We start from the raw sequence: 203,248 nt of genomic DNA on the forward strand, positions 1-203,248 counted from the left end.
TGGAGGTATAGAAAGATGATAAGGGGTCTAGAGCATCTCTTTTATGAGGAAATGTTGAGAGATCTGGGCCTGTTTAGCCTGGAGAAGACATGACTGAGAGGGGATCTTATCAATGCATAAAAATATCTCAAGGGTGGGTGTCAAGAGGATGGGGCCAGACTCTTCTCGGTGGTGCTCAGTGACAGGAGAGGGGGCAACAGGCACAAACAAAAACACTGGAAGTTATGAGGAAATATGAGGAAGAGCTTCTTTTCTTTAAGGTGGCAGAGCACTGGAACAGGCTGCCGAGAGACGTTGTGGAGTCTCCTTCTCTGGAGATACTTAAAACCTGTGTGGACATGATCCTCTGCAACCTGCTCTAGATGAACCTGCTTTAACAGGGGGGTTGGAGTAGATGATCTCCAAAGGCCTCTCCCAACCCCATTCTGTGATTCTGTGATATTGATTCCTTTCCCAACTGGAAAACTTAACATCTGTAAACTGTTTCTATTCAAAACAGGTTGGATTTCATCATCAGCATGGATTAGAGCTGTGTCTAAACAAGTCCTGCCTGTGAGCTCAAGCTGCACTATTTCTCACACACACACACGTCCACATACAAAAGTCTCTTCAGAAAAGGCCATGAAAAGAGTAAAGCCCGAGTGACAGCATCCACCTGGAGCCTCCCGATTAACCCTGACAAAGACGGACTTCTCACAGCCTACTTCAAAATCACTAAACTGCCAGTGATTAAACTCGTACCCCTGCACAGACATTCAGACGTGAAATCAGGATGGCACTTACATGCCTACCTTTTGCATGCTTGAGTTCATCCTAGTGCTGACTTCTGAGCAAAAAGTGAAAATATATCCATATATATGCCTTAATTATTTTAGAGAGGGAGAAAATGGCACAAGACTGAGCCAAAGAATGGATGCTAATCTGATATGGGAAGAAAAGAAAGAAAAAAAGGCAAAAATACAAACAAGCAAAGAGAAGTTTCACCAAAAAATTTCATCATTGCAAGCAGCAGAAGCAGAGGCTGCTGTCTTCAGGATCCATAGACATGGTTGGCCTTGACTTAACACTGAAAGCAGAGCACCAGCTGCAAAACCGAGCCCCAGAGCTAGGGTTGCAATAGGAGTTTGTGGAGGCACAGCAGCTGAACCCAGCCCAGTATCTCTGTCATCCCTTGGGACATCTGCTTGTGGGAGACCACTTATAACCTGCCCTATCCCAACTGTCAGTCTGTCTTTCCCCTCTCTTTAACTCCCTGTGAAAGTTAGAGCCTTTCCTGGTTCTTTTTCAATAATGCAAAAAATGACTCCTTCAAAAGCACTTAATGAAATGTTTTTAATGACTCAGAGGCTGCAGGATTTTCTGGCCTGCAAAAATATGAAAAAGGGGACAAGAAGCATGAGACTGTCTTTTGCCTAATGTAAGGAGTAGTCTGGGAGATGTCTCAACCAAAAGGTCAGCCAGCGATATTCCTTGCGCTTTGCTAAAAGGCATTTTGCTAACCATGGCACCCACCACTGCAAAGCATCAACAGCCATGCGGCTCAGGTTTGTGATGCTTGGCAGGTCATGATCTGTAATAATTAGCAGAAAATAACCTGCCCAGGGAAAAAAAGCCCTGTACTTTTATTCTCTGGAGGCTCTGCAAAGCCCATGATTCCAGCCAGAAGCTGTTTGCCATAGGAGCAGCATCTGGCAGCTCTTACTTCATGGTCCTGCCTCCACAGATGGTTTGCTGCACAGACCTCCACGAGCTGCTCCAGCCTTTCTGCACCTGCCTTCATCTCTTACATTTTAATTTCATTTCTGTGCTCGTGCTTACCTCTGTAAAAGCACTGCTCTCCCTTGCTCATCCTCATCAGCATCGTTCTACGGCAGATGAATATCAGTGCTCCTATTTCAATAAGATGGAGAAATCGAAGCATGGAAATTCAATTACTAGTCCAGAGTCTCAGACCTCTCTGAATCAAAGCAATATCTTTTTTGTTTGTAGAGGTGTCCTGTCACTACAGAATCATTTCTTTCAATACCTAGTTCATAGATAATAATAATCTCTGTAACTAATCCCCCGGTTGTTGTGAGAATCCACCATTCATTGTGTTGGAAATCTAAGGCAGTGTAAAATATATTACTGATGAAAGATGATGACAAAGTCACAGTGAAGGTGGAAAATGACAATTATTCCTCTTAATTTCAGGTTTTCATCTACGGCAACATGACATGCCTCCTGGAGCTTTACTCCCCATTCTGTTATTCCTATGGCCCTTTTAAAGAGGAGCTATGCAAGTGGCCACTGCTAAAGGAGGGATTAAAAGACAAGGTGTTATTCTGAGCAAGGTACAGACCATCAAAATTAGCACAGTTTTCAAGAGACAAATGTTTATGACCAAGTGGAAGGGATGGTTGGAGGATTTCTATTGATTTGACACAATGCAAGAGCAGTGTTTCCATAGTTAATAAAATCCTTTCTAAACTTTCCTGCCCTTCCCTGCTGTGTCCCTCAAGGGTTAAACCACCAGCCATTGGTCCTGGGATGGGACTGAATTCTAGGGAGCTTGTGTAAGCCCTTGGGGACCCAAGAAATTAGAGGCAATGGTTTCAAAATCGAGGGCTGGGCTGCATCAAAACCAAGGCATGAGGTAAGAAGCTGGAGCTGTGCTTGGTGAATTTTAGATCCCGAACTAGAAATGACCTAGACTTTCTCCAGATGTCAGTCAGCACTTGGGCCTACTTACAGCAGCCTGCTGTCCCTGTGGCCAGGGAGGGGGGCAGTTTTAGCACAACACATTGGGAACATCAGGCAGCTTTGTGTACAGACAGCTAGCAAGCAAACATGCAGGATCCACAGCATTAGTGTAGATTTGCTTTTGTAGCCAAATGGTGTAAAAAATGGCCGTCAAGCCGGACAGATGGCGTTAAACTTGGCTCAGAGTCCAGAATAGAGGATTGCCTTCTCTACAGTTCAAGTCTTTGCTGGCAGAGTTATGTTGTTTGAGAGTATAAAGAATTCATACACCTAAACAGCACATCTGTGTATAGAAACTCCATTAATAACAGAAGTAATAAGTTATTTTACTGGAAATTGAATTTCTGGGATTTTTTAGCTTTTTCTCCCCTCCAACCCCTTCATTCCCAAGTATTTTATCATACCTAACTGCTTTCTTGGAATAAGAAAGTGTGCAGGGACTTTGCATGCACCAGCATAAGTTTGCCAGTTGAGGCAAACCAAGCAGACACGCAAATACTCTTAGTGGAGACACAGTTTAGAGAGGTGAAGGAGACATATATCTAAATGGCTGCTCAGAACAGCAAACTCCTTTTAATGTAGACAAAACTACTATTTATTTTGTAATTCTAATATGCACTAGCCTGTGATAAAATACTAAAGTATCAGACTTGAAGTTGTTAAGGTTTGTGCTCTAGCTGCTCTGCCACTTGAGAGAATGAATCTTCCCTGAGATCCATATTAGGAATAAAAAAAAAGGTGTGTGTGGGGAAACGAGGCACCAAAACGAGCTAGGTTCTAAACAGTTTCAGCACGGATGAGATAAAGCCTTTCATCTCTTTTGGAAACTTCCTTTTCCCAATTAGAGAATACAGCTGCTCGAATGGTGTCATGTCTGTTCAGCAAGTAGCAGGCACAATGTGCAAGCACTTGTAGCATCAATAGGGACCATTGTTCAGAAAATATTGCCATTGAAATATTGTAAATGCGAACAGAATTAACTTCCCATTCATCTTTCGCTGTTACACTCTGTTTATTTTACTGCACTGTCTGAATGGAAGAGCAGTCTCTCATATGCTCGTATGTCCCACATTACCCAACAAATGTCTGATTGTTTGTATTTGCTACTTTTCCCTTCCTCCCAACTGAGCTTCTAGCAGGGATTTGGACATTAACAAAGCCCCTCCTCAAATTGTCCTTTTCCTGCCAAAAAATGTTATATAAGGCCTATTTCTTCTTTACGTTATTCTGCGCAAAACCCTTTATGTTGCTCTTCTACTCAAGGAACAAAAGACACTTGTTCAGCAGAAGAAGAGAATCAAAAGAACATATTTTTTTCAGGTAATGGCATGATTCCATTGATCCTTTTTTTTTCATGTGAGCACTGCACACTCTGGTTCTTGCTGCAAAACAGAGTAGTAAGATGTCAGATCCCAGAAGAAGTTAATCACACTTGACTAGTGACACTCTGTCCTGAATTACGAGTATTATGAAACAACACAGGTTGTTGAACCCAGTATTCTTTGATCATTTATTTTATAGCCTCAACCTTTCTGCTTTCCAATAGCATTCTTGCAGATTTAAACCAGTTTTATCTGTAATGAACAGAGCATCATTCTCTTATTGACAGTAAACATGCATCTCCATTTTAACTAATTTTAGCCCTGTAGGATTTACAGTACAGAACTGCAGATACCATAAAAGAGGCTGCATATGTGTGTGGATGAGTGTGGGTGGATGTGATGGAAAGCTGGGAGAAATTCCGTACTGAGCTACAATGACTCTTGTCTCTAATGCTGCAGCTTTTTTAATCCTCCTGTTTTCATGGGACCCACATCAAATCCCATTACATGGATGAGAATCTTACAATGGGCTTCAGTGGGAGGCAGATTAGATCCAGGTCACTAAACGGTGTTAATGGACAGTCAACATAGAATCACAGAATCAACTAGGTTGGAGAAGACCTTTAAGATCATTGAGTCCAACCATTACCCCAGGACTGCTAAGACCACCACTAAACCATGTCACTGCGGGGCTCTTCTACATGGTTTTTGAACAATTCCAGGGATGGTGATTCCAGCACTGCCCTGGGCAGCCTGTTCCAATGCCTGAGCAGCCCCTCTGGGAAGAAATTTTTTCTAATATACAATGCAAACTTCCCCTGGTGTGACTTGAGGCTATTTCCTCTTGTCCTATCACTTATTACTTGGGAGAAGAGACAGATCCCACCTTGCTGCAACCTCCTTTCAGGTAGTTATAGGGAGTGATAAGGTACCCCCTGAGCCTTCTCTTCTCCAGACTAACCCCCCCCAGGTCTTTCCTCATCACACTTGCTCCAGACCCTTCACCAGCTCCATTGCCTTTCTCTGGCCCTGCTCCAGCACCTCAATGTCTCTCTTGTAGTGAGGGGCCCAGAACTGAACACAGGACTCGAGGTGCAGTCTCACCAGTGCCAGGGGGATGATCACTGCCCTGGCCCTGCTGCCACACTGGTGTTGATACAAGCCAGGATGCTGTTGGCCATCTCAGCTGCCTGGCCACAAGCTGCTCATGTTCAGCTCTGTCATCCAGCACCCCCAGGTCCTTTTCCACTGAGCAGCTTTCCAGACATTCTGCCCCAAGCCTGTAGCAATGTGTGGGGCTGTTGTAGCCAGTGCAGGACCCATCATTTTGCCTTGCTGAACCCATAGAACTGGCCTCAGCCCATCTATCCAGCCTGACTTGATTCCTCTGCAGAGCCTTTCTATCCTTCAGCAAATCAACATTCCCACCCAAGTTGGTGTCATCCACAAATTTACTGACAGTCCATTCAATCCCCTCATCCAGATCAATGAAGATGTTAAACAACACTGGCCCTAACACCTGAGGGACACCACTAGTGACCAGTCACCCATATATCAATGTGATACCATTTACCACCACTCTTTGGGATCAGCCATCCAGCCAGTTTCCAACACAGCAAAGAATCCACCTATCCAAGCTGTGAGCAGCCAATTTCTCCAGAAGAATGCTATGGGACGCAGTGTCAGATGCTTTCCAAGTAGACAATGTCCACAGCCTTTCCCTCATCAGCCAGGTGAGTCACCTTATTGTAGAAGATCGGGTTGGTCAAGCAGGACCTTCATGCTGACTGGGCCTGATCCCTCCATTTTTCCAGCACATGCATGTGCTTTATGATCTCACTTAGGATCATTTGATCCATGATCTTTCCCCAGCACTGAGGTCAGAGCGACCTCATACATATGATGTCTTACAACATGGTTGTATCTATCACTCAGTCATTTTCCAGTATTTGCTAAAAATTAGGAAGGCACAACTGATACGTGCAATGGAGTGTGCCCTGCTGATCTGCTGTCTCCGAAGAACAAGCTGACTGATGCAGATCATTTCTGAACCCATCTTCCCTTCAGCTAACTCAGAGTCACAAAATCACAGACCCTGTGGAGGTCTCTAGTCCAGTCTTCTGCTCAGAGCAGGGTTAGGTTTGCACAGGTTGCTCAGGACTGCATCCAGTTGATATTGCAGTGTCTATAAGGATGAAGATCTCTCTGGGTGGCTGCTTTAATGTTTGGCCACTCTTGTAGGATCTTTCCTCTCCTTAGGAATCCTTATAACCTTGTATCAATTTCCCTTATTTTGAAATTGAGTCTGTTGCTTCCCTGAGAACCCTGAGAAGAGCCTGGCTGTGTCTTGTCTAAACCCACCTATTAAGTAACTAAACCTCATTAAGAACACCCTCAGCCTCCTCCAGTTTGAGCAAGCCCAACTCTCTTACAACATGTGTTTCAGTCCCTGACCATCTCAGTGGCCATCCATGGCATGTGCTCTGGTTTGTTAATGTCTTTCTTGCACTATGGAGTCCAAAACTGGTCACACTGCTCCAGATGCAGCCTTAAAGGTACTAAATAAAGGAGAAAGAATCACCTCCCTCCTGCTAGCTACATTTTTGGTAATACAGCCTAGTACATCATCACTGTAAAGACACAATGTCAAGCAAATACCCAGGGTTTTTTTTTGGCAAAGCTGGTTCCTATTCAGTCAGCCCCCAGCCTGTATTGGTGCAGTCGGCTATTCTAGTCCAGTTGCAGGAATCCGCATTGACATTTGCTGAACTTCACGGGTAGCTGTCAGCTTATCTCTCCAGCCAGCCCAGGTCCATCTGTTCAGCAGCCCTGTGCTCCAGGGTATCGACTGCCTAGCCACAAACTCACTGAGAGTGCACTTTATCCCATCCTCCCATAAATGAAGACATTAAGCAGAACTGGCCCCTCTATCAATCCCTGAGATAAACCACTAGTAACTGGCTGCCAGTTACTCCAGGCCAGGATCACTGACACTTTAATTTCTCCCTCTCCTTGTTATCCATTCATCTAGTCCGTATCTCACCACATGGGTGACTTGTGAGATAAGGTGATCATGGGCAACACAGGGGAAACCTGCTGTCTGCAAAATGTGCGGGAGAAAATGATGTGTTATGGGCTAGGAAAGAAGAAAAGGGAATTTGCTTTATTTATGCTCTTACATTCCCTTCTGCTACACTCATCTGTTGGACAATGGTGTTCCCTTCAAAGCTTCCTAGGAAGCCAGAGTAGTATTTCAAGAAAATGAATATGAACCTTGAATTTAATTATTCCACTGGGGAAAACCTTCTGAAGATAATTCAAGGATGAGAAGAGAAGCATGAATTCTCTGTGTTTCCCCATCAGTGACTCTCAAGAAAAGCTGACACATTTTACCCAAACATGTCAAGGCACTGAGCACAAACACAATGGCAGTTCACTGCATCCAAAGCTGGGTTTCAAACTGAATCCAAAAGTGGCACAGTGACCAGGGCACAGATTAAATTCACAGCTTGAGACTAGCTTGAAACCTGAACTAGAACCAGCTACAAGTGTTCCCTGGAGGTCCCAGAGCTCCCAGCCAGTCTCTGTGGTGGTGACACAAGGGGCTGATCTGAAACAGTGATTGCCTGAGCTCCTCAACACCCTCACAGCAAAGCCTTTGACTAATTCATGCAGAAGGAATTAGGTGGCAGTACATGCAAGAATTCTGGACAGTCCCAGAGGTTCTCCCTGGCAGATCCTGCTGTGCTTGGATCACTTTATAGACACTGTTTGGTGTGTGGATGTGTTAGCATTGAGAATCTGGCCATGCTGGGGGCTCCCCCAGGCACTACCTACTGCAGAACTCATAAACTTACACATTGATAAGTTGCTTCTAATTACTCAGTAGAAATTGTTCCTGCAGATGCAGATATGGTCATGTAGAACAGGCTTCTGCACATAGTAAAGATAAGTAGGGGTTGTATTTCTTGTAGTTTAAAATAATCTATAGCATGTAGTCATATAGGACTCAACCCAGCTGGATTACAGGAACTGAGCAGGATGGTGGCTCAGGGACTCCCACCCCATCCAGCAGAAGACACTGTTGCAGAGACCCTCAGAACAGCAACTCCATTTCCCATGCAGATATTGAGCCAAACATCCCATCCAAGATACCTGATTTCCCATGTGAGCATTAGCCTGTGCTTAAATGCCAATAAACTAGGGATTATCTTTAAGGAACAAATACTCTCCATGAAACAACAGATGTTGCACATTTGTTGTGCAGATGTTAAAGACTTGAAGCCTTATAGCTCTACAGTTGTCTCCATCTAGACCTTGTCCATCATCACACAAAGGGATCATGGGAGCCCTGCAAATGTCAGTGAGGCATGAACCCTCAGAGCTGCTAGACCATCTGCAGAAGGGCATATGGAAGTCTGTAAGTCTTGGGTCTTTTGGGGCTGGGGCTGTCTGGTTGTTACAAACATTGGTGAACTTTTACAGATGTTCAGATCTATAAATGTTCACACTGATTTTAGTACCGCTGCCAGCAGTGGGCCCAGACAGCTTCCTGGCAATGAAAGGAATTTGAATACAGTATTGTATGAACAAAATGATAAAGAAAAAAGATCCTGCCACCAAATAATGTTGGTTTTCAGTAAGCTGTAGCTGCTACGCTCAAGAGGAGTCAGACTTTAGACTGTTGTGTGACAAGTGGATCTTCAGTTGTGTGTGGTCCATGTCCCCCTGCAAGACCTCCTTCAGGTCTTTACACAGTGCTCCAGGACTCACTCTTCACTGCCCTGGATCAGTGGTACTGATTACCATGTGGGCCCTCCCGTGGGGCTGTAGTTGTTTTGCCAGATTGCTCCCAGCTCTGCTGGTCACACTTCCCTACTTTTATTCTATCCCAGCCTTAAAAAAACTTTAAGGAGTCTGGATTAAAAAAAAAATAATCATTCCCATAGGCTCAAAACACCACTGTCTGTAGGAATTTCATATTGTCTGGCCAAGCATGCTGTCTGATTACACAAACTTATCACTGCTATCATGAATACGTTTTTACTTTTATAGTAAATGCACAGCAATCATGCTTATATTTTTATGTTTTAATAATGGATTGCCACCCAGAAAAAAAATGAGAAACGCTGCTGTAGGCAACTGGGAAGCAGTCCAGAGCTACCCTCCTGTGTGTTCTTGGTGCTGGATTTCAGAGGCTCATGCTTATTTGTCTCAGTTCAAATCTAGTAAGAAAGTTATTCTGTATTTGCATTAGCATGAAAGAGAATATTCTGCTAAAATCACTCCCTTCTCTCCCATGTGTTTTGTCTCATCACAAGTGGTTGAACTAGATTCCCAGAGGAAGTGTACTTGGCTAAATAACTGCGGTGACTATCCCACCAGTTGTTAAACACATTGTGCAGTTTCTAATACTACTCTCATTTTAACAACCTGATTTTGATTTATACTGTATAAATTCTAAATAAAACCCCAATAGTTCAGAAACCACCTAAGCTTTGAAACAAAATTTTCCAACAGTGTGTTTCAGCACAGACTAACTGATAAAACTTACCGAAAGACCAAACTTCTTACACAAAGAAGCAAAAAATTCACCTTCACCATGACCCTAATTTTAAAAAGGATTCAGCCTGTTCCACCAGAAAATTATTCAGTATGTGCCAAGCTCAATGGGAGTTTTAATTCTGGAAGGGGGTGGTATTAAACATATTAAAATACATCTGGTTAGTACATTATATGTATTAGTCATGTACCATGAAGCTCTACTACCAAGATCCTACTCCAAATCTAGGTAGGTTCTTTGGACAGAAGCAGTAACAACAGCATCAGTGAGGGATAGGATAGGGTAGGATAGGATAGGATGGGATGGGATAGGATGGGATAGGCTAGGCTAGGCTAGGCTAGGATGGGATAAGATAGGATAGGATAGGATAGGATAGGAAGGGGTAAGTTCGGATAGGATAGGATAGGATAGGATAGGATAGGATAGGATAGGATGGGATGGGATGGGATGGGATGGGATGGGATGGGATGGGATGGGATGGATAGGATGGGATGGGATGGGATGGGATAGGATGGGATGGGATGGGATGGGATGGGATGGAGAGGAGAGGAGAGGAGAGGAGAGGAGAGGAGAGGAGAGGAGAGGAGAGGAGAGGAGAGGAGAGGAGAGGAGAGGAGAGGAGAGGAGAGGAGAGGAGAGGAGAGGAGAGGAGAGGAGAGGAGAGGATAGGATGGAGTAGGGTCGGATAGGATAAAATAGGATGGGATGGAATAGGGTAGGATAGGATGGGATAAGATAGGATAGGAAAGGATAGAATAGGATAGGATGGGATAAGAGGAAAGGAAAGGAAAGGAAAGGTAAGGAAAGGAAAGGAAAGGAAAGGAAAGGAAAGGAAAGGAAAGGAAAGGAAAGGAAAGGAAAGGAAAGGAAAGGAAAGGAAAGGAAAGGAAAGGAAAGGAAAGAATAAGGTGAGATAAGGTAGAGTAAGGTAGGGTAGGGTAGGGTAGGGTAGGATAGGATAGGATAGGATAGGATAGGATAGGATAGGATAGGATAGGATAGGATAGGATAGGATAGAATAGGATAGGTTAAGTTAGGATAGGATAGGATAGGACAGAATAGGATGGGTTAGGATAGGATAGGATAGGATAGGATAGGATAGGATAGGATAGGATAGGATAGGATAGGATAGGATGGGATAGGGTAGGGTAGGATAGGGTAGGGTAGGATAGGATAGGATAGGGTAGGACAGGATAGGGTAGGGTAGGATGGGATGAGATGGGGATGAGATGGGATGGGATGGGGTAAGATAGGATAGGATAGGGTAGGATAGGTGGGATAGGGTAGGATAGGATAGGTTAGGATGGGATAGATTAGGATAGGATAGGATGTGATGGGATATGATAGGATGGGATAGGATAGCATAGGGTGGTATAGGATAGGATGGGATGGGATGGGATAGGATAGGATAGGATAGGATAGGATAGGATAGGATAGGATAGGATAGGATGGAGTAGGGTAGGATAGGATAAAATAGGATGGGATGGAATAGGGTAGGATAGGATGGGATAAGATAGGATAGGAAAGGATAGAATAGGATAGGATGGGATAAGAGGAAAGGAAAGGAAAGGAAAGGAAAGGAAAGGAAAGGAAAGGAAAGGAAAGGAAAGGAAAGGAAAGGAAAGGAAAGGAAAGGAAAGGAAAGGAAAGGAAAGGAAAGGAAAGGAAAGGAAAGGAAAGGAAAGGAAAGGAAAGGAAAGGAAAGGAAAGGAAAGGAAAGGAAAGGAAAGGAAAGGAAAGGAAAGGAAAGGAAAGGAAAGGAAAGGAAAGGAAAGGAAAGGAAAGGAAAGAATGGGGTGAGATAAGGTAGAGTAAGGTAGGGTAGGGTAGGGTAGGGTAGGGTAGGGTAGGATAGGATAGGATAGGATAGGATAGGATAGGATAGGATAGGATAGGATAGGATAGGTTAAGTTAGGATAGGATAGGATAGGACAGAATAGGATGGGTTAGGATAGGATAGGATAGGATAGGATAGGATAGGATAGGATAGGATAGGATAGGATAGGATAGGATAGGATGGGATAGGGTAGGGTAGGATAGGTAGGGTAGGATAGGATAGGATAGGGTAGGACAGGATAGGGTAGGGTAGGATGGGATGAGATGGGGATGAGATGGGATGGGATGGGGTAAGATAGGATAGGATAGGGTAGGATAGGTGGGATAGGGTAGGATAGGATAGGTTAGGATGGGATAGATTAGGATAGGATAGGATGTGATGGGATATGATAGGATGGGATAGGATAGCATAGGGTGGTATAGGATAGGATGGGATGGGATGGGATGGGATGGGATGGGATAGGATAGGATAGGATAGGATAGGATAGGATAGGATAGGATAGGATAGGATAGGATAGGATAGGATAGGATAGGATAGGACAGCGTGTTCCCTTATCACATAACCAGAGGCAAGTGCTGAAAATCTGATGGGGTTGTGGCTTGGCAGTAGTGGGTGGTGAAGAAGAGATAACATCTAGAGGTTCCTGTATCCTCTGCAATTTTCTCACCTTTTAATTCTACACCAACTATTAAGAAATGTCATCGTCTAGTTCAAATGATAGTTTCCATTAAAGAAAGCCAAAGCGCTTTGTAAAGGCAGCATTATTTCCCCCATTATTGGATAGGGAACTAGGACACAAAACAAGGATTTGTTCATGGCCATGCAATTGGACATAAAATAAAAAAATAAGAAAAAAAAACCAAAAAAAGCAACAAAACCCCAAACCCAACCTCAACAACAACAACAAAAACCACAACCCCCCTGTCAACAGCTATTCCACTGAGCAAATTTGCTTGAGGAATCTTCCAGCCAGATAGGAAAAGTGCTCAAACATCTCTCCTAGGATCTAGTGTGCAACATGTGGGATTAACAAAAGATTCTTTAATGTTACATAAGTTATGTCACTTAGATCTCAGTGTCAAAAACCTTCACACATTTTCAAAATGGCTTTTAAAGCAACTTTGTGATTTGTAAATATTGTGGGTTCACTTCCACTGAAATCTCTGATTCAACAGAGAACTGTGGATCCATTTTACACACTTAGCAGTGAAAGGATCTGTTGTGTGTAAAGGATCTGCTCCTACCTGGTGTCACAAATCTACCTTGCTTGTGTTTGACCCTACTTTTCTTTCAGGTGATTCCTGCCCACGGAAAGCTCACTCAGACTGATTGCACTAAAATTAGAACATACTTGCAAAGTTTACTTCCTAGAGCTGCCTTATAATTTGATCTGGGCAAACAAACACATTGCCATAATTCACCTGAATGTGATGGTTCCCTTCTTAATTATCTGTAGGTACTTTGTGCCTTACTTCTAGAGCACAAGACAAACATCCAAGGACCAAAAATACACCAAAGCTGATTCTCTTTTCCTTGAGATCAGTCTTCCATTTTCCTCCCTGGACTTACACCTGATTTACAGTGCTGTGAGAAGAGAACTAGTATAGATATCATCTGAAGGAAGAGGAGGAACTAAGCCTTTGCACAGCTCAAAAGTGAAACAGAAAGGATACTGCAGTGTCACAAACATATGCAAAAAAAAAAAAACAAAACACAAAATTATAGAGGACCTGAAGGTGAGCACTTTTATTCCCAGTGTTCCCATGGTAGCTTTGGACTCTCCCATTCCTCGGTGGAGCAGGCTTTGTGATTGTTCATGCATCGCCAATGCAGCACAAGGCGCTTCTTGGGAAATCCACTACTTTCTCTCCAATGCAGTTCTGCTGTGCAATGGGTGGGAGCAAGATCCCAATTGCCGGTTTAAAGCTTATATTCATTGCTACAGTGCAGAGCTCAGAGGAGCTGCCTGGCCTTTTTGCCCTCTCTTGCAATAGCAATGAGGGAGTAAGGTGCTCCTACATGGAGTACCAAGTTGCTGCTCTCATGAGATCGGGCACATAGGTGAGCCTTGCTGAAGTCCTGGAGCCCTTCTCCTCCAGTAACCAGCAGGACCATGCTATTTCCTTCTCTTGGGCTGGGGACTGCTCCTGGGAGACAAACTTGTTCTGAAGTCATAATGTGATCTCAGCATTATTTTTGCTGGATGTGGAGGATTGCCTGTTTCCAAATGACAAAGAGCTCTCTTCATTTCCCTTCTGTATTAGCAGACCATCTCTGTTTCCCACCACTCTAACAGGTTGATTTATGGTCCGGGGAGTGAATGGAAAGGGGAAAGATGACCTTAGTTCATCTTTTCATGCCAGGGTACAGATGGAGCTCAAGGCTACAGAAGGAGCAAACTAGCTTTTCTAGCCAAACTGCTTTGCACAAAGGAAGCAAACGCTTCTGGCACCTGCACTTCAGCACAGCCTCTCCTGCTGTGGGGAAGCAGGCTGCAAGCACACACATCTGGGGTTAGATGAGCAGCAAATACCACAGGAGATCCCAGGGCAGGAAAAGCACAAAGACCTCACAGACAGCATGCTTTTCCAGGCGCCATTGCATGAGTGGGGTGGGAGGCAGGGCACCTCAGAGTGGGTCTTGCAGCAAGGCACAGGGTTTGAAAGGTCAAGGACATGGGCATGAAGTATTTGAGTTGTGGGGTCAGAACCAAATGTTTGTAACAGACAACATATTGCACCTCTGCAGCATTAAAAAAATAGGGTAAGACCAGGAAAGAGCTCGATGGTAAAAAATGCTTTGGTTGCTTTGACACCCAACCAGATTAATTGGTTTCTGATGAAAAGAAAAACCAAGGCTGAAACATGTTGGATGAAATCTGGAATTCCAACACCTTTTTTCCTCATTATTTATTATATGTTCAAGAACTAACTGCAATGCAGATCTCTGATCTTGGCATTTCAAACATGTTGGACTTAGCTTAGGGAGTGGGGGGAGATTGGTATGCAAGAGATAAAAAACTAATTCAAGAAACTGCAAAGTGATGGGATCAAAGTAACTTGGAATGCAAAAGTTAAGAAGCTAATGTACTGAAAGAGCGCTGCAGAGCAAGTGCAGGACACCATGACAGGAAAACACTACTCTGCTACAGTGTCAACAGTGTAGTCATGAGCTTTTATTTTCAGGGTTTGTTGGTTTCAGTTTCATAGAATTGCTTGAAACGAAGGCAAAGGTTTCTGGAGTTTTGCGCTTGATCCTGTCTGTTTTAAAGTCATTTTAACAGTAGCAGGAACTAGCCCCGGGTCTGTGAGCACAAGTAACCTGAATGCTTCCTGGCACCCACTTCTGCATTCACTTGCGCCAAAGTTGTATTTGCGGAAGGGAAACGTGTTCATTTGCAGCCTGGCCCACAACTCCCCGGTGGTGGGAACACTTTCTCAGTTTGCCTAGCTAACATGTGACCCGGGTAGGTGCACATAGGGATTTCACACACATACTTCTTTCATGTACACACAAGTAGGTTCCTGCTTTGAAAAATTGAATGCATAAAGCGTTTGCTGGGAAACAGCTATGCATTAATTTCACTTTTAGATGCCGTGATGTGCATAAAAACCTGGGTAGCTTCAAGCTAGGAAAAGAGAAACAGTGCTTTCATAGTTTTAAAAGTAAGCCATAATGCCACCTCCAGATTGTGAAGATCTTCAGGCATTCTTGACACCTTCATAACCAGCACCAATGAGTAATGATTGGTGAATGATGACCTTAAAGCCAACAGGCCCCCTCAACACTAAGGAAGGGGTGAACTGCAGGGTTGCCAGCCCCCCATGAGTAGTGCCTTTTGCAAGGCATGACAGCAGTCAAGTGAGAGGTCCCACCACCATGCAAGAGGGACATGTGCATCAGGACTGGAGCCTGACTCACTGCATCCCAGCACAAATACACATAGGAGGGGCTCCCACGGGGGAACAAGCAGGGTTAGTTCAGGCACGTTCCTCAGGAAGACTTGCTTAAACTTGGCTGCTGCAGTGTTTGGGATCGCTGGAGGAACTGGACTCCCTTCCAGCTCTTTCATTACTTGTCGGGTTTCCAGCACTGGACTTCCTTCCTGTCTAGATCCATCTGCTGAGCTGGTCGGTGTCAGGGTAACAAGATGGGAACGTCATTATCCAGACTTGATTTTGCCTAACTTCTGTCATCTGAGGCATGTTCAAAGATCACAACCCTGCTTCCAATTTAAAGGAATTTTGGATGAGCTGGCTTTGAGCTATTGCTGCCATACTGATAATGCGAAAAGGAAATAAAAAGCAGCACTAGAAGCGTTTAAGCATCTCCCAAAGGTCCTTCAAAAATTTCATTTCTGCTATAGAATAGCACAGTCAATTGTAAAGGAGCCATAGCTATAAAAGGGCTGTCTTGTGTCCTTACCTTCTCTGCCTGAAGTGGGGTAGGAGCTGTGTTGTTTGCACTGCTGTCTGAATGGGAAGCTTGCATATGTAGCCTTGCAATGGTTTTGCTGTCAGGAGGCCAGTTTATTTGCATAAGACGTGAATGCTGACCTCTTTGCCTGAAAAGACGGGGAAAAAAACCTAAAAACAGGCAGTGTCCAGACTCTGTCTCCAGTAGTCCCTCTAGTGAGGCTGAGCCTGAAGAACCTCCTCAGTGTCACCCTCCCAACCCTTTCTGTGATGCTTTTCCTGTGTGCATGCACAAACAAGCCCTTTTCCCTTGCTTGGGCACCCAGACATCTCTTTAGACATCACTGCTGCACTTCTGACCTGGTTGTGCTCCTTGTCCTGGGAGGCAGTTGCTGTGCTTTCCACCCCCTCACTTCTTCCACTTCAATGAATTGCTTCTTCCATTTAGCCTCTTGTCTGTAGCTGAGACCACAGTCCCTGGCAGATCAAATACCTATTCAAGAGCAGCTACTGGCATTATCTTGCCTAAGAGCTTGTTTATACAGCACCAGTGAAAGGGGCCCTCATCTAGTTCGGGTTTTTACATGCTGCTAAAATACAAATGGTAAAAAGTGATTATTTGGCTTGTTTGAAAAGGTACTCTTTTCACTGCTGTCCCTTTCAAAAGGGCAAGTGATGGAGACATTTTTGCTAGCTTTGTCTACACTGGAAGCCTTTCCAGTGACTAGAGACAGGAGCTTGGAAGTGCCACGTGTTCTGCACATCCCACCGCACATCCTGGCTTCCTCCCAGATAGTCACATCAAACACTGCAATTGCAGTGTGTGCATTTACCAGCTATGTCAGAAACATCACTGTGAGGAGAAGCTTGTAGCTGAAATTAAGAGTTTGCACTCTGCCATACACTGGAAACCACTAGGGACCAGCAGCTGACTTTGGAGTAACAGTATTTTCTGTTGCAACCTCAGTGTTCAATAGCTGGTTTTATCTTCTGTTCCCATCCTGCTGCATGAATCTGTGTTTCAGAAGCTGCCCCTGCAGGTGTGATTAGTAGACCTGAGGCAGAGCTGAGGGTGGTAAAGTTGGCAGGGCTACCAGCAGAGAAGTCTCAAGGCATCATTTGTTTTTCACCTTCGTAGTTGCTTGCCAGTAGTTGCTCCTGGGGTACCCAAAGACTCTGGGTACACAAACAAAACTGCCTAGGAGCCTGGACTCCTAGGACAGGGAAGAACAGACATCAGGTATCACACTGTTTCCAGGCAGGGAGATGATCTGGGAGACCGTTTGCCCTGGGTCTGTGCCTTAGCATCCTTCAGACTACCTTCTTTTTACTTCTATTTTCAAGATTAAAACATCACCTCTGTTTTCCTATAGCTCCAAGGTGGGCAGGAGGAGGGAATGAAGACAGCTATAAAGACTTTTTTATACCAGGGACCAATCTGTCAGATGCTGACCCTGGGAAACTTTATTATTTACCACTGCTGGAATGGGAAAGGAAAATAGCTGAAACACGCACAGCTCTCGGATACATGCGGCGCAATTGTCTACAAAAGGCAGCTCCATGGGAACTCCACCGGAGAACCAGACACACTCAGCAAACACAGCCGAGCTGACAGAGTGCTCAAGGAGAAGTGTGAGGCGTTAAACATTTCCTTTCCTTTCTCTATTAGCTTTTCACAACAGGACAGAAACTATCTGAATACTTTTTACTTGTAAATTCTCTGAAATGAGTTTTTCAAAGTACTTAGAGATACATTTCCATCAGCAGCAGCAGCACTGATCCTTTACTAATTCATGAAGAAAAAAAAATAATGAAATAATTGGTAAGAGCTGATCCCTCAGGAAAGAAAGATGCTTGATTTTATGACTCAGCCTGGTCACTTGGGCTGGGAGATACACAGGAATGTGAGTGCTCCAACAGCCGGCATTTTGCATGCCTGCTCTTTCCTCCCCATCCTGCTCTCACTACCTGAAGCTGCTGCAACCAAACACTCATTCACTATGCCTGTCACCTGGGATTGGGTTTTAATAAAAACACCAATCCAAACACCCAGGGTGTTGTATATGAGCTACCAAAATTAGCTAGTGAGAAATGTTGGAGAAAAGGGTGTGTTACAGCCTCCTCCTGTCTAGGGTTTAGGTGCCTTGTTCAGGTTTAGCGGGACATGCTTCTTTTCACTCCAGATTCGCAGTCCTGAAAACTTAATTACAGCTTTTCACCTCGCATTAATAAACACCCAACCCACCCCTTATCCTTGAATAACCCATCTCCTGGGGGTTCCCGCTCTCCCTAGATGCAGGGAGTGCATTCCTACTGGGGAGGAGCCTGGGTGAGGCTGCAGACAAGGGAGGGTTGAGGCATCTGACTGCTGTCTTCCAGAGGGAAGGGCGTGTGTTCTGTGTAGCCCAGGAAAGGCCATGGTCTCAGAGACCCCACTAAACCAAGGCAAGTTTGTCCAGTGACAATGCCGCTATATGTAGGTCCCATCAACACTGAGGAGGTGAGTCCCAAATTGCCCAGCCCATGTTAACCTGGGGCACTTGTGTGTACCTGGGAGCAAAACCTGGTGTCAGAAACGAATGGCATCGCTTCAGGTGGGACCTGCATGACTCAAGTGGCCAACACGAATGGGTCTATAACTTCAGTGGCCACCCCATCCTCCCCAAGCTGTTACTCCATACCGAATGGTCCAGAAACACTGGAGTTTTCAGCCTGGCTTGGGAAAGAGCCAGGGCTGCTCTTTAAAGAGAAGAACAAAGGCATGCGAGGAGGTGCTTGGTGTCCATAGTGCCACATTGCTGTCAAAACCAACAGTGTGAGCCTTTTGCCTTCTCTGGTGCCTGAGTTGGAGCCTTGAGCCCCTCATCAGGCACTAAATTTCTTCCTAAAAGAAAGTGAGCATGGAAAAAGCTGAAAAACGGGCAATGGACTGAAAAATTTGCAATGAAAGGGCAAAGAAACCAGTTTCAAAACGCGCAGAACTCTCCCTGGCACTCACTCACCACCTCCACCCTCCAAAGCTGTGAAACAACTTGGAATCGACTTCCACTCAGAAGAAATCTAGCGACCTTTGTGCCAACTATTAGTTTGAATCCACTTTATAAGAAACTAAAGGGAAAAGCGAAGTTTGAGCTTTCGTTTACTCTGCCGCCCGTCTCCTTCACCTCCCCGATGAAGCGGGAAATGCCATCACAGCCCCGGCTCGGAGGGAGCTGCGGCTCCGCCAGAACGTGTCCCCAAGAGGTGTCCGTGGGAGAGGGGACACCCGCGGACGCGCACAGACACGGGCACACTCACGCACCGCACACACACCCGCACCAGGCGCGGCACTAGCGGGCGGTGCCTCCAGGTACGCCCGCCCCGGCGCGGCCCCGGAGGGGCGGCCGCGGCTCCTCGCCCCACCCCGCCGCGCCGGGAGCTCGCCGCCCCCCGGCTGAAGTCCGGTGCCGCCGTGCCGTGTCGGGGGTGCCGTCACTCGGCGCTTCAAGCATGCTCCTAAGATGGCGGTAGCGGCGGCGGGCGGCGGCCGGGCGCAGCGCAGCGGCTGGCTGGAAGTTTTGGTGCGGGACCGTTGGCACAAAGTGCTGGCCAACTTGTGCGGAGAGGCGCTGGTGCTGAGCGGCGAGGAGCGCCCCGACGGCGCGGCACACAACGGCCTGGGAGGCGATGGGGCGGCGTGCCGCGGGGCCGAGGGCGGTGGCGGGGCGGCGGCGGTGCGCACCGCCTTCACCGACCCCCCCGAGCAGGTGCCCGAGGCCGTCTCCAACAAGAAGCGGTGCGTGAAGGTGCTAAAGCAGGAGCTGGGCGGGCTGGGCATCAGCATCAAGGGGGGCAAGGAGAATAAGATGCCCATCCTCATCAGCAAGATCTTCAAGGGGCTGGCGGCCGACCAGACCCAGGCGCTCTATGTGGGTGATGCCATCCTGGCCGTCAACGGCACCGACCTGCGGGACGCCACCCACGACGAGGCGGTGCAGGCTCTCAAGCGGGCCGGCAAGGAGGTGCTACTGGAAGGTAGGGAACGGGGAACAGGGGCAGCCCGGGATGGGAAGCTATGGGGCATGTCAGCTCGGCTGCCCGAGGGGCGGTGGAGCCGAGCGGCGGGGTGAAGCGGTGTCTCCGCTCCTCTTGTACCGCTCCCCTCGTACCGCTCCCCGGGCGCCTTTCCAGCGGGGAGAGTTCATATCCCGCTGCTCCGAGCCGCGCTGGGAGCCCCGACGTGCGCGGAGGCTGTGGCCCCTCGGGAAGTGCCGGTCGGGCTGCCGGGAAGCTGGGTGTTAAGTTTCTGTCCTCACATCAGCCGCGGAGACCCGCAGCCCCCGGGTCGGCTCCCGCGTTGAGGGTTCCCGCAGGAGCCTCGCAGACCCCTTCTGGGCTGAAGGGTCCTCAGGAGCTGCCGTCTGTGTGTTTTCGCAGCTCTTCAGCCCAAGAAAGGCGGGGGGAGCTGGGTACCGGCAGAGGAAGGGTTAAAGGAGTAATGGAACCCCCTCCGGGCTGAAAGGGAGAGGCTTGGGGACTTTTCCCTGGGCATCTGGAAACGCGCGACACTGCCTTCCCTCCCTCCAATTCCTTCTTCCCCTTTCCACAATCCCACCCCCGATAGGGATGATGGGGGCAAAGAGCTCTGGTTGAAGCTGGCAGCACCTCACTGATACATTAACCATCCCTGCAAAGCAGTGGCTTTCACTTCCTTTCTCAACGGTAACTGAAACACTTTTGTAAGAAGTAGCCTTAGAAACTGAGCCTGGAGTAGAGAGCAAACGTTGGTGTGGAGGGAGGAGGGTGTCCCTCCAGGACGGGACGGATGTTGAAGAGGGAGCCAGTAGAAGCAGAGCTGGGTTCTGCAGCACAGCAAGAGGCATTCGCAGGTGTTTAATTCTTGTCTCCTCAGAAGCACTAATTTACGTGCTCCACCTGAGAGAATGAGCAGCTTCAGCAACGCCCTTGGCGCGTGTTCGATAAAGTGATTACATATTTGCCCACTAGTTCGTTTAACCGGAGGTCAGTGGCATTTGAGGCATGCTGCTGCACCGCTTCCCCAGGGCCATCGCCTTCCTCCCACCTCGCTGTGCCTGTGGCCTCTTTGGTACTGAACATGTTTTCACGTGTGTCTTTTTGGTGCTTATTCCAAAGAGCAGAGGAGGTGCTGCTGCTGCTGCTTAGGAGATGCCGCTGAGGATCAGCCCTAAGCAGCCAATTAGGGCATAAAGTTATGGGAAAAGTTTGAAGAGGTGGGAAGGTGGGAAAATGTCAGCTGCAGCAGTGTGTGCTGAGGAGCTGTTTGGTGGTGTCCATGTGGTAGTGAAAACTCTGAAAGAGTGCTGTCCTGTGAGGATTTTGGAAGCCACGGGCAATTACATCTCTCCTCTGGGAGCAACGTGTGTCTCATCCTCCCTCACTGCAGCTGAATTGCTTATAGAGATACCTGTGAAGTCTTAATGTGAACTTCTCTTTGAGGTCTGAACTGCAGCTGTTGATCTGAATACTGTCACTGGCTTGTTTGCACAGCTTTAGTGCTCCCTGGGGTGCAGGCCAAGCAATATCTGACCTTTGGTGTGATCTCATGAGTAATGTATATAGTGCTTGCAACAGTCTCCCTCCCTCTGTGGTGCCTGCAGTAGCAGCACCTGAACGCTCTGCTGCTTGTACGAGTCTGAAAAAGCCTTCAGTTTTCTTCCTGGTAGGAGTGAAGATGAAGCTGTTTCAGTGTGGATTCTTGGCACCCTCCTTCTCTTCACTCCGCTCATTGTCACAGCTATTTTCTTGCATTTCTTTGCTCCGTGAAGGCTGATGTGCCTCAGCGGTTGTTTCTGTGATTGAATTTGTAATCTGTAAATGGAGAGCATGTTTCACTGGTCATCCCTGTGTAGAGTTAAAATACTCTGACGCTGAATTCAGTGTTTTGTCCTGCCTTTCTCTTGCTATTTCAGCAGAGTAACCAAGACTAGAGCCGACTGCAGCGCTCCCCAGGAGGCTTTACTCCCTTCAGAGGGAACCTCTCCCTGGGAATGGCCTGTGTAAACAGGCAGTTTAAAACGGTTCTCTGCAATTCAGTCTCCCACTTTGAAGCTCTTTCTTCAGTAGCACAGTCTAAAGTGGACAATTTATTACTAAAGGAAGGAAAATCCAATAGTTTTTTTTTTTTTCCCTTTAATGCATAGGAGGGAGAGCCTTGATTTTCCTTTCCTTCCAGACAATAGGAATTTGCTGTTTCCTGACTTCTTAGAGAGTTAGTTACTGCACAAAGCAGTCCATGATGGGGCAGGGCAAGACCCCTGCACAGATACTCTCTAATATCTTTCTCCAATTAACAGAGCAATGCCAGCGTGTGTTTCCAGGGTCAGAAAGTACCATTTATAGTTTCAGGGAGACTCTGAGACTTGCTGGTGACTTCCAGACCAGGAAAGCTGAATTTGCGGAAGTATGGCAAGGTGAGAAGCATGAGGGTCACACTTCACAATGCAGCAGGGCTCTGGGTATTGCGCAGTGCATTGTGCATTCCTGGAAAGGGTTTTATGGTTGAGTATTTCCTAGAGGTTATCGGCAGTGAAGATGTGATCAGTATGGTTCAATACACCCTCCAGAGTGCTAGAGCCTGTCTGGTATATAGTGTCCTTCCTAAAATTGCTTGCTCAGTGAAATGAGCCATTTACCAGCTCAGCACTACACTGTAGTCTCTCCTGCATTCCTGTGCAAGGAGGAAGGGAACAGAAAATCCCTCCCCATCCCTCTGCACTGTGTGTGGGTTGCAGGGCTGGCACTGGGGCTGGTGATGGGGCGAGGAAGGTCTGCAAAGAGGGGAAGGGATGGGGCAATGTTTTATTTTGGCACTTGCCATTTTTGCTGCATTAGTTGCTATCTCTGAGCTGGTCCAAGTAGGGATTACTTACTGAAGGGTCAGGGGTGGCATAGCTGCAGTTGCTGTGCTGGTGTGGGGGGCCACAGCTGTAAGACACATGAGAGAGGTCCTCCTCTAATGAATTTAATATCTGTGCTGGCTTGTTCTGTCCTCTCATTTTCATAAAGGGTATCAGTCTGTTGCAGACCTCACTTCTGTAGGACTTTGTAGTTCTGCTACTAAGCTAAAGTAGAAATCAGTTCCTTCTTACAAGTCTGATCTGTGGGGTTGGCCAGGGTGCCTTGAAATCAGGTAGGATTTGATAAATGGAACGGATATAAGGCAACAGGCGACACTGTCACAGGAAGAGCTGCAAAGCAGAAGGTTCAAGAGGAGGGGATGGTGATGGTGAGGAAGGACTTGAGCTCTAGAAAATCCTTCTTTGTCCTCATCGGCAGGATGGACCTCTTCTGCCTGCATGGTTTAATTTCCTGTGGGCTTTCTGTCACGGCTTGGGTATGGGTGCAGGGGAGCAAAGCTGCCAGTGAGCAGGGGCAGAGGAAGTCTTGCTGTTGGGTTTGTCAGCTTGGGATGACTCCTCAGGTGTTCAGTATGTCAGGATGGAGCTTCTCACCAGTGTTCAGAAGTGCAAAGGATTTCCTTACACGAGAGATGGGACAGCCTCCTTGTACAGTGCATATTTGCAGGCATGGAAGGCAGCTAAAATTATCATGACAGCTATTGTTTGTACATATCATTTCCCTGAGGTTCTGTCAAATTGGGTCTTGTTAAATAAGCACTTTGGAAAATCAAGCAGCCCCTTTGTGCTGTGTGAAGCACATTACATTCAAGTGCCTCTCAAGACACAAAAGGTGTTTGTTTTTATCAAAGCATACTAGATGAAAGTAGCCCCTTGGCATGCTCTGTAACTGAGCTGGTTGTGCAATCTCTATGTTTTCAGTGAAAAAATGAAAAATTGAAGTAGCCTGTGCTAATGTCAGGCAGGACCTCTCTGCATGATGCTGCATTTGGATGTGTAGAAACAAACCCACATCAGTGTGTTTTTGCTGCCCGGCTGCAGGATGTATTTTTTCAGTCGCATCAGTTCCTAACTTGTTCGATGTGTGTGAACAAGCTTCTTCTGATGATGGTGATGGAAGGTCTGTATAGGGAAAAGGAGCATCTTAGTATTGATAGAGTTTTTCATTGATTTTGGGTGATTCCCTGGTAAGCTAACGCAATTGCAAGGTAGGGGTCACAGCTCCTTTGAGAATTGGCTCTTGCAGCCTCTCTGGGATTGCAGACATCTCCCACAGAGAGGCAGCCCCCAACACAGTGAACTTTAGCATATAGACAGTAGACATAGTCATCTTCTGTAGCCTTCTTGAGAGTAATCCACAGCTTTAAAGCAATGTAAGAATAAGCATGGTGCAGTCTGTACCATAGTAACGTGTATTATTTTCCAAACAATACTTCTGTAAGAATTGTAAGGATTCTCTCCCTTCCTCCCCTTTTTATATTTTCTTTAAGTGAAGCAAAGCAGTTCTGCCTGTGTGAATTACATGTTGAAGTAGTGTAAAATAGGCTACTCGTTGGCTGTATTTTCCTATCTTATCTATGTTTTCATGTTTCTTTCAGTAAAGCAGAGACAATGGGAGATTTGTGGGGGTTAACAAAATATAATATTTATCCAAGGAAGCGTGTCCCTTGCAAGTATAGGGGAAAAATGAGGCACAGAGCACTTAATAAGTGCCTGTGTGGCATAACTACTTACTACATTCAGGGCTGTAAATCTCAGTGATTGCAAATTGTATGCAGTTATTCTTTACACTCACAGTAAGTATACGGAGAAAACAGTTTGCCTTTTCTTCAGTGCCAGCAAATATGCAGTTAGGAAAATGCTTTGTACTTAAAGGTTATACCACATTTCATAGCCTGTGTAGCTGCCCTTGGCACACATCAGCTTGAAATTGAAAGGGAAAGGAGCAGGTAATCTTATCCTCAAGAATACCAGGTCTAAGCAGTCCCTCAGAATCTCAGTTTTGATTGTTTCAGCTGCCTGTGGCTGATGGGGAAGCTTGAGTGGGAGCACTTGATGTGTCCTTCATTGATTAGATTAGATTACAGGCTAATTTAGCAGTCCAGACAGCCTGTATCACCTTTCACAGATAAGAATCAGTACATCTTCTTTGCAGTAAATCTTGTACAAGTCCTCTTTCTCAGTTACTGTAAAGAAAATAAAGCCGTTGTGGCCAACAAATTCCTAGATTTATCTAGACCAAGTGCAGCATGCCCCCTCAACCCACCTACCTTGGAAGTCCTATACTAAGCCGTATAGAAGGGACTTAGTACCAGCTCCTTGAGAGTGCTTAGAAGATTAAATATGTCTAGGCATCTGGGATTCAATTGCACGTACGGAGTTGACATGTTTAGTATCATTAGGGGGGAAAAAAAGCATGGTTTTAAAAACCCAGCAGTAATTCCTGTGTGGAAAATTAAATTGAAAACTTGGTGTAACTCTTTGAAGACTCTTTAAACAATTAGAGTAAAATTGGAAGCTGAAGGCTTTTGCCATAGTTAATGAAACAGTGTTTGTATATTGTGTTACTGTGGTAGGTGCCTTTTCACTGAAGGCTGGTCCCACCATCCAGTAAAGGCATTTTCCCACATTTGATTGCCAGTGGCACTGGCCTTTCCCCATCCCTGTCACATGCTGGGTTTGTGTTTTGCCTGCTTCAAGGGAGCTGATGCAGAGTCTCTGTGATTGAAACTGGCATTTATATTTGGGACAGCCCAATACAGGTGCTGATCCCAGTAGTTGATCGTTTCAAGTATAGGTTGAGAACAATTTTTACTTTTTTCACTTTCGTAATATGTTTGCATACCACATAGTGTGGAGCTTCTCCTAGTAGTAATTTGTCTGTAAATTTGACTTAGAAGTATAGCATCTGTTTGTGTGCATTCAGAGTTCATAAGTTTTGGAGTGTGTATCTATTTGTAATCTGCTCTGCTGGTCACTCTGCTTCCAGGCTTTAAGAACACATAATTTCCATTCCATTTTTCTAATTCAGATTTCTGATCATAGGATTATTTTGTACTTTATTCTGCACGATTATGTTGCCATGGCTACTTGTTAGAATTTGTACTGCTACTTCACTAGAAGGGAAATTGGAGGAAACAGTAGTTCAAGAGAGCAATAGCATGTGTAAATGAGCAAAATATGATGGGAACAAACCTGTCCCAGTGCTGCACGGGAGACTGGCTTTCCATCCGAAAAAAATTCTTCAAGCATCCCAGTAAAGTGATTGGTGAAGAGGAGATGGTACTGGTGTTTCTAGAACATGCAAAAAGTCTTTTAACCCTATCTCTTATAGGGTTTGTGACTAGCCTGTATAACACAGTTTTGCTTGACAAGGTAGGTGTAGGTAAATGCTTCTGAGCTTCCTACAGAAGCTGTAGCTGGTGGGAAGGGAGCTTCACTGTGCCCAGCTGAGTCACCTCTCCAAACCTTAAACTATGTTGACCAGAGAAAAATACTGCTCTTGGTATAAGCTGTGTCTATGCTAATGGTCTTTGCCAAGACATCTGTACTTAGAGCAATCATGGAGAGAATGGTACAGTTGTTAGCAGGCTGGGAAAGGCCTGGGACTCTGGTGGGAATAAACAGTCTGTTTTGGCAGGGGCACACAGCTCATTGTAGAGATGGGAAGGAACATCAGGGTAGCAGCATTTGGTACATGCCTTGAGGAGGGAGTTTGAAGATGTTTGAGGTGAGGCATGGCTGATTTGGAATAGAGGTTTTGTGAGAAACTACAAGGTATGTAGGAAGTGTGGAGTGCTACTTGTCACTCATGCTACACATTGGAAGGTGAGCCTCTTTTATGCTCTTAAATGAACATCTGTCAGCTGCTATGTTGCAGGACCAAGAAAGCAGCTCTGTGAGGCTTGGTCCTCATGCTTTAGAAAATGGCTAATGGCCTTCCCTTCTGGGTCTTGCACTTCTGTAAGAGAGAGGGTTCATTAAAACTATGGTATCCAGCAACACTGAGTAATGAACTCAGACACAAAATTCATTGACCGAGCTCTGCTTGCAGGAGCAGTTGGAAAAAGACAAAATTGGTTTGTCCATCGTCCACTTAGCTATCAAAACATACTTTTCTCCACAACATAAGTTAACAACCTTGCTTACCAAAGGTTTAATCAACTGTGACTAGTCCTTCAGATTGCTTTACCACGAGATACAGCCTTGCTGTTGGGTTCAGTTTGTTCCTTCATGTAAATTAAATTATGGGACTTAATTTCTGCATAACTCTTTGGCAGACTTGAATTTCTTCCTGCTGCTACTGTACACTTCTGTTACAGTCTGGCTTTAATTTTGTCTGCCTAGAACTTGAACTACTGAACTGGTTACAACTTTTGCTGTGCATATACTAAGGGCACAACAGAGTAGGTCACTGCCAAAGCAGTGCATCTGAATTGTAGCTATTGGGTAAAATGGAATTCTTAATAGTAAGGGAATGAGCCAGAACTGTAGATGGTGGAGAAACTGTCTCTGATTAGAAATGATTAACATAAAGCACACTCCTCCTGAAACTGTTGTGCAGCTTTTTGCTGAACTGTTGGAAGTCATGCTTGTTGGCACAGCTCTAAGTCATCAAAGCTAAGGCTGTGGCTGTTTATTCCTCACTGCTCTGGGATCTCTCCATCTAAAGATGATGTGTATTTGAGCAACGAGTTTGCTTCAGAACATAGGTCAGTAACTTGTGAGTGTGCATCTGTGTGAATAGCTTCTGTTCACTTTAATGGCATGCTAAAAAATGGTAAATCTTGATATGGTGTAAGTATTTGAGAAACAGGATCCTTTTCCCAAGTATTTGAAAGTCACAGGCATATTGTAACATAAAAATAAAATTTAAAAACTTTTTTACTTTAGAAAAGCACAGCATCAGAATATAAATCCTCTTCTGGCAAAGGAGGCACGACTTAACTGATTTGCTTTAACAGATACCATGACCTAATGGGACTATTTATCAGCCTCATGTGCCCTTTCAGGGAAATAGGGCCATTAGTTAAGCTTTATGTTTCATTTGCCGTAGACATATTTTGCTGGTGCAATATCTATTTTGGCTTTTAACATAATCAAGTAGTTATGAGAGAGTATTGAAAGCTATACCATGGAAATAATGTGTCCCCACTCTTGTCTGAGTTATTTCGATATAGATGTTTCCAGGATGATTACTGTGCTGGCATGTGTGTTTTAACTGCCATTGGCTCTGATTCTGTAAGGGGAGAAAGAGGCAGCCGTGTGAAGGTGAAGATGCTGGAGAGGTTTAATGTTATCCAGCATGTAGCTTATTGAGGCTGCTTTAAGCTAATAGCTTTAACTCAGAGAGTGAGAGTTTATCTGTTTATCTCAGAGTTTGGGCTTTAGTCACTATGAAACAGCCTTGAAGGACAGTCAGTAGTGGGACTGGCAGGACAGCAGTGCCAGACGTGATTTCCCTCATAGCAGGCAGATTCACTCTTGCCGGGCAGGAGCCAGCGGGATCCTTCTCTTACTGATGTGAAGCCAAAGAAGGGATTTAATTACTGGATATTCAAGAGTATTTTGCAGGAATGAAGCAAGCAGGATTTGCATTCAGTACTCACTGCTTAAGTTTTGTTTTTTTATTTGTTTTTTTTTGATTCATTTTGTTGAGGGCTTTTTTGTTTCATGGGATTCTTTGTGGTGTTTTTTGTTGGGGATACTGGGAACAGAAAAAAACGCTTCCAAATTACTATTGTTTCCCAAAGGACATATTACCCTTGGTAACTGTCTGCCCCTTTTGACTTTTTTGTCCTGTCTAATGCAGTGGCAGACTCTTCTCTTAGCCAGCCTCCTCCACCAGTGATGTGTGGCTGGGATGGAGGGGTGTCTCCAGAGAACCAGAAGGATTCCTGTAGGATTACCTACCATATAAATACATACCTAGGCACCAAGACACACACCATAAGATATATTTATACGCATACTTCTGTAATGAACAGCCCCATCAACAGCTGTCCCTTGTTTGGGGCTTGACCTTCAAATGTTCTTGAGGCCAGTGTGGTTGTACTAACTTTAGGTTGCTAGGTCTTTGCCGTGTATGGAGAGGCTGAGTTGATGCCTTTGTTACCCATCGGGTCTCTCTGCTTTGAAGGTAGCACAGTGGGCTGGGCTCAACACTGCATGGAGAGGCTTTACGTATTGCACCCGTTGGAAGCCTGTTCCAGGGCAGGGGATGTGGTTGTGAGCCCTCACAAAGTCAGGAAGATGTGCTTACTGCAAGAGAAGGGGAGGAAGCTTCAAGCTGGAGTGACTTGGATGACGGCAGGCTCCTTGGGAAGAGCTCCGGGTGTTATTACTGTGCTTTGCCTACATTAAACTCATCTAAATCTTAGAAGCTCAGGTAAATGACTGCTCAGAGGGTTAACATAGCTCAAATTCTTTCAAACTGAGGAAATCCTGAGCACGCTGTTGGGGAAAGACAAAAGCAACACTTAAAAACCTGTGGACAAACCCCAGGGTGCTACAGATGCCACAGCTAATCTACCTGAAGCCATTGTTGCTGTCTTGGCTTTTGCTGCCCTCTTCTTGCAGAGGTAGTTGGGTTGCAGGCTGATGCTGGGATGACTGTAGGCATGAGTCTCTTCTAGTCCTGGGGAGGAAATCTGTATTCCTGCCTGTCCTGGGTTCAGCAGTAGCAGTCATTTTTCTCCTTCTTGGTAGCTGGTGCAGTGCAGTGTTTTGACTTTCAGCTCGGGACCAGAGCTGATAACAGTGATGTTTTGGTTTGGCCAAGAACTTTGTGAGCCTCATGCTCTGCCAGGGAGGAGGGGAAGGCGGGAGGAAGCAGAGACAGGACACCTGACCCAAGCTAGCCAAAGAGGTATTCCATACCACAGCACGTCGTGGCCAGTACATAAACTGAGGGCAGTTACCCGGAAAGGCTGGGTAGACTGCGGGGTTGGAGGAGGTATCGGTCAGAGCTTGATCGGGCTGGGGGGGCGAGTTATCGGTCGGCTGGTGGCGAGATGTCGTATTCTCTTCCCTTGTTATTTCCTTTATCATTGTTATTACTGGTGGTAGCAGTAGCGATTTTTGTTATACCTTAGTTACTAAACTCTTCTTATCTCAACCCGTGGGAGTTGCATTCTTTTCGATTCTCCTCCCCATCCCTCCAGGAGTAGGGGGAGGGCAAGAAGGGGGGGAGTGAGGAGTGAACGAGTTACCTGACTGGGTTTAAACCACGACACTGCCTTAAAAGAAAAGATGAAAAAACTTTGTAGTAACTCCAGCCTTCTTCATGTTTGTGGAATGCTGGAGAAGTGTCCAGCCAAAAAGGTGATAAAAGAAACCAGTGTTTAAATTCAGGAAGGATGTAAGTGAAATGAACTAATTTTAAGAGGTTCCCAGTGCATTCAGTGAACGGCTGTCTGTATAAATAAGCCAGACCCAAGTGATGTATGAGAGCAGATCATAAAGAAAACATTGCAGTAACAAACTAGTGGAATTTCCACTTAACACATTAAAATCAACCCTGAAAGGTTCCATTAAGGAACTCATAAATTGAAGTTCTAAGAGGCGGCGGATAAAATACCCCTGAAACTAAAAATGATCCTCTGTCAGTTTTATGTTTTCCTTTCACTGTGTTATATCTATTTTAATAAACATGTGGGACAGACTATCAAAAGAGCAGCTCTTTGTCTGTGAAGCCTTGAGGAAATAAACAGTCAGTCTGGGCTTATTATAAATTTCATTCAATAAAAATAAACTGAAATTGATTCTGGGCTTTGCCGGTGCTATGCTAGGGCCATTCAGTGTTGATCTTGCTTTATATATATATTGAACTTTTCTGCTAGGCATACCTTGAAATGTTAGTATTTAATGCTTGAGTTTTCATTCAAGTACTGCCAGAGCTTTCTGTCTATGTGCATAAATAGTATTTAGACCTTAGAAAGGTTTCAAGGTTTACTCTCTTAACAAACTATCGAGAAACAAACACCTTTTGCTTTCTGAGGAAGGAAAAGAAGGGTTGACTTGAAAATGCAAGTTTCTGTGGGAATCTTTATGATGTTTTAATTTGAAGTGGCATTTTATGTTTAAAAACAAAGCAGTTTGCTTTCTAAAGGCTGATTTGAACTTGCATTCAGAAACTTTTCTAAGTAGAATTTTCTATGTGGAGTAGCGGGGAATTACCCAAAGTACCTTCTCCTTGTGGAAAATCTTTGCAATCATGTCACATTTATCAACCGGAAATTTTCATGGCCAGAAAACTCAATGCAGTAGTTTTTTCCCATTTTGTTAAAATATGTAGTTCATTTCTTTAAGTGCAGGTGTTCATTCTGTTCTCTGGAAACTTTAGACGTGCTGTTCTCTTTAATCACTTTGTTCTGTTACTTTTCTATCAATACACACATTGTATGATGTGGATAAGGATGTATATTTGGTATGAGCCAAGACAGGTACGCTTCCAGTGGAGAAGTCACAAGTGATATATTGCATGAATTCCTGTAAGACATTTACATTTGATCTTTTCAGTTAGTCACAGTTCTGGGGTATGCTTCCTTGTTCGTATGAAAGTCAGAGTAGAAGCCTTGAATACAGATGGAAACGAGGAAGAAACTTCTCAAGTCTCTAAAACTGGCCTGAAATAGCTCTTCTAGGTGTGATTTTACTATCTCCTCAACGCAGCTGTAAATTAAATTGGCCCACTACCTTTTTAGCTTTTGCCTTATTAAAGACTTTGTGTACCACTGTATGTATACGAAAGAATCAAGAAGTGCTCATAGGATCGTAGGATGGTTTGGGTTGGAAAGGACTTAAAGATCATCTAGTTCCAACCCCTCTGCCATGGGCAGGGATGCCTCACACTAAACCATGTCACCCAAGGCTCTGTCCAACCTGGCCCTGAACACTGCCAGGGATGGAGCATTTACCACTTATTTGGCCAGCCTATTCCAGTGCCTTACCACCCTCACAGTAAAGAACTTCTTCCTTATATCTAATCTAAATTTCCCATCTCATGAAACCATAAAGAGTGGGAAATTATTTCTGTGGGGGAATATACGATGCATTCTTTTGTTTCTTTGTTTGTTTGCTTGCATTTTGTTTACTATTATGTTGGCTGATGTTGGTTTAAGAATGCTTTTTAATGTAGCTGTTTAATTCTAACCTAGCCCTGGTGTGGGTACCACTATAAATGTCTATCAGCAGTATTACATGGGCACAAGGTACAAGTGGGTACACACATATAGTGTAAGCGTAGAACTTGTGTGTGTGTTGTACCTGTATTTGCTCTTATCCAAGACAGAATTTGTTTGTTGTCAGTGCTATGTAGATTAAGTTAATTGTTCTGTGAAAATGGAAATAAATAAAGTCTTGATTATATCTGCATGGAAGGAGTCTCTGTGCTGATTTGTTTGCTGGAGTGCTTCACGGGAGGCTGCACCTGCAGATTTGGTTTTTCTCGGGGTCTGTGTTCTCTATACACTGTCTGTGTCCGGCTGACCCTCCGGTGGTGACCAGATGATGCCTGGGCTGGTGGGGACAGCCTCCTGTCTGATAGAGTGCCAGAAAAGGGGAGTGAATGCAGACCAGAATTCGGGAGAGCGAAAGCCACCTCCTCTTCAGGTTGGCATGAATTTTCCCATTGACTTCAGTGGGATTAGGATGTTTTTTAGCAAGCTATAATGACATAAATCACTGATGGGGAAACAATGATGCTTATGCAGCTTTATCCTGTCCCTGATATGGGCATTTATTCTCCTTTAAAATAATATGGACAAATCTTTAGTCCTTACTGGGTGACTCACTTTGCTGGCTTCCTGCATGCCTGAAAAGACCTGCTTGCAAGCTTTTCAGTTGATGCTCTATGTTAAGAAGCTGCTTTACTGTGCTTAGCAAACCTGACTCCATACTGCCCCTCTGCAACCCTTTTGGCTTTTCCTTCCTCCCTTCTTGCTCCTGTGAAGAATAATGAGCAATAGCATTGTAAAATAGATGTGGCAGCAGTTCAGTCTCTGATTTCAGTCATTTTGCACAGTAATAATTGATTAAACAGTTGTTATTTCTTAATCTACTGTTCAGGGCTAATCATAAAGGTTGAGTAATTCAGTGCAGTCAGATCTGTGCCTAAGCTGTGGGGTCCTTGTCTCAAATTAGAAAAGCATCAAAATGTTGCTTCTGCAAACCTCCACATTTCTCTTAAATTCCAGGCTGACAGATGCTGTATCAACAGCTTTCCAAAGGGCGTTTCAGATTTTTCTTTCTTGTTCAGAGAAAAGCTCTGATCTGCAACAGCAGAGACGCACTAAAAATAATGTTAACCGGAGCAGAAGCAGTCATTGTCTTTGGAGACAACAAAAGTGAAATTTCAGGTGAAGACTGGTCTGTAGTTTCCTCTAACAAGCTGCACCCAGCAGAAATGTGACCTCCTTCCCGTCTGAACAGGAGGTTTGTAGGTGCCCTCCTACGCTCTCTGTTGTACTGTCAATGCATAGATGGTTCTGCAGGAGAAATATGAGTTCGCTACTTCCTTGGTGCCATTGCTGTGTATAATGCCAGACTGTGACAGTCATCGGACATATTCTGGGTTTGAAGAGTCCTTCGAGCCTGACCTGACAATGCAACACTCTTCTCCCTCTCTCCCAACCTTGTTTTTCCGGGTATCGGTTGCCTCTTTTCTGGCTTCTGACTGCATCATTTAGGATGTGGGGCAGCATTAGAAGAAGTTTGATGTTTATCATCCTGATTATGCAGGAAAACCTGCAGTTGTAGCTGAACAAGTAATTGCATAATCAAAACGTTAGCTTGCTGACTTTATCCTGGCTGGGTGCTTTGTGTATGTGAATGCTAGCAGATCCCTGTTGGGGATGAGTGCTGTGTCTGGGTAGGCTTTATCACCTGGCTAACAGCCAACCCTAATGGTTTTCTTTATCTCTAAAGCAGTGCAAATTTGCAACTGCAGTTTAAGAATGATTGAAGAGTGACAGAATTGGTATCATCACAAGACAGTGCATAAACTGTAAGTCTGCTGTATTTGGTGTCTGAGGTCTTGGGAGAAGCTGGGTTAGCTCATGAGCCCTGAGGCCTTCAGGCCTGGAATGCAACCCAATTACCTTGTTGGTTTGTTTGTTTTTTTTTCCTTTTAAATATAGGCATCATTAGGACATATAGTGAGTTAAAACTAACCCCTAATTTTAAACCCGTAATCATAGCTTTGGGAGAGTGTTGCAAAGAAAGCACTTACAGTATTACGTGAAGAGTACCCAGTATAATAACTGATTGAGAAAACTCAAGTGAGACACAGCTCTGCAATAACTCCATGTTTTCTGAACATTATTTCCTTGATAAATGCTGGGAATAAAAATGATGTGAGTCTGATTCAACAGATATTTCAGCTGTGGTGCCCCTGTCATCAGCTCCTCTGGGGCTCAGTTCTGGCTGATGGACCCTGTAGTGCATCCTGAGTCCTTCAAATAGTCCTTCTGAAGGGTGCTGTGTATGAGCCACAGTAACCAAGAAGGCTGGAGAACCACCTCCTGCCATGTTCCTGCTTAGCGTGGGAGGTGATGGAGGGCAATGGGAGGCCTGCTCAGACCAGCCTTCCTCACGGCTACTTTGCGCTGGGAGGATCCATGTGGCTGGATCCACGGCTCCTGTGCACAGGTACTCCCTGGAAGTGCTTTCAAAACAGAAGTAGATCACACTGTGTCTTCAGCCTTTAAACAAATATTGTAGAATAACAATATATGAAAATACAAACATATGAAAACAGATCTTCCGCTTTGCAGGCTGAAGTGGGGTGGGCAGCCAGCAAGGTCGGGCAGAATGCCCTTATCCAGTCCTCTGCCTTGCGTGTACAGGCTGGAGGTTTGCGTATTGCCTGTGCTCTGATCCTGTAACTGCATAGATGAGGATAGCTTTGCATGAGTAACATGTCTTAATTGATTTCATTGAAGCTAAGTTTGAGTAAAGCTTTGCAAGACAAAGACCCATGATGTTGTTTTTCCTCTCTTGTGGGTGCTGACTGCACTATATAAAGCTGCTTGCTGTTGAGCCTGTCACCATTCAAGGTGAGGAGAAAAAAGCGCTCATGTTTTTATTATCATTCCTCCTTCCCGACCTACGCTGCACCAAAACAAGCAAGTGGTAGTGACTGCCAAAGAGAGAACTGCTTTGTAGATCACAGCTTTTCTGCTGGAAAAAAACTTCTTTTTAAAGAGCACAGCGTTGAATGTACAAATTAAACTGTAATTTACACAGCTGAGATTTTCATGAGTGCTTCCTATGAGTATTCTCAAGGTGTAACATTTTGAAATAACGACATTTGCTAGGAACAGGCTTTGGGGAAATGGGACTTGCTTTTCTACCCTTCCCCCTTTGACGCCAGCCTGTGTCAGGCCAGCAATGGGAACCCGTCAGGAGGACTGTGGCCAGTTTGGAACAGATCAGCCTTTGTGTCCCCAGCACAAACATCCCTCTTCTTTCTGAGGGAATGGGGAAAATGGGTTCTGACCCAGCATGACTGGCTGTTTGTGGCTTGTCTGTCAGGAAGAGGGAGACAAGTGCCTCCTCTGTTCAAATGCTGCTGCAGAGCTAACTATTAAGCAGGCAGTTAAACAGTTTGAATCTGTCTGAACCAAAGCTTAACATCAGCAATAAGGTATTTCAGCTGAGTCACAACACTGCCCAGGTTGCTCTGCAGAGGTTTTCTTCTCTGGTTAGAGGCTCACAGCTGCTGCACTGCCCTGGAGCACTGGGTGGTGCAGAGACACAAGTGGTGCCCAGCTAAGACCCTGATGGTCGTTTCTTCTGGCAGCTTAAGTCTTCAAGCGTTCAGTGGGAATATGTTTTGTGGGAACAAGGTAGAAATGACAAAAGCCAATAATAACATCTGCCATTGTTTGTTACTTTGGAAGGTGTGCCCTCATGAACTTAGGAAGAGAGCTGAAGTTGACATCTTTACATGTTTTCATTTGTATGATGCCTTACACGGATACTATTCAAGTGCTCGGTATTTTTACGCGTCCTGAGTGTACAACTGTGTACAACTGAAGTTACTTCACAGGGCCCAAGAGCTATTCACAGTTTTCCCTGAGCCTGGTGTAGCTTGCAGCACCTCTTTTTTTGGAGCACCTATTTTATGAAGACAGGCTGAGAGAGTTGGACTATCTCATCCTGGAGAAGTCTCCAGGAGACCTTAGAAAAGCTTCCAGTACCTAAAGGAGGGCTACAAGAAATCTGCAGAGGGACTTTTTACAAGGGCATGTAAGTGACAGGACAAGCGGCAGTGGTTCTACACTGACAGAGGGTAGATTTAGATTAGGCACTAGGAAGAAATTCTTTACTGTGAGAATGGTGAGACACTGTAACAGGTTGCCTAAAGAAATGATAAATGCTCCATCCCTGGTAGTGTTCAAGGCCGGGTTGGACAGAGCTTTTGGCAACATGGTCTAGGGTGAGGTGTCTGCCCATGGCAGGGGGGTTGGAACTAGATGATCTTAAGGTCCTTTCCAACCCAAACCATTCTATGATTCTGTCTGTAGCAAAATCTGGAGTGTTTCCATCACCAGGACCAATGCTTTTGACACCCTAACTGCCATATAGGAAGCATGGTCTCAGTTCTGTGTTTGCTAGTTGTGCAGATCCTTCTACCTCAGTTAATGATACGGAGCTGGGCTTGGGACATGGGCGGCTGATAAGCTGTAGCCTACAGGAGATGCATACATCACCTCCGAATGTTCTGTCTTTTTATTTGCAGCAGTGGTGATGGACTGTGAGAGGTGGGCCCAGCAGCTGACTGCCAGGCTAGGCAGTATTATTAAGGTCTAGTAACACTGATTAGAAATCAAGTGCTGAAGAAGCTTTGTGCTTAAGCCAAAGTCCATTCTTTGTTCCTCTAGCTCACCTGTTAGAGACTCTGTGGTTGCGGGGTGGGCTTTAGCAAATAAAACCAAGCAAAACATGTTTTTTTCAGGCCTGGTTAGCTGGCATGTTCACTTTTGGGTCATGGTTTTGGATGTTCATGGTGTAGAGGTAACAACAGAGTGGAGAAATGCAATCACGACACCTTGGTGTGTTGGGATCCTGTGTAGTCTTCTCTCTGGGGTGAAGGAGCACTGAGCCAACATGCTGTGAGACTGGATTGTGTCTGGGACTCTATCACCACCCAACAGTGTTCATCATATCCCATGGGGCAGGAGGGAAAATGCCTTGCTGATACCATCCCTGAACCACAAGTGCCAGAGAAATCGGTTTCCTCAGCAGTTTCAGACCTTTGCTGGGCTCCACAGCAGCATCTGGGAGCCAAACTTCTAGGTAGGCTTTAATTTGCTGTCAAGAACTACCATAGTAATGGCTTAGTTTTTTTCTTTTCAGAGGGGCTATGAAGGGGATGTAATTGTTTTAGCACTCAGAGAATGTGGAAAAGAACCCTTTACCTCCTAAATTTTTGACGTTCTTGTGTAATTGTGTGATATGCTAACAGAATGTGTTGTAACAAGGATGCAAAGCTAGAGGTCATGGGAAGTGAAATTTTACTCTAGGATCCCAACAAGCTGTAAAAACGCATTTGACTTTGTTTTCACGGTCCTCTTAGGTGATTAAAATTATGTTAGGTCTCTCCCTTACAACATTTTTCCAGCTTTCTCTTTGCAAGTAGAGGACAATTCTTCATTGCTCTATTCTCACTCAGTTACTTGATCCTCCAGAACTGGAGTTTTGAGGGAAAAGGAATTTGTTCAGAGCAGAAGAACAGAAAGTTGTATGTATCGTTGTTGCAGGTAATATAAAAAAACTCCTTACATAGTGTTTGAGAATATTAGCATGTAATTGTGTTGTATGTTGGACTTGGCAAGAAACTTGCACGAGAAAAGCTCATCGCTGTGCTGCAGTGCACCTCTTTCTGGTTGCACTGATTTAAGTGTGTGCAGTGCTGTGCTAGAAGCAGATTTTTTTCTTTAAATTACATGGGGTAAAGGTACGCTCCAGAAAGGATGGCATCTCTAATGCTGGTGTTTGCAGTGATGGAGTTTACAGAGCAGATTCAAAAGCGGTTTTGCCAGCAGAAGGAGCCATGGACTCCAGCATGGGGCAGAAGGCTGAGGTTGTAGGAGGGACCCAGCAAGGTGGTTTTGTCGCTGAAGCCAACATGTTGTGAAACTGCAGCGTGAGCTGAACGGGACTTTCCTGCCCTCATCCTGGCCTCGGCAGCTCATTCCTGCTTCTCCGCCTGAGCTCTGGCAAATGTTGCCCTGTGGCCATGCTGCACATTGGGGTGCTCCATGTCCCCCAAGTAGACTGCCTGGGTGGCAGCAAGGTCAGGGGAAGCTTGAGTCGTTAGAGGTCCCTTCTGGGGGCAGCTCCTGTTTGTGGTCTTTTTAAAGCTGTTGAATCTGCACCCATCGTGCTGAGCCTTGTCTTGTTATTGTCAACATACAGTTAATGAAATCTTGCCTGATGAAACCGACTTCAAACACTCAGTGATGGAGCAGGGCCAGGATCTCCCTTAGTGTTGCAAATTGTGCCAGAGTTCAGAAAAAGCCCCCCACACTTTTTCATTTTATTTGGAAAGTGCTAGACTTGTGTGTGCCAGTCTTGAGTTTTCAGTGTTAACTGTGTCACCTGCAAGTTAAAGTATGCTTCTTACCTGCTTTGTATTCTGCATATCCTAGCTTTTATATAACTTTGTGTTGCTGCATAAAGGATTGATATAAATCTTTCATACAGGCTGTCTCCTGGATGGTGTGTGGGAGTGGGAAATTCTACAGAAGTTAAAAGTACCTTTCCTGAATAAAGGCTGGGTTGATTTGATAGCAAAAGCAATGATTTTACAATTGAAGTGAGGAGTGAGAGACAGAGAATTAGACACCCCCACTACCTCTGGTGGGTGAAAAGAGGGACAGCCAAGTCTTGTGGTGCCCAGGAGCAAAGCACAGACTCAACTGAGGCTCAGGAGTTGTGCATATTTAAATGTTGATTTGGATTAACACAGAAGGGAGGACTGAGGTGCAGCAGTGTGTTGGACTGGGTAAGTTAATGCATGTTGGAGAGCTTCTGGTGAGGCCTGAACCATCCCTTACATGAATACTGGTGTTTCTGCAGTCAGGCAGGGAATTAGTTCACCCAGCTGAACGTGAAGAGTGTGTTTTCAATGTTGTTTCATCAATAAGGTGAAAATGTTTCCCTACCCGAGCATCTCTTATCGATTCCTTTACTGGCTCCAGTCCCGCTTGCTCTCTGGTCAGATTTGCTGAATGGTGCATGACTGTGTCCCTTAGACTTGGGCCAGTTTTTATGATCCCTTTTATAGTTTCTTCCCCCAGTATAGGATGCTCAGCACAGTAGAGGGGATGGCAAACAGTGATTCATGGATAGGACCGAAAGTTGGCCTGGCACTTCTTAAATCTACTAGAGAAATCACAATTACGTACTAAGTAGTTCCATCCTGCAGCTGGAAAGCGTGTGTTGTGAGCAGCCTCTGAACCCGTTGGTTTCAATTGCAGCAGCCTTCTTCATGTAGTAATACCTTGCTCTAGTTTGGTGTTGTTTTTTTTCCCCCTAACTGATACATTTTAGCGCAGTATCAGTTTATCTGAAACTTTCCATTCTGGGAAAGTACAAGAAATAAGAACCTTTGTGTCTGAAACAGTGACTAACTCCTTTTTGGGGGGCTTATTTGAATTAATAATAGTCATGACTAAAAAGCAATAGAATGGGGAGGCCATGGAAACCTCTTGCTCCCAATAGCCCAGATGGCATTTCTCCAAACTCACAGTGTGGGCAGATAGACTGCGACACCTCATGTGTCCCCTTCCATGCTATTTTGTCATGTTCTTTGAGAAATATGCACTAAAACTTCCCCTTTGGGAGAGGATTGAACTGTGTCAGCCCTTTTCAGGGACTGCCCAAATGAGAAACTGGACTTTTAATGAGGTTTTCGTTGAAGACACAGCCGACAGTGAAGGCAGCAAGCCTGGAGATGAACAGAGCTACGTGAGCTCCTGGACTTCAGGTTACCTTTTAAATATCCCTAAACAGTGTTAGACTGAGTGCCCATGAGAAAGTACACAGTGGAGGCAGCCTGAAAACCTTCAGGGAGCTTTGGGTGTACAGCAGCTGAGTGGTGGTACTCTGTCAGTTTATCTTAACAGTTGATACAGTAAAATCACCTTGCTTTCCCCTCCTCTCCTTGCCTACTGTGCCTCTCCCTGGTGCCCAGTGGCTGCTGTGAGCTGCCCCTGTCCCTTTTGTTCAGAGATGCTGCGGGGTGGTGCCATTTACACCAGGATGGGCACAGAGCAAAGGCAGAGGATCAGACTGTATGGTTGTGTTTATGTACCTGTAAGGATGTTTTTGATTTTTTCACTTTCCTTTTCTTTCTTTTGTATTTGAGCATTAAATCTTTTCGTGCTGCATCTCTATATGTATTCCTGTAGTTGTTCTTGCTCTTCCAAGCTCTTTTACCTGACTGTACAGGCTATTTTCTCTAGACCTCACAAGTATTTTTCTGCCATCCCTCTTTCCTTAAACTTCGCTTTTTTCTTTCTCTTTTCCCCTTAAAGCTACTACCGAGACCAAGTGCCTAAGCAGCGATTTTTCAACCCAAGTCATTGTTTCTTTGCTTTCGTGAAATTGTACCTTCCCTGCAAAATGACTTGGGCTGACTGCAGCCTTTGCCCTTTCCTGGAGCAGGAATGGCTCTTTGGCAAAGCCTTTCTTGGCTTGTGAACTTTGTACGTTGGTTACAGAAACTCCTCGCCCCCTTCTAGTAATGGGGCAAACCCAGGTCTCAGCTATACCTTTCTCAGCTCCTCAGAGAGAACAAAGCTTTTGAAAGTTCAACACCTCAGCTTTGCACAGGACAGAGGAGGTGGGAGGATTTGGCATCTTTCTTGCAGCAACAAAGGCAGCAGGAGGTGCAAAACATGAGTTTCAGACTCAAAACATTTCTTTTTTTTTTTTATCTTAAAATTGGGCAAGATGAATCTGGAAAGGAATTACAGCATTGATATGCCTTAATTTATTTTGTCAAAAGTGTAAGCCCTCTTTAAAACAGCAGTGTTCCTGGAGGAGCAGCATGGGCCTCAGAAAGTGCGGTTTTGTGTGGCATAGCAATTTGCATCTTTCAGTGCTGGGGTGAGCAAGCTTAGCAGAGACACTAGTAAATGTGTCCAGTTTTGAAATCTTTGTAAATATTAATGTTTATTAAATCTAGAAATCTCCTCCTTAAGTGAAGGTGCATGTGGAGAGCTGGTAGATCTGCTCTTTATACAGAGAAGTGTCCCTGAGAAAGTAGAAAATGCACCTCCAAAACCAATAGAAATGAAGAGATGAGGAGTCATCTGCCATCGAATCCCAGGGACCTGCCAGAGCACAGTGGTGAAGCGAGCAGCCCTCACTTCAGTTCTGGATTTCTGATGATTTGTGCTTGAAAATACCATTCTTAATTTCCGTGACAGAATACAGACTTTTGCAAATGCTTCCAATTCACACAGAAAATAGATAAATGGATTTCTTTACCATCTCCTAAAGCTTCAAAGGAAGTAGTTATGTTTAGTTAATTAGTTTTGCTGTTTAAATGTCTATAATCCATCCTTCCCTGGTTTATAGATTTAGTAAAGAATCCATTACAGAAACAGATAGCCTGGGGGGGAGCATATCTGCCCCGTAAACCCTTTTAGCTGATTGGCATAACGAATGCATGTGAAATGTTGGCTTTGTTCAAATGCAGGAATTAAGAATGCTTTTCTAATGTGCATTCTCTTAATCTGGTGCTTGATCAAAGGTTTTGGCTTCATAAACCAAAGCAGTAAAGAGGGTGAACAGGAAACAGTGTAGAAAACAAAAAGGAGCCAAAGCATGTTCTCTGCAAAATATATGTGGCTGATACCCAGAGAGCTTGGTGGTAAGAGTGTGCTAGTGCACTGTCCTCTTCATTTGGTCTGTCTGCATCTGTGAAATTCTCTGAAGCGAGCCTTCATCCATGTGAAAGAGGAGCCCAATGATTCTCTGTTTACTTTTTCTCTCTGCTTTCATGTCTTCCGGGTCACCATTGTTCATACTATTTTCCCTGGTTCCCTCTCCTACATATCACCTGGTGCAGCATCCTCACTGCAGCAAGCCTTCATCACTGCTCCGACACTCAGACATGATTAAACAGCCTCTGGAGCTTGGGCAAGTTGCTTTCGCAAAAGCATTGGATCTGTTGGTTTATTTTTTTTTAACTCGGATGTTGAATTGGTTAACAGGTGTATTGTTTTGGCCCTACACTTGATGTTACGATTTTGTTTGCTAATTTTGGTCTATATTGTACTAAATACACGCTAAATATGTAGTCATCCCTGCCTTTCCCAAACCTACAGCACGTGTAATTTAAGGACACAATACATGTTTTGAGGGTTGGTTCTAGTACAAGCGGGCTAAGAAATGTATCCTCATACTCACAGCAATGGTATTTGCTACTCTTTCCCCCCACCTACTGTCTCAGTTGCCCCCAAAAATATGGGGGAATGTCTCCATCAAAGCAGCACATAACAAAGGCGGTATTAATTGAAGGCTGAAGTTCTGCATACAGGTACTTGTGCATTTCTGTGCACAGTTTAACATCTTTGAAGATGAGCAACAGCAATTTGCCCCCTTTTAAAATCAGCAGCGACTTTCAAAGATGTAGATGTTAATGGCAGTAAAGCACATTGGGGTTCCCTGGTGGAAAATGGAAGCAAAAAATAAAGTCTACAGAAACTGTAATGGCAAAGCCTTGTGGCCACTGAGTTTTTGATAATGAAATGATTCTCTCTTAAATTGCCAGGGAACAAATACGGTTCGGTGTTAATGCACTTCATTTCCTGTAAGAATGATTTTTTGTTTGCATCTTTAGCAGATCAGTTAGATTCCTTTGAATGCACCAAGACTGTAGGAGATTAAAAATAAAAGAAAGTGTATGTGCTTTCTTGAGTCTCAATCAGGTTATTGGAAGCTAATCCAAAGCTGCCTTGATTTGATAAGTAGAAAGGAGTCTTTTCATTGAGTTTGGGTTTCTTTGTATGAGTCAGAAGAAAAAATCATTTGGACAATTTTGCTCTTGTTACAAGCATACAGACATAAGTAATGTGCAGGTTTATGCCTATACATGTTTAAACATTTTGGTTTTCCTTTGGATTGTTAGGAGACAAGTAAGTAAGATTTTAATTGTGTGAAAACGTGCACTCTTCAGGTACCTTTACTGGTTAAGAGCATTCAGTGCTTTTTTTTCTTGTGGCCTCCTAATGGACTGTCAGGAACATGACAACCCAATTCTTTGGCAGGCTTAGTGCTCTGAACTTCTAATCAAAACCCTCATGAGACTCTTCCTTATTTGTGCAGCTCGTAAATTGAACCAAGTTTTGAGCAGTTGGGCTTTTACAAACTTCCTCTATTTGCTCAAGAAAAGCATTTTTTGGGGAAGTAGCCTGTCTTTATGTGGGACTATGAAGGGTGTTGATATTTCAATCATCTTTACGGTGGTTAGGAGAATACTAATTTCAGGACAGGTTGGATTGATTTTTGTGAGTACTTTTTCATTACTTGAAATAACAAAAGCTTACTTAGGGCTGTAGTAAGACTGAGAGAAAAATGTCCTGCCTTACAATCATTTTCAATGCTGCTGGGAGATTCAAAAGTGTTGTGTTGTCCCAGCCCAGCAGACAGACCAGAGATGTATTTTGTCTTGATCTCGTTATTGTGAAGGTATGAGATTACCTCTGAGAGGAGGAGAGCTAGAGAGAAAATTAGTCTTGGGGCTTACTCAGGCAGTCTATCTCCAGCTGAGTCATTTATATTTGTCAGTACGGTGTTGCCTTGGGTATTTTTTTGCACTTGTTAAAAATAAAGAGAAACCTCAGGGGGGTGGGGAGTCTGGACAGCATTGCATTGGGGTGTGGGAACAGCGTGGGCATTTGGCCTCCTTGCGACATCCTGTTTCCCCAAGTTATCACAGCAAGTCTGTGCTCTTTTTCCAGCCCAGTTTCCCGAGTCCCTCCTCTCAGCCTGCCTTCCTGCCTTTAACTCTTTTTCTTCCTACCTTAGCTAGGAAGGAGAACGACTTGACTGATGAGGGCAAGGCTGCTGTTCAATGTGGAGCTGGAGGATGGAGGTTGAGGACGTTGCATGTTGTGAGTCCAGAAGATAGTGGCTGTGTCAGGCCACTACCAAAGCGCTGGTCCCTGGGGGAAGGGAGACCTCATGCTGTTCTACTGACTGTTGGCATCACGTATTCCTGGGGGGACAGCACCTGGAGAGCATCTGTGGAGAACATCAGTGAGTGAAGGCTTCATCCCTGGTCTGGGGTGATGAGCACACCCCCAGCTGCTGGATGCTCTCTGAAGGACTGGTATTGGTAACGAGTAGGAAGTGTACAGCGCTGCTGCTGCTGAGCTGTCCAAAGCTATGGTGAAGGTGTCCTCATCCTGCAGCTCCCCCTTGGCTGGGCTCACCCTTAGATAAACCATGTTAAATGCTTGTTCCCGTGTGTGGACATAAGCATTGGTACAGATATGGCTGGATGTCTGCCACTCTGGGATCCTCTCTCTTACACTGGCCAGTAAGCTGATATTTAAGGGGAAAAGAATAAAAACTGCCTGAGGGCGAGGTGCTCCTTCCCTTTGTATCCCCTTCTGCCCCTGGGCCGTTGGCCGTTCGGGACTTCTGGAGCCAGGCATTGTACCCCAGCCACTGCATGTCACCGCCACTACTAACCTAACCCACAGGGATTTGTTTAAAGTCTTTTATGTAAGCCTTGTAATATTCCAAGCTGTGCCTACAATATCTTGCAGCAAATTAATGTATTACATGGAAAAAAAACCCACTTCTTTTTTAGACTGTCTATCTTATAATTTCCCTGCATGCTCATTAGTTCTCTGTTAGGAAAAAATGATGAGCAGTCATTGTTTTCTCTGTCATTTCTATCATCAAACACATTTTTTTCATCATGTCCTGGTATATTTAGTCTTCTGATATGCCTGGAAGCTGGCACACACTTCCAGGCATCCTTTTTATCCTCAATGCCTTTTCTTGTTTTTCCAAATCCTTCTTGAGATGGGTGACCAAGAGTGAATGCAGTGTTGGAGATGTGAGCGTACTATCAATGTATTTCTCTTGCAGTCCCTGGGTCTGATATTCTTTGAGCCTTTTCCACTATCACATTTAGATTTCTTCACTGAGTTAATAGCTAATGTTAATCTCATCAGTAATCCCTTACAGGACTATCTTGATGACTGTCCATATTGGTTTAAAATAACCTTGAAAGACTTTTTGTCCAGCATAGAACTGGGAGCCAGATAGCATCTCCATGAAGAACTGAAACACCAGAGGCTCCAGCAGAGGGAAAGCAGAAGGGATTAAGAGTTTACGAGTGAATTTGACTGTCCTGTGTAAACTGCTGTCAGCTCTGTTTGATAGACGTGCTAGAAATCAGACATATTTTCACTTCAACCCTGGAATAACTTCAGTGGCCATGGTGTATGTCACATGGGGAGGTTTTAGCAGTTCTCTGTGGCTCCCTGATTTATTTCTACCAGCGATTCTCCAAGCGCAGCCCTTCTGTCTCTGACCAGATCCTTAAACCCTGACACAGACGCATTCCTTGGTGATGTGGCAGAGCATGTGTCCTTCAGCTGTATTTGAGCATCTAAATTATACCGAGAAGAAACTGCTTTTGAATTCATTGAGTTGCATGGCACAATTTCACCCTCTGTGTCTGAATTTCACGAGGGGACAAAGATGCAGTTAGAGAGATCTGAGAGGAGATGAAGTCCTTCAGCAGAAAAATGGAAACCCTCTGAGCTGGGGGCGAGGTCATGAGGGCTGCAGTCTGCTTTAACCTTCCAGCTGATTTTCAAGTACAACTTCAAGTTCAGTGACTCCAAGGGTGTTTACTTCAAGCCTCCTATAACTTGCTTTTTTTTAATTACTCTCTTAATCTAACTGGAGGGAGCAGGAGGAGGTACAAGGCCAGGAGTTGAAGGAGGGAGTAGGACGGCCTCGGTGGAGGTGTATTTATGTGTGAACTTGTTTTTTTAAATGGAACAGGATTTGTTTTTTTTTTAAATTATTATTTGAATTGAACTTCTTTTGAAAATGCAAAATTAAACCGGGACTCCCCAGAATTGTCAGTGTGTGCTTTCTGCAGGGCGTTTAAGGAAACGCAAACTGCTGCAGTGGTGGTGGTTACTCACTTAGAAACCATACATTAACTGGATGCTGAGGGTCATGTTTAGGGTGGCTGCACTATGTAAAGCTCTGCTTTTCTATTTGTTATTGGATCCTCATTGCCATCTAAGCAAAGAATGACACAGATAATGAATTTTACTAATTAGAATATTTATCCTAGATCTGTTTACCTTCTTACAAAATGTACCAAATGTAATGTCACACTATGTAGCTGCATGTCAATATAGTTTGATAATTCAGTGCTCGCTGTTAGATAACTTTCTTTAAGAAAGTAAGTTGTAACTTGAAAAAAAATAGGATAAAAATGTGACATTCATTTAAATCAAGGCTTCCCACTGCCTTCATTGCACCAGGCTGGTGTATGCCAACCTCTTTGCGGCTTCTCAGCCAATTGAATGTAATAATCTTTAAGCTTGTGAACAAACTGTACTACTTACTTATTTGCAAGCTCTCACTTGCTTGGACTAGTTTGTGTTTGTGGTTTAGTAACGTTGCTTAACAAGTAAGCCCTCTGGATAGACGCATTAGCTTATCTGCTGCCTAACTTCTGAACCTATTTGGCATCATGGCCTGTCCTGGTTTGGTTATGGCATGTGGCTAAAAAGAGTGATGAAGTTTGGCGTGTTGGCATCCAAATGTAGGGAGGAGGAGGAGTGTCCCTTCTGCAAAGCACCCATAGTCCAACTAAACAAGACCAGAGGGGGAGAGAGGGAAGGAGCGCAGTGTATACATGCTGCTTCACAGCATGTGCTAACGTTGTGTTAGCTCCGCAACTTTCATTTTATCCTTTTTTAATCCTCATCTGATGGCTTTGCCCTTGAAGTAACAGACAGCAGGAGCCCACGTAGCAGCCAGCTCTCCAGCTGCAGCTTTTATGGGAGCAGGGAAGGCCACAGGTGGTGCAGTGCCTGCAAACCAGGAGGCAGTCGCCCTTCTCCTTCTCTTCTAACTGACGCATGCAGCGCATCACTGCTTGCAGCACATGGGATTTTGCAGAACCAAATGCTTCCTTTTCTGAACTAGGTACATGGTGTCGTTACTGGGCAGACCAAATGCCAGTGGTGGAATTCTCTCTGGATTGGTTTTATCTTCCCTCTTTTCCCTTTTTAGTGTTAAAAAAATAATGGTTTCCTAAAAACAGCCCTTCTCCTTGTAAACTTGGAAGTAAGCACTCATACCCTGCTCCCAGGACTTTCTGCAGTTGCAGCAGGTAAATATAATCTTCACATGTACTCTTGGCCACTGAATGAGGTTAAACTCATAGCTCTATTTCACTTATATTTCTCTCTATATTAATCCATCCAGTCTTGCTTTTACTCACAACCAGCAATTAGTTTTTTCTTCACTGGAATTCTACTGTGCTGGTGACCATGGTGGTTTTGTGAGGGTCTGTCAGTTTGGGTGTTATAAAGGAAGGCACACTGTCCCACCCTCATACCCAGGCTTGTGAGGGTGAATGTAAGTCTGTTTGAGCAGAGGATTCAGACTAAAAGGTGATGGAGTGTTTGTGCTAATGCAAAGAGTGCTACTTTGACAGCCACCGAAGATGAAAACTTTTATCCCATGAAATGGCATGTTATAGCACAGTCTTTAGACACTCCCTTTAATGTACTGCAGACCTCATGTTCCCTAACCCAAAACGTATCCCCCCTCATGTTCCCTAACCCAAAACTTACCCCCTGCTCAGTTCTTGGCATGCCAGCAATCTTGAGAGCATTTGGTGGGTTGGTCACGAAATTAAGAATACAGAAATACACCCTTCCACTGGTCCTTGAAATTCAGTCCATGTCAGTAGCAACTGAACCCTGTTATCTGATGGTTGTTCAGTGACCTTCACAAATTAATAGCTTATTTGGTTTCCTTGTCCTTCTCAGTGGATAAATACCCGTGTTACTGCAGCTGCTCATTTATGACACTCTTCTGATTTGCCTAGGGGCCCTGGGGTGCATGTTTTAGTTTCCTTTCTCCTCCCTGAGGGATTTTACCTGCTTTGTACCTCTGAAGAGAAACAGCCACTGAATCCAGGTTTAGGAATGGCCTCTCTATATGCGCTGAGCCCTAGCAAGAGCTTGCTGAAGTGTTGGTTGTATTAGTAGGGAGGAGCAGGTGTTTATTAAAGATATGACAGCTAACACAAAAACGCCATTCTACTGAACACAGGAGGGGTGTGGGACAGTACCAAACCCCAGGTCTATGGACAGTTTAATTAAAGTTGGTCATATATGCTGTGCTGGTTTAGAGGCACCTCAGTGGGCTGTGTCAGACAGAGAGGACTTTTTTAGATTTCTGTTGTCTTTAACAGGACCAGACTGGGATTTGATTCTCATGCCCTTTCTCCTGCCAGATGCAGACGTGCTGCTTTTTTCCTGTCTTTCTGAGCTCAGGAGGTGGCCAGATGTGCAGTTCCCCTTCCAGTCCTGTTTGCAGCCTGCACCAGCTCCCTGCTCCTAGGCTGCTTGCTGGATTATTCAGAGCACAGAAAAGCCCTGCTGTTGAAGCAGAACAGGTTATGTAAGGGTTTTGAAAGTACACCCTCTAGCACTTAAAGTCTTTCAAGTGTTTAAAAAAAATATATAAAAATTACAGGCTTGCTGGGTTTTCCTGCCAGGGCCTTTTGTATATGAAAGGTAGGATCCTTGTTAATATTACATTCTGCCCTCCCGAAAGGTGAGCTGCCAAGGTCTTTCTGCTGCATTAATCAGTGGTTTCATATAAGGAAGCAGAGATCAGTCCTATTACAGGTGCTGGTTAACTTGGACAGGAGCTGCTTAGATCTGGAATGGGTTGACACATCATAGGCTTTTAGCATTTATTTTTTGAGACAGAACTGGAAATATGAAGGTGAATAAGAACTAAGTGTTCTTTGACGATAAAGTTTTGTAGGAAGTTTTTTTTTTTTACCTGGGTATGGAATTTAAATGTAGTTTAATTCAGCCTTGCGGCACGAGAACTGTGCATTGTGTTTCCAGCTGAGAGACACAAGTTTAGGAGCAGACAGACTAGTTCCACCTGCCAAATATAATAATAATAATAATAGTAAAAAAAAAAGAGCCCTTCAAAACTGCTTTAGTCATTTGATTACCTGCTGTGTATCTAATGTTTTATTCATTTGTTATGCACAGTCTTCCTTTCTCAGGTAGCAGGTGATTCTACGCATGCCTTTGCTGCAGATTAAACTGTGTCGATTTTTGGGGTCTTCTATCGCTATTTCATATACAGTCCTAAGTGTTTTCCCATGAACTGGTGATAGTAAGAGAGCATCAAGGTATCTGTTCAAATGGTCTGATTCCTGGAGACTGCATTACAAGCATTGTTTTGCAGTGGTACAAGACCAGATGGGCATGATGAACAGTAATCACAAAGTCAAAGTGTCTGTGGTGGCTGTAGATTTTCAAAATCACAGCTATGCCCTGCAAATTTGTAGGTCTTAGTGGATGACAAAATGCATTTGTTAATGTGATTGAGGGACGAAACAATTCAGGAGTCGTGTGTTGCATGGAGGTCGTGTTATGCCTGTGTTACTTGGGCATGCTTGTTTCTCTTTCCTGCTTTTCTGCTCATGCTAATGAGATGTAGGTTCAGAGAGAAAAACGTCATCTGAATAAATTTTGGCAATTTAATGCTGATAAAATTTAGTGCCTTTGTCATATTACCACCTAATGATTACTCTAGACCTACCATAAACTTTCTGTACCTTGGGTACCTCAGTAGTTTCATATCCTAAGGAGAATTTTTCACAAAAGTTAGAACAGCAAGTCCAGGTCCATGTTTCCTGTTCTATAACAGTCTTGTTTTGTGATCTCAGATTGCTCAGTTGGGTTCCTTATAATCCACTTTGTCCATCTGTCTTGAGGTGAATATGACTGTAATGAAGTTTGATGTCATGAAGAACAATCCAAGAAAACTCAAGAATTAAACTGCCAAAACCCAACATTTGATGTGTTTTTCATACTAAAGAATGTGTTTTGCTGTTTATATTTCCCATACATATAAAAAGTGAGAAGTTTTCTGGAAGACTTTCATGTCTTGGCTGCAAAAGTTTCAAGGAAGTTTTTCAGGAAGTCTGTTGACTCTGCACATCCTTCTGCAGTTCATCTTAAGGGTGAACTCATTGACTTGTCAGCATTTAAAATTACTTTTGTCTCCAGACACATCTTAATGAGAATAAGAAATCTAGACTTCGGCAGTGAGAACTTTGCAAGCCAAAGATGGCTTGGTGCTGTTGTGCTGGTATTGTCGGAGTTCCCTGATAAATCAAGACTTTGCACAAACCACTTTCCTGTGGAAGAGGAAACATCCCTATGCTGTTATGGAAAGGAGACTCTGGCCACCACTGAGCTGCCCAAATGAGCTGATCAGACTATATTGAGTAAGTACTGGATGGAAGGCTTTTGCTTCGTAGGTGAATGTAGTTGTCATTTTTGCTTTGGTAAACAAATAGTGTGACTGAATTGACTGATCTATTTAAAGTTTATTCTAACAATGACTGGTCTGACTGATATCTAACGGAGACAAATGAAAGAAAAAGATTCCTCTCACATACAACCTAAACGTATGATACAGGACTTGTACCAGCCCTTTCTGATGGAAATGAGGAAAGGAAAAAACTTTCTAGAGCTATTTATACGAGCTGGTATGTGCATCTGACTTTCTTCCTGCTTTGGGAAATAGCTTTTAATGTTGTCTTGCTTATTCCTGTCCTTATGGCAATGAAGAAAATCTTCTGTGTTTTTGTTTTGTTTTTTTTTTTTTTTAAGAAATAAAACTGTCAACTGACGTTGTCTTGAGATAAAAATATCCTGGCATATTTTACTTGAGTCACTATTATGTTAGACATTACCAGCAAGCTGTAGACCTGATACCTTCTGATAGCCAGCAAACACTTGGCTTGCAGCCTGCTTAATCCAACAGAACTTTCAAAGATTTTCAGACCAACTCAAACATTTCTCCATCTGTTGTGCTGTTGGTCAGAATTTATTTGCTTTCTTTTAAAACTTGGCTTTAAAAGAAACAAAATAGTTCTGCAGATGAAAATAGAAGCATCAGGGACAAATTTAATGGCTCAATCTGCCAGCAAAATTTCCTGAGCTGTTTCATTGCGTCTGGTAGTTCTTTGTATAATCTTCAGAAATCTTATCTAACCAATGGTATCCAGGAAACATATTTTGAGCTTTTAATCTGAAAAATCCACAGCGTGAGAAACTTAATAAATTTCTGAAAGTGTGGATTAATGGTAGAACTGCATACAAATGCAAACAAAGCAGATGCTCCTCATGGCACTGATCCAGGCTCCAGGTTGGAACCATGGTCAATAGTGTGGGGCTCCTCTACTTTAGTAGCTTGTGGATATACACTTCACCCAAGTCCTTTTTTCTCCCGAGTTCTACTTTCGGATCTTGGCACTGAGGAACTGGGATTTGCCAACACTTGCAGTTCTTCAGGCTTCAAATGGCCCATAGTTGATACTGTTTAATTTTGCAAGTTGAAACAAGGGGAATTCCAATTCAGTATAAGGCAGAATATTGTCAGAATGTGAGGTCAAACACTGAGACAAGTTGCCCTGAGAGTCTGTGTAACCATTGTCCCCAGAGGAATTCAGAGCTTGCCTGGGCAAAGCCCTGAGCAGCTGGATCTTGGCTTTTGAGGTTGGGCCCTACTCTGAGCAGGGGCTGGACCAGGCGACCTCCAGAGGTCCCTTCCAACCTGCAGCTTTGTAAGTTTTTGATCAGTGATTAATGAGTCTTCTGAAGGCCGTGAAGTAAGTCCAGGGTAAGGAAGGTAAATACAGGTTCTTTGGATTCTTTTCTCTTGTCTTTTATGAAAAACTGAGCACCTTACTACCAGTTAAAAAAGATATTTTCAGGGATGTATGTGTGGAACATGAAGGCAGAAATTTGTAGAAGGCAAAGTTTTACTTTTGGTAATTTGCTGCTAACCACAGAACATTAGTGCAACCAGTGCAAAGCCAGGGAAAAAGACTAATTATCTTCTCAGAGGAACTTGTATGTGCTGGTTTTATTCAGTCTTTTCTTGGGATTGGAAGTGTGTCTGTAATTAGATTCAGTATGTCCAGACCATTTTTTGTGTCTCTGATTTTGGTAAGCAAACCCATGCACGTCAGCAGCCTGCTCATTGTGTGCGCTAGCAAAGCCTGTAGCAAGAGGATATTCAAACTCTTTAATCTTGTAAAGAAGCAGCTTACAAATGCTTGCCCAAGAATTCCTTCATGAAACAGCAGCACTTCCCTGCAGGCTCGTTTGTAGCAGCTCAGCCGAGTTCTCCTTTGAGCTCTGACTGTGACAAGGTTCTTTGTATTAGAAGCATAAATGGCTGTTTTGTGACCTTCTCTGGGATTAGTGTATTTTTTATTCTGGGTAGCCAGTTTCATGTTATTGCCTTTGTATAGAGTCAGGGTGACCTTCTTAATGAGAAATGTTCAAGGAAGGAGTCAAAAGCAGAACATGTTGAAGTTACAGAGTTACCTGCACTGTTTAACAGTACCTTCTTTCTTCCACCTGGACAAGGTAATAAAGTCTTTCTTCCTTGTTAACTTGAGGCCTGAATTTCGCCTTCACTTCTAAATCCCTTAAACTGAGGAGTGGGCAAAATTCAGTCTTCTGCTGACTGATCAGTCATCAAATGACACAACCATAATTAATGACATCTAATTGGAAAGACATCAATTTGATGGATGGACCACTCGGTGGATAAAGAACTGGCTGGATGGCTGCACACAAAGAGCTGTGGTCAATGGCTTAATGTCCAGCTGGAGACCAGTAACGAGTGGTGTCCCTCAGGGATCGGTGTTGGGACCGGTTTTGTTCAACATCTTTGTCGCTGACATGGACAGTGGGATTGAGTGTGCCCTCAGCAAGTTTGCCGATGACACCAAGCTGTGTGGTTCGGTTGACACACTGGAGGGAAGGAATGCCATCCAGAGGGACCTCGGCACGCTTGTGAGGTGGGCTGATGCCAGCCTCATGGAGTTTAACCATGCCAAGTGCAAGGTCCTACACCTGGGTCAGAGCAATCCCAGGCACAGCTACAGGTTGGGCAGAGAAGAGATTCAGAGCAGCCCTGCGGAGAAGGACTTGGGGGTGTTGGTTGATGAGAAAATGAACATGAACTGGCTTCAGTGTGTGCTTGCAGCCCAGAAAGCCAACTGTATCCTGGGCTGCATCAAAAGGAGTGTGACCAGCAGGTCGAAGGAGGTGATCCTGCCCCTCTACTCTGCTCTCGTGAGACCTCACTTGGAGTGTTGTGTGCAGTTCTGGTGTCCTCAACATAAAAAGGACATGGAACTGTTGGAAGGTCCACGAGGATGATCAGGGGACTGGAGCACCTCCCGTATGAAGATAGGCTGAGAAAGTTGGGGCTGTTCAGCCTGGAGAAGAGAAGGCTGCATGGAGACCTCATAGCAGCCTTCCAGTAACTGAAGGGGGCTTATAGGGATGCTGAGGATGGACTGTTCATTAGGGACTGTAGTGATAGGACAAGGGGTAATGGGCTCAAACTTTAACAGGGGAAGTTTAGATTGGATATAAGGAAGAAATTCTTTCCTGTTAGGGTGGTGAGGCACTGGAATGGGTTGCCCAGCGAAGTTGTGAATGCTCCATCCCTGGTGGTGTTCAAGGCCATTTTAGAAGAAGCCTTGGGTGATATGGTTTAGTGTGAGGTGTCCCTGCCCATGGCGGGGGGGTTGGAACTAGATGATCTTAAGGTCCTTTCCAACCCTAGCTATTCTATGATTCTATGATTCTAATTAACTCTGTAAGTCCAGGCGGCTGTAGGCGTTGGAACAAGGTGGAGGAAAGCCAGGAGCAGACCACAGGCTGTCCATAACCAACTCCTAACAGCTGCAGGAATAAACCTACCCCTATAAAATGACACTGCATCCTTGAGAAAAAAGGCTAATGAAAACAGAGAGGAATGGATTCAGTTTGGTTCAACTTTAGCAGCCCTATTATGTCCTCATAACTAACGCTTGGTCAGCTCTGCTGCTGTCAGCAGGGCTTTCGGAGAGAGCACCAGGAAAGGGTATAGGTTTCGATTTAGCCAAGGCATGTAGCTCTCTGTTGGAGATTAACTGTGATCTTGTTTCTATTGTAACCAAGTGACTGTCTCGGTGGAGGGGCTGTCTGTGTGCAGAGCGGATTTGCTTCATTGTTAGAACAACTTTCAGCCCCTGAGTCTTCCCCCTGCAGCAATTAAATAAATTCCTTGAAGCTCTAAGTTTCTGACCATTATTTTAACCACCCATCTTTGACTTAGATTGTGGCAGAGAGGTCAATGCTTTTGTTTTAATTGCAGGAGATAAAAAAGGTTGTCTGTGCAAACTAAAATAGTTCCTTCATGCTCTGGTCAGCTTAGACTTCTACATTTTTTTTTTAGGTATAGAATTGGAAAATTTTTGATTTTATGTTGGTTTTATTTATGCCTTGCCTGCTTAAGGATTTTTTTCTGTTTATTTTTCCTATAACTTCAGATTTTTTATTTAAGAACCCATTAACTGTGTCACTTGAAAAGTCAAGTTCTGTGCTCTCCCCTTCTACATGCACTTCTTACCATTTGGAAATTATTCCCAAAATAACTGTTGGTTGACCGTCCATATAGATTTGTTTTGCTGCCAAAAACGAGTCCTCTAAGTCCTTAACACATAGCTTTAACTTTTAACTTCTGGCTTGAATATGTGCATATTGGACTGGAAAATACACAGCAGCAATGTGAGCCTGGGGAATTAATGTAATGAAGACCTTGGGCATAGGTGCCAGTTGTCTGATGTGGTTGTTTAGAACAAGATTTCCATGTGGACACTTGAGTTGTTCAGAGGGTAAGTGAATTGACTCTACTTTGAGGGTGAAAGTTGTTACACTTGAATACTTGAATTCAGATTAAATTCTGACATAACTGTGTTCCAGACTAGTGCTTGCAGTAGAGAAAGTTAATTTATAATAGTTGAAATACTTTTGAATAAGAAATAAAGTGATTCAGTGCCTCATGTCCAGTTAAGACTGATTATTGTCATTTTCGTATAAAAAAATGGAATGATGTGGTAGCTGATTCAGTGATGGAGGAGGTTTTGGAGTATAGTTCAGGTTTTAGTTGCATAAGTAAAATCTCTTCATTCTCTTAAACAGAAGAAAACATGTTGTCTGTGTTTTGTTTGAGGCTATCTAATTCCTGTAGACTCTTTTCTTTTTTGGTATTATTCGATTCTGAATTTAATTCTTTGCTGAAGAGAATCCTCCGTAGTCAGTGCAAATCCAGGAGTTCATCAGTTTCAACAGTGGAGCTTTTTGCAATTAATATTGGTGGCAGCGATTAGAGCAGTTAACTTAGTTAAATTTCAAGAACTGCGTTTGACTACACTCTGTTTTGACAGTGTGGCCTTTACTTTTAATTCTTGGTAACTTCATTGGGTAGTGTCACTGAGTGGATCAGTGGAATGAAGGCAGACAGAGGCTGAAAACCACCCATGAACTCGTTGCCTGTTCAGCTCTTGGGTTGTGAGGTGTAAATAGTACATTGCTGGTGTCTCACTTACAATCTTTGTTTATTGATCATTGTCATGATCTTCTCAATTTATGTTTCTATTCTGCATTGACTCACACAGATATTGACTTAAAAGTATTATTCAGATTCACACCTATTTTTTTTTTATTGTTTTCTTATTATCCATCCCTCATTGTGCAAGATGCCATGAGAATAAACCTGGCAGCTCTGAAAGCTGATTTCTTCCCCCTTTACAATAACTGCTGCATGAATTGCCCTCTTGAGAGATCTATTTATCTCCATGAACTATAAAGATTACCAGTTTCTAACATAGTAATTTAAACTCAGTGGATGCCTCCCTTTATTCCACATTGTTGGCTTTTCTCTTTATTTTAGATTTTAAGTTGTGTCAGGTCACATTAAAGCCCTCCTACCCCCCCCCAGACCTGTCATTTTTAGTCATTTGATACTGCCAACTTGATCACCAAGGGAATAGCAGCAGTGTGTGTCTACCAAAAGCTAACTGCCAAAGCAGCAGAGACTGTTAAATTGTCTCCTGAAGTCTTGGGAGCTCAGCCAGCTCCTGGTTTCTGCTCTACAAGAGAACTTCCTTGGTTTTTTTTGTCCTAAAAGACCAATGTCACCATGCTTGGTTAAGCATGGGGATTGGTGGTGTTGGTGACTCGAATCCAATAGCATGTTAGGGCCAGCTGCTGCACTGGATGCTTGTGATGCCCAGCTATTGCCGTGCCTCTGAACTGAAGGGGACTTCTAGACAGAAGAGGTTTTATAGCTCTTCAGGTCTCAGTTATCTACTCAGCTTCCATTAAGGGCTCCATCTGTCCCAGCCTGGAGCTTTGCTAAGTGGGGATGTTTATGGGTACTTCTGGCAAGGACTTGACACAAGCTGAAGGCAGCCACATGTCTTCTACTAGTCAGGCTCTTTCCATTGTGAGGGAACAGGTTCCTGCTCAAACTGTTATGTAGGTCTTGGGCTCTCTGTGTTAATTCTTCGAGGATTCCAATGTTCTGGGTTTTTTATTCTTGTAATTGCATTTCCTGGTTATTTGCAAAAGAAAGACAAAGTCTGACAGCCCCAGAGTTAATGGAGCCTGGTTTCCAGTGAATCCTGTTTTGTGGTTGATGGAGTTATTAATCTAATTATTCAGCTAGAAATACTATAAGACTCTGGAGGGAACTCACGCCTTGTAAGCATCAAAGTCCAGGGCAAGAGTGACATTTGTAATTTCCTAACACGGGAAATATTTTGCTGAGCTTCTGTGTCTCTTTACCAAAGTATCTGAAAAGGGGAGAAAATGTTTCGTACCATTCCCTTTCTGTAGATCTTCTGGCATCCAAGGAGGGTTTGCCTCTGGTTATTTCTTTTAGCAGGCTACTGATAAAGTCTCCCTACTTTGCTGTGTTTGAGAATGTATCTGCCAGCTTCTGTCATCTTCGATCAAAATTCATCAGTGACTGCTATTAGGAGGGGCTAATTCAGTGTGACTGCACAAATCCTCCTTCCATCTGATACCAGCTAAAATAAACACAAATTTCCTGCCTTAGACCTTTCTGGGCATGAAACAACAGCTTTTGCTTGCCATGGCGACTGTGGGCCTTGCCATCGTCAATGAGGAGCACCATAGGGTGCCCCACTGCTCCTCTCTGCCATGGGAGCAGACCTCCTGTTTGTGGACTGTGTAGCACTTGGGTTTAGGGGTTTTATTTAATCTTCCCAGTGGCAAGTGTTCTTCCAAGAAATTATGTCATAAGAAATACTACAGCTTCTCTCTGTCTTTCCTCAGGCTTGGAAGTTTCCACCAGCAGCACCTTGCATTTCTGTTGTTCTTTTTTAAGTCTGACTTTTACACTGATGGCAGTGTCTTTTTGCAGTAAGTCTCTGGGATTTGGGGTTGTACACCTAAGACTTTCCAGCATCCTCAGTACCCGAGACAGTACTTGATTTCAGAGACAATTTCAGAGCAAGGCATGAGTTGCCTCGGGTAATTCAGTGTTTCAGTAGCATCAGTGTTTGTAAGATATCTTTTACAAATATCTCTTCTGCTGTCACTGTCACAAATGACACATCAAACTCACACATCAAACAATCTTATTTTTAACTCTTAAAAATCAGATGGCAGATGATGAGCAGAAGCTGGTGTTCGTTTATGCGCGGTAAGCAGGTTTGTTCTTACTAGCTGTCTGAAGTGGACTGAATTTGTTTTCCACACCGTGATTCCCACCATCCCACAGGATTTCTGCTGATGTAATCAGTGAAGCAGGAGCTGTGTCTACAGGGGCAAGGGATAAACCGCATTGAAACTGATCTTAAAACAAGGCTTTACATGATGGTGTGCCTCAACTTTGCGCTGCATACCATGACTTCTCCTTTCCTGTGAATCATACTTTCAGTGACCATATAAATTTTTACATCTTTACTTTTAGCAGAAGCAAGTTACAAGACTGTTTTCTGATTTAAACTGGGGGTGGGAGGAGTTAATTTTTAAAGTTATTTTGATATATTTACAATATATTTCTTAAAATTACATATCAGTTTTGTTTCATTGAGTGCTTGCATGGAGAGTGCAAATGCCGTTTAGGAATGAATCTTGGACCGTTCCTAAATATCTGCACCTCTCTCTGCATTGTTAGATAAGACCCAATACTGTTTTCAGTATCAGACTAAGTTTCCTTGGCAAAATAGTTTCAATATTACAAATATATGCTTCTTTAAGCTCTGTGTAGTAACTTACTGCATGGAGAATGAGAAGAATTAAAATACTTTCCTTGGCACGGTGGCAGTTTTCTGCTTCCTTTGTGTAGGTAACAGATGTACCTGACTGGGGAGGGGGAGCAAACCGCATAGTGTGGGGAACTGGGTGGGAAGGGAAGGTCTCCAGGCATTTCCTAAACCTGGAGATCCCTAACTTTACACAGCACTAAAATGTTGCATGTATCCTTATTCCCTGTACAGAACATGCTTCATTTCTAACCTCATAAATGCACCCTAACTTTTTCAGATGGAGATAAAGGTTTTGCCTTTCAAGATAAGAATCGAGTCCTGTCTGCACCATCTCATGGTTCTGCAGCTTTCTTCATTTAATGTCTGCTCTGTGTGTTGGAGGACCACACTGCAGTGTAGAGGCTGCAATTCTGCACTTTCTCATCTTTAAGCAGACAATACAGTTTGGAATGGCTTATTCCTAAAATGGAGTGCAAGAATGTATTATTTTTGTATAGTCTTTCCAATTCTTTGATCTGGTTATTCTTAAGGTAAAGGCTGAAGAACATATTTTCTACGGCTAAGATTCCAGATTTAGAAACTATGTCTAAGGTATTTAAATATTAAATGTTATATTTTATATAATATTTAATATAAATATTAAAATTTATGTAGTTTCATCGTGAGTAGAAATACACATGTAGGAATATGCTGGCAGAATTTAGGAGTGTAATTTTTCTCTTAACACTGAGAAGAAGTGATCTAAACTTTTCCTACTACAGAATATTTGGAGTTTCAGTGTGTTTATTGGGCTTTTCTAAGAGAAACAGGTTTTATCATTAATATTGAGAAGAATTTGAATTCAGATGTTTGTTTTTATCTGACTGGGTCAAAACTGAGAACATAAAAAATTCCCATCGCTCACCTCCAGTGCTCCTTCCTCCCAATTCACTTTCATTAGATTTAGGCTGGATTTTAATCTGGTTTAGTGCGTTTCATTCACTGTGCTGGGAATTGGACCCCTTCACCAGGAGGAAGCTGGTATTTATCACGTTTAATAGTCTGGGTTTTTTTTGGTGGACCATGTGGCAGTTGACTGTGATGCAGAAATGGAAATTTAATGTAATGCTATTCAAAATTCTGCTTGTTCTCATGTATTTGTATTTGTATTTTACTCGGCTACCTGGGATACACATAGTATCACACGGAAATCCTCAAAGAGGAGCATGAAGGAAACTGGCTAGAAATAACAGTGCTGGTCTCTTAGAGATCACACCATATTGGCATTGCCTGGTGACGGACAGTTCTGCAGTTCCACCAGGTTTGAGGAGCATGTTTGGAGGCTCTGCTATGTTTGCTGTGCAGTGCACTGCAGTTAAATCAGGTCTTCTGATCACTGTTTCCAAGGAGGTGAATATGTTGTCTACAGCCTGAGGTGTGTTTTCCTTCCTCCTGCCTCTCCAGATTTCGATGGGATTGCTTGCACTGCTGTAGTGCCTGCAATCCAAGAGCAAGACAGATTATTTTTTATCCTCGCAAATATCAGGATCATCTCCTTGCAATACTGGGCAATGCAGAAGGAAGCCAGAGGGGACAATGCTTTGCTTGAAGAGATCAACATCTGAAGATGAGTGTGGCAAAGTGTGTGCAGCTCTTGATGGGAATAAAATAGGGATGAAAGGTGAGAATAATAGTGGAAGGTGATGAGCAAGCAATTAGACAGACTTAGTTTTATGGAATTGCTCAGCCCTGACTTACCTTGGTTGATCTTAGGACACAAATCATACAGTAAAATAGAACTAATCTCTGTTCTTAGTGGTTACCAGCTGGGAAAGCCCTGTAGGTTTTGTGGCAGAATCAGAGAACAAGCATAAAGGGGTGTCCTTAGAAAGGAATACAGTCAGGGCATTGTAAACAGAAGACAGTAAGGAAAAAATCATTTAAATCAAGTGCTTATTTGAGGCTGCTGAAGGACTGTAGAGTAGTAAACAGTGCATTGTGGAGGAAAGCAAGTAGGAAAAAAAATCTATGTTTGTGTCTCCTATTTCTGATCCAGCATTTCTGTATCTGATAGAGGACTGGAACGTGCAGCATTAATGACCGCTTTTGTGTGAGTAGATGGGCTTTTCTATGTCTGCCCTGGGTGGTGATCAGGAAGGCTGGAGCAAGCCAGGGAAGTGAGGTGTATGTGCAAACGCTGTTTCCTCCCACTTGAGAAGCAACTGTTGAGTTTAAAGAAAAACAATGGCTTCTAAACATGACAGCCTGTGCCAAAGGAGCCTGCTTCTCATCACAGTGTGGACCCAGACGCAGGGCTTCAGACAGCTGTAATCACAGCAGAGCTTTGCTCCCAGCACGGGGGTGAGGGGAGGCAGAGAGCAGAAAGGGGACACCCACCCGGTCCATGTGTGCTTTGCTTTCTTCACTATACCAATGGGGGAAGAAGAGGTCCTGGTGCTACAAGAACATTTTAGGAGACTTGGGAAATGGGTTTTAGTCAGAAGCGTGGGGGCAAGGCAGTAGTGTTGCCCATTTTCCCCTCAGCCATGGTGTTCAGGAGGATCTTGTCAATCATGAAAACCATAGTCACAGATTTTAAGGTAAACATAGCTGCTTGTTCTTGAGCTTCACGGGCACGTGTCAGCCACACATGCCCAAGTGTTTTAACATACTATTATTTGTGATCACAAGAAGGAAATAACAAGGTCATTAGGGGTTCTGTAGTGGGGATGTGGGGGGGGGGGGGGGGATACATGGCTGTGAGAGGAGCTGTTGGTGGCCTCTTGGGTTAGTCTTGCTGGAAGGTGAAACATGGCTTAATTAATTGCATGAAGTTTTCTTTGTTGGGTTTTTTCCTTCTCCTGAAGATACTCTCAAGCTTTTCATCTTCTGAGCACAGCAGGCATCTGTGCAATTACTGCGGCATGGTGCAAAGAGACGTGGGGAGAAAGCGTTGACTGGGCAATCCTGGCAAGCATTATTTAAACCATTGGAGAACTGCAGCAGATTGACTGCCTGACCGTCACTGCCGATAATGCTGCTTGTAGAGCTTGTCAGCATTCCAGCTTCACATTTTATAACCATTTAATTACTGCCTGTGTTGAATATAGCTGGAATTCACCATTGCAGCTAATGCTGTCAAAGCACACTGTAAACTATAAGAAAGTGAAGCATATCAAGGAGGCAGCTAGGCTGTAATGAGTTTGCTCATGCTGTTAGGTAGCATCTCTGTAACAGCCCCAATAACCATTCTGTTTGTTTTGTTTGATCATTTGGTAGGTTTTGTTTAGGCTTTTTAGCTTTTGTTTGTTTTAATTTTAAGATATGGTGTCCTTTATTGGATAGTTTTCTTTTCCATTAAATCCACAATCCCTTTCTCAAAATTTAATTTGACCATATATGATTAAATATATTTTGCCTTTAATTTTCTTCCAGCTCCCCGTGCATGATGGAGGGGTGGTGGTGGGCCATGCCATGGTCTGGCACAGGCACCTCACTGCTATTTTATCAGAGGCTTCCCTTCGTGTGGAGCAGCACAGACCTGCTTCTGCAACTTGACTGTGTTGGCTGCTGAGCTGCTGTGAAGTGATCTGAAAACACTGACATGTAGTGAATGTTCTGAGTGCTGTAAAGAGATTTTGTCAGGGAGGCAGTATTTCTATGTAACGCTAGATAGAACTTCTGGTATGAATGTGTTGGCGTCATTCACTGTGGTTCCACATGTCAGGGGATGCTTCTGCCCTTGCTGCTGTGCTTTCCCATGGGGACAGCTCTGCAAGCTGCAGAACAGAGGTCTCAAGCAGCATCTGCCCCAGCACAGGGTGCTGCTGGGGTGGAAGGCATGCTAGGGTCCAGTATCAGCTGCTGCCCCCTGTGTGCACGCTTGGGCACAGAGCAAAGTGGAAGTGGGTGAGGGCAGCTTGACGCAGCAGCGGTGGTTATCTCTCTTCCTCCTCTTTTCTGTCCTTCCCCGCCTTTGCAGCAGAGTTTAGAGGCTGCTGTTGTGGCAGGGAAAGGGTAGAAGGGAAGTGAGGTGTTTTGGGCAGGGAGGGGAGAAATTGGCATTTGTTGGGGTGGGTGAGAGAAGGATGTGCAAGATGGGCCTGTTGGACAGAGGCAGGCAAGGGTTTGAGGCAGATGCTGGCATGAAGAGAGGACCGCTGCTGATCAGTTCCTGTCAGAGGAACAAATCCAGGTTTGGTCTCAGGGGTTGACAGGGTGGGATCACTGTGATCAGGTAACAGCTTCTGGAGGGATGGGGAGCCAGGAACTTCTAGATGTATAACAGCATCCTAGGATATGCTGTGTGTTCAGAAGATGCATGTATATGTGTATACATTTGCAAAGGTCTATATATTACTGTATTGTCTTGCACATATGTAGCTGTTTTGTTGCTACTAAATTATCTTCTTAACATGTCCCTTGAAGAGGGCTTTCTGGTTATTGATCATGAATTGAGCACAAGCCACAGAGCGTGAGCCGGGTCTGGTGGTTGTAAACTAAACTGAGGTGAGGGAACTGTGCTCTCAATCTGGAAAAATCCCATGAGTTTTCCAGTCCTGCCTCTGAAGGAGATGATGACTTGGCCCTTTGGTGAGCTGAGACAAGGCAATGCAATATAAATGGTGTGAAAAGCAGTTTTGAGGGAGCTGAAGTAACCTAGAAGCACACTATTTACTGGCACATACTTCTGAACTGGTCCACCCTTTTTGCAGTAAATAGGCTTGTTACACTCTCTAATCTGTCATACATTTAATAAAGGAGTTATAGAATAACCCTCGGTTAAACAAGGAGTGTATACATCAGTCCAATATTCTCAGCTCCTAACTTCTGACCATAATTTATTTACCCAGAGAATAAGTTTCTGATACGGCACATGCTAAGGCACATGAAAATCAACAAGGTGCTTGGTGACAGCCAGCATGGCTTCACTAAAGGGAAATCCTGCCTGACCAATTTAGTGGCCTTCTATGATGGGGTTACAGAACCGATGGACAGGGGTAGAGCAGTTGATGTCATCTACCTGGACTTGTGCAAAGCGTTCGACATTGTCCCACACGACATCCTTGTCTCTAAATTGGAGCGACATCAATTTGATGGATGGAGCACTCGGTGGATAAAGAACTGGCTGGATGGCCGCACGCAAAGAGTTGTGGTCAATGGCTCAATGTCCGGCTGGAGACCAGTAACGAGTGGTGTCCCTCAGGGATCGGGGTTGGGACCGGTCTTGTTCAACATCTTTGTCACTGACATGAACAGTGGGATTGAGTACACCCTCAGCAAGTTTGCCGATGACACCAAGCTGTGTGGTTCGGTTGATACCCTGGAGGGAAGGAATGCCATCCAGAGGGACCTTGACACGCTTGTGAGGTGGGCTGATGCCAACCTCATGAAGTTTAACCATGCCAAGTGCACGGTCCTACCCCTGGGTCATAGCAATCCCAGGCACAGCTACAGGTTGGGCAGAGAAGAGATTCAGAGCAGCCCTGTGGAGAAGGACTTGGGGGTGTTGGTTGATGAGAAAATGAACATGAGCTGGCTTCAGTGTGCGCTTGCAGCCCAGAAAGCCAACTGTATCCTGGGCTGCATCAAAAGGAGCGTGACCAGCTGGTCGAAGGGGGTGATCCTGCCCCTCTACTTTTGTGAGACCTCACTTGGAGTATTGTGTGCAGTTCTGGTGTCCTCAACATAAAAAGGACATGGAACTGTTGGAACAAGTCCAGAGAAGGTCCACGAGGATGATCAGGGGACTGGAGCACCTCCTGTATGAAGATAGGCTGAGAAAGTTGGGGCTGTTCAGCCTGGAGAACAGAAGGCTGCGTGGAGACCTCATAGCAGCCTTCCAGTATCTGAAGGGGGCCTATAGGGATGCTGGGAATGGACTCTTCATTAGAGACTGTAGTGATAGGACAAGGGGTAACGGGTTAAAACTTAAACAGGGGAAGTTTAGATTGGATATGAGGAGGAAATTCTTTCCTGTTAGGGTGGTGAGGCACTGGAATGGGTTGCCCAGGGAGGTTGTGAATGCTCCATCCCTGTCAGTGTTCAAGACCAGGTTGGATGAGGCCTTGGGTGATATGGTTTAGTGTGAGGTGTCCCTGCCCATGGCAGGGGGGTTGGAACTGGATGATCTTAAGGTCCTTTGCAACCCTAACTATTCTATGATTCTATACTTCCTATGGAAGAAGAGGTGTAAAGTGAGCTTAAGACAGCTTAAAATCCTCTCCCAGCTCCCCATCTTATTTTCTTAAACGCAGTAACGAACCAGACAGATTGGTTTTAGTGTTACTCAGAAGTTTTGCTTTAGGCTTTCAATCTGCCGCCAAATTTGTTTGAGCCTCTTATAGCCTCTGCAAGGGAAGCTACTACAGAAGTTGTCTTTACAGGGCTGGAGAGTACGGTATGAATATTGTTTATAAGTTTCTGACGTTTGCTGAAATCTAGAGTTTAAAAGTTGCCCTTTGAAAACTGGAGCACAAACCTACTATGGCAAAAAGCCCAAAGGTCAGCTTACTTGTGTGAGTGATCTCTTCAGAGATACATAGACAATATTCTGATGGCCTTTGGTATGCAAGATGACAGGAGAGACCCCCTGACTGTGGGGACACAGGCAGGCTGCTGTTTGTGATCTGTGCCACGGCAGGGTCCTGTATGGCAAAGTCAAAACTCTTTTCCTGGGGTTCCATCTGGGGTATCTTCTGGTGAACTGGAGTTCTACTCATGCAGCTACCTGCCAGGGTTAGCTTTCCTCCCACTTCCTATTCTTTTCCTCTTTATAGACTATTCACATCTTCAGCTTCAGCTGGACCTGAGCTAATTCCCATTGAAGACGAACCCAGTGGCTTTAGCAGAAGTTGTAAGTGACCCTGAGATCAGAAGCCCTTTGAGGCAGAAATTGTTCTTGACTTTTTTCTCTCCCATTGTGCCCACCAGTGCCGCTGTTAAAAATAAAAAAGAAAAAAAAAAAAGAAAAAAAAAGAAAAAAAGAAAAAAAAAAAGAAAAAAAACCCAGCACTGATACAATCTGGTTGTGTTCTCTGCAAGTAGCAAGAGAGACCTGCCCTTGAACTAAATAAAGCAAACACAAGCCTCAAGCAGATAGTTATCCCTTGTTGTGTATCCCCAAGCCTCTGTAAAAGCATACATAATCTGGATGGGAAGGAAAGCTGTGCTTTCAGCTCCTCTTTTCAAAGGTACTCCCACACTGGAGCATAAAGAAAACCAGTTATGCTAATAGCAAGTATACACATACACCATGCTTGGCTTTCAGGCTCCCTCCACCTTGCAAATTTGGTTACTTTTGCAACAGAATTATTCTGACTTACAGGACAGGGAGAGATTTTTTTCCCTTATTTTAGGATTTGGCCTGAACATGTGAGGCCAAGGCAGAGAGTGTGAGGTTCAGCAGAGCTGCAGTTAATCTGCGTGTGTACCAGGGACTTTTCTTTGCATTACATGTGCCCAAAGTCCACGCCTCCTGTCATAGAGGCTCTGGTGGCCATCCTCATCTGGCTAGGTGCTCCCATTTGCTTGAGCTGCCCTTGCTCCTTTTATCTATATAATCTATATAATCTACATCATCTCTTACCTATCAGCAGAATTCAAGCAACCACTCCAAGGCAAAAACCTTTTATGCCTGAGGTAGTGCTGAATGCTCAAGTCCTAATGGAATCCCTGCATGGGAAGCTGCAGTGATAACAAAACAGGGAAAATTTTAGCCACTATTAATTGCAAATGCATCCTAGCAACTGTATCACTCATATTTCCTTTTCTTCATGTTGTTTTTCGAGTGTTTTTACAAGCAGCACCTGCCACTGCTGTCTCCATTACAGGGCAATACAATACAGCTGTAACAACACTGGGAGATACATGCATGATTTTTCCTGTAGGCTCTTCTGCCTGCTTATTTCCTTGTCACATCCTTATTGTCTCTTAACTTGTACTTGGTTTCTAAGCTCCTTGGGAGGGGACCAGCCTTTTGTTCTGTGTTTGCGCAGCATCTGAGGCTGTCATGCCCTGGTTCTTTGCTAATCCTGGTAAGTGCTCCGGTAGTACAAATGGCAAGTAAATTTGAGGTACAAACAAATTAGCATTCTTGTCACTGATGAAATAAAAGGTTTTCTCTGTGATGATTTGAGCTGGGGTTGCAGCCCTTGGAAGCTCAGCTGGGAATTGCCAGGTTTCTTTTCCAGCCTCTGTTATCAGCCTCCTGTGCTAGTTGACCAAAATGTACTTGGCAGGCAGATCGCGGGCTCTTGAAAAACAATAGGTTGTACTGTGTTAACCTGGCTTTGACCTAACGTGGAACAGTCAAAACTGGCATTTGGTGTAGTGAGCAAATGTGGTTTGATGTGCCAAGTCAGCTGCACTTGCTGCTGAGACCAACCTGGGTCTGTCTTGTCCTGAAGAGAAGTGGGGGGACCATGCTGGCCCCAACATTGGTGTTATACCAGGTGACTCTCAGTAATTCTCTGTAAAAAAGCTTGAATGAAGCAGGGAATTACTTTCCCCTTAAATTGAAGATTAATGCGATTTTTTCTGGGGCAGCAAACATTGCTTGTTTTCTGGATGGATAAAGTGTCCACTGAAACAGGATTATATTTACATTATTATTGCAGGGCGATCTGTGAAATAGGCTTTCTGTACTACAGTAAAGAGCCATGACCCCTTGCAGAGTTATCTTTTAAGCTGCATGCTAAACCCATGGGGGCTTATGGCTCAGAGCTAATGGGGATTTAACTTCTCACTGAAAGGAATTTGAGGCCTAACCCTATTTAGGTGCTCTTTGCTCTATTGATTAAATGCCCAGTCCACCTCAAAAAACCTAATAGAATCATAACTATATAAATTTTCCATCTGACAAAATGGGTGCTGGGGACACTTCATGCAATATTTATTAGAAAAGGAGTTTCATCTCAAAAAGACATTTTAAATCAAAATGTCAATTCAAAGTACTATTTATTTGTAGGGAAAGAAGTGAATTTGAATGAGAATGTATTTTTCAGAGCAAACCACAAAATCATTTAATGGGAAAAATAAAAATCAGTTTCTAAATTGAGGATTTTAATGAGGATTTTCACTGCTTCTCTTGTTCCCTTTGTTCACTAATTCATTTCTGAGATCCTGTTTGCAGAATAGTTTTAAATGATGCTATTTCAAAGTAAGAAACCTGCTCTACCCCCAACCCCAGTCTTTCTCTTCACCTCCAAATTGTATCATTCACTGGAGTTCTAGGAGGACTCTGTTCCATCAGGGAACATTGGCATTTTTTAAGATACAGTAAGGGGATGAGAATAGAAGATCTGGCATATTGGTAAGAGTCTTTGGGCTTCAAGAAGCAGCACATGATGCCGTCCGTAGTCCTGTGGCAGCACAGTTGGATTTCAGTTGGTCTCTTTGGGGGCCTGCAATTCTGAGAATTTCCTGTGCTTTCTGAATACCTTTCAGCCAGTGCTAATGACTACTGTGCTTATTCTTTAATTGGTGTAGTTTGTTAGGGGCTTGGTGGCTTATTCCTAGAGAAAACCATAATCCCTGGGAGAAAAAGACTCCATTCAAATGGAATCCCAGGCACCGAGGTACAAAGATGTGGCTTAATTGTCCTTCTGTCTTCATAGTCCTCGCTGAACACAGTCCTGCTTCCTCCACCACTTGAAATACAAGGGTTGGTGTCATGTGAGGTCTTGTGTTCTTTCCAATGCCTCAGTGAGCAGTCTGTCTGTTTCAGGTGGTTTTCTCCTAGCCTGTAGACCAGCAAGGAGATATGTTTAGAGCCAAACCTCAATCAGGTCAGCCACTCTTCTGCTGTGACAAATGTCTTGAGGTGGAGAAAGGGCAGAGCTGGTGTGCTTCTCCCGTTGAATTGTGGTGTTGCTGCAGCCTGGAGATGGTAGTTTTTGATGGAGCGAATTGATTTCTGTGGGCTAACAGTGTAAAACCGGTTGCATGCTTCTCCAGATTTACCAAACTGTGTTATGCCTAGTTGAAATGAGAAAAGGAAAAAGAGGCAGGCAGGCATACAGGCATTTACAGTCCAAGTCACTGAACTTCAATAGCATTCATATTTATCAATCTGTCTATCTAGTTGTATTTATATACCTGTACTGTTATAGATGTGAATGAAATTTACGATCACTGGTATTTGCGTGTTCTAGATATGGCTTTTGTTTTTTCCTGTTGGTAAGGTTGCAAACTAAAACATTCCCCAAAATAAGGGCTTATGTGTAGATATGATGCCTGTCAATGGATAGCCCAGCCACAGGTAACAAGTTCTTAGCTGAAGGAGTGCCCTGAGTTTGTTCATTTTCAAAGCTTTTGGTGTTGTCCAATGAAGAAAGGAAATGATGAGCTTTGAATTTTTCCAAGTGACTGCAGCCCTGCTCTTCAAAATAAATCATCTTGGAAGGACCTTGGAATGTCTTCGAGGTCTTCACTAGGGAGAAGATTGTAGGCATTGTGAATCTGGTTTTCACTGGCACTGAGATCCTTTTGGGTTGTTTGAAAATGAAAAGTCATAAAGGGGTAGAAATTTAAGTTTATTGCAGAGAACTCTGTCACTGACTTACTGCATGACTTTGAGGAAGGCATTTTAAACTTGTCTGCATCAGTTTAGCCATCTGTAAAACAGGTACAATCATACACAGCATAATTTCCCTCAGTGAGTGCCATTTTCAGTCTATCCTGTACTACTTAATGATTTGTGTGACTGCTGAAATAACACCAAGCTCTAAAACCGTAATGCCCTTATGTATTTTTTTACATAATCACTAGTGGTTGAATTATTTGTTCTGACACTTGAGATTACTCATGTAAATAGAAAAATTACAGCATGCTGGCGATGCCAGACACCTTGAATTCCATCTGAGTGTGTGGGTGATTGGAGAGGGATCTATAAATACTAACAGAGGGGGAAACAACAAGCATGAGCAGCACATGAGAAATTCTGAATCAATTTATTCCTCAGATTTAGAGAAAAGATTTGAAAATTGAGCAAACTGGTCTAGTGGAAGGTGTCCCTGCCCATGGCAGGGGATTTGGAACTGGACAATCTTTTAGGTCCCTTCCAACCCAAACCATTCTATGATTCTATGATATAAAATATCAAGATTGGTAGGAGACAGTCCTTAGGAATCTGAGTACTGCAGGTCCACTGAAGAAATGTATTTTGCTCCATTGCTATGCTTTGTGTGAAGCCATGTTTTTCTGATGTACTTTGAGTAGAGTTACAAGCAGTATGATGACTTAGTCCTACTATCATGGGACTAAAATCTACTTTTTATCATTTTCTAACTTATGAAGCATTCTGCCTTGGAGACAAGCAGCAGCTCTGGTTTGATTATCAGTGGGTGACTCACAGGTCCCACAATGCTTTTTCTCAAAATGTGACTGCTATTTTTCATGTTCAGCTCCCAAATTGCCTGTTACAGATGTTTTCCACTTCCATTATGAATGATTTGCATAGTTCCGATTGTGGAGTTCAGAATGTCACACAGTGATGTAGCGAGTGAGCTGTGCCACATTTTAAATAAAATCATAAGTTATAAAGCTACTGTAAGTTATATAGCTACTGCTTGCAGGTTTTGAGAGTAATCTTCTTTGATTTTTAGTTTATTAGATAAGGGACGTTTGTTCAATGCAGCTGCTCCCTGTTCTCCAGTGAGTAGTCTTTGAGTACATACTCTTCAAGATAGCATCAGTGTCTCCTTCTAGGTCAAGCTGTAAGCATTTCCTTTTTAACCAAACATTGTATTTCTGGAGTCTACAGAAGATTTACAAGGTAAAATCTGTCTGCATATATTTGGGGGGAGTATGTAGTTTTTGGAAGGCTGGTGAATAGCTTATGGGACCTTTCCACTAGAATTCACGCATTTATCGTTACCGACATATCACAAACCAGAACTGAATATATCTGATTTATTGAAACAGAAACTTCGAAATTTAAAATGAACTAAATCACTTGAAGGAAACTGTAACAAATTCTGTGTAGTAGATCTGAGTAATGGAAATTATAACAGAAAGTATTGAGCAGCGTCAACTGTAAAGTCTGCATTTAGTTTATTATTAATTTACTGGTTTGAAATTCTTCTCTACCAGATTACTGACAACCTGTGACTGCTTTTGATCACTCCATCAGCTCAAGTGCTAGAAAGTGTCACATATTTGGACCTTTGAAGCGTTAGGCTTCATTGTGATTCTGTGTCAAACAATTTTGTGTCTGCTTAGTTTCTGTTAATTTATTTCTAACAGAAACAAAAATCTCACCCTGACATTGAAATTAGTCCTGCTTCCTAGCCTCAAATATGGACTTCATTATTAGAACCCCGTGATGTAACTTACAAAGGAGCTTAAAAGGGGTAGGTGGCAGTGACGTGTTCTTGGTGACATCAGGGAAAAGCGGGTGGAAAATGTTGTCTGCAAGGGAAGCTTTCAGGCTAATATAGACCAGAGGAGTCTAAGTTGTGTGCTTTGCTCATCCTTGCTCTATATGGAGTAAAAAACCGTGGCTTTGTGGAGGAATAAACATGGATAAATACTTACTAGGTTTTGCAGTTGACAAATTTGATATGCTACATGACATTTTAAGCCTTCATACCCTAGAAACATTTGCAATGAAGAAACTCAGAAAGGGTCAAACAAATGTTTACTGAAGGGGAATATCAGTGGCTCAATCAGCCTGCATCATAGACTGACATAGACATAGGCCATCTCAGGAAAGGGAACAAGAAAAGTAACTCTCTGAAGAATTGTTGGTGTTATACGGAAGTATGAATGGCCCAGGAACGTAATATCCAGTGAAAATCAGAGTGGAAAAGGGGTGTCCCAGGGTGCAGACTGGAAGAAGGCAACCACAGGGGCTGCCCATGCCTCCTGCCAAGACACACCACTGAGTTTCCTCCTACAGTTTCTTAACTTCTGAGATGCCTTTGGTGGTGTTTACGTTTTTTGAGACCCGCTGTGGATAACACAGTGTGGCTGGTCCCTGTGCTGTATTTGGATTATCAAACTCATGAGGTTTCACAGACTGCATTCTTGCATGGCTTCCCAAGAGAACCCTGTTTTCTCCCATTTTCTTCTATTTGATGGAGGTCTGGATGTGCTGGTCCCTTGGTCTACTGTCTGGACCTCAAGTCTTCTTACATCATTGATGAAGAAATTCTCTTAACCATGCAGAATTGCTGATTGCAAGCTGCTATGAACAAGGACTGCCTTCACTTTTTCGGTGCAAGTGTGTGATGATGATACCCAACCTGTCTGTAGCCCACTGAAAGCTTGAACTTGAAGCCTGGCTGCTTACCGGCAGCCTTTTGGTACCAATTGCTAATGCCCTCCCTTTCAGTAATCTTCATCTTAAAGGTGTGTTTGTCTTCTGGATCTTTCTGAAGTTACTCTTTCAAAACATTCATTCATGTCTTCCATATGAAAAAATGTAATAAGTGAATTGAATACACTGAATGTATTTTAAAAAGGATTTTTAAAGCACGGCATTGCAATTTGAATCCGAGCCTGTCTCTCTAAGGGCTGAACAACATACACTGAATTCAGCTGAATTAACTTTAAATCAGCAGAAAATGGTAAATTCAGCTTAATCTCACTACATTATGAGAAATGGACAAAGCATAAAGAGGCTTGTATTCTCGCAAGGTGTGTATTTTGACTACATTTGTATCATCTCCCAGAGGTGGAAATCTGATTCTCTTGCCAGATCAAGAGGTTTACTATTTCAAATCCCTTTCAGCACAGCGGGAAAGCAGATGATGTTAATGGATGTTACCTGTCTAAGTGTAGTAACAGATGTTTCTGTAGGAAATGGAGTGGAAACACTCTCAAGCAGGATCGTTGACTGGTTTTTGCTTTATGCCCGTATTAAAGCCAATGAAAGAGGGTTATGCGACACATTTTCTTAGATGATCTGCTTAATAAACTCTTTTCTATAAGTATTTGGTCTTAGTTTTGATGATGGCACAAGCAGCTGGACAAATTCTCTTCTCATTTTTATAGATTTCTTCACTGTAGGTTTGCTCACATTTAATGGAAATTTGATCTCTTAACTTAAATCCTAGCAGGGAAATTCTGGTATCATGATACTGAATTAGTTTTAATACACTGGACCTTTCTCCAGCTCTGTTAATCTCCGTTCCATTGACAATAGTGTAAAATACTCTGCATTTATGTTGTCATTGCGTGGCCACAGTTTGTAAAACCTGTAGCGAGACTTCTCCTTTCGGTTACAAGTAGCTTTGATACCATGTGGGGGATTTTAATTTGTGCCTTACCGAAACTGCTAGACTGCAAATTCTGTAGACTGCAAATTCTGTGGTTTTAGTGTTTCATCAAGCAAAACACCACAGTCATGCTGAGTGATTGACTTGCTTGGCTGATTTTTCCCTTCTGAAGGCCATATACCCACAGTGATTACATCTAGGTTTTGCTATCATCCCCTTTTTTTATTCTTGGGACAGTATCACTTCAGCAGCTGTTACATGGCTCTGTGTTATTAACTTGGACTTGTAGTGGTGCTATCTACAACCTCAGAAGTGTTCGTCTTCACTGATTACCTCCTTTCCAGCTGGGAGCTGCATTCCTGCAGGTTGGACCTCCTCTAGTTCTGCATTGGCAGCTCTTTTCAAACTAACCAAGCATCATTTTTGTATGAAAAGTTTTGTATGCCATGCTGCCTGCAATACTCTTGCAGATGTTTTGGTGTGCTCACTTCAGCACAGAGGAGTCAAACAGCCCCTTCGTACTGAGTAAGCTGATAAGAGCAGTTGATCTCATTATGTTCAACTTGTGGGCTTGAGTGACTCCAGAGGTTGATTTCTACATGCAGTCTTAAAACATCTTAAATATGGTGGAGGGCTTGCCTAGCTTCTCATCTCTGGGCCATCTTTTACCCTGGAAGAAACTAGACCAGATGAAGGTGAATTTATGGGAACTTTAGAAAACTTAGCTTTAGGTAGCAGTAACATTATCATATTGCTTGAAAATAGCCTCAAGCGGTTTCTGGGTGATGTTTTCTGTTTATCTTTGGTAGTTGTCTTTGCGTACTTACTTAGGAGAGAACAAATGCATAAAGAGGAGACTCTGTTCTTTTCCCCTGCAAAGGGAAATTCCTTGATCGTCATTCTTCAAACAGCAGATTTGGGTATGTTGTTCCTTTTGCTTTCATATTGTAAACCTACATATCCTGTCCTCATTCCTGTAGTACGAAAGAGCTTTTCTCGGGAGTGCTGGCTTCTCTTCAGTGGTCTTTTGTCTTCCCTCCTAGGAAACAGTTTGAATGTGTCAGAAGAGTCCTAGTTCCTCAGCACTGAGTCTGGCCAAGAACCTAACCACATTGGTCTGTAGTATTTCTCTCATTAAAAGCCTGCTTCTTCCCCTCAGAAAAGTCAATTGTGAATGTAACAAAAGATTAATTGTGGATACTTGGGATTTGGCAGAAGTGCGAATAAATGAAGTGCTTTTTTGGAAGCTGTCTTGCAGATCAAAATATAAATGCAAAGGATTTCAATGTGTATCAGTGGATTATTTAATTTGATTGCCACTTCCCTTCCTCTTCATTTTGTGGGGAGGGGTGCTCCGGAGATTGGAATTTTAATTACTTGACCACAGTTTCTTATTAGTGTGCACCAAAAGGGTATGGATCATTAATTAGTACTGAATAGAAGGGTCTCTGAGGTTGAGCTATAGCATCAAATGGAGGAGTTTAGGCAATGCTTGCCTGAAATTATAGTCTATCAGTAAATTGAGTTATAATAATGAAACCATTAGATTTTTTTTCTCAATCCCTGCATGTTAGTTTCTGTGTTTGCAGAGTACATTCTGGTGGGCTTAAGGAATTGTAGCATTTTGATAAGATATATATTTAATGTTTGTATATATATTAGACATGTATCTGTTCTGAAGGCATATATATGCATGCATGCCTATAGAATAGTTATACGTAATTCAGAGTTGCTATACAATGGCATGCCTTATTTAATTTTATTAGCTGTTCTGGGGGTTTAACCCATTAGGTAGTTTCATTGGCAATATATAAAAACAGTGTTCTGCATAGCAGCTTCCTTTTTCAGGTGGTACCTGGATTTGTGCTACTGCATCCAAAGGGAAATCTAGCTCTTGCTAGATTGTGTAATGGTCTGAAAACAGAATATTATCCACATTATTACTTTAACATCCAATAATCGGTATCATGTTTTTTCTGTTTTTAAAATTCGATGATGAAAGTGATCTGTATAACTTCATTTATACTTTAACTTTTCTGCAAGATTCTGGGATTGTGCAGTGTGGAGTAGGAATACGCCTATAACATGTATTGGTATCAACTTGGTTTTTCTATGTGGGTTAAGAACTGGTTATGGACAGGCTGCAAAATGCAGACACGTATGGGGTCGCCATAAATTGCTGTGTGTGTAGTAGGGTTACTGGTGCATCGGTATCAGCCAGAGTATTTGCATTCTGCAGTATTTGCATCCAGAGTTTAGAGGTAAACAGGAAATAATGGCTGATAAAACTTATGAATCATCTGGACACCATGTGCCTTATTGTAGCTAAATTTATAGACTGGACTTTGGTTATGGACATGTAATTATGGATATTGATGGAGCAAATGGAAAACAGTGGCTCTGAAAATTTAAATAATACAAAAAATTGTATAAATGGATCAGTTCTGCCACTCCCATATTCCATTTATGTATCCATCTGATGACTTTTAAAATATGAAACACATTTGGATATGCAAGAGCCAGAAAGTCTGGGCTGTAAGACCCAGCAGAATTCAGGAATGAATATACAGAGCTGTACTTTTATTTAGACAGAAGCAGGAAGTAATTAGAAACTACTAAAATCAATGTGTTTTTTGACAGAAAACCTATATTCACTTTATTTTGTAATTATTTTATAGAATTTTGTAGGAGGATGGTGTTCAGCAGTTTACCAGTACATTAATGGGTCATACAAGTCTCTGGGGCTGAGAAAACATCTCCTGTTGAGAGTTTGTAGAAACTGGATGTCTGGGAGTTCAGTAGTTGGCAGGAGTTTTCATAGTTCATTTTTCCTCAAGGTGATTTTCTTGGCTTTTGCTGTGTTTGAGACTCAGTTTGTGGAAAGAGGGTTGTGTTTCTGCTCTCCTCTCCTGCTCCTGCTTCCTCTTTCACAGGAGTTCCTGTGAAACGGTACAGCTGCCTGACACAAATTCACTGGTGCCTCACATGGAAACTTGGCTTCTTGGCACATGGAAGGAACGGTTCTTTTCTTCTGTCCCTGTCTCTGGGGAATTAAATTCACATTTTGTGTTCCTGCTTAGGTTTAGAGCCAAGTTTTTCACTTCAACTTCCTTCCTCCCCCTGCCCCTCTCTCCTTTCCTTAATTAAAAAGATGCTCAGGTCGAGTGCATATAGCTGCAGCTGAAAAAGGATGAAAATAGCACAAATGAAATAGCTACACTATTGAAACCTGGACCTTTATTTAGCCTCACATCTGCTGCCATGTCACTGTAATGGAGTTCAAAAGCTGACTGGATTACTTTTTTTCAACAGATTAATCCATAATCGCTAAATTTAAAGGGAACAAATTTTTGTTTGGAGTCAAACATGGGTTTTTACCGCTTCAGCTGTTCCTTCCATCTAAGTTATCGACAAAGTCATATTCATTCAGTGTAAACAGGAATAGATTTGTTACATCTGTATGTGTTCAGTCTCCCCGTTTCCCAGTACATCCAAACTGAGATGCTGACATCCAAACTGAGATGCTGGCTGCTAAAGCCAATACCCGTGTGACATTGGCTAAAGGGGCTTATTTTCAGCATCTTTGAAAGTCAGCTAATTTATGGAGTACTCAAGGATGAGCACTGGTTTTGAGAGTTAGGTGACAGAGGTTTTTAGATAATGGGCTCCAGGTAGGTGTCTAAAAAAAGATAAAAAAATCAATCTCAACCACTTTTGTCTTAAATAGTTTCTGGAAGCATGGAAGAATCCTATGCTGGCTCTTCCCTTAGCAGGAGAAGTTAATTGCAAAAATTGCTCAGAATAGTATGGGGCAAAGAAATCAAACCAGCATAGTTGGGAGGACAGCATTTCTGATAAATCACAAATGGCTCTCCTCACAGAGGAATATCCTGTAAAATACCTAAAGTCCTTATAATGGAAGTTAATAGATTTTTTTTTTTTTTTTTTTTTTACAAAAGAAGAAATGGCAAGAATTGAACTGAAGAGTTTTAGAGAAAAGATGGCAATGTCTGCTCACAGAGCCTGGACTCTAGTTTTGCACAGATACTGCTCTTGGTAAAGCTATTATGAAGTGCCTTTAAAATACTGCTGCTGAAAATACCTTATCTGTGGCTTTGACAGAAGCACAGTGTTCTTCTCCACTCCTCTGAATACTTCCCTTGCTTTCACTTTGAACTTAAAAACATCAGTCTGCTTTCCCTAATTTAACCTCCTTCACCACAGTGCCCTTTTATAATTTACCCATCTTTTTGTTACTCCGTCATTCCCAGTTTCTTCAGGCAAGCTCACATGATGATCTGAATGGTTTCCTTGAAATCTTCTCTCACGGCATTTTCATAACTCCTTAAGCTCATGGTGCTCCTGCCCTTTTCAATTCACGTTGTCACTGTTTAAGTCATGGGTACCATCGAGGGGCAACAGCCAGTTAAGCAGCCACAGGGATGTACATTGGAGAGCTAAACTCTGTCAGGTTCGTGAAGGCTGGCAGATTTGCCAAACACATGAAAAGCAAAAGCAGAATTGATCTTGAAGTGCTGAAATAATACTGAAAAAAAAGGGAAAATGCTGTAATATTTGCTTGCATAAAGAGAGGAATATAAAGTATGAGTGTGAAAGAGGTATTTTTGAATACATTAAAAATCATTTGGGAATCCTACATTCACTTTCCCTATACACACTGGAAAAAAACATTGGAAGAGGCTGAGAAGAGATCTAATCTGACACCTCCACTCTCACAAAGGGCTCAGACTCAATTTATTTTCCCCAAGAGAAGGCTAAGAGGTGAACTGGTTCTTGTTTATTCCATATATAGATAAAAGTAGATCAGCTAAAACTGCTTCTCAGCAAGCAGAATAGCTGTTGAGATCAGTGGCATGACAATGACAAGCGTGAACCAGAAGTGAGATGTGAATTTGCAGCACTGGGAGTATCACTGGAACATTTTAGATAGCGGAATAATAGATTCACTGCCACTTGTTTGAATGTCTTTCTTAAAAACTTCCCAGTACCTCAGCTATGAGGTCATGGCTTCTGTGCACAGGAATGGATGCATGAGGACTTAACAGCCTGTGAAGTAGTGATTGGATGGCTCTCCTGGCCTTATACTAGCTATACGTCTTATATTACCTATTCTTGTTCTTTTCCCTTGTTTTACTCCTTGCACCATACTGAGATTGTCAGCAGTCAGATCTCCCTCTTCTCTATTTGCACAGCTTCCAATGCTCTGATGCTGGACAAGTCGAAATAATAAATGGCACTGAGGGTTGATACCAGTTCAAAGAACTCACTTGTGATGCAACTACTGAATATCCATTTATTTATTGCTTTCCTTTCTGTTTTCCTTTTCCACAGTGAAATACATGAGAGAAGCGACCCCCTATGTGAAGAAAGGCTCCCCTGTTTCAGAAATTGGATGGGAGACACCTCCTCCTGAGTCTCCCCGCCTGGGTTGTGCCTCTGCTGACCCACTGTCGCAGCTTTCGCTCTCCATCCACAGAGACAAGAAGACGATACCGCTCAAGATGTGCTATGTGACGCGCAACATGGCAGTGTCAGACCCTGAAAACAGGTAAGCAGGGGATTTGCCTGGGGCTGGGATTTGGCCTTTTCAGCATTGGGGTGGGTAAACAGGAGCTGGCAATGGGCTCTGGACACACACAGCAACCCAGTGAGGGTGGGTGGTGGTGTCTGAGCCACATGGTGCTGGGTTCAGCTTTTGCATTGTATTAGAGAAACCTTTCAGTGCAGTAATCCAACATTTCTATTAGAAATAGAATCTCAGGGGTTCGTTTCCATCCTGATAAAGTGTCTGCTTTTGAAGTAAGAGACGCTGTACGCAGTAATTGGTTCCATCCTTGGGGCTGGCTTAATCTAATTGCGCTAAATTACATTTTCTTTCCTTTTTCAATGATTATTATTTTAAGAATGGCCTGTTTTGTCCATTCAGTTCTGGGCATGTAAGTCAAGAATAGGAGAAAAGTTCCACTTACAAGACAGTAATGGGGAATTTCTGTGAATTCTTGGTTTGGATTTTTTTATAATGCTAAAAATAGGATGAGCTCTTACCAGCTCTTATTTATAACATATGTGGAACAGCTGCACCACACCAGCAGACTCTCTGATCCCTGCTCTCCCAGCTGCTGATATAAAGGGACCAGTCAAGTCAATAACACAGACTTGATTCTTCCATCCAAATAATGGCTTTTTTGTTTTCCTACAGTGTGTTGGCTTGCTCAGAAGCTGGGTGTAATGCCTTTGATTCTCAGCACTTACAGAAGGATAAAGGGAAAAAGGAGAGAGCAAAATGGGGTTTGGGGTTCCCCTGTAATCTCCTGCACGTAATTCAGAAACTATATCAGTATCTGTGTCATTTTCTTTCTTTTTTTTTTTATATTTGTCTGACTTTAAGTTCTCCCCACCCTGCCCCCTTGCTTTATTGTTTAGTATTGCTTTACTTTGCTTCTGCCTTTCATCTGACCAAGTGGTTACCACCAGAGTCAGTGATAACCGGCCACAATCATAAGTGCAATTTTAAAAGAGCAATTACCCAAGCAGTCTTTCTCAAGTTTAAATCAAAGTGGTTATTGATAGAGGTCACTCTTTTTTTCATATATACATGAAATATATATATATATGTGTTTATATATATATGTATGTATAGCTTGAGATGTTGAGGTTTGCCAGCTGTACCACTAGCGTGAGAATTTGGAGTTCTCTCTGCCTTAGAGCATATTATAAAAATACCCATGCAGGTCGCATTGTTTGAATCAGCACTGTGTAACGATGCTTTACACACGTTGGCTTCATTCTTTTAGCATTTTTCCCCGCTTTTTTTGAACTATATTGTAATTCTCAGCTTCTGTCACTGTCCTGGTCCTCAGCTTTGTTTGAAGGCCAAGAGGACTGATTCAGGACACACTCATTTCTCATGGTACATCTGCAACAGAGCTGACTTTTTCAAGGCGCGCTACAAATATGTGTGTTCTTAGGTGTAACTAGGAAGTAACATGTGAGAGAGTCATACTGCTTGTTGTCATGGTTTTAATTTTTGTTGCTGTCACGTCCTGTGGAAAGAGTGACTCCTGATTTTCACTGCAGTCCAAAACCGTGCAGAGTACAGTCTAAGGCAGATTTTTCCATCTGAACACACAGTACCTCCCCTTTGTGCTAGCTGCAGTGTAATAGCAGCATCCCATCGATTTGCATCTTTACCTATTTCAGGTTTTCTTAACAATTCTGAGTACTGGATCTGATACTTCTTAGTGGAAATGCTATAACAATGCAGCCACCCATTTGCACTGGAATGTCTCAGTGGTGCGTTGACCGTGGCTGGATGTTGGGTGTCTGCAGAGCTGCTCCTCTGACATTCTCACTCCTCTCTCTGGCTGCAGTTGTTCCTTTGCAGCAACTTTTCCCCTTCTAAAATACATTATCCCAGAGATTTTACCACTATTGCTGCTGAGCTCAGCCTTGGCCAGTGGTGGGTCCGTCTTTGAGCTGTGTGGAATTGGTTCTGTCAGACATGGGGAGCGCTTCTAGCAGCCTGTCAAAGAAAACACCCCTGTACCCCCTCGCTGCCAAAACCTTGCCATGGAAACCCAATATATTATCCCAAGATAGTAATCTGATTCCACAAAAATAGTTTGATCTTCATTCACAGCAGAGCCCAAACCATGTCCTTACATGCTTATGGCACTTCTGTTTTATAACCCAGTGACCTGACGCACATAGATCTTAGAACTGATGGTGTCACTTTGCTGGATGGCTTTGAAGAGCCCTGCTGACAGGCTGCCAAAGCCTGTGCTGTCCATAAAAGGACTCCTCAGGACTATAGCTGAGCTAGTTTTCCTCTAAGTCCAAGCGTGGGCATAGAAAACATGAGTTTTCCATCACAGATATTACTCCAGTGCAGGCTGGAGATCATGTCATAGCAGGGTTGTGGGACCAGGCTGAACTGGTTTGGTGTTCAGCATGAGAAGATATCTGTGCTAAAGGACCCAGAAGGAAATACCTACTTTTTGGCACTGAATCGTCTCCACTTGTTAGAAAGATGGAGTGAAATGTAGGTTTAATGGTCTTGAAGGAAGCTATGTATATGGTTTTCCCACTAGAGCTGGTAGCCCTGCACAGGATTTCTGCTTCTCCTTGAAGAGTGGCCCCAGTTAAGAGATTCTGTGTCTACTCTGTGGTGGTTTGGGAGCAAAGTTTAGTGCTTCTAGAGCCAGCATTTCACCTAACCTGTCTGTGGGTTCACTCTGAAGGAGGTAGGGGATTGTCTTGCCTGTTACCTGATTAAAAAAGCTGTAAGAGACCGAGAGGAAAATCTTTAATACAAACCAATGCCAAAATGAATGTATAAGATTTTTCTTTTTTAATAGTACAAACATGGTAACAGCAGAAAGGATGCAGAGCATCTTAGTGGCATCTATGTCATTCTCCTCTAGACACAGGTGCCATTGTTACATTTCAGGCTGGAAGAAACTAGGTTAAAATAATTGCTACTTAAATCTGTCCTTTTACTCTGTTTCTTGATTTTTTTTTTTACCTGAAATTTTACTGATAAGTGTCTTTGGTGGCAGCATTAAAGTTTAATGTCAGGCTGAAAAGGAGGAGCATCCCCTTCCAATGAAAGGGCATGTGAGAGTGGTCTCAGCTAATAATATCAATAAGCAGTAAATCTTACTGCAGGATAAAAAGCTTTTCATCAACTTGTAATGTTGATATTAAGGAATAGAAAAAAAAATAGGTCTCTGAGGTGAAATTTGTTCTGTTGGTGCTTTTAAAGTCTTGGGACATAATACAAAGGTACTTACAGACACAGCACAGGAGACATGACATTCTCTGGAGGAATGAGGCCATGCTGCATGGACTAAAAATGTTTCCTCATCTGCTTTTGAAATCACCCTAAAATCCTCCTTGCATTTCATTCAGCCAAAGCCAGGAAGTGTGGGCCTGATCCTGCCAGCACTTAGTGTGTTTCAAAGCTAGGAAAAAAGAGCCAAGACAGATTCCCAGCAATATGTTGCTGGCTGCCAGCTGCATGCAGTGGCAGTGCTGCAGCAAGCACGGTGCAGCTTGTAGACTTCACACCAGGACACATGGAGGAATAGATAAGGAACTTCCTTTATCTGTTGTCTAATTCATGGCTGGACTGAGAATTACGACTGGAAGGTAGAGTTGCGCAGATACGTGTTAAAGGTGACAGAAGGACTGGCTGGTATCAATTCAGACTGGGCTCTACGCACTGAGCTGCATCTGGGAATTACCCAAGCTTCCCAAGACAACAGGGAGGTGTAAGACAGACTGAGACGTGTTTGCTCCAAAGGCAGCTACAGACTTAAGCTGCTTCATTACTTTCATTAATTTTAATTTTCTTTTTTCATTGATTCATGGAAGGAAGTATTTGCAAGATTTACTGCAAAGCTGTTGCTCTCCAAAACTGAACCTATCCACGCATTTGCATTAACACGTTTTTTTCTTTCATTATTTAATAACATGTCAGTAATGTGCAGTAACAGGGTCAGTGAAATACAACATTTTGAATTGTAATTGACGTGTAAGCATTTATGCAAGCATAATACAGCCTTGTGCAATTCTGAAATGGCATTTCAAAGTATTAAATACAAAACCAAATTATGGTGAATTTGGATGTATTGATTATTGTTGCAGTAAGGCATGAAAAGAAAGTTGAGGCTTCTTTGAAATGAGAACTGAGTTTCAGCCAGGTTTCATATGACACAGTAAAAACTAGTCCTTGTGCCAAAACACTTGATCCGTGAATGCTGATAACAAACATAAGAAGTTAGCAGAACAGCATGAAGATGAAATAAAGAGACAAACTTCTTTAAGTAGAAGAATCTGTGACACTAGCATAGGACTATATAGACTATAGAGCACTGCCCAATGATTGACTTTATGAATGCATTTCTGATGCTTCCCATTTGCAGCTGTGAGGCTAATTGATTATTTAAGGTGATGTCTGGAGTGCTAGTGGAAAACTATAAAAGATGCATGTAGGTTGGGATGTGCCAGCACTCCCAGGTTCACTGCTGATCCAAAGCACAACCATTTTTCTTCAAAAGGACTACAAGACTTAACATATTCAAACTGGACATTAGGAAGCATTTTTGTACCAAAAGTGGTGGTCAGACACTGGAACAGGCTTCCTAGAGAGGTGGCCGATGCCCCAAACCTGAGTGTTTAAGAAGCGTTTGGACAATGATCTTAATAACATGCTTTCACTTTTGGTCAGCCCTAAAGTGGTCAGGTAGTTGGACTAGATGATCATTGTAGGTCCCTTCCAACTGAACTATTCTAGTCTAGTCTGTTCTGTTTGAAGGAGGAGTGATAGCCATTTAGCTCTTGCACCTCTTCAAGCTCGTGCTGGTACAATTTAAGAGTGACCAAGGAGGTGGGGAAGCAAGTATTAGGCAATGGAGAAGAGTCTGGACGTCTCGTTGATGAACATGTGGGCTGACTCATGCCTCCACCCTGACTGTTTCCTGCTGGGTAAACAGGACCATACTTCGATATTGCCAGGCACAAGCAGCCACTGGTATACAAAGAAAAGGCTGGATTCTGCTTGAACAGAGTGTGGTTTAGGTGAGCATTTTCACACCCAGGTTTTTTTCCCCACTGATGAGGGAGCAGATCCTCCCTAGTCCTGTACCTGTTGTGGGGCTGACAGAGAGCAGGGTGCTGCCAGAGTGACCATCGTACCCAAAATGAGTTATGGCTGCTCTTGTAGACTTTAGGTCCCATTTGTCTTGTTCTTTTGCCTCTTTCCTCTTTAAGAGGCAGTTTGATAACACTGGGCTCAGCCAGTGGCACTGGCTCCTGGTAGAAGCACACAGATGGAGTGGAGGGCTGGGCAAAGGCTGAGTCCGGGACCCAAGACTATGGTGATGGACTGTTTCCGTCACAGCATGCGGGAGCTGTGTCAACCCTGGGTGGACACCAGCAGTTCTGTGGGGCTTCCTGGGGATGTAGAAATCTTTTGTTCCTAATGGACGGTGAAGATTTAGCAGGACAGGCCTCTGGTTTAGGAAACAGGTCTTTTTTTTTTGTTACCGTGTGTTGTAGGTGGGCAAAAGAAAGCCACAGGACTTATGTATGCATGGGGGATAGAGTCAAAGGTAAAGATACTATAATGGGTGCATTACTGGTATAAAAAATATCTCCTTCCGCAGCTCCTCAAGGAATTTGTCCCTTGTTCCATGTGCTGTTACTGAGCGGTTCTCTGGCTGTAAATAAAATCCCTGTGAAATGGAGAGGCTGTACTTAATTTGCAGTGTTGTTGTGAGCTACAGCTGGAGATGCTTGGATGAAAGGCATATAGTACTTAATTATTGTTATTGGTACAGACATGTTTTACTATTCAAATATCAGTAAGTCCTTTGAAATAGTCACTGAGCTGGCTAGAGTCAAAGTCCTGATTTATATCCTGAATTTTTGTTACTTTTTTTTCCCCTGGTGGGCTGTGTTTATTATCTGTTTAGATTACTGTTAAATTAGGGAAGAAATCAACAATCCAACATTAAAGCAACTTGAAAGGATGTAATTGAAATCCAAAAAAGAACAGAAATTACTATAATCAGGGTGAAACTCTGGTTGACTCTCCTCTTACCCTTAAATCACCCTGTTGTGCTATCGCAGTGTGAATGGGCTGTTATAGAAGGATAATCTACCACTGTGAAGGCCTTTATATCCTTGCCTACAAAGGGTTGTGAATTTAAGATCAAGGTGAATGTGGGTTTTAACCTTAGCTCCCAACTATCTTACTGTTATGGATCCGAATCCTCCTTTTGTGTAAAGTTGGATGTTTCTTGTCATGTTCTTGTTTGTTTCTAGTACTGTAACTGCTTATCTGCCCCCAGATCTGCTCTTTACTGGAAGGGATGAATAAGTAGGTGGCACTTGAGATTTATCTACTGTTCTCTCCTTTCAAGCTGACAGAAGTTAGGTGGTTTAGCTAAAATGGCATTTGCAGCATCCCCTTCAATACCCTGAGGATAGAAGAAGGAAGAAGTTGGGATGTGGGGGAAAGGAGTGTGATAGATGAATGGCTGGGCATTGGGGAAGGCCCAATTTATATGCCCTCTCTAAGAATTGCATGGTTATGGGATCCTACTTCGTAGCCAGGATCAGTGCTTTCAGACATAGGGTTATGTGTGAGACCTGGAAGATTCCGTTTCTTCTCTTATAACAGAAGGCAATCATTAACTGCTAGAATTAATTGGCTCAGGCTGAGTTGATTTTCCTCTGTCATCTACATCATCTGCTTTCTGTGCAGCTCTGCAATTGCTGGTACATTTTGGAAGCTGTAGTCATCTGTCTTGATAAGGGGTAGTTTTCCAACCCTGGAGGAACTGGAGCTCTGAAGCCTGAAGGAGAAAGGATGATCTTTTTTTTTTATTTTGGGGTTTATTTTTCATTATTGGGAATAGTTATTTTCTATCATGTGTGAAACTCCTCACCAGCCAAACAAGTCATCAGGTTTGCTTGGGGTTATATGAACTTACAGCTCAGCCTTACTTCCTTCTCAGGCTTCTGGAAGGCCAGAGATCAGACACCTCTAAGGACTATCTCTTCGGTAGAATTGAGCATTTTGGTCTCTCAAGTCAAATCACTAGCTGAGCTTCTGGAAGAAAACCCCACCCCAAACAACCCAAAGGCCATTTTCTCCAGAGCACCCTCAAGGGTATTCATTTACATAAATACATCAGCAAACCAGGTTGAACTTTGGATGTTCATTCACTTTTATTTACTTCAGGCTTAAATTTCGTACTGTCAAATCATGTTAAAATAGCTTTCTAATGTCCTACTGACCTGCTGTAGTCCCTGAGCAGCCTTTGAGATGTGAATTGCTGGGGGAATGTGCCAGGATTTGGGGACACAGTGGAAACCCCTGAGTTTTCAGCAGGGTGTTTGAGATACGAGTGTAGAACTGGACAGTTACAGCATGTCGTCACTGACCTTCAGTCTGTGCAGGTCCTGGTGAATCTGGGATTAGTCACATCTCATTTTCTTCTAAAACAAGTTGCATCTTTTCCCCTGACATAATGACATGGGACTTTCTCCCCTCCCCATCCTTGTGGGCCAGACAGGCGAGCTTCTGGTGTCCTTCACATCTCTAGCACAAATCGAATAGGAATGGGCAGAGCTCCTGCACACATTACTCGAAAAAAGTGTCTGTGCATGCAAACAGATATGTGAGCGTAAATAAAACTCTGTGCATGTGTCTGTGAACAGGATCGAATGTGGCCTGACAGGAATCAAATGTGTGACGGTGAGTGGGTGGCCAGGAAGGATGTGTGTGGTGGGGAGGTGGCAGTAGCGAAGCTGGCAGAATGCTTTCAGATGGAGTTTTGATTAAAACACCTTTTACCCAAGTCATTCTTTTCTGTGAAGATATTTAAATTATGAGTTTATGGAGGAAAAGAAGAGATGTTGGTGGGGTTTTGTGTTGTATTTTGGGTTTTTCTTCACACACTGCTTCAGTTACTTTTGAAATCAGAGAATTTCGATTGTTCCAAACAGCTCCAACTGTAGAGGATTGAGCTGAGGAAGAGAAATAGAAGCAAAGGAACTGGAAATTAATCAGGGGAGAGGGAACAAGAAGAAGAAACTGCCTTGAGAAATGCATGGAGGGAATAGAGAAGAACAAATTAAGAAAAAGTGATGGGCAAAGAAGCCAACTGACAACGTGAAGTGATGTACTTGGTGGAAGTGAAAACTGCAGCAGATTTAACTAGTGAAGGTTTTTGAAAAAATGGAGAAAAATCAAAGCATTGAAGAGATGGGAAAAGAGAAATGCTTCAAGAAATATATGGCAGATTGAAGGGAAAGGAAGAGCAGTTGTGAGTGCTGCAGGGCAGGACAGAGGAGGGCAAACAGTTAATCATGTTTTATGTGTGTCTGCCTGTAAAGGTATGTATGTGCTGACATCCAAGCTGCCACTAAATAATGTTGGAGAGCAGTTTTAACACCCTTGAGATTTGCCAAACAAAGCAAGCTGATATGCAGGGGTTTCAGTTTACTGCCATGCTCCTTGTCCCCACAGTCTAACAGTGTTATGGCATGGAGCCAGTGACAGCCTCAAGACCCTTTTTCCTGCCTGGCTGTTGTCCTGTGCTCAGTGCTGGGCTTTCCCTTGCTTATCAGCAGGTCTGCAAATTGGATTTCAGTCTTACAGCTCTGATGGCCTGACCTGCCATTAATCAACGAGCAAGGTTTTCAGCTGGTGTACTTGAAGCTGCACGCTGTGTAATCACTTGTGTAGTAGCACATTGAAAACCACAGCCACAGCATGCTCCTTGGGGTGGTTTGCCATCATAGATGCCCCGCTCAGTGTTGGTAGGTACTGAGGATGGGCTTTAGTGCTTATTTTGTATGAACAGACATTGCTCTTTTAGTACCTTGTGGTCACATCTAGCTTTCATATATGTTGCTGCTGATGGGAATTCTGATTTTCCTGTAGTAGGAATTGGGGAGAGTTACACTGAAGTTGTTACTTCTTCTCATCACTTGCATACAACTTTTACTTCAGTCTCTCAGTCTATTCAATGGGAAGATGAGTTTGCTGCCAGTAGTGAAAGTGCCAGCAGGTGACCCATGCCCACCATCCCTGAAAAGCTGGCAGTGTCTCCAGGAGGTTGGCTCCCAGCTAGTGAGTGCTATATCCCCAGCACTCAGAGACCAGGAACTGATCCACAGGAAATTTGGGGTTTTGACATTGTGGCTGTTGAACAGGCTTCTGTTTTGCTTCACTTGGCAGCTGAGCAGTGATCCCTGGGATTTCTTGATTGTGGAATCCAAAAAGTAGGTGTATAAAATAATGAGACACTGAGACACAGACTACTAAATGAGATGGAGCTGCTGTTTGTCTCTTCCAGCAAGATTTTCTACCATTACAATTCATCCCCCAGACAGAGCTCATCTATCAGCAGCCCTGCTCATTTGTCCCATTTCCCAATTAGTTTTCATCCATGCTTGTGAATCATGCCCCCTTCTTTCCCCTGAGTCTTACTACGGCACTCCCTACCAGCAACAGCAACTGTGGTGTTCCTTCTCAGAGGACATCTAATTCTTCTCCAAGCCCATGAGATCTTGGTTACGCAGCAGCATGAGATTCTTCACTCTCGCCTCAATCTGAAGGGGTCATTTACCACTGTTACCAGGTACAGTTAGGTGCTCTTTGCTTAGCCCAGATGCAGCTCCAGCTGCCAAAACAATATTCTTGTATTGCCAAAACAATAGGTCTTTTCCCTAGCATTAATATACTTCCCCACATGCTGTGAGAGTTGCGTCGTGGGTTTGTGGTCAATGTATTGACCCCAGCAGTCGCTACGTCTTCTGGTCTGAAAGTTTCTGGCAGCACCTTTTAAAGGTTAAATCAATTCCTACCATGCCTCTGTTTTCGTTTTTTTTTTCCCCAAGTAGCTGACCGTACTGCCCCTTGAAACAGCACTTTTGCCACTGTTAGGCGCTGAATCCACTGTGAAGAAGGCTGGACTGTGTATTCCTGCGCTACCAATACTCAGGACTATTGCAACCAGAACAGGAAAGAAAAATTCAAGCAAGAAAAAGATAAGAGGGCTTTGGGGCAATGAGGGGAAAGAGTTCTGCTGCTAAACACCACAGACATTTAAAAACTATGAAATTACTTTTGTAGTTATTCTGGGCAAAGGAGGCAGAGTGTGATGTGCTCTGCAAATTGCTCAGCATTGGCACACAGCAGTGTGAGCAAGTCCGTTACAGAATCAGATCCTTTCCTTACTTGCATGCAGTGCAACTCCACTGGTATCCCTTTTATTAAAGCCCAGCTGGTGTCAAATAGAAATGAATGCAACTGTGGCAGCTGATTAGTGATAAATACACCCTCTGTTTGTACGTGTCTAGTCCAGCTCCCAGGAAACGAGTATGTAGTGTTTTTACCACTGTAAGTTAAGACAGCAGGTACCCTTGTGATGGCGAGGGGGCTCAGAGCCTTTCATATAGAAAAAATCCACTTGATTACCACTTGGTAAAATTGGTTTCACCTCCATTTAGGTGTATCAAATGAAGATGCTTCTTCAGTGTATGCTGTGGCATTCATTGCAAGTCTAGCAGACTCTCTGGAATACTTTCCTTGCAGACTAAACCCTAGGTTTCCATTGTTTAATTTTAATGCATTTTATTCCTGGTGCATCTCCTGATGCTGCATGTAGAATTGAAAAAGGATCTAAACAGGTTTTTTACTTATAACAAAACCTGCAACAATTCAAATACAATCTCTGTGTTCCTTGAAGTCCCCCCCTTATCCTGGAAAGGCTCTTGTGTTTCTACACTCAGAAATCAACAAAATTGCTTACTGTGGTTTCATGTGCAAAGAATGATAGAGGAGATGGAGTAAGCAGTTTGGCCCTTGATCCCTTTCTAAGTTTGCAGCCTGTGGCAGAGTGTTTTGTTTCTGGCTATGCTGGTGTAAAATCAAAGTAGCGCGATGAACTTGAATAACTCTGGCTCCAGCTTATCATTAACTTCAAGGGATTTACTCCACACTTTAATCAGTCACTGAATGCATAATCTGACCCAGGAGGAGGTATGAAGTGTAAATCAGTGCCTGATTTGGTCCTGAGCCAATGCTGGTGGGAGAAGTGCTTTCAAGAGATTTGATAAAAGGTATTTCTTAGATAATGAACACTCCTACAGAAAGAGTCCTTATCAAATGTGGAATGAGTATGCTCTATCAAACATTTGCTTTCAACTTCTTCTGATCCTCTGTAAAGTAAAAATTCTGGATAATGAAGCAAGGGGAGCTAGTTTTGGCCTCGTACATGCAAGGTTATGGCATTGGGAGGTGCTGGGTTTTGTGTCACCCCGTGTTCTGCGGGTGGAGAAGGGGATGCTGGAAACACTGCGTCTCAGTGGGACTCTTTGAGAAGGAGAGGGAAAATTACTCTTTTATTATAAGGTTTGCCAAATGATCTCTGAGAAAATGTGATATCATTCATATGCATTGCCAAGCTGGAGAGATGCCGTGCATCTTGGCAGCCATCTAGAGCTAACATATAATTCCTTTGGGTTGGTATGGGCTTTATCAGAAACAGCTCCATATGCAGTATTTACATAACTGTGGTGGAGTGTGAGAATAAACACAGCTGTGGCATTGCCCTAAATATTTCAATTCAGCGGGGAATTAAGGGAACTTTATCACTGAACTGCAGCTAAACAGAAGTCAGTAAGCAGTGGTCAGTTTAGCCAAGGAGCAAATCAAAGCTACAATGTCTGGACTGCTGGAAACATTTAAGTGCTTTAGTGTTGGAGTTTATTAAGGTCATTGGTATTGTTTTTGCTTTTCAAAAAATATGCAAATGCCATCAGTCAGCTGTTACACATAAAGCATCATCCAAATGGATTGGTGAATCAAAGCACTGTAGGCTGGAAAGAAGAAAAGGGGAGGGTTTATAGGTACAAAACACTTTCAGCATCTGATTGCAGTCAGAGCCCATGGGTTTCCAGGAAGATTTTAAGTTTGGTTTAGTATCTTCATCACAATTGACTGAGGAGACAGGAGTCCTGGATCTTTAGTGGAAATCTGCAAGCCTGGTTTCTTCAGCATAGTTTAGTGCCCATATCTTACAGCAGTAGCCAGCAGCAGAGTTCAGGCAGTTGAGGATTTAGACTTTCATCCTTAAGGTATGAATTAGAAAGGTGCCCTACCTAGCAGCTTCCACATCAGTGATGTTCACAGACATATTCCTTGGGCTGGACCAGTGCCATGGGTAAAGGAAACAATTTCAGGGCTGTCAAAGCAGCATTTATTCCCATTTTGAGCTCACTTTTGAGAAGTGTAATACATATTTTCCAATCTTCCTGTCACTCAGCTCAAGGAACGAGGTACGCTTTCTGCAGTTGATAGTGCATCCCCATCAAACTTTGATGACTAACAAGCAGTCTCCAAAATAGCCCCATTAGAAGTCACTAAGGGATGATATTTTAAGAGTATTTTTGCAAGCATGGCTCCATATGTGTGTATGCTTATATATGCTAGACTACATACATAGATATCACAGTAGAATGTGTATGTATTAGAATGTGCATAGTTTAGAACCCCTAAAACAGAATTGTTAAGAGCTGTCTAGATGTTCATTATTTTAAGGGACAGAATACCGAATACTTCAATAGCCACAATCAAGGGTAATACGCTTTGATGAAAGCTGAATACTTGTTTGTAAATTAATCCACTTGCCTTAAGTAAGAATTTAAGCATTTTCAAAATTGGAGGGAAGCGAGTTGCATTTGGAAACTCTTTCAGCTTTAGATAATGTATTTTTAAACCAAAGCGTGCTACAACTGTAACTTAAAAAGATACACAAGTTTTCTGCTGTTCCTTTTCAGTTGAAAAAGCGGCATATTCTTATGAGTCTTTATAGTCCTTGTTCAGCGATTTGTTTACTGCACCATACACAATGATTATGAAGGTGGGACTTCCCTTATAGAAACCACAGGCTCGGTAAAGAGCGTTGTTTCACACAATCCATACAGTGCATTAACATTTCTCAAAATCAGCGCAGTACTGCTGTGCTATCCAAATAATTTTTGTTGTCAAAAGAAGTATTAAAATGGGAGGTAGAGTGCAGGAAATTTTGAGTGCTGCTCCTGATTTTTACCCTGCTTTGGCTGGGTAATGTACCTTTTCACCTTTTTGCTGGCGAAATGGGAAAGCTGTCACTGACCTTACTTGTAGCATCTTCAGCCAAGAAGTGTCCTGTAAGCAGTTAGCAATATTTACTGATTACCACAATGTACTTTGAAAATCCAGGTCTGTATAGTTTGTTGATAGTTGTCTACAAGAGTAAGTTCGAACTCGGGTTCTTATGGTAGTGGAAGAGCAGTGGTTCTGATGGAAAGACAGACCTGGGTGTGGTAGCTGTACATGAGCGTAATGATCACTGGACGCAAATGGCCAAATCATAACCATCAGGGACAGCTTTTTCTCTCAGTTCAGAAAAGAAGTGTGTGATTGGGAACATGCCTATCTATGAACACAGTTTTCTCATTCACCAGCCCGGTGTCATCTGTTAAGGAATTTTTCTTTTGGTACCTGAAGTTGAATCCTCAGTACATCCTGGAACATCTAAATAGCTTTTATTTTCAGACAGTGCTGAGCTGCAGCAGTTCTACTGAGGAAACATGCATTATTGTGTTGGCTCAGTGCTTTCTGAAAAATCAACCCACTTTTTCAGCTATCCAGAAGTGATTTAGAACCCTGAGCAGTTCAGCTGCTGAGTTTGGAAAATCATGACCTTTTCTATCTTTAGAGCAGTGTCTACGTGGAGACCTCCCCTTCCCAGAATGGACAAACATGAGAGCAGCAGTCCTCCCTCTCCGAGCCCCAGAGAGCTGCACAGATTGAGTTGCGCTGTGTTCTGGGTTCTGCTCTGGTTTAACCAATTAGTTAAAACATTTTAATTGTTAGTTGAGCTCCAAATTGCAGTATTTTGTAATTGCATAACAAATATTTGCATTACAGTACTGGTTCAAACCTCAACCTGAATAAATTCCACTGAACTAATTACTTTTCTGCTACAGAAAGGCGTCATTGTGTGTCCCAGAGACTGGTCATCAATACGCAGGACAGAACTACGTGTTTAGGCTCAGATCCCAGGTCAGATTTGTGTGGCTAATGTTCAGGGGCAGTCACTGTATGTGTGTAATGAGAAAACACAAGTGTGATACAGGCTTGAGTGATGGGCAGTGAGCAGGGCTTGGTTTATAAATTGCTATATAAAGATAAACCAGAGTATTTCTTTGTGGGTTATTTAATAAATATTCAAGTTAAAGTGGCCCACAAGCTATAAAGAGCACACAAAGCCCCACTAATAACTTATAACTTCACTGAGAACAGAGCTGAAATAGCTGCTGCTGCCTCTCAAAGCATTTTTGTTGTTATTAGCAGAGGTGTTGGCACAAGTCCCATAACCATGATGGACAGGATTCATTTTCCTGAAAACTGTGTTCAATTGTCCTTTTCAAACCACAATGGTGGGGTTGAAGCCCACAGGATGGTCTAGTAAGCATGATTTTGGGGAAAAAAATATCTCTCCATAGGAGTTTGGAAAACTGTAAAAGATGCCTGCTAACAGCAATCATACATTTGCAGTTAGCACTTTCTTGCTGCCATTCTTAGCAGGATCTAAATGGAGCACTGAGGATGTTTGTAAATCCTGGAGGTGGCCAATTGTGGTGGTCTTCTGTTTGATGCATCCTGGTGTCACTGAAACCACAGTGCAATCCTAAGAAAACTCCTCCATTTGGGATGAGGGTGGTTTTCATTTAGCTCTACATATGTAAAATAAGCACATTGAGAAACTCTAGCTAAAGAAGGCAGCAGCTTATCCCTGGCTTCTCCACAGTCATCTCCCATGCAGTTCTGGGCGATTGCCATGTTGGTGAATGTGAAGGGGTGAATGCTCCTCTTGTCTTTATTTGAAACTCCTATGGACATGTTATATGTGCGGTTGCATCAGCAAATCCCCTTCTGAAGGATTTTACCGTAATGCCAGTGCAGACCTGGCTTCAGTTAGAATGGTCCTCTATTCAGGTGTGGTAAAGGTAAGTTTTTAGTGCTAGGTCTTGGTATCAGTATCTTTCTTTTTAACTCACTGCTAACATTGAGCAAGGTAATAAATTTAGCTGCCTTAAAGTCTCTAAGTGAACGTAATGTTTTTCCCCCCATTTTCTAGACTTATTGAAGTTCATTCACCTGATGCCAAGCACACCGTGGTGCTCAGGAGTAAGGATTCAGCTACAGCCCAGGCCTGGTTCAATGCCATCCACTCCAGTGTCAATGAGCTCATCCCCAGGGTGATTGCAGAGGTCAGAGACCAGCTGGGTAAAACAGGGATTGCTGGAAGTCGAGAGATTAGGCATCTAGGCTGGCTTGCAGAAAAGGTAATGAAAACATTCTTATTTTAATTTCTAAGCTCGCTCTTTCCCTCTTTCTCTTTGTTCCTGAATTCAGCCTTGTCTGGAAATGGAGGGTAAATGAGGTTCTGGGGTTTGCTTTCCAAGAGAACCTTTCTTTTCTTAAGGTGCCAATTTTTGTGTTTCTTTTAAAAAAAATTAGAAAATATCCCAGAGTCTTTGCTTCTATATGCAAGTTAGCAAAGGCTTTCCTGCGGGATCAAACCTCTCATGATCATTCAAGTTCAGTAATGGGACATAAGTCACAAGAACTGACAACAGCCTTGAGTTCCTCTGCTATGTCTCCTGTTCATGTACATGAGTTGCCCCCTTCCTACTATCAGCCTGGGAAGTAACCAGTTACTTGGTCCATGGTCCAGACCTCTGTTGTGCCTGGCCACAGGAGCTGGGCATTGTTGAGCATGAGGTGGTGGCCCACTGCACCTGGGAGCTTGTTCTTTAATTGTAACCCTGCATTGAGCTGAGCTTTGTAGAAGACCGAGCTTGCAATTGCAGCTCTTAACCTGTGTCTTGCACAGTTTGAGTCTCAAAGTATTTTATGTCACAGAGCAAACCTGGTGTTCAGTTCAAGAGTAGTTTGGGATCTACTGACCTGATGAAAGCTGATCCTTGAGGGCACAGGGATGGTGATAGTGTGAGATGATCTGGTGTTAAATCGGTAGTCTCAGTGCCTTGTTTTAGGCACTGTACCAACTGGTAAGTGTGGATTTGCTATGGTAACAACATCAAGACTGTGCCTAGAAATATCTCACATCCACATAGTGCCTGAGTGGCCATTCATAGCATCTTTGCCTCTCCAGCTGCCATCTCAACCTCTGCATCCAGCACAGGTGTGGAAAGCTGTGATTGCCCTGAAAAAAGTACAGTACATGTTAGCTTTCTCTTGGATTTTGTAGAGGAAAATATGGGAGCCACAGATACAGGTGGTGTATTTCTTTCTACTGTCCTTTTAGAAGACACACTATTAAGTTTTAGCAAAATATGGGTCAGTCCACACCATTTGTAGTGAGGCAAAGATTGCAAAACCTTTTAGGCAGTTTCTTTATGTTTTCATGTCCCTCCCTCCAAGTTTGCAGAGTGGGGAGGACAGCACAGCTCTGTGGTTTGGTGCCATAGAAAATGTAAAAACTGGGGGGAATAATTGGGGATTTAAACACCAAAGCATTGGTAAGTAAATATTAACAGTTAAACTGTGTAGCCATGGGGTCTTTAATCTTGCTTTCCCTTTTGTATCTGTTTCCATAAACTCATGAAAAGCTGAATATAAGAGGCTTTTTCCATTCAAAATCCTCTCCTTTGAAAGAGAGTAACTGCTCTGTAGATCATACAGAGCTCATATGTAAAATATTCACAGGTCATTTTAAGCAGACACATGGCACACTTCTGCTTTATGTATTTCATCTCCTTGCAGTTAATCCACAACATCCTGTTCACACATTTCTTTCTCCTTTTTTTGCCTTATGAACTGAGATCTTATTTCATGTTACTCATTATGGATTGGTTCAAGGTCCTGCTGAATTTAGTGGTGAAACTTGTGTTGCCTTTAATAGAGCCAGGCTGCAGCTCTATGCATGTTCCAGTATATTTACAGTGGCTGTCATCAAGAATTAGCCTTGAGAGATTTGCAGTGACATTGTTTCCCAAAAGCCAGCATGTTTTTTTTCACTAAACAAACCCTTCAGAGCTGTGCAATAGTAATGAGTGAGATCAAAAGTTCCTAAGTTCCTGTCATGTTGGAGGCCTGTTGAGGAGAAGATCACTACATATGTTAAAAAGCGATGCAAAATCGCTTTTCCTTTGTTACTCGACTGGTTTATAGAGCCTGTGTTAAATATAAACTGCAGTTTGGGAGAAGAAGGTATATATCTTATATATATGCAAAGTGTATATTTTTAGAGATGTATATTAGAGATGTTGTTCACAGTGAGGACAAGGTAGTTCCTAGATGTTTCTTGTGCAAAACCTGGGTTTGCCATTGGGGAGAAGCTAAATTTTTGCAGTGATTTTTTGGAAGCACACCAGGAATACTTGTGTGCTTCCATATATACCCAGTGGGGGGTTGACCCTGGTTGGACACTGGGTGCGCACCAGAGCAGCTTCGTCACTTCCCCTCTGCAGCTGGACAGAGGAGAGAAAATATCACAAAAGGCTGATGGGTCGAGATAAGAGCAGGGGGAGATCACTCACCAGCTACTGACATGGGCAAAACAGAATAAACTTGGGGAAATCAATTTAATTTATTACCAACCAGAATAGGGTAATGAGAAATAAGACCAAAGCAGGGTTTGGGTTTATTGTGTTTTTATTTGGTTTTACTGCTGTCTTCCTCCTGGACTCAACTTCACTCCCAGTTTTCTCTACCTCCTCACCCCCAGCAGTGCATGGGGAAAGGAAATGGGGGTTGTAGTCAGTTCATCACACGTTGTCTCTGCCTCTCGTTCCTCCTCAGGAGAGGACTCCTCACACTCTTCCCCTGCTCCAGCATTGGGTCCCTCCCACAGCAGACACTCCTCCATGGACTTACCCAACTTGAGTCCTTCCCACAGGCTGCAGTTCTTCATGAACTGCTCCAGCATGGGTCCCTTTCCTGGTGTGCAACCTTCAGGATCAGACTGCTCCAGTGTGGGCTTCACATGGGGTCACAGCCTCCTTTGGGATTCCCTGCTCCACTGTGGGGTCCTCCCCAGGCTGCAGGTGGATATCTGCTCCACCATGGACCTTCACAGGCTGCAGGGCACAGCCTGCTTCACCGTGGGCTGCACCAAGGGCTGCAGGGGAATCTTTGCTCTGGCACCTGGAGCACCTCCTCCCTTTCTTCTTCACTAACCTTGGTGTCTGCAGAGCTGTTCCTCTGACACTGTAAATTCTCTTTCACTTAGAGTGAAAGTTTTAAGATGGCTTTTATGGCATTGCATTACAGTACTTACATAGCACATCCTTACAGTGAGTTCTCAGCAAAACGGAGCGATGCTAAGGGAGATGAATTCCTCGGCTTGTTTAGGGAATGCAAAATGTAATCCCATAGAAATTTCACTGTAATTTGCTGTGATTACTCTCTGCTTTCATTAAGCTATTTCCTGGTTTGGCATTTTTTATATGTCTCTGCTCTAAACTTAGCTTTAAACTTCAACCTTTATGGTAATACAAAAATAGATTCATTAGCAAAGCCTCCCTCAGGTGTGTAACATTAAGATAAATAGTAGGTTATCTAAGGTACTAAGCAATTGCATGCTAACAGGCTTCTTACCCCTTCACCAAACTTCTCTGTGAAGGCAGCTCTAAATTTGTCATCTTCAGCATGACACATCCATTTCACAGATCCACCATCAGGTTCCTGGCTGTGCCATGGGGTGGGGAAGGAGGATCCACTTGCAGGTAAAGCAAAGAGCTCTGCATCACTTTAAGAAAGCAAATGCTTACTGTGGCGTTGTAGGTAAGGAGAAAAACAGCCAGAAGCAATCATTAGAGGTGCCATATTCCCTCTTTTATTAAAGCACCAGCTTTGTCCTGACCTTGACTTTATGGGAAGGGTTTCTGAAGCTGGTCAAAGATTAGGGAAACGTATTAGTCACCAGCATCCTAAAACTTTTCTGTAACAAAGAGAAATGTAAAGTACTGTTTAGCAAGTGTGTGCTCTCCTCATCCCCTTTTCTTTCTTCTATTTGTCTTTTCACTTCAGCAAGACCTGTGGGATTAACAAGCATGCTGGGCTGGAGGGAACAGCTACATGAGGGTTTTAATCTTTTCAGGTCTTTTCATTTTTTTAATGCTCCCTAAAAAGATACTTTTAGTAACCAAATACAAAAACCAGAAGTTAGTAACGTCATCCTGACTGAGGAGCTTTTCCATGTATATGTTCATTGTCACTCTTCTTTCCAGGAATGCTTCCAGTCCTTGTAGAAATGACTTTTCCACCTCTATGTTCCCCACTTTTTAATAGTTCTGCACATCCCATGGCTTACAGAGGAGCTGAAACAGGCATCACTGCTTTCCTCCTCACGTTTATCCACCTACCACTGAGTTCCTTTGTGAGGAGCACATTTTGCTCTTGCACTGGAGAGCTGAAACACCAAGGAAATGGCAGTTCATTTCATCACTTGTAATGTCTGCTCAAGTAGACCGACATATTGTTGGCAAAAGTTTTATCTGCGTTTTTGCCTCTTTAATGCAAACACAGAAAGGTGTTCTGGCAAAAGCGGTTTTGCAAAGGTGGCTTTTGCCAGTTCAGCAGTCAGCCACATAGGCAAAAGCATGACTGGTTTCAGGGGAAGGTGAAGCTGTAGCCGGGTGCCAGGCTTGTAGCTGGGTCAGTTAAAAGAAACAATAAAAAACTCTGAGCTGTGTGTCTCTCCCTGTCCTTACTGTGCCAGTGACACTTCAGATGTAGGCTTGGAGGAGACACAAAGCACTTTGGCAGCCAGAGACTGTTCTCCTTTCTGGATGTCAAATATCTTACAGGCAGTAAATACAGGCTTCTTAAAATGATCTCAAAGCTCCTTTGAGAAACTTAAAAATAGGAGTTGCTGTAAGTTGTCTTTTGTAATGTTAATATCTGAAGCTACAGAAAAGTCTTTTCTCACCAGATCTCAACCCCAGCACTTGTTTCCTGTTCACGTTGCTATGCCTGTGCAGGCCAAACATGTCACTGGTCCCACAAATCTGCTCTGGGGATCAGAGTGGAGAAAACACGTGATACAGGATGGGAAGTAACCAAAGCGGCACAGTGGATCGGGGTTGTTCTTATGCTTCTGACACTATCTCTCAAATGAAAAGTGTGCTAATATATTGCAGGCGGTTCAGTCTCCTCAAACCTTAGACACCCATATCATGGTGTTAGAGCTGAAGTCTGAGCATGTCACAGCAGAGTGATCTTTGATATCGAGGTGTTATTGCAGTATTATATTTATCTTCCTGCTCTTGCTCTAATTCAGAGGAGTTAGTGGTAACAGCAAGATTGTGAGCCGTGCAGGCTGTCCAAACAAGATGTAGGCAAATAACATGGCAATGTATTTGAGGTGTTTTGTTTTTTTTTTACCCAGTATGAAATGAAAACATTTCTGTTTTACCATTTCCTTTGGAAGTATGTTCACTGGTTAGCAAAACAAATAGCAACAGACACGCATTGTTATTCTCATCACAGACAAATGAGTTTTCAAAGAACCAGAGAGAAGCTTGAGTTTTAAAATTTTATGTAATTTCCAAATTGCAAAGGCAAGCTTAAAATGTCTTGGCACATGAAAACCACCAGCCCATCACGTAGTTAGAACATTTTGCCCTTATTTAACATTGTGAATATCTGATTTTAAGCACCTTCCCCTGAAGCACAGCAGCTGCTAGGCAGCATTTTAAAAACCCTCACACAGTCATGTCCATGACTGGGGCTGCTGCCACCCCCCTTAGCTCTCCCAGCTCTTCATTGCAGTGGTGGCAGTTCTTGCCTGACCCTGAGCCAGATCAGATAGTTACGCTGGTAGAAAACTCATTGCTTTCAGTGGGGTAGCGTTAGTTTTCTGTAGGTTTTATGAGAAATGCAAGTCCCAGTACAAGAGAAGTAGCAACAGCCTGTGGCAAGGGGAAAGGGACTGGGAAACCTTGGTGCCTGGCAGGATTATGGAGCAAATTCTCCTGGAAGGCATGCTAAGGAACATAAAAAACAACGAGGTGGTTGGTGACAGCCAACATGGTTTCACTAAGGGGAAATCCTCCCTGACCAATTTGGTGGCCTTCTATGGTGGGGCTACAGAACAGGAGTAGAGCAGTTGATGTCCTCTACCTGGACTTGTGCAAAGCGTGCAACACTGTCCCACATGACATCCTTTTCTCTAAATTGGAGAGACATCAATTTGATGGATGGACCACTCGGTGGATAAAGAACTGGCTGGATGGGCACATGCAGAGAGTTGCTTAATGTCAACTGGAGACAGGTAACAAGTGGTGTCCCTCTTTGGGTGTTGGGACTGATCCTGTTCAACATCTTTGTCAGCAACAAAGCGAGGGCGCCCTCAGCAAGTTTGCCGATGACACCAAGCTGTGTGGTTCGGCTGATACGCTGGAGGGAAGGAATGCCATCCAGAGGGACCTCGACACGCTTGTGAGGTGGGCTGATGCCAACCTCATGAAGTTTAACCATGCCAAGTGCAAGGTCCTACACCTGGGTCGGAGCAATCCCAGGCACAGCTACAGGTTGGGCAAAGAAGAGATTCAGAGCAGCCCTGTGGAGAAGGACTTGGGGGTGTTGGTTGATGAGAAGATGAACAAGAACTGGCTTCAGTGTGTGCTCGCAGCCCAGAAAGCCAACTGTATCCTGGGCTGCATCAAAAGGAGCGTGACCAGCAGGTCAAAGGAGGTGATTCTGCCCCTCTACTTTGCTCTTATTGAGACCTCACTTGGAGTGTTGTGTGCAGTTCTGGTGTCCTCAACATAAAAAGGACATGGAACTGTTGGAACAAGTCCAGAGGAGGGCCACGAGGATGATCAGGGGGGACTGGAGCACCTCCTGTATGAAGATAGGCTGAGAAAGCTGGGGCTGTTCAGCTTGGAGAAGAGAAGGCTGCGTGGAGACCTCATAGCAGCCTTCCAGTAACTGAAGGGGGCCTATAGGGATGCTGGAGAGGGACTCTTCATTGGGGACTGTAGTGATAGGACAAGGAGTAACAGGTTCAAACTTAAACAAGGGTAAGTTTAGATTAGACATAAGGAAGCAGTTCTTTCCTGTGAGGGTGGTGAGGCACTGGAATGGGTTGCCCAGGGAAGTTGTGAATGCTCTATCCCTGGTGGTGTTCAAGGCCAGGTTAGACAGAGCCTTGGGTGACATGGTTTAGTGTGAGGTGTCCCTGCCCATGGCAGGGGGGTTGGAACTAGGCAAGGTCCTTTCCAATCCTAACTATTCCATGATTCTATGAAAAAGGGCTGCCTTAGGCAGTGTGTAATTCTTTCTCTGGGCTAGCTGCCTCATCAGGCTGCACAATCTGAACCAGCAGCATGTTCAGGAGTAAAAACTGGGTTATATGAATTCCTGTGTCTTTCTTCTAGCCCTGGAAAATACCTGTGCATGTTTAGGCTGAAGCTGCAGCAAGCTTTGGGTTGTAATGCGTCTTAACCCCCAGTGGAAATCTGGGTATGGTTTAACCAGATAAATAACCTGGTAGAAACATGGTGTTTGCTAAGTAAACTACTGGTCAAATGCCTAATTTCTTTGCAAGAAATTTACATTCCTGTAGTGTGATCTCCTTTGCAATTACTAGTCTCTGCAGGGCTTTTTTGTTCTTTTCTTTCACTCTGTTTTCTTTACTAATTATTTAGTTATGGTTGGAAGTACTACCCATCTGTAATGCCCGGAAGAAGAGCAAGGCAATTTGGTCCTGGCCTCCTGATATGAGTGGTTAGAGAAAGATGCAATTTCTCATATTGACAATACACAGCTGGTCATAATCTTAAAATTGATCTGACCTTCTGGAGATTACACATCCCCCAAATCGGCAAATCTTCTGAGTGTCCTAAATTAGAAATTGTGCTTTTTAAATCCCACCTAATTACTCGCTGTGGAACACTTACATCCGACTGAGGAGTCCTGCTTTTGCCCTGTGTCACTTAACCTTGCAGCTTATTAATTCCGGAACTTATTTGTTTGCTTTGTGAAACACCACAACAGAGCTCTTAATTACATTAACAGTCTTCATTATCTGGGATAACGATCAGCCTGTTCTTAGGAAAGACGTAAACCTGAAATAGCATGAAGAGTAATTTCCTCTCCCAGCTTCAGCGAGGTTCCTTCACAGGCCACTTTTATCAGCAGTAACATCGTTCTCTTCTTGCTGTAGGTGCCTTTAGTAAATGGGTCTGTTAATGAAGACTCAGGCTGAAAACAGCCGTTTCATTCACCATACTGTTTTAAAGGCTTTGCCAGTCTTTATCTGTAACACACATGCTATTTCTGCCCATGCCACTGGGAACTGAGCAAGTGATAAATCAAAGTCAGGCAGAAGTGCTCAGTGCAAAGGGATTGGAAAGAAGAATAAGTGTATATAAATCATGAAAAATTACAGGCGTCTGATGGTAAATGCACGAAGCACCTGAGCTTGAAAGTCTGTATTTCTGCAGCACAGTTTGGTTGTTGTAGTGAAGGAAAACCCCTCTATCGGGTAATTACGGAGCACAGTGAGTGAGTGAGTACCACCGGGCCTGTGGTAGCCTTCAGGTGTCAAATTATTCTTGCAGAAATGGAGCTGAATTGTAAACCAGGGCCCTGTGTGTCCCCTCGCCCTTCCCACGAGGGCTGTCTGAGTTCTGGCCGGATCCCAGCAGTGGTAATCACATCCTGCCCACTCTGCCTCAGGTTTGATCTAACCATCCTTAAAACTGACATAACTTTTGCCGTAAAATATAGCATATTGCTGTCACTGTTCCTATGAACCCCAAGAACAACAAGAAAGTTCCTTGTTAATGTCACCCCACCATGGAGTTTTATTTAACTTCTCCCATCCTGCATCAGGGGGAATTGTGAGCCTGGAGACATGATTCCTGCTCTGGCAGCCAAGCCTCTTTGGGCAAGGGGGGACATGTGGTGGCCCATGGCTCTGCTGCAAGAGGGACCTCTGCAGATGTCTCACCAACAGACCCAGAGCAGAGTTTGAGAGGGGAAATGATGGGTTGTAGCTTGGAAGTAGGAGAGGATGCTGAAAGGAAACAGAGTGTGCTCACTGCCTCCTGGGGTGTGGGAGCTGTTCCTCTCAGTTCCTCCGCTGTGGTGTGGTGCTGGCTGTGAGAGCACGTCCTGGCATGATCCTGAGCACTGATGACTTTGCACAGCATGGATGCTTAACTCTTTCTTCGACATAACCAAACCTGAACTGCTGCTTGGCTTGGTGGGGCTGGGTTGGACAAGCAATGACTTTTGGAAGTTGAGGGTTTTTCTTCCCAGATCTCTCTGAATTTTCAGGATGTTGGGCCTCTCCATCTTTTGCCTTGACAGCTACAGTTGGATCTGTCCAAAGGGTCCATCTCCCGTCACACATGTGCCGGGTCAGTTTACCTTTTGTGGCTTTGCAGGTTTGAAAGCCAGTGTTTGAACATATTTGCAGTCAAGTTCAGTTGGAACAAAGCCAGGAAAGATGCAGGTATGATGTGTAGGAAGGCTTTGATCCCCTTCCATCAGAAGCAGGTGAAAGGCCTCCTTTTTTCTCTCAGCCTCTGATAGTAAATGCTGCAAGCTAGACAGTGATGGAATTGGAGACAGCGATGCTCCTTGGTTTTCAAATATGATTTAAATGCAGCATAAGCCTGTCCTCATAAAATACATGTTGCATAAGGAAACAGAGACCTCTGCTGAACCCATATCCAGCCATGCTGACAGGGGGAAGCAACAGGTGTCCTTCCCAATTATTTTAACTACTGTAGCACCAAAACAAATGTTCTCCTCCTGCCCCTATGTGTTTCTGCCTCCTTCCGCTGGTGCAAGTAGGGTATCAGCAGTTGGTGGGGTAAGAAAGGTGAGTGCCTGTTCTTGGCCAGCTGTAGGAGGCAGGATGGGAGAAAGCAGACGAGCATGTTGGCATGAGCTCCTTCCCCAACCACCGCTGGGCATTTGGAGATGCTGTGGAGTAGTTATCCAAGGTGGGGAAGCTGCAGTTAAGGCAGTGCTTTGGAGCAAACTCATCTGAAAAAAAAAGCAAGGCAAATGCAGACTGAGCAATAGGAAAGCCCTGTGCATCAACCTCATTGACCACACTGACTCAAGCAGTGCTGTGGACACCCAGCTTGCCCTCCAGTCCTTAGATCCCACTTCAGTTGTACGGGACAAGCGGGCTTATTCTTGCATCTCTGGGGCTGATCTGCCCTGAGTACACATCACTGTGGCATGATCACTGCTGAGAAGGACAGGGTTTTACAAGAGCTACACCCTTGCACCGTGTCTGTTTCCTCATTTGTCTGCATTTTTCTGCTTACTGGCTGCACATAAGTTTGAAAGGAAAGGGATTGTCTACCTTAGAAAAGCCCGCATTTGCCAAACACCATCGAGCTGTGTTTTCTCTGTTCAAAGTTACCTTGTTCTCATTTTCTGGTTTTGTCTCCTGAAGTTAAAAATCACCTTCAGGGGAATGAATTCCTCTCACCCCAGTCATCAGGGTGGGGAAGAAGTGTTAAAGCACAACAGTACTGCCATTTCAGCTTTTTGATTAGTGGCATGAATAAATAGATTAGAAAGCAGCAGAATAGGCCATAAAAAACACCCTCTTCTCTCTGCCCTGCAGCCCTTTTCCCCCTAGAACCCTCAACTGATTCCCAAAGAGAATACTTCTGGCAAAAGTGGAGGCATTCCTAGTAAAAATGCCCTAATTTAGATGAAAACATTTGGGGGTTTTCCCTATCTTTTTGTACAGTGTTGCCCCATCCTGCTTGTCCACTCAGCTTGCAATCAGAGGTGCGTTGTCTCTGCTCACAAGTGCTTTTAGGGCAGATGACCTGGTTAATGTTTGAGGGGTGTTGCGGAAGAGCAAAGTATCAGTGCTGGTACAAGCAGAAGCGATACATGCCTTGTATCCTGTTTTTTGCCAAACAACTGTTAACAGAGAAAAAAATAAACAGATTTTTCTAAAAATACCTTGAGGAGAAGCTGTGTTCTCTGTTGGAAAGAGGGGTTGACCTTTAGGAGAATAGAGTTTAAACAAAAGCACAGTGGAGAGAGAAAAGTAATATGTGTTAGAATTTTCACTGTAGCAAGACAGTCACTCAAAGCAGGCTCTGCAAATCCAGTCCAATTTAAATCCTCAACCTCTGTTTATGCAATAGGTTCCTAAGGCTATTAACGCCAGCCTTTTACCTTATTATTGTAGCCTGTGAAGATAAAATTACACCCATAATACCATGACAGCCCTTACAAAAATGTGCCATTAGACAATTATATTGCAACACAGCAACTCTGGAGACTGTGGGGAAGTATTTCTCGTACAGACTAATTGTTGTATCAATAGCATTTTCAACACCCTGGTTACTGAGGAAGAAAGAACATGATGATACCATATGTAAAATAGCGTATTTTGAAGTACTGATTCTAGGGCCTGACTGTGACAAGTGTGCTTGAGTTATGACTGAAATCCTTGTAAGAGCTGTACTTGAAACAAATCCATGATTGAAAAGGTTTCTTGTATCATCCTTCTTTTCTCTCCCACTCCTAAACTAGTGTCTGTTTTATTTTAGTTATTTTGAGATGGGAAATGTTTTGACACTGGAGTTTTAACTAAAAGAAATACTAGTGCTGATGAAAAAGAAATCCTTTCATTCCTTTCCTCCACATCCTTCAGTTCTGAAGATTTATTTCTGCCTGCAGAGGTATCCTCTCTGCTTAACTGGGCAGTAATTGATAGTGTGCATCATGCTAATTAGTCTAACAAGTCTCCTAAACCCCAAGCCCCACAGCTACCTTTAAGTTCTACATTGCTTTTACTGCAATGTAAATAAAAGCTTTAGGAAAGGAATGAATAATAAAAAAAAATGATAGTGAGGAAGCCTCCTGGCCCTCTCCAAGGGGTTTTCTCTTCTCGTTTTTAATGAGGCCCATGTTAGTTGTCATTTGTACCTTCCCTGATGAATAGTTTGGAAGAAAAGCTTTCTCTGTGCACAGCAAAATTTGTGCCAAGTTGCTGACCTTTGCTTTTGGTGAGACCTCATTTGAGTCTCAGTCCCAAGCCCAAACATATTGTTGGATCAATCATGTTGATTTTTGGCTCTGGTAGTAATGTGCAGCTAATGAGTTGCACGGTATACACATTAACCTGAGACCTGACAGCGCTAATGCCATGCACGGAGCAGAATCGTGCTGGGGCTGCAGGAAAGAAATACAGTGCTGGCATCTTAATAGAAGAAGACAATTAAAAACAGTAGAGCAGTATCACAGGTTCACTGGGATGTAGAATTTAATCAAAGCATTAAAAAACAAACTGTCTTCTGTCTGTTCAGGAAAAAAAATAATCTTAACACTATAAAGGTGCTTTATGAACTGTGAAATAGAGAGGAAAGCCTGAATGTTTAAACAGTAAGATAATGATTTTACTACCAAAAGGGAATCTACTTTGGGGAACAGCCATTGAATAACATTAGATTTAACCTTGTCAGCGATTACCATCTAATAATTATCGTGGCATTGCAAGGAATTTGGGAGCATTGCTATGTTTTTTTTGATGAGTAGGTACATTATTTAGCAATACTTCAGCAAAGTTCTGTCCTCATAAGTAAAATTCTTAAGACCTATTGTTGAATTATCACAAACAGGCAGCATCACTGATTTTAAAAGCAGCTGTGCCTGATCACTTCCTAAAGCACACTTCCATTGAAGGGCCAGATTCTGATCTCATTTTACAATTGTAAATTTAGGGAGACACAGTATTTTGCTAATCATCCCAATGGAGAGATGGGCAGAAATCCCAATATGCACAATATCCTTCTCCTGGCTGTTTTCCTCACTTGAAGGATTAGGAAAGAAAGAAATGGTTGCTCAATGACTACATAGAAAGCAACATTTCCAGTTTTAATGTAAGCCCTAAATAATCAGCTGCAGGGAACAGAGAAATAGGGATGGAATAAATGTCATTTCTGCAAGTCATACACAGTTTTATGTTCTCTTTGTGCAATGAAAGCTGATCAATAAGGATGAAGGACTGTTAACTGTTTCAAACAGAAAATTCAGGGAAATCAGATGGAAAAACCCAAAGTACATAGAGATGTAATCTTTAGTGTTCACATGAGACTTCTGATGCAAGATAGGAAAAACAGCCTGAAAAGGATAGGGTGAGAAAGGGGTCAATGGGTAGGGTCAGTGGGTAGAACAGTCCAAAACGGGATCTTCTGGAAGAGCAACGTTCTCTAGATATGTGATAAACTGCCCCATCCTTGTATGGTTTCAGGTAGAGTTCCCCATACAGGCAGCATTACAAAGGCCTGGAAAGGGTGGACATGAAAGAAGTGGCCTCATTTGGGACATATCCTATCGGATATACCAAGGGGTAGAGGAAATGGGTCCTGGTGTATCCCACCTGACCTCACGACAGAACCTGTTGGAATGACATTGGATTTTTTCCAGCGCTAGCACAGCACACAGAAATAATGCAATTCTGAAACAGAGATGTGGTATACTGTCCTTAGTAATAACCACACAATAGAATCCATGGAAAAGTCAGCAGTCTGATTTAGAGCTGCTCTTGCTGAAATGTCCCACATTTTTCCTGGTCTAATAGTGACATCGAGTATTCTTCTCTTATAACAGCTTAGTCTTTTTTCAGAAAAGAAAGCATCAGTAGAGTCATAAGTATAGCAAGCAATAGAAATTAAACTTATAGGAGATAGGGATGAGAAGAAATTGCTAAAAATGGTAGCAATTAGATGGCACGCTCTGGTGAAGGGTGAGCTATCTGGTCAGCAACTTCAGCAAAAGCACACCCATTCTTCCAGCTACAACTGATAGACTGTTGAGGACCACCTCACAGATCTAGATGGATAACCTGGAATACTTTTTTAAGTATAGGGATTTATACACCCTCCTTTGTATTGGCTTGTATAGTGCTTCTGTTCAATAGCCAGGGTACAAAAAGGGGCTCTGGAGCCAAAGGGGCTGTTTCTTTACGTGTACATCAGCAGGGGACCCTGAGGTGGGGTTTGAACCTACTGCTCCCAATGTAGTGACATTGCTACTGAAGACAAATGGACTTACTAAAGGTTTTCTCAGATGTTATTTGGATTCCAGGAGCTCCAGGTGCTCAGACGGTAACAGTAGCCCTGCTGGAAGGAAGCACCTGGGTTTTAATCACTAGATGCTAACGGCTGTTAGCCACAGTGACGATTCCTGGAACTGTGTGAACACATCGTGTTACTGTTGGGGCTTTTTTTATTTATGCATTTCTGCTGAGCAGATGCTGCTGTGCTGACATTCATTTGTTGATCTTGTGCTGAAAATAGTTGCAGGCATCGGCCAGAGTAGGCTGTCGATGTGTAGTATGGATATAGCTGCTTTTTTGTGCTTCATACTGGAAATATCAGTGGTGTTTATGGAAATGGCTCTAAAAAGTTCACTTTGAGGAGAAGCCTGCTATTAGCTATTTGTTTATGGAATGAAAGGCTTGTACATTACTATGAAAAGAAGTGGTTTATGGTCTTGTATCTGGCCTCATGTCATTCCATGAGGCTTTCTGTAGGGTACTTCAAGGGGGAAAGGCTTAGAACTTTAAACATACACGTGTTCATTCCACTTGAAAAATGCTTATTATTGCCTTGTTGTTTGGATCCCTGAATCATACAGTTAAAGAATACGGTAATTTTCTCACACCTAAACTTCCAAAACAGAGGTTTAAATTTTCTCTCCCAAAACTGTACTCAGGTTTTAACAAGGCAAAGACAACTGGAAGAGATGGAAGAAGCTGGAAGTATTGTAAAGAGGAGCATGGCTGTGGGGGAAATGTGAAAACCTTTTATGTGACGTCTTGAGGGCCCCTGCTTTTGTGCTCTATGGGGAAAGTTGGTTGTTGAGGATGAACTGATTTACTGTTGGGTTCTTGCTTTGTTGTTGCTAGAGTTTGAAATGAGGAAGAGAGCAGCAGTGATTCCGGTGGTGGCTGTTGTGGTTGCTAACATAGTATTAACTAATAATCAATATTATTAATAATTATGTTAATATATGAGGGCCTAGCCAAACCTGGAATGCCATGGTGTGAGATTGAAGCATAAATAGTACCAATAGGAGCAGACCCTGCACCAAACTCCAAACCATCTTAGTGGGCAAAGTAAAGGAAGGAGGAAACATGGAACCCCACATTAGACGTTGTGTCTCTGCTGTGATGTTTGTTCCTGTGAGACATAAGCCAAATAGCCAAGTGCAGAAAGCTGAATAGACCTTGAGAGAAGGAAAGAGTGGGACAGCACTTGAACAGATTGGGAGATGAAACTGAACAACTGGAGCCTGAGGGAAAGTGACACTGGCAGGAGCAGCCCATTGATGAGATGTGGAGACTGTTGGGCACAGACACGTGTACAAATTGTGTGGTCTGGAAGGTGTTGAAATATCCCCTGTTGGCAAGAGTAAGATCAGATCGTCTGAACTTTTCAGAACCCTCTGAGAGTAATTCTTCACAGCTGCAAGGAGACCTCAAAGAGAGGAATTTTAGCTTCTTAGTCTTCTTTCCCTTCAGATTGGACAGAGGTGCTGTTTGCGCGTATCAAAGGTCATGTACATCAGCAGTTTCGATTAGCCTGGACATGTCAAGTAAAACTTCAGTCTCTAGACCCTTCAAATAATTTGGAACAGCTGCCTGCAAGCGCAAGCAGAAGGAATGGGCTGTGGTTACAGGATCACATCCAAGTGAGTGAACAGAAAAGCAGTCACAAGGAGCAACCACTAACTGATACTGGTTACGCACCTGTAGCCCTGCCTGGACTTGCAAAGGGGTTTGGGAAACAGCAGCATTGCAGGCTGCCCTTCTGAGAAATGAAATGTAGGACCCCCAGTCTCAGGGGCAACACAGATCACAGACTGCTTTTCTACTAGGGACGCAAATAGCCACCATGTTCTCTTGTGTCAGTTTAGTGCCCAGGATTGAGCAGCAGTGAAGGTTATGTGCACATGTAGATAACAGCAAATGAGGTTTGCTCCAGACCTCCTCTTTCCCTTCCCCTTCTATCACTCTGCAGTTCTCCTCTGGCATTCCCAGTCACTGACTGCCCCTTCCTGTGATTTTAGCTGAGTTATCTGAGGATGCATGCTGTCTGAGGATGTACTTTTTGATAAATAGTGATTTTAAAGGGGTGCTGGTTATATGCATGACAATGTGATAATAGCTACCGTGGCATAATTTAAGAGTAAATCCATTGACATTAGTAGAATTGGATGGGCATAAATATAATTGAAGTTAGATCCTGTATTTTTAAGGTTAAACCTAGAAAAGGCTATAACTTACTCTACGCCCTCACTTTCTTTGCTCTTTCAAGCCCTGCCACAAATATGAATGTTTTAATTGGGATTTAGTCTATTTCTGCCCAGTTTAATCAAAGATCTGTCAGTAAAGAATTTTAGGAGACGCAGAGGTGAAGCCCTTCTGACCTCCTACCTATCTTTAGAAAATCTCACTGGCTGCTGGTTCTGAAAAACCTTGGCAGCAGTTGTTCTTTTTTGCCTTGGTCAGTTATGTCAAGCAGCGTATCTGTAGCTAAGTTTAGTTCCGAGAACAAACATGAGGCAGAAATGGAAGCTTTTTGGCAAGCAAAGATCATGATTTTCAGCCCATTCGCACAGAATGGTGTTAATTAATAGATTGTTTTCTGACAAATAGTTAATTGTGCCTGACTGATTTCCATATGGCTAAGGAAATAAAAAAGCATGGTATTTAAAAACCCAGAAATTTTGGTGTGAAACTGCTGGTATGATATCCAATCCAATCCCATTTACTATACTTCTAAAACGGGTCATGTGAATATTAGTATACGACTAATATATGTTAATGAAGTACATAGTTTTCACTTTTCTTTTTGCATTTTTATACTGGTGTCACTCAACTGAGTTACTTAAGATTTTTTATATCAGTATATTTAAGATGTTTAGGTCAGTGCAAACTACAAAAGAGATCCCAATGAAAAGACAAAGATTTGTCTCCATAGTAGGAATAAAACCAGAAGAAATAATATGTAAAATTTCCCAGTGACTTCAGTACAAACAGATTTCTAACACCGAGAGTAGAATTAGGTGTTGTCACTTTGTAATATTCATACATGTTTGTCCTCATACATGTTTGGGGTTTTCACTGTCTTGTAGCTGCGGAAGCATAGCAGCTCTATGATGTTCATGTGACCCTCAGCCAGTTCTTACTGTAAATTGCTGGCACTTGCTGCCTGGGGTGATTTATTAGCCCACAGCAGGGAAGAGTCTTCCATTGAGGAAATCGGTTCATGAGACTGTGTATCTCTCGTGCCAAAAATCATTTCTCTTTGGATATGTGATGTGATTGTTAAGAGATTTAAAACTCATATGCCATTACCAGGAAGTTCTTTATTTTATTCAGTTATGTATTTCAGGGATAATTCTTGCATCTCAAAAGTTAGTTTCCCACCCTGGCCCCAGGGAGATAACCTGTAGCATGCAATCTCTTTATACAGCTTTGGAAATTAGCTTTATTCCTCCCAAGATTTTTTTTTCTAGAGGAATGTTCATTTCTCAGTAGAATTGTCCTATGGGTAGTTAAATGCTGTGATTATTGCAAAAATATGAAACACTGAGAATTAGAACCAGGTAAAGAGCATTAACTTTCAAAATTGCATAGCTTATAGTATGTAATTTGCTGATATTTGTAGGATATTTGGGTCTGTAGATTGATGGACCTCGCTGTGTATCTTTTAGTAATCTAGATGAAATAACATGGCACAGCACTAAATCCATTTGTCCTGTGTGGCCAATTTAAAGCTCAGCATAGATAACTGCCAAGTAGAAGGTTCTTTATGTTTGTCTTCCTTGTATGGCTCTGTTGAATATTCATAGTTTCTGTTAACACATGCCCTTCAATTTTGCTCCATTTTTTGTTGTAGATAGTAGATTAATTAAAAGAGTTATTGCCATAAACCCCTAGGCTGTGATCTTGTCAGATCTTGTAATATAAGCAGTATCAGGTCTGGGAAAGTGATGCCTCTTGAGAAGTGGCATCCTGATCATAGGTCCAAACCTCATAGCTTGACTACTCAAGGGAGAGTTCTTCTATTACTGCCTTCTAAAATGAAGAGGTTTTATGAAAACTGAGCTCCTGATTTTATTGTAGGTTCCTAGCCACAGAATAAATCGTGAAACTGCAGAATGCCAGCAAAGTGAAAAGGCTTGATGTATCAGCAGGAATTAAAAATGTATTTTAAATACCAAGCAAACCTCAGACTGATTTTCAAGCCCCACTTGACATCCTCAAGGGAGCTGTGGCTGACTAGAGCTGGTAATACTGGTTTCCAATTAAAGCTGCCTTGTCGGTTATTTTTGCAGCGTTAGAGATGTGTGTGCATTTCTTCATGTAGCAGATAGGTAGTGGTGACAGCTCTCCAGGAAATCACAGGGCCAGTGACAAACTGCAGTTATCCTTTAGCTCTGAGCTTTCTCTCCTGAGTTCTTGCTACTTACCCATTTTCTCTGTGACCATCAATCTCCTGAAATTACTTTGGCAGGCTCGGAGTAATGACCGTATTAAAAAAAAAAAACATTTAGCTAAGACCCAGATTTGAATGTTCTGTTAGTTTTCCAAGCATGTAACGATATCTGACCTCATGGTATTCCCAGGACCACAGTTGCATGTACTCCAGCGTGGACAGCAATTTCCTAGTGGTGAAACTGGCCAAAGACTAAGATAGAGTAGCTGGGGAAGGTTTTACAGAACAGGTTAGATAAATCTTGAGAGCAAAGTCTGACCTTTCCTAAGCAGGGGCTGAATGAGTTGATCTTTTAAGTCATCTAGGAGTGTGTGAAAGATAATTTCCTGACACAGCTGGTGAGGGAGCTAATAGGGGAGTCACCCACTGAACCTGTCGCTTGTGAACAGAGAAGGACTCGTGGGTGACGTGATGGTTGGAGGCCATCTTAGGCATAATGATCACAACATGATAGTTTTCAATTCTCAGAGCAGTAAGGAGGGGGTCAGCAGAACTGCTGCCTTGGGCTTCTGGAGTGCACCTTCAGTCAGTTTGCAGAGGACATCAGGTTGCATCAGAGTGTTGATCTGCTGGAGGGTAGGAATGCTCTGCAGGGTGATCTGGACAGGCCGGATCAATGGGGTGAGGACGATTGTATGAGGTTCAGCAATGCTCAGTGCCAGTTCCTGCACTTGGGTCACTGTCTTTCTGGGGAAAATAAAAATCATCCTCCCATCAGAAAATTCTGACTTTGTACTAATTCAAATGCAAATTGCATGTTTCAGTTCCCTTTTATTCCCCAACAAGAAAGCAGGTGTATTCCTCGAGTTTCTTAGGTTGTGGAGGTCTGCCATTGTGCTGGCAGAGATACAGACTTTCTTTCCATTTAAAAAGATATTGGCTTAAATAATTGAATGGCTTTGAAAATGACAACCAGGTAAATTAAAAAAAATCCTAGAAAAGACAAATACAGGAACTTCTTGTGATAGATCTTGGCTCAGGCATCCAGAGAAGTAGGTTTGGATGAGCCCAATTTGTGACTGATTTTCACCAGACTTTTTAGAAGACTGGCTGCTCCACATTTTTTCAAAATGAAGCCAAATTATTAAGGATTCTCCTTGAATTTTTCAATAAAGCTTCCGAATATTTCCCAGCATGTTCAAAATTCTGGATGTTGAAGCATTCCATATAGATTTTATCAGTGTTTTCTGAAGATAATATATTGCTGTGCCAGGAGTGTAGTGAATTCACTCATTTGCTTGAGGTCATTAGTTTCATCGCTGTCCATCAGTGTTATTGAATATTGATCAATGACACAATAGACTGAAATGACGCAGTATTCTGGACTGCCCTTGAGACAACAGAATAATAATGACAAAGAAACATTTTGTTCTCTCTGTATCGCTCCCTTACTGATTTTTCTTCCAGCACTTCTGATATATAATGACCCTTGAGTAAAGTAGTCAAATCTGTCAGTCTTCAAAAGGTGCCAGTCATGATGGACCATTATTTCTGGGATGCGATACTAGGAAAGACAATGTGATAGAGAAAGGCACAGAACATCTTCTGGGACAGATTTCAGTCACTGTAGTTTTAATGTAGACATTGATGATTACCTGTCCTTCACCAAACAGACACTGTCATAATTTCAGCTGGCATTTTACATGTTTGAGCCATCATTAAGGACTGCAAGTGGCTTTCAAATCAGAGCTCCACCTCCAGCATTCACATTTGATTGGGTGTTGTTGACAGATGTTCTTGAGCTGATGATTAGAAATCCATTTACTGAATTGAAGGATGAGCTGCGTGTATCTTTTGAGGCAGTGGGCACTGTTACTGCTTTATCCTAATGTGGTATCCACTTGATCAGCTGAAGTCAGATTCAGTTGTGAATTATAGACTCTTTAGAGACAGCAAGTTGAAACTATGGTGTCTTTATGTTATAGATTCTACTCCTATACAGTTACCATTATGTCCCAGTGATGATGAACTCCATCATAAAATGCATCACCTTGGCTTGATCAGAAAACTGCTCACAGCAAATCTCCCGCATAGGACCACAAAGAAGACCAGAGGGGCTGGAGCACCTCTCCTGTGATAACAAGCTGAGAAGGTTGGGGTTGTTCAGCCTGGAGAAGAGAAGGCTTCAGGAGATCTTAAAGCAGCCTTCCAGTACCTAAAGGGGGCTGTGAGAAAGCTGGAGAGGGGCTTTTTACAAGGGTATATACAAGAGGGAATGGCTGGATATTATGAGAAGATTATTTACTGGGAGGGTGCTGAGGCACTGGCACAGATTGCCCATAGAAGCTGTGGCTGCCCCATCCCTGGCAGTGTTCAAGGCCAGGTTGGACGCAGCTTGGAGCAACCTGGTCTAGTGGAAGGTGTCCTTGCCCATGGCAGACTGGTTGGGACTACATAATCTCGAAGGTCTTCTATGTATTCTATGATGCAGCAACCTACAGTGCATAGCAAAGAATAGTGGTTGCTTTTGGTACCCTGAAGCAGACCTGGAGGAAATTGTTCTTCCCCCACCATTGAGTAACAGTGCCATTAACAGGTACGATCCCTTTTCTTCTTTGGCTGACCGTGATGTACAAAATAGCTCCATGGACTAAGGAAGATACAGGGCCATGCCACAGTTCTTCTTAGTGTTCCCTGGGGCAAGCCTGGCTTACTGGAGGAAAGGGACAGCTCCACTTTAAAGGGAAGTACAGTGATTTTCCTCCAGTACTGGGATTATTGTGCTTGGAGGTCCAGTAATTATTTTGGAGACAGCACAGCTGCTCATCTCTCCCACACTGAGCTGTGTCTTAGAGGTACAATTCCTCCCACATTTTAATTCTGTGATTTTCGTTTAAATCTTTATTAAACTTCATGCAGCTGCTGTCACCAGCTTTTTGGTGATACGCTCATGAGACATGTTTCAGAAAGCAAGTTTGCAGCCATTCTCGCTTGCAGCCTGAGGAGCCCCAACACTTAATGGATAAAGCATGCAACAGATTCAAAGATGTCTGCTAATAGCATCTTCAGTTTTATCCTGAATTTGTGGTGTGAGCATGCTGGAAGAGAGAGAGATTTCTGGGTGAAGCACAGATGTTCTAAAAACGTTTCTCTCAGTATCAAATCATAATTTCCCTTGTCTCAATTTGTGGGTATTGAATCCTTTTGCTGTGCACCTCCAAGAAGAATTTGGCTCCATCTTCTCTTTAGCACAGGAGATATGCAGCCCTGCAGGCTCATTTCCTAAGGCCCTAGTCCAAAACCTAAAGTTATCTGAAAAATTCCAGCTGACTTCACCAGGCTGTGGAGCAAACTTCCACTACAAAACAGGGATCAGGCATGCTTGCTTGGCTCTAGGAAAGGTCTCGGATCAACTGCCATTCTTGCATGGGTGAGTCCAGAGGACTGAGGTGCTTCTCTTGACATTTAGAGGTATTTGGATATGAGCCAGAGCTGTCTTAAAAACCTATTAGCCCGGAGAGTCAGGACATTGGCTTGGACATACTGCCCTGCTGACATGGTTGACTGTGTTACTGTTAATTCTGACAAAAGCTGGCTCATGTCTTGTCATTTTAGAGGGTATTTAGAAGGAGTTCAGACTGAAACAGACCTGTCTTGAGAATAGGTGCCCTGTCCATACTCAGTAGTGCCTGTAACTGTAGCTGCTGGTGTACCCCTGGGCTCTGCTTGGGATGGTGCAAGTATTGGAACAGCGTGGTCCCTGACCTGTGTGGCTCTGGCCATGCACACAGCAGTGGCACCATGGCCAAGCATGTGCATCACTCGCTGCTCACTGCTCGCAGGAGGCAATATTGTGCCCTTTGTGCACTGACTGTAATCCAGATCTGATATTGGCATAAGCCACCTCTGAGTCTTCACTGGGGTCAAAGAGAGAGAACAAACCCAAACATATTTTCATTAGCTTTTTTTTTCCCCTAAACAATGTGCACATTATTTCCTGTTTAAGGCTACAAAGTTTAACAGCAAAACACATCTCATCCATGTGTGGCGTGGGAGGTGTTGATCTGCCCTGCCTATGGCTGTCACTTACACCCACTCCTGCAATGTAAATCGCCTCCCATCAAATAAGCTCACAGAAATACCAGCCCTGTTGCATATGCTGAGGTTTGCATGATGTATTTCTGCATCACTGCTGTTCATCCTTTTCAATCCCAGCTGTTATTTTCAGGAACTGACAAGTAGATTTCTGTAAATGAATCACATTTATTCTGAACAAGGATATAACCCTTCATCAAAAGACAATGAAGAGGCAAGAAATACATAGTAGAACATATCCCAGTCTGTGTCAAAGCTGGCTCTTGTCAGCTTTGAAGAGATTTTAAGTGAGGGAGAAGGGAAAATGGCATGAAAAAGGTTTCCAAACATTCTTTCTCGGTTGCTCCTCCTGTGCTCTGTGTGAGGGAATAGTGTAGCTCTGGGATTTGGGGAAGGGTGACAGAAACCACGTACTGTGAGTGTAAACTTGCTACCCTCACAGTGGTTCTCTGAAAAGCCACCCTTTGGATACTTGCTGTGGTGGCCTGCTGGCAATGTACAATTTGTTTACTAAACAAGGAATGTAATTGGAATGTCCCTTTTGAGTTAATGAAAATATAAAACAGCTTTTCAGAGTACACCAAGGCCTCTAATTGAATTATCTGTGAGCCTTGTAGATTAAAAGTATTCTTTCATCCATCCCTGGCAGCCTGAAGTAGGTGAATAACTGAAATTCAGAGAAAAACCTTATGAAAAGGAGACCTGGCAGAGGAAAGAGCAAAGGGCCAAACCCTCTGTAAAAGGATTTTTCTCCTCTGAGATGCCCATTGTCTGTACAGCAACTAATTATGTGTGAAAATCATTAAAGATCTGGAAGCTGTGGCACCCATCAAAGGGGCCAGGGGTTCCCATTGCCTGCAAGAAAAACAAGCTGGCTCCTCTTTAAAATGTTCGCTATGTATCAGAGGAGTCACTTTTTAAGGGTACATTGCAAGCATGGCCTTAAGCACGTGAGCGGTTGCCAGAAAACCATCAGGAGCAGTCCTACAGGTAGCACTGAGCTTGCTACATCCTTATTTGCAGTCTGTCCTTCAGACCACAGATCTCACCCTAAAAATGCCTGGGGCAATGCTGCCCCAGCACTGAAAAGGCATCCAGAAGCAACCAGAGCTCAGGCGCATCCTTGATGTGGTAGGGTCTATGGTGTCCTCATACTGTGTGAATCGAAGCACTGAATCAAAGCAGTTTTGCTCCTGTATCAGACAAAGGTGATGGACAAGTCTCTACATAGCTGCTGAACTATATCAGCCGTCCTTGTACACTTTTGTCCACCATCACATTTATGTCTGTTCCTGCCATATGTCCATGCAGAAAAGCAAAGCCTTTAGACTGACTTTGCAGAGGAAGCCTGAGGCCGACCAAGACGTGAACACACGTCTCCTCTGGTGTTATCGCAGGCCCAGCCATCACGTTCTTATACACAAATAAGTTAGATTTCACCCCTGATGCACATAAAAAGATTTCTGGATTTGGTAAGGTAAACCAGAGAGGTGCATATGGGAAAAGGTGGGATTTGCACTTCAGGGGTGAGTATACGAGGAGCAAAGGGGTTTGCAAGTAGCAGAAAGGATGCTTCACTGCACTTGGTGGTTTTTTCTTAGACTCTGTTCTCCCTTTTCAGGTTTGTACTTGAAGACTTTGATCTATAGGCACAGTCTGTCTAGGAAAGGAAAAAAACCAAAGTTTGCTTCTTGTATAAACATTTACAGCTTCATTGACTTGAAATGGAATTTCACCTGGGAACATAAGCAGTGACCTCAGCTGAGATGAGCAGAGCATGGAGAAGGACACTGGTACTTGTTGCTTAGAGTTACCCAAACAGTGCTGGTGCATTTTATTGTGGTGGGAGATCTGAGGAGTGCTGATTTTTCTTTCTCTATTTCATCATGTTTGAGCTAACATTTTTGGCTTTGAAAAAGGGTTAACGTTGAAAATTTTTTGGAGTGAATGGTAATCTTACTTGGCTGCAGCACAGATCGGTGCACTCTGGATTGTACATGTACAGGAACCAGAGTGAAGAAACTGTGGTGCAAGTGCCAGAATTCTGCAAAATTCTGGCTAAGAAACTGGCCCTAACCATCGTCTAGAATGTATAGAATCATAGAATCATGGAATAGTTAGGGTTGGAAAGGACCTTAAGAACATCTAGTTCCAACCTGCCTGCCATGGGCAGGGACACCTCACACTAAACCACGTCACCCAAGACTCTGTAGAGCCTGGCCTTGAACACCACCATGGATGGAGCATTCACAGCTTCCCTGGGCAACCCATTCCAGTGCCTCAGCACCTTCACAGTAAAGAATTTCTTCCTTATATCCAATCTAAACTTCCCCTGTTTAAGTTTGAACCCATTACCCCTTGTCCTGTCACTACAGTCCTTAATGCAGTCCCTTCCCAGCATCTCAAATGATACTTAAATTTACTCCTACAGAAGTATTTCCTGTTATCTTTATGATAAGTCCAGTTATAAAACCTTTAAAACTTGAACAAATCCTTCACTTAGGTGCCTGTAAGCAGTATGTTTTTTGCTTTATTTTGTAATTTGCTATTACACTTGTGCTTGGTATGGCACTTGCTTGAGCTGGATTAATTTCCCATGCTGATTTGTTCTGAATGTGCCCTGTAGGATAACAGTATATTTGCAGCCTCTCTTCTTCCTTTGTAAGATTTGCTATTACCATTTACGGGACAGCATGTTCTCTTTTGACACCTTCCAGCAGTGTCAACTGCCTGTTGAACAGCACAACATCGGCTTTTAAAGCCTGATCCAAGCCCCAACAAAACCAGGGAACAGTAATGCAATTCAGGGGGTTTAAGGGAAAGCGGTGGCTTTTATTAGGTCAGCTGTTACATTTGGAAAGAAAACAGACAAGCTTTCAGGCACACAAATCCTTCTCCAGGTCTGAAATAGCAGCAGTATTGCTTACACCAGCATTCCTCAGCAGTAAGACAGCCATGGTCCCAGCACAGTTTTAAAAACATGTGTTTAAATGTGTGTGTATTGCATGGTCGTTCTTACTGAGGAGGGCTTTCCATCAGGCAAGCAACTTTCTTCTCCCTCCCCTTCCCAGTATACACCCCATAAACAGGGGGTACATCCTACAAGGAGAGGTAGTATAAGGTAACTTATTCTTGAGAAAGTCTTCAACACCTTATGGTCGTGCCACATCTTCTCCATAGACACGCTGCCATTGGGAAGGATAGGGGCAAAGCTGTGGGCTCTGCTGTGCAGCTGGCAACCACAGGATAAACACTGGAAATTCTGGCTGCTAATATTTATGCCTGTCCAGCAAATAGTTTTGGGACCAGCTGGCAAAGTTTTATTCCCTTTCTTGTGGTTGCTTTTCAGGGAACAGTGTTTCCCAAAGTTTCTGGAGTCACAGCTGAATGAGCAGCCACCTACTAACAAAGCCTGTGATTGAAAATGCTACACAGGCAGGATGGTTCTGTGGAAAAGCAATGAGCAGCTTCCCACTTGGGAATTGCTTGTGGCCACAAAATTGAAAAATAAGAAATAACATCCCAGTACACTGCCTACTTATGCCTCCAGATTATGGATCTGAACGTCCTGCTTTTCATCTTATGAGAGGTTTCATATTCATATTCATTTTTCATCTCTGGAAATCTTCAAAAGTATGTACTAAAACTCTTTCTAACTAGGCAGCTGCTCAAAATTTAGATGTTAACATTAACCATAATATTTATTAAATGTTAACATTAACTGCAGCATTTCTTTCTACATTCCCACGCTAGGAACTGGGGTGTTAACTGTAGTTAACTGGAATTAAGAACCTGAGGATGCTTTTTGCTCGTGTGAAGATTTCCATGGTACATTAGCTGTGAGAACTCTGGATTTTACATTCTTCTTGGAGTGTATTAATAGGTGTGTTAATTATGTGGCTTCTTTATTTGACCCTATTTGAAAATGAAAGGTTGAACTTCAAGAAAATTGCCACCACAAGAAAATTGTAAATAAGTATTAACACTTCTGAAGAAATTAAAAGGATGAACTGTTTATGACTTTAAGTTGATTAATGCAGAGACATGAACAACCAATGAACAAGTAATACTGTAAACAGGAACACGACTATTAGAAAAGCTTAATTGAGAAGGAAAAATACCTCTTAAAGATTATGCAAGCCAAAAATCTTAGTTTAAGATCTGCTTTGGGCATTGGTGTTCTGGTGTGAAGGTGTCTGCAATTGTCTTGAAAGTCCTTAGAAGCTTAGAACTTTGTGGTACTCTGTCTTCTCATAAAATACAAGTGTTTCAAATGTGGTTCTCAATCTGAATCCATCACTTAAGAAATATTGCACTTAAGGATCTGAATCACCATTCCTGGCTGTGCCACTCCCAAGCCTGGCCAGCCGTTGATTGAGCCTTCTAATATGTTTCTCCACCCAGCGATGTGCCCAGTGACGCATGCCTGTGGCAACTAAGCTGGCATCAACCATAACACAGTGAGAACCGCTTAAGTCTTAAAGAAGGACTTGTGTAGGCAACCAGATTCTCTGGTGAATGTCAGCATTTGTTTGATTCCCTTTAGTACTCAGGGAAGACACTGGGGTGTGAAAGCATGGCTACAGCAGGAAAATGATGAATTTGTCTATGAAAGACAAGCTTCATTGTATTTGAAACTAAGACCCTTAATATTCCCATATATTTTAAGACACTTCTACGCTGCCAGAGTAGATTAATTGAAATCCAGGATTCATGCTTGGTCCCCATAATGCTAATTGTGTAGCCATGCAGACTACCACATGTCTAACCTGCAAAGTACAATTCCACATCTGGATCCTGCAGCCAGTAAAGCTCTCTGACACTGCAGTCTTTAGACAACTTCTACAGATGGGTTTGGAATGTGGATGCAGATCTATCACTGCGTAAATGCTTCAGATCAACACCTTGTTTAACTTGGATCTTTTTATAAATTGGCAGTTGTAAAACTGAAAGAATGGTATGAAGGAAAGAGAAGCAATGAAAATCATGAACTGCTGAGGAAAAAGCTCCTAAACCACTATATTTTACTACCTGACATTCTTTAATAGTTACTTTATTGCAGCTTTTTTTACCCATGAAAACAGAAACAGCAGCAGCAGTGTCCAGCACTCAGGTTAAGGTGCCAGCAACACATGAATGGTGCACATTATAAATATACATTTAAGGTCTTTTCATGCATACCACAGCTAAATAATACCCAGCTCTGTCTTGATGGTCCTTCCACTACTGCATTTAAGGAGTAGCCTGTAGCAGGGGAAGGCTACAAGAGCTGTAGAACAGCAGATGTCATTGCACTTTCCTCCAGTTCTGCAGCAGCTGGTTATAAATTCATGTGGGAGGTATCAAAAAGCCAAAGTAAAACTCTTTTTTGTTCATTATCTCACCTAGGACTTGAAACGTTCGTATTGTGCGCTGATCACTTTGCCTCTTGTTTTACTGACTCTTGCTCTTTTTCAGGTGCCAGGGGACAACGAGAAGCACTGGAAGCCAGTGTTAGTGGTCTTGACGGAGAAGGACCTCTTGATATATGAGAGCATGCCACGGATGAAGGAAGCTTGGTTCAGCCCTTTGCATACCTACCCCCTGCTAGCCACCAGGTACATGTGATTTTTTTGTTACAACTGCTTCAAGAGTGGTGGGAGCAACTTAGTCAGCCAGGAACAGCTGGTGTATAGCTGTATATCACACTTGAAATGCCGTGGTTTGAAAAGCAGATTATTCTTCAATGGGCCAATGTGCTCAGCTGAACTCCTCTCTTCTCCATTTCAAGTTCTGGCCAAGGGTGATGGCCAGAAGCACACCAGAAGAGTTATGGATGAGGCCATTTGGCCCAGATGCAGAAGCAGGAGTGCTGAAAAAGCCAAGAGCTCTACCTCCCGAGATGTCTATCTCAGTGCGCAGACCTGAGGGCTTGGAAGAAGCACTCAGCTGCTCCTCCAGGCTGGAAAAGGTGACATTGTTGCCCTGAGTTGGATGTGCTGGTGTGTCAGTTCTGCACCACCAGTCTGGGGCTTCTGGGGATCACACTCATGATGGAGATGCTTAATTTCAGCACGGCTTCAGTTCCTGCTCTAGCAAATGAATTCCTGGCATTTTTAGCTTCAAATGGTGCACTTGGAAGACCCATTCTTGAATCTAGGTTGGAACTAGCCATCTGCAAGGTATCCATCAACACTAATTCAGAGAGAGCTTTCCCATGGTTATCTTTATGCAGTGGAAAGTGTCCGTGCTTCTTGACATGAATCTTAATCACGTACCTCTGCCAGTATGGTCAAAGGGCTTGAGAAAGAGCTGCCCTTCCATTGTGTTGGCCATGCTACAGGCCTTTATTGTACCATTTTCAATGAGTTCTCATTCAGAAGTGCTGGTTTCACAAGGTCAAAAGCAGTGGGTCTTTTATTGCACTCTCATTAGTTAATTTTTGTTCTCGGTCTCTTGGTTCTCTCTCCAAATGAACTGAGGCTTTGCTGCTAAATCATTATGTTAAAAAACCAAAACCCCTCAGTGAATTACACAGATGGTTGTTTTGCCTCAGCCTACCTACACATGATGGAGCTTTCAGACTTCCTGGGAAGCCAGCTTCTGACTCATCCTTTGTTCCTGTCACTTGAGGTGAGAGCCCCAAGCTTTGCAGCTTACAGCCTGCCACGTGGTGTGATGGTGAAGGTTGACAGCTCCAGATGACAACTGGGCAAGGCACTGGGACCAGAGGCTGTGTCCAGGTCTGTCATTGAGCCTTAGAGTTTGTGAAGCAAGAGCTCCCCAGCAAAAGGTGATGTGTCTCTCCCCACTGCTTCGGGGTGTAATTTGTACATGGACCCAAATCCTCCTCCTTGAAGTGACTGGAGATCCTGCAGAGCACCCTGGCCTTCCTGACCACATGTTCTCATATGTAAAGGCAGCTCTTTGGTGGTCACTGCCAGCCCCAGTCAGCAGTGACCAGCAACTTAACACATTAAACAATCCAAGTCCTTGTCTTGGAGGGCCTGTTAATTAGTTTCTCTCAGGTGTTCAGGTTTGATTGCAGCTGGCTTGCCTTGGGTGGGGATAGTCACCTCTCTGTCTGATGGCATTCACTTGTGAGTGGAGGAGCTTCAGCCTTCAGGCTGGAGCAGAATGAGAAGGAAGATGGTCTGTCAGAAAGACAGGACGCAATTCAGAAAGGACAACTGCAAAGTTCAGTGCTGGGGAGTAATCAGCTGTGCTGGTTTGGGGTGGAAAATAAGCAACAAAGTGGTTGCTGTGCCAGGAAGTGTCTAGGCAATGTCGCAGAATTGCTTAAATCTGTGGTGTTCTGTTTTTGAGAGGAGAAGGCAAAGACAAATCATCTTGGGGTTTAGCAGAAGTGCTACATGTTGGGCAGATGTAGTAATCATATCCAACTGCAGAGCATGAGTAAAGCCTCAGGTGATGATAGACCACTTTCACGGGAGGCTTCCAAAAAGATGTCAGTGAATTGTGGAAGGTCTAGAAGAAATCAATGCAAATGTAAGACCCAGAAAACACTCTAAGTAGGGAATGCTTAAGAAACATTATCCATTTATAGAAGTCCATGGAAAACATGTAGATGGTTTTCAAGAATGAAAATGAGACACAAGGGTGACAGGAGAGCGTGTTTACCAGGTCCCTCCAGAATACAACAGGGCATGGTCAGCTGCTATGCTAACAGAGAAATGCTGTGCCCTATTGTGGCAGGGGAGGTTTGGTGTATGTTATGGGAATAACTTGGTGTGCAGGTGAGGTACTGGATTAGATTCCCTAGGAAAAGTGTACAGTCCTCATCAGTAGGGACTTTGAAGGATGGGTAACCCTCAGGAGTGTGTTCATGCTCTGGGAAGGGGGATGCACCAAATGGCATTTGGAGAACCATTCCAGCCCCATCTCTGTGATTTCTTACTAATATCACTGTGAATTTAACACTTGTGTAAAAAGACAGCACATACACAGAACCTGACATTCAGAATGGAGTCACAATCTGATAAATACATATAAATACATGAATCCCCAATGTGAGCAGAATACATAAATTGACAGATTCCCCAAATTATTACACCTCCTGTTTTGGATGATTGTGATTAAAACCCTGCAGGATCCTGCTTTTATGATCTGTCGTGCTGAGTACAGTTATACAAGAAAAGAAAAGAGACATACACAGGGATTGCTTTTGGTATCGACTGCTGTGTTCACGCTCGGTCAGTGATTACCCTCCTTGTGACAGGTTTTTTAATCCCCTCTGTGCATTGATCAGTGCAATCTGGAACTTTTCACCTGGAAAGTTTGCAGACCACATGTTGTAATCTTGGCTGCTCCCCTCCTTCAGATTTTTATGAGTACTTGGGAAAACATTTTTGCTTAGCTAATGCATATTTGAAAAGCTGCTGAAACTGGAAAACTTCAGTGCCAGATACTGTAGAGAGAGTCATGCTTAATCTACCCAGGACATAATGAGTAGAGAAAATTGGAAAGCGGTAGGATTACGATCTTCTTAGACTATTTTAGCAGCAGAATTTCAGCATGTCCTTTTTGTTTGTTGATAACTTTGCCTTCAACCTATGGATGCTGTTAAGACCAAAAAATACTTTCCAGACAGTCTTTCGGAGCTTTGTGTAGAATATGAGTAATACCTCACAGAAAACTGAGATCAGATTTAAGTTGTTCCTTTAAATGTCTGCACTGGGAGGCATAGTAGCTGGCTCACAGCCCTGACTCCTAGGACCTTTCTGTCATAATCCCTGTTTCAGTGTTTCTTTATGCCTGAATAACAGTGCCTCCCTCTAGCTTTAGAATAGGGATCAAGTAATTAGATCTTAAAAGTCTGCAATCGAATTCCATTATCTATCATAGCCAGATATGAAATAAAGGGGGAAAAAGAAGGCAACCCATGTTGGACTCTGATTAAAGATCAGGTAAGTAGCTTTTGTGTAAAGCTGAGGTCTGTAACCAGAAAGTATTAAAGCAGTTTGATGGTTTATGCCATGGCAAGATGGGGAAGGAGCTTCAGCACTGATTAGTCATATGTGCAAGCTGGCAGAGGGGAAGGTGGAGAGCACTGGGGCCCCCCAGCACCCCAGGAAGGTGTATAAGGTGCTGTGTAAGTTCTCTGCTCATCTTCCCAAGGCAGTGAGGGTGGTTGTAGCTGCCTCCATGCAGAGCTCAAATTGAGATCATAGGTTTCCAGAATGCTGCCATTCCAGAGCAGGTTTCAAATGCTAAGCGAGAGCAAGGAGTGGTTTCAACATAAGAAAGGTCAGATGATAGTGGCACACAGGGCAGACCTTCAGACTGTCAGTGCACTTGTATCATGGGCTCTTCTGAAATAAATCTTGAATGAGCAGCTGAACACTTGCTTTGAATGTCAGTGCTGCTTTCACTGTCCTTTTTGAAGAGGCCATTAGATTTTGCTGTTGCAGTAACTGGTTGAAACTTTCCACAGCGTTGGATGAAAAGCAGGTCGCAGTGCATCTTACCCAGGACTTCATGTACCCATCTTGCTATCACACCGCTGCAAGGAGCAATACTAAAAAAATCCCTAAAACACAGAGAAACAAGGAAGAAGTAAGATTGGAACTGTCTCCCTGGCCCCTGGAGTATGCTGAGTTGCATTTTACAACCGCTGCCAGTTATCTGTGCTCTTTGCAAACAAGCTTGATCGTGATGACCAACCTTCTCCTGCCCTCTTGTGGCTCTGGCTGCTCTGGGAAGGGGTGTTCGGGCTCCTGCGTACAGGAGACATCCCATAAACTTCCACAGAGCAGAGTAACCTTCATGGACTGCAGGTGAATAGTACCAGAGGCAGCCCTCCCTGCACACCTCTGCTGTGATCAGAGTGATGGGAGGCAGGGATAAAGGGAGCCCTTCTGTGAAGTTTCTATTTTTTTTGCCTTTTAAGGTATTTTTGGGGTCTTTAGCGTAACATCTTGTTTATGTAAATGAAGCAGCTTACGTGAATGCAACTTTATTAAAATCCTCGGAATCCTTTGACCTGTACCCAAATACATCAGTACTGACAGCTGATACATAAATACTATCAAATGTTCCCCTGCATATTTGTCTAGGTCATGTTTAACTTCATGTTCCAAGGCACAGTCTGGAGATGTATGACAGAAAAGTCTTTTTAAATAGTGACACTAAATAATGCAGATCGGAAGGCAGGCAAGAAATAATGTTCATGTTGGATATGTCCACACATTTTAATTTGTAAAGTACATCTTCATTCTATCCCTGTGCTGAAAAACCTACAATGGCAGTGCTTTGGAGAAAGCATGAAGATGTAAGGGAGCTTGAGAGGTGGATTTGGAGGGAAATAAAACACTGGAACCATCTGTCTGTCTCACAGTATCATAAGTATTAGAAAACAATTGTTAGCACTGCTGATGAGCACTGTATAAAGGAGAGGGGGTGACACAGGCAGAAGCTGGAATAGGTTTATTTGTAGTGATAAACTTGATGTGATTTCCCAGGCTGCTGTCCTGCAGTCACCCCCAGCAGCAGAAGGCAGCTTGAGAATGCTGGCTCTGCCTGCACTAGGGTGACTGGACTGGAGATTTCAGATCCTAGTCTCCTGCCTTATTTACCAAGATGCAGCTTCCCCTCAGAGCTTCCACCTCCTCGTGCCAAATGAGAATGAGTTACAGGTTTTGGGCTGTTTGCTGCTGAGTCCCCCACTGCAAAACCTGCAGGTGGAGGCCTTGAGTATCAAAACTGAGAGGGGTGTTAATGCAGCCCTTCTAGAGGCGGAAAAGCATTTGGGGAGGGCAGTGGTGCCTCTCTGGAAAGAGGCTTTCCTGCCCAGTCACGGTGCAGGGCAGGACTGAGCAGGATACTCCTTATCTCACCCCCCGTGGCTTCCTGGGACCATGAAATCAAGGCAGATGCTGAAAATCCAAGGAATTTTACCATGAACCTGAGCATGAACAAATCTTGCAAACCTTCCAAAGGGGTATGAAAGAGGAACACTTCTGTCTGGCACAACGCGCATCCTAAATGCCAACACGGACTGTAGGGAACTGGGAAAATTCCAGATGCCCTATGGCTAGTGTCACAATAACAGCTAAAGTCGTGCTGCTTCTTTCCTTTCTGCTTTTTTCATATTAAAACATCTCTGTTTGATGGCATAGTTCTAGAGTGTCAGCTAAAGGCAACTATTCTTCCAGATGCAAACCAATAACTTGAGGGTGAATTAGCATGGCGTAGGTGATTAGTATAGTCTGATGTTTTATCCTTCAGCACAAGTATTCTACTACTATGCTACATACTTACTTTATAGTCTCACTTGAAGTGTATGGATTGCCTATAGAAAGAGAAACAGAAGACATGAGAGAGAAATAAGAAGTCATTTTGTGACTCCCTCTGAGGGTCAGTCTCTGGACCTCAAAGACTGATGAGCTCCTCTGGATTATGTTTTCAACTGAATTAGTGTCATGTCCCTGAGTGAATTCTGTATTCACTGTCCACACTTCAGCAGGGGAAAAAAACAACACAAAAGTGCAGCTTAAAGAAGAATTAAATATTCTGAGGTATTAATTTTCTCACTCAAAAATATTCCCTGCAATTTAGTGTTTGCCCAGATGAGTGAACCTTTGCTGGTCACAGGAGATCAGCTGTTGATGCCAAGTAAAAAATGTTAATTGCAGCAAAATGGAAGAGAATTTCAGATTACAAGTAGCTGCAACATCTTGCGTTTTACATATTCCTTATAGGAACAGTATGCACAAGACAGTACTTAGGCATCTGTGCATTTTACAGAACGTCTTACTTTATCCAACAGCATTTATCACTGAGTTTGCCTGCAGATGTTTAAGCTTCATGGCGAATGCTGCGTGACAGTGAAAGTTGGATTCAGGTGCCACATCTGAGCGAACACTTGTATCTGTGGACCAAACCCCATCACCACAGGGCAGTCAGTGACTTCTCTCAGTTCCTTATCTAAAGTGGTGTTTTGTACAATTTATTGGGAAATTCTGGAACATTCCTTGCTTTTGTACTCCCTGCCTTGCACTGTCACTCTTCTGAGTGTCACTAGGAGTCACTTTTTAGGCTCTAATACAAAGGAGATGTGTATTCTCATGCTCCCAACCACTTGCACTTAGGAACATGCAGAGCAGAGCTGTGCTCAGGTGTGGATTTAGGCGCAGTGTTCTGTGTCAGTGTTATAATTCACTCGTGTTCTCACATCTGATTGCAGATTGGTCCATTCTGGCCCAGGAAAAGGCTCACCACAGTCAGGGATGGATTTATCTTTTGCAACCCGTACCGGTACAAGGCAAGGGATAGAAACCCATCTGTTCAGGACGGAGACTAGCCGAGACCTCTCACTGTGGACAAGGAGTGTCGTGCAGGGCTGCCACAACTCTGCAGAGCTCATCACGGAAATCACCACATGTGAGTAACGTCTGCAGTAACGTGCCGCATCTCCACCCCGCCTCATGACACTCATGGGTACTTCTGCTAGAGCTGATTCATTTAAAAAACTGCATATTTAGGGTTCTGTGTGTTTAAACCACTGTCCCCTTGGTTTCTGGCACGTTCTCAAGCATTATATTTACCCAGCTCTGCACACTTGAGAAAAGTGAAAAAATACAAACCAGTCCAATAGCTGTATTTTGACAGCTGGCCATTTCTGACCCTGAGCACCAGCATGTCACTTCTCAGCACTCTGTACATGCAAAGTGGACTGGAATAGAAGCAGACTGGTCATGCCCTGTTTGGCCAGGTAGTGCTAGCCTGAGTTGGATGGCTCTGGGGCTTTGAGGCTGGGACTTTCTCTTGAGTGCCCCCGTGATCTGGGAGTCCTTCCCCCACTAGGCCTACAAGTGATGGGGTTGTTAAAGTTGAGCATTATTGCCATTCATTGCCAGAAAATGTGAGAGCAGGAGCTAAAGCACAGATCCATTCTGTGACAAAGGGCAGCTCTGATTTCATGAAGCCATCAAGTACAGCCACATGCTGCTGAGCATAAGGCACCCTCCTCTATGCTGCCAGGCCCCTCTGACATGGAAACCAACCAGTGTTCAGTGGGAACCACCTCGAGGGCATGTCTATCTCCTCAGCGCAGAGACACAGGTTCCTTTCTTTCCAAAAGCAGGAGGAAGGCATCAGTTCCTTCTTTTATTGTGGTGTTTTTATGCGAGCTCAAAGGACCGTTCTTGGCAGAATTGTTCACAGGAAAGTGGTGGAAAAGAGAATTTGCGACGTGAAGACCTAAACTCTTCATTTTTTAACTTGGATCATGGCCTGCGTTGCTGAGCTGAGGGGAAGAAGCAGACTTTCTGCTGCAGTAGCTATTATATACAATTATCTGGGCCCTTTTTCAATTACCATGACACTAATGAGGCTTCACGAGTGTCTTCATCTTTGTCAAAATACTTTAGGGAAACCCTTTACAGCTTCTAACTGTCTCATGTGTTGTGTGCCACATTCATTGATTTTGGCTATGTCTGTCAGATGTAAGAAGAGTAGCTGTGATTTTGTCAAGGTATGGGAGGAGGCAATGCCAGCCTGTGCCTTCTTAAACTTCACTAGATTGGTTTGGGGTCAGCATGTAGATGTATGCAGAAAGATAAAGAATGCAGCAAATAATAGTTGAAAGGACTGACATCATGACTGCTACTGGCAAGGCCAGTTTTAGTCTGTGTGTTTACACCATCACTAACAAAGCTTGCTTGGACCTTGCACAATAGAAATATTGCTGTTGTTTTTTCAAATCTAAAGGTTTACAGTTAAAGCCCAGCTTTAGGAAAATGTTTCCACAAGATAGTGTTGAGATTGAATTTAAGGTGCAAATATCTGCAGCCAAATGGACTTTGTTGCTTTTAAGACCATTACAGACTAAATTCTGTTTCTTCTGCAGCTTGCACATACAAAAGCCAGGAGTGCCGCTTGACCATCCATTATGAACATGGATTCTCTCTTACAACTGAACCACAAGATGGTGCCTTCTCTAAGACAATTGCACAATATCCCTATGAAAAACTGAAAATGTCCTCGGATGATGGGATAAGGATGCTTTATTTAGACTTTGGAGGAAAGGATGGAGAAATTGTAAGTATTGTGTTTAGCAAAGGGATACACATTACCTTTGGTGGTCCTTCATGCTGTGGGGTGGAGAAGCACTAATGGAAGATGGACTAGATGATTGTTGTACATCCCTTCCACCTGAAATGTTCTATTCTGTGCTGTTCTGGTCTGTTCTAGTAACAGCTGGCCAGTACCAGGTTCCAGTACCAGTATCTAGACACCGTACTTTCTAGTACAGCATGTTGGTGTGGCTTTAGGAGGTAAACTTAAAAGAGAGAGAAAATGGTAAAAACATGTGAAGCCAGATGAAAGATTTCTTATATTTAAGAATAAATTGTATTTCCAAATAGCCAAATGTTAGAATTCTTGTGTGTATCCATTGCACTTTTTATGTGATTTTGGGTGGAAGAACTTAAGAATGAGATATTAATTTCAACATACACATAGGGACTTTATGTTATGACAACAAGCCGTGTTTATTTTTGAACATCTAGTTGCTGAAAAAAAAAAATCAAAGACTACAAATGTAGTGCAAACTGTCTGCTTAAGCCGCTAAATTATTTGTCACAATCCCTAAAAATAAGGTGCTTATTCCTACAAGCAGTTTACATACCATAAATTATGCATATAAACATGGTCTTTCCTGCCAAATTTTTTCAGCAGTTCCTGAGTGCTTAATTCTTCATGTCATCATTGATAACATATACTCTTGTGAACTGCTTATTGTCAGGCTTTCGAAAGGAAATTTGTCACTAACTCTCAATAAAGGTGAAACATAGCTGGTGGAAAGGCAAATCTGGTTTGTTTTGATAGGAGTCTACTGTTGAACCTGCTGTCCATGACAAGTCTGTCATGCTTTGCTTAGCAAGCAGTGGTGAGATCATATGAACCATGACTATGGGAAAAAGAAAGTCTCCATTCAGTCTTACTGTGTGAACAGAGGAGCAACTATGCAGCATCAGCTGAAAGTTTAGTATCCTGCTTCAGCCTGCGCCCAACAGCAGCTGTACTGGGTATTGGCCACAGCAGTCCCGCCACCATCTCTGGTCAGAAACAGCCTGAAATGATGGAGGGGCTGAACCTCTTGGAGGAGTGCTTGCAGCATCTGACTGAGTTTTATGCTGTTTACCCAGGTGGATGCAAGCCCAGAGGCACCAGGATCTCATCTGCTCTCAAAATGCGTCTTACTTACTTTTAGTAAAATAAATATTTGCAGCTGTATGCAAAGGGAAGACCATATGTTATCATAAAGGGTTGTGATTAATAGAAGCCTGTTCAAAATACCAGGCATCAGCTCATCAACTACTCCATAAATGATTGCTTATTTGAGCTGTAATCTAATCTAATCATTCTCAACTTCATTTCTTTCTGTACTTTCAGCAACTGGACCTTCATTCCTGTCCAAAACCAATTGTGTTCATCATTCATTCCTTCCTGTCAGCAAAGATTACAAGACTTGGCTTGGTGGCATAAGTGGGATACATCTGTTTCTTCAAGGAGAGACGGAGTGACCATGCTAATCTGAAGTACAGTCAACAGCGGCAACCTGTACTAGCCAGTAGCATACACCAGCCTGGGGCTCAGTACCAGGCCTTGGTTGTTTCTGCGGTCTTCCAAGGCCCAGGTTTCATTTTGATCAGCTAAAGAGATGGCATGACAAGGAAAATGGTGGATTTCATTGTAAATAATGGGATTTTAAAATCCCATGTGAGACAGTAGAAGTGTGTAGTACCATATATGTAAATGTTCCAGAATCATAAAGTGTGCCTATTTCAATGTACTTGTTTATATAGAATAAGTAAAGGGCTAAGCAGACAAGAGTGGGTGTTGGTTGTGATGCAAGCTCAATGTTGGTCAGGTCAAAGTTCTCCAAACAAGATATTGTCCCATCACCCAAAAGTAAAATAGTGTTCTTGTTCTAACCTGTGCACCACTTACAGACTCTTTTGTGTACATTCCCAAAACACGACTAGCTGTAGCGATGCATTGAGAGCTGGGTGTCAGGTAGAACATAGATAGGAGCATCATTTCTTGATGGCCACACAGGATGTATTTTTACAGTGACTTCCCAGAATGGTTTAATGAGTTCCAGCTCCCTGGGCCCCTGGCTTAAGTGGAAGTTGCCTGAATCGATGTTGAAGCATGACCTAAACTTGTGCCAGCACATTGCCATGGTAGTTTTCCAACAGAAAGCTATGCTAAGCTTACTGTCCTCCTATCCCTACTGTGTCACCCCCTCAGCTTGGGTGAGGCTGGTTGTGTGGTCTTCATTGAAGAAAAAATGTGGAGAAGGAGGAAGACTTGATTTTTTTGAGGGTTTCCTCGATTATATCAGTTACTTAAGCAGCTCCACAACAGTAAGGAAACACACCAGAATGAGAAGATGAGCTGCAATGCCAGAAAAGCCTTAATATGGAACTGCTCATATGACCATGTCTTGGCAACTCCAGTTTTATTTCTGCTGGTGAAACGTAGGACACTCACCTCCACATTCATAACTTACTAGTTCCTGTTTTGCAACACAACTACTGTATTAAATCAAAACACACAATTCACTGAGTTTCAGCCTAGTTCAGTTCTATGGGGTACAAAGCAGGCAGCAGGCAGGAACAGTGACCTTCATCATCACAGGAGATAGATGCACATGGCCTGCACTTGGAACTACTAAATTGGCTTAGTATGGTTGGGTGGGAAGAGAGAGCAGCAGAATAGGGATGGATTTTATGTTGTTCTTACTTTGTAACCAGAACTGGTTCACAAAGGGGAGGGATTTTGTTTGATGTTAAAATAGTTTTGCCCTAAATTCACATTTTGAAGGACAGGAACTGTACAGGAAATAATAAATCCAGAGTCTGTGGAAGTGCTCTTGTATCACAACACTTCTTTTAGTCTTGAGAAAGCATGTAAGTTTCAACTTGGCATCACTTGGCTGGCAAAGAGGAAAATTAAAAACACAGTTTGGTTCCATGTTGTTTTTTAAGCTAAGTCTTGAGAGTTAAGCGTAAGTCATGCTGGTTATTCAAAGCATAGGAATTAGTTCATGGTGGTTTCCACAAGTATCTTAATCAATAAGACTGATTAAAAAATTAAGATGATGGGCTGAATTCACAAATACAGAAAGAGCATCAAAGAACAACAGCTAAACCACCCACCAGAGGAGCTGCCCCTCCTAGGACCTCTCACCAGTCTAAAGCCAGCATTCACTGAGCTGTGGACTTTGGTTTTACTGTCACGGTACTTGCACTTAAAACTTAGTAATTCCTTGTGTAAATTCACAGGGTAGGAGATGAGATGTTACATGACTTACCAACACTGTCCAAATGGACATTTCTCCTTTAGCCCCTGCTGCTGCTCACGTAAATGTAGGTGGCAGTTCCTTGGGTCTCCTTTGGCTTGGAAGCTTCTGGAACAATACCTCCTGAGAAGCTGAGAGCAGTCGGTACAGTGGGGTCTGCGTCTTTCCATAGGAGCTCACACCACATCAGCAAGTAAAACATTGTGTGAAGACTTCAAAAAGCAATCTGGGACATTTTCATTGCTGTTCCAAGGTGTAACTGAAAGATTTGGACACAGGCTCCTATAAAAGTTCTGGAGATTAAAGTGAAAACTTGTGTGGGGTAGGTTAAATATGTGTGTAAACTATACTGCACTATTTCCTTATTCCTTTAACACAAATCACTGGAATGTTAGACCTAACATGTATGTGCATTGTAAATATTACAAATTCCTATATTAGTACCAACAATTAAATGACACAATATGTAATCTAAGGTGCTCAGTACTATATGAAGTATAAGTGAGTAACAGTTTGCGAAGAAAATTCATATTATATATATTTATAGAAAAAATAATGATAATTACAGATGTTATTTCTTCATTTTCAGATTTTGGACTGATTCATATTTGGATGGGATAGACAAATGAAATATGGACCTACTCTACATTTATAAGAGTACAGTGAATATTTATATTTTAGAGGAAAAGAATATATTTAATAAAGTCATTTACTGGATTTCTGTGAGGTGAGCTTAATTTGTATCCAAACAAGCTGTTTGGAAGGCTGGCCTCTGGTTTTGGGCTGGGGAAAAATACATTTTCAACTTCAGGCATTCTGTTAAGAATTCAGTTACTTGAGAGAACTCTTCATCGCATTGATGGAATGACTTTTAAAGATTTAAAATAAAAAAGGTATTAATGTACTGTCGATGGTGCACTGGTGCTTTCTATTAGGTAAGCTCCATGTTCATGGGAGAGCAGCGCTGTTGCCAACATGCTGAAAGCATAAGCACGCAGCATTTGTTTTGTGTTGCTGCTAGAATTTACTGAAAGGCCACAGGGATGTGGCCTGTGAGGACAGGGTGAGAGCTGGGGATGTTCAGCCTGGGAAAGAGAAGCGCTGTTACGGTAGACCAGGTCAAATTCTTTTGCCTGCTCTTTGTAGGTTAAGAGCATGGACAAGGGCAATTAGCACATCTAAAAGGGGTACCATGTTCTTAAGTCATGACAATAAACAGATAAGACATGGGCAGTTTTGTATTAGTTGAGCACTGGGAATAATGCAGACAAACAATACATCAAAATGCCTATTTGTATGCATTTTGTAACCTCCTCCTATTTGGAGGTTTATGTCTCTAACTGCTTTCCTCCTGATAATTCCAGGCCAGCCTTTGAGTCTACAGAATCAAAACAATAACAATTGGGCTACTTGCCGTAGAATTAAGATAGTAAGTTTCTAAATCCAGGGCTCACTGTGGACACTGAAGACAGGTAAGGGATGAATGAGAAAATAATATTCAAAGTGCCTTTTTATAGAAGTCCTACAGATACATGCAGAGTTCTTCATCAGGAAAGCCAGTTAAAGAGTATTAATTACTTTGCTGAAAGTGATTTTCTTTGTTCATGGCAGCTAGCTTTATGGTTTTTATGAAATGTAGTTTCTGTACTTTTACTTACCATCTTTTGCATAATTTATTAACGACAAAGATTCTGTAGTTTCAAGTTTATAAACCCCTTCCCCTCAATTAAGCCAGAAATACAGCTTTCAGTAGCTTGCTTTAGTATTTGGACAAAAGTCCCATCATTAAGGCTGAAGAGATGAGTTTATAACTGATGGCTTTTCTCCTCCTACTTGGAGGTAGACTTTCTTTAGTCAATATGAGATGTTAAGGAAGATTAATGTCTTGATTAATTTCTTGTTTTTTCTGCAAAGAAATAGGAGCTATATGCAGAAACTAATACATGGGAGAAATTCTTTGCATGATCTTATTTAATAATTATTTAAATATCAACCTTCACTGCATTTATATTTCCTCAAATCAGTGAAACCTGGATGCTGTGGATGCGTGGTACTTTCAGGAGTAGGATTACATTTGTTCAAGCCCTGGGTTTGTCCAGGGCTAAGATGATCATGGTACTTACCAGAGCCCAATGTCACCATAAACCAGCTGCACAGCTTTCCCACTGCCACCCTAAGTGCAGTGAAAGCAAGCACATACACCCCATATGTAGAAGAGGTCTCATACAGTTCAAGAGAACAATACACATTGGAACAAAGGAACAGAAGAGTTAAATGCAACAACCTATTAGAGTTGAAAAACCTCCTTATGGCTTGGCTTTACACAAAACACAATTAAGCAAAGAATAATATCGCAAAACCAGGAAGAGGTTTCACAGCACTAAGCCTAGTCTACATGTGCTCTAGTTCAATTACTTTTTCATAATATTGCATTTCATTTATATCTATATTGCTTAATCCATTCTCCTTTCAAGAGAATACAGCAAATAATAACACTGCATCTCTATCAATTTCAATCATGTTAGTTTCTATGACGAACAGGAAACATTTACATTGAAAGCTATAAAATATATTTGTTTTGGTAGGAACTCCTCATCTCATCATAATACTAACTTGAATAGTAATCACACTAGTACAAGCCAGATGCATACCTGAGACTTAAGCAGACTGAAGCTGAATTTAGTAACCTTCTGTGTTTACAACTCAGGTTGTAATTCTTTCCATTCCATTTCACACGGGCATATCAGCTCTTTTCACAGCTCTCACTATAATCATTACTGCTATCATCTTGATTTTCTCCTCCTCCAGGAAAGGAATCTCAGAACTCTCTTATGAATTGTTTCTAAGGAGTGTTACAAAGAATACACATGAAATTATACCAGAAATTCAGGCTGTAGAACAATGGTCCTTTCTTTAATGGAAATTTTCATCGTTTCGGAAGAAACTTCTTGCACTTGGAACTGTTCTTACGTATTCTATAAAATACCAATGGTTGATACTGTAAACAGCTGTTTATAAACAGCAAATAGTAATAAATAAAATTCTTTATGCAAAAAGGTAAAACAAAGTAATTTTGATATTAAAACCAAATCTAGGGGGGGTTTTATTCACATAAAAAACAAATATACCAGTTAAAAAGCATACAAAGCTATATCAAACCAAGCCAAGCTAGATTCCTTTTAACAATGAAACATAATAAATACGCATATAAAATAAAACCTTTTTCATTTGAAATTATTTTAAAACTAAAACTTTTAGTATAAAATTTTCAAAACTTGCTATTGTGCCTCTGTAAGTACTCTGAACAAAGTCCTCCCGGTGTGTAGGTACATGTGTGTGTGAAGCAGTTTAATGCTTTTCTCACAGATGGACATGCTCCAACTCTGCACTTTCTAGGACGGTGTGAGTAGCATCCACACAGCACCTCTACTTGCCACTCTTCTCCAAAACCCACTCAATCACCTGGGAGAATGAGAAAACAAAGGATTTAAGTTGTTTTCAAGACTGAAGTTACATAAGAACATCCCATACACTTTATCAATTCTGTATCACCATCTGTGTAGTATTTACTGAACAGGATTTAAAAGTAATCCATTCAAAGGAGAAAATGTTTCATTAAACTGAGAGATACAAGAACTGTATTTAATTTTACACAACACTTTGTCTTTAGAATAAGGCATTTTTAGATCCCTTGTATTGAGCCCACTCTCTCTATGTGCTGGCCAGAAGGTGCACACACAAGACTCAACAGCTTCCCCAGAAAAATTCTCAGCGCCATAGACAATTTGTTCTCTGCTGTGTCTACTGCCATTATTACTGCTGTTTCCAAACAGGGTGGTTGTTCAGACCACTGACTAGTCCTGGGCAATTACATTTCATGTAAGGTAGTTTTGAAGCATTCTCTTAACACAGGCAGAGGTGGGCAGCTTAAGAGATCACCAATTTTAATGCCTCTCTTGCCAACAGCAAACACACAGGAAACTACCGTCTCCCCAGACAAAGATGATGGTTAAGAAGCAGCGAGGCAGCACAACATCCCAGTTCAACACCAAACATCACAGCACACATAGCTTTTGAAACCTTATGATCTGTAGGAAGCAATTCCCAAAAGAACGCAGTACAGAACACCATAAATGCTGCTCTCATCAAATAAATTCTGTGAGGATCTAGAAGTACTCCTCAAGAATTTGTGTTTTACTATTTAAGTATCCCAGACCAAATCCTTGCATTTAATTTATTATTTTGAAAACTGTACTGTAAATATGCATGATATATTTTTCTTTTTTATATCATGGAGACATTTCAGCATGTTTTTCAGAATTTAAATCGAAGAGTTACTTAATTTCTGGAGGTATTTACTCCCATCCTTTCCTCTGTGCTACTGTTCACGTAAGTCCCACCTTACACACAAATAAGCCCATGTAATCTCCCTCATGCTTACAGCTATTCCCAAGCTTAAAATTACTAATTTTCACTGCTTCTTTTAAGAAATTTATTTCCTTTTACAGGTCCTTTTATTGCTTCCTATGCTTTGAAAATAAATGTTACTTCCTTCAGCACAAGGAAAGAAGAATTCCCCAATAACCCAGGCTTCTCTCAAATGAAGAAAAATCTCTTCTTATTTTTTTTCCAGTGATGTGGAAACATTTATTGCCTTCATTTCCACTTATCACTGTGCACATCACATTGGCAGCTATAACTAGACCATCATCTAAAACCTGAATATATGCAACTGCAAATTTTGCTATGGGACTACTGATTGAAAGTTTTTGTAAGACCATAAGTGTGAAACAAGACCCACAAAGGAAAGAATCTTTTAATCTCTTAAAGGGGTTGACTAAACCATCCTCCAGCCAAGCTGCCACAGCCACATTTAGCCTTGCCTAGTTACAGGAACAAAAAACCCCAATGGTCTTACCTGTTTAGCATTGTTATTTGCTGTTTTCTTCATTTCATCAAGAAGTCCTCTAGAAGTTTTAAGATCCTGAATAGGAAACACAAAGCCACAGAAATTAGCAAACACTTATGCTCACTCTTATTCGAGTTACAAGAGCCCTAATAACCAGGAGGATGTTACCCTTTTATCAACTTGTTCAGAACACAGAAGAGTTGACTTTTTCTTCTTTTTAAAAAAAAAAAAAAGAAAAAAAAAAAAGAAATAATTGACTCTATTCCAATGGCTTGAAACTTTCCTTAAAGCGGTCCAAACCTAATACTCAAACATGCAGTTGAGCCTTCCTAACCTTCCACACACTTCCAGAATTTTTCTTATTTCTCTTAAATGATATTAAAATTTCTTAGTCTTGATTGAAATCATATTTCTATATAAAATTAACTGTGTGCCCAGATTGCACTACAGAGTTCTGTTAAAGAACAAAGAGGATGTCAGGAAAGAAAGTGCAAGAAATGAAAAACCTAGAATGGCTTGTCTGCTTTGCTGTCCAATTAGCCCAACCTAATCCACTCTCTTAAAAAAAGCAAGCACATCTCTTTGCTGACAGAGAAAGGAAAGCTAAGAAAATTCATTTACTACTTGTCTCCAAAAAAAGAATTATACCTATGATACCATGCTTCTGAAGTACATAGAACAGAAAAGGATTCAAAGATCTCCTGCAGACTTGGGGCTACAGGACAGTTCAGGAGAACAAAATCCTGCTACACCTCTCTCCAGATCAGCTTCCTGAAGGACAGGATCACTGTAGTACTCTTCCTTCTGCTTTTCTACTTAAAATAGAACTGTGAATCCATATGATTTGCCCTACTTGCTCTTCCCTACACACAGCTTCTGACTTTGGATTAGAAGATCTTCCTTCAGGGCATACGTGAGGGAGATTTTGGGAGTGCTTACAGAACATCCAGCAACTGCTTTCCAATTATTTAAGAAGCTGGTGCTCATCAGCAAGATGTTCTAATGGTTTGAGTAAGATTTCAGCCCTCTTCAATGACAACTTTACTGAAGCTGACTGAACGGTGTTACTTCACAAAGAGTGGTAGGCTATAGACATAAAATACTATCAACGTGCAAATGATCAGAAACAACAGCTCAGTTTATGAGCAACGACTTTCAACCCTGTACTGTAATTTAACTTGATTTTGTGCCCAGACTATGTAACGTGGGCTCAAGCATGTGAAACTATTGTGGAAAGAATTCTCATCTCCACCTAAAAATGAAGTTGATACAATTCTACAGGGTGCTGCCAACTCCGTATGTGTTAGACAGCTGTGCACATTTACAGTGCATTTATAAAGAGTTTTATGAGTGTGAGAGGGAACTTGAACTTGTGAGTCAGTTGTTTAAGCTAGTAGTCTCAGAACAAGGGAGAGCTGAGCTGTCACAGCTATGGCTGGGAGATAGCTACAACAGCTAAGGAAGCAATACAGTATAAGCACGACGTTACCTAACAGTCCATTGCCTAACATTTTATCTCACATAAAAAAACTGCTGCTTAATAGTTGAAAAATAACATCAAAATACACTGTAAGACTGTTTTTTTTCACTTGACAACAAGTCTAAAGGCTTATTCACACACTCCACATGCTCCTAACACACCACTAAGAAGTATCAGCTTAATCAAGTCTGAATATCCCACAGTAATCTCAAGTTTTATTCAGGAATACATTCACTTAACAACGAACTGTAAGAATGTGTCTACCTTTAAGTAGAACTTTGATATCTCAAAAAGACGCTGGCTGCATGAGGCAAAGCACTTGTGATCCTCTGCAACTCCATGTTTTTGAAGAGTCTTAGTAACCACCTCCTTCAGCATCTTGGAAACAAGAGAAACACATTCAAAAGTTCATCCCAATTATCGGCATGAAAAATTGTCCAAGGGAAGAGAAATAAAAAATAGAACACCTGATCTTTTTTGATCTTGCCTCTTGTCTTTACTCCACAGGCCAATGCCGTCAACCCACTGACCAAATTGGGCAGAGTTATTTAACAATCTATTTCCACTTCATCTCAAAAAAAATCAAGGAAATGCTCACATGTCATAGTATTATAAAGGATCAGTGAATATTCACATAGGGTTTGGAACACAGGGGAAAAAAAACCTAATAATGGCTTGGGTTTTCTCCTCTCCAACATATTATAAATATATATATACACATATATATGTATAAATATAAAATTTTTCTTTACATTTATATTCCCTTGTTTGCCACATCCATATTAAAATAAAAAAATAAAACACAGTACAATCAGATTAGAAAATTTACTCTGACATTCTTTTATCAGAGATGTTTAAACTTTGCTGTAGGTCTGACTGAATCAAACCAATTGCACTTACTTGGGTTATCCCAATTTGCCTTTGAAAGTACAACATCAACATTCATGCAGTGTCCTCTCTAGCACCCTGGTATTGATTTAAAATAAGCATCACCAAGCCAGAAATAGTTTTGTGTACAGTATTTTAAAAGTGGCATTCCTTATACATAGAGCTATTAACATTTAAATACGTTGCTGCAACAATGTTTAATTATCTCAGCTAATGGTCTTGTACCACTATTGGAATATTTTTTATTCCGAGAGTAGTCTGTTCTTCTACAATGCTTTGACCCTTCCAGGACAGATAGTTTTTTGGTGCCTTTAGGTTTTATATTAATTTTCTACATTTCAAAACTCTTATTCATTTACATCCATTCCCGCCTTTCTTATTCCTAGCTGTTATCTCTCTCAGGCTTAATTCCCCAGGCATGACATGATACTCCTTACATACTCTTTCGCTTCTTGCTTCTACAGCATTCTCATCAGTGCCTCCAGGATTCACTTACACAAGTGAACAGAATGAAATTTAATAACAACAAATAGAGATGAAGACATTTTGGGTTGAAAAACATGTAAAAAATCAAGTCACATGGAAAGAAGTAAGTAGATGACTTTTCACAAAGCAAACAGCGTAGCTCTTTACCCTTGTATGTTTCTGGGATCTTGATTCCTTAGCTGGCTTTGGAGTCTCAGATTCCGTTGCACCTATGTGACTTGCTGAGCCAGCCTTACTGGCTGCTCTGTGGGGCTGACCAGGCTGTTTCAATGGCACTGAAGCTAAAGAAGCTGATCTTTCAGAGCGCCTCCTTGTTACAGCAACTGCAGAGTGACTCCCACTATTTCCGCTGGCCTGAGAGAGGAGGGAATCTGTGCTCTCAGATTTGGTCAGCCTGGAAAGGAAACAAAACAGAAAAGTAAAAGAACTTTTAGATTTTGTTCTGACTCTTTTGGAGCCTTTGCTTCTGTTGTAGAGGCTGCTGCTGAAACTATTAAGTACTGCACATTCTTGCAAACAGCATCTGAAAACAGCAGCCAGGATTCTGTTACGAAACGTTTTTTGTGTTAGAACACTTCACTGACTGGTCTGGTCTCCAATAAATAGACCCATTGTACCTCCACTTAAAAAAGCCTAGAAAGAAACTGAAGAAACAAGATAACTAAGAAGAGAAACTCTTTGGAAGAAGAGGGAGTTTTGCATACAGACCCTTCATCTAGATAGTTAGGAAGAGCAGTTTGCTGGCCTCCACTCTAAGGATAAAACAACACTTCCTAAAACTCTGATTTATTTTGTCCCTACAGGAATGTCACAATTCATCTTTCACTATGGGAAGTTGGGCATTACAATTCTACTGGAACACAGTAATGCTTGGTCCTTCAACTGCAAGAGCATTAGTAATTCCAAAACTCAGATTTACAAAGTGCTAAGTACAATCTCATCTGCTCTTGTAACTATTCACTAAGCTACAAAAGATAAGGATATTCCTAAAACCATACCTCTGTCAAAGGCTTATTGGCATTAGACTGCAAAGGGTATCTAACTGGAAAGAAGGAAGAAATGAAGTATTACAGTAAAATAAATTCAGAAGTAGTGTTACATAGCAATTATTTTTTATTGATGCAAAGTGTTTGCAACTTCAGAGTGAGGACAAGGTACAAAGAGAAGTCTTAAAAACTAAACTTCCAGAAAAGACTTTAATAAACAAGGCTGAGAATAAGCTTGAGTTTTGGTAGGTCATCTTATACCAGCAGTCCTTTAGATTAGAAAGTCAATTATTCTGTTTATACAGTGCTTAGTTTTCTAAGCCTTTAGCTATTTATTTGTACTGCAAGAGCACTGACAGTTTTGCTCCTAGATGAGGCTGTCACCTTTTCAAAGGCACTTGAGACTTTGCAAGATACAACCCCAAATCTCTTAAATAAAAGCTGCCTGTGTTTCATAGTTTTGATTAATTTAATGCTATCAGAGGTCACACTTGAGGAAGAAAACCGAACCTACAGAAGAGGCTTAAACAACTAGAACATCTGTCTAGATAGCTTCACTAAAAACATTTTAAGATGGAAGAAAAGATGCATTTCACAAGAAACTACTGAAGTATTTCATGCTAAAGATTTCTTTTATTCAGTGCTTTACCTTTTCTTGGGATAAAAGCAATCCAAGTCTTTTGATCTGCGTTTTACCCTTGAAGCCTCCGTTTTGAGTTCACTTTGTAAAGACTCTCCATCAGGGACACTTCCAGGCTCTGACAAGACTGCAGGAGATGCAAGAGGACTCAAGACAACCGGCACAGGGCAGCACTCTTTGGTGCAAGTAGTCTGAGTTTCATAGCGAATAAGACGAGTTTGAAGTTCAGCATATCCCACATCTCTCTCTAAGGCTCTTCTGTTATCCAGACAGTATCTAAAATTGAAATTGGTAAGAAATCTGCGTGAGAAACTTTCTGCTTCATTACAATCTGAAAAAAAAAAACAAACAACCAAACTTACTTCTGATCATCATATAAGCTCCAAAGCTTTTGTGTTTGGACTCATGTATTATTCTGAAAGATACCTTAAACCAGCCAGTAAATTAACACCTGCCTCATGGACTTAGCTATAGTTAAGACTAACTCCAATGAAGAAACTGAATCATATATTACTTGTCTTTACCCTGTGGTCTTACACATAAGATTTCCATGGACATTAGTAGAATATTTTACTTGAACAATAACTGATGGATTAGGATGCTGATAATAGATTTTTTTTTCTTCTTATAGTCAGCTCTGTTTTACATCTGTATCATCAGTCTATTTTAGATTTTACTGGTTTTCATATTCAGTCCATACCTAATAGATGTTACCCCTGTTAACATGCTAACCAGTGTGAAGTTCCAAGAAAACAGCAATGAGGACAGCTCTGAAACCAAATACATGATGAGCCCAGCACACCACAACTGATACAGCATCTTCAGACCTCAGACCTTGCAAGCACCCACCAAAACTCTGGGACCCCAAAAATATCAGGTTATTGCATATAAAGTGATATACTTTAATATGATAATATGATCATACAATATGCCTCCATTTCTTCCTGGAAGAATGCAACTTTCCTAGTGTAAAAAAAACTAATCAAACAAAAAACCACCAAGATTTCCTGAGTGCATATACCATAAAAGAATCACATAGCAAAATATCTGAAGAAAACATCCTGTAGCACAATATATGTAATTTGCAAGTTACAAGTACTGCAGGAGTCCAAAAATGCAATGAGACTGACATAATTTTAGGGAAAGCCAGGCTGTGCCAAAAAGTAGGCTGCTGCGCATTAACTGAGTCTAGGTATAAGGAAGACAGGGCATGGTAAGTGTTTGAAATACTGTTTAGTACAGATTCTTTGCTAACCGCACTCTGGAAATGCACCCTTTAGCTTTGTCTGAGATAAGCACTGCTATATGAGAGATTCACATTTTTTCAATACTAAACATACAGAAGTGTCACTGAACAAGCTTCCTATTGATGACAAAGAAAAAGCGGTTTAATCAGCCAAAACAAAAGAAACTGTATTAAATATGGTGGAGCTGCAAAAGAACAAAGGAAAAGTGTTAACTCAGTAAAACATACTCATGAGATTACAACAATGCAAAATGCATGTCAACTGAATTTTATCTTGTGTGAATGATTTCCAAGATTCTTTGCAGGAGACCAATGCTTCATTGCCCATTAACTTCCACTACCTCTACTGCAGAGAAAGACAACACTATTATCCAGTATTATCCCCATCCTTTTCTTAACAGGCATTCTGAACAATGTGAGCTATCTCTCAAGCCCACCCTCCAAACTACTTAGGAATGTTTCCTACTCTTAGAAACTCTAGACATATTCTTTGCTTTTACCCCTTACCGCAGTCACGTTAGATTGCTGGTTCTGTTTTTTCCACTTTCTTCATAGCATTTTCATATTCAGGAAGAAAATCACTTTTCTAATAGCAACCCACTAAATCCACTTCTACAGCTGAGTAAGACTTTTCACTAGAAATAAATTCATTATCTGATAAGAGTACATTCTCTTAACTCACAAATTCGAAGGTATTTAATTTCCCTTATTTCTATTCTCAGTCCCCTGCATAATCACATCCCCTACAAAGATAAAAATGTTTTTATCTTTTGAAATTAAATTGCTGTTTTACTCACTCTGCTTTAACAGCAATTGCTTTCTTTTTGCAACACAGGATTCAAGTGTTTGGCACACGTTCATTACACAAGAAATTTGTTTTAATCATGGGTTCCTCCCTTTCACACTAGTTTCTACCATCTCGCTCTATTGCCTCCCTTCCTTATTGCTAGCACATGCCCCTTGTAACATCAATATATCAGGGTTTCCCTGCTCTCCACAACATTCAGGCCCTGCTGTGGTTTTTACCTGTCATATTTTGCCATGGGAAGAGGCAATACAAGTTGTGCTGTGCCTAATTTGAATCTCCATGCACAATCCCTGCTGAGGATAGGCAGGTCAACAAGCTATCTACCACATCCCAAGACAACAGCCAAGTGCTTTCTTCCCTCATATGGCAGGACAAATCCGCATTTCTCTTATATACCCACTTGTCTTTCTACATCTTTTGTTACAAACTTTAAAAGGCTAACAGGCTCCAAGGTTACCAGCAGCTGAATGGGGAAAAAAATCCCATAGCATCATTAATCACATTATGTCTGTCTGTCTGGAACTAAATACAGTCTTAATGGTATTGACCCTTTTGAAGCTTCCACTAACACTTGCTTGTTGGTGTTTTTTCAGGTTTTCCAAACACACAGGTAGCTTAATAACAGGTCTCATAAACCTTGTGACGATCAGTCTGAAAGTGACTACAATTTAATATCAAAGTAGAAACTACATATGTAGTCCACCCATGTGCAGCTCCAGAGACTTGGTATGCACTAATGAACCCTCTTCTAAATGCTACTTCTGATTATGAATTAAAATTTCCAGAGACATTGGGAATAGCTACAGCAGTACAGCTTAAAAAAAAACCAACCTTAAGTGTTTTTACATTACCATCAGGACAGGATTGTCACAATTTAAACTAGTGAACAAAATAAAGGTAAGAAAGGAGAGATGTCATGGGCAAAGTTGTTCCAGTGAAGGAAAAGGATACATAAAGTTTTCCATAATTATTGTTCATGTCACTTGAAATGTTTCCAATTATACCACGACTGGAAGATGAAAAATAATTTTGGGAAAAGAAGCTGAAGGAAGGAAACTTACTCAAGTCCATGATAATGGCACCCAGTTGCTTTTTCAAAAGGCAAACCTCTGAGTTTCCGAGGAGTAAGCTCTGGTGTCAAAAAAAATGTGTTTTCACTGAAAGGAAAGAAATACAGATCTATTTTAACTAATTACAGTCAGGATAAATTATACTTCCAGAAGTCAGAAACAAATACCTTGCCATAGGAAGACCAAAACAGCATGTGTTGTAGCTAAACCCTGGGGTACAGTATCAAAGGAATATTAAAGCTTTGCTGAAGTGCGAACTTAAGTTCAACTAAGTAATACCTACTGTGCTATTATTATTACAGAAGCTTTTAGACATTTCAAGCAGTTTAGACATCACTGCTCCAAATACTTTATCAATAAAACCAGGCAACTATCACCACAACTATCACACCCATTTCACAATGGGACACCTGAGAAGAACCAGAAACTGACCTCCCATTTCTCAACTCAGTGCTATAATCAGTGAATTCCTTCCCTTTAGCTTCAAGCTGTTGTAAAAGCTAACTGTCGCCAAGGCTTCACAACTAAACATTTGTCTCCTGTGATGTTTGAATTCCAGCTAGTAACTCTCTGCAACTGAATCACAGGAATGTATTTGAAAGTATTTCAACAGAATAAGCCATAGCAAAACAGACAGAAAGATATTGTTGCCAGATCCTAGCATACCCCATAAAGTCACATCCCATTTAATCTTCCCAAGGAAGGGAAGAGGTGAAGGCAAGATGTAGCAGTATCTGAAACTTACACATTGCTTCAAGTTTTATCCACATAGACTGTCTCTACATCATTTCCACTAGAAAAATAATCTGGGAAAAACATCCAGGAAAGAAGTGATACTGAATTTAGCAAGATGGTAATTTAGAAAGACAGTCAGTCAGAGCTCTAGTCTATCAAACCTCTAATTAAGCTCAAACATGCAAAACAAGTGAAAATGCCTTTAATTCACTAGTTGCTCATAAAATCACTTGTTAACTACTGTGGGTCAGGAAAACCTTTGAGTCTGTTGTCAGTGTGCTTTCACATCTACTGTGCAAACCATTTTTCAAGAGAATCGAAGTATTCTATGGTATGAAGATTCTCTGGAGGTTTTTGAAAAATCGGGGATTAAAAAAAAGCCAACCATTTTTGTAGCTAAAAAATTATTCACTTCTTTCCCATACAACTCATTGGAATTAAAATGTTTTACATTATAGCCAAAATTCTAAATCATCTGCACCTTAACTAACAATTCTGTAGAGAACTCTCAATCTCCACTGTGTATTTTCTAACTTGCTTGAATTCTCTGCTCAGAACATCTTTAGGTTAGCTTCAAAACTCCAGTAAGTGTTTTACTGAAGCCTCCAAAATCCTACAAACCTTTCCCTCTCACAAGACCTCTTAATTTATTAAATATAATAAAGTTTAAAAAAGTATCAAGGGCTGTATCTAATAATTCTATTTTACATTCCATTATTCAACATTTAAAAGGTCAACAAATATAACGCTAGTGACTGCAAAGATGGTCTTGCTTACCTAGCAGTCTATGACATACTTGACAAACAGCATAGGATCTGCATCTACAAACCTTATCTGACTCTTAACACAGGTTGGGCTTAACTAACAGATGTTCAGATCCTGCAAATTACTCCATTAGCTCTCTGTATCAACCTTGCTGCTGAAAAAGCAATGGTTAATACACTAATACCTACCCAGAGACACACTACTTGCAAAGTAGCCAGAATAGACAAGTTTCGTTTAGAGAGCAATTTACCACGTTAGGAATATCGATAGAAATATGGGACCAGCATGACATTAGACCAACACAGTGAAATAGGCTCAGCTATTGCCTTTTTTACACTTTGTCTTCCCACCTAGTCTTGCCTCAACTGAATGAAAGAAATCACACCAATACAATTAATGTTCTGCCGCAGCAACTTCTGCATTGCTGGAAATACTCTTTTGGAAATGGACAAGTATGGAGGTGACAGCCTGTAGCATAGCCATGGCAAAGGTCTGCTGGCATCAGGTGAATTACTTTGTTAATTAAATTCAGAGAGCCAACATCATCATCTCTGGCCATTTCAGATTCTTAAAGAACCAAGTAGCAAGACCAACTGGAGAACCATAACTTGATTTCATGGGCAAGCACGTGATGAAAGGACACTGCAAGTTAGAAACTCAAATCCAGTTGGACCATTCTGAGACACTCATTCAGTTGTTATGCACATTCCCTTACATCACTCTGAGTGTGGTTTTGATTTGCTGAATTCATACCGTTTGGGTATTTGTAGTGGTTGAAGATCACCAATGGGCAGCCCTTCTGGTGTGAAATATTTCAGTAATTCTTTAGCATCAAGCAATGTCAATGACTCCCTCTGGCCATCTTTATGCCCCAGCAATTGCTCAGATGAATGTGCAAACATAGGAACTCTGAAATAAGGAAAACAAAAAAAAAAAAGACCAATTGAAGATTATTTTCCTTTTCAATCTTTTTGTTAGTAATCTCATTGTAGTTAAAAATGAAAATCACTGCTAGTTGAGAGCAATTAAATGCATTTCCAAAGTAAAACGAACAAGGTTGCTCCTTCAGATCATCTATACGATTCTTCATGATAAAGTATATTTGATGCAAATTCTCTACCATCCTACTGAAGAAAAGTTATTTCTTCAAGATTTTAGAGCACACTTATGAAATAAAACACGGGAAGAAGAGGTTGTATGTATTTCTACTCTGGCTATTATTTTCCAGTAGTTCCATTTTGGTAATTTAATTTTGGCTATGTTACTTTTAACTAACTTTCAGTTCTATCAATACAAATCAAAACAATGATACTTTAAATACCAAGAAGATATGTCTTTGGAAATGGACAAAAACTTAGTTTCTGCCTTAAGCAATGTTTCCTCTGAAAGATTATCAATATATTTAAAAACAGTTTACAGAATGGCTATCAACATCTACAGTTTGCCTACAGTGGTGTTCAATGGCCACTACAAAGAAAATCCCCAGTATTTAACCAATACCTCATTTTTTGTTTGTTTTTTTCAAAGTTTTCCAGGTTCTGAAGAACATGTCTTTCTGGCCATTCCAATGGATTTGACTCCATTAAATCAGGTTCTGCAAGAAACAGATGGTGGATAACCCTTAATAGAAATAAAGCAGCTTACTCTTTAAAGAGAGATATATATATTTATATAAACTTCTTTATAGATATTCCTTCATATATGTATTTTTCATTATATTTATATACATATACATATTTCCTTATATTTATATACATGTAAGTATATGTATATAAATATAAGGAAAATCTGTCTGGTGCTGTGATGAGAAATGTTTTCTGCATAATTTTTTTTTGTCAAGGAAACGAAAGGAAGCAGTTATTGCAAGGGTAAATTCAGTTTCCAAAAAAGGCCTAGAAAGCTACTTTACTTTTCTATTTTTCCCTCTTCTGGTAAAAGACTCTCCTCCTTTTAGTAAAAGGATTGGCAACAAATACATCAAAAGAGAATAAGCAGTGTATTTTCTAAACAGTAATACTTACCAAAAGTCACAGTGCATGACCTAGTTTTATCGACAACCTTCTGTGGAACAGTGTTGCACAGGTCCAAGAAAGATTCTCTCGTAAGCTCTATCAATTTTTTAAGCTCACCAGTAGAAATGACTGGAGGCTGCTCAGTCAATTTCTTTTGCTCTATAAAAGGAAAGAGAAAGAAAGAAAAGTTACTGCACCTGCTAAGTAACAAAGAATAACTGAAGCTTGCTAAAAAACAACCAAATGAGAAAATTCACAAACACAAGTTAGTTACCTGGTCACTATACAATTGCATAGGTCAGTGAAAACACCTTGCAGTGAGAACAGTTGAAACCACATGAAAATCACCTCCTTTAATTTCTGTGTATGCGCATTTCTGAGTATATCCAGGTTTGAATCCCCCAGAGAAAAACATCTGGACTTGCTAAACCTAAACATGAAAAGCTCCAGTCTACAGAGCGTCCTACCCACCTATTTTTACTGCTGTTGAAGGAATGCACCTCCAACATAACCGACAGCCTGTTCCATTATCTTTAGTCAGAATACCAAGTGTCAGGTAATTCTGATATGATTTAAGATGATTAGCAAATCCCAACTGCTCCTGTTCAGTCTTCATCCTAACGGAAGTGGGTGACCCGCTCAAAACAAACTAAAACACTAGCTCTAAAGAAGTCCCAAGCTCAGGGTTAAGGTAATCTGAAAATGACTGTAAACTGGTGGGGGTGGAGGACAAGACTATTATCAGATATCTTATTATTCTTGATCTGGTATTCTTACTGGTAATACGCTTATCTTCACAATATGCTATTTTCAATAATCTAACCAATCTCTCAGAAGCATTTTTTTGTTTTAATTGAGTCTCTTTAAGTAATGGACTTAGATGGAAAAAAATTCAGGACAATAAAACCTACTTCTCTACAAAGTCATGAAAATCTACAGAGGATGACCTTTCAGTTATTGTTATGAACAATGTATCATGACAAATGTAACAAGTCTCCAATGCATACTTCTCTGCTGTTTCAAACTTGTGCAAGAAAAAATAAAAAGCCCCTGAAAACCCCAAACCAGAATTATTTCTGTAGAAGACACATCCAGCAGTAAGGGGTTTTGGAGGGAAAAAGCATAAACAGAAAAATAAAGCAGAGAAAAAGTTAATTACCACAGAATTATTCCAAAACTATGATCAAACATTCAGAGCATGAGTGTAACAAACACCCACCAACTTTAAAGTTCAGTGCTTTTTCTCAATATTTAAGTCACTATCTGACATGCAATCATAGATATACTATAGAAAGTGTCTTTTTAAAGCTCCACTTTTTTTCTTCACAAACTGATCAGCTCACTTCTGTAAGGTGAGCAGTCACATTCAGTTTGAAATAAGGACCTTTTAAATACTACCAGCGCTCTCCCTGTTACTTACTGAGATACTCCTTCAAGACAAACCCTTGGAGACGAGTCAGTTTCTTTTCTCTCTGCACAATCTCCTCTCCACAATAATTTGGCACAGACTTGATAAAGTCAGCAATAAAAAAGCCTGTACAGATTAGGAGAATTTTATTATTAAGATTCTCTCATAGCTCTTTGGAGACATCAAGTCATTACTTCTTTTAAGAAGATGGAAACACAAGAGATACAAATTTCCTACCACTGGAAACAACCAGACTTTCAAATACAGCTGATTATGTGAAAAAAACAAACAACAACAAAAAGCAATTAATTACAACTGAACATCAGGAGATAGCTTGGAATAGATATCTGTCGATATTTTTGAATTTCTGTACTAAACCAATATAGCAACAAAACAATTAACACAAATAACATTTACGGAAGGTAAAAAGATCCTCAATTTGATGCCAGAAAAGAAAGAAGTTTTGTCTCAACATCTGGTCTAGGACTTTCAGTCTTCTGACACTACTAATGGGATTTTAATTAGGACAAATGGTAAGTAGTCAGTCGTATCACACGCAGATTTATTTCAATAAGGAAATAAGCGGATAAGAGGCAGGTCACTGTGCTCTTTGTCAGTGTTATTGAGAGCAAATACAGGAATTAGCAGAGTTATCTACTATATGTAGTTGTAACACGACAACTACTTTAAGATAAATGCCTACATACACACTCTTACCTAGTGGAGCAGCTGATACAAGTGCTAGCTCATATCCTAACCACTCTGTAATATGGACATCTGCAAAGTAACTGAAGACATAGTCATGAAATTCAACTTGCCTGCTTGCCTTATGGGTTTTACTTGTGGGTTTTAAATCATCAGCTAAACAGGCTTGTCGACAGCTAACTGCCTTGATTTTAGGCATGGGTTGGACATTCTTTACACCAACAGTACCTATGTATTAAACTTTTAAGTTTTTGCAAATTTGATTTGCATTCATATTATTTGGATGTACCTGTACATTAAAACATTTACAACTAATCACAGTTATAAGAAATGAGTGACTACAACTAGCCAACTTAAAAATGTGGTAGTAGTAAATTGTGTGAACAAATAAGTCCTTCTATTTTTTATTCATTCGAAAAATATTGCTGAAAGAGTATTCGAAGTGTACTATTCCTCTCTTTTCCCCCTTTTAACACAGACTGCAATGAATAAAAGAACATACAAATTTTGGTAGCACTTGCTTATATTCAGATACTCTCAGTATAAAAGTAATAACCCTTACTTGTCTCTGTTTCTTCTGCTTTTGTGTTTAGCTTTCCATTTACCGCAGCAAGAGTGGCCGTACCATTGATCTGACTAGCTGAATGAATCAAGGTTGCTTTACATCCTCCAGAGCCATTCCCTTGTAGCAAGAAATAATATCGGCAAGATTCTCCTTTCAGTTCAATTTCTGGAACTTAAAAACATCGGGACATAACTGTGAAAAACACCCTGAGGAAAACAGCTTTAAAACAGGCTATCATCCACCACCAAGATTCTTTCACTTGCTCTCTTGTGTTCTGTGAGAAATGTTACTGACAACATTTTAGAAGACACACTAACTATAGCTGGTATTTACCCCTTCAACAGTTACACACTGAAGACCATGCAAAAATCAATGATCTATAGCAGCAAAGATGAGTGGGACTATGCTGCTGGGCTAAAGCTAGTATGTTACCAACACTGAACTCCTGTGTCTGTAGCAACAACCAGCTTTCCAGTGCAGGCTATAAAGTACATCTGGGAACATTAACCACCAACCAAGAGAAGTTCTTCAATTGGTCTTAGTAAAAGCCAAGAGTTTAACTGGAAAGGTTATGTTTTAACCATAAAATAATGAAGAGTTAGACAGATAGTGTGCTACGTATGTACTGATTAGAGAACAGCCTCTTTTGCTAGGTTAAGAACAGGCATTTTTTGCATATGTAGGTTGAATAATGGTAAATGTTCACTGGAAGAACATACATCCGTAGAAGAAAAAGGAAAGACTGTACAGAATCTTCCCAAGGAAGCTGCATTATTCATTAAAAGAATTTCACTCACTGCTTTACGCTTGTGCATTGCCTGGGTGAGAGATAAATACATTCTATTTTTAAACACTGCCATATAGTATGCACTTTTGAAAATAAATTAATTTAGGAATTGATGGCAATGGTGAAAGGATGGGTTTGCTATCTTGTTACATAAAAAACATTTTATAGCACATTGGTAGATGTAGAAATTGAGAGAATGAAAACTTTTTGCTGTACTCATTTTTAAAAGCCAAATCAATTTCACAAGATATCTGCAGTGCTCTCCCAATAAATAAGAGGATCTTGATATTTATTAGTATTACACATTTTTGTTTGGAACAAGTATAAAGTATTTGAGCCTTTATTGAAGAGTTTAAGTGGGAGGGGGAGGAGTGGGGAAATCCTACTACCTCAGTATATAAATCCAAGAAAATAAGAAAGAAAAGAACAAGAAAGAAAAAAAGATTCCAGACATATTTTCACTATTGTACCATTCCCCACTTCCTTAGCCTTTTAAAATGTTTTCCTTTTCCAGTTTATCTTGCCATCTCAAAGCTGACTTCTCACGGGAGAGATGCTATTTTTCATTTTAATCTTAATTAATATTTTTGAACTACCAAGTCAAAGAATTACACTTTCCCACATAAGAGATTAAGGATTTGCAAATCCTTACTATAGGCAGATGAATGGCAACCACTAAAAAATTAAGTAGTTTTCAACTAAACAATAGTATTTTTAAATGGCCATGTTTCTCCTCCTATTCTAAATTTTGCTCAAGAGCCCTAATAAGAACCTATTTTTTATTACTGATAACATTACAGTTAATACTTGTACAAAACTCTTCCACTGGAGCACAGGACAAAGATCATCTTGAAGACACTGGGGATCTTAGAACCATAGAGCAGTTTGGGTTGGAAGTGACCTTCAAAGGTCATCTAAGTCCAACCCTCCTGCAATGAGCAGGCACATCTTCAACTAGATCAGGTTGCCCAGAACCACATCCAGCCTGGCCTTCAATGTCTCCAGGGATGGGGCATCTACCACCTCTTGGACAACGTGTTCCACCTTCATTGTAAAAGATGTCTTCCTCACATCTAGTCTGAATCTCTCCTCTTTTAGTTCAAAACCATCTTGCCCTTATTTAACTGCTTCAGTATATCTCTCCAATACAGCATAAATGCTGCTGCTGGCATCAGTTCTATAACCACAATCTCTGCACATGCAGAGATCATTAAAATCTGTACACTGTCAGTATTCACTCCATAGAATTAAGATTCTTGCCCTGCAATACAAGTCTTCCTAATGTGTCACAATTTTCTGTCTATCCCAAAGCCTGAAAGAATGTTTGTTAAGATGTGTTAAGATCCCACAACCTGAAAGATGTCTGTTAGACATGCTCATCTGCATACTTATTTCAAATGCTATCTCTGGCTGGTGACAGAAGTCATTGTTCCTTGGAATCTGCATGAATTACATATTAGACCAACATACTAATAATAAAATCATGTAAGGCAGCAAAATACTACATCTCATTCTGTCCTAGATAAGTACTTTAAGCAGTCAGCTATTGCAAAGCTCCTTTTAGCCTGATGTTTTCAAGCCCCTACAAACCTCACAGTCACTGCTTGTACAGTGCCTGTACATATATTGGCTGACTGAGAAACTCCTGCCAATCTTGATCTGCACCAATTCTGTTCTCTCACTGTCTGAATCAAATTTCTAAGCATTGTCACACTGTGTAAGAAGAGTCAGTTGCCATCCGTAGAGCCTCATAAGGAAGAAGGAGCACATTCTCAATCACTAGTTTAGCTCACTGGCTCTCAGGGGAACAGAGGCATCCAGCATTTCCTGGTGTTTTGTATTTTACCAGGAAGAGGTAGAAATTGCACTGAGGAACCTCTGGAAATGCTAAAGTGAGAAGGGAAGCACCCAAGTGAAGCAACTGGATTTCCATCTGCAGAAGCTAAGCTCTTTGCCAATTGATTGTAAAATCACCTTAGAAACATGTCTGGAAGCTGGATTTTACCTGATAGGTAAGACACAAAAAATGGTTTAAAGGAGCTGCATTGTTTCCTTACAGCTTGCTATGCTGTTTTTAATAATTTCCCCCTACAAGTCTGCATAGCTGAACTCACACTCATCAAAACTTTTTGTGTCAATGAAGATTACAATCACTAACTTAATTTCATTGGAGAAAAAAAAAAAAAGGACATCATAAATGTATAGAAAATAATACAATATAAATATATATACACGTACACACAACAACATATATCTGTAGTCATCTTTAGTTTACCTACCAGTAATGACCTTGGGTTTCCTAGTCATATATTCCTTCCATTTCTTGGTACTGAGCTGGGCAGGGGATGGGATGACTACACTGCTTACATTACATGGCAATGTAAATAAAGCTCCCACCTAAATAATGAGAGCAAATACAATACATGCAATATTAGTGAAACCTGGTTTAAGTTTCATTCTTGAGCTACCTATTAGGCTCTATTCCAAATGTACCTCAATTGAAGAAAAACCTCTTTACTTAACACTTCCGTCATTCACATCAAGATGGAAAAGCATCTCACACAAAGCTGTAAAAAATACACTTATTTTTTGCTCCAGTTGAAGGATCATTAACTGCTGAACTTCTATTTCATACATAAAAAGGTATTTGCTATGAATTACAAGTCTTTCAATTACCTGGCTAAAAGCACTTCTGTAGAGTAGTATCTGGAACAAAAAGAGAATTTGAAGATATACCTGGCACCAGCAACTCTACATTCCTTCAAAAAATGTGTAATTTTTTTCTTCCCTACATATTAACCTTTTCAATTAATCAGATACTGGACTATGCTTATGTCTTTACATAAATTTCAGGCCAATAAGCACTAACAGAAAAAAATACCTAAGTATTTGAATACTCAAGCAATAAACAATGCTTCTACAGCTATGAGAAAAGCCTACAAATGCATCATGCTTCCAGTAATAGATTGAAAAAAAAATGCCTATGAGAAATCATTACCTTCAAAACACATTCAATTCAAGGTGTGTGGACTTTATAAAGTAGCCTGAGAATGTGTTTTTTAATTGTTTTGTCTTTTTCTGTAAAAAAAAAACCAACTAGTAGAAATGCAAGCTCTTAAGACTGTAAAAGATAAAATGAAAATTACTTAGGATATTTACCAATATAAACCAATATACATACACCATATATTGGTACATATACTAATATAAAACTATTCCGAAATGTACATTTGGTATAGTATTAGAAAAAGGACTTTTTCTGCTAAGCATAACAGAGTGGCAGGGGAAGAAAAAAGGTTACTAAAACGCTAAATAACAAGCTGAAGATGAAACATACAGCTTGATAATGGAATACCACCTCACAGTTATTCATTGTAACTGTACCAGCATTTTCGCATTCCAGGTTCTCTTTTGATTTGCATACACTTCTTTTATAAACACTAAAAAACCCTTTCCTAAGCAAGCATATACTACCTTAAACATTCAGAAAAACATATTCAGACTAATACTGTGGCTGTGAATAACCCTGCTATCATTCCGAAGGGAGAGTGGTGTGGAAAATTAGCCCTGACAATGTTTCAAGAACTTTTTATCCAAAATCAAAACAGGAAAACAGAATATTCATGTGCAAAATAAAAAAGCCTGCCACTCCGGACTAGCTAGGTACATTTTGTACACTGCACACAGGCCTGCCTTTTGCTAAAAAAACAGTTGAATTATGATAGCACAGAAATTGTCTGTTCGAACAGGATTTAAAGTTACAAAATGTTTAGGAGATCATAACTTAGCTAAGATAAAACCATTTAGTCGGCTTTTAAGTTGTTCAGACCTGTACAGCATGCACCTTTAAAAGCCAAATTTGCTACAGAACTGTCCTGAGAGCTTGCACAGAGACTAGTTTTAAAAATACTATTTTTGTGTCTTTTATGAGCAATATACCTACTTTCATTTTCTGCTATGCCTAAATAAAAAATTTTACCTTCCCAGAGAGGAAAGAAAACTGGTCCAAAAGCAGCATGGATGTTTCCTTCATACCATTTCTTGTCAGACACCTGAACGGAACAGCTTAAGGAACGTCATCTTCACAAAGAACTGTGTATCTCTATTTTATAAATCGTGTTACCATCACATGTCAAAAAAGGACTGCAAGTGTCTAACATTTGACATTCCCGTACCCCAAAATATATAAAAGTCACCTTTCCAGGCAAAGTGAATGATGAAATACACCACTGACATCTCTAATATAGGCAGGCATAAACAGACATTTATAAATTCATAATCTTGGCAGGCTTATACAGCCTAAGCTACTATCGTTATACCGAGACTTGCACCAAAAGTATAAAACCAACCGAAATACACCTCGAGATCTCTGCAGCATATATAACACAAAACTCTGCTATAGCTTGCTACAGATTTTGCACCTACACAATAAAACCATTTAAACTTACACAGCAGTAAATATTTCTCTTTTCCCACAAATAGCATCACAAAGTGTATGTGCAATAGTATCAAAAATAGCTGGTTATTATCAGCATAATTTAAATTTTAACATTAAAAATTCAAGTTGTGAAGAATCACTGTTGACTATGCTGACAGGCTAGAATAGAACGAGCTCTTGCCACTCCTCATGTACTGCTTGAATAGGTAGATCCTGATTTGTTTTCTTTCTACTATAGTAGTAGTTTAGATCTTCAAAAAAGGATACAGCTCAAATTCCAGATCCGATATAAAAAAGGAAGGTAGGTCAGAGAGCAGCACCATCTGTAAAAATTCTAGTGCAGAACCATAGTAATGAAAAACCTGAAAAGAGATCAAACCAAAAAATGTGTAAAACTGTATATAATGCTATCTCAGTGGAACTCTCTCAAGTGTTCTTTTGGAGGCATTTGCTTTACAAGTACATCTGAGAGATGTATAAAGGAATGTAAAGATATAAACATTTCACAATACCATATTAAACATAAATATATAAAAAATAAGGTAGGTATTTAATTCTGTTTAATAAATATTACTTTCTAGAATGTCAGCCACATACATCAAGTGGGTTGTAACTCTTATCTAAATCCAAAGAGAAATACTATCTAGCAGGAAGACAAATGCAATCCAAAATGCATGTTTTTTAAACAACGAAAATAATAATCTTAACTGGTATTTGCTTTCATAAACACACTTTTTTGTTTTCATCAACAAATACAATTCTGGAGTTCCCATCAAGACTCTGCTTCCCATGGAAAACATGAAACAACACCAGTTATTTAAAACAAATAAACTTTAAAAATGAAATAGAAAATTTTAGATAAGACAAAATTCATAAATAAATTACATATTTTGAGTATTAAGATTGAACAATCTTAATTTTTACTTGAAAAAAAAAGTTGGTCTCACATTTGTAAGAACAAACAGATGAAAGTTTAAGAACACACATGTTTGAGAACACACATGAACTATGGAAGTATTCCTCAATCTTAAACAATCATTACTTTCATGTTTAATTTTCAATTCTGATTGAGGTTTCCCCAGTTACTAATTTTCTCAGGAAAGTAAAACATGAATCCTAGAGGCTCAAAGAAATATCAGGAATAATACTTGCCTCTGGCAAAGCATCAATATTCCTTGACTGTTGCTCTCTTTTAACAGCAAAGCAAGAACTTGTATGTGAAGTGCTGAATGTCTTTGTTGAAGTGCTCTTCATACAATAGTCTGGAAAACTAACTTCTGATCCAAACTGGAAAAAAAGGGAAATTAGACAACAAATGTGTCAAAAGAGACAAAAAAGTTATTTATCTTCAGCCAGTTGTCAGTATTACTATTTTAAACAGTATTATATTTGTTTCCAACAGATCTGTAAAACTAGGTAAAAATATTGCTTAGATAACCAACTACTATATCCAAAACCTTAATACAGAAAACGTAAACGTCTTTCACAATCAGAAGCTATCAGTCTTTGCGGAAACATTAGATGTGTGAGTGCAACAATGATTTACAGTTAGTGATTTACAGTTACATGATAATAATTTTTGATAGATACAAAATAATCTATTTTTGAACAAGCAGCAATAAGGCAAGTATTTCAGAGGAGAGCATCCTGATTTCTGAAATTCAGATCCTTATCCCCTGATCTCACTTATCCTTTCATCATGCTAAAAAAGCAAGTCGTTTCCCCACACAGCCTCACCATTCCCCAACCAGCATCTCCTTGACTACACTTCACTTCACCTCTTGGAATTATACTGTCAAAACCAAATTTGGTTTAAAGCATAAAATGCACTATACTGTATAATACATGTTTGAAATGATGTATGTACACAGATGCTTTAAAAAAACAACCATGACTGAGAAAAGTAATTTTACCTTTCTTTCCCATATCTGAATCTTTCCTCTCCAGAGTTCCTTTGAATCAATGATACTCATGACATTATCTGAAGATACAAAGTCTGCTGATAGATAGTCTGCAATCTTTTGCAAGCTACTGTAAAAGGAAGAATTAACTTTACCAAATTTAGTACTACAAATTAATATGAAGTGCAATTTGACAGAGTTTACATATTACATGCAGAGCTACATATTCATTTTACAAAACTTGTAAAACTATTATCAGTACATATTATTATATAGCATAGTATAAGTTCAAAACATTGTATGCACACTGAAGCCACTAGCAATGTAAAGAGAAAACATTTTCACAGAATCATAGAATGGTTTGGGTTGGAAGGCACCTTCAGGATCAGCTAGTTCCAATCCCCCTGCCATGAGCACGGACACCACCACTGGACCAGGTTGCCCAAAGCCCTATCTAACCTGGCCTTCAACACTTCCATTTTACCTTCTGCTCTCACAGAAAGAGGAACTTCAGAAGACTTGCTTTTTTGCCTGCCCCTCTGGTTATGGCATGTATTTACAATAAATCAGCATAAGTAATTCCTCTGCTCAAACAATAACAAAACACAGACCTAGATATTTTCAAAGTATACATATAAAGTGCTCAAGACACTGATATACACACTAACACAAAAGAGTGACCTCATTTATAGACCTAGAATAAATGGCATACCCTTTAGAGTCATTTGCTACAATAGTGATTTTTGCAGAGTGCCATTCTCTCAGGTGTTTCAGGGCACCGACAGCAGGTAAGCAGTCTTTTAACTTGGGTCCATCTCGTTCAACAGCCTGCAGTATTACATCAACCATTGCTCTGCCTGTAAAAACAGTTACATTTGCATCAAAGCACCATTATTCATTATTCAGTCGTTTAAAGATACAAACGTACATCACTGAATAAATGGGCTTAAAGATCAACTTCAAGCAACTTTAGCAAGATTTAAAACACTTTTCGTGCATTTTAGCTCATCTCGTGCTGCTCCTTTTAGATTAGCACAAAATATTTTGCCATTCACTCGGGTACAGCGGTACCTTTCTCCTCGCTCACTCAGCACTGAATTCCACAGATCAGAGTTGTCTCCAATACAACCACACTACGTCACTTTCCTCCTTTTAACACCTCTAAACTGCTATTTCTCATTCTTTCTGCACTCAGTTCCTTTGCTGTTTCAAAGCAACTACTGCAACACTATATAACCCCAACATGCAAGATGATATGCATCCCAAGTTTAGAAAATGTGAATGCAGTATGTTTTGTCATGTTCCTTGGCTTCCACCTACAAGCAGTCATCTGTCAAATCAGGTGCAAGATGAATTTTAACAGTCTACAGTGGTTTCCCCACATGAACAACAATTATATGTTAGCTGTGACAACATGATATCTTCCATTTCTTTCATAAAAACTTTCTATGGCTGCATGTCAAGTTTTGTATTGGTCATTGTCTATTATTACTTTGGTGCTATTTCAGATGGAAAAATTAATTACACATCTTAATTCACCTTAAACTCTACTGAAATGCAGCCTTCCAAAGAAACAAGTAACAAACTACTCTGTAAACTGATCTGCAATGCCAATCACACTCAAGTTCCTTAAACTACTTGCAAGAGCAGCATAAAAGTTAATTCAACTAACAAACCAACATCTGTTGAATTCTTCCATTTGACTCCAATTTTATGAGCTGAAATTTCAGAGTAATAACCAAAGAGATAAAAAAACAATCTCATTTGAGATTAAGAGAGATTACCTGGGGCAGGGAGCTTATCAGCTAACTGATGCAGACTTTCTGCAGCTTCATCATAGATACTGAAAATGAAGAGCAACATGGTTGGAAACAAAACATAAAGTCATTTAGAATCAAAAAGTTACAATCAATAACTACTACTTGACGTAAGTATCTTATATCATTAAAATTCTGCGCAAACATACCTAAGCAATGAGATATACTTATCTCCCCTTTTACTGAGGCAGAAGTAGGCTAAATGACTTCAAAACAATCTGCATTAAAACTGGAAGCAAGATTCAAGATGGATTAGTAAGAAACTTCTTTTTCTATATATAACTGTCAGTTGTTACAAAACTGTTTATTTATTCCGTAAAAATTATCTATAGCTAAAAAAATAAAGCTATATTAAACAAAACAGGATTATTTTTAGTAGCAGTGGAGATTGTTCATACTTAACTCTTGCTTTGGTAATAACTTTCACTTATTAAATTTTGGTTTATTCCCTCCAGTTATTTAAGTGTCAGATCACTATACTTCCAATAAAAATAACAATATGCATACTCAGTCATAGAGAGTGACTCTCTACTGTTATTGTCATCTTCCTCAAAATTTTGTATGGCTCCCAGGCATTCATCAATACTTGTCTGGAGAGAGTCTTCATTTTTCTGTGTGTCAGAATTTATTTCCTCCCAGTCAGAACTACAGAACTAATCAAACAAAAAGAATTATTTAAGCAAAAGTAAGTTGGAACATCCAGTTTCAACATGCTCTAAAGACAGCTGAGGAACTTACATTGTTGGGGAAAAAAAAGTTTTACCTGATAGTAACCGCATATAACATGTCTTGCAAAATACCACTTTTTGACTCCTGGAACACCAGCCACTGAACATGCTGCAAAGAGATAAAACAATTATTTAAAATAATAAATCCACAATAATTCATTCTACCTATTACAATGAACATCTCTGTTGAAAGGATCTACATAAGCAATTTAATGTGCCCAAGTTCCACTTCCCTTTAGCATCATAATTAAGTTCTAACCATAACCATATTAAGGTGTAGGTAAGTGTCTTGGCAAGTGTCTGTTTCTGATCCTCTGACTGTTAGTAGGAGAGAAAATCTTTGACCTCTTCTCCGTTTTAGACAATATGGCTCTCCATTTGCAGAGGTTGTATCATATGTGAAATAAATTTCAACTTTCATAAATGTGGTTTACACAGTTCACAAAATGAGATGATCTCTCAACTTTTCTATGCAATTAAAAGCACAGAGGTTGAAAACAGCTTAATGCTTAACATTCCTATCTTCATGAATTTTAACAGCTTATAGTGGTTTCCCCACTCCACTGTATTTCCTCACTTAGACATATATATGAAACACAATTATATGTTAGCTGTGACAAGATGAGCCTTAACAGCTCAACACTTGATATCCAAACCAATTAAAGAATTAATCAAGCTTTTTTTAACAACAAAAAAAAAACCCAAACACCCAACCCCTGAAAGTACTAATGCAAATCTTCAGAAATCTATTTGAAGATTATACAATTATTTAACAAATATTCACAGAAAAAGGTGAAAACTGCTACCAAACAAATAGTGTTGCCAATGAAAAAACTAGAAGCCATCACAGGAGCAATGAAAATATTAAGGCCAGGCTGGATGGAGCTTGAAGCAACTTGGTCTAGCAGAAGCTGTCCCTGCCCATGGCAGGGGGTGTGGAACTGAATGATCTTTCATGTCCCTTTTCTACCCAAACCATTTTATGATTCTATGATCAAGCTGCCCACTGAAATGAGAAACAAGCTCGTTCCTACTTTTCCTTGGTAATCTGGATTGAAATTTGTCAACCTTTCAAAACCTTTCACTTCTTGTGACCAATCCATTTAACTGCCTCCTAACACCTCACATTCTGAAACGAGTTCAGTTCTCCATAGACACAGCAGCAGCAGATGCAGTCCCACCTGCAAGTTCAGACACACGGAAGAAACTAGGTTTCCTTCAGTTTCTGATTTGTTTCAGCTAGATCATAAAATTTGCCTAGGCCAATTCCTTCATAACATTTGCCCTACCTTACTGTACATTACCTGGGAATGTGCTCGCATCCACGTTTACAGATGAGTTACAGTTTTCTTTCAGGAACTGATAAACATTTGCTGCAGTCTCAGCTGAAAACAAAATACTAAAACTACTGAATTACAGTCTTGCTTTTTTTTGTAAATACAGTATAAACTTTAGTTCATTATTAGTAATGAAAAAACATACAACAACAAATCAAACAAAAAAGAAAACCCAAATCTGACAGATTTGTAGTTTAAAAAGGTGAATCTTGTTAAACTCTCTTTAAAGCAGCGCTCAGGAACGCCCCAGAGTTATACAGCAGTGTCGTAATAAAACACCAAACCCCTTGAATTTCTGGGGGTTTAAGTCATTACATACTTTAAAGGGTATGTGCTAAGGAGGTAGGACCCAGGAAAGCCTGCACGGGCGCAGGTACTGGAGCAGCCACCGTGAAGAACAGCCCTTCCCAGGCCAGCTCGCTGGGCCCGCGGCAGTAGTTCCCCACAAGGCGCGGCCCCCTGCCCCGTCCCCCCGCGGCGGTACCTGCTCCGGGCCCGGCAGCCGTTGCTCCCTCGCCCCTGCGCTCCGCCCAGCTCAGCAGCAGGACGTAGCGGTCCATGGCTCGGCGGGACCGGGACGGGGACAGGGACGGGAAGGGGACAGGGACGGGACCGGGACGGGGACAGGGACGGGACCGGAACGGGGACGGCGACGGGGACAGGGACGGGACCGGGACGGGACCGGAACGGGGACGGGGACGGGGACAGGGACGGGACGGGGACGGGACCGGAACGGGGACGGGAACGGGGACGGGGACGGGGACGGGACCGGGACCGGGACCGGGACGGGACCGGGACGGGACCGGGACGGGGACGGGAGCGGGGACGGGAGCGGGAGCGGGAGCGGGAGCGGGACCGGGAACGGGAACGGGAAGGAGACGGAACAGCAGCCGCTCCAAACGGCCCGCGCTACCGCCCTTGCACCGCCCCTCGCAGGGCTGCGCTTCCGCTTCCCGCCGGTGCAGCGGCCTCGGAGTCCTACTTCCCGTCAGCCGCGGCGGCAGGGCGGCTATGGCGAGTTACACGAAGGCGGCCCAGGTAAGCACGGAGCGCGGCCCTCCTCTTCGGGTCAGACTGTGTAGGGGCGGCCGCTGCTCCGAGGGTGGCCGCAGTGGCGTGGAGAGCTGTCGTGAGGGAGCGGGCAGGAGCTCGGGACGGAGGGGCGGAAGGTTCCCATGGGTGGTCTGACGTTCCGCAGGACTCCTTCCCTCCCCTTGTCGTGGAGCAGCGATTGCGCCAAGGGGCCTGCTGGCGGGCCCCGAGAGCTCTCAGCGTGTGGCCTGTCTGCTGCAGGCAGCGCCGGCTGGTCGTGTTCATAAAGCGACCTTTAGGGAAGTTGTGCCCTTCACTGAGAGGGAAGGAGATGCCAGGCGTTACATAGCCTGCTGCCACTGCAGTTAGGAGATCGGCATGTAAGCAAAATCCTCAGAGCTGGTAACCTTACAGTGTTGTTGCCGTCACACACTGGAAGTGTGCACAGTGGTGGGTGTATTGCAGTGTGTAGCATCGTTCTCCATCCATGAAAAGGTTATTTGGAGGGGTTGTTACTGAATATTAGTATTTCTTCTAGTATTTTGGAGTGTGAATAAACTCCAAAATTTAGAGTTTTTGGAGTTTATTAAAAAAAAAGTTGGAGTTTATTCCAAAAATAAAGAAGTCACAAGAGTGTGAATAAAACGTTGATCTAATTAGAGAAAGTAGACTTACGTGTAGAATTGTGGTTTTTTACTTTAAGTACTACCTCTCTTTCTCTTTAGCAATGGGCTACTTTTGCCAGAGCCTGGTATCTTCTTGATGCAAAGTTGCAGCCTCCAGGAAAAATAGCAGCTGAGACTGTACTCAGACTTGAAGGCAGGCATAAACCTATTTATCACGCGCTAAGTGAGTATTACTGAGTAGTTAAAAGCAAATTTGCCTTCCTTCACTTGTATCTTTCTTCTGATTTCAGCTTTAAAATCGAGCCTGATATATAAAGTTACATTTTGTAAATCATAAATGGCTTTGTTTTCCTTCTTATCTCTTTCCTTATTACTCCTTTACAATCTTAGTCATTGTCTTTACCATATGGAGCTCATTATGAATATATATGGTTTCTTTTAAGTAGCTGAATTACAGTGGGTTATGCTTTCATTTTTTTAAAAGCCTTAAAACATGTTTCGTTCCCTTGATTTTAGCTGCAAAGATTTAATTCACAGTGCACACAGTGAAACACTGATACGATTCTGACTAGACCACAGTCTTGGAGTGGTTCTCCATTCTGAATAAGGTGTAGAGATGTCCTGTCTTCATGAGGCAAAAGGCACAAACTAAAACACAGGAGGTTCACTCTGAACACCAGGAAATGTGTTTTTTTTTACTGTGAGGTTGACTTGAAGTGATTGCCCAAGAGGTTGTGGAGTCTCCGTCCTTCGAGATACTCAAAAGCTGGCTCTGCTTGAGCAGAGGGGTTGGACAACATGACCTCCAGAGGTCCTTTCCAACTTCACACATTCTGTGACAATGAGGCTGGAACCTGTCTGATTCTTAAGTGGGAGATTTAGTAATTATTGACAGATGTCTTCTCATTTACATGAAAAAGTCATTTTGCTCTTTGGCAGATAAGACAATTCAGCAGTGAAGGTGTACCTGTGATCTTGTCTGTTTCTTGTAGTACCATAGTGCCTGTCACACAGTGATAAGCATTTTATAGATAATAAAAAGCTCATTGGTGGTACGGTGTTTCCTGTAATTCTCACACAGATATTTCAAGAGACTCTACTGAAACATAAAGGAAGCATTACTCTTTGTACAGTGTACTTACTAAAACCTGATTTTCATAATAGAAAGTTGTAGTGTTCTGAAAATGTTTTAAATACCAGTTCTGCTGTTGCAAATTATGTCTTCTCCACAAGATGTCACTGGAGACTAAGGCTGTCTGAAAAGTAAAGCAGGCATTGAGAGGAAATGGTTTTGGTTGTCCTGTGGGAAAGATCTTTGATACTTTTATGTCCCTGAAGTTATAAAATCCTGGAAATTCATTTCAAGTATAACTTTATTTCATCTGAAGTATTCTATAAATCAGTACCAAAGGCATTACACCTGAGTTTGGCATCGATAGGCTACTACTAGAGACATTTGATATTCTCTAAGAGAGCAGAGTATGCCTGAGTTTGTGGTTGATGTGTTTAACACTTTTTTCTTTTTTTTTTTTTTTTTAAGCTATCAATAATTATTTTCATGTCTGTTGTTTTGGTTTGTTTTTAATTTGGTATCCAGATACCCATCCATAAAATCATTATTTATTTATTGTGTTGAAAAGTATCTGGAGTGAAATTTATGCTATGGTTAGGGAAGGAAAGAAATTTGACTTCTTGTGTATTTATTTTCTGGTTTAGCAATAATCTTTTATTATTCTTCAGTCTCATTTTTTTAGATGCTGTCAGGCCTTATGCCTTAAATAAGGGATGAAAACTTGTTCAGGAGGTTTGAATCTGGATTTTTAAGTTTCTTCTGCACCTTCAGTTTCTCTCAACCCTCATCCCTTTGCATCCTGTCTTTATAAGCAGCTTCACAATAGAGAGCAAAAAACAGTGGGCCAGATTTTTTTTTAAATGGGGTGATCTGGTTCTTTATGTTGGATTGTGAGCGGGTGTAGGTAAGCCAGTTCTGTTGCTTGGGTAGGATTTGATGCTCTTCCCTGTATCCTCAAAGGAAATGACTAGCCTAGATGGAAGTGTACTGCAAACCCAGTCTGGCCCAGGTATAACTTTAGGCTGCAGTGTTAGTCTATAATATCTAGAAGCAGCCGCAAAGACTTGTCTTCTGATGAAAGATTTGGCAAGTAGTTTTTCAGTCTTGTGAGCTAACAGCTGACAATATGTACATTTAATTACAATTTAGTCCTAATTAAAATGTAGGAGGAAAAATGCATGTACCTGAAGTATGTGTTTTTACTATATAACAGGAATTACTGAAGTTATAAGCGTATTTATGTGTTACTATGTATATATCACACACTTAGTAGTTATTTTGTTGATTGCCCCTATGGTTCCCTTAATACTTTCCATTAACTTCTGCATTGTAGATGACTGTGGAGATCATGTTGTTGTAATAAATACAAGACACATTGCCTTCTCTGGTAACAAGTGGGAACAGAAAGTGTATTCATCACATACTGGGTAAGCTTCATAATCAATATGCAAATAAGCTAGCAGTTGTGTAATCTCATATTTGCTTAATAGCTGAAGTCTTTTTTAGCATATTGATTCAAAAAGGAATTCCCATTTACATGTTTGGAGTTTTGTTTACTCGTGTTATGATGTTAAAAGTGATGCAAATCTTTTTCTTTCTTTCTTTGCCCCCCACCCAGTGTGTGTTGTTAGGGAAAGAATCTAAAGTAGTTGGAGCAATTGAGTAAGTGGTCAGATTTGGTGAGCCAGGTTGTTTTGTGTTAAGCTGTGAACCCAGTGATGGAATGATGGGGATTATTCCGTTTATTAAGCAGTAGAAAACATTCCTATTGACACCTTATATCTAAGATATATGTGGCTGCCAACTTCAGTTACTTTATTCTACAAGTACCTATTTACCTAAGAGTAAATATCAAGATTGATTATTGAATCAGAGGGAAAAAAAAAAAGAAAAAACTAGTAAGAAATAAAATGTTCTCAAGATGTACTGATACATATGTGTACTATATATATGTGTACAATATGTTTTTCTGGGAGGCATAACTTATTTACAGATGTAAGTGCAATAACCCATTGCAAACAGTATGGCAACGATAAGTTTGATGCTCACAGTGATGACAACTAGATAAGAATCTATAAGTCAAATATATGCAGCCATGAGATGAATAAATCACACTGAGAAAGCTAATTTTGCTAGTACTGATGTTTCAGTCCTGAAATTCCTTTGCTGAATTGCTGAGTTCTTGTTCGGTTGATGGAAATTAATACACTCTTTTCATTCCTCTTCCACCCTTATGACTCCTTAAAAATTTTCACTCAAAACTTCTACGTAAGTTAAAGCACTTCGTGTGAGTGCTTACACACTTACACTTACCTGGCAGTGGAGACATCATGATCAAGCATGTGGTTTTCCCAGGGCGAGGCTCATCCCTTGCACTCCAGGTTTGCTGACCCCTGTGATTTCCTCAAACACAGAAAACTCGACTGCATAATTTGTAGTAGTGGGGGGGACTAGGGCAATCTGTCTGCGATATCTGTCACCCCATTGATCGACAGAGTTGATTCAGCTGATCTGGCTGGTTAGGCGGGTGTTCCCTTCCTCCCTCACTGCTCTGCATGCGTCCCTCCCGAAGCTGCACGGTCAGTCAAAGAGGAAGACCTTCCCTGATGCAGTACCGTTCATCAGTCACGGGTATACGGTAGCTGAGCTCCCCTGCTAGAACCTCCAGACAAGCTCAAGGTCCAGTTGTAGAAAAACGTAGGGTAGTCAAGCTTCCAAGACTGCAGACACATCCAAGTGAGGCGCTACATGTGGCAGTCTGTTTTTTGGGGTTTTTTTGGTTTTTTTTAACCATGCCAAGTGTAAGGTCCTACACTTGGGTCGGAGCAATCCCAGGCACAGCTACAGGTGGGGCAGAGAAAAGATTCAGAGCAGCCCTGAGGAGAAGGACTTGGGGGTGTTGGTCGATGAGAAAATGAACATAAGCCAGCTTCAGTGTGCGCTTGCAGCCCAGAAGGCCAACCGTATCCTGGGCTGCATCGAAAGGAGCGTGACCAGCAGGTCGAAGGAGGTGATCCTGCCCCTCTACTCTGCTCTCGTGTGACCTCACTTGTAGTGTTGTGTGCAGTTCTGGTGTCCTCAACATAAAAAGGACATGGAAGCGTTAGAACAAGTGCAGAGGAGGGCCACGAGGATGATGAGGGGACTGGAGCACCTCCCATAGCTGCTCCCAGCACCCAAGACTGAAAAAGTTGGGGCTGTTCAGCCTTGAGAAGAAGAGGCTGCATGGAGACCTCATAGCAGCCTTCCAGTATCTGAAGTGGGGCTATAAGGGTGCTGAGGAGGGACTCTTCATTAAGGACTGTAGCGATAAGACAATGGGTAACGGGTTCAAACTTAGGGGAGGTTTAGTTTGGATATAAGGAAGAAGTTCTTTACTGTAAGGGTGGTGAGGCACTGGAATGGGTTGCCCAGGGAGGTTGTGAATGCTCCATCCCTGGGAGGTGTTCAAGGCCAGGTTGGATAGAGCCTTGGGTGACGTGGTTTAGTGTCAGGTGTCCCTGCCCATGACAGGGGTTTGGAACTGGATGATCTTAAGGTCCTTTCCAACCCTAACTGTTTATGATTCTATGATTCGAAGCGTTGCGTGTAAGTTTTGAGTAAATGAAAAGAATTGTGCGATTAAAACAAATACTCATATCTGTGCAGTTTCCGAAGAGGGCATGATCTCATGGTGTTGAGTTTATTTTCATTTCACTCAGGTTGATACCTAATAATGTAATTAAATCAAAATGAAACCCAGCTTTACTTGATATTCATGTCATTTCTTGCACCACTGTATCCTTAAAGTATATGCATAAGTGTGAATTAGTGCAACTTCACCGTCTCTCATAGACTTTAAACAGATGGATGCATTGCAGTAAAAGTCAAATTTTATTACTGTAGGCATGCCAAGTCATGCTAAGATTTATTTAAAATAGTAAGAAAATAATAAATACTGTCCAAAATGGTTGTTTAGTATGTCAGCCACAGACTGGTTGCGAGTCTTGATCATCTTGGAATACTTCCAGGTTTTACGTATCTTACTCCCACTGTATTCTGTAACTATGATGGTGTACTTAGTAAGCAGTTTTAAAAACATATCCATCTGCTTGTGAAACACAGACATTTTCATAATCCAAGTGAATAAATAAGAAAGTATGAATGTTGTTAAGCTTGGATTCTTGACAGGATAGTATCTTTTTAATAAAATTTAGTGAGTACAACTTCATTTTTTAAAGGCTTGCAATACCATTGCCCTGTTGTTCAAGATGTAGTGATATTTGTGTTAACAATGTGCTTGAACATATAGCTTTAAGCTTTTATGTTTATTCTGGTTTTATAGCTATCCTGGTGGTTTCAAACAAGTGACAGCAACTCAACTCCATTTAAAGGATCCAACTGCTGTAAGTGTTTCCCCTTCTTCCCTTTTACTTGCAAAGCTGTTTTGTTTTCATTTAATCAGTTCCTCTAAACAAAAGGGATTGCTCACCTTTTAGCATGTCTAAAGCTAAATCACATTTTGCTAACAGCTCTTAGAAGCTTGGCTTGTAACAGTGTTTTTGTAAACAGCATGTTTTGAGGGTTAGGCTGTAGGTTGTGCATTTTTGTGATTCTTCCACGCTGTCCAGATGAGCAAATCGAGTTCATTTGCTTCACTCATTTTTGACTGATTTACTTGCTTTTAGTTTCAGGGGTCTGACCTTTCTCACAAGCCAACTGCCTCAAGTTAGACTTAGCTAAGTTGTACTTCAGCTTATTGACCCTACTACTTTTTTAAGAGCCAGCAAGAATAATGCTAATCTTAAAAGTGTTAGAAATTACAACTGTCTCTTCCAATAAAATTCAATTTTAGGTTTTGTTAAATACTTACTTTATAGAAAGCATCTTTCATGCTGTGTATTTATGTTCATGCTCTGTGAAAGAATTGGAAATGGTGATTAAGTTGAAATTAAGCATCTTTACTAAATGTGTGTATCAGACTATTGTAAATTCTGAACATCAGTGTTTGTTACTGATTAAATAAGTAGGGTATTAGATACAAACATTTTGGGATGTTGACTTACGCAGTTAGGAAGTTTTACTAGGAGTTTGAGTGGTCAGCATTGGAGGAATGAGTTCGCTCAATACTGGTGTTTCAGAACATGGTATGAGGTCCACAGAAAAATAACACATATTTATGTGTATTTTTGACTCTGAAAGGGTTTAGCTTGGGTCACCTTACATATAAAATAGAAAAATGCTGCTTCTTTCTCATAGAAATAAATTTTATCTGCTGTAAAAATCCTGGGGTTTGATAATGATTCTTTTTTTTTTTTTCATCTATGATTTAGAACTCCTGGTTTGTCCCAAGACTCTCTTACACAAGACATTGTACTCAGTAAAAACCAGTCTGCCATATGAATTTGTCTGGTTTTCGTTTTTACTTTTGCAAATTCCTCATTTAAAGTGAAATTAAATCCCACAGTTCAATATTATTTTCATCTAGAATTTTTTGAAACTTAAATGCTTTTGAGAGCAGGCTCTAAGATAGTTGTAATTCCTTTGGGAATTAACTGACATTTCCACATCTAAAGTGGATTCGTTGACCTTTTTCTTTGAGCTTCAGGCAGATCCTGTGCACTGGGAGGCAGTATAGGACAACTTGTTTGTTAGGGCCTGAGACTTGGATGTTTTATAAATTACCTTCTGGCATTCATTCTGAAATACCTCTTTGCTTGCCAGACTCATAGATGAATTTCTGTGCAAACAGAGGAGGGTTACATGCATTGCCAATAACTATAGCATGTTGGACAGAGGCTCAGCTAATGGCGATGTGGCTCAAGGCTTGGACTGATTTAGGGAAAGAAACTTCTTTTTAACATAACTGTGGAGAGCTCTCAAGCAGTTAACTCTTTCATTCTATTCAAGTGAAGCATTCAGATGTCCCTTTGCTGAAGATCTCTCATATGTATTCTTGTCATATTAATAGGAGTGGATGGCAGTTATTCATGATATATTTTGTATGTGTGGCTGTGTAGGTTTTGACTTGCAAGTGATTTTTGGGTAAGAAATATTTATTTACCATGTGAATTTTTTGGTGTGAAATACATCAGGATATAACAAAGATGGAAATTATGATGGTGTTTTATTAATATGTTTTGTATTTAGAACTAGCTGTTAAAACCTGAAAAAGGATTACTGTAAAGAGAGCAATGCCTAGCCTAAGTAACATTTGGATCTTCAAAATATGAGTTAAGTGACGCATAGTTACTGTGGAGGCTTTCATAAATCACTGTCTTGAATTGAAAAGAGACCTCTTCTCTTTTAATCATGTTAAATTCTTGTGAAGCCAGTGGAAATAGGCAGGTTGTAGGAAGTAGACTATATCTTTCTATGGAATCAAAGTCTTCATTCTGTAAAGCCTTGTTTTCATCTTGGAGGCTACTATTTTTTCTCTGCTCTTGCTCCTATTGTCTCCTGCTAGTTCATTAAATAAGTCATTATTTTTGGAAATAGTGCTGTTACAGAAATTAATGCATTAAATTAATGGAAGAGATTACTTCCAAGGAAAAGGATGTTGATATAGCACCTTGTAAACTTGCATGGTGTTACATAGAGGTTTAGCAATGGATGTGATATTTTCGGTTTGTGTAAGAGGTAGATTAAAGCTTGTATTATTCTGTGAGTGTGTGTGTATATAATAGGACTGCAGCATTGCCTAGCACTGTCTTTACTTATATGTCTAACTTCAAACATACAAATTCCCCATGATAAATAATTTTCCATTACTGTTTAAACATTTTTTCTAGTATAGAGAGATACTGGGTTTAGGAAAAACTGGTACAAAGCTAATAGCTAATTAAAAAGGTTCTAATGAGTAATTTGATGCAAAGTGATATGGTTTATGCTTACACTGGGGACTGAAATTCATAAGTATGTTTGTCGGAATTTAGACACATTTACTGCACAATCAGCCTTGATCGTTTCTAATTCCTTCATACGGTACCAAGATAGGGATGGGTGATCTGATATTCTTGCTTAACAGAGGTCGACATCATTACAGCTATCTTCCCAACTCTGGACCTTCTGCATCAGAAGGATTTGTACTGAATTTTGAATATGCACATGTATTTTTTCATAGGACCATAGGATAAAACAGGTTAGAGAAAACCTTGGGAGATCACTAGTCTAACCTCCTACTCAAAGCAGTGTCAGCTATTAGGTAAGATGAGGCTGCTGGGAGCTTATCCAGACTGGTCTTGAAAGCCTCTTATGGCAACCATTTCCATGCCATGACCTTTTTTGTTGAAACACAAAAAACCCTGTGCCTATTGTAAGTGTATAATTTTGCATCTGAGATTCACAAAGCATTACTATATTTTTTCCACTTCCAGGTATCTTTCAAGTTAATATGGGGCAGTGAATACAAAAGGAGGTCTTCACATTTGATGTTTTATATAGAACTTAGTTCTGTGTTCATTCTGCCAAGTTTTTCAGCACTTCAGAAAAAAGTATTTTATGGAAGAGTTGAAATTACAGTGTGCTGAAAAGATATCAAAAATAAATAGTCTGCACATTTTTACCTTTAGCACCTTTGAGTGCCTTTGGGAGGCATGGGGAGAGGAGTGTCTGTGAATCTGTAGTATTTTCCATGTCTGTTGTAGTATTTTCAGTTGTCTGCTCTTCTGGAGAATAGCAGAGAATAGCTCTTGTCTATTGAACTTGGCCAGGCTACTTTAGGAAGTGTTCATTGAAGAAAAGAAAAATATTTTTTTGTCTCTTACTTAGATTTAGTGTAAATTCTTGGACCATCCATAGAAAAGAGTATTTAGTATCTGCTTTAGGTACAGCATGACAGTTTATTGCTGTAGTTCAAAACACCTTCTCTGTTCTTCAGGTTAATACAATGCTAATACTCTGTATGATACTACTATTCCCTTAGGATACATATTAAGAGACAATAGTAATTTCCATTGTAGGTTGCTAAGAAAAATCTGTTGCAAAGGTTTGGTGTGTTTTCTTTGACAAGGAAGCCTTTTGAAAAGAAAGGAAACAAGTAAACCTTGTCTTTGAGACGACGTGCTTGGAATGCATAGAAGTTTGGGGATTTCTTGTTTGTTTTTAATGAAATTTGCAGCAGTCTTGTTTAGCTGGAAAAATGCTGATAGGCATGAGACCAACAGTTTCAAAATTGATCTTTAAAGCACTAGGTACAAGGAGACTAAAAGATGCACCTTTAAACCTCACAGATGTGAGAGGGAGCAAAATTTACTTGGAAAAATCTTTCTGGGAAAATCTTACAGCTTCTTATTAAAAAGATGTTGACAGATCCCATCTGTAGAAACAGGTAGTAATACTATTAGGACAAAGTTTTCAATCAATTTCTTACTCTATTTCTAATTTTAGAAGTAAGCAAAACTTGGCTTAGTTTTTTTTTTTTTGGGGGGGGGGGGAGTTTCTGCCGCTGCCCGCCCCCCTTCCCCCCCCAAAAAAAAAAATAAAAGGGGAACATCACGTTTGGCTAATACCAAGTGCTCAGTGAGAGGTTGACCTTTGCAGTATTCAGAGGCTGTACTGCCTCTGACAACGAAATAATGGACAATAATTGTTCAGAATGAATGGTACCTGCTAGGGAAGATTATTAAGCCAGGCAGGGTAGCTCTGTGGAAATGTGCAGTGAGGGTGAGGAAGCCTTCGGGGGTGTCAGGGTTCTGGTTTGTTCTGCTGCTGGCACTGGTACTAAGGGGCTTAAAATGTTCCAATTCTCCTTTTGAATGCTCTTTAGCAACTGCTTGTGGGTATAGACTTGCCATTATATCTGCATAATAATGATCTTTTGAAGAAAAGGCCAGACAGAAAACACAGTTAAATATTGCTGTTGGTATTTGAAAGCCTGTTTTCTTTGCCTCAGTAAGGGATGGTTGATACAATAATATGTGTGTCTACACACTAGAAGACAATTACTGAAACACCAGATAAAATAGCTTTTTCTTCTGTTACTATGGAGAAAGGTTTTTAGTTAAGTAGAGCAAAACTTCAAAGTATGGATTAGTAGGCACACAGAAGTTAGCATGGCATAGGGAGAAGAATATTGTAATGGAACCTGTTATCTTAAAATCTCTATGTGCTCTAAATAAGTCTTAGAGCTGGCTTGGTCTTTTGCTTCGGAGTAGACAAAAGTACTTCTTTGTTTAAAAAAAGTCTTAATCCATTTCTTATTTGAATTTGCGAGACAAATTATTATATTAATTTAAAGAACACAATAAACTTCTAAGTTTAATTGCTGAACAGTAGTGGAAAGCAAAATAGCATGCGTTGGAAGTTTGTCTGTGACCAAATAATTTTTATGACAGTACTAAGTAAATTCACTATTGCTGTACTACTTGTACAACTGTCAGAGGTAGAAAAGTGAAGTCCTTTGTATGCTTTTGTAACATATGGTGGGAAGAACAGTATCATGTACAGAGCAGAAACCCAGGAACTGGTAGAAGGAAGATGTAGTATCAAGCTGTATCTCCGAGTAATTGATGTATCTCCTGAAATTCTTTTAGGGTTTGGTTTTTATGCCCTGTAATTAATCATTTTGTTTTCTCTGGAACTCTATGTCCTTCCCATGTTCTAAAGATGCTTCCTGGTGATTATTGGACTTCATTCAGCTGCTAGGGTAGATTTTCCTCTGGAAATTCAGCCAATTATTTTGTGCTTCTCAGGACTAGGAGTGGTATTGCTATGTTGATTTCCTTCTTTAAAGTATGTTACATCTGGCAAAGAATCTTTCTTAGAACTTGCATCAGGCGAAGTCTGCAACTTGCATGTGAGCCAAAGCCTATCACAAAGCTTGAAATGTTCAAGCCTCACACAGTGTTTCAAATAAATGTTTTTTTAATTTATTTATACTCATAAAATGTTAAACCATGTAGTATGGGACTGAAAGGGCAAGAGTTTTTCTAGAGCTGCCTTCAGATTCCTTTCTTCCTAATTAGCCGTTTACATTGAAACTAAAAGCCTAATGTCATATAACTGTGATTAAGAGCGTGTCTATGCTGTAAGTATAGAAGTTAGCCAACTTGCAATATTCAAGGTGACAGTTGTAACCAGAGCTGTAGGAATTTTGTAATTAAAAAGAAATGGGGGCAAACAGCATTCCAGTACTTTAAAAATCCCTAAATATTATTGCTCTGATGGCTGGATACATCTGATGTATTTTCTTGATGGTCGAAGTGTCATGGCCTTTAAGAGCAAGTATTTGTGAGGATATGATGGAATTTTTCAGGTTGCTAGTACTAAAGATAAAGGAAAGGGTAGAGGACGCAGTTGGAATCCATAAAGAACTGGATAAACTGTTTAACTGTACTACTTAGTTTTAAACTGAGACTGAGGTTGCAGAGACCTATATGCAGGGGGACCTCTTTGCCAGCATGAAATTCCAGATACCAGCTGAGTTTTATACCTTTCATGTAAAATTAAACTTTTACAATTTTAGTAGTTCAAAGTAAGCATAATCACATAGAAAACAGTGAGAACTGTCTTTTATTACAAACATGCAGAAAGGTGTTGTTAATTGCTTAAACAGAATGTTCAGATGTGTGCTTTCAGGGAGCATTGAAGCTGGGTTTGGGTTTTGCTTGAGCTCAGTAGCAAACTTATTTTTGCAATTCCATACCTTTTTAGTTTAGGGTTGATGTATTTTTAGTAAAACTTGAGCATGTTCAGGTAACAGGAGAGCCCTTACTTGACAAACCCTGTAAATATTGCTGGTTGGAGCTGCCTTTTCTGTTACACAATCTTACTCAGGTTGCAAAAGCAGTCCTTACAACTTCAGTTAAGCCTGTACTTTACTAACTTCTTTGACTTGTCATCACACCAATCAGAGTGAGGTTTTGGCTCTAGACAGAATTTGGGGCAAGGAACTGAATGTAAATTTGGTATTGCCCGGAGCTGGGTTTGGATTTGTTTTGGCTTGTAGAAGTCTTTGAGGCAGAAATAACAATGAAGGAAGTTAGAGGTATTCCAGCACTGTTTTCTCTGTCCTAGGTTCCTGTATGGCCTTCTGTTCTGTAGGTGGACTAACAACTTTGCAATAAATCAATAATACAGGTATAGAACAGTGCAGCCTTTTTAATCTGCACTCCAGTTTGCTTAGTAATACACTTGCTTGGCTTTTTACAGATCTCAAATAATAGGTTATCACCACTTCTGTGCACCTTTTTTTTTTTTGTTCTTTCTTTCTTTCTTTCTTTTTTTTCTCTTCTTGACCAAGATAAATGAGCTTGAGGAGTTAGAGGTGGGCATCTGCCTTTCAGCTGTTCCAGCAAGGAAATTATGATCACTTGCAGAAACCGAGGCTTTGTTCCCTCTTTGTCTCTACTCTGTGTTGCTGAGTCAGGGAACGTGCATGCTCAAACCCAAGATTATTCCTCCTCTTATTTTCCACATATAGATGGCCATATTTGCAAGTGGCTCAGCCATTAAAGGCTCTGTGATAACCACAAAAACATATAATTAAAAAATTAGCTATTTGAAATGTCTAGCTAGTAAGTTACCATTTTGTTTCATCTGAGAGTTCATTCAATTGCATTGAAGCTCCAGAATGGGAGAGAACAGTGAAGTCCAGTTTCCTGTTCTGGATCTGGCAAGGATTTAATATCTTCAGCAGTGACATAGAGAGTGGGATTAAATGGACCCTCAGCAAGCTGGTGAATAACACCAAGTTGAGTGACACAGTTGATTCACTAGAGGATTCATTCGAGGGAAGGGATGCCATCCAGAGGGACTGTGACAGGCTTGAGAGTTGGGCTCATGCAAACCTTTGAATTTCAACAAGGCCAAGTGCAAGGTCCTGCACCTGAGTCTGGGCAATCCCGAGTATCAGTATAGGCTGGGGGATGAAAGGATTGGGAGCAACCCTGTGGAGAAGGACTTAGGGAAACTGGTGGAGTGTGCACTCACAGCCCAGAAACCAATCAGAGGAAGGCCATGAAAATAATCAGAGGGATGGAGCACCTCTCACATGAGGAAAGGCTGAGAGAGTTGAAGTTGCTCAGCCTGGAGAAGAAAACATTCTGGGGACACCTTTTTATGGCCTTTCAGTATGTAAAGGGGACTTTGCAAGAAAGATGGACAAAGACTTTTTTTTTTCCAAGACCTATAGTGACAGAACAAGGGGGAATGATTTTAAACTGAAAAAGGGTAGATTTAGAATAGATATTAGGAAGAAATTATTTTCTGTGAGTGTGGTGAAACATGGGAATGGGTTGTCCTGAGAAGCTGTAGATGCCCCATCCCTGGAAGTGTTCAAGGCCAGGCTGGATGGGGCTTTGAACAACCTACTGTAGTGGAAGGCATCCCTGGTCATGGCAGGGGATCAGAAGGAGATGATCTTTAAGGCCTCTTCCAGCCCAAGCCATTCTATGGTTCTGTGCTCTGCCTGGCAGTAAAAAATGGTTTGTGATTCATGTGGAGGTGATTTTTCTGTTGCAGATCTCATGGTAATGCACTTCTTGCATGTGTGAGTGTGGTGGTTTAAGCCCAGCCAGACAGCTTGTTCACTCACTTCCCCCCCTTCTTGCCCTCCCCCTACTCATGGAGGGACAGAGAGGAGAATCGAAAAGAATGCAACTCCCACGGGTTGAGATAAGAACAGTTTAGTAACTAAGGTATAACACAAATCACTGCTGCTACCACCAGTAATAACAATGATAAAGGAAATAACAAGGGAAGAGAATACAACATCTCACCGCCAGCTGACCAATAACTCGCCCCCCCCAGCCCGACTAAGCACTGACCGATACCTCCTCCGACCCTGCGGTCCTAGCCCTTCCGGGTAGCTCCCAGTTACCTCCTGGGCATGACGTGCTGTGGTATGGAATACCTCTTTGGCTAGCTTGGGTCAGGTGTCCTGTCTCTGCTTCCTCCCGGCTTCCCCTCCTCCCTGGCAGAGCATGAGGCTCACAAAGTCCTTGGCCAAACCAAAATATTGTTGTTATCAGTTCTGTTCCTGAGCCGAAAGTCAAAACACTGCACTGCACCAGCTACCAAGAAGGAGAAAAATGACTGCTACTGCTGAACCCAGGACAGTGAGAGGGCACAGAAAGCCAAATGTATTCTTGAACAGCATGGAGATTGGCAGATGTACCAAAGCATACCTTGGATTATGCTTATTGCACTTAGCATACTGTTCTATAGAAATGGGTATTGAGGGTATAATTATCTATAATCATTCACTGTCCTTTATCAAAGTCCTGCTTTCATGTTACTCTGTTGTGACCTGAGGTTGTCAGTTCTGCAGTGACAATACAGAACATTGAGAGTATTTCTTCATTGTTTAACTTAAGCATATAAATCAGTCATTCTTTTCCAGTATGGCTTTTTAATAGGCTCATTTTTACAACTGAACTGTTACCTTTGTAGTGTGGCTAAAAAAATTAGGTTGGGTTTACCAGGCAGAAGCCTCCCCAGCCAGAATAGACCAGCTGTTCGTCCAGCTCACTGGTTTGTTTCGACAGATGTCTGTGCCACATGCTGCCGAGGAAGATCAAAAATGACACATAAACATTGGCTGTTTGAAGAAGTAAAACATTTAACAATGTTCATTAAAATATTTTAAAGTCTTTCTTTTTATTGGAGTGAAATAATTAATTCATAGGTCATATATTGGCCCTGTGTATGTACAGTTTACTAATCTGAGGAATTAGCACTGGTTCTATCACAATCTGAAGTTAAAAGTGATTTTTAGGTAAGGAAAAATATCCCCACAGTTAGGCAATGTGTTGTGAAGTATCTGGATCTATCATTTTACGTGTGATTTAATTTGATCTTTTATTGGCTATAAGTAAAAATACTGGGTAGAAAGGAAAATAAGTATATGACATGAAAATTATTAATGGCAAAAGAGCTGTTCACATGAGCTGCTGCTCATATCTGTGTATTTTCTTATATTGTTATGGTGTCTGTCTTGATTTTCAGTATTCAGTGAAGTAAACCAGTCACAGTCCATTTTCTGTCTTCATCTTATGTTCTTTGTCTAAGCACATGACTAAATAAACTGTAGTTTTCTGTACAAGCAAGCTACAGTTTATCCCTAAAAGCATTAGTTTTCATCTTTTTTTTTAGTAGTTGCTTATTAACTTTTATTAGAGAAGGTATCAACACTTTACATTACTCTGCCCAGCCTGATGTACTTTATCTACATATACGTATGTTTTTATTATATTTGTCCATGGGTTTGGTGGTGGTACTGGCTGCATAACATCTGAGAATCTGCGTGATGTTGAGGGTTCTCTAAATGACTTCAGAGTTTCTCAAGGCTTTTAATGCATATTTAAGAGGATTCTAAGACAATGTTACTGTCTGCTACGTGGCAAAATGAAAATAATACTGGGGCCAAATTAGCTTGAGTGTTGGCTAACTTCAGAATTCAAGTAGAAATGCCTGCAAGCTTAAGAACCTGCACTTCCCATTAATTTCACTTGCAATAATTAATCATTCTACCATAATTACGTGGTTCCAGCTGGGAAATCAGTGTTAGTCATTGTCTCTAAAATTTCAATTTAATTCCTTTAATTCATTTACTTAAAGGAAGTGAGTTTGCTTAATACTTTTTTCAAAACACCCGGATGCCTGGGAGATTCATTTGTACTTAGTGCACTGCATTTCAGTTTGGCTTATCGACTTCAGCTTAAGGTTGCACTAAGCATGCCTGGGCCGTTCCTGATGTTGAGCTACTTTATGTCTGGGTGGTGTGGAGCACACCTCCTGCTTACCAGATTGCACATAGGTCTAACCCTAAGTGCATTGCTGTCCTTTCTAAAACCCTTTTTGTCTCCTACAGTTGCATGCCTTGTTTTACATTTACAGATGTTCTCTATAATGATGTGTTTTGTATTTAAATTACAGGCATCTATCTATACTAGAGTCCATGAGAAATCCTATTGAATTTTGTTACTTTTCAATAAGCACAGTCTAGTATAGATGAATAAATTCCATTCATTCCTGATGCTCAGAAATGAGATTGTTCATCTGGAACTAATAACGAGAGAATAAATTATAAATATATATAATATGTTCACAGTGCAGTGTTTTGGTGTGTCAGCATTGCTTAAGATAGGATGTATTAATTATGTAGAAATGTCAAACACAGCAAATCCATGTTAAACTAGTTTCTGGGAACCCTTGGTAAATTTGTTAGAACCTATCCAGTTTTTGTTGTATATAAAAAAGCTTCTCAATTCTTTTCAAAGTTGAATGATCATATGCAGTCATCCACAATGCTAAATATAGCTCTTACCTTTCTGAGCTGAAATTTTCTGTATGGCTGTTAGAGTAAGTGTTTATATGATGGAGAGTTAGTATTTCTTCTGCCAAAACAGAAGTCTAGAGGTCTAGAGCACCTTTGAATGTGGTGCTAAAGTTCATCAACATGGAAGAAGTTGACTGAAAACAGGTTCAGTTACTTGTGGAATAGGCAGAGGGAAACGCAGCTTACCTTTTTCGTGTTATTTGTGGCCTCTCTGATTATTTGTTACCATCTTATCTTTCCTCAGATAGTTAAACTCACTGTTTATAGAATGCTTCCAAAAAACCTTCAGAGAAGAACTATGATGCAGAGACTGCACCTGTTCCCAGAAGATGTGAGTAGTCATGCAGTTATAATTTCATTCTTGTGTGATTTGGAGGTGAAGGGGGAGTGTTAGGAATAGCAAAACTCTTGTCATAAGAATGTAAATTCAGAAAAATCAAGCTGCTTTTTATTTATGTGTTTAAATGTAGCAGAAATGTTGGTGCTTTTGTCTTTATTAATTTCCCAGAATTATGACGTATAAGACATGCCTCTATTTACGTCAAAAACTTAGCATGAAGAATGCAGTAGTGTGGACAGATTTTGGTATGGATTTGAGGGGGAATTGGTGTTATTTTTTTAAAATAGGGAGATAGCTAAGACTGTTCTTACCTTCCTCAGGTTATTCCAGAAGATATAGAGAAGAATCTTCTACAAGAGATTCCTCAGCCACGTGTAGTCCCCAAGAGGTTAGATGAATATACACCAGAAGAAATTGCTGCATTTCCAAGGGTTTGGACTCCGTAAGTATCTCAGATTTTTTTAAAAGGGCACTTTGACTGAATATATACAATATAGGCTCTCACATTATCCTTAATTAAAAAAAAAAGTAATGCTTTTTCTCTTTATGTTATCTTTTTTTCTTGAGAGACGGGAGATCATTAAAGCAAAGAATGCTCATATTAAAATGAGTGGTTGCTAAGGCTTTTGTATTTCTGGCCTTTCTTTTAATGAGAAAAGTTTTTTTTAAAAGACATGTTTTCAACTCTTTACTTCATCGAAGTGTGTTTAGTAAAAGATGAGTAAAACATTTTATTACTTTATTTGAGTTGTGCTCTATAATATGTAACTGTTAGCCATAGCCAAAGGAAACACCATGCAGCTCTGTGAGGGAATGACTCATTGTGAGGGGAGGTGAGGGACCCTTCAGATTTTCTCCAGAGAAAATGAAAGAATTCTGCTAAATTAGACCTTGGGGAGTGGATGTTTGGCAAGGACTATACCACATATTTATTTTGATAAATAGGTTTTTTTCCATGCGCAAAATCAGTTCCACAATAGTTGTGTGGCATATGAATGAGTATTTGCGGTTTGCTTTATACCACCACAGGCAGCATTGAGTCAACCCACTAGTGAAAATAATGTGTTACATTGTGGGTGTTTTCTGATTCGTACCAGTACGATTTCTCTTGTGTTCATTTTGAGAGTCCTGTTTAGATTCAGGATTTCATTACAATAGTTAACAGAGATAAATTTTGAAAGATTGCTCCTCTCTTGATTATGCTAATGAAATTTCAGAGGAAATGTAACAGACAGGGAGATGAGGAAAGGTGTGTATAAGCTAACCCCAGGACCAACTTGATGGTTATCTCCAGTTAGATTACTGGTACTTCTATTTTAATAGTAGCTTTTAAAAGGTTGTTTCTCTTTCTCCTATTAAAAAAAAGGTGTTCCTGTGCACTCACTCCTACACTAATACTATACACTAATCTTAAAAAATAGGCTTGGTATGAGTCTCAAATGATACGTCATCCTGTTGAGTAGTTCCACTGAACCGCACATTAGCTGCACACAGAGAGAGGTCAGATGCTGAAATGGTAGTAGTAACTTATTTCTCATGAGTCTGCTTTCTGCTTAAGATATGATCTCTGGGGTGTCTTGATAGGGTAATGATCATGGAATGGTTGAGGTGGGAAAGGACCTCTGGAGGTTGTCTGATCCAACCGCTTGGCTCAAGCAGGGCCATCTAGAGCTGGTTGCCTAGACTGTTAATATTTCCAAGGATGGACACTTTACAACCTTTCTGGGCAGCCTGTTCCACTGCTCAGTCGACCTCACAGTAAAAAATGTGTTTTCTGATGTTCAGGTGGTTCCTCTTGTGTTTCACTAAGTCTTGTTCAAATCATAGGAATTCGAAGTGCCAGAACTGAATACCTCCTATTTTCATGGGTCAGTTTAAAGGGTTCAGCAGAGATTTTCATGTCCAGCTGATTGAAGAGCACTATTAGGGAATGATCTGCAGTGAGTACATGGTTTTAGAGTTGTAGCTAATCATGACTAGATAGTAGCAAGCCTGTACAGTACAAAAAAAATCATTGTACAACAGCTAAACCAGTAACCCTTTTTTAAGAAAGCCTTTAACAAAGAGAGGAGGCTTAATGAAGAGAAGGGAAAACTCACATAAGAAGAGTATTTTTAAATGGTCTGTCCATGGAAAGAGAAACCAGGTAATTTTCAGTGCATGGCCAAAACTGTTGGTATACCTTTGAAAGGGGCCTGATGCTTTTTGCTTTGGTCAGATTAATATTAAAGGGGGAGGTAGGGGTTGTTGTTTTGTTGGGCTTTTTTAAAGTAAATTAAACATTTTAAATTACATCATGTATTTTCTCTGCATCATAAGGCACATGCAAATAAGGGCCTTCACCCTTTGTAGGCAGTGGGGATCAAGCAGCAGAGGTATCTGGACAAGAGATGTAATTTATCCAGAAGAAAACTGGTAATAAGATAAAGTAAATGAACACTTGAATAGAACATTCTTGCAATTCAGAAGCCGAGCTCATAATTCCTTTCAGGGACCAGCAGCTCTCACTGCTTAAGCCAGACCAATACAAAGAAATCCCAGTAATGCATATAGGACAAATGTCTGTATCCATTTCACATATATTTATAGGATCTGTATTGCTTTGAGGGGAAAACTGGAGTGATGTTCCATTGTTCTCTTACATGTTTAATTGAAACGAAAGTAATTTTTTAGTGAAAGTTCTTACTCTTGGTGGGCTTTTGCTTGCAAATCCTTGTAAGAACAGGAAAAAGTTAGCCTGTGACATTTATCTAGTCCTAAGTGAGAAAGCCTGTGTAGAACTCTATATTTATGCATAGTGTCAGTTTTTCCTCGCACATCTACACACAAAGTAGTCATACAGATTTTCACTGCATGTCAGAGAGGGGATGGGACCTTTCATTTGTGGAATGTTTTTCCTCAGCTTGTAGTGATTGAACTTGGTGAAGGATGTGATGTCATGAGGATTGGCTGTATCATATGACTACTAAAGATGCACACCCTTCTGATTTTTTTCTTTTTGGATGTTTTCTCTGTCTTCTTGTGTCAGAACTATATAGGTTCTGAGTAGAAGTTTTAAGTGGATTCAAAAAAGGGAAGTGTGTGGCCATCAGTGGCTGTTAAATATGATTCTCCAGATGTGACTCGTGGCTCAGGAAGTTGCAAATATTGTTGTATATTTATCTTGTTTCTTCAGCTTTCTCTCTGTACATCTGCCACAGAGATGATAGAACTTTGATGGGCTCTAGAAGGGCAGATCTTTTAAATGCTGAAGGCAAAGAACTGTGAAGCAAATACTGTATAGAATCATAGAATAGTTAGGGTTGGAAAGGACCTTAAGATCATCTAGTTCCAATCCCCCTGCCTTGGGCAGGGACACCTTACGCTAAATCATGTCACTCAAGGCCTCGTCCAACCTGGCCTTGAACACCGCCAGGGACAGAGCATTCACAACCTCCCTGGGCAACCCATTCCAGTGCCTCACCACCCTAACAGGAAAGAACTTCCTCCTTATATCCAATCTAAACTTCCCCTGTTTAAGTTTTAACCCGTTACCCCTTGTACTATCACTACAGTCTCTAATGAAGAGTCCATCTCCAAAATCTCTATAGTCCCCCTTCAGGTACTGGAAGGCTGCTATGAGGTCTCCACGCAGCCTTCTCTTCTCCAGGCTGAACAGCCCCAACTTTCTCAGCCTGTCTTCATACGGGAGGTGCTCCAGTCCCCTGATCATCCTCGTGGCCCTTCTCTGGACTTGTTCCAACAGTTCCATGTCCTTTTTATGCTGAGGACACCAGAACTGCACACAGTGCTGCAGGTGAGGTCTCACAAGAGCAGAATAGGGGGGCAGGATCACCTCCTTCGACCTGCTGGTCACGCTCCTTTTGATGCAGCCCAGGATACAGTTGGCTTTCTGGGCTGCAAGCGCACACTGAAGCTGGCTCATGTTCGTTTTCTCATCAACCAACACCCCCAAGTCCTTCTCCTCAGGGCTGCTCTGAATCTCTTCTCTGCCCCACCTGTAGCTGTGCCTGGGATTGCTCCAACCCAGGGGTAGGACCTTGCACTTGGCATGGTTAAACTTCATGAGGCTGGCATCAGCCCACCTCACAAGCGTGTCAAGGTCCCTCTGGATGGCATTCCTTCCCTCCACGGTATCAGCCAAACCACACAGCTTGGTGTCATCGGCAAACTTGCTGAGGGCGCACTCAATCCCACTGTCCATGTCAGCGACAAAGATGTTAAACAAAACCGGTCCCAACACCGATCCCTGAGGGACACCACTCGTTACTGGTCTCCAGCTGGACATTGAGCCATTGACCACAACTCTTTGTGTGTGGCCATCCAGCCAGTTCTTTATCCACCGAGTGGTCCATCCATCAAATTGATGTCTCTCCGATTTAGAGACAAGGATGTCGTGTGGGACAGTGTCGAACGCTTTACACAAGTCCAGGTAGATGACATCAGCTGATCTACCCCTGTCCATCAGTTCTGTAGCCCCATCATAGAAGGCCACCAAATTGGTCAGGCAGGATTTCCCCTTAGTGAAGCCATGCTGGCTGTCACCAAGCACCTTGTTGATTTTCATGTGCCTTAGCATGCCTTCCAGGAGAATCTGCTCCAAGATTTTGCCAGGCACAGAGGTGAGACTGACTAGTCTGTAATTTCCCAGGTCATCCATTTTCCCCTTCTTGAAAATGGGGGTTATATTTCCCTTTTTCCAGTCATTGGGAACTTCACCTGACTGCCATGATTTCTCAAATATGATGGCCAGCGGCTTCACAACTTCATTCACCAGCTCCTTCAGAACCTGCAGATGGATCTCATCAGGACCCACGGACTTGTGCACATTCAGATTTTTGAGATGGTCTCAAACCAGTTCCTCTCCTGCAGTGGGTGCAAGGTCTTCATTCTCACAGTCCCTTCATCTGCCTTCCAAGTCTTGGGTGGTTTGGTCAGAGCCTTTGCCAGTGAAGACTGAGGCAAAGAAGTCATTCAGAACCTCAGCCTTCTCCAAATCCTGTGTAGCCAGTTCTCCTGAGAGCTTCGTGAGGGGGCCTACATTCTCCCTAGTCTGTTTTTTATTTGCTATGTACTTGTAGAATCCCTTCCTGTTATCTTTAATACCTCTAGCTAGGTTTAATTCTATGATCACCAGTCTTCCAGATGATCAGCATTGACTTGTGCTCTTCTTCTCATTTTCAATATGTAGAATTTAATGTGGATTTTAGTAGGAAAAAATTAAATATCACTTAGAGAACACCTAAATGTGTGAGTGGAATATGGGGAACACCTAAAAGTGTGTTCTGCGCGCTCAAAAAAAAGCAGTATCTCGGCTCTCCTTTCTGATAGTGCTTACTTGATGTGGGTTGACTTAGGCCTGCGTGCTAAAATATGGGAAGGGCACTGACAGCATTTTGGAAATGACTTGGGGTTTGTTGTATTTCTTCTATATTCTCATGAGTATGTGTAATATTTTCAAAAGTTTATTAAAAAATCAGTTGTATTTAGATGATCCTAGATGATACTAAAATAGTCTCTGCATCAGTTCTTTGTAATCTGCGGCACCCCAGTATTACAGTCTCTGTTGAAAGGAAACAAAGTCCAGTAATGCTTTAGGCCTTCTACAGAGTAGAAATAGGTAGATTGGTTTTGGCTTTTTCTAAGCTATGTCAATTACACAAATTGCTATGTTTGATTTTATCCTCACTACTGAATGGAGTTGCAGATGCTGAGATCTCCTCATTCCTATGAGATCTCATTGGATTAGCCCTGGAGAAACTTTAGACTTTGCACCAATGATCAGAATTCTGTGATATGTTAGATCAAAGCTGATAAGCCTCTCATGCCCTATGCTATATTATACTCTCATATAATTGTCTTTAGTACTAATACTAATAAAGATTCTGACACAGTAATTGTTTGAATTGGAAGCTGGGACTTAGCTTTAATTGGGAGTGTCCCTTTTTTCAAAGGAAATGGTGTTATGCTTTCAGAGCTTTTGAAATACTTCTCTTTGTCCCCACACACTGCCAAAGTTTTGCTTGACTTCACCTCCTCAGCACTGAGTCACCTTAATTGTGTTGACATGTAGGAGTGTGTGGCAGAAGACAAGTAAACTTGATGCCATCTAATTCCGTCACTGCTGTCAAACTAAGTTTCCTAATACCTTCATGTCAGCATTGAGAAGACTGCTTGAGTATGTTGATCCTTGGGGGAAATCTGCAAGTAAGAACACTTTTGAAGCTAGATTTGACGTTAGAATTCCCCTCCCATCATTTCTTGGAACCATTTCCTCTGGAGGAATTCAAAGCACAGAGAAAATATGCATTCACTTTTTTATATTTCTTTCCTCTGCTGCCTAGTCCAGATTGATTTTTGGCGCTATTTGTATATAGCCTTTTTTACTGCATACCAGTTATAGAGGCTAGTTAGAGCCACTTTTAAAGGCAGAAGAACATATTACCATACCTTTGCTGTGTTGGACTATAGTCCTACCATCTTTTCTGCTCTCAGGAACTGTTAAGTCCTAGCAGAGGGATCAGGAATGGAGGTTGGTTATCTACCATCTTCACTAGCCACAGGGTTCGTTGATGTTGTAATTTCAGCTTCTTGTCCTGGCCTGCAACCAGACCATTGTGGCTGTGAAGTACTAGTGTCAGATAAGTTTTTCTTTAACCTTCAGCTCACTTCTCTGGCAGTTTTGATGTTTGGAAGAGTTTCCAATTTGAATCAATGGGAAAAATATTAATGCTTTTCTTGACTGAGGTAATAAATGTATTGTGATTATCACTAAAAGTGCCATGTGGGGAAGGGATTAATTGTGAAGTAAATGATACAGAATTGAGCAAATTTGGCAAAATAACTTTCTGATGTGGTAAATTAAAACTCCGAAGTCTGTAAAAGGGGTCTTAAAGTGAATGGTAGTGGTCGCTGTTCTGATTAAAGTGCCAGCTAAAATGTCTGAGAAGAAACAGCTTTGCTTCAAAGGCACTAATAGGAAGGCTATATGAATATCCAACTGTAATAGACTGTGTTCTGAGCTTTTTCAGTGTGTGTGAGCCCATGGAAGAAGTAGTGTTGGCATTATTGCTTTGAAAGACTGTAAAAATGACAAAAATTTAAATATTTACATGTTCTTTAATGATGTCAGCTTTTTAGAGGCATATAGCAAAAATGTTCTCTTAAAAATGAGCCCCAAAAGGGACAAAATGCTAATAGCTTTGTTCAACAGAGCTCAGAGAAGTCAGTTAAAATGACGTTGTATAAATCTGATATTCCTTATAATTTGAGGTGTAGCAAAAAAAGCCAATTACCTGACACCAAAATTGTTTTAGAAGAGGAACTGTAAAGGCTACATGAGTTGTTACTCAGAAATCCAGATATTGCAGGAAAACATCTGTATCTCAGAACACAAAACTGGCTTTCTGTTTGGGTTTCTCGTCATCTTACTCTTTTCCAGCTGGCAGAGGGGTTGTGGAATGTCCAGCCGTGGAGATGCTCAGTACTTAACTGCACGACTACCTGAGCAACCTGATGTAATACTGAAATTAGTCCCATTTTGAGTGTGGTCCCTTCTGATGCAAATTATTCTATGGTTCTTAATGTACGATGAAAGTGAAAAAATGTAAATATTAAACTAGATCAATATTTTAATAAAGGGCATTTAAAACCCCCAGTGCATATGTTGCTAGTAGGGTTAGTCCTATTTGGCTTTCCTTGGGCTATTGTTTGCTATGCTGTCCTAGGTCTTGGAAGTCTGGGTAAGAGCACATAGTACTAAAATAAGTAGCCTTTTCTTGTCCTCTGTGTGCTGCATTCAGGGTATAAAAGGCCTTTGTGTTTACTGTTGTGTACTTTGGTTTGTGAGCTTCTGCAGAACCCATAGATAGCCTCCAAGCAGTAAGAGGAGTCCCTACAATAAATCAGAAAATGAAAGATGCAGGAAAACCATAAATGCTTATTTGTTTAATTTTCCTTTTCTTCAGATGGTTTTAATAAGTCTTTCTGCCTTACATGACTTGATTTTAGTTATTCTTTATCTTCCATGGAATTCTGAGCTTGGAATTCTGTTTAACAAAGAGTTAGAGGTTCAAAAGGGAATTAAATTCCTCTGAAAGTGATTTTAAAAAAAGGAGTTAGAGGGAGACACTCTTTGTGGCACATCTTTCTATGAAAAAGAAGTAATGTAGTTGATACTAGCCCTTTACAAATAGCTTTGTCCTTTAATGGAAAAAAATCAAAAGCATATTTGGTTAAAGGTATGCAAGGCTATAGAGGTAAACACAATTACAACAAGAAAATTAATCTTTTAAAATTTTACATTAAAACTTGCACTCTCCCTGTATATAAAATAAGACAGATAATAGGGCATGAATATAAAGTAGTGAATTTATATGAGAAGTTACTAGTATTAGGAGGAAAAAGAGCCTTTTTCTCTGCAATCTGAAGTAATAATGTAAGTAGTTTTCCTTTGGAATGTGAAGAGAACATGTTCAGTGCTGCTAATGATCTTATTGGACTGTCTGCCTATATTTTTGTGTCAAAATGTCTTGCTACAGATGCTTTTTTCAAGGCTGTTTTGCTGATAATTGGAGCCTGACACACCATGGACAAATATACAATATCCAAGTGGAAATGGTTTTTAAGGAAAGCCCAGGTCTGGTGTGGAAAACCTAGCAAATGGTTTGTTTTCCAGAGTGGAGAGCCTTCCTGTCACCCCTCCTTCCACCACAGTAGAGTTCGTGATAGGACGTCAAGATCCTGCTCCATGAAATCAGAGAATTAAATGTCGGAATGTTTCCAGTGAGAGTGGTTTTCTTTGAGCATTCTTTCCTTTTACCCCTAACGGGGAGCAATTGACTTCCCAAGTTGTGCAGAGCTTCTCTCTTAGATCCTTGATGGAGAGGTCTGAAATGAGTGTGGTGGAAAACCATGTAGATACAGGAAAGTTAAATTATGTCTTTTCCAGACACATTAAGAGGGGGGAAAAAAGATCAAAAACTAGTTCCTTTGACAGAGTTTGATTTCGTAGCTTCTTACCATGAATGAAACCATTATTTCAAGTGTGTTTGAAGTTTCAGATTGAATGTCTTTTAAATGAGTTTTAAACAGAAGTCATCACAGAATTCGCCCCTCATGTATGACTAAGCAAACAATTCTGTTCCATAAAAGCAAGGGTACGTCAGACTCGTGTAAATTTTCCTGTTATATACCGTTTTAAAGTTGTTTAACTGTCTGGGTATATATATATATATATATATATATTTGTGGTTTTAGACTTTTTTAAAGGCAGGAAATTGTTTTTGAAGAAGTATTTAAATAAGAATGTTACCAAATATATAGAACAGCCAGTCTGTGTTGTTCGAGTTAGATGGATGCATTCCTGAGAGTTTCCCTGAAGAAAGCAGAGCCGTCTGATTTCCAGGAGTACACTAGGGCTGGTGCTGGTTGTGCATACTGAGTGGCTGTTCCACTGCCAGCCTTCATAGGAACTCTCCTCGGGCCAGACAGCCTCTTACTTGTCTGTCAGGGAAAAAAGCCCTTGAACACTTTTGATGGTTTTAAAACTTGATGTATTGTAAATGCTGAAATTTGGTTTAAGAAAACCAAACACCTTTTTAATGTTTATTTTTTTCTGAGTAACTTGCTTGATTTCTGGCACCCATCTGTACATCCTGTTGGAAGCAGGGGGTTGCAGAGCCTAGTCTGAAGCCGTAATTCAGTTTCAGCTGAGCACCATGGGCTGGACAGGATCCCGGTATTGACACTTCATGTCCCCTCCCTGGCGTGGGACACAGATTCTTGGTAGTTCACCAGCAATGCTGAGTGGCTTTGAAAGCAGAGAATCACAGTGTTGCCACAAAGAAAAGTGTATAGGTGATGAAACGCAAGCATGTTGGACACCTGTGAACTGCAGATGGCTCTGATAATCCTCATACACATCCTGTGCTAATGTTAACTCCCAGTTCTTCCCTAGCTTTTTGTTCCTTAAAGCTAGCCCTGCCAACATCTGGCAACCTGAAGCTAATGTTCCTAGCAAGCAAATTGTAGGTGCTGGTAAACAGAAAGTCTTTGGGATTAAGATACCCTCTCAGCTGCAGTTGCCCTTTCTGCTTGTTATCTTGTCTTGCACAATTCTAGTATTTCTAGTGTAAGTTTCTATTCTTGGTTACCCAAATTAGTTCTGGGATATAGTAGGTAACCGAGCTGAAGAAGATGCCAGAGAGATACTGGTTGTGGGGCTGAAATGATGTTATGAACAATACTTCTATAATTGCAAGATGCTGGCAGGTGTTTTCTTAAGTTTTTTTGTCTGTTAATTTCTTCAGATAAAATTGTAGGAGTAGTTAACTCCAGCTATATGGAGATTCTCAGAAAGAAAACCATAAAGATATTCTCTGCAAATGTTGAGGTCTTGAGCTATTTTTCTAAGGACCATCTTAAGTTCATTCAGAAGCTCTTAAAAATTCTGCACTGAAATAAGCATGTTTCTTCAGCGTTTTTCTTAGTTCCTGCTTAGCTGCAGAGTGTGTGAGTGCAACTTTTGGGGGTTTGGTTTTATTTGTATCATGCCTTATGTGGCAGTGTTTGGTTCTTTTCTTGGGTTATGGGGTGTTTCTGTAATAGGAATAAGTACTGCCCTTCCAACTTGAATGCTTATCCTTCCCAAATCCAAGCTGCCATGTGTCAGTGTTGAGAGAAGTGGCCAACACAAACTTCTGTGAAAAACTGGAGCCAGTCTTACTTTTTCCCAAAAACAAACTGTATAAACCAGGAGAAAACTGTCCTGCCCCTGCAGCCAGTTCTGTTCCAGTGTACTCTTCGAGGAATCCCTCTAGAAGTTCATTTTCTCTGGCTTTTTAGGTTCTTGGTAGGAATTCCTGTAACTGTCTGGAGATCATTAACCCTCATTAAAATCTGGGAATTATCACTGGTAACTTTATAGTAAGGACATAAAATATATCAGGATTCTGTGTAGCGTTTTTCTTAACAGGAGACTTGAAGATAGTTAAGTCTCACATTTCAGGCTACCAGAGCTTAATCTAAACTCCCGTGGACAAAAAGCCACATAGATACTTGAGAAGAAAATTGCTCTATACATTAGGTATGAACGCTAATCTAGGAGGGTCAGTAGCTTAATCACCTTAAAAACCTGACACATTCATGTTTAGATTGTGTAGCCTATTACAGTGAATTACTGGCTTTTCTCTAGCATGCATGAAACACACCAATGCTATTGATTCTCATATCCTTTACCTGAGGGCAGCTTAGGTTGTATCTAAAACCAGAGTTGAAGGTGAGAGATTTAATAAAAGGGGAACTGGGCGCTTTTACCTCAGCTGTCTGAAGAGGCTCTCAAAAAGAAAGTTCCAAAGCTACTTTCTCCTTCTGCTAAAACTTGTTGATCTCATATGCAAGAATAGAAACTAAATTAGTGGTAATTTGACAAGCAATATGAGAATGGCTGTATACATACTGTTGAACTACTTGCACAGATGAAATCAGAATTAATTTTTAATTGCTCTTTATGAATGTCTAGATTTGTTTTTTTGACTTTTGGTGCTGACAGTAAGTCTGGAAAGGATTTCACCATTCCTTTACCCAGTTCTCTGTTTATTTGAAGAATAACGTCATTCCTTGGACAAAGCCAAGTGTACAGTGCTGTTATTGCTACAGTCCTACAGGTTTTAGCAGAATATATCACTTAAAGAAAAAACTTTCATTTGCAGAAATTCTCACTGAGATGAAATTTACATGAACATTTCATTGGTTTAACGTGAATAATTTTCCAGACAGAATTCATATAATCCAGGTCAAAATCTAGGATTGACAGGAATTTTTAAACAGCTTAGTTCAGTTTTACTTAATATGTTTTTAGATAAGCTGGTGTTGTAGCCAATTTAATTTAAAGTGTAATAAGCCATTCTTAATTTCACAAATGTACCTAAATTATTGTTAGCATCTGTTTGGATGACTTGATATTTATAGACATGTTTTAAAAATTAAAATAAGTGCTAGCTTTATGTAGAAAAATATCCAAGCTACAGTCAAGGACCACAAAAGATTCATCTTAAGCTTTGTGTGCACAGGAAAGGGTTAGTCACTCTAGCTCTTCTGGCATAACAGTATCAGTGAAGGCACCTTTTCTTGCTCTGTTTTGTTACTACATGCAGCTCCTGTTACTGTGGTTTATTCTTCAAGTCAAATAAGTTATACATGTAGAAGTGCTCTTTAGCCAAGATGATAGTCTGCATGGGAACTACACCAATATGGAAAAGGTTCTTTTGTCCCCAAGCAGAGCAAGAAGTTCATGGCTAAGAATAGGCCAAGTTGTTATTGGAAATTTAATACCTAGTTTAAATATCATTAGCTGTTTCACTAATGATTTTACCAGAGGCATAGAGCTACCCTGGGATAGTAGGTACATCTTCAGTAGAAAATTTTTTTAACTCCCCCCTCCCAGCTCCAAACTCTTGTTGATATTTGAGTGTAACCACAGAATTTGGTTTTACAGAGAATAATAGCCGTGTCTGATCCTTGGGGGTTTATTTACTGGTGTGATTAGTCAAACAGATGAAATGCGTTCAGAAATCCCCTTTAGCTATGGTGCACTTAACCTACTAGCTGTTGACTTTGGCACAACGTGCTAAGTATACCTGAAAAATAGACATATTCCTCTTGTGTTTACAATAAATTCTGGCTCTGTGTTGAAGTCTGTCTTTCAAGTTTGTCTATAAAAATGAATCTTCAGATACTTAAAATTTTATAGTTGTATTCATAAATTAACCTTAAAAAGTATGCCAGACAGACCACAAATTTCAGGCTATTTGTATTGTGTAACAGTTTTATGTAAGATATATCTTGAAGCTTTTGTTATTAAGAAGAGGTTAAAAACTTGTATTTCCATTAATAAGCGGACATGAAAGATGAGCCATGGATTTATACTGTGTAAGCAGCCGACTGTCATCAGTTAGCAATAAACCCACATTCCTGTGATTCTGATTCCTATAAATACAAAGAGCATTACAGTAGTACAGACCCAGTGCTACCTCAGAGTAATTGGACCAAAGAGTAGCAGAGGGCTAGATACTAAGTGGTGTGATCAGTCCACAAAATCTTTTCACTAATCAGTCTTCCCTGATCTGTCATCTTCTGTAACAAATCTTGTTTATAATGCTCCTAAAAGACATATTTATGAGCCACTGGAAGTCATTGGTGAACTACTTAACAAATTTGGGGTAGTTTAGAAGTACTTCAGCACCAATTAAAATACATTTCTCTCTGTATTCTAGCTTTTCAGCCAAGTTTGGAGAGATTTTTATCCCTGTTGTTACTTAGAATTCTTGAAATCTGTGTAGGAACATCATGCAGACCTTCTGTAAAACTCCACAGTCATTCTGAAGACACTCATTCAGCTGCTTGGGGATCTCTACACTGTTCTGCAGGAAACAGGGGAAGAAAGGTGACAAAAAGCCACTGGAAAAAAAAATCTATCATAAAGCCACAGACCTAAAATTCTCTGACACGAGATACTCTTAAAACATTTTGTAACGCTGAATTAAGACTTTTTTGATGGATAAGCCACAACAGTGGGTATCCTACCAGACACAAGAAATTTTTCAAGTAATAGGGAGCATTGTACAGGCTGTGAATGGACAAGACGGATGTGCCTTTCTTACAGGGTGGTTATTAATTTTTATGGGGTTTTAATGTCTATGCAGGTTTTTTTTTTTCTTAGTCACGGATGCAGTGAAATCTTCACAGAATTCTAAGCCTGTCCTTTTCAACTTTTGCCCTTGTACCACTGCTTTCATCTCAGTTTATTAGTGTGCAGTGTTAGTTGGCCTTAAGGCACTGACCTTTTACAGTGCTGATGCAGTCCCTTCTTGAGCACTCATTGTTATTGTGGTGAGATTGCAGAAGGTACAGGGAACACTGGCTCCCTGGGTCATGTTCTCCAATGGTGAGATAATTGCCCGCAGGTGAAGAGAAAAATGCCATTTGAGATCTTCAAAGCCTCCAAAACAGGTGTGCATTGCTGAGTCAAGAGCAGGTATTGACAGGTCACTTCTGCAGCATTGGTGGTATTATTCCTTAGCAGAGGCAGCTTTGAAACCATTAGTTACCAGTCATGAATACAGTCTTGTGAGCATACAAATGACTGTAGTAACTCCATAAAATTTGACTTTGTATAATTTCTTTTGAAGCGCCTTGAACAATGCAACATAACAAAACTATTACAAGTCTTTATGGAGAGATGACTGTCCAGGTTTTTTGAGCTTGAAAGATGAGGTCATGTTATCAAATGCTATTCTACCAGCAGCATGTGGTTGAAAAAACTAGGTGAGTGTGTGACTTCTTTTGGAAGAAGGAAGAGCAACATCTATTCTAAATTATATCATAGCTAGTCCCAATGCATTTAGAAGTTCTGAAAGAACCAGAATAATTTGGATTAAAATATGTCATTTTGAAGAAGTATTCTGATTTATTAACAAATTACGGATTTTTAAGGGATTGTCTGAAAATCAAAATGCTGCAAAGGATTATAAATTAACTTCTCTACATACAAAATAGTGTCAAGTTTACCCTAGAGCCTTAACCTTATTTCTTTGAGGTAAGTAATGCTGTTTTTCATCTGCGTGCTGTAGGGGCTGTATTACAAGATGTTCTCTCACATGAGAAATAAGGCAGTGAAGTTGGCCTATATGGTTTTTTTTTAATCAAGATATTGCAGTGTAATGCAGATTGGTGATGCTTAGATTTGGCCTACACAGAGTAACACCTCCCCCTTTGCCCCCTTATTTTTTTTCCTGAGGCTGTTTTACCTCCACAAAACATTGCTAGGGAAAGAGAAACATCTTTGTTGGAATGTGCTGACAAGAATTTAATAAAGATGGAACTGTGCAGCAAGTCTGTTCAGAGTTGATGGAAATAAATATTCACTCCAGGAGTTGAAAATTGAAATTGAACATTTAACTTCTGGAAAGGTTCTCTGTTCTGTCTACTTGACAGGAAAAATACCCTAGGAAGAGCACGTTTCACATCATATTGGAAAAGAATACTGAATATTGGGGAGGGGAAGGGTCCCATCGTAGTTGCAACTATCTAAGTAGGTGTTTTTGTACTGTTAGTTTCTGTTTGCCATCTGAGATACGCAGAGGCTGAGGTCATAGCTTCATGAGCATTTCTTCTGGCAAAAAGGCTGCTTTTCAAGTATCATCCATCACTTTTTCTGCCTTTCCATTCTGCTTTTGTAGCAAGAGAATAAAGAGCATCAGGGAAATGACCTAGATTAAAGATAACCTTGTTTTATACAGCTGCAAAAAGCGGTGGTTGGTTGTTAGGGAAACACAAGTATGGTCACTAAACTTCAGTATTAATTTAGTGCAGGTAGTTTAAGCTTCATTTGGTATAAATAAAATGGATGTTTATTTAAAGTACTCAGGGGAAGCCGTGTCTGTCTTCAGTGACTTTAGGGATGACTTGAGGAGTCTCCTTAGACTAAAGCTTGCCATTGTGAATTCTGTCTTCAGTGTCTACACAGCTATAGTTTTGTCTGAAAAGCAATGCTAACGGCATTATGCTGTTACTGATGCAGACCAGTTGGCTGGAGGTCATCTTGTCCAACTGCTCTGCTCAAGCAAGGCCACTTGTTCAGGATAGTTTCCAGACAGCTTTTGATTATCTGTAAGGATGGAGACTCCACAGCCTTTCTGGGCAGCTTTCTCCAGTGCTTAGTCACCTTCACAGTAAAAGTCTCAAAGGGAAACAAGTGTTTCCTGATATTCAGATGGTATGTCCTGCATTGCAGTTTGTGCCCATTGCCTCTGGTCCTCACACTGGGCTCCACTGAAAAGAACCTGGCCCCATCTTCTCTGCACCCTCACTTCTTTGATGATATCCCCCTGAGCCTTTCCTTCTGCAGGCTGAACATTCACAGCTCTCTCGGCCAGTCCTCAGGTATGGGATCCTCAGTGCTAAAGTATTAAAGAGAGAGAAGCACTGAGATGCATGGTGTAACTGGATGTTAATTTAATTTGCAGAGTATTTTGCCTAGTATTCATTGAACTGTGCCATAATGCAGTTTATGTGCAGTATAAAATTTTAGTGGGATGCATTTTTTTTACATATTTTAATGGCAGACATCTGCTGCACAGAGCAAAGTTGAGTATTTTCAGTGAACCCATTATATTTTGCCTTTCAGCAGATTTCAGAGATGCAACTTCCCACTTTCTGCCACCTATTTCCCCTTGTCTTGGAGCCTGCTGTCAATATGCAGCTTTTTTTTTTTTTCCTCACAAATGTTACCTTTAATTAAAAAAAAAAAAAGAACCAGGTATGTGAAGTCCTGCCTTTGGGTGAATTTCTGAACCATCTCTTCTAGAATATACTGTTTCCTTTGTTCCAAATGCATTAACTTGGTGCTTTGCTGGGGAAGGGCAAAAGTGCTTCATTGAAGAACACTCTTGCATGGATTTATGTCATTTATCAATGAACGCCCGTTGGTGTTCACAAGTAACATAATTCTCTCTGAGTAGACAAGGTTTTTTGTGGGTTCATATTCTTTGTCTGACAAAATATTTATAACGCTTTTGCCAAAGGCAGTGTTTTTCAAGGCTTAGGTTTCCTAGTGCCAAGGACTCTAAAAGCAGAATCTGTGGCCTCGACAGGCAAGCACTAGTCAGCATAAAAGCCTACTGTGGCAGTAGAAAAGGCTTTAAAAACTTTTGTATTTGTTCACACAAGTGTTTTAGTGTAGAAAATCCTGCCTTTAAGCTTCATTAGCTTTGTAAAACTGTAAACTAAAAGTCCAGTGGTTTATGCATTTAACTTTTAAGGCAATGAGCATTAAGGTTGAAATGCAGATTACAAGCAAGAACAAAAAAGTAATTGGATTTTCACCCCAAAGTATTAACTGTGCAGCACTCCATCCTAACCCGAGATTGAAGTTTTAAATGTGCCATTCAAATAGAAATGCAAAATCCTTTGAGCAATGTGCAAGAGACCAAATAGGCCTGTAAAAAAGAGTAATAACTATAAGCTCCAAGACAATGATGTCTTCACCATGCAGCATCTGTAAAATCTTTCAGCGCAGGTCCACCTGTCTAGGATGGATGTGGTGATAAAACTTTTAAGTCTCTGCTGAGATTTTTTTAAACTCCAGCTCTCTTAACACACCACAGGCAATGTGATACAAGTATATATTCTGGTATGCAGGGGTGAGATCTGAGTAACAAAACATGGAATATGTGCGAGTACTGAAACCCAGGATTCTAGGAAACATGACTTGACTTCCCAGTGCCTGTAAGCCATCAAATGTTGAGACTGCTCAGGTATTACTGCTTATAGCAACTCTTCCATGCACAAAAGATACAAATCCAAACGTTAATATAGAATTAAAATGGAAAACAGAGAAGCTTTACAATTCATTACAGTGGGACCACCCGCTCATCTTTATAGTTGTTATTTAAATTTCATATAATCATCAAATTTTATACAGTACACTTGAAATAGCACAGACTGAATTGCTTTCACGTGAGAACCTACAGGCTTGTACAAGAATTGCATGAATGACTTCATTGTCTGCTTTTAATTTGCATTTATGAACAAAATTAATGATAAAATTTACCACCATTGTAAATTTAGCTTGGTTTGCTATTAGCTGTTGTGAATTGCAGCTTTTCCTGTATTCCAGGCTGTTTTCATTCAACTTCACAGTAAATCTGCTGACCCTGTGTCCCATCACATGTTTCCAGAACCTTTGTTACTACATCTCTTGTTCAGTTCAATAGTGAGAGGCAGTTCACATGACCTGTTTTGGTTTGTGTATAAGAGAAGCAGTCAGAAGAGTCAGGAACGAAGGTCTGCTGTACTGATAACAGGTTGTGTTGTCGCAGGCAGCGTGAGTCAGGGGTGCAGCATGCTGTGAGGAGCAGCCTGTTCATGCTGAGCACATTCAGATTGTATCCTAAGCACATCAGAAGTCATCACCCTGCACTATTTGGGTTTTTTTAAGCAACTGGGCAGAGCCCTAACTTCTCTCCAGGACCTGTTAGGGATGTAGACTTGCATCTAGCCTTCAAACTTAGCATTCTTCTAAAACTCTTACCTAGCCTGAACCTCATGGTTTCAGGGAGAACGTGGCTTCTGCACTAGTAGATGTTTGTCAGGCAGAGTAAGTGATGTGATTGAAGAGGGGACTGTGAAGGATTACAAAGAGCAGCCAGTTGTCTGCATGTTTTTCACATTTGCCATCCAAGCAGAAAGGATTGCAGAAACTTTAAGATGCAAAGTAGGTTTTTGTTGAAATCATTGGTTTTAATTATTCCAGCAGTGTTGTGGTGTACTGTGCTTTTAACTTAAAACTTGCCATTTTATGCACAGGTTAGTCATTTATTAAAAGCAGAGAGAAATTAATACTGGTGTTTAAAATCCTTGTGAGACTCTGTTCAGTTAAGGATGCTTTTTGGTTTGTTTAGGAAAGTAGGAGTGGCTCGTAAGAAACACCTTGACCAACTAGCCCTGATGTCTGTAAATTCCTAGAGGTCTGAGCAAACTGATTTGTTCTGTCTTTTTTGTGTAATCCAAAAAATACTGTTATTCTTCTTTAGCACAAAACTTCAAGTACCAGGATAAGGAAATAAAAATACATGTGGCTGTTCTTGCATCCTTAAACCAAAGTCCCTGCAGTTCCAATACATTTCTTAAAGCTTTTTTTTTGTTGTTGTTTTTTCTTTCCAGACCTGAAGATTTTCGATGGAAGTAACAACAGTGGAAGAAGCACCATCAGAAATGTCTCTTCTCCTTGAAAACCAGTTCTTCTACCATGGAAGCATCTGTGCATCTCTGTAAATCCTTCTGTACAGAATGTTTCTGATGGGTGTTAGCAAACTTTATTTGGAAAGATTATAAAAATTACTGTATTTGAAACAGTTAAGAATAGATGTTGTTAATGCCAGCTGTACTCTGGTGTGTAATTGGGAATTTGTTAATTACAATGGATTTAATAGTATTATGAAAGAATTGATACGTTTTTCATGAATATTGCACCTCATGGGAACAGTAAACTGTTTACTGAAGTTAAGTATCTCACACTAAAGATTGCAAAGCTTGAATTCCATGCAGTAAGAGCAGTTGTGGTTGCAGAGCTCCCATAAACGGCATACTGTCAGTAAATGATCTGATTTGCTCTTCTAGTAAAAGAGGTGATCACTCCATCCTTATACAGCTTGATGAACAGCAGAATACCAGTCTCAGTTCAGAAAAAGGGAATTATTCACGTAGAACTCATTCTCTCTTTGTGGGATGTAAAAAACCCCAGTGGCTTGAGCCGTTTATTGCTTCTGTAATAGATTATGTGGTTCTCTGGAAGCCTCTTCTAGAATGCAGAGTGTATGCATCAGATAAATTCATGGTGAGGTGTTGCTACATGCATGTCTATGCAGGCCTGCAGTGTCCTTATCTTTTTAGGTGAATGTACCCATGGAATTTACTGTGGTGGTAGTGAGCAAAATCAGATTTATTCCAGAGCCAATTGGCATTAGAAAAACAGCTCTTCAGACAAAGCAGGGCAAGTACCAAATACACGTGTGTTCATACTGTAGTCGTGCTAGAGGGAAGAAAACTATTACTAGAAGATACATCTTGGAGGAATAAGGAGGCAGTGACGTATAGGATGGCCATTTTTATGTCCTACAGAAGTTTATCTTGCAGGCTTCAGCAGCCTTCTAGAAATAGGTTTTCTGCACAACACGCTTTACCTGTAGTTCAGCCTGTGCTTCTTGTACTGGCCACCAACTGCAATTTTTCATCCTCAGGCTTTGGCTATCTTTTGATAAGTACCATATAGTGTACTTGGAATGCTGAAAGTAAAGCAAGAGGAAGTCAGTTTATGCCTACGGAGGGACTGTTTGCTGCAGGGAGGAAGACTGCAGAATTTTACAGTGTTGGAGTTTCTTGGTTGCTGGAAGAGACATTTCAGTTCCAGCAGAACTGGAACAGTGCAGAGCAGCAATGACAGCATGACGTTCAATGGAGACACTGCCTGTTAGACTGCATCCAAACAGCAGACTGTGTTAGTAGGGAAGATACACTCCAGGAACTGCCCTATGAATGTAGGCAAGTAATGAATGGAACAAGAGCTACTTTTTTTTAATAATCTCACAGCTTTTCAGACTCTTGTTAATAGTATGCTGTATGACAGAAGCAAGGTTTTTTTTTTTTTACTTTATAGCTGCTGAATGGTATGAAATATAATCCTACTACTGTTTCATTCTTGATATGGAGACATTACATGGTTGTCAGCAGGAGAGTCGCTACCTGTAACATTGTCTGCCATAGAAAGCAGGTGAGTGGACCCACACCCCATCATAGCTTTTACAGATGGCACACTTTGGATTTACAGTGCTGTTTACCAATTAAACGACCCATTTGGGGCTGTACAGGGAATTTTCTTAAGTGGCTGTTCCTCCCCAGTAGATTCTGACAGTCCAGCACAGAGTTTGTTAAAAGACCTCACTGAAATAACAGACAGTAAAGGCAGATCATAAGGAGATATTCTTCCTTCTTTTCCCCTCTTAAAGCCCAAATCTGATTTTGATTCAAGTTACAGGAACACGCCTTCCTTACTTGAGCAGCAGCATATTTATTATGAAAACCAAACGAGGAAACTGGAGTAAGTGTTGAATGATGCAAAAATAAGTTTAAAATTATTTTGCTTCTGCAGATTATTTCCCTGAAGTTCATTATTTTGTGCCCAGAAAACCCTCAAGTGTTTTCTGTATCTGTTTTATACAAGCGTTATATAGGAAGGAAAACATTGGTCTATTTATAATCGTATTTCATCATATGAACTAATGGGTTGTTATCAGGCATTTCTTTGGCATTCAGATGGGCTTATCCCAGGAAATGTTCCTGTCCAGTGAACGCGCAGATTTCATTTCCAAGTCTGTAACCACATTTGGTGAACTAGTAAAAGTATTTTTAAAAGCAAGAGGTTAAAATAAATGCTCTTTTTTGTATAAAGACACAGTACATACACTTACTGGGAAGATCTGGGTGGTATCAGCTGTTCATCCTGTGCTAAATACTTCACAGTCAGCAACTTCAGTTTCTTAGGCTGTCTGGAAAAACAGAAGCCGTGCCTGCTTATTCAGAGCCTGACTTTTGGAGAAAATGTTGACCATATGCGTCTTTTTGGCACACATACAAATCCTGACTAATATTTTTATAACTTGGTGGTGCCCACCAGTAACTTTTTATTGCCAAGGTTTACCCAGGAAGTAAACATAGGACAAATGATGCATGGAGCATTTTGGTTAGCTGGGTGCCAGTAAATGTCATTATGAAGTTAAAACAAATTAGCTGATGCAGTAAAAGTTTGGGCTTTAGTCTGTAAATTAAGTTATAGAATTTTAACAACTGTGCCTACTTTATTACCCCCAAGTGATCTCTTCCTTTGTTTAATTCACTGCATGTACATCCCATATGGTGGGGGGATCAGAATCTGGTTGCACTGAGAGCTGATGGTGCACGTGTCCCATAGCCAAGGACCCTGCAGGCCAGGGTACCCAGACTCCCCATGTGCCCAAGGGTGCAGCTACTTCACGTTGCTCCCCCAGCCCGGGCAAGCACCATGGGAGGGCCAAAGGGTGGGTGACACCAACTGTGCAGCACGGATGCACTCAGGGCTTTGGTCAGGCTGTTAATGTCCATTTCAAAAACAGGGCAAATAACTCTGATTGATTGCCTTATTTTCATGAGTTTGACTGTATCTATCTGTGCTGTGCTGTCTTCCATGTATCTGTGGTTCTGCCCTACCACCCTTCCTGGTCCCAAAGGAACCTGAGCTTTGCGTATAGTGTTGCTTGTCAACCTGTCTTGGGTACAAGTCTATAATGAACTGTAACTTGAGGCCTAAAATCCTTCTGAGATGACTCAGGCAGAATTGCTTCAATGCTGATTTTTCATCAGTCACCTTCTCAGAGTCACTTCCAGAGGAGCTATGTTTTGGGGTGTCTCAGCTGGGACTCCATAAGGTGTTGGTACAACATGGTGTGGAGCATGCCGGCCAGGGAGGGGGCAGAGAGAGGTTGCACTTGGGGTATGTTACGTTTTCACAGCCAAGTGCAAGGAGAGAAACTAATCATGTGATGCAGCCATAACCTGTGTTTCATTTCAGTAAGACCTCTCTGAATGTCAGCTCCGTGTGCCAGGCTATGGTACCTACGCATGTGCACACAGCTGTGCTCATGTGATGCTTGAGTATCCTGTAAACTGAGGGTTAGCTGTGTAAAGTCCATTAGTTATGTTGTACTCTTCTACCAACTTCTGCTTTAAATGCAAGTCCAGGTAAGGAAATGACATTCAACT

The 203,248-nt window shown here is 41.5% G+C and overlaps 3 protein-coding genes and 1 pseudogene across 3 annotated transcripts; 3 read left to right on the plus strand and 1 right to left on the minus strand.

Moving 5' to 3' along the window:
• Positions 1-19,288: 19,288 nt before the first annotated feature.
• SNTB1 (syntrophin beta 1) lies at positions 19,289-133,764 on the plus strand. The gene is made up of 7 exons (XM_057415270.1): positions 19,289-19,893; positions 77,736-77,952; positions 93,113-93,320; positions 121,002-121,141; positions 127,729-127,925; positions 129,394-129,584; positions 130,941-133,764. The coding sequence occupies exons 1-7, from the start codon at positions 19,380-19,382 to the stop codon at positions 131,031-131,033; spliced, it is 1,560 nt and encodes a 519-aa protein (XP_057271253.1). The 5' UTR covers positions 19,289-19,379; the 3' UTR covers positions 131,034-133,764.
• A 2,388-nt stretch (positions 133,765-136,152) lies between these two features.
• MTBP (MDM2 binding protein) lies at positions 136,153-163,126 on the minus strand. The gene is made up of 22 exons (XM_057415263.1): positions 163,051-163,126; positions 162,534-162,614; positions 161,265-161,338; positions 161,009-161,154; positions 160,469-160,527; positions 159,397-159,541; positions 158,697-158,814; positions 157,936-158,070; positions 157,051-157,145; positions 156,325-156,397; positions 154,625-154,742; positions 151,556-151,729; positions 150,301-150,414; positions 148,890-149,039; positions 148,369-148,462; positions 147,622-147,777; positions 145,360-145,455; positions 142,254-142,520; positions 140,766-141,012; positions 139,509-139,622; positions 137,774-137,839; positions 136,153-136,317 (listed from the first exon to the last, which is right to left on the minus strand). Exons 1-22 carry the CDS (start codon positions 163,124-163,126, stop codon positions 136,282-136,284), a joined length of 2,634 nt encoding a protein of 877 aa, XP_057271246.1. The 3' UTR covers positions 136,153-136,281.
• Positions 163,127-163,476: 350 nt separating this feature from the next.
• MRPL13 (mitochondrial ribosomal protein L13) lies at positions 163,477-199,911 on the plus strand. Its single transcript, XM_057415271.1, has 7 exons — positions 163,477-163,604; positions 164,324-164,447; positions 166,630-166,723; positions 169,621-169,681; positions 180,800-180,886; positions 181,216-181,337; positions 199,619-199,911. The coding sequence occupies exons 1-7, from the start codon at positions 163,578-163,580 to the stop codon at positions 199,641-199,643; spliced, it is 540 nt and encodes a 179-aa protein (XP_057271254.1). The 5' UTR covers positions 163,477-163,577; the 3' UTR covers positions 199,644-199,911.
• Positions 167,602-167,781, plus strand: LOC130602426 (U1 spliceosomal RNA; annotated as a pseudogene).
• Positions 199,912-203,248: the final 3,337 nt, after the last annotated feature.

Source organism: Pezoporus wallicus, unplaced genomic scaffold, assembly GCF_028554395.1.
Source record: "Pezoporus wallicus isolate ANWC-B61680 ecotype Strahan unplaced genomic scaffold, APGP_CSIRO_Pwel_v1 contig_3812, whole genome shotgun sequence".
Taxonomy (NCBI): domain Eukaryota; kingdom Metazoa; phylum Chordata; class Aves; order Psittaciformes; family Psittacidae; genus Pezoporus; species Pezoporus wallicus.

What these genes read in the sequence shown, in the direction of transcription:
- MTBP (XM_057415263.1), bottom strand. Translation starts at nt 163,126, where the DNA reads ATGGACCGCTACGTCCTGCTGCTGAGCTGGGCGGAGCGCAGGGGCGAG. An exon ending in TTCAGATATGGGAAAGAAAG is followed by an intron (nt 158,071 to 158,696) that starts GTAAAATTACTT and finishes CTTTTTTTCCAG; the next exon opens with TTTGGATCAGAAGTTAGTTT. An exon ending in GTCATGCACTGTGACTTTTG is followed by an intron (nt 148,463 to 148,889) that starts GTAAGTATTACT and finishes TGTTTCTTGCAG; the next exon opens with AACCTGATTTAATGGAGTCA.
- MRPL13 (XM_057415271.1), top strand. Translation starts at nt 163,578, where the DNA reads ATGGCGAGTTACACGAAGGCGGCCCAG. An exon ending in GTGTATTCATCACATACTGG is followed by an intron (nt 166,724 to 169,620) that starts GTAAGCTTCATA and finishes CTGGTTTTATAG; the next exon opens with CTATCCTGGTGGTTTCAAAC. An exon ending in TTTCCAAGGGTTTGGACTCC is followed by an intron (nt 181,338 to 199,618) that starts GTAAGTATCTCA and finishes TTTTCTTTCCAG; the next exon opens with ACCTGAAGATTTTCGATGGA.
- SNTB1 (XM_057415270.1), top strand. Translation starts at nt 19,380, where the DNA reads ATGGCGGTAGCGGCGGCGGGCGGCGGCCGGGCGCAGCGCAGCGGCTGG. An exon ending in TAGGCTGGCTTGCAGAAAAG is followed by an intron (nt 93,321 to 121,001) that starts GTAATGAAAACA and finishes GCTCTTTTTCAG; the next exon opens with GTGCCAGGGGACAACGAGAA. An exon ending in GAGGAAAGGATGGAGAAATT is followed by an intron (nt 129,585 to 130,940) that starts GTAAGTATTGTG and finishes CTGTACTTTCAG; the next exon opens with CAACTGGACCTTCATTCCTG.